At 47.9% G+C, this 285,234-nt stretch overlaps 12 protein-coding genes and 1 non-coding gene across 26 annotated transcripts in view; 6 read left to right on the forward strand and 7 right to left on the reverse strand.

The window, feature by feature from the left end:
- Positions 1–15,025: 15,025 nt before the first annotated feature.
- On the reverse strand, positions 15,026–17,197 carry LOC142432547 (disintegrin and metalloproteinase domain-containing protein 21-like). The gene has a single exon (XM_075537778.1). It carries the CDS (start codon positions 17,195–17,197, stop codon positions 15,026–15,028), a length of 2,172 nt encoding a protein of 723 aa, XP_075393893.1.
- A 47,221-nt stretch (positions 17,198–64,418) lies between these two features.
- On the reverse strand, positions 64,419–145,692 carry LOC142431488 (uncharacterized). Of its 4 annotated transcripts, none has more exons than XM_075536459.1 (9): positions 121,870–121,976; positions 121,336–121,460; positions 96,373–96,499; positions 95,275–95,335; positions 91,049–91,170; positions 86,222–86,271; positions 81,364–81,431; positions 79,937–80,124; positions 64,419–68,114 (listed from the first exon to the last, which is right to left on the reverse strand). In XM_075536459.1, the coding sequence occupies exons 1-9, from the start codon at positions 121,883–121,885 to the stop codon at positions 66,418–66,420; spliced, it is 2,454 nt and encodes an 817-aa protein (XP_075392574.1). In that variant the 5' UTR covers positions 121,886–121,976; the 3' UTR covers positions 64,419–66,417. The 4 variants fall into 4 exon arrangements, with proteins under 4 accessions (XP_075392574.1, XP_075392575.1, XP_075392576.1 ...); XM_075536460.1 differs by lacking the exon at positions 121,870–121,976 and adding an exon at positions 145,383–145,692 and having other exon boundaries at positions 64,420–68,114; positions 96,373–96,568; XM_075536461.1 differs by lacking the exons at positions 79,937–80,124; positions 81,364–81,431 and having other exon boundaries at positions 67,905–68,114.
- On the reverse strand, positions 102,376–102,507 carry LOC142432929 (small nucleolar RNA SNORA42/SNORA80 family). The gene has a single exon (XR_012781012.1). It is a non-coding gene; the product is annotated as a small nucleolar RNA SNORA42/SNORA80 family (small nucleolar RNA).
- Positions 145,693–149,074: 3,382 nt separating the features above from the next.
- MZF1 (myeloid zinc finger 1) lies at positions 149,075–155,072 on the forward strand. Its single transcript, XM_075537779.1, is given in 12 exon segments — positions 149,075–149,269; positions 149,788–149,953; positions 150,534–150,610; positions 152,107–152,174; positions 153,880–154,045; positions 154,092–154,324; positions 154,326–154,427; positions 154,429–154,516; positions 154,519–154,587; positions 154,589–154,631; positions 154,764–154,947; positions 154,949–155,072. Coding segments are annotated over 12 exon segments (1,515 nt in total).
- A 1,976-nt stretch (positions 155,073–157,048) lies between these two features.
- UBE2M (ubiquitin conjugating enzyme E2 M) lies at positions 157,049–159,918 on the forward strand. Its single transcript, XM_075536497.1, has 6 exons — positions 157,049–157,674; positions 158,523–158,617; positions 158,751–158,789; positions 158,887–158,990; positions 159,261–159,324; positions 159,404–159,918. Exons 1-6 carry the CDS (start codon positions 157,566–157,568, stop codon positions 159,542–159,544), a joined length of 552 nt encoding a protein of 183 aa, XP_075392612.1. The 5' UTR covers positions 157,049–157,565; the 3' UTR covers positions 159,545–159,918.
- A 543-nt stretch (positions 159,919–160,461) lies between these two features.
- Positions 160,462–163,243, forward strand: CHMP2A (charged multivesicular body protein 2A). Of its 4 annotated transcripts, none has more exons than XM_075536498.1 (6): positions 160,462–160,617; positions 161,402–161,609; positions 162,440–162,619; positions 162,701–162,831; positions 162,903–162,964; positions 163,052–163,243. In XM_075536498.1, exons 2-6 carry the CDS (start codon positions 161,442–161,444, stop codon positions 163,177–163,179), a joined length of 669 nt encoding a protein of 222 aa, XP_075392613.1. In that variant the 5' UTR covers positions 160,462–160,617; positions 161,402–161,441; the 3' UTR covers positions 163,180–163,243. The 4 variants fall into 4 exon arrangements, with proteins under 4 accessions (XP_075392613.1, XP_075392616.1, XP_075392617.1 ...); XM_075536501.1 differs by having other exon boundaries at positions 160,464–160,617; positions 161,430–161,609; XM_075536502.1 differs by having other exon boundaries at positions 160,483–160,617; positions 161,427–161,609.
- Positions 163,244–163,839: 596 nt separating this feature from the next.
- On the reverse strand, positions 163,840–169,381 carry TRIM28 (tripartite motif containing 28). The gene is made up of 17 exons (XM_075536457.1): positions 168,749–169,381; positions 168,479–168,594; positions 168,148–168,280; positions 166,875–167,010; positions 166,675–166,791; positions 166,485–166,599; positions 166,256–166,402; positions 166,061–166,175; positions 165,870–165,976; positions 165,733–165,769; positions 165,590–165,635; positions 165,250–165,502; positions 164,859–165,178; positions 164,666–164,789; positions 164,498–164,584; positions 164,281–164,418; positions 163,840–164,188 (listed from the first exon to the last, which is right to left on the reverse strand). The coding sequence occupies exons 1-17, from the start codon at positions 169,098–169,100 to the stop codon at positions 164,012–164,014; spliced, it is 2,520 nt and encodes an 839-aa protein (XP_075392572.1). The 5' UTR covers positions 169,101–169,381; the 3' UTR covers positions 163,840–164,011.
- Positions 169,382–202,573: 33,192 nt separating this feature from the next.
- ZBTB45 (zinc finger and BTB domain containing 45) lies at positions 202,574–206,830 on the forward strand. 3 transcript variants are annotated; one of them, XM_075536487.1, is made up of 3 exons: positions 202,574–202,827; positions 204,630–205,919; positions 206,124–206,830. In XM_075536487.1, the coding sequence occupies exons 2-3, from the start codon at positions 204,632–204,634 to the stop codon at positions 206,378–206,380; spliced, it is 1,545 nt and encodes a 514-aa protein (XP_075392602.1). In that variant the 5' UTR covers positions 202,574–202,827; positions 204,630–204,631; the 3' UTR covers positions 206,381–206,830. The 3 variants fall into 3 exon arrangements, with proteins under 3 accessions (XP_075392602.1, XP_075392603.1, XP_075392601.1); XM_075536488.1 differs by lacking the exon at positions 202,574–202,827 and adding an exon at positions 202,994–203,195; XM_075536486.1 differs by lacking the exon at positions 202,574–202,827 and adding an exon at positions 203,477–203,566.
- Positions 206,831–213,328: 6,498 nt separating this feature from the next.
- SLC27A5 (solute carrier family 27 member 5) lies at positions 213,329–229,125 on the forward strand. Its single transcript, XM_075537780.1, has 10 exons — positions 213,329–213,962; positions 214,336–214,545; positions 215,041–215,199; positions 221,362–221,486; positions 222,722–222,916; positions 223,012–223,102; positions 223,203–223,401; positions 223,566–223,663; positions 223,893–224,023; positions 224,119–229,125. The coding sequence occupies exons 1-10, from the start codon at positions 213,329–213,331 to the stop codon at positions 224,293–224,295; spliced, it is 2,019 nt and encodes a 672-aa protein (XP_075393895.1). The 3' UTR covers positions 224,296–229,125.
- Positions 229,126–229,812: 687 nt separating this feature from the next.
- On the reverse strand, positions 229,813–240,986 carry LOC142431502 (zinc finger protein 446-like). The gene is made up of 8 exons (XM_075536495.1): positions 240,069–240,986; positions 236,411–236,656; positions 233,409–233,789; positions 233,126–233,327; positions 232,819–232,913; positions 232,390–232,474; positions 232,082–232,171; positions 229,813–231,992 (listed from the first exon to the last, which is right to left on the reverse strand). The coding sequence occupies exons 3-8, from the start codon at positions 233,763–233,765 to the stop codon at positions 231,535–231,537; spliced, it is 1,287 nt and encodes a 428-aa protein (XP_075392610.1). The 5' UTR covers positions 233,766–233,789; positions 236,411–236,656; positions 240,069–240,986; the 3' UTR covers positions 229,813–231,534.
- A 1,729-nt stretch (positions 240,987–242,715) lies between these two features.
- Positions 242,716–250,684, reverse strand: ZNF446 (zinc finger protein 446). Of its 3 annotated transcripts, XM_075536477.1 has the most exons (8): positions 250,543–250,684; positions 249,329–249,590; positions 247,573–247,953; positions 247,290–247,491; positions 246,983–247,077; positions 245,845–245,929; positions 245,527–245,616; positions 242,716–245,432 (listed from the first exon to the last, which is right to left on the reverse strand). In XM_075536477.1, exons 2-8 carry the CDS (start codon positions 249,587–249,589, stop codon positions 244,882–244,884), a joined length of 1,665 nt encoding a protein of 554 aa, XP_075392592.1. In that variant the 5' UTR covers position 249,590; positions 250,543–250,684; the 3' UTR covers positions 242,716–244,881. The 3 variants fall into 3 exon arrangements, with proteins under 3 accessions (XP_075392592.1, XP_075392593.1, XP_075392594.1); XM_075536478.1 differs by lacking the exon at positions 245,527–245,616; XM_075536479.1 differs by lacking the exon at positions 249,329–249,590 and having other exon boundaries at positions 250,543–250,674.
- Positions 250,685–252,911: 2,227 nt separating this feature from the next.
- Positions 252,912–285,234, reverse strand: part of LOC142431494 (uncharacterized) — a 34,816-nt gene continuing 2,493 nt past the window's right edge. Inside the window, exons 2-5 of one of the 4 annotated variants that reach the window (XM_075536475.1) lie at positions 272,738–272,907; positions 255,603–255,729; positions 255,132–255,254; positions 252,912–254,336 (exon numbers count right to left, since the gene is read on the reverse strand). In XM_075536475.1, coding sequence (XP_075392590.1) covers positions 252,919–254,336; positions 255,132–255,254; positions 255,603–255,729; positions 272,738–272,752 — 1,683 coding nt within the window. In that variant the 5' untranslated portion in view covers positions 272,753–272,907 and the 3' untranslated portion in view covers positions 252,912–252,918. Of the gene's footprint in view, positions 254,337–255,131; positions 255,255–255,602; positions 255,730–259,216; positions 259,622–272,737; positions 272,911–285,234 lie in introns of those variants that run through there. The other 3 variants (XM_075536474.1, XM_075536473.1, XM_075536476.1) reach the window with 3 other exon arrangements.
- Positions 277,304–284,612, forward strand: LOC142431493 (uncharacterized). Its single transcript, XM_075536472.1, has 3 exons — positions 277,304–277,652; positions 279,931–280,057; positions 281,341–284,612. Exons 1-3 carry the CDS (start codon positions 277,638–277,640, stop codon positions 282,927–282,929), a joined length of 1,731 nt encoding a protein of 576 aa, XP_075392587.1. The 5' UTR covers positions 277,304–277,637; the 3' UTR covers positions 282,930–284,612.

A 285,234-nucleotide genomic window follows, 5' to 3' on the forward strand; every position in this document is an offset into this window, starting at 1 on the left:
TTGGTAAAGCGGGACACCATTGACCGATGTGGGGGGTGGGTGGGTTTCTTGATTAAAAATTTGGTCTATATGGAGCAATGAAAATTTTCATAGAACGCAAAAATAGTATTATAATTTTTTAATTTCAATATAAGTAAAATTTACAAATATATTACATCAAAATTTATGTACAGTATTTTATTCTTTGGCATATTTCTCACTTGAGTGAATTTTTTTAGTAGATTGCTGTCATTGTTTAAAAGGTCATGAAATTTTTCATAAGAATTTGTTAAATTATATTTCACACATAAAATGGCTTTCAAAGTCTCAACACTTGTGATTTTCCTGATGTCCACACTTTATTTACCGTAGAAAAACTATGTTCAGTCGCAGCATTAGTTCCTGGTAAGTACAGCATGTATTCCACAATTTTTAGTGCATTATTGTATGGAACATGGTTTGTTTCAAAATGATTAAATATTTCTAACCATTTGTTCTCTATTATGATTTTTGCTGATGCCCAAGATTTAACCTTTTCATTATAAATATATATTTTAATAATAATACCTCATTACAAAAATAATTTTTGGAAATATTACTATATGGGAAATTTTACATAATATGATCTAATGATTTTTGCACATCACTCCAATTAAGTTCTTGTTTTAATGCAACCCAATGAAAATGTTCAATATCATTGTAATGTACAGTCCACTCTTCTATATAGAAAGTAGGATTTCACAGGATCGTATATTTTCAAAATGCTTTTGACAGCTGACCTCAGACCAGGGGTGTGTATAGTCTTGCTAGAGTGCAGACTGCATTGGAAAGTGGATTATTGCGGAAGCAGTTGAGTTAAAAATTATCATTTGATCTTCCTTTGACCCATTTAAATTTTGTTCTACTTTTTATTATTTTCTACTTCCTTTTCTAATGAGTATTTTCTCTGTTTAACTTTATTGTTGCTAGCTTTTTTATTTTGTTTGTTTGCTTGACTCCTATGTTTTTCTGCATATGAAATCCAAGATAAGGAAATCTATACAGCCAGGAAGTGGATTAATGGTTCCTTTGGGTGGAGGGGAAGCTGGTGTGAAATATGGAGCTAATAACAAAGATTATAAGAAATAAGAAAATATTCTAAAATTGTTTGTCCAATTCTCCTTAATATGAATGTTACTACTGAATTACATGATTTATGTGGAACTTTATACCAATAAAACTGTTTTAAAAAAAAAGTTTTACCCATCTGACTAAAGTCAAATCATTTCAGGTGTGTGTTTTTTTTTGGGGGGGGGTGTATGGTTAGTTAATGCTAAACAGCATAATGAAGAACTGAGTTTCTTAACTAAGAATAACAGCATTTTTTTATTACTAGTTTGAAAATCCAATTACTTCTTAAATAGCCTGGCTTCCAGGACAAGGGCAACCTAGATTCACAGACCACATTGTTAGACCATTTGAAAGTTTATAAGGATTCATGTAGGCAGACTTACCTTCTGCTGTCCTGGTGGTCATCCTTATTGCTGTGGAACTTTTTTATAGCTTTCTGAATTGCTATAGGAAAGACATGGTTTGAGATAAACCGATCACTAGGGTTATTTGTGCTCAATGACAGTTTCACCCTTACAGTCATTAAGACAACCTAAGAGATCGAGTGGGCAGAATAAAGGTTACTCTGATTCATTCATCTGACTCTATAGCATACAATTGCATCTCCTGAGTACCGTTTTGATTTCATAGGTTATTGTTTTACTTTTTTAAATAGCTACTTTAGTTCTTTTGGATCCATCTATTACCTAGGAGCATCATTGAGATTTTTTTTTGATGCCTTCTTAAACTGCAACATTTGAAGTGTTCTTCCTCGACTTAAAAGGTCAGTTGTCATATTCAGATATTAAAATGTAGCACTTTGGGATGATGAACAGGCATGAAGTTACTTAGTATGTCCTAGGCTACTGACCAAAAACCACCACAACAACTGAGTTGAATGCTTTAGCATGAACTCAAAAGTCACTGGTTAGGCAAAATGACTGGCAAAAAAAGTCTGTTTTTCTTTTTTAAGAGGGAAAAAGGGAGTCTCTTTTTCTTAAAACAGAATGTCTGGCTGTGCTGGAAGGTGAAAGGTGTTAAAGTGAAACTCAAGCAGAGGAATTGAATTTCATTTGCTTTGCTTTGTGGATCTGTTATGACATTTGACCAAAAGTTACTAACCAAAATAAGTACTGTACTGGACTTATAAAACAGGATTATCTTGAGTTTGGAGACCAACAGACTAAATCAAGATTTCCACAACTCTGGAAGGTGACAAGGTTCATGACTTAAAACTAAGCCAGAAATAACGAAGAATAGACGTTGCCGTTAAAAACAGTAAATGTTCTTTACATGGTGCTTTAGGAGTTATTCTCTGTATATAAGGAACTAATTTTCTCATTTTTCCCAGATTGTATAACTAATGTATTTAGACAGCATGAATCTCAGATTAAAAGCTTTTATTAGCATGTTTGACAAATTAATACAAACTGTGACCAGAAAGGCGAATGAAATGTAAGCCATGGTTCACTAAGGAGAATGAAATGTAAGCCATGGTTCACTAAGGAGAATGACAGTAAGATTTCCCACTTTGTCTCCAGAGGAACAGTTTTTGTCTTACTACATGAATGTTTCAGTGTTCCCATTCATGCCCAACTTTAGGTTTTATAGAATGTAGCCCTACTGGTCTTATTTAGACACAGACAAACACTGCATTGTGCTTACTATTCTCAACTGAAACCTTCAGGTCATATACACTATTTTCAAACATTTGGATTAGTATTGTTACTATTTCTGTTCCACTCCTGGCATTCACGGATGTTAAGGTAACCCACATAAATGATTTTCAAAAGATATTCTCTTTAAACTTTGGAGCTTGGTACACCAACCAAATGAAAAACTGGTGCTTAAAAGCCATTTTGGATGTGAATGATGGTACAAAAAACCAGTAGTCCATTTTGCTCTGATCATTGTGATCCATTGAAGAATTCAAAGGAATAGAATCCAAGGAAAAATAAATTTATATTGGTTGGTTTGGATTCAGGCAGATCAGTAATCATTCTATCTGGTTTCCAGGACCATGCTACAATGTATCGGGCTGATGTTAATAATCCATTTGTGCCTCCCTTACTGCATATGATATTTTTTTTAATTTTTAAGTTAGATCTTCAGAGAGCTCACCTTAGACTGAGTCAATCTTCCCTCTAAGGCAGTGGGGGAAAGATCAAATAGTTCCCCAATGTAGTTTTACCCCAAAGTCACTCTGATTGGATAACACACTCTGATAATGGTGATCAGTGAGTTTACGTGAAAATTCCTAATCAGAGAAAGGGAGAATATGTCTATTTCTGAGAAGGTGATTTCACTTCTGTTGGTGGATAATCTAAAGAAGGGTGGTCTGCCCCGGGGGGTGGGGGGGAGTACACATTATTTCATTTAGACCCCAAATATCTGCCTGTATTTGTTGGTAATCATGTATTTTTAATCAAATTTCATTTCTGCCTTAGATTTTGTTTCTGAGATGTGTTTTCCATAGGTGACATTAAGGACTCAATTTGGAAGCCCTATTAAGGGAGCCAGCCTTTACCTTAAATACACCCATTGCACAGTAATAGAACCAAACAGCCTATTGTGGGCAGAATCAGAGGATGGCTATCCCATGGTCATGGTCTGTGAAGTCATTGGACTTGGTTCACATCTTCATTGCTTTTGAGATTGCACAATTAGAAACTTGAGATTACAATCTATTTGCTATTTTTGTTTTTTGCTTCTTGTTACATGTCAAAATCTGCAAAGCTAATTTTGTCTTAGTCAATGAGCTATAGAAATGATTGCCTTGTATCTAACCGTCAATGAAGTAATTAGTTTGTAATATAAGTTGTTAATTATAAAAATTAACAATTCTATAATCTTTGGCTAGACTAATAATATTCCACAACTTGTCTGTCCCTTTGTCATACTGTGGTGGGTTTTGTGTTGCTGTGATTCTGGACCCTACATCATTGGTATTTCAAATACTATCAGGGCCACCCAAAGTGAATAGCATTCAGCACTGCTTGCATACTAAGACCCCATAATGAAGAAGAAATAGGCTGAGCACTTGGTAGGATGAGCTACTAAAAACGTGAGGGATGGGAAGGGAACATTGTAAGGCACTGAAAAGCTTCTGAAGATCAGAAACATATCGTCAGAGATAGTAGCAGAAAATGAACACCTCAGGTTGGAAGGCACTCAAAATACGACTGAGAAACAGCAGCCTTCTCAAAGTACAGTGGGCCATAATGACATGGATGAAGCAAAGCCTTCAGGCCCTTCATTTTTTTGATGCCACATTACTCAAAATGAGAAAATACTGCAAGCATCTATTAATAATTGGAATTTGAAATTATGATGTATAAATTGAGGAAAATTGGAAGTCATCAAAAATGAAGTGGAATGCATAAAGCTTTAGGTGTTAGTGTGCTGAAATGAACTGAAAGTAACATTTTGAATCATGACATAATATGGTTTATTATGCCCAAGAATGACAGATTCTATGTGAATGGGTCACATTCATCATCCAAAATGATATTACCAGGTCTGTCTTTAAATACAAGTCTGTCTATGATAGGATAATATCTACCCACATACAAGGAAATCCAGCTAATACAACCAGAGGTGGGATTTGGCCAGTTCATACCAATTTTTCAGAAAAGATACTCAATTTTTTGTTGAGTTCGGCAAACTGATTGTTAGAATGGCACTTGTAATTGGGCTTCTACGATGGTGGCTGTACAGCTACCGAATGTAGAAATCAAAAACTTGCATTCCATACTCTTTTTTAACATTCATCGGCACAACAGTGTACTCTAAGCTCCTGTAATAATGTTCATTCTTACGGATGTGCTTTATACAATTGATGTATGTATATGCATGGATTGTGATAAGAGTTGTATGAGCCCCTAAATAAAATGTTTACAAATAATAATAATGTTCATTCTGTCTGGTATCAATATTTTTAATTAATATTTTAAAATTCTCTCTTATAACATGATCTAGGGTTGTAAACCTATTTTTTCTTAACAATTTTATTAAGATATAATCCACATACCATACAATTCAATCGTTCAGTCATATCAAGAATTGTATAATCATTACCACAATCAATTGTAGAACATTCCCTTCTATTTTGCACTCCTTGTTATGAAATCCCCATTTCCCCTAAACCTCCTTTTACATATCCCCAATAAAACACTATTCCAGTTACTCTATCTAAAGAACCACTCACCTTGGATTTCACTTTAAGCAAAACAAATAAAAACAAAGAAACAAAAGAGCTAATAATAATTACAAAATGGAGAAAAACCTCAATTGAAAAGCAGAAAATATTAAAACCTAGCACAACTTTTAAAAGGGTCAAAGGGATATCAAAGGAAAAAGATGTTAAATTTTAAGCTAACTACAGCTACCATGATCCATTTTCTTATGTACTTTGAATGAAAACTAGGATATTGGCTTGTGTACCTCTTTTATTATTCTTATTTAAGTATTAGCTTTCTGAAGTAATAAACCACCTTCTGGTATTTCCCTTTTTACATACTTAATGCAATGATTACGGGGAAAACTGGTTGGTGATATTTTTCAATCATCCATTGAATGCAACTATTGTTCAAACCTATGCAACAACACCACTAAAGCTAGTGATGCAGATATTGAAAAATTTTACTAATGTCTTAAGCATGAATGAAATCGATCAAATAGGCAATTGGAATGCAAAGTTAAAAACAAAGAGGAAAAAACACAAAAGTTGGAAAATATGGCCTTAGTGATAGAAATGAAGATGCACATTGCCAGCATGACAGTATTTGGCAAGACCAATGACTGCTTCATCACAAATACCGTTTTCCAGCCACACGAAAGGCAGCTACATATGTGTGTTTGCCTATGGATGCCAAAGAAATCAGTTGACTACACCTTGGGAAGAGAAGATGGAGAGGCTCAATATGAGCAGTTAAAATGAAGCCAGGGTCAACTGCAGAACAGACCATCAATTCCTCATTTGTACTTTCAGGTTGAAGCTTAAGAAAATGACAAGTCCACAAGAGCCAAAATATGACATGGTGTCTATACCACCTGATTTGAGACGAGCCCAAGAACAGATTTTCTGCCTTGAACACTAATACCAGAAGACCCGATGATGTGTGTGACGGCATCCAGAACATCCTACCTGAGGAAAGTAAATGCCATTAAAAATAGAGAATAAAAAGATCACAGGGGATATCAGAAGTAACTCTGAAAGTTGCTCCTAATTGTAGAGTAGCTAAGGCCAATGGAAGAAATGCTGGACAGAAAGAGCGGAACAGAAAGTGTCAAGGGGCAGCTCAAGAAGACAAAGTGAGATATTATAATTAAAGGTGCAAACACCTAGAATTAGAAGAACAAAAAGAACACGCCCAGCATACCATAAATTGAAACAACTAAAGAAAAAAGCAGTCACCCTGTTGCAATATTGAAAGAATCATGGACAAATATTGAACGATGTAGGAAGAAGCAGATAATCAGGGAAGCGGCTTTATGCAAAGGAGAGTGAGGTATCAGAATTGGAGGAAGACTTGCTGAAAAAACTTTGTCTGCTGAATGAGAGGAGGACTGGAAGCACTTGCTGATGAAGACGAAGGGATGCAGCCTTCAGTATGGAGCACAAATCAATGTAAAGAAGACCAAACTACTCACAACTGGACCAGTACATGACATGGTGATATATGGAGAAAAGATTGTTGACGCTGTCAAAGGTTTCATCTTGCCTGGATCCACAATCATGGTCATGGAACCAATAGAGATCAAATGGCCTATTGCATTGGATATATCTGCTGCACAAGACCTCTACGTTGTGAAAAGCAAGGATGCTACTTTGAGGACCCACGTTGGCCTGACAGAAGCCATGCTATTTGTCAATCGCCTCACGTGCATGTCAAAGTTGGACATGGATTAAAGAACACAGAATTAGAATCAATGCATTTGAACTATGTATGGTATTGGCAAAGAATATTAAACTCCCATGGACTGCCAAAAGAACAAACCAAGCTGTCGTGGAAGATGTACAGCTGGAATGTTCTCTAGAAGCCAGGACAGCAAAAATGCATCTCACATATCTTGGACGTATTTTCCAAAGAGATCAGTCCCTGGAAAAGGACATCTTGTTTGCTGGCGTGGAGGGGCAGTGAATAAGAGGAAGACCCCAAACAAAATGAACTAACACAGGGCGCAATGATGGGCTGAAACATAGGAACAATTGTGAGGTGGCGAAGGACTGGGCGCTGTCACGTTCTGTTGTCCAGAGGGTCGCTATGAGTTGGAACACACTCCAGGGCAGTGAACTGCAGCAGAGGACTTGATAACATACTGATGTCTGGACGGATCAATATCTGGCCAACTCCTAGCAGCAAGTGACTTCTGAACCTCCCCTCAACCGTGTGCAGAGCTGACCAGAGGGGGCTGGAGCAACTAGCAGCGAGTGACATTCAGGAATGACCAGAGCTGGCTAATGTAACCTGTCAGCAGCTTTGCAAGTTTTTTCTTTTACTTGCGGCCCATTTTGTTCACAGCCTGTTTGGCTCGTGGGCCCGCAGCCCTGCACCCGGCACGAATACACCCGGAACCAGGAAGACACCTTACTTTCCAGAAATCCGGACATACCTGTATCTCCCATTCCCTGACTACTTTACTTTATATGGACTCAAAGCAGCCCAGTCACATGTTCCCCGGAAATATAAACACCACTCCTGTGGCCTGGAGTGTGACTCCCTCGGCCCAGACACTGTGGACTGCGGGACTTCGCCCAGGCTAGGTTTTTTCTCCCTAATAAAAGCCTGTTTGCTTAAATTCGACTGATTTGGTCTCTAACGCCTCTCGACCACCTTACACCTGACTGTCCATGTCACCAACTAGGAAGTACATCGCTGTCAAGAAAGGTCAGGCCCAGATGTTGTAAGTGACTCTCTCCCTTATCCCTCAAAGTGCTCTGCAAAGTGCATTACTACAAATGTCCGTAGGGTAACATGCAACACCTTACCATTTGTTTTCCTTTTGGACCACCTCGAACTGGTTCTAGTGCTTATTTTCTGCTTTCTTTTGGACTAAGGTCGTTCTGGGTTTCCTGTTGTTGGGGTTTGGGTATGATTTCCTTGAAATCCGGGATATGTGAATCTTTTTTTTTAAACAATTTATTAGGGGCTCATACAATTCTTATCACAGTTCATACATATGAATACATCAATTGTATAAAGCACATCTGTACATTCTTTGCCCTAATCATATTCTTTTTTTTCTCCTATTTTCTTTTTTTACATTTTATTAGGGACTCATACAACTCTTATCACAATCCATACATACACCTACATCAATTGTATAAAGCACATCCATACATTCCCCGCCCCAATCATTCTCAAAGCATTTGCTCTCCACTTAAAGCCCTTTGCATCAGGTCTTTTTCTTCCCCTCCCTCCTGGCTCCCCCCTCCCTCATGTGCCCTTTGTAATTTATACATCGTTATTTTGTCATATCTTGCCCTATCTGGAGTCTCCCTTCCCCCACCCCTTCTCTGCCGTCCCTCTCCCAGGGAGGAGGTCACATGTGGATCCTTGTAATCAGTTCCCCCTTTCCAACCCACCGACCCTCCACTCTCCCAGCATCGCCCCTCACACCCTTGGTCCTAAAGGTATCATCCACCCTGGATTCCCTGTGCCTCCAGCCCTCATATGCACTAGTGTACTACCTCTGCCCTATCCAGCCCTGCAAGGTAGAATTCGGATCATGGTAGTTGGGGGGAGGAAGCATCCAGGATCTGGGGGAAAGCTGTGTTCTTCATCGGTACTACCTCGCACCCTAATTAACCAATCTCCTCTCCTAAACCCCTCTATGAGGGTATCTCCATTGGCCAACACTTGGGCCTTGGGTCTCCCCTCTGCACTTCCCCCTTCATTCAATATGGTATATATATACATATATATGTGGATCTTTATGAACATTAACTGGATAAAAAGTTTCCTAGGCTTATGCCAATTTTAATAAATCTCTTAAAATTCGTTGTGGTGAAGACTGCACAACTCTCTAATTAAAGTTAAGCCGGGTGAACAAGTAAATGTGGTGAAGAAAGCTGATGGTGCCCGACTATCAAAAGAGATAGTGACTGGGGTCTTAAAGGCTTGAAGATAAACAAGCGCCATCTAGCTCAGAAGCAACAAAGTCCACATGGAAGAACACACCAGACTGTGTGATCGAGTGGTCCCGAAGAGATCAGTTATCAGGCATCAAAGAACAAAAAAGCATTATCATTGACTGCACACCTCCATGATAGGATCGCTGAAGACAAATGGGTGCATAAGCAAATGTGGTGAAGGAAGCTGATGGTGCCCGGCTATCAAAAGAGATAGTGTCTGGGGTCTTAAAGGCTTGAAGGTGAACAAGCGGCCATCTAGCTCAGAAGCAAAATAGCCCACATGGAAGAAGCACACCGGCCACTGTGATCACGAAGTGCCAAAGGGACCAGGTATAAGGCATCATGCAAAAATATACATATATGTGTGTGTATATGTATAAATATATGTGTGTATGTATGTGTATATATATATGTATATATACCATATTGAATGAAGACGGAAGTGCAGAGTGGAGACCAAAGGCCCAAGTGTCGGTCAATGGAGATCCCCTCATAGAGGAGTTTAGGAGAGGAGATTGGTTAATTAGGGTGCGAGGTAGTACCGATGAAGAACACAGCTATCCCCCAGATCCTGGATGCTTCCTCCCCCCAACTACCATGATCCAAATTCTACCTTGCAGGGCTGGATAGGGCAGAGATTGTACACTGGTGCATATGACGGCTGTAGGCACAGGGAATCGAGGGTGTGAGGGGCGATGCTGGGAGAGTGGAGGGTAAGTGGGTTGGAAAGGGGGAACTAATTACAAGGATCCACATGTGACCTCCTCCCTGGGAGAGGGACGGCAGAGAAGGGGTGTGGAAGGGAGACTCCAGATAGGGCAAGATATGACAAAATAACGATGTATAAATTACCAAGGGCACTTGAGGGAGTGGGGAGCAGGGAGGGAGGGGATAAAAAAAGAGGACCTGATGCAAAGGGCTTAAGTGGAGAGCAAATGCTTTGAGAATGATTGGGGCAGGGAATGTATGGATGTGCTTTATACAATTGATGTGTGTATATGTATGGATTGTGATAAGAGTTGTATGAGTCCCTAATAAAATGTAAAAAAAGAAAACAGGAGAAAAAAAAAGAAAATGATTAGGGCAAAGAATGTACAGATGTGCTTTATACAATTGATGTATGTATATGTATGGACTGTGATAAGAGTTGTATGAGCCCCTGATAAATTGTTTAAAAAATAAAATAAAATAAACCAGCATTAACCACAAAAAAATAACAATAAAGTTAAGCCATTGACTTGTACAGTTCATGTGTCTTATGCCAATTAAAATGCAATAATTGTCTGGAAATCGACAAATGGGATCTAATAAGAATAAAACACCTGTGCACCTCGAAAGACTTTGCCAAGAGGGTGACAAGGCAACCCACAGACTGGGAGAAGATTTTTAGTAATGACACGTCAGACAAAGGGCTCATTACTAAAATCTACAACACCATCATGACCTGCAAAAAGAGGAAAACAGTTAACCCCCTAAGGAAGTGGGCAAAAGAAATGAGAAGAACTTTCACTAGAGAGGAGATCAATATGGCCAATAAATATATGAGAAAGTGCTCGAAGTCCCTTGCCATAAGAGAAATGCAAATCAAAACAACCATGAAATACCACCTAACACCCCTGAGGCTAGCCCAGATCAGTAAATCAGAGAGCAACAAGTGTTGGAGGGGCTGTGGTGAAGTAGGAACCCTCCTCCACTGCTGGTGGTCGTGCAGATTTGTACAGACACTGTGGAAAGCAATCTGGTGATACCTAAAGAAAATGGAAATTGATCTACCTTACAACCCAGCCATCCCTCTACTGGGCATATACCCGGTTGAAGCAGCAAATAAAACACGACCAGTCATATGCGCTCCAATGTTTATTGCGGCACAATTCACAATAGCAAAGACTTGGAAACAGCCTAAGTTTCCATCGATAGACGAGTGGATTAGCAAACTTTGGCACATACACACAATGGAGTATTATGCAGCACTAAAAAGCACCGATGAGCACATGAAACACGTTATTTCATGGGAAGAGCTGGAAGGAATTATGTTAAGCGAGGTAAGCCAGACCCAAAGGGACAGGTACAACATAAGTCCCCTGAGGTAAGTACAATCAGCATGACAGAAATGGGGCATTAATCCACCCAAGGGGAGGGTATGGTTTATATCTCCACAGGGAAAGTGGGACCAGACTTCAACCCAGTGTCGCAAGGTGTGAATGCAATATCCCGGCGTGGAGGACGGAACCGGTGGAGAGGTCTGGGAGGCTGGCCCCAGCACCATAAATTAAGTGGATTGCTGCCCCTCCCCCGAAAATAACTTGTTCCAAAGGACGACATTGACCCTGCAGCTATGGGAGATGGACATATTTAATCAGAGCACACGGGAGCAGATGAAGGGGCAGGAGGAGAGAGTGGAGCACAGCCTGGCCCACCAGGCCGTGATGATGATGTTCCTGAGTAGAGCAGCTAGTCCACAGAGAGAACAACATGGCTGGCCCTACTATGAGACATGATGCCCCTCAGTGACTAAGGGCGATACAGGGGACAGCACCGGAGACACAGTGTGGGAATTGCACCTGACCTGATCCCACCACACTGAGGCAAAGCACTGGGGGAGTGCAGCGGAACAGCAAGGGAATGGAGTGGCAAGGTCCCCAGGGAATGCTGAAAGTGGACTTTGGGGCCAGGGCGTGGTGCCCCAACAGACTGGACTGGGAAACGCTCCTAAGGGCCAGCAAAGATCCCTGAACTAACTACAAGCTTTTCTCTTGTGAACTGCTTTGTTCTGTTCTTTTTCAGTGGTTTCTTTTGGTTGTTTTGTTGTCTGGTTGTATACTGTTGCTTTGTGTTCCTCTGTCTAGTTTTCGTGCATGTTAGTGACTCCACAGGTCTGTCTGAATAGGACAGGCTGGATGAACTATCTGGATGAAAACAACGGGACCGACAGTTCCGGGGGGATTTGGGGTGGGGGGTAGGGGGGGTAAGGAAGTGGTGTTAACAAACCCAGGGACAAGGGAAAAACATGGGAACCCAAAGGGTAGAGAAGGGGGAGTGGCAGGCCTGGTGGGAAATGATCAAGGGTAAGGTTGCTTAGAGAAGAGGTATACTCTAGCCCAGGTGGCGATGAAGCATGGTAGTAGGGCAGGAGGAAGGTCAAGGGAGATGGAGGAAAGAGCTAGGAGTCAAAGGGCATTCATGGAGGTCTAGACAAAGACATGTACATGCAAATATATATAGGAGGTTGGGGAAATAGATCTTTGTGTCGATATTTATAGGTCAAGTATTAAGGTGGCGGAAGGACCTTGGGCCTCTACTCAAACACTCCCTCTATGCATGAATACCTTCCTTTATTAAATTGGAACTCTATGATGCCCACTCTCCCGACACAACGGCTGGAGCCAAAGTGGGTGAACAAGTAATTGTGGTGAAGAAAGCTGATGGTGCCCGACTATCAAAAGAGATAATGACTGGGGTCTTAAAGGCTTGAAGATAAACAAGCGGCCATCTAGCTCAGAAGCAACAAAGTCCACATGGAAGAACACACCAGCCTGTGTGATCGAGTGGTCCCAAAGGGATCAGTTACCTGGCATCAAAGAACAAAAAATCATATCATTGACTGCACACCTCCATGATAGGATCGCTGAAGACAAATGGGTGCACAAGCAAATGTGGTAAAGAAAGCTGATGGTGCCCGGCTATCAAAAGAGATAGTGTCTGGGGTCTTAAAGGCTTGAAGGTGAACAAGCGGCCATCTTGCTCAGAAACAAATAAGCCCACATGGAAGAAGCACACCGGACAGTGCGATCACGAGGTGCCAAAGGGACCAGATATAAGGCATCATGCAAAAAAAAAAACAGATATAAGTGTGTGTATGTATGTGCATTTATGTGTATATGTATATATGTATGTGTATATATATTATATTAAATGAAGGGGGAAGTGCAGAGTGGAGACCCAAGGCCCAAGTGTCGGCCAATGGAGATCCCCTCATAGAGGGGCTTAGGAGAGGAGATGGGTTAATTAGGGTGTGAGGTAGTATCGATGAAGAACACAGCTTTCCCCCAGATCCTGGATGCTTCCTCCCCCCAACTACCATGATCCGAATTCTACCTTGCAGGGCTGGATAGGACAGAGGCTGTACACTGGTACATATGAGGGTTGGAGATACAGGGAATCCAGGGTGGATGATACCTCCAGGACCAAGGGCGTGAGGGACGATGCTGGGAGAGTGGAGGGTGAGTGGGTTGGAAAGGGGGAACTGATTACAAGGAGCCACATGTGACCTCTTCCCTGGGAGAGGGACAGCAGAGAAGGGGGGAAGGGAGACCCCGAATAGGGCAAGATATGACAAAATAACGAGGTATAAATTACCAAGGGCATATGAGGGAGGGGGGAAAAGGGAGGGAGGGGGGGAAAAAAGAGGACCTGATGCAAGGGGCTTAAGTGGAGAGCAAATGCCTTGAGAATGATTGGGACAGGGAATGTATGGGTGTGCTTTATACAATTGATGTATGTATATGTATGGATTGTGGTAAGAGTTGTTGGAGTCCCTAATAAAATGTAAAAGAAGAAAAGAGAAAAAAATGATTAGGGCAAAGACTGTACAGATGTGCTTTATACAATTGATGTATGTATATATATGAACTGTGAAAAGAATTGTATCAGCCCCAATAAATTGTTAAAAACAAAAAACAAAAAAAGAAAATGATGATGGGAAGGTATGTACAAATGTGCTTGGATGTATGTATGGATTCTGATAAGAACTGTAAGAGTCCCCAATAAAATAATTTTTTTAAAAAGAAAAAAAAATGCAATAATTGATAAACAAAGATAAAAAGAGCCCTTCAAAAAAGGGGAACTCGTGCTGTCACAAGAGAAGCGCTGCTGGCCACCAACAGAAGCAAGGGAGAAATTCTGCCAGATTGTCAGAGAGAGTGAGACTTGGCCAACACTTTGGTTTTGTACTCCAGGAACCCAGGACTGAAATCATACAAAAGGCTGTCGCTTTAAACCATCCATTTGTGGGACCCTGCAAGGGTAGCGCTAGAAAATCAGCACATCTGGTTTCCCATTCTCCAAAGCCTGACATTCTTTAAAGGCTGGATCCTACAATTGATCACCGCCTGCTGAAACCTGTTTCCCTCCTCAGTCCACTACAATGAGAAGGCAAGAAGAGGGGAGGAATAAAGGGTTCTCATGGAATGCCATTAGGGCTGCATTTGCCCCTGGGGTCCCAGGCTCTCGCCTGGAGAAGCTGCCCTCCACGTTTGTGCACCTGTGCTGGGGGTGGGGATTTGAACCCATAAGGCGCATCTTCCCACTCCCACAGTCATGGCTTGGGCTGCAAGCAGTGTACATTGCGAGTGGCCTTCCCATTCCCTGGGTCTACCTTTTTGACAGAAGGACAGATTAGCTATAGGAAATGCCGGATGCATAAGAACACTGCAGGCCTGTCATGAATAAGCTCCAACAGAACGTGGGGCCAAAGTCCAACAAATCTGGGCCGAACAATCTCATTCCAGACTAACTGCTGACTCAAGCCTACTCTGCCAGTTAGAACATAAGCTCTGTTGACTTCCAGTAGCTAATAAAAATGGATACAGCAAATTTGCATTGAATTTTCAGTATTTATTTCACAGGAGACTGACTGACTAATGAACAAAGCACTGATGTCTAAAGACCCAACTTGACCCAGGATGTGGGGGAGGGTGACTAATTTCCAGCAGGCGTCTACATCTTGAGCTCTGCCATTTCCTTTCCTTCAGCCCAGCTCACAAATGACCCTTCCTGGTGTTAATGATATATGTCACAGAAGTCACGAGGTTGACACATATCTTAATTGGTTTGGGGTTTTCGGATGGCTTTTACATTTGTGGCAAGTCCAAAGAGGAGTGCAAATAGGAAGGCATAAATACGACCGAAGATCAATCTCAAGTAAAGGATTGGCTGGTCACTTAGTGTTACTGTCCTGAACTTTCTCGGAGGAGGACCACTGTTTTCGCTTCCCCCAACACCCTCCCTTAGACAGAGAGGAGGCTCCCAGCCTACATGGCAGTGACAGTTTCCCTTATTGTTGCACATTCCCCTATAACTGCACTTCTGAGGGTAACAGTCATAATTCAGTTTAGTTAAAGTACCATTGCAGTAGCTGCCCGGTGTACAGAACTTGCCAGCACCACAGGGGGTACCAGGCCTCACGTGTCCAATGTCAGTTGTTTCTGTCGAACGGTGTTCATCCAATCCAAAACAATGAACACCTGAGATCAAAGAGTGATGAAATGAGACATGATCCTGCAACAGCGGAAGACGAGTCACATTGCTACACTGCAGTTTTCCACACTTGACATCTTGGAGGTTACAAGCTTGGTGAGTGGGGCTGCTAATCTCTCTCCTGCAGTGTCCAAATCGGTTGCCTTTGGTGTTCACATTATAGCAGAGCTCCTCAGCATTCACAGCATCTTCACCAAAGATTTCTTTGCAGTGCAGGGAGCGGTCAGTACAATTCCCATGAAAGCAGTAACCCTCTTCAGTGCACGGGGTTCCATCTTGCAGATAAACATCTTCGAGGCAGCTATAGTCCACCCCGGTGCAGTACTCTGGAAGGTCACATATATTTTGGATAGGTCTGCAGAGTGTGCCCACGGGGCTGTAGGTACAGTTTGTGCAGCATCCTCCTTCGTGACAGACACTTCCATGGTTCAGCCTACAATCAGTGTTACAACATTTGCTACCGTAACACTCTTTAAAGGAGCCACAATCACATTGCTCCTGCCCCTCCACTCTACTGTTTCCACAACGATGCTCTATTAGGGTTTCATTGAAGGAGGCACGAGGAAGATTATACATGCAAGAATCTTTTATCAAAACTGATTGCTGCAGGTGTACAATGGTACAGTTACTGAACACATCTGTTATCAGAGGATACCTGAACATGATGCAAGTAGTCCTTCTCTGGCAATAACATGGTGGGGTATCAACATCAAAACCAACAGACCTACCCATTTGAAAAGCTACAACCACAGACAGCAAAAGATAATGTCTTCCCAGGTGACCAATCATGATAAGGGAAGCAGCACTGCATAAACCACGCACGGTTGGATTATATTGAAGTTCATGAGGTCCATCTTTAGTCACTATAAAGCTAGATGCAACCTTCATCCTTTGATAAATATTGTTTCTGAAATAGTTAGAATATGCGCCCCCAGGATGTCGATAATCTGTCATACTGGCTGGTTCCCTTCCATTATATATAAGTAAACCAACAGTTCGAAATTTTATATCCAAATGCCTATACATTGAGTCCACCACGGAAGCAATATCTATCAAATACATGACACACTGTGTTACATTGTTATATAATGCATATACAGCCTGAGAACTTGAAGGAAGACTTTCTATCACACCTGCATGAGAGGCATAAATCTTGCTTGAGATCCTCAAGGCTGCACTGACGTTTTCTTTCGACAGTGGGGGGTCCTTGTATCCGAGTCTGTACATTGGCCCTATGGCATTGGCATCTGCCACTATCTCAGAAATCACGTGTTCAAACATGAGGGAATCCTTCAGGGGTTTGATCTCATAGGCAAGATCATCTAACTTCATTATACCTTCCAGGCCCCCGTAGCACGTGTTGATGGTGACCATGGAGTAAGGGATCTCCTCCAGGAAGCCCAGGTAGTAGCAGTCATGAGGGAGGTAGGGGAAGTCCATCTGCGAGGCTCCCTGGTCGTCCTGGGACATCACCGGCACGTGTCTGGGTCCAAACACTTTCTTGCGTCTCATGTGGATCACGTGCCTCTGGCCCCCGAAGTTCAGGCTGTAGGAGAGCCAGCCTAGCACCTGCATACCTTTGCCTGGAGGCATCTGCTTCCTGGGAACCACCACCTCAGAGGAGATGTAGCGCCAGGAAGGACGGCCTGTCAAGCCCTGGACTGGAGCCAGGAGCACACAGAGCCCAAGCACGGAGAGGGATCCCCTGAGGGTGACCTGACCTTCTGCCAGCCCCATAGCCCGAGCCACTCTAGGACGTCAGTCCAAAGAGGACAGATAGAGACAGGCTCCTGTGTGAAGCCAGGCCTGAAACATGTGCTGGGGCTCCTCCCTGCTTGTGCAGGTACTGCTAGAGAACAAACACAGTGCTGCCTGGGGGTCCAACATCCTGCCCCTGGGTGGGTAGGTAGGTGGGTGGGGCTGGGCATCTGGTCACCTGGGGGATTAGTTAACAATTGCAGGCGTGGCAGTGGGTGGGCCTGCACACCAGTCCAGCTGGGTTTGGGTTTGGGAGGATTGTACTGTGATGGGAAAGAGGAAAGGAGTAGGGAAACATTACCCTATTTCCCCTGAGAGGGTTACTTGGGAGCAATGACTTTGATTAAACCTTGAATGTCTGATTATTTGAATGTGCCAGCAATCCAATGGTAACTCCAAAAAGGCAGGAGTGACTATCTTAATGTCCGACAAAATAGCCCTCAAGATCCAAGCCATAGAAAGAGGCAAAGAAGGACAGTACATGATGCTCAAAGGCTCAGGAAACCAGGAAGCACTTAGCATATTGAATATTTACGCTCCTAACAATGGTGCAGCGAATTTCATCTATTAAAAAGATGACAGAAGAAATCACGGAATCCACAATCATAGCGGGGGACTTTAACACTCCAGTATCAGAGAAAGACAGATCACTGGGAAAGAAGCTCAGCAAAGAGGCCAAAGAGCTAAATAATGTAATTAGGCAACAGGGCCTAATAGACATTTGTAAAGCTTTCCACCAAAAGCAAAGCGTTTGACATTCTTTTCAAATCCACATGGATCTTTTTCAAAAATAGACCACATGCTGGGACACAAGTCCAGTCTGAGTAAATTCAAACACATAGATATTATCCAGACATCTTTCTCAGATCACCATGCCATAAAGCTGGAGATTAATAAGAGGATGTCCAGAAAAGCAAGAGCAACCAATTGGAGAATGAACAACGATCTTATGCGACATGAATGGGTACAGACCCAGATAAGACAGGATATTGGGAAGTTTCTAGAAACTAACAACGAGCATACAACATATCAAAACTTATGGGACACTGCAAAGGCAGTTATCAGAGGTAGCTTGACATCATTAAATCAAGATGAAAGGCATATGACAAATGTTAACACAAAACCAACAACTAGAACAGAGTCAGCAGAACAACCCCTCCAATAGCAAGAGAATAAAAATAATAAAAATCAGGGTGGAGTTAAAACAGTGGGAAGACAAGAGAACAAGCTGGTTCCTCAAAAGAATTAACAAAATTGACAGTGCTCTGGCAAAACTTACCAAAGATAGAAAATAGCAAACATCAATAGCCAGGATGAAGGATGAATCAGGGGCAATAACAACTGACCCCAATGAGATTAAAAAGGATAATTGCAAAATACTATGAAGGTTTGTATTCTAATGAATTCAGAAACCTGAAAGACATGGATAAATATTTGGAAAACAGTCTCTCCCTAGATTCTCTCAGACAGAGATCAAGAACCTCAACAAACCCATAGCGAAGGAAGAAATAGAGAGGGTCATCAAAAACCTACCAAGGAAAAAACTCCAGAGCCAGATGGTTTCACAGCAGAATTCTACCAAGCATTCAGGCAAGAGTTGACACCAATCCTCCACAAAGTATTCCATAACATAGAAGAGGACGGCAAACTCCCAAACTCATTTTACGAAGTCAGCATTACTTTGATACCCAAACAGGGCAAAGACCCCACAGGTATAGAGAATTACAGACCAATATCTCTAATGAACACAGATGCAAAAATCCTTAACAAAATATTGGCTAATAGAATACAAAAGTATATAAAACATATAATCCGCCACGACCAGGTAGGATTCATCCCAGGGATGCAGGGATGGTTTAACATCTGAAAACCCACCAATATCATACATCACATTGAGAAGAAAAAGGATAAGAACCACATAATATCCATAGATGCAGAAAAAGCATTTGACAACATCCAGCACCCATTCCTAATCAAGATACTCATGAAGATAGGATTGGAAGGTAAGTTCCTCAAGCTTATACAAGCTATCTATAAAAGACCAACGACCAACATTATGGTCAATGGAGAAAATACAAGAACAATCCCACTGAAAAAGGGTACAAGACAAGGATGCCCCCTGTCCCCACTCCTATTCAATATCATTTTGGAGGTTCTGGTTAACAACATAAGACAGCAGAAGGACATCAAAGGGATCCAATTGGGAGAGTAGGAGGTGAAACTATCACTATTTGCAGACGACATGATCCTGTACATTGAAAACCCCCAAAGCTCCATAGATGGAGTGCTTACAGCAATAGAGGAATATGGAAGAGTAGTAGGATACAAGATCAATAAACAGAAGTTGGTAGGTTTTCTATACACATCGAACAGGGCCATGGAAAGAGGAGATTAAGAGGGAAGTACCCTTTACAGTAGCTAAGAAGAAGCTGAAATACCTAGGAATATATTTAACAAAAAATACTAAAGACCTATATAAGGAAAATTTTAAAACCCTATTACAGGAAACCAAAAGCGACCTCCACAACTGGAAGAACCTTTTCTGCTCATGGTTTAGAAGGCTCAACATAGTAAAGATGACAGTCCTACCTAAAGCACTTTACAAGTTCAATGCTATACCAATTCAAATACCATCAACCTTCTTCAAAACATTGGAAAAAACTGACCACCAACTTCATATGCAGAGGGAAGAAACCCAGAATTAGCAGAGAACTCAAGAAGGACACAGTTGGAGAACTCGCCTTACTTGATTTTAATGCCTATTACACAGCTACAGTGGTCAAAGCAGCATGGTACTGGCACAACGACAGACACTCAGACCAGTGGAAAAGAACAGAAAGCCCAAGAGTAAAATCATCAGCATATAGACAACTTACCTTCGACAAGGGTCCCAAAAACATCAAGTGGGAAGCGGATGCCCTTTTTAACAAGTGGTGCTGGAACCAATGGATATCCACATGTAGAAAGATGAAACAAGACGTTTACCTCACCCCATGCACAAGAATACACTCAAGGTGGATCACAGAACTAGAAGTTAAACCCCAAACCACCAGGACCATCAAGGGGGGAATCGGGACTAACCTCAGAGCACTGGCCCAGGGAACTCATAGGTTCACTGCAATAGGGAAGGGTACACACACAGGTGAACTGGAAATCGACAAATGGGATCTAATAAGAATAAGCGGCTGTGCACCTCGAAAACTTCACCAAGAGGGTGACAAGACAACCCACAAAAAATGAAAATAGATCATCTGGTGTGGGAAAGGAACTGACCTATCACACCACACCCAGAAGGAAGCTGAAGCAAAGGGAGGAGGAAGAACAGAGCAGAACACACCTGGGCTCACCAAGCTCAGAGGACGATAGCCCGGCTCGAAGGGTCCATCGTGCAGAGAGGACCACACAGACGGCCCCACGACGAGATGTGATATCCTGCACTGACCCATGGCCCTACATGGGACAGCACTTGAGACACAGTGGGCGATGTGCGACTGAGTTGACTCCACCACACTGAGGCAAACACTGGGGGCGTGCAATGGAGCAGCGGGGGAAGCAGAGCAAGGAGATCCCGAGGGAGTATAAAGGATGGACTTTGGGGCCAGGACGTGGCACCCCACCAGACTCATCCGGAAAACACTCCTAAAGGACAACAAACAGACCTCAAACTACTAACAGAATTTTTTCGCTGTCTTTTTGTTTTGTTTTTTCTCTTTTAAATTTTGTATGTCAGTGGCTTTTTTGTCTGACAGCGTGTTGGTGTTGCTGCTGTCAATGCCATGTTCTTATGTGCCACTTGGGTGCTATCAAAGCCATCTGCAGTTGTATGCACATATTACTATATCTGCAGGTCCACCTAGATAAGATAGGCTGGAAAAACAATGTGAGAAGAAAATAACAGGACCAACGGTCCCCTCCGGGACATGAGAGTGTGGAAGGTAGGGGAAGGGAGGAGGTGTTGACCAACCCAGGGACAAGGGAAAAACGAGTGGTTCAAAATTAGTGCCAGGGAGGGGGTGGGAGGACTGGTAGGGAGTGACCAAGGGCAAGGTAACTGAGAGGTATTACTAAAACCAGAATGAAGGCTGACCATGGTAGTGGGACAGGAGGAAAGCGTAAGGAAATAGGAGTAGGAAGCAAAGGGCATACATAGAAGCCTAAATACAAACATGTACATATGTAAATATATTTATGATTATGGGGAAAATAGACCTATGTGCATATATTTATAGGTTCAGTAGCAGGGTAGCAGGTGGACATTGGGCTTCCTCGTGCACACTCCCTCAATACAATAGCACCTTGCTCAGCTAAACGGTCATTCCATGATACCCACCTTCCTGACATGATCGCTGAAGACAGACGTGTGCATAAGCAAATGTGGTGAAGAAAGCTGATGGTGCCCGGCTATCAAAAAGATCTAGCGTCTGGGGTCTAAAAGGCTTGAAGGCAAACAAGCGGCCATCTAGCTCAGAAGCAACAAAGCCCACAGAGAAGAAGCACACGGCCTAAGTGAATACAAGATGTTGAACAGGCCAGAAAGTAGACACCAAAGAACAAAAACCATCATTGTGTGATCACCTTCCTCACATAAACACTGAAGACGAATGTGTGCATAAGTTAAGTGTGACGAAGAAGGTTGATGGTGCCCGACTATTGAGAGATACAGCGTCTGAGGACCTAAAGGCTTGAAAGTAAATAAGCAGCCATCTAACCCAGAAGCAACAAAGCCCACATGGAAGCAGCACACCAACATGTGTGATCGTGAAGGGCCGAGGAGACCAGGTTTCAAACAACAAAGGCAGGGATAAAAGCATCATATCACCGTTAATGAGAGGCATGTGATGGGGACCCAATGCCCATCTGTAGACAGCTGGACATCCCTTGCAGAGGGGTAGTGGGGAGGAGATGAGTCACTCAGGGTTCAGGGTAGCAACAAAGAAACTGAAAACCTTCCTCTAGTTCTTGAATGTTTCCTCCCCCACAATTATCATGATCCCAATTCTACCTTGCTGATCTGGTTAGACCAGAGGATGCACAGCGGTGCAGTAGGGATCTGGAAACACAGGGAATCTAGGACAGATGAAACCCTCAGGACCAGCGGTGAAAATGGCAACACTGGGAGGGAAGGAGGTGTAGAAAGGGAGAACCGATCTCGGGGACCTACATGTAACCTCCTCTCTGGGGGATAGACAACAGGAAAGTAGGTGAGGGGAGACGCCAGGAAGTGTAAGATATGATAAAATCATAATTTATAAATTATTAAGGGTACATGAGGGAGGGGTGAGCGGGGAGGGAGGGGGAGGGAGAAAACGAAAATAAGCTGATCCCAGGAACCCAAGTGGAAGGCGAATTTTGAGACTGATGAGGGCAACGAATGTATAAGCGTGCTTTATTCAATTGATGTATGTATGGATTGTGATAAGAGTTGTATGAGCCCCAATAAAATGATTTATTAAAAAAATACAACAGAGATAAACCCAAACATAAAAATATGAAACAGAAAATATGAAAAACCAGATCAAGCCCAAAATGTATCGGGGCAGATCAGTTGCCAAGGTTTTAACCATTTGAGTCAGATGTACTTTTTTTTCTTTCAGATGTATCATTTTCATCTAATATAGTCATCCCTCCAATACTCTGTCTGGTAGCCAATTTGTGCCCATTCCTCAGTTATGTTCAGAGGGAAGTTACGAGAGGCTTATTTCCTGTGTGGATCCTGCAAATGTATTTTGGGCTTCCACTGTCAACCATAGCCTTCTGCAAACCAGAATCTCACAATAAAGCTCTGATACTATTTCCTCCTTAGGGGTTGGAGTATATCATTTACAATCCTTGAGTCACATATATTGGTGTGCTTCTTCCAACCACACTAGCACCCATATCTTCTTTGCTTTCTTCATGAGGATGAGTATGGAGTAGAGCTATATAGTAAGAACTAATTGCTCTTGGATTGGTGCTAGGATTAAGTGGGAGCCCCATATCCATTCCTGAATCTGTTTTTTATCTGCCTCTGCCTCAACTTAGAGACAGCCTTGTTAATTTATGGTAATCTTATTGATCATCTCTCTAGAATATAATGACCTTCTGGTAATACTGTCAATTTTAGCCCATGATACTAATTTTTAAAAGACTATTGAGCGGGGAGATTGAACAAGTGTAGGTTAACTACATATCATAATACCTGAATTTTTCACATGCACAGAATAAATTTTACGTGATTGGACACACAAGATTACTGTTGATGTAAAGCTCCTTTTTATACATAGGAGTGTCACTGATTGGTTTCTCTAGACAACCCAGCCTAACACAACCACTGTTATTGTTGCATCTGAATTTGTGTGTGCATTTTGAGGTACCATGATCCAGAATGAAAGGCAGGGGGAGGCAGTGAACCCTTCTGTTTTGACACAGGTTATCCCTTAGGAAAATGGCATGCCTCCTCTAAAAATCAAGATTAGATGTCTACCAATGCAATCGATTCTTGCATTCCCTTAGCAAGCATCTTTTAGACAGGTGGTCTAAAGAATGTGTTCAGTAATTTTAAAATGAGTTAAGCTAACAGCTTGGAATTATGTAGCTGCTTTTGCACGTTTGTGAGGCTCAGGGCTTGTGCTATTTTGTGACGATGCTGTTGGGAGAAGGTTGAGCAGATGGTAATCCTCGTAATCCCAAGGGAAACACAGGCAGTGACTCACTTTATGGCCTGTTAATTTTCCAGCCTCAATGACTGCATGACCTTCATTAAAAATGGTGCCTGCGTGGTTGGACACTGCCCAGGGGTAAGCCAGGAGGGTAGATGAAAGTCCTTTTGAGAATATTCTGTTTGAATTTTACTTCCACCCCTCCATTAACAAAATGTCTTCTGTGATTTTTAATTAGACAGTCCTTTTAGAGAATGTACTATGGAAAAAAGAAAAAGAATGATTTCTTTGTTATAGACTTTCTAAAGCAGAATACTTATAAAATATAAATTTTACCTCTGGATGAATGGTATTAATAATTAAATATATGTACATATTTTCTTGTCGGAGGAGATGGCTTCTGATTTCATGAAGTATGTATGCTTATGAATTAAAATTTCAATACTTGAAAAATCAAAAACACTACATTTTGACAAATTACATACATATTTTAGAATCATTATGGGCAAGTTATGTACATTAGACATTACAGTATGTGCTAAATTTAAAAAACAAAATATTTTAAAAGTAAAACTAGTTCCTTTATTCCCCAATAAGCCAGAATCTTTGCCTTTTTAGATTAAAGTGATCCACATTAAAGTTATCCCAATAAGTAGTCCTGGTGCCTAATTGTTGCCCAGAAAGAAGTGAAAGTGCCAGTTCCATCTGGCTGCCCCAGAAAGAACTATTTTGAAGAAACAAACCCTCTCACAGTCAATGTAGAAAAAGCCCCATTGGCACAGTGTCAAGGTAGGGTTTCAGCTGACAGTCACTTGCAGAAAGATCAGTCTTTCTCTTCCATGGAGTTTGCAGTCTCTGGAACCCCTAGAAGCCATTCTACTCTGTCTTCCAGGGTCAGTGTGCATCAGAATCGCTTCAATGACTAGGTGTTTTTGTTTTTAAAATCAAAATGTGGACACTTTTAAAGAATCGAGAAGAATCTAATTTATAGGAAACAATGAAAAGTAATTAAACTTTATTTTAATTATGCTTATGATACATAAATAGATTTAAGATCTAGGTCATTTTCTAGCATTGGATTGAGTTAATGCAACAGTTGGTATTACCTAGAACTTCATATCCCTTTTTAGGAAAACATCTATCTATATTCAGGTATGCAAAATATGTGTTCATTTTCTCCGAATTTTAAGGAGTTAAGCAGCAGGAGCAATATGTGTAAGATTCATTAATGATAAATGTATTTGATAAAGTCAAAAGTTTTACCCATCTTGGCATAGCAAAATAAGATGAAGAAATTAGATAGTGCTCAGCTACCAGAAAGAAGAGCATCTGGATTCTTACAGATTTGTTTTCAAACAAGCAGCCATCTAAGTGAGATGTCAACCAAGTCCGCATGGAAGAAGCACATCAGTCTGTGTGATCCAAGGATTGCAAATAATAAAATCTAAATCCAAATGAAAGAATAGTATCAGAGCTTAAATTGTGAACACCCAGGTTGCAGAAAATTATGGATGGCAGTGGAAACCCAAAATTCACTTGGAGGGCGTTAGGTGAATCAATCCCCTGTGACCATAGACCAGGGCTATCATGCAGTGTGCACTGAACAGTAAATTACTGCAGATGGAGTTAGGCTAAAACTTAACACCTTTATCATTTGATCTCCCTTTTGACCCATTTTAATTTTCTTCTACTTTTTAATATTTCTTGCTCCCTTTCTATTGAGGCTTTTCTGTTTTATTTTGTTACCGCTGTTAACTTTTTAGCTTGTTTTTGTTTGTTTGCTTCTTTGATTTCTATGTTTTTCTGCATATGAAATCCATGATAGGGAAATCTATATAGGCAGGAACTAGATTAAGGGTTCTTTTGGGTTATAGCAGAGGAGTATGGGGGCAATGGAGAGCTAATAACAAGGAATACAAGAAAGAAGAAAATGTTTTAAAATTGTAGTGATGATTGCACAACTCTGCTTGATATGATTGAACTGTGAAATTATATGAACATGAAACTGAGATACATTTGAAGATGGCCGACAGGGACACCGGCATACTCTGAGAGCTCCTCCAAACAAAGCGGGATTGGCGACCAGGTAGCTGAATAGTAAGAGTCTGGTGAGTGAAATATCCCCCTGGGACAGCACCCCAGTCCTACCCCACGTATTTGTCCTGAGCAGGGGTCTAGGTGAAAGAGGACCGGACTAGTGGGACATCTCTGGCCACTAAGCTGCCGTGAGCTCACTGGCGACCGGCCTAGGCTCCATCCCCAAACCGGACGCCAGCCCAGAGCCGCTTGCCTGCCCTGCCTAGACAGGCGCAGCAGGTCACGCTCCCCTACTCTAGCGGCCCACTGGCAGATCCCCACTGGGAGAGAAGCTTTCCTCTCCCGCAGTTCCCCTCTCCCCGCAGGGCAGCGATCTGCCTTCGGGTCCACGTCCCTCCATCCATTCATCCAAGCTCAGGGGAGCGGACCCGTGGGTTGTCTGGCGACCCCCACGGGGGACCATCCACCCGCACCGCTGCCGCGGACCTCTCCACCTGCCCTCCGTGCGCCGGCCTCCCACCCCCGCCCACCCCCGCCAGCCCCTGGCAGCCTAGTGCCAGCTCCACTCCTGGCGGGGACCCTGCGCTGAGCACTTCCCGCCAACAGGAGCCATAGCCCAACCCGCGCCTGTCCCGGACCCTGAGGTTCCGCGGAGCGCCGCGCCCCGTGCTGCTGAGTCTGCCCACCAAGGGCCCCTCCCTGCGCAAAGCACAAGAGTAGGTGCCCTCCCCAGGGTGCTGCGGGGACCCCGGCGGCGGTGACTCTGAGCCTGAGCGGAGGAAGGGCGCCATTGCCCCCTGCGGTTTCGCGCCAAGCCTCCTTTGCCGGCGCCATTACCCCCTGCGGTTTCGCGCCAAGCCACTACCGTCCGCGGGGTTCTGAGCTCAGAGCAGGGCGGAGTGCGAACACCATTGTTCCCTGCAGTGTCGCGCAGCTGTCTGCACAGCTGTCCGAGGGGCCTCCCCGCGCCCGCTCACAGCCCGGGCAGATCAAACATTCCACCTGCAGTGGAGCCTGGGTCTCGGCTTTGCAGTCCCTGAGGAGCCGTCAGTGAGCTCCAGCCAGCTCTCACCACCTGGGGCCCTGTTGGGTCCCCAGTGCCAGCCCTAAGCCTGCCGCAGCCAGCCCCAGCCACCCCAGGAGACGGCACAGTGGCCTGAGCCTCCACACAATAAGGTTACTCCTGTCTCGCAGAAGCATGGGGCCTATTAAAGGATCAAGGAAAAATCAACAGACCACATCACTCCCAACAAAAAAATCAGAGAAACGAGGCACTTTAACAGACCTAACGTCACTCGTAGAAGAAACAGATATAGATCAGCCACAAAAGGAAATCTTCAGAACTCTGCTTGCAGTAATACAGGAGCTAAGAGAAGCAAACCAAAATAAGGATGCAACGATAGAAGGGATGAAATGCACAATAGAGGGGATGAAGTCCACAATAGAGGGGATGAATACTATCCACCAAAAGGAACTGCAGAAACTAACAGAGGAGGTAGCAGAGGCCACACAAAAGGTCACAGAAGCTATATCTAGGCTTGAGGAAGCTGAGAACCGTATCAGTGAACTCGAGGACGCTCAAACCAAACGAAGCAAGCGAGAAAAACAATCAGATAGGAAAATTAAAGAAACAGAAGACAGCCTGAGATCAATGACAGATGCTATGAAGAGGAATAATATTCGAATAATCGGTCTACCGGAACACAACATAACACACAAATCGACCGCCAAGATAGCAAAGGAATTCCTGGAAGAAAATTTCCCCAACCTAACAAAGGAGAATCCGACTCTCATACAGGAAGCAGAGAGGACGCCGGCTAAGCTAAACACCAAGAAGAACACGCCAAGACATATAATTGTAAAATTATCCAACTTAGAGGAAAAAGAGAAAATTCTACAAGCATCAAGAGAAAGGAAGACAGTCACATACAAAGGAGCGCAGGTAAGAATATGCTCAGACTTATCAGCAGAAACCATGAAGAGGAGGAGAGAATGGAGCAACATCTTCCAAAAACTGAAAGATAAAAATGCCTCCCCCAGAATCCTATACCCTGCCAAGTTATCAATTAAGATAGAGGGTAAGATAAGGGTCTTCCAGGACAAGGAAGAACTCAAAAAATATACTGCAAGTCACCCGACCCTGCAGAACATACTGGCTGACTCACTATGGCCAGAAGATCAAGCTCCAACAAGAACCACCAGGAGACCACCATATAGCCCATCTCCATCTAGAAGCCAACATGCCAGCAACACGTACCAGGACAACACGGTCTCAGATGGAAAAGAGGACGGGATAGAAACCCTCCACTCAAACGCAGTACACTGATATGAAGGAAGATAGGCAAAGACCCAAAACACAAAACAGAATATGGCAACCATGAAGCCAGAGATTGTAATAATCACTCTGAATACAAATGGGCTCAATCATATGTTAAAAGAAAGAGGCTGGAGGATTGGATTAGAAAACATAACCCATCAATCTGCTGCCTGCAAGAGACACACCTTAAGCAAGCAGACAAGCATATGCTGAGAATAAAGGGCTGGCAGAAAGTTTACCAAGCAAATGGTAACTCCAAGAAGGCAGGAGTGGCTATCTTAATCTCCGACAAAATGGATCTCAAGATCCAAAACATAAAAAGAGACAAAGAGGGACATTACATAATGCTCAAAGGCGCAGTAAACCAGGAAGCACTAAGCATACTGAATATTTACGCACCTAATAATGGTGCGGCAAATTTCGTCAAACAAACTATTAAAAAAATGACAGAAGAAATCACGGAAACAACAATAATAGTGGGGGACTTCAACACTCCACTATCAGAGAAAGACAGGTCACAGGGAAAGAAGCTCAGCAAAGAGGCCAGAGAGCTAAACAATGTAATTAGGCAACAGGGCCTGATAGACATCTATAGAGCCTTTCATCCAAAAGCAAAAGGTTTCACATTCTTCTCCAATCCACACGGATCTTTCTCAAGAATAGATCACATGCTGGGGCACAAGGCCAGCCTGAGTAAATTCAAACACATAGATATTATCCAGACGTCTTTCTCAGACCACCATGCCATAAAGCTGGAGATTAATAGGAGGGCACCCAGAAAAGCAAGGGCCACCAATTGGAGAATAAACAACGATCTCCTGCGACATGAATGGGTTAAGGTCCAGATCAGAGAGGATATCAGGAAATTTCTAGAAACTAATGAGAACGAGCATACAACATATCAAAACTTATGGGACACTGCAAAGGCAGTTATCAGAGGTAGCTTGATATCACTGAATGCATACATGAAAAAAGAAGAAAGGCGTATGACAGATATGCTAACACAAAACCTCCAACAACTAGAACAGAGTCAACAGAACTACCCTTCCAATAGCAAGAGAAAAGAAATAATAAAAATCAGGGCGGAGTTAAACCAGTGGGAAGACAAAAGAACAATGCAAAGGATTAACGCAACTAGAAGCTGGTTTTATGAACGAATTAATAAAATTGACACTCCCCTGGCAAAGCTTACCAAAGATAGAAAGGAGCAATCATCAATAGCCAGGATGAGGGATGAATCGGGGGCAATAACAACAGACCCCAATGAGATTAAAAGGATAATCACAAAGTACTATGAAGGTTTGTATTCTAATGAATTCAGAAACCTGGAAGACATGGATAAATATTTAGAAAAACAATCTATCCCTAGATTATCTGAGACAGAGATCAAGAACCTCAACAAACCCATGGCGAAGGAAGAAATAGAGAGTGTCATCAAAAACCTACCAAGGAAAAAGGCCCCAGGGCCAGATGGCTACACAGCAGAATTTTACCAAACAATCAGGGAAGAGCTGACACCGATCCTCCACAAAGTATTCCATAACACAGAAAAGAACGGCAAGCTCCCAAACTCATTTTACGAAGCCAGCATTACTTTGATACCCAAACATGGAAAAGACCCCACAGGTGTAGAGAATTATAGACCAGTATCTCTAATGAACATAGATGCAAAAATCCTTGACAAAATATTGGCCAATAGAATACAAAGGAACATCAAACATATCATTCACCACGACCAAGTAGGATTCATCCCAGCGATGCAGGGATGGTTTAACATCCGAAAATCCATCAATATCATACACCACATCGAGAAGAAAAAGGATAAAAACCATATGATAATATCCATAGATGCAGAAAAAGCATTTGACAACATCCAGCATCCATTCCTAATCAAAACACTCATGAAGATAGGATTGGAAGGTAAGTTCCTCAAGCTCATACAAGCTATCTATGAAAGACCAACAGCCAACATCATAGTCAATGGAGAAAAGACAAGAACAATACCACTGAAAAAGGGTACAAGACAAGGATGCCCCCTGTCCCCTCTTCTATTCAATATCGTTTTGGAGGTTCTGGCTAACAACATAAGACAGCGGAAGGACATCAAAGGGATCCAGTTGGGAGAGGAGGAGGTGAAACTATCGTTATTTGCAGATGACATGATCCTATACATTGAAGACCCCCAAAACTCCACAGTTGGAATACTTACAGCAATAGAGGAATACGGAAGAGTAGCAGGATACAAGATCAATAAACAGAAGTCGGTAGGGTTTCTATACACATCGGACAGGGCCATGGAAGAAGCGATTAAAAGGGAAGTACCCTTCACAGTAGCCAAGAACAAACTGAAATACCTAGGAATATAATTAACAAAAAATACTAAAGACCTTTATAAGCATAATTATAAAACCCTATTACAGGAAACCAAAAGTGACCTTCACAAATGGATGAAGCTCCCCTGCTCATGGTTAGGTAGCCTGAACATAGTAAAGATGACAGTTCTTCCTAAAGCACTCTACAAGTTCAATGCTATACCAATCCAATTACCATCAACCTTCTTCAAAGAACTGGAAAAACTGACCACCAACTTCATATGGAGAGGGAAGAAACCCAGAATTAGCAGAGAACTCCTCAAGAAGAAGGACACAAATGGAGGACTCGCCCTACCTGATTTTAATGCCTACTACACAGCTACAGTGGTCAAAACAGCATGGTACTGGCACAATGATAGACACTCAGACCAGTGGAAAAGAATAGAAAGCCCAGGAGTAAAATCATCAGCATATAGACAACTGATCTTCGACAAGGGTCCCAAAAACGTCAAGTGGGAAGCAGATGCCCTCTTTAATAAGTGGTGCTGGAAACAATGGATATCCACATGTAGAAAGTTGAAACAAGACGTCTACCTCACCCCATGCACAAGAATACACTCAAGGTGGATCACAGATCTAGAAGTCAAACTCCAAACCATCAGGACCATTAAGGAGGGAATCGGGACTAATCTCAGAGCACTGGCCCAGGGAGCACATAGGCTCACTGCAACAGGGAAGGGGACACACACAGGTGATCTGGAAATCGACAAATGGGATCTAATAAAAATAAAACAACTGTGCACCTCGAAAGACTTTGCCAAGAGGGTGACAAGGCAACCCACAGACTGGGAGAAGATTTTTAGTAATGACACGTCAGACAAAGGGCTCATTACTAAAATCTACAACACCATCATGACCTGCAAAAAGAGGAAAACAGTTAACCCCCTAAGGAAGTGGGCAAAAGAAATGAGAAGAACTTTCACTAGAGAGGAGATCAATATGGCCAATAAATATATGAGAAAGTGCTCGAAGTCCCTTGCCATAAGAGAAATGCAAATCAAAACAACCATGAGATACCACCTAACACCCCTGAGGCTAGCCCAGATCAGTAAATCAGAGAGCAACAAGTGTTGGAGGGGCTGTGGTGAAGTAGGAACCCTCCTCCACTGCTGGTGGTCGTGCAGATTTGTACAGACACTGTGAAAAGCAATCTGGTGATACCTAAAGAAAATGGAAACTGATCTACCTTACGACCCAGCCATCCCTCTACTGGGCATATACCCGGTTGAAGCAGCAAATAAAACACGACCAGTCATATGCGCTCCAATGTTTATTGCGGCACAATTCACAATAGCAAAGACTTGGAAACAGCCTAAGTTTCCATCGATAGATGAGTGGATTAGCAAACTTTGGCACATACACACGATGGAGTATTATGCAGCACTGAAAAGCACCGATGAGCACATGAAACACGTTATTTCATGGGAAGAGCTAGAAGGAATTATGTTAAGCGAGGTAAGCCAGACCCAAAGGGACAGGTACAACATGGGTCCCCTGAGGTAAGTACAATCAGCATGACAGAAATGGGGCATTAATCCACCCAAGGAGAGGGAATGGTTTATATCTCCACAGGGAAAGTGGGATGAGACATCAACCCAGTGTCGCAAGGTGTCAATGCAATATCCCGGCGTGGAGGAGGGAACCAGTGGAGAGGTCTGGGAGGCTGGCCCCAGCACCATAAATTAAGTGGATTCCTGCCGCTCCCCCGAAAAGAATTTGTTCCAAAGGGCGACATTGACTCCGCAGCTATGGGAGATGGACATATTTGATCAGAGCACATGGGAGCAGATGAAGGGGCAGGAGGAGAGAGTGGAGCACAGCCTGGCCCACCAGGCCGTGATGATGATGTTCCTGAGTAGAGCAGCCAGTCCACAGAGAGAACAACATGGCTGGCCCTACTATGAGACATGATGCCCCTCAGTGACTAAGGGCGATACAGGGGACAGCACCGGAGACACAGTGTGGGAATTGCACCTGACCTGATCCCACCACACCGAGGCAAATCACTGGGAGAGTGCAGCGGAACAGCAAGGGAATGGAGTGGCAAGGTCCCCAGGAAATGCTGAAAGTGAACTTTGGGGCCAGGGCGTGGTGCCCCAACAGACTGGACTGGAAAACGCTCCTAAGGGCCAGCAAACGATCCCTGAACTAACTACAAGCTTTTCTCTTGTGAACTGTTTTGTTCTGTTCTTTTTAAGTGGTTTGTTTTTGTTGTCTGGTTGTATACTGTTGCTTTGTGTTCCTCTGTCTAGTTTTCGTGCATGTTAGTGACTCCACAGGTCTGTCTGAATAGGACAGGCTGGATGAACTATCTGGAGGAAAAACAACAGGACCGACAGTTCCGGGGGGACTTGGGGTGGGGGGGTAGGGGGGGTAAGGAAGTGATGTTAACAAACCCAGGGACAAGGGAAAAACATGGGACCCCAAATGGTAAAGAAGGGGGAGTGGCAGGCCTGGTGGGAAATGATCAAGGGTAAGGTTGCTTAGAGAAGAGGTATACTCTAGCCCAGGTGGCGATGAAGCATGGTAGTAGGGCAGGAGGAAGGTCAAGGGAGATGGAGGAAAGAGCTAGGAGTCAAAGGGCATTCATGGAGGTCTAGACAAAGACATGTACATGCAAATATATATAGGAGGATGGGGAAATAGATCTATGTGTCTATATTTATAGGTCAAGTATTAAGGTGGCGGAAGGACCTTGGGCCTCTACTCAAACACTCCCTCAATGCATGAATACCTTCTTTTATTAAATTGGAACTCTATGATGCTCACTCTCCCGACACAACGGCAGGAGCCAAAGTGGGTGAACAAGTAAATGTGGTGAAGAAAGCTGATGGTGCCCGGCTATCAAAAGAGATAGTGACTGGGGTCTTAAAGGCTTGAAGATAAACAAGCGGCCATCTAGCTCAGAAGCAACAAAGTCCACATGGAAGAACACACCAGCCTGTGTGATCGAGTGGTCCCAAAGGGATCAGTTACCAGACATCAAAGAACAAAAAATCCTATCATTGACTGCACACCTCCATGATAGGATCGCTGAAGACAAATGGGTGCATAAGCAAATGTGGTGAAGAAAGCTGATGGTGCCCGGCTATCAAAAGAGATAGTGTCTGGGGTCTTAAAGGCTTGAAGGTGAACAAGCGACCATCTAGCTCAGAAGCAAATAAGCCCACATGGAAGAAGCACACCGGCCAGTGCGATCACGAGGTGCCCAAAGGACCAGATATAAGGCATCATGCAAAAAAAAAAAAGATATGTGTGTGTATGTATGTGTATATATGTGTATATGTATATATGTATGTGTATATATGTATGTATATATCATATTAAATAAAGGGGGAAGTGCAGAGTGGAGACCCAAGGCCCAAGTGTCAGCCAATGGAGATCCCCTCATAGAGGGGTTTAGGAGAGGAGATGGGTTAATTAGGGTGTGAGGTAGTATCGATGAAGAACACAGCTTTCCCCCAGATCCTGGATGCTTCCTCCCCCAACTACCATGATCCGAATTCTACCTTGCAGGCCTGGATAGGACAGAGGCTGTACACTGGTACATATGAGGGTTGGAGGTACAGGGAATCCAGGGTGGATGATACCTTCAGGACCAAGGGTGTGAGGGACGATGCTGGGAGAGTGGAGGGTGAGTGGGTTGGAAAGGGGGAACTGATTACAAGGATCCACATGTGACCTCTTCCCTGGGAGAGGGACAGCAGAGAAGGGGGGAAGGGAGACTCCGGATAGGGCAAGATATGACAAAATAACGAGGTATAAATTACCAAGGGCATATGAGGGAGGGGGGAATGGGGAGGGAGGGGGGGGAAAAAGAGGACCTGATGCAAGGGGCTTAAGTGGAGAGCAAATGCCTTGAGAATGATTGGGGCAGGGAATGTATGGATGTGCTTTATACAATTGATGTATGTATATGTATGGATTGTGGTAAGAGTTGTTGGAGTCCCTAATAAAATGTAAAAGAAGAAAAGAGAAAAAAATGATTAGGGCAAAGACTGTACAGATGTGCTTTATACAATTGATGTATGTATATGTATGAACTGTGAAAAGAATTGTATCAGCCCCAATAAATTGTTAAAATAAAAAAATTTTTTAAAAAGATAATTATACATTTAAAAAAAAAAAGAAAATGAAACTGAATTTTAAAAACATTTCACCCATCTGAGTAAAGTTAAGTCATTTCAGTTATTGTTTAGGAACGTTAATGCTGAAGAACATAATGAATAATTGTTTCTTACCTAGAAATAACAGCATCATTTGATTACCAGGGTGGATGATACCTTCAGGACCAGGGGTGTGAGGGGCGATACTGGGAGAGTAGAGGGTGAGTGGGTTGGGGGAACCGATTACAAGGATCCACATGTGACCTGGGAGACGGACGGCAGAGAAGGGGAGGAAGGGAAACTCCGGATAGGGCAAGATATGACAAAATTATCAAGGGCTAATGAGGGAATGGGGAACGGGGAGGGAGGGGAAAAAAAGAGGACCTGATGCAAAGGGCTTAAGTGGAGAGCAAATGCTTTGAAAATGATTAGGGAAAAGAATGTATGGATGTGCTTTATAAAATTGATGTATGTATATGTATGGATTGTGATAAGAGTTGTATGAGCCCCTAATAAAATGTTAAAAAAAAAGAAAGAAAGAAAGAAAAGAAAACCTAATTCATTCCCTAGATAACCTGGCTGACAAGACAAGGTCAACAGAGGTTCACAAACCACGTGGTTTGAAACTTTACAAGGAGTCAGAAAGGCAGACCTCCATCCTGCTGCTTTGTTGCTCATCCTCACTCCTGTGGACATTTGTTTTGTTTTGCTATGGTTGTTATTTTTTGCTTTCTTAATTTCTCTTGGACAGACATGGTGTGAGATAAATAGATCAGTAGGATGATTATCCCGGATGACAATTTTGCCCTTAAGAGTCATTCAGAGACATACACATTGCGATCTTCGTAAGATGGCGACAGAGTGACACACACCAGAGGGACTCCGCAGAATCCAGCCCAGGAGAGTTACTCAGAGTGAAATTCAACGCCACTGGATCGCAAGAGGTGCATCATAAAGATAAGTAGGCACAGATGCACGGGGTTTTGAGGGGCTGGGGGCTTTTGGCTTACCTCAGTGGAAGCCGGCTGGGGCTCGACCCTAGTCCAGCAGCCGGATCTGCCCAAGCCGGGACCATTTGGAGCCTGTAGCAGGGCTTGGTCTCAGCACAGCCACAGTTTTCCCCTATCTGCCTCAGGGCAGGAACAGTACGCTTGCGGCTCCACTGGCAGGGATCGGGGTTCAGCTACATTGTTGCTTCTGTTTGAGCCTCTGCATTATATTCCCACACAGCCTTGGAGGGCTGCGCAGGGGCTTTTTCAAGGCACAGCCGCAGCCACAGCTGCGCCGCGTGGTCTGAGCAGGTACTAAACCCAAACCCCAACAGCTCCATAGGCAGGGATCAAGCTTCAGCTACACAGCGGCGTCTGTTAACATCTCTGCTCTCTGTCCCCCCACTTCTCTGGGGGCGGGTCAGCAGTTTTCTTGCGACCCTTCTTGGGGCTCAGCTGCGGACTACCGCTGGGGCTTGTAGATCCACAGGCAGGGAGTGGGACTCAGCTACATAGTTTCTTTTGCTTCGCTCCCTTCGCTGTACCCCTGCACAGTCTAGTCTCATTTTTTATTTTTCTCACCCCCCTTGTTCCTGCCCTGCTCTCTCACACTCCATTGCGGACTTAAGGGGCACTCCCATTTCCCTAGGGCATTTGTGCCTGGGTCACACCCAGCTAGGTGAGCTCCACCCTGCATAGATAGCCCAAGGCAAGGATAAGGCCTGCTTGCTCTCCAGGGGATACTCCTCAGACTTCTCACCAGGGAGTTTCTGCCTGTGTACCTGGGGACATAAGGCAGCTCAGCCAACACTTATCAATATTCAAACCAATAGCGGACACTTCAGCCCAGCCTCTGCAACACTGGGGCAGGCAGTCGATCTGCCATCTGGGGCACTCCCATGATAGGGAAGCCACAGGAAGATAAAGTGGTAGGTTAATCCCATAGCAAAATCAGCTGGAGGCAGATCTAAGAAGAATTCCTATAAGTCTTCCAGAGAGAGACTAGAAAATGGCACCTGGTCCCTCAAAAACAACTCAACGCAAACAGCCATCAGCCCCAACGACCTCAACGAAAAAACAGGAGAAACAAAAGACAAAGGCAGAAGATGTCCTGAACATAATAACATACACAGAAGAAGCAGACATTGAGATGCCATACAAAGAAGCTCTCAGAATGGTGCTTGGAGCGAGGAAGGATATGAGGGAAACAATACAGAAAAAGGATGAAATGATAGAGGAGATAAAAGACATATACCAAAGGAAAATAAAGGAGCTTGAGGAGCAGATAACGAAAAACAATAGCAGAATCATGTTCCTTGAGAATCGATTGGAGGAATCAGAGAACCGCATCAGTGTCGTGGAGGACAACCAAGCAGACTTTAATAAACGTGAACAAAAATCTAATAAGAGCATCAGATAAGCCGAAGAAAACCTAAGAGCTATGTCTGATGCTATGAAGCGGAACAACATTAGAATTATTGGCCTACCGGAGGAAGACACAACAAAGAAGTCATCTGCAACAATAGCGAGAGAATTCTTGGAGGAAAACTTCCCCAGCCTAATGAATGAAAACCAAGCAACCATCCAGGAGGCTGAAAGAACACCAGCACGACGGGAGCCCAAGAAGAAATCACCAAGGTACATAATAGTTAAACTTTCAAACTGTGAGGAAAAGGAGAAAATCATGAGAGCAGCTAGAAAAGCAAGCAATCACATATAAAGGTTCCCACATAAGGATATGCTCAGACCTATCAGCTGAAACTATGAAAAAAAGGAGAGAGTGGAGTAACATATTCCAAAAATTGAAAGAAAACAACGCAAATCCAAGAATACTCTACCCAGCCAAATTATCAATCAAGATCGATGGAGAAGTAAAAGTCTTCCCAGACAAGGAAAAACTCAAAAAATACGTTACAACAAACCCAGCCTTACAAAAGATCCTCGCCGACTTAGTATGGGCAGAAGAACAGCACTCACCACGCATAAATAAGAGACCAACACATAGAACAACTTCACCCAGAGCACAACAAAGAGAAAACAGGCCCCAAGATAGCAATGGCTTAAGGATGGAAAGAAGTCAAGAATGATACACACACAAAACACACACTAATGAGAAAGTAAAGTAGGAAAACTCCCAACACAAAAAGTATAAAATGGCATCACAGAGTCCGCACATTGAGATAACCCTGAATATCAATGGCCTGAATTCAGGCATTAAAAAACTGAGACTAGCAGAATGGCTTAGAAAACACAACCCATCAATTTGCTGCCTACAGGAGACACATCTCAAGGCTACAGACAAAAATAGGCTGAGAATCAAAGGCTGGAGAAGGACCTACCAAGCAAACAGCAATACAAAAAAAGCAGGGGTTGCAATCCTTATCTCGGATAAAATTGACCTCAAAGTGCAAACCATAAAAAGAGATAAGAAAGGACACTATATAATGCTAAAGGGAATGAGAGACAATGAACCACTAAGCATTGTAAACATATATTCCCCGAATGAGAGACCAGATCAATACGTGAACCAAACACTCCAAAAGATTAAGAAAGAAATCACAGACTCGACAATTATAGTGGGTGACTTCAACACACCACTCACTGAGAAAGATAGATCACAGGGAAAGAAACTCAACAAGGAGACTAGAGAGCTAAACTCCACAATTAGACAAATTGACCTAATAGATAATTACAGAGCTTTTCATCCAAATACAAAAAAATTCACATTCTTTTCAAGTCCCCATGGCACATATTCGAAGACAGACCACATGCTGGGGCATAAGGCAAATCTACATAAATTTAAGCACATAGAAATAATACAGACCTCTCTCTGACCACTGTGCCATAAGACTGGAAATCAACAAAAGGAAGACAAAGAAAATAAGAGCAAATAATTGGAGGATGAATAACTCTCTACTGCAAAAGGAGTTCATACTGGTGCAGATCAGAGACGAAATCAGGAAAGTTCTCAAAACTTTTTATTTGCTCAGAAGCAAATAAGCCCACATGGAAGAAGCACACCGGCTAGTGCGATCACGAGGTGCCAAGAGACCAGGTATAAGGCATCATGCAAAAAAAAAAAAAACAGATATAAGTGTGCGTGTGTATGTGTATATATGTGTTTATGTATACATATATATATATACCATATTAAATAAAGGGGGAAGTGCAGAGTGGAGATCCAAGGCCCAAGTGTCGGCCAATGGAGATCCCCTCATAGAGGGGTTTAGGAGAGGAGATGGGTTAATTAGGGTGTGAGGTAGTATCGATGAAAAACACAGCATTCCCCCAGATCCTGGATGCTTCCTCCCCCCAACTACCATGATCCGAATTCTACCTTGCAGGGCTGGATAGGGCAGAGGCTGTACACTGGTACATATGAGGGCTGGAGGTACAGGGAATCCAGGGTGGATACCTTCAGGACCAAGGGTGTGAGGGGCGATGCTGGGAGAGTGTAGGGTGAGTGGGTTGGAAAGGGGGAACTGATTACAAGGATCCACATGTTACCTCCTCCCTGGGAGAGAGACAGCAGAGAAGGGGGGAAGGGAGACTCCGGATAGGGCACGATATGACAAAATAACAATGTATAAATTTCCAAGGGCACATGAGGGAGGGGGGAAAGGGGAGGGAGGGGAATAAAAAAAGAGGACCTGATGCAAGGGGCTTAAGTGGAGAGCAAATGCTTTGAGAATGATTGGGGCAGGGAATGTATGGATGTGCTTTATACAATTGATGTATGCATATGTATGGATGGTGATAAGAGTTGTATGAGTCCCTAATAAAATGTAAAAAAAGAAAAGAGAAAAAAATGATTAGGGCAAAGACTGTACAGATGTGCTTTATACAATTGATGTATGTATATGTATGAACTGTGATAAGAACTGTATGAGTCCCAATAAATTGTTTAAAAAAATGTTAAAAAGTAAATTGTGAGATAAATGACCAAAAATTACTAATAAAATGAACTGAGTATTGAAAAAAAAAAGTCATTCAGACATCCAAAGATATCACTTGGGCATTATAAATATCACTCTGATTAATACATCATATTTCTATAGAGTATATTTTCATCTCGTAATTATCATTTTGATTTCAAAGGTTACCATTTGTCATATTCAGTTATTAAAATGTAGCACTTTGGGGTGGTGAACAGGCATCAGTGACTTCGTATGTCCTAGACTACTGAATGAAAACCACCGTAACAGCTGAGTTGAACATTTTAGCATAAGCTCAAAAGCCAATGGGAAAGTAAAATGAGTGGTAGTAAGTTTATGAGTTTTCCTTTTTAAAGAGGGTAAAAGAGAGTGATTTTTGCTTAAAGCAGAATGTCCAGTTATGCTGGAAGGAAGTTGCAGAAAGTTTGAGAGGAGGTGAACTTCATTTGTCTTGGTTTAAAATACAAGAAACTATGTACTGTTGTTTCATTTTTTTCTTACAGTATAACATCAATTTGGGTGGATTATTGACTGGTGGATGTTTCACTGCAAAATACCATATTGGTGATAATACTTTAATAATAATAATGGTGATACTAATAGCAGTGACATAACAGTCTTTAAAAAGGTTTAATGGGGTGGAGCCAAAGGCTTACCATCATGACAAGTGTACAATGGTGATCAGTTCAAGTAAGAGTAGATTTGGAGGTCAAATCTATCTGGCCAGTGGAAATGGTGTTTGGAAGAGATTGGAGATAAATCACTCTAAGCAATTTCACAATTATACCACTGACAAACAAAGGACAAAACATTCAGTGGCTTGAAGGCTTGGTGTTACAGCTGAAGCTTTTTAACACTAACATTCATCATTGTCCTGTAAGGGACTACTTTTTCCTTTGCATTCTTTCTGACTTGCAGTTTGTTTGGCTTTGCATCGGTACCAAAATTCTCATCTCTTACATTAAAAACAGAAAAGTGGGCGAAGGGAGACATGAGACAGTGTAAGATATGAAATAATAATAATTTATAAATTATCAAGGGTTCATGAAGGAGAGGGGGAGCAGGGAGGAAGGGAGGGGGAATGAGGATCTGATGCCAAGGGCTTAAGTGGAGAGCAAATATTTTCAGAATGATGAGGGCAACGAATGTACAAATGTGCTTTACACAATTGATGTACGTATGGATTGTGATAAGAATTGCATGAGACCCCAATAAAATGATCCTTTAAAATAAATAAATAACTCCGGATAGGGCAAGATATGACAAAATAACGATGTATAAATTACAAAGGGCACATGAGGGAGGGGGGAAAAGGGAGGGAGGGGAAAAAAAAAAGAGGACCTGATGCAAGGGGCTTAAGTGGAGAGCAAATACCTTGAGAATGATTGGGGCAGGGAATGTATGGATGTGCTTTATACAATTGATGTATGTATATGTATGGATGGTGATAAGAGTTGTATGAGTCCCTAATAAAATGTAAAAAAAGAAAAGAGGAGAAAAAATGATTAGGGCAAAGAATGTACAGATGTGCTTTATACAATTGATGTATGCATATGTATGAACTGTGATAAGAATTGTATGAGCCCCTAATAAATTGTTAAAATTAAAAAATAAATAAATAAATAAATATTTTTAAATGAACCAGGGCCATATCAAGTTTTGTCATATACAGATAAGCTTTGCTTTGTGGACCTTCTACAATATTTGACAAAAAATCCTGATAAATTGACTACACTGGACTTATAAAAAGAAGATAATCTTGAGCTTGGGAGACCAAGAGACTAAATCAAGATTTCCACAACTCTGGAAGGTGTCAGGGGTCATGAATTACAACTTACCAGAAATCATCAATAATAGAAGTTAGCCATTATTTGGGGTCACACTTAATCCTAACACCAATCAAAGAAAAATTAGTTCTTACTATATGGCCAATTTAATAATAATGCTTGTCTATTTAGACAATCATGTTGTTTATTTAGAAATATACAAACACTGCATTGTGCTCCCTATTCTGAACTGAGACCTTAAAGTCTTAGTCTTGCAGATTATTTTCAAACATTTGTGCTAACATTGTTACTATTTCTATTCCACCTCTGGCTGTCATGGAATTTATTAACCCATGTACACCAATTTGCCCCCAGATGTTCTTTTCCAACTATGGGGTGTGGCATACCAACAAATGAAAACTTCTGTTTAAAAACCATTTTGGATGTAAATTATAGTAAAACAAAACAAAACCAGTAGACCATTTTGTGATCAATTGAAGAATTCACTCTGCTCAAAGGAAGGGAATTAAAGGAAAAGTAAATGATTTGGTTGGTTTGGATTAGGGCAGGTTAGTAATCATTCAATCTGGTATCCAGGACCATACTATAATGCAGCTGTCTACAGTAGTTGCATAAATTCAGGTCAACTTGAAGATACATAAAAGTGTAGGAGTTCCTGGCCCACCAAGCCTTGAGGACGATGACCCAAATTAGAGCAGCCAGTCCACAGAGAGGACCACATGGCCGACCCCACTATGAGACATGACGCCCCTCACTGACCCATGGCCCTGCAGGGGACAGAACCAGAGACACAGTGTGGGAACTGCACCTGATCCCGCCACACTGAGGCAAAGCACTGGGGGAGTGCAGCAGAACAGCAAGGGAATGGAGCGGCAAGGTGCCCAGGGAATGCTGAAGGGGGACTTTGGGGTCAGGTCATGGTGCCCCAAGAGACTGGACTGGAAAACACTCCTAAAGGTCAACAAACGATCCTTGAACTAACTACAAGCTTTTCTTTCTGATTGTGTTTTGTTTTGTTCTTTGTCAGTGGTTTGCTGTTGTTTTGTTGTATATTGTTGCTTGGTTTAGCTCTGTCTTGTTTGTATGCATGTTATTATCTCCGCAGCTCTGTCTAAATAAGATAGACTGGATGAACAACCTGGAGGAGAAAACAATGGAACCGACAGTTCCCAGGTAACAGGGGAGAGGGGGACGTGGGGGGAAAGGAAGTGGTGTTAACAAACCCAGGGACAAGGGAATAACAAGTGATCCAAACTGGTGGTGAGGTGGGTGTGGGAGGCCTGGTAGGGCATGATCAAGGGTAATGTAACAAAAAGGTATTGCTGAAACCCTGGTGGGGACTGAGCACGATAGTGGAACATGAGGAAAGTGAAGGGAAATAGAGGAAAGAGCTGGGAGGCAAAGGTCATTTATAGAGGTCTAGACAAAGACATGTACATGCAAATATATATATGAGAATGGGGAAATAGACCTATGTGTCTATAGTTATAGGTTTAGTATTAAGGTGGCGGAAGGACCTTGGGCCTCTAATCAAGCACTCCCTCAATGCATGAATACTTTCTTCTATTAAATTGGCATTCTATGATGCTCACCTTCCCAACACAACTGCTGAAGACAAAGTGGGTGAATAAGCAAATGTGGTGAAGAAAGCTGATGGTGCCCGGCTATCAAAAGATATAGCGTCTGAGATCTTAAATGCTTGAAGGTAAACAAGCGACCATCTAGCTCAGAAGCAACAAAGCCCACATGGAAGAAGCACACCAGCCTGTGAGATCATGTGGTGTCAAAGCGAGCAGGTATAAGGCATCATCAGAACAAAAAAATCTTACCATAGTGAATGGGGAGGGCGGGGAGTGCAGAGTGGAGACCCAAAGCCCATTTGTCGGCCACTGGAAATCCCCTTGCAGAGGGGTCTAGGGGAGGAGACGAGCCAGTCAAGGTGCAATGTAGCACCGATGAAAAATACAACTTTCCTCTAATTCCTAAATGCTTCCTCCCCACCTCCCCCACACCACTATCATAATCCAAATTCTACCTTACAAGTCTGACTAGTCCAGAGGATGTACACTGGTACAGACAGGAACTGGAAACAGGGAATCCAGGTCGGATGATACCTTCAGGACCAGCGGTATGAGTGGCGATACTGGGAGGGTAAAGGGAGAGTGGGCTGGAAAGTGGGAACCGATTACAAGGATCTACATAAGACCTCCTCCTTGGGGGACGGACAACAGAAAAGTGGGTGAAGGGAGATGTCAGACAGGGCAAGATCGGACAAAATAATAATTTATAAATTACCAAGGGTTCATGAGGGAGGGGGCAGTGGGGAGGGAGGGGAAAAATGAGGACCTGATGCCAAGGGCTTAAGTGGAGAGCAAATGTTTTGAGAATGATAACATCAATGTACAGATGTCCTTTACAGAATTGATGTATATATGGATTGTGGTAAGTGTTGTATGAGCCCCTAATAAAATGATTTTCAAAAAAGTGTAGGAGTGGAGTCTGACCCAGAAATCAAGTCACAGCCTGAAGGAGTGGCCTTCTCATAAAGAGGGCCCCAAGAACATCTCCCTCTCCACCTTCACCTTCCTGCTGAAGAGCCACTCTGGGACCTGCCAGAGCCCTGTGATCTACAAGGCTTTGCAAGTACTGGCCTGTGACATTCTTGCATTCTGCATCATTGCATGTGGCTGCATAAGTCTGAAGAGGGACTTACGGACTAGTATCAAATTTATGAACTTGAGTTGGCTGGGCTGGGATAGTCTCGATGTATGACTGCAACATGATATAAAGCTCCCTCTTGCACATATGAGTGTCACTGCATTTGTTTCTCTAGTCAACTGGCCTAACACATGTCTGATGCTAATAATCTATTTGTGACTCCCTTATTGCATACATTAAAAAGAAAAATAAGGCAGATCTTCAGAGAGCTCTCCTTACATTCAGTCAATCTTCCCTCTAAGGCAGTGGGGGAAAGACCAAATAGTTCCCCAGTGTAGTTTTGCCCCAAAGTCACTCTAATTAGATAACACACTCTGATAATGGTGATCAGTGAGTTTCCATGAAAATTCCTAATCAGAGGAGGGGAGGATATGTCTATTTCTGAGCAGGCGATTTCACTTCTGTTGGTGGATAATCTAAAGAAGGGTGGTCTGCCCCTGGGGGGGGGGGGAGTGCACATTATTTCATTTAGACCCCAAATGTCTGTCCTGTATGGCGTTGGTAATCAAGTATTTTTAATCAAATTTCTTTTCTGTCTTAGATTTTGCCTCTGAGAGGTGTTTTTCATAGGTGACATTAAGAGGGACTCAATTTAGAAGCCCTATTAAGGGAACAGACTAACTTAAATACACCCATTGCGCATTAAGAGAACTGAAACCTTCCTTTGGACTTAAAGCTGAAATACTCAAGTGGGGGCAGAATCAGAAGATGACTATCCAAGATCATGGTCTTTGAAGGCCTTGGGCTGAGTTCACATCTCTATTGCTTTTGAGGTTGCCCAATAACTGGGAACTTGAGATTATCATATATTTTCTATTTTTGTCTTTTCATTGTTTTTTGTTATGTGTTAAATTCTGTAATTACAGTTCTGTCTTAGTGTATGAGTTATTGAAATTATTGCCTTATGTCTAACCACAGTTTTATTAATATTGGTGTTTCATATAAGTTGTGTTAATTGGAACCAAAAAACAAATCTATCCTCTTTGGCTAGACTAATGATATTAATCCATCATTTGTGTGTCAGTTAGTCATACTGTGGTGGCTTTTGTGTTCCTGTGACACTGAAGCTGTCATTTGTATTTCCAACACCAGCAGGGCCACCCAAGTGAATAGGTTTCAGCATTGCCCTTAAACTAAAAACAACCCAGGCTGTTTGGAATAGGCTGAGCATTTGGTAGGAACTGGCCACTAAAAGCCTTATGGGTAAGAGATGAACATTATCAGATACTGAAAACCTCATAAATTACTGCAACAATTTATTTTATTCTTTAAATTGTGCTGTTGCTATTAGGTGCCGTTGAGTCAGTTTTGACCCATAATGCAACAGAATAGAACACTTCCTGATCCTGCACCATCGTCACAATTGCTCCTATGCTACAGTCCACTGTTGCAGCTACTATGTTAATACATCTTGTTGAGGGCCTTCCTCTTTTCCCTGCCCCTACTTTACCTAGCTTAATGTCCTTCTCCAGGGACTGGTCTCTCCTGACATGTCCAAAGTATGTGAGACAGTCTTGCTATTCTTGTCTCTAAGAAGCACTCTGGCTACATTTCTTCCAAGACAAATTGGTTTATCCTTTTAGAAGTCCATGGCACTTTCAAGATTTGTTGACAGCATCACAATCCAAATGCATCAATTCTTCAGTCTTCCTTATTCAATGTCCAACTTTCAAATGCATATGAGGCAATGAAAAATACTATGATTTGGATAGGGTGCACCTTAGTGCTCAAAGTAACATCCTTGCTTTTCAATCTCTGAAGAGGTCTTGTGCAGATTTATCTAATGCAACTCATCTTTTGATCTCTTGTCTGCTACTTCCATGAGTATTGATTGTGGATCCAAGCAAGACAAAATCCTTGACAACTTCAATTTTTTCTCCTTTTATCATTACGTTACCTGTTGGTCTAATTGTGAAGATTTTGGTCTTCTCAACATTGATTAATAATCCATACTCATGACTGCAGATCTTTATCTCTACTGGTAATTGGTAAGTCCTCCTGACTTTCAGCAAGCAAGGTGTGTCATCTGCATATCACAGGTTGTTACTAAACCTTTCTCCACTCCTGATGCCAAATTCTTCTTAATATAATCCAAGTTCTCTAAATTATAAACTCAAATCCAAACGCACTGCCATCTAGTAAATTCTGACTTATAGGGTAGAACTGCTCCTGTGGGTTTCTGAGACTACTACTCTTTTTCGGACTAGAAAGCCTCATCTTTCCCTTACACAGCAACTGGTGGTTTCAAACTGCTCACTTTGTGGTTAGCAGCCTAATGAGTAACCACTACATGCCTCAGGCTCCTTAAATTAAAATATCATATTTAGTTATTTGTTTTATTATTTGCATTTAATAATTTTTCTAGTCTCATCTTTGAGTTTATATGTCACTTACTCTGCATCTCTCCTAGATACACAAATATTGAGTTTAACTCTCTCCCTAATATGTCTGTTCTTCTTTATATTTGGAGTCAGTTGTTTGTTCTGCAACCATTGTTATCTGATGGATTTGAGGAAAAAAATCATTAACTTTCAGCATGCTCTCTCCTCTGAATGTGATAAAAGTTCTGCTAACTTTTATAATAACCTTTCCAGACAGCTACAAAATAGCTCTCAGGAAAATCCCTTGGTAGAACATTATCCAAGAGCTCACATGAAATAGTGGATATTTTCATTAGAATATAATTTCTTTTTTAAATAGTTTATTGGCATGTACCTCACATAATATACAATGTAATCATTCAATCATATTAAAATTTGTACAATCACCAACTCAATCAATTTCAGAACACTTTCTTCTCATACTCGTTGTCGTTATATCCCCATTTCCCCCATCCTAACTAACAATGCTTCTTCCTTGTGAACTCAATTAGATGGCTGCTTGTTTTAAGACAAGGCTTTAAGAGCACAGATATTCTTTCTTATAACTGGGCACCATCTAGTTTCTTCACCACACTTTGCTATAGCACCCATATCTTCAGTGATCTCTTCATGAGGGCCAGCATCAAGCAAGGCCATGTGATAAGAACTAACTGTTCTTAGATTGGGGGCTAGAATTAAGTGCAGAATCTAATTTCTGACTCATTGGTTCTATATGTTTGGGGGTTTTTAATCCCTCCTGGATCCACTAAAGAAAACAGGAATAGGAACATTATTTCTTCATGACTCTCTTTGCATAATCTCAATGTGTCCCTCATCTGACAGAACCTACTACACACGTGGTAACCATGACTTCTTGCTTGTTTTTAACCGACCCATTTTCCAAACTTTCTTGTCCTACACCAATATGGTTCCTCCATGTTCTGTCTTCTGTAGAGAGCACAGTAAACTAACTAAGCAAAAAACACAACAAACAAGTCAGGCATGTCCTGCAACAGACCAATCAGAACTCACACAGAGAAACTGGTGGCAGCAGAAATTGAGGGTTTTATTTTCTTGTCTTTTAAAGGTCATCCTGCTAGGTTCTCAGGAAAAAAAATGCAACATAGATTCGGGACTTGTAGAACCAGGACAGGGGACCTGGGCAAAGTAAACATAATGCCATATCATAGATTCACGCAATTCCCCAGAGAATAAAAAACTCCAAGGCCCAAGGTACCACGAAGCTATATATAAGTTTTTCAGTGGCTACTTCTACCAAAGTGGGCAGCCAAGTCCATCAGGCTTGGTGAAGTAGAGAGGCAGGGGAAAAGAAGGGCCCTTGAGAGGCTGGACTGGCACAGTGGTTGCAACAATGGGTTCAAGCACAGGAACAATTGTGGGGATGGTACAGGAGTGTGCAGCGTTTTATTCTGTTGTGCATGTAGTCACTTTGGGTCAGAGCCAACTTGATGACACCTAACAACAATGTACAATGGATAGATGCTGGGGAAGTCATATGAAAAGACAGCATCTTGAATGATAAAATGCTGTAACAATGTATTTTGACAAGTGACCAGTGACATTTAAACTTTTGTTTTAAAGCAAAATATTGGCAAGATATGACAAAATAACGATGTATAAATTACCAAGGGCATATGAGGGAGGGGGGAATGGGGAGGGAGGGGGGGGGGAAAAGAGGACCTGATGCAAGGGGCTTAAGTGGAGAGCAAATGCCTTGAGAATGATTGGGGCAGGGAATGTATGGATGTGCTTTATACAATTGATGTATGTATATGTATGGATTGTGGTAAGAGTTGTATGAGTCCCTAATAAAATGTAAAAGAAGAAAAGAGAAAAAAATGATTAGGGCAAAGACTGTACAGATGTGCTTTATACAATTGATGTATGTATATGTATGAACTGTGATAAGAATTGTATCAGCCCCAATAAATTGTTAAAATAAAAAAAATAAAATAAAATTTTAAAAAAGCAAAATATTCTTTGTTGCCAGTCACTAGAGAACATTCACCAGGACAACAGCCATCCCATACACTGTATTACCCGCATGAACTGGATATTGGCCCCTGGAATTATGGTAACAGGAAACTGGTGGCTTCTGAAGATTCAAATCATTTGGCAAAAAAAAACAAAGTTTTAAAAAAAACCACTTGTAGTCACATTTTACTAGATAAATTAATTATCAAAAAAAGTTCCATTTCTGGATTGATGAAAGTAAAAATTTATGTGGAGATATTGGACTGGGGGACAGAGGAGATTCTGATAGTAAAAAATCTCTGAGAAATAACCAAGATTCCTGGGAGAACTTCAGACTTAGAGAACCTATGAAATTGAGTGAGCTCGATGGTACCCGGCTATCAAAAGAGATAGTGTCTGGGGTCTTAAAGGCTTGAAGGTGAACAAGCGGCCATCTAGCTCAGAAGCAAAAAAGCCCACATGGAAGAAGCACACCGGCCAGTGCAATCACGAGGTGCCAAGGGACCAGGTATAAGGCATCATGAAAAAAAAAACACACGATATAAGTGTGTGTATGTATGTGTATATATGTGTATATGTATATGTATATATATACCATATTAAATGAAGGGGGAAGTGCAGAGTGGAGACCCAAGGCCCAAGTGTCGGCCAATGGAGATCCCCTCAGAGGGGTTTAGGAGAGGAGATGGGTTAATTAGGGTGCGAGGTAGTACCGATGAAGAACACAGCTTTTCCCCAGATCCTGGATGCTTCCTCCCCCCAACTACCATGATCTGAATTCTACCTTGCAGGCCTGGATAGGACAGAGGCTGTACACTGGTACATATGAGGGCTGGAGGCACAGGGAATCCAGGGTGGATGATACCTTCAGGACCAAGGGTGTGAGGGGCGATGCTGGGAGAGTGGAGGGTGAGTGGGTTGGAAAGGGGGAACTGATTACAAGGATCCACTTGTGACCTCTTCCCTGGGAGAGGGACAGCAGAGAAGGGGGGAAGGGAGACTCCGGATAGGGCAAGATATGACAAAATAACGATGTATAAATTACAAAGGGCACATGAGGGAGGGGGGAAAGGGGAGGAAGGGGGAAAAAAAAAAGAGGACCTGATGCGAGGGGCTTAAGTGGAGAGCAAATGCCTTGAGAATGATTGGGGCAGGGAATGTATGGATGTGCTTTATACAATTGATGTATGTATAATGTATGGATGGTGATAAGAGTTGTAGGAGTCCCTAATAAAATGTAAAAAAAGAAATTGAGTGAGCTCTAGCCTAAATATCTAAGTGATAAAGGGGATTTGATAATATAAATATGGGTCACAGTTACAGTGGATAGAAAATTGCACAGGTCTACTATGACAGGATGAAAATGTGAAGATTAATTTTTTATGTACTTTTCTTGGACACCAGTAATTTGAATCTTTAGAAACCCTAAGTTTTCTGCAAGAGGCTAGACACCTGTTTTGAGTTAAGGCCCAGACAAAAGTCAAAAGATGTAGAAGGCACAAACAGTGGTGGGATATACTGAGCTGGGTGGGAATAGGATGGGCCATGAGTTAGCCTCCTCTTGCCATCCCCTCCCTGACCCTCAGGAGCCTCCTGTAATGAGGCCATAGCTCTGAGATGCAGGCCTGGATTTATAGATAAGCAAGGGCCCCACTTCAAGTTGTCTGACAGCAGTGAGATTCAAATCAAGGAAATTTACCCCTGTGCTGAGAAGACTTAGTGTTACACTGCTGATGCTAGCTATACTTCGTGGGCCACTGAAATCATCTTGCTTATTTTCTGTGGAGTGTGACTCTTCTTCCTGTTACTCCCCTATCTTCCTGGTTTTATACCCTCAGCAGCACCTCAGAAAAAAATATAAACATCAAGAAGTTAAGAAACCCTTAACCCAGGCCCACCAGAGGTTAGCTTCCTCTCCCTTTTTCTACTGCCATTTATAAATCAAAATAGAGCGACTCCTGAGATAGGAAATCTCAGGAAAGAATAAAACAACTGCCTTCTAAGGGCAGGCCAGATAAGACAGGGACTAGAGTAGGCAGGGGATTTCTATCTGAAGATATCAGATCATCTACCTGGATGCTGTGTAAGGTTTAGGGGAAAATCCCAAGTAACGTGACTCAGTGGCTAAGCACTGGAATTAGCAAGAACCTAGGATCCTTGTAGAAGAACCCTCATACTGGCTCATCAGCTGCCTTCCCATGGCAGGTATCTCTGGGCAAAGCCCTCCCTGGATAGCTAGGCTAATCTGGGGAATGGTGTTGAGCACCTAAGAGCTTCTGGTCAGATGCTTGAGCTAACCTCTGGCCTCTAGAAGCTGAATCCTAGCAGATGTAGTATAGAGGAATCTATAGAACTGACTGTGTGTGCTCTTCTTAGCAGAATAAATCCAGGCTAGGTCTTCCATGAAAAAAAGAGAATTTTAAAGAAGGAAAGAAAAATTATTTTAACCAAGGTCAAAATGAATAAAACTAAAAAAGAGAGAACTCAATGTAGAAAGTCATTTTATTCCTAAATAGCACGTATCTGCAGTTTGGTCAAATGAGCAATGAATATACAGGGTTCCTGGCCTTCATTCTTTTCTTGTTATTCAGCTTCACCTGGAGATAAGGAAGAGGAACCAATATACAAACAAAAGTGGTCATGGGAAAGGAAAGGTTCTGTCCTTTCAGTGGAGCTCCCTTGTCCCTTCGGGCAGGTACTGGGCCTGGGAGAGTGCTAGTAGCTGGAGCACATCCAGCCCAGGAAAACAGTCCCGGGGAATGAGTCAGAACCTGGCTACTTCTCAGATTCTATACTATGGCTTTGGTATGTGATAAAGTCCAGATGAGTCTCCCTGGTGGTAGTGCCCAGCAGAGGGTGATTGATATCGGGTGTAATGATTAGATTTCTGGTGGATTTGGAGGCAGAATATCAAAGTCCAGCTGGGACAAGTTCATTAACTTTGCTAAGGCTCAAATTCCTCATTGAGCTAGCACTTTGTGCATGACAAAGCACCTCACAAAAATAAACCCTGCTATGAGGGTCTGTGAGCATGTGGCCTCTGACACTTGGACTGTCATTCTAACCTTCCAGTGGTGTCCCTGAGGGCATACCACTCAGCCTCCTGGAAAGCCCCTAGGCCCTGACTTTTACCACCATAACTCTCTCCTGATTTCCAGTTTTAAGAAATTGCCAGAAAGAACTGCATGAGGGTAGGCAACTACCTGCAAACATGAGTTATCTTTTTGCTTCTATTCAGTTGTCCGTCTTCCTGTCAAGGGTCCCGATTGCTCTAGTTGTCCCATTTTACTGTTTTCTTGGGCAGCTGCCAAGGCCCTGATCTTCCCCACCTAAAAACACTGTGAATCCCAACAAGAGCCTACTTCCTACATATCAAAGACTTCTTTCTATGACCGTCTCACAAACATTAGCACAAAAGCTGGGAGCCCCTTTTTCCTTAACTCTCACATCCAGAATACATTTCACATCTTTCTGGATATAGAAATTGCCAAGACATTAGAAGTAAAGCATTGGGAAGAACAATAAAAGAGTGGATCAAATATAAAGCAAATGAGCTCTGACTACCACCTGAATTCTTAGGGGTGGGGAGGAAGTGAATGTTCTTAGTAATGAGCAGTCCACCACATTCTCCCATTCTTCTAGAGCTAACCAGATCAGCGACCCTGTCCTCAGCAACTCATATATCCCACGACCATGGGGGCTATTTACACCAGAAATATAACCAGCATTTCTGATGCCTACCCTCAGCACAATGAGTCCATGGTCAATACTGCCTGGGTCTCTAAGACGTTTCACACTACACTCTCCCTCTGTTCCATTCCAAAGAATGTCTGTCCAGTTCAAGAATCCCACAGCTCTCAGATCCAGCCCCTGCCCGTCTTGAAGTTCAAAGCCAACCTTCTGTTCCAACAATGCTCCAATCACAGGCCTTAGCTCTGTCTCCAGTGGTTACCAAAGCCCATCCCCAAACCTCTTCCCCTAGCCAACACCACCTTCTACAGCTCAGATTGGGGCTTATGGAAAATCTTGCCCCATAGCCCAAAATAAGACACAATCTCTCATCACAAGTGAAATTGGACAACCAGACTCCCTCTTGTTGCCAAAGTAATTGAAAGACAGGAAATCTTTACCTTCGATGGCCAAAAAGTCTCAAGAAACATTTAATTCTCTCAGTCCCAACCTACCCCAGGACAGCGGAACCTCTGAGACCTGTTAAGTATAACTCCATTCTTCCTGGGTAGATTCTTAGCAGAACTGAGCTCTGGAAACAACTGGAACAACACTTTAGAGAAAAGCTCACCCTACACGGATGAAGTCTACCCATCAGGATCTAAGTCTCTGGAACTCAAATAATCAGGAATATGTCAGGCACAGGACCAGCATGAATTTCCATGATCTGTGTTTACAGGTGAAAACAGCATGGATGTCCAGAAGGACCTGGGAAAGGGTCAGGGGCATAATCTAGGGAAGGCCTGAAAATAACATAGTCCAAGGCTTAGAAAAGTCACCAGTGTAGGTTCTGAAGACAGGCTCTGAGAAGGAATTTAAAAGTGATTTGTCCAGCTACTTAAGGAAGTTAAGAAAGATTAATCAGGATCAGATTCCTCTATGTGTAGGCCAATCCTAGTTTATTGCCAGCCTGACTGCCAAAGTCTGACACTGAGAGAAACTGAGTCGGGTGTCCTGGGAGGGTCAAGTACACTGTATGACCACCACCCAAGAGTACCTATTCCTCAATCAGGCATATGGCAGGCCCTGGAACCAAGATGATACAATTTCTTGTGGGGCATAAGTGAAGCCTATCAGGTGGATGAGCCCATGAATCTCAATTGGAGTGCGACTCAATCACTGCCACCTTTGCAGAATAGATTTCTCTCCTCAGTCATCCATGAATCTTAGACTGGCTTAAGATCAGAGGCTGCTACTCTCTCAATGCAAGAACACTTTGTTCTATTAAATTGACATTCCATGATGCTCACCTTCCCGACACAATCGCTGATGACAAATGTGTACATAAGCAAATGTGATGAAGAAAGTTGATGGTGTAGCCAACCGGACAACCCTTACTGAAGGGTGGTGGGGAGGAGATGAGCCATTCAGGGTTCAGGGTAGCAATGATGAAACATATAACTTTCCTCTAGTTCTTAAATGCTTCCTTTCTCTCCCCCACCCCCCACTAATATGATCCCAATTCTATCTTACAAATCTGGCTAGACCAAAGGATGCACATAGGTACAGATAGCAACTGGAAACACAGGGAATCCAGGACAGATGACTCCTTCAGGACCAGTGGTGAGAGTGGCGTGCCTGGAGGGTAGAGAAAATGTGGGGTACAAAGGGGGAACTGATTACAAGAATCTACGTATTGCCTCCTCCCTGGGGAAGGGACAGCAGAGAAGAAGGCAGGGGGAGACATTGGACAGTGTAACATACGACAAAATAATAATTTATGAATAATGAAGGGTTCATGAGGTAGGGGGGAGTAGGGAGGGAGGGGGAAAATGAGCAGCAGATATTAAGGGCTCAAGTAGGAGGCAAATGTTTTCAAAATGATGATGGCAACAAATGTACATATGTTCTTGACACATGTATGGATTGTGATAAGAATTGTACGAGCCCCCAATAAAATGAAGCAAAAAGGAAGCTGATGGTGCCTAGTTTTCAACGATATAGCATCTGGGATCTTAAAGGCTTGAAGGTAAACAAGCGGCCATCTAGCTCAGAAGCAACAAAGCCCACATGGAAGAAGCACACCAGCCTGTGTGATCACGAAGTGTTGACAGGATCAGGTATCAGAGATCAAGGAACAAAAAAAAAACATATCACTGTGAATGAGGGGGAGTCCAGATTGGGGATCCAAATCCCATCTGTAGGATACTGCACATCCCCTTACAGAAGAGTCATGGAGAGGAGACGAGCCAGCCAGGGTACAGTGTAGCAACAATGAAACATAAATTTTCCTCTAATTCTTAAATGCTTCCTCCAACCCCCACTATCATGATCCCAATTCTACCTTACAAATACAGCTAGACTAGAGGATGTACACTGGTACACATAGAACTGGAAACACAGGGAATTCAGGATGGTCCCTTCAGGACCAGTGCTGAGAGTGGCGATACCGGGAGGGTGAAGGGAGGTGGGGTAGAAAGGGGGAATCGATTGCAAGGATCTGCATGTAACCTCCTCCATGGGGGATGGACAACAGAAAAGTGGGTGAAGGGAGACATCGGACGGTGTAGGATATGACTAAATAATAATTTATAAATTATTGAGGGTTCATGAGGGAGAGGGGAGTGGGGAGACAGGGGAAAAAATAAGGAGCTGATACCAAAGGCTCAAGTAGAAAGCAAATGTTTTGAGAATGATGTTGACAACAAATGTACAAATGTGCTTGACACAATGGATGTATGAATGGATTGTGATAAGAGTTGTATGAGCCCCCAGTAAAATGATTTTTTTAAAAAAAAGGTCTGAGGCTGCCTAGCTTCAGGTGAAAACCTGGCAGGATAAGGAAAGAACATAACACCAGAAACATCAGACCCTGGATGGAGAATCTTCTCCCTTCCCCTTATCAAGGAGTCTCTGAGATACATACCATCCAATAATGACTCTAAACTTTCTGAAGCAACTTAAAAGAGGGAAGGAGAGAGGTATCTTTTCAGCCACTCACACCCAGCTTCTTGGGCAGAGCCTGGGAGAGTTGGACTGTCTTATGAATCCAGAAAGGCAGCTAAGAGCCAATTCCAAGTCAATGACCAGGAAGGGACCAAGGGAAGAAAGTATGATTTGTGCCCAAGGAGGCCCCAGCCCTAGTGGAGCAAGGTTGGACATGAGCTATGAGCCCATATTTTCCATAAACAGAGAGACAAGGGAGGTGGTAGTGTCCAAGGGGTCCTCTGCACCATAGCTGTAAGTTAAAGACATGTAAAGAAGTAGTGTGCTGCCAAAAATCTAAAAATAGAAATGTGGCTCTCAGGGATTTGGGGACTCCAGGGACTAGCCAATTGTGGTAGTTACATAATCTGGTGTCAATTTGAGACTTGAGAGTGAAAGGTTGACATCTGGCCTGTCAATCAGGTCATAGCTTGATGACCTCATTTGGATGCACGATGGAGATAAACAGCTCACTGGAGGTGGGACACATGTTCACTCCCTGGGAGACATTGCAGCTGACAAAACACATGGAGCTACACTAGTACCCTGACCTGGAGGTGCAACGTGGAGACCCATGCCAATGCTGAGATACTTACAATGCCACTGGATCCACCTACTGGCCCGTGATCTTCCTGCATTCAACATCATTGCTTGGGTTGTGAGTCTGAAGAGAAATTTATAGATTGGTATCAGACCTATGGGCTAATATCAGACTTAATGACTTGATCTGCACTGGGTTGGGATGTTTTCTTAATGTTCAATAACTCTTTATAAAAAGCTCTTTCTTATACACATATGCATATTTATGAATTTTTTTCTCTAGTCTACGGGACTAACACGCCAATGCTCCTAGAATGTCTGCTGACCCAGGAGAGGCACATCTTCAAGTACAGGTGCTTAGTAAAGTACAGTTTAAAATGGAGGCAGCGTTTCAGCCTGAAGGCTGCCCCTCTGATGCATTCCTTCAAGATCCTGTCTGCCACCACTCAGTTTTCAAGCCTGAGCTACTAATCTGATCCTTGCTTCAAATAATTTGGATTCTCAGACCTCTCTATTCCATCTGAAGTTTATATTCAATAAGGACATGCCAATTTTAGGCTGCTAACCACAAGGTCAGCATTTCTAAATCATTAGTTGCTCTATAGAAGATGAGGTTTTCTATGCTAACCCACTACCCTGTCCTAAAGGGTCACTATGATTCAGAATCGACTTGATAGTGAAAAAGAGAGAGAAGTGACCTCATGATCGAGAAACCTGGGGCAGCAGGAGCCTGAGATCCCAAAACTGCAGAGAACATGGAAGAGCCAGAGTGATATTTTTGCCCCCTCTAATAAGAGAGAGGATTTTAAAGAGCCCAAGCCAAAAAAAACATCTCCAGAAGGGTTAGCAGGATTGGGGGACTTCCCAGTCAGTGGAATGGTTGAGCCTGTCCAAGATTTACGGTCAGCAGAGTCCCTGGGCAACAAATCCCCCCAGCTCCCAAAAGAGAAGGGACATGCTTCTCTGGAAGGCCACTTCAGGAAGTGGATAAGGAACTAGTCAACAGCAGATCCATGTTTGTGGGTATGGGAAATGCTGAGTGTGTTCGTCTGGATATTTTAGGGAAACAAATCCACAGAAACTCATGTATAAGAGTTTTACATAAAGGTTAAGTGTGCATCAAGAAAACATCCCAACCCAGTGCTCCCAAGCCCACAAGTTCAACATTAACCCATATGTCCAACACCAATCCACAAAGTTCTCCTCTATCTCACAAAACAGACGCAATAATGCCGACTGCAGGAGGAAAGCTGAGTTCGTGAACGTGTAAGCATCTCAGCACTGGCAGGGGTCTCCACACAGGTGCTCCAGCACCCAGGGCTGCCTCGGGGTAGGTCCATGTGGCTTCTCCTTGGGGATGTCTTGCAGGAAGTGAGCCTTGCCAGCTAGCCCTGGTCCAACCATCAGAAAGCAAGAGACCCCAAAACTAGAAAGGCAAGGCTCACTGAGCCATCTATCCCTCCACCCTTCAATTAACCCCACATGTGTTTATTGACCAGGTTAGCACAATGAACTACCTCACTGAGGTTAAGATCATTTTGTTGGAGAAAACTTCCTGGGGAGGCTTCAGAAGGATTGTACACCTTGAATTAAACCTGAAGAGTAAAATCAGAAAAGTCAGAATGCCAGTGGTGGGCATCCATCTTATAACAAACCTTCCTCATACAAAGAGGACAGATAAGAAATGGTTGACAATATGTTGTCACCAAGCCACCCCTATGGCTTTTTTTTTTTTAATAAATGAAAGATCAACAAAGGCATGTTTGTTTTCTACAGCTCTTGGGAGACTGCGGGAAAGATTCAGTCAGCTGTGAAACCAGAAAGAGGACTTGGGTTATGAGCTATGCGACTAGATTCTCCTCCCCAAATCTAAGCATGCCAACTGGGGAGCAAACTCCCTTAGATCCTTGGGCTTTGGAAAAGGCAATACTGCTTGTCCAAGACTCTGAAGTGATTATGGGGACTTACACCTGCAAGTTTTCATTGTGTGAATGTTAGCTTTTTCTATTAATTTTAATGATGGGCAGGGGAAATGTTAACAAATTATTAAAATAATTTTCTTCATATTAACATAGTAGAAAAACATTTAGGTTGCATCCTTTATGAATTTCCCTAGTGAAGTTGCTTTATTCCTTGAGTCAAATGCACAGGAAACGGAATAAGAGACAACAGTGCTTTAAAATAAGGCATTCGAAAATGAATTTCACCTGGCTTGTAGTTTCTCAGAAGGGCTTCTTGATAATTCGTTTTGGGCGGCTTAATTGTAAGGGTGAGCGGCACTGAGGTGTTTACGGCTGTTAGAAACTGGGTGACCTTGGACAAATCGCTGAGCCCAGCCTCAGTGCCACCTCACCACAGATGGTCGTGCCGACCTACCAGGGACAACTTGTGTACCAATCCACACTACTCTCTGGCAGAGGGGCAAGTCACTTCACAGGTGCCACTTTACCTACTTCCCGGAACACCGCTATGCACTGTTCATCCTTTAGCTCTTCCTTTTCGAGGAATGCCCAGCTCTTCCTCAGTCGCCTCAGCTGGCGCTTTACGCACTTTGCCCAGGCGCCCCCTCACACACAGCAGCCGCCGGCGCCTTCGCCGAGGCGGGAAGGAGACTGCGCATGCGCGAGCGGGGCTAACCGGAACCAGCAGCGCCGCGCGGGGCGGGGCGTGCTGGAAACCCGCGCACGTTTCCCAGGAGTCCTCGCGCGCCACTACCGACTTTTTAGACCGAAGCGCAGTTTAGGTTCCCTCAGATCCTCCCAACATTATAAGTTACAGTTTAAATGGCCCGCAAAATGCAGTGCATGGTCCTTGATCAACTCTACTGAAAACTCAACAGCTGCCACATACTTTCAAAACAAATTGGTAAGTTTGAATATAATGTGAAATATAGATGCAAGCAGTTCCCAACTTCATGTTGTGGTTACTTTCTGACCAAGTTCTAATGTGAGTTGAATACCTGACTTCGTCTGTTCATTATGATTGTCTTTTATTATCAGTGTCTTTATAAAGTCAATCATTCTGACTTTAGATATTGGAAACATTACGTATACATTTACAGATACACTTTAATACACACTGAGGAAGAGCATTTTACATACGGTCTTGGTGTGATTAAAGACTCCTGACTAAGGTCTAATTCTTTTTTCCGTGCCATAAGTGATTCCACTTCACTAAACTTACCACCTGCATGTTTTTTTCCTTTAAAAAAATGTGTTTTTTTTTTACATAGATACAAACAAGTCTTTTCATAGGTTTTTTGGGATAGAAATCACATATCATACAATTTAATTGTTCGGTTATATTAAAAATACTTATGCAATCATCACCACAGTCAATTTCAAAACATGTTTTTTCTCATACTCATTGTTAATTACCCATTCCCCCTCTTCCTCCCCTGCCAGGCCCCTATCCAGTTACTGTCTCTATAGATCTACCAATCCTGGATTTCGTATGCATAAAATCATACAAAACACAGACAGGAAGCAATCAAACAAAGACCCAACTACAATGAGTAGAAAGAGAACTCAAAGACAAAGCCAAAAATATTAAACAAACCTTTTAAATTGGTTAAAGGGGCTATCAAATAATACGGTATTATATTTTCATGTGATGACATCTGCCATAATCAAATTCACAATGCTCTGGTAGCAAGGCTGTTCACATCCCTCAACTGTGGTCAGCGGGGTTCACTGGAGACAATCCATGAGGGACCAAATGGATTTTGAGCTTCCACTGTCATTCTGCAAAAGGATGTTCACAACTTAAGCTCATATCATTCCCTCCAGATTTGGATTTTAATATTTACCATTCCTGGATCACACAGGTTAGTGTGCTTCTTCCATGTGGACTTTGTTTATGCCTCACCTAGATGGCTGCTTGTATAAGACAAGCCTTTAAGAGCCCAGGTGCTGTTCTTTCTGATAGCTGGGTACTATCAAGTTTCTTAACCACACTTTTTCTCTTGCCTGGATTCACAATCAATGCTCATGGAAGCAGCAGTCAAGAGATTAAATGATGTATTATATTGGTGAATCTACTGCACAACACCTCTGTAGAATGTTGAGAAGCAGGGAAGTTACTTTGTGGACTCAGATGCACCTGACGCAAGCCATGATATTTTCAATCACTTCATATGCGTGTGAAAGTTAGACATTGAACAAGGAAGACTGAAGAAGAATCAATCACTTGAATTGTGGTGCTGGCAAAGAATACTGAAAGTACCATGGACTGCCAAAAGAACAAACATCTTGGAAGAAATATGGCCAGAATGGTCCTTAGTGGCCAGTATGGAGAAACATCTTCTCATGTATTTTGGACATGTCAGGAGAGACCAGTCCATGGAAATGGACATTATGCTTGGGAAAGTAGAGAGGCAGAGAAAAATAGGAAGGCCCTCAACAAGATGGACTGACACAATGGCTGCAACAGGGGCTCAAGAATAGAAACAATCATGAGCAGTATTTCATTCTGTTGTGTATAGGGTCGCTATGAATTGGAACTGATTTGATGGCATCTAATAACAATAACAACAGTTCCCTTTAAAGACATCATTATGGCTACCATCCAGTGGTACGGACTTGCAGTGACTGGTGATCTGAAGGAAACAACTGGCCAGTGGACCGATGAGCCAAAGGCAAATTTTATTTCCAAAATACAGCTTTATATATAAAAAGGCAAGGGTACATAGCACACATAGTGTAATAATAACATCATGATAAAATTGCTTTAAGCAGAAACAATTCCTTGGGACTAATCTTAATAAATGCAGCTGTGTTCTCAGTGTACTAAGGGCATCTTGGACTGTGATAAAACATGATCATGGTCCCAGCATTCCGGGTTACACAGTGTCCCCAAGCACCCCAGAGTCACCAGTAAAACTGAGTGACTACAATTATCATTTTATGTTGTTGTTGTTGTTGTTGTTGTTAGGTTCCATCAAGCCACCTCCCACCCATAGTGACCCTATGCACAACAAAACAAAACACTGCATGGTCCTGTGCCATCCTCACAGTCATTGATGCAGCCACTGTGTCAATACACCTCACCCAGGGCCTTCCTAATTTTCATCCCCTCTCCATTCTACCAAACATGATGTCCTTTGCCTGGATCTCTGGACATGTTGCCTCTCCTGACAACATGTCTAAAGTATGTGAGACAAAGTCTTGTCATCCTTGCCTCTAAGAAGCCCTCTGACTTATTCCTTCCAACACAGTTCAGTTTGTCCTTTCAGCATTCCATGGTATTTTCAACATTGTTCTCCAGCACCACAATGCAAATGCATCTATTCTTCTTCAGTCTTCCTTATTTAATGTCCAACTTCCACATGCATATGAAGCAATGGAGAATACCATGGCTTGGGTCAGGTGCACTTTAGTCCTCAGAGTAACATCCTTTCTCTTCAATACTCTAAGGAGAATTTTCTGCAGTAGATTTACCTAACAGTGTCTTTTGATCTGGACTGCTACTTCCATGATTATCGTTTGTGGATCCATGTAAGACAAAATCCTTGACAACTTCAACCTTTTCTCAATTAATCATGATGTTACATGTGTTAAACCAGGTAGACTAGAGAAACTAATTTACTGACACATATGGGTGATAAAGAGCTCTATATCAAAGAGTCATTGTATATCAAGAAAATATCCCAGCCCAATCCAAATAAAGTCCATTAAGTCTGATATTAGCCCTTAAGTCCGATACTAGTCCATAAATTTCTCTTCAGGCTCACACAGCCACATGCAATAATACAGAACACAGGAATGTCACAGGTTGGTGAGTAAAATGTCTTGTGAATCCAATGGCAATGGAAGCGTCACAGGGCTGGCAAAGGTCTTCACTACATGACTCACTTAGGTCTCAGCATGGCTCCACATGGATTGTCCACAAGAAGGTAAATGAGAGAGTGTTCTTCAGGGAGAAAGAGAATCATTAGAAAGCCACGCCCACAAGGAGGCATCATCAGGCTGTGACCTGATTGACACCCTAGACTCCACCCCTACATAAAATTATATAACTACCACATTACATATTCATCCACTTGTGAAGATTTTTGGTCTTCCTTACATTGAATTGTAAGGTCATATTGGAGGCTTCAATCCTTGATCTTTATCAGTAAGTGCTTGAAGTCCTCACTTTCATCAAGCAAAGTTGTGTCATCTGCATACCTCAGAGTTTTTGTTTTTTAATAATTTTATTGGTTGGGAGCTCTTACAGCTCCTATAACATTCCATACATCATTTGTATCAAGCATATTTGTACATACATTGCCATCATCATATTATAAATATTTACTTTCTATTTGATCCCTTGGTATCAGCTCTTCTTTTCCCTCCTTCCCCCCTTCATGACCCCTTGATAAATTGTTTTTATATCGTACACTGATCACTTTCTCCCTTTACCCATGTTTCTGTTGTTCATCCCCCTGGAGAGAGGGGAGTTATCTGTCAATCTTTGAGATTGGTTCCTTTCCTCCACTCCTCCCCCACCTTTTTCCTACCCTCCTGGTATCGCTATCCCCAATTCTGTTCCTGAGGGTTTATCTGGCCTGGATTCTGTGTGTCGTGAGCTCTTATCTGTACCAGTGTACATGCTCTGGTCTAGCCAGAACTGAAAAGCAGAACTGGGGTCATGATGGGGTGGGTTGGGGTGAGAAAACCTAAAAGAACCAGAGGAATATTGGGCCTACACTCAAGCACTCCCTCAATGCATGAATACTTTCTTCTATTAAATTGGCATTCTATGATGCTTACCTTCTCGACACAACCGCTGAAGATAAAGCGGGTGAATAAACAAATGTGGTGAAGAAAGCTGATGGTGCCCGGCTATCAAAAGATATAGTGTCTGGGGTCAGCTATCAAAAGATATAGCGTCTGGGGTCTTAAAGGCTTGAAGGTAAACAAATGGCCATCTAGCTCAGATGCAACAAAGCCCAAATGGAAGAAGCACACCAGCCTGTGCGGTCACGAGGTGTTGAAGGGATCAGGTATCATCAGAACAAAAAATCTTATCATAGTGAATGAGGGGGGGAGTGTGGAGTAGAGACCCAAAGCCCATTTGCAGGCCACTGGAGATCCCCTTGCAGAGGGGTCTTGGGGAGGAGATGAGCCAGACGATGCAATGTAGCACCAATGAGAAATACAAATTTCCTCTAGTTCCTAAATGCTTTCTCTCCCCCCTTCTCCCCACTAACATGATCCAAATTCTACCTTGCAAGTCTGGCTGACCAAAGGATGTACACTGGTACAGATAGGAACTGGAAACACAGGGAATCCAGGGTGGATACCTTCATGACCAGTGGTGTGAGTGGCGATACTGGGAACGTAGAGAAAGGATGGGTTGGAAAGAGGGAACCGATTACAAGGATCTATATGTGACCTCCTCCCTGGGGGACAGACAACAGAAAAGTGGGTGAAGGGAGATGTCAGACCGGGAAAGATATGACAAAATAATAATTTATAAAATATCAAGGATTCATGAGGGAGTGGAGAGCAGGGAGGGAGGGGGGGAAATGAGGAGCTGATGCCAGGGGCTTAAGTGGAGAGCAAATGTTTTGAGAATGCCGAGGGCAATGAATGTACAAATGTGCTTTACACATTGATATATGTATGGATTGTGATGAGTTGTATGAGCCCTAATAAAACGATTTTTTTAAAGAAATCAAGGGGGCCATTAAAAAAAGCAAATTTATGGTAATCTTTGCCCTTCTTTCTTGTAAATTATACCTTCTTCTAGTATCTTTTATTTCGCCCCGCCCTCCTTTGAAAACATAGTTTACTGAAAGTTTTCTGGGCCTGAAACTGACATAGCTTGTTTGGCTCTTTAATATTCGTTTAGCTGGCTGTGCAATTCTCATAAGGAAGTTGTATTTCTTAGCACATTTTATGCATTATTCTATTTTTTAGTCCCTTAGTTGATCTGGGGCATCTGCAGTCAGTCCTGTTGTTACTTTTTGGTATTTTAAAGCTCATTTCCTTGTCTTGCAGTTCTATTAAAGTGTATCTTGGCTTATGTTTCTTTCTTAGTTATACTATTTGTGTATTTATTGAACTTCCTGAATTTGTGGATTTATGTTTTTATCAATTTTATGTTTTTTTATCACTTTGGTTTCAGGGTTCACTTTTGGTTCCTAGGGGAGCTTGATCTATTCTTGTGAGCACAGCTTTGCATTTCAAACAATATTTGTTATATCCGGTAAAATGATGATTTGTGTTAGGGTGATTTTGTGGATAGTATAATCTACACTGTTGATAGAAGTGGCAATCATATGTAGTCCTTTAAATACAAGGCAGGTGCCTGTTAATTTTTAATATATTCAGTGTGCGTTAAATCTAATACATAGTTTTACTGTTCTTCATCATCCAAGTTGTTGTTAATTGCCATTGATTTGATTCCAAATCATGGCCAGTCTGTGTGTGCAGACTAGAATTTCCCCATATAGTTTTAAAGGCTGTGACCATATGGAAGCAGGTTGTCAAACTTTTATCCCAAGGAACCTCTGTGTGAGTTCAAACCACCAATCATAACAGCTGATAGTTAAGCCCTTAGCCATGTGCACCACTCAGGGATTCCTATTATAGAAATAGGAATTTTTCGCAGTTGTGGCCGAATGAGTTTTAGACTGCTATCTTCTTTCATTTTAGTGAAAAACTGAACAAGAAAACATGGTCATGCTCTCTCTCCCAGACTTTAAAAACTCTCCACCTCCCCATATTATTATTTTACCAATAATATTAGCAAAGAGCATTCTACCTGTGTTACACTTTAACCAGAGCCCAGAAATTCAGGCACCCTTCAGATTATCCACAAACTATTTTTTCAAGGTATTTCGTTTTATTTTTTCTTTCAAAATAAAAGTGTACTTCTACCAGGGACAATGTTGGTTTGATTGTTGAGAAAGTACATGACCTTCTGCTTGTCACCATTAGTGATTACAACAAAGAAGAGAGTCAACTAGGGAAAAAGAAAAAAACACATTACAAAGAATATAATCAACTAATGCTTTTTTCCAGCACACAAAAAAAGTAGCCTTCAAAGTCCCTAAAAAACAAAAAAAAGTTATTGCTACCTTCATTTTGATTCACAGTGACCCTAAAGAACAAAGAACTGTCCCATAGGGCTTCTTCAATGTTTACAGAAGCAGACTGCCACATCCTGTGCAGAGCAGCTGGTGGGTTCCAAAGGCTGGCCTTTTGGTTAGAAGTTGAGATCTTAACAGCTGAACCACCAGGACTCCTTCTAGGGCCCAAAAGAAGATGTATTCAGATCCCAGGGTTTTAACAAATTACCAACAAAGAGGTGTCTTAACCAAGAACTCATCCCTTATTGGTTCTAGAAGCCAGAGTCTGTTTTCAAGGTATAATCAAGGCGGAGCTTCCTCTGAAGGCTCTAGGTATGAGATGGCTCCAGGCTTGTGGCTGCCTTCCATCTCTGCCTCCATGTTCACATAACTTTCTTATTTCTTCCGACTCTTTAAGGAGATTGATCATTGACGTTAGGACCCACTCAATTAATCCAAGATGATCTCATGTTAATCCCATCTGCAAAGACCTTTTTTTCAAAATCAGATCATATTCACATAGATGGGGGTGGAGTTAGGACATGGATGTATTTTTGGTGAGAGGCATAATTCTTCTCTTACAGTAGGATAAATGTGGAGGAAGGTGAGAAGTCAGCATCTTGAGACTTCCACTGAGCCCTCTTTCTGCCAGTGCCTTCAAGACATGGGAGGCCTGGGGAACTGAATAGCCAACCATACTTTGGAGGCCTAGGCTGGGTGAAAGTAGAACAAAGGCTGTGCCTGCAAATGTAATTCAAGCAATAGGTGAACTACCAGTGAAAGATATGTCCCCATCTTACAGCAGCCCCAGCGCCCTCTGGAAAAAGTCTGGCAACCTGCCAGCTAAGGAAATTTCCTAGTTCTGTTTTTCTCATGGAGCCCTGGTAGTGTAATGGTATGAATTTGGGTTGCTAACTACAAAGTCAGAAGTTCAAAACCACTAAACTCTCTGTAGGAGAAAGATGAGACTTTTACTGTCATAGAACCTGAAAGGGTGAACTTGGATCTACAAGACAGAAAGCTGAAAACTCTTACACCTAGCCTCCAACAGCCCTAAAGGGCTGGAAATCCACTTTAGGAGTGGTCCATATGGCCCTGTCACAAAGACAGCCCTACAGAGGGACAGGGAGGTACTGTACGGCTTGATGTCCTGGGCTGAGAAGGGCCAAATGTTCATAGGCTCTGAGGAAAGAGCAGGTGGAGCACAGTCAAGGGAATAGACATAGTTTGGTATGTTGAGATAAGTGAGGCTCAGGAATCTTGGAGGACACTCAATACAGAAAACTGGAGAGCTATGCTTCCAGATGGTTCAGAAGTGGCCATTAGAAAGGAAAGCCGTACCTCCCAGGAGATCAAAGAACTCTCCTCTCCTATTGATAAGAGTCCCAACCTCAGTCCGTGGACCCAGATTAGATTCTCAAATTTAACTAGTCTCTACATTTCACCTTTTCAGGGACTGAGTGCTGTGGGAATGTGATCTTGGCTACAGTTCTGTGTGATGGCAACATTTATTATAACAAAACACCATGGGAGAAGATTTGCTGGGAAAGAAAACTAGTCAACAACACCCTGACCACATCGGGGACCCTCATGTTTCATTACATTCTCCTTTGACACCCACCCAAAATGGATCTGTTTACTCAGTAATGTCTGCCCTCTACACTCTGGGGAGTAAGGAATCAGTAAACTTGCTCTAACACCCTTCAGAGTTGGGAAGAGGAGGAGATTTTGGACTGCATTTCTTTCTCCTGTGTCTAACCAGGTTTGACATATCACCAAAGCCTTGCCCACACTCCTTCCAGACATAGGACTTCTTCCCTGAGTGTGTCCTGTAGTGCTTCATGAGGTCTGATTTCTGGCTGAATCCTCTCCCACACTCACTACAGACATAGGGCTTATCCCCAGAGTGTGTTCTTTGGTGTCTAATGAGATCTGACTTCTGACTAAAGCCTCGTTCACACTCAGTGCAGATATAAGGCTTCTCCCCAGAGTGTGTCCTCTGATGCTTCATGAGGTCGGACTTCTGGTTAAAGCCTCGTTCACATTCACTGCACACATAAGGCTTCACCCCTGAGTGTGTCCTCTGGTGTGTGATGAGGTCAGACTTCTGGCTGAAGCCTTTTCCACACTCCCTGCAGACATAGGGCTTCTCCCCTGAGTGTGTCTTCTGGTGTCTGATGAGGTGTGACTTCTGGATAAAGCATCGCCCACACTCATTGCAGACATAGGGCTTTTCCCCTGAGTGTGTCCTCTCATGTTTAATAAGGTCTGACTTCTGGCTGAAGCCTTTCTCACACTCCCTGCAGACATAGGGCTTCTCCCCTGAGTGTGTCCTCTGGTGTGTAATGAGGCGTGACTTCCGACTAAAGCCTCGCCCACAATCCAAGCACACATAGGGTTTCTCCCCTGAGTGTGTCCTCTGGTGTGTGATGAGGTCTGACTTCTGGCTGAAGCCTTTCCCACACTCACCGCAAATATAAGGCTTCTCTCCTGAGTGTGTTCTCTGGTGTTTAATGAGATCTGATTTCTGGCTGAAGCCTTTCCCACACTCCCTGCAGATATAGGGCTTCTCCCCTGAGTGTGTTCTCTCATGTTTAATGAGATCTGACTTCTGGCTGAAGCCTCGCCCACACTCCCTGCAGATATAGGGCTTCTCTCCTGAGTGTGTCCTGTGGTGTGTGATGAGAACTGACTTCTGGCTGAAGCCTCGCCCACATTCCCTACAGACATAGGGCTTCTCCCCTGAATGTGTCCTCTGGTGTTTTATGAGGTGTGACTTCCGGCTAAAGCCTCGATTACACTCCCTGCAGATATAGGGCTTCTCCCCAGTGTGTATTCTCTGGTGTCTGATGAGGACAGACTTCTGAATAAAGCCTTGGCCACACTCACGGCAGACATAGGGCTTCTCCCCTGTGTGTATCCTCTGATGTGTGATGAGGCTGGACTTAACACTAAAGCCATGTCCACACTCCCTACACCTGACTTTTGCAATTCTTGATATTCCTATACCCAAGAATAAATTTCTTGTGTCTTCAGCATTCACTCCCTGACCTGGGTTGAGATCTGCTTCCCTTATTCTCTTAGTCTCCCTTGAGCTCCCCATTTGTCCTTTGGGTAAGTTAGAGACAGTCTTTGAAATTTTCCCCAGCCTTGTCCTTTCAAGCATGGGTTTTGACCCATCTCCCGTGTCTAGACCTTCTGCTCTCTCATTCCGGGTGTGATGCTCAATATGTTGCAGCTTCTGACCCCCTGGATGAGAGTCTTCTGCTTGAAGGCATTTTTCTGCAGATGTTCCTGGTAAGGACTGAAAGGGGTGGCTGTGCTTCAATTGTTGACTGGACAAGGCAAGAGGGCAGGAGGGACATGGATTAACCTCTGGCTTTGGTTCTCCTGAAAGAGAAGATTTTCACTCAGAATTGGTGTAGGGCTGATGGGTAATCTGCATTGTCTCCATAATCATTCATAGTTTATTCACAACACTAGTTCTGTCTTTACAAAGTCCTCCTTTACAGGCCTACATTTCACTTCATTTTTATTCACTGCATCGTCTTCAACAATCTGGAAATCAAAACCATGGTCTTTCTCTACATTTCAGCCACACTAGGGGTATTTCATTAGTAATTGGAGGGAGTTTGCTTGACCTAGCTGAAACTGCAATGGCCTTTCCCACAGTCCACAGGCATCTTTTAAATTCTGTCACAACTTGGACATGGTATTAACAGTTAATTATTTCTCCTGAGATGCTGCTCAAGAGGACTTAGGTGGAAACCTCCCCAGTGACCTTTTCTACTAGACGAAAGATTAATTGAATCAGGAGCCCTTGGCCTGGAGGTCCCCACATGGAAAGGCAATATGTACCAATGGCTAGAGAGTGTGTGTAGTAATAAAGACATGTTTGTCGGCCACTGGAGATCCCCTCATAGAGGGGTTTAGGAGAGGAGATGGGTCAGTCAGGGTGCAATGTAGTACTGATGAAGAACATAGCTTTCTCCCAGATCCTGGATACTTCCTCCCCCCAACTACCATGATCCGAATTCTACCTTGCAGGACTGGATAGGGCAGAGGTTGTACACTGGTGCATATGGGAGCTGGAGGCACAGGGAATCCAGGGTGGACGATACCTTCAGGACCAGGGCTGTGAGGGGCGATGCTGGGAGAGTGGAGGGTGAGTGGGTTGGAAAGGGGGAACCGATTTCAAGGATCCACATGTGACCTCCTCCCTGGGAGATGGACGGTAGAGAAGGTGGGAAAGGGAGACTCCGGATAGGGCAAGATATGACCAAAAAACAATGTATAAATTATCAAGGGTTCATGAAGGAGGGGGGACCGGGGAGGGAGGGGAAAAAAGAGGACCTGATGCAAAGGGCTTAAGTGCAGAGCAAATGCTTTGAAAATGATTAAGGCAAAGAATGTACAGATGTGCTTTATACAACTGATGTATGTATATGTATGGATTGTGATAAGAGTTGTATGAGCCCCTAATAAAATGTAAAATAAATAAACAAAGACATATTTAATCGAAGAACTCTATGAACAAGACACAGCCGGTTGCCCACCAACTAAAGAGTACTGGGTCCTGCTGACTGTGTCTCTTCATTTTCCAAAATTTAAAAAATGAAAACATGTCTTATATTGCACTCCTGTTCACAATTGGGTTATTTTACCCAGTCTTCACCAGGTGAAATATGATAGAAAGTTCTACTTCAAATGACACCTTGTTCAGACTTCTCACACCCTCTCAATTTACACCTCTGTCCATCATATCTCACATCAACATATAAGTAACTCCCAAGTGGATCCAATTTGAAAGATTATCCCACGCATCATCTTAGCACAGAGAATATGTCATCCCCCAGCTGGAAATCCTCAGTGTAATCCAACAGTCAGAATAAACCCCAATTTTGTAGCATGAATCTCAGGACCTGCTTTTCCCTGCTTCTGTTTGTCTGACTTTGATTATGACCCTCTGCTCCCACATTCACTTTTTCCACAGGGTTCACCTGGTCATTCCTCAAACACGTGTCTTTCCTGCCTCAGATGGTGGCATGTATTGCTCTCTCCACTTGGGTCCTCTGCCTATTTGCATATCTCAGTTCACCTCATGAAGCATCTGAGCCAGGTCTCCTTGAGTGCTCTGCAGCACACACACTCCCTTCTCACTCTGGCCTTCCCCTGGGACTGAGTTTCTTCACAGCACTAATCAGTGCCTGGTATGATATATCTATGTGCACATTCATTATCTCGTGTAAAACGTGGATTCACATTCATGGTATAACACATTTGCATGCTCATGACTGATGTGAAACATGTGCATGATTGGCATAATACTTACATGTGAATGTTCACTGAGAAAAATCACCTCAAACCTTTTTTTACCCTCTTTTCTGTTTGTCCTTTAATTTTTTTCCCCTTTAATCAACAGACCCCCCCTTGTTCCTTTTTCTCCTTCTCAAACTCCCAGTTTTCTTTACTCTTTCTTTCAAATGACCATTCTTTCTCTATTTCCCCTTCCTTTTGCTCTCTCTTTTTTTTTAATATTCTCTACTTTCTTCCTTCTCATTCCCTTCATTTCATGGTTTCTATTAGTCCTTTCTAGCATCACTTGACATAGTAAACTACCCTCACATGACTTGGTAGCCCACACAGTATGGTCAACTGCACCCATGATGCTTCAGAAACAGCAGACAATTGCAGTCCAGAAACAAAAACAACAAAACACAAGACATAAAGACAGAACCAAAGAAAAGAGGCACAAACAATTGAACAAAACAGATCCAAAGAAATATTTTGAAGAAAAATCCTTGGAATTAACAAATAGAATTCAAAGGAGTAATATTCAGGTGCTTTAAAAAGACAAAGGAAATGATTGAAAAAAATAACAGAAAGACTAGAAAGTCTACACCAATTAGAATTCAAGAAGATAAATAATAAGATAGCAGAATTAGACAACACTATAAAAGATAAACATAAAAAAAACCAACGAGACTGACAGTTCCGGGGGGACTTGGGATAGGGGGAGATGGGGGTAAGGAAGTGGTGTTAACTAACTCAGGGACAAGGGAACAACATGGGATCCAAATTGGTGGTGAGGGGGGAGTGGCAGGCCTGGTAGGGAATGATCAAGGGTAAGGTAACGTAAAGAAGAGGTATAGGTATAACCCAGGTGGGGACGGAGCATGATAGTGGGGCAGGAGGAAAGTCAAGGGAAATAGAGGAAAGAGCTAGGAATCAAAGGGCATTTATAGAGGTCTAGACAAAGACATGTACATGCAAATATATATATGAGGATGGGGAAATAGACCTATGTGTCTATAGTTATAGGTTTAGTATTAAGGTGGCGGAAGGACCTTGGGCCTCTACTCAAGCACTCCCTCAATGCATGAATACTTTCTTCTATTAAATTGGCATTCTATAATGCTCACCCTCCGACACAACTGCTGAAGCCAAAGCGGGTGAACAAGTAAATGTGGTGAAGAAAGCTGATGGTGCCCGGCTATCAAAAGAGACAGCATCTGGGGTCTTAAAGGCTTGAAGATAAACAAGCGGCCATCCAGCTCAGAAGCAACAAAGCCCACATGGAAGAACACCCCAGCCTGTGTGACCACGTGGTTCCAAAGGGATCAGTTACCAGACATCAAAGAACAAAAAATCATATCATTGGCTGCACACCTCCATGATACGATCGCCGAGGACAAGCGGGTGCATAAGAAAAATGTGGCGAAGAAAGCTGATGGTGCCCGGCTATCAAGAGATAGTGTCTGGGGTATTAAAGGCTTAAAGGTGAACAAGCGGCCATCTAGCTCAGAAGCAACAAAGCCCACATGGAAGAAGCACACCAGCCTGTGCTATCACAAGATGTCAAAGGGATCCAGGTATAAGGCATCATCAAAAAAAAACTTACCATAGTGAATGGATGGGGAAGTGCAGAGTGGAGACCCAAAGCCCATTTGTTGTCACTGGAGATCCCCTCACAGAGGGGTCTAGGGGAGGAGATGAGTCAGTCAGGGTGCGACGTAGCACCAATGAAGAATACAGCTTTCCTCCAGTTCCTAAATGCTTCCTCCCCCCACCCACCCACCCACTACCATGATCCGAATTCTACCTTGCAAGTCTGGATAGAGCAGAGGTTGTACACTGGTGCAAATAGGAGCTGGAGGCACAGGGAATCCAGGGTAGATGATACCTTCAGGACCAGGGGTGTGAGGGGCGATACAGGGAGAGTAGAGGGTGAGTGGGTTGGAAAGGAGGAACTGATTACAAGGATCTACATGTGACCTCCTCCCTGGGGGACGGACAACAGAAAAGGGAGTGAAGGGAGACTCTGGATAGGGAAAGATATGACAAAATAATTTATAAATTATCAAGGGCTTATGAGGGAGGGGTGAGCGGGGAGGGAGGGATAAAAAGAGGACCTGATGCAAAGGGCTTAAGTGGGGAGCAAATGCCTCGAAAATGATTAGGGCAAAGAATGTACAGATGTGATTTATACAGTTGATGTATGTATATGTATGGACTGTGATAAGAGTTCTATGAGCCCCTAATTTAAAAAGAAGAAAGAAAATGTGTTTCTTCTGGTATAGGTAAGAGCTGGAAATGCAGGAAATCCAGGACAGATCAACCCCTCCGGACCAATAATGAGAGTAGCCATACCAGGAGGGGAAGGTGAAGGTGGGGGGAGATAGTGGGAACCAATCACAATGATCTATGTATGTATAACCCCCTCCCTGGGGAACGGACAACAGAAAAGTGGGTGAAGGGAGACATCAGTCAGTGTAAGACATGAAAAATAATAAATTATCAAGGGTTTGTGATGGAGGGAGGGAGGGTAAAAATGAGGAGCTGATACCAAGGGCTCAAGCAAAAAGCAAATGTTTTGAGAATGACAATGGCAACAAGGGTACAAATGTGCTTGACACAATAGATGGATGTATGGATTGTGATAAGAGTTGTACAAACGCCAATAAAGTGATTAAAATAAAAAGATAAACATAATAGAATCAAAGAAATGGAAAGCTGACTTAGTGAAAATAAGACAATTCCCCCAACTAAAACCAACAAGAGAAACGGTCATCCAAAAGAGCAAAGGAATCTGAGGAAAACTTAAAAATTATGTGGGACCTTATCAAGATGAACAACCTACCTCTCACTGGCACTCAGTAGCAGGAAAAAACAAACCAAAAAAAATTTTAACAGAAAAAATAGTACAAGAAATTATGGGGAAATTTTCCCTTGTTGTTCTCAGGTATCTTTGAGTTGGTTCTGACTTATAGTGATCCTACATTCAACAATAAAACACCTCCAGTCCTGCACCATTCTCCCAATTGTTTTTGTTTGAGCTCATTGTTGTAGCCACTGTTCATCAATACATCTTGTTAAGGGTCTTCTCTTTTTCTCTGCTCCTCCACGTTACCAAGCATGATATCTTTCTACAAGGACTGGACTTTCCTGATCACATGTCCAAAGCACTTGAGACAAGTTCTCACTATCTTTGCCTATAAGGAGCATTCTGACTGTACTTCTTTCATGACAGATCTGTTTGTTCTTTTGGCACTCCATGGTGCTTTCAATATTCTTTGCCAACACTGTAGTCCAAATGCATCGATTTTTCTTCTGTCTTCTATATTCAATGTCCAACCTTCACATGCATATGAGATTATTGAAAATACCATCGCTTGGATCAGGAGCACATATTAGTCCTCAAAGTAAAATTCTTGCCTTTCAGCACTTTAAAGAGGTCTTGTGCAGCAGATTTACCCAAGACCATGTGTCATTTGACTCTTGGCTAGTGCTTCCATGAACACTGATTATAGATCCAATTAAGATGAAATCCTTGATAACTTCAATCTTTTCTCCATTTATGATGATGTTATCTATTGGTCAAGTTGTTAGAATTTTGGTTTTCTTTACATTGAATTATAATCCATACCGAAGGCTGCAATCCTTGATCTTCATCGGCAAGTCCTTCAAATCCTCTTCAATTTCAGCAAGCAAGGTGTGTCATCTGCATATTTCAGCTTGTTGATAACCCTTCCTCCAATTCTGATACCATATTCTTTATCATCTAATCCAGTTTCTCTGATTATTTGATCAGTATACATATTGAATCTGCCTTTTCCCCCATTTCTTAAATCTCTTATTATTTTCTTATTGAGCTGCTGCAGAGTTTGGTATATTTTGGTCATTAGACCCTTGTCCAATGTGTCGTTGGTAATTCCCACCCTACCCCCACTCTTCAGGCTCTCATTTTACTCTCTTGATGAAATCTTTTGATGTGCATAAGTGATGTAATTTTATCAACTGTCTTGTCTTCTTGAGTTCATTTTTGAGCATGGGGAGATATATGGGTCTTGTTTCATTCTTCTGCATATGCATATGGAAATCCAGTGTGTCCAACACCATTTGTTGAAGAAGCTGTCTTTATCCCATTGGCTATTTCTAGGTCCTTTGTCGAAGATTAGTTGCCTGTAGGCTGATGCATTTATGCCCGGGTTTTCTGTTCTGATCCATTGATTTATACATATGATCAGTTATTATCTCCTCTTTTATGGTGTTAGGGAATACAGAAGTTGGAAACACAGTGCTATAGTTTATTGTGCCAGCCTGGCCAATAAACACAAGTAGGATTAACTGAAGGGCAGAGGGATAAATGGCTCGGTGAGCCTCACCTTTCTTGTTCTGTGCCTCAGTTTAAAGGGGTACACTACCTGTGGGATGCCTAGCCTGTGGACTGTGTCGCAGTAAGTTGAGATCTCTTTAAGCCCACAAGATTGGAATGGTCATCTCTGGAGCTGGAGACCGACAGTTGATGACAGTTGGGGACCTGCTTTGCTGTTTGCTGCCTGGATATATATAGCCCAGCTCTCTCTACAGAAGGGGACTGGCAACTGGTGGCTCTCAAGCCTTAAAGGACTGCTAGTGTCTCACTGCTTTATAATTTAATTGTTAATTTCTTATATTATCTATCTGTACATAATTTAACGGTTCATTTCTTGTACTATATATTTATCTTTATAAATATATTTATATATAATTACTAGCAATCTGGTTTGTCTCTCTAGAGAACCCTGTCCAACACACACACAGAGACAGTAAAATATGAAAAATATGGTCATGGTGATAGAAACAAAGCTGGAGTTCACATGCTAGAATTTTACCAATGACTTGTCCATAGAATATTCCTTTTTTCAACAACACAGTAGATGACTATACATACAGAGTTCTCCAGATGAAAACACAGAAATCAAATTGACTACATCTGTGGAAAGAAACAGTGGAGAACTTCAATATAAGCAACTAAAACCAGGCTAGGGGCCAACTGTGGAACAGACCATCAATTGCTCACATTGAAGTTGAAAACAAGTTCATGAAATTCAAAATACAACCTTGAATATATCTCACTTGAATGTTGAGAATATCTCAACAGATGTGATGCTTGTAAACACTAAGAGCAGAAAACCTGATGAGTTGTGGGATGACATCAAGATTGTACATGAAGAAAGCAATAGGAAAAAAAAGAAAAGGTCAAGGTGGATGTCAAAAGAGACTCTGTAACTTGCTTTTACTTGTGGAGTAGCTAAGGCAAATGGAAGAAATGATGAAGTTTGTGGGGGAAACCAGCCCCTCACAACTATCATGGGTCCGCTAGGTGCAATTGTATGATTAAAATATATAAAGATTATAGTAAAATCATAAAGAATAAGAGGAAAGTAAAATGGGGGAAAAGACAGGAATACAGTTCAAATATGAAGTACAAATGGCTAACAAGCACATAAAAAAAAAGGCTCATGATCACTAACCATCAGGGAGATGCAAATTAAAACCACAATGAAATACCAATTTACACCCACATTGCTAGCCTAATTAAAACACACAACTAATGAAACACAGTATGTGGAGAAATCGGAATGCATATGCACTGTTGGTAGACATGTAAATACATACAACCACTGTAGAAAATGACATGACAACACTCAAAGCAACTAGAAATTGAAATCTCCTACTACACAACAATAGCATTAGGCACATAGCTCAAAGAAGTAAGAGACCCAACATAAATGGGTATATCCTTCCCCATGTGTATAGCAGCACAGTTTACAATAGCAAGAAACTGGAAGCAGCCCAAATGCCCAAGAGAGGAAGAATGGGTAAAGAGAATACTATGCATCCCTAAAAAAACAGCACATGGCCTGGAAACCATTATGCTGAGTGAAGCTAGTCAATCCCAAAAGGACAAATATTGTCTTGAGTCCACTACTATAAGAAGAAACACCAATTAAATGAACCTTTGAGACTAATTCCCAAACAAAAGGGTTAAACTCCTCATATCAACAGTATCTTAAATTCTATGACATTGGGTAAATTATTGATGTTATCAATGCAATAGTCTTATACTCCAGGGGGATGACTGACAATGTTTTTCTTTTCAGTTTCTTTTGTTTTGGGGGGTTTGTTGTTGCTTGTTTTTGTTTTGTTGTTATTGTTGGTTTTAGCTTTTGTCTTAATATAACCGCCAGAGTCATTTATAACCAGAGTCACAACCAGATTCATTCATAACCCATGGATAAGCAGATGGATTCTGGGCTCCTACTTAAGTCTAGCCCCAATCCAAAAACAGTTAGTTCATATAACATAGCTCTGCTTGTTACTCGCCTTCATGAAGAGATCACTGAAGATAAGGATGCATAGAGACAATAATTGATAAAATGGTTTATCGGGACCATGGTGGGGGAAGGATTAGGGAATTTGGGGAACAAACAATGCAGGAAAGGGGGGGTAGGGAGCATTAGAACTAATTGTGATGCCATATATACAACTCTTTGGGGAAACGATTTAACTATGGAAATGTATGATATTTGAATATTATATCAAGAAAATTACTTTAAAAAAAATAAACCATTGGAAAGGGGGAACCGATTACAAGGATCTACGTATGGCCTCCTCCCTGGAGGACGGACAACAGAGAAGCGAATGGAGACCTCGGACAGTGCAAGATATGACCAAATAATAATTTGTAAATTATCAAGGGTTCATGAGGGAGGGAGATGCGGGGAGGGAGGGGGAAAAAAAGGAGCTGATGCCAGGGGCTGAAGTGCAGAGCAAATGTTTGAGAATGATGAGGGTAATGAATGTACAAATGTGCTTTACACAGTTGATGTATGTATGGATTGTGATAAGAGTTGTATGAGTCCTTAATTTAAAAATTTTTTTAAAAAGAAAAGAAAGAAACCAAACTTGACCAGTAGTTACCATGGGTGAAGAAGGAAGAGTTTTTGGTAGGGGCATTGAGTTTATGTTAATGGGGGTGGAAGAATTTAGAAAAGGATACCCATAATGGTTGACATGGAACTATCCATGTAGAAGTTGCTGAATTGGAGAATATTTTGCTGTGTATATTTTTGCAGCAATTAAAAAATGACATAAAAAAGAAAGAAAATAACTGTTCAGGAAGCTGTGAGACATCCAAAGTGGATAGACTCCAAAAGAAAAATATTGTGACATATTTTAGTTAAACTCTCCATTTTCAAAGAAAGGGGGAGAATTTAGCACATCCAGGAAAAAAGAATAGTCACACCTACAAAAGAAAACCATTAAGAATAAGCCCAGATTTCTTAGCAGAAACCATGCAGGCAAAGAGACAATTGAATCGCATATATAATTTCCTGAATGAAAAAAAATTACCAATCAAGAATCCTATATCCAGCAAAACTATTCCTCATATATGAATGAGGAATAAAGGTATTTCAAGACAAGGAAACGTTAAAAGAATTTGTAGAAACGACCGGCATTCCATTTTGGACAAAGAATCAACAGCAGCAAACAAACGAGAGCATCATAAAGGACCCCACCACCCAGAAATCAATACACTCACGAGTCCTCAAAACCACACAAACAGAGGAGGAACAAAGAAAGTAATGAAATTACAAAACACAGCAAAATGACAGCAACAACATATATTCATTGTTCCATGAGCATCCCAATTTAATTCATGACAGAAGATGTGAGGATCTGTCTAATTTGGAAACTTCACTGAGTGAACTGGACTTTACCTTAAACATACTTGTTATATATTAAAACGGGTGGAGACTATCCATCCCTAATGATGTGTAAGGCCCCGAAAATTACTAGTTAGCATTACCCACCTCATCACAGAGAAACTGTTCAGCCATAATATTAGGGGTGAGTTCATTAAATGTTTGACAAGTATGGCCTGCAAATGTTATAAATATCCAAATGGTCCTAGGCAGAGAAAGGGTTGCCCACTCCTGTATTAAAGGAACTGAAGTACACTTAACTGAAACACCAGCATGACCACTGTCCCAAGTTGTAGACTTAGAATCAACAATCAAAATCTCTTGCTTTTGAGAATGCTCAATAGTTTGTCTTAAGACCAACATATATTTGCTATTTTCAAATAATCTTTGTTTTTCCTGACAGGGCTTAGTTCTGGAGTATAGTTTTGCCTTAATGAATGAGCAGCATTGAAAATTTTATCTTGTGTCTAACCTTCATTGTTTCCTTAAGCAGTGTTCAGTCATATGTATGGTTCCCTTTTCTCATTCGTATTTTTCAGTCTCTGCCATTGGCTAGAATGATATTGTTATTAGAATTACCAAATGTCCCATGGAGGTTACTTATATTATTTCTCAATAAGGTAATAATGCTGCCTCTACAGTGGACCAGAAATATATAGAAACCTCAGATATATGAATGAATTTTGAGCTCACACTTAATATTATTAAGCCTTAATTTAAGAACAACTAGTTCTTAAGATGTGGCCCTGCTCAATACTTGCCCTCATGAGGTAATCACTGAAGATATAAGTGCTGTAGAAAAGTGTGGTGAATAAATCAGATGCCTAGCTATTAGAAAGAATAGTGTCTGGGGTCTTAAAGGCTTTGTATTAAAGCAATCAGCCATCAAAGGGAGGGGTCAGTTGAGTTCACACAGAAGGAACACACCAGCTTTTGCGATCCAGAGTGTTAATAATTCATGGGCCAGAAGGATAAATTGTATTTGAGCTTAAATTCTGAGCACCCATTTGCAGAAGGCTATAGATGACAGTGAGAGCCCCAAATCCATGTGCAGAGTACCCATGTGGATTCAGCCTCTGTTGAATTCCCTCTGACCATTGACCAGGGATGTGAATAGTCTTGCCTTCAGACAGAGTTCACTGGAAAGTGGATTACCTCTACCTCCTGACCAGCCTAGAAAGGAGTAACCTCCTTTAGGGGCTTACCTAGGTGTGTCCTTGTTAGAGATCACCACACAGGGGTCAAATAGTCATGAGCCAGGCCCTGACTACCCTGGGCAAGCCCCTGGACCAGTATTATAAAGCTCCTCTGTCTTACATAATGTTACATAATGCAGGTGTCCCAATCATGGCCCCAATCCAGTAACAATGTTGTATGCCTCCAACTATGTTTATGTGGCAGTTTTCTCTAACCTCCCATGTCCTTTTTAAAGCTATGTATCCTTGCAAACTCTTGAACAAAGACCTGTGCTAATGGTCTCCCTCCTCTAGATGATAAGCCTTTTAAGTTGCTCTGTCCTTGCTCCATTTCAGACTTAATCAATGTTCACTGTTTAAAAAGAAGGGAGGAGGAAACTGATGGGAACCCAAGACTATGTATGGGTCTTAGCTATAGTCTACACCCATAGTCTTAGCTACCCTTCAGATCTGAAACTGAACTCTCACTCCTGTGTTAGAATACTCAGCCAGTCAAGATCAAAAGGGTAGTATTTACCCAAGGACAGTGTCTAGGGAGTTAAGAAACACAAAGAGGAAGTGGAATGAGCAATAGTACATTGACGAGCTTGCAATGTGTAAATTGAGACAAAATATATGTAAATTGTTGGATGTAAAGTGGATGATCTGCTCTGTAAAACCTTCACCTGATTCACAATAAAAAGGTGTTTGTTTTCATAAAGAAGAAGAATGAGCTAAAAGGGCCGCAAGAATTGCCTTGGTGAGAGGTGGAAGGTGTATGAAAACTTATTTTTGTCTAAAACTTGCTGTTGCATATTTTGTACCTGAAGTATTAAAAAATAAACTCAGAACCAATAATTAGAAAGTTATTAAAACTTTCATAGTGAAAGGCACGTGATACAAGTCCTTCATTTCTAAAGCACCTAATTTGAATTTCACTGACATCAGATGTATTCCACTCTTACAGGTTGGACTATGTAAATCTGCAAGGGTCCTGGGTGCCCACCTGTCCCTGCTGGTAGCTCCTTCTTCCACCTGCTGCTCCCCTTGGTATCCAGTTGGTATTCGTCCCCATACCAAACCAGCAGTTCACAACCAGGTTGGATGGTGCGACATGTCCGGTAGAAGATCTGCCTGTGGTACTGAAAGGCCACCAAGCTCTGTTCCTCTTCATTCCTGGCCCAGTTCACATACCTGAGGTCAGCAGGGTGAGAGAGAATTCTGGCAGTGAGTGCCTATGACTATTATGTTCCTGTCCTGCTCCCTCCTAATAATGTCCAGGACCAGATACTGCCCACTCCCCCATCACTCTTCGGGGAAGCTCCAGTTCCTACCTCCGCCTCATTTGTGGTGTCATGAGAATTCCTCTCCCAAAGTCCAGCTTCTGATGATCCCTGTGGAGGATGCTCCTCCATGGTCAACTTAAAACCTAGCTCCAGACTTACTTCCACGTGGACTGGCTATTAACACAAATTAAGCTACAACACCTCCACACTCCAAATGAATTTGTATTGAAAGTCACAGAATTTGGCACTTGGTGGTGTACCCTACTTCTAAATAACCACGCATTATTGAGCCCTCTGCCCAAGTCTACCTTTTTCCGAGAGGCCTTTCCCCAACCTCCCGCACTTTACCTAAGCACAGTTCACCAGGCCACCACCCACCTGTTGCCCCAGGTTTTCACAGAAACATCTTAGTTTTAGTTTATTCTCATTCCTTACCCAAATAAAATTATTTCCCATAAGGAGAGTGGCTGGATGACAAGCTGATGACCATGAACAGCCTCACCCCTTGCCGGCTTCCAAGCCTCCTTTAATCTCACTGGTCTAGAAGTCTTGACTACCCAGATGAAAGGTCCCTTATTTTAGGTCCAAGGAACCCTGGTGGCATAGTGGTTACACAAAGGGCTTCAATCCAAAAGGTAAGCAGTTTGAAACCACCACCTGATCCTCAATAGAAAGATGGGGCTTTCAACTCCCATAAAGAGTTATAGTTTTTTATATAGTTCTGTTTTAGGTTCACTTGGAGATATTTATTTCTTGAGAAAATTCAAGTCAAACATTCCTCTAACCATTTTTTAACATCTGTCTTCTAGAGTTTCCACAAAGACATGCCTGTTGGGACTGACCCTGAATAGCAGTGTATAAGCAGGCTGCAGTAGGTGGATAATAAATATCTATTGGGGCATTGACGTGTGAGTCAGTATCCATGAGTCTTCCATGTGTGTCCCTGGGATTGTATCTAGCATAAATGTTTATGCATAGAGGTGTATAGTTTTATCTTCTTATTTCTAAGTTATCAAGACATGAAAGCAAGTTTATGAAGGAAAAAAGAGGCAGCAGGTGTAAAATCAATTGAAATATGATGAAAGGAAACAGATCTAGGCTTGTCCAATTCATTTGTTCTCTAAAGTCAAATACCTTCTGACCTTACCTCATCCAGTTGGCCCAAGATTCATCCTTTCCATCTACATACTCATAGCAATTTCTCCCCTTGGTGATCTGAGTTGCAGAAAAAGAAGGTATGGCACTTTTGTTACTGTTAATAAACAGAGAAATTATGTCATCTCCTTAGTGCTCATTCAGCCATCACTGTCATTCTGTCAGCCTCTACTTGTCTGTGATTGCTGGGGCAGTGGTAGGAGTGTTCTTTGTCTCCATCCTGATCTGTCTCCACTTTCCCTCTCATCTTCAACAGAAGCTGCAGGACTATGCAGAGATGGCACAGTGCTAGCCTGTTTCCCCATGGTGACTTACCAATGCACAAAGGGATGTGAGGGACATGAGCAGGGTAGATGGCAAGTACTTCTCACCATCCATGAGTAGCCGCTGTTGGCTGCTGCCTCATCTTCTGTCACCTGGCCCTCATAGGGGCCAAAGTGAAGGCCCAATGGGAGCTCAGATGCCTCGTTCCAGACTCCAAGTCCAGCCTCAGGAATGCCAGATGGTCCAATTCTCAGCCCCGGGGGCAGAGTAAGGATTGAGCGATTAGGGTGTCCCCTGTCCACAGGACTGTCCTTTACAAAAGTTGTGGCCCTGTGAGCTATACAAGTGTCGATGAAGAAACTGTGACACCTCTCACAATCTGGATAAATGAACAGTAGGGATCAGAACACAGAGTAGAGCATATCCCGACACTTCTCCTCTGGTGAAGGGAGCAGTGGGGACGAGGAACATAATCATACGCACACTGAGAGCAGGAACAGAAAAGAGCCCAGAGCACAACCGTAGACTCTTAAGTACTTGGGAAGGGAACCCATACTGAGACCAGGAGTTAAGCTAAGCCTTCCCCTGGCCAGCAGAAAGGTTACTTACAAAGGTAGTTGTCATCACAAGGTGTGGTTACCTCCTGGTACATAAGGTTCTTTCTTTCTCTCGGGCTATTCATCTTAACCGCCCTTCTCCTGAGCTCTACGGTAGACTACAGAGGTGAGTGCATGTGTGTGAAGTACAGCACTAGTACCTGCCTTGTCAAAAAATGTGGCCTCCTCCCATCAAATCAATACTTCCTTCTATAGGCTGCTATTTCTCTAAAACTACTGGTTCAGAGACCAAGACTCCACACACACTGACTATAGATGCTTAATGTAACATTCAGTTTCAGCTCCTCCCATTAGCAGGTCTACTTTCTTCCAAAAAAAAACACTGAACAAAGTTTGATCCCTGCATCACATATGGACGTATTAAGACACTCGGCCTGTGTCAGCTCCTTCATATATACTTTTTCAAGCAACACGACCTCCATATTTCATTTTAACAAGACTACAAAGATTCTCCCACTCCCAGCACTTTTTTATCCCGTGTGGATTACCATACATACTCATGTATAAGCCGAGTTTGGGAGCACATTTTTTATGCAGTTTTTTGTGGTAAAATTAGGTGCCTCGGCTGACCTTCAGGTCAGTTTATATGGTATAATCCAAGTCTGTGATTACATTCAATGCTGCATTTAACTTCTGGTCTCTTAAATCCAGGCACATAGACCATGCTAATCAAATTTTTAAAACAATCTGGAGGGGGGAGATTCAAATTATTTTCTCTTACCCACTTTCTGTCTCAAGTGCTTATCGGAAGTACTTGCCCTCTGGGAGGTGACCCTGGCTTATGGGGCTGCTCTGACTCAGCTGCAGTCAGCAAAATTGCTGTTCCTGACAAAACCTTCAGATTAGAGTCATTCCTTAGTGGCACTCCAGGCGTTCCCTTGAATGTGAAAATCACGTATTAAAAAGCATGAGGTCTTCAGTGCTAAGAATCCGATCTTTAGTGCTTTGGGGTGTGACATCTCCACATACATAGAGCTTCACCAGCCCTGAGGCAAGTGGGTATTCGAAGGCCTTGAGGGAAGGAGGAGTGCCCAGTGGGTAGTGAATCTCAGGCTAGCACCCCTGCCTTCAGGCTCTTTCCAATGTCTCTATGTAAGTACAAGGGAGGGAGAAAATCAAAAAACCCTGTGAGAGAAGGTGGGGTCTTATAGAAAGCATACATCTGATACCAACAAGTGGACATTAGACAGGAGATAAAAGGTAGAAAGGCACAAAGGGGACCACCATACTGGAAATGACTGGGATGGGAACAGAACTACATCAAGACTACAGATGGTGATGTTAAATGTTTAAATATGCCATATCTGGGAATAATTTGTTTTAGACTTAGAACATATTAAAATATTGGAGTAAAGCAGCTGGTTCTTATACCAATTCTGCTGCAGAAGGCTGTGCCCTTAGCTAATTCTATTGATCTTTCCTGGAGTTTTCTTTTTTTTTTTTTTAACATTTTATTAGGGGCTCATACAACTCTTATCACAATCCACACATATATATATACATCAATTGTACAAAGCACATCCGTACATTCTTTGCCCTAATCATTTTCAAAGCGTTTGCTCTCCACTTAAGCCCTTTGCATCAGGTCCTCTTTTCCTGGAGTTTTCTTATGTAGAAATGGGCACACGTTCCTAATCCTTAAGGTTGTAGTAAACACTAAATATAATAATGCTCATTTAAGTGTTTTGTGAGTCTTTCAATACAGTAGAAATTATTATTTCACAGTTGTGTCATAAAGTTCTCAACCAGCTCTACAAGTGAAGTCTAACCAGTATCATCTTCACCATTTCTTAACCTTGGTACTCATAATTTAATTAGCAAAATGTGTAATCACCCATTCAGAAAGCATGCAAGTGTCTCTCAGGAGCTGAACCTTGGACGTCTGAGATGAATAAGATAAGGAGCCAGCTTCCAAAGACCTCTGTGCAGAAGGGCAGGCTAACCAGACCATTCTAACCACAGGAGAAATGCCTCTCAAATCCCAGAGAAGAACTTTAACTTCCTCTTACAGGACATCCATTCCAACAGAAGGATGAGTTTCTACTCAGGCTTGGAACTAATGCCTCCTAGATGGAGTCCCTGAGGTGGATAACCTGTCTCCTGCTTCACTTGGGATAATCCTTTGCCTAAATTACCCTTATATTTGCACTTGATGGAATGACAAGGAAACAAATTACAGCAAGCATCTCTTACCTCAGTTGTTGGAGTGGCAACTACTTTGGCATAGTAGAGAAGGCCCTGATAATCATCGGGACCCCAGGGAAGACAGCCTGCCTTCTAGAAATGTGTGTAACTTTTAATGAGCAAATGTAGCACAGATGAATTACTTGGGATGGCTCTCTCTAGTCATATCTTAACACCCACTGGATGCCTGGGTGGGGACAAGCAAATAAGGTGAATGGGACTTTCATGTGGGGATTGGTCAGTTTTGCCATTCTGCTGGGTATAGTGGGCCATCTCAGAAACTGCAATGGGAGAATCTCACAGCCACTGATAAAGAAGGGTCATGAGGAATGTGGCTTTGGGATTCTGAGACCCTTGAGTGGTAACAGAGGCGGCAGAGGCACTGAGAGTGTGAAACAGAGCTTCCTAATCTACGGAACAAGTAAAGTTGAGTGCTTCCTGGTAGGAGGCTGGCTTGCGGAGTAGGGTGCCCTTTGGGCATTTATCAGCACCAAAGGAATTCTGGTAGATGCCAAGAGGCTGTGTGGCTGAGAAATCAAGGACCAGAGAGAGGTGTTGTTGGAGAAGAGATACTGCAACTGAAAGAACTGTATCCCTAACATTTCTGATCCTGAATTGCATCTGTTAATTTCCCTAATAAACCTCATAATCATGAGCATTGTCTGCAATGGACTTTTCAATATTGCATAATCCAATATTGCAATGGATTATCAAATTTAACAGAGAGACATACAGTGCTGTGGGTGGGATGGCTGTTGTCAGAATATGATAAAGAAGATTAGAAGGGGGAAGCATGTGTGGCTGCTCCTCACAGAATTGGTCTTGAGCTGATAGGGAGTCCAAGTCACTTTCTCCCTTGGGTGGCTGAAGGTCAGAGGTCACCTCCATGCTATTCTTGAAGTGAGTACTTGTTTTGGACTAGATTCTTCCATTGGTATTGTGATCCCAGGTATGTAACTGAAGTACCTACCTCATAGGCTTGTTTAGGCAAAAGGTCATTTGAAAATGATTTCTGCAGTATCATTAAGATCTGTGCTTCTAATCCGGAGTACCTGGCACAAACAGTTAAGCACTCCACTATGAACTGAAAGGTTGGAGTGTACCCAGAGGCACCTTGGAAAAAAGGCCTTCAAATCTTACTTCTGAAAAGTCACATTAGTTGCACATTTCTGGGGTACAGCTCTACCTTGACGCATACGGGGTTACCGTAAGATGGAAAAGACTCACTGGCAATGGTGCTGCTCTTTGGAGTCCCTGAGTGGCATAAAGAGTGAGGCACTTGGCTATGAAGAAAGGAAAAAGGCTAGGTGTTAGAATCCAGGGATTCTTGGAAGAAAGGCTTGATGATCTAACTCTGAAAGGCCGCAGCCATCGAAAGCTTCATGGAGCACAGTTCTACACTAGACACATGGGGTTGTGATGAGATGAAACAGAATCAAAGGCAACTATATATATATATGCTTCTATTGGGCTATTGGGCTGTCAACAAGTCACTTTCTTAAAATGGTAAAATAAGCATACATAAAATTTTATCTATTTTCTTAAGCTATTAAGTGATAAGGCTTGAGGGAGATTATTCATGTAAAGCACTTAACATAAACTATGGAATTCTCTGGAAGTAAAACAAGCGTTAGTTTATTACTGTGGAGGTGATGATGGTGTTGGATTGTATCCGAGTGACCAGGAGAGAGCTGCAGCAGTCCTGGGGTTCTGCACACCTTCCTGCCCTTACCTGAGTGTGATTCCACATGAAGACACTCTTGTTTGTAGCACTCACAGACTCACCTTCTGAGGTTTACTCTGCGCCACTCTGGAAGCCATCCAAGGAGGTATCACTGAAAGATGAGGAGAAAACATACAAAACAAGAACCAACAACAACAAAGGCCCCAACAACAATGATCCTATAAAACAGAGAAAGCCCTCAAGCTAAGAACAAGTAGAGGATATTAAAAATGTACAATCAATTGAAAGTGAGTCCAAAGGGAGTTGATGGCAAGGTGCTATGGTCGGTCCAGTCTATGCACAGCTGCTAAGAACCACTTTAGACGGCTCTTTGTGGGACACTGGAGCTGTTCCCATTCACAGGCCATGGACAGTGGGGATTCACCGGGAGATTGAATCCACGTCGGGACACTGCAAATCTATTTAGAGGCCTCCACCATCATCTGCAAACCAAGTGTTTTAAATTTGGGCACTGGCACTCATTCTCTCCTCGGGGCTTGGATCTTCTTGTCTACAATCCTGTATTTTTTTCTGAATAGGGAGCCCAGGGTGGGTGAATTGATGAAGACAGGAGTTGAAATCAGAATTACCTGGGGGCATGGAAAGGGAGGGCAGGCGGTAGGGGGAAGTCAACACCAATGGTCACAAGAAGGAATAAAATGTTCCCAAGTTGATCCTGCTGATGATGACTACACAACCCTTCTTAATCTGACTGAACTATTAAATTGTATGATTGAAGTGTTGATTCCAGCTCAGTAAAACTAATTTGAAAAATAACATTAATTCTTTAACTAAAACTTTGATTGGATTCAAATTAAAATACTAAAATCAGAATTTATTTTGCTTGGTGAATGCTTCTCAGCTTGGGAGCTCCTCACAGAAGAACAAAGAATTAGGAAGCGGAAGGTTTGACAGTCCCAGGATCATCCACAGTTGATTTAAGAACAGCTTCTACTGTGTCACTAATCAACCCATAATGGGTTTCTTAAGATGCTTCATTCTCAGCTCTGGTTCATGCGATGGAGCTAAAGCCTCACTTACGCAGACATGCCTCTTTTATTTCACTTCATTTGCTTCACAGACCGTGAATTTTTTGCACATTGAAAAGTCTGTGGGCATCCTGTTTTGTGCAAGGCCATTGACACCATTTCCCCCAAACCTATGTGCTTACTGGGTGTCTTTCTGAGTCACATTTTAGTCATTGTCACAATATTTCAAAAAACTTTCCCCTCCATAAAATGTTAAAAAATAATTCATGGTGCTGTTTTGCACTTATAGAATAGAGCATCATACACTGCAGAAGCAAGCTTTGGGTTAATGCCCTGAACTTAAAAATATCTGGAATCCACAGGTGAAAATTACAGTGGCTGAAGCCAAACGGACCTTTCCCATTTAGCAGGGCTGATTGGCATTTTGTAAATTCTCTTGTCTGCGATGCAGAAGATGAAATCAGAGTCTCACTTCTAGTTTATGAAGACAACGCATCATTTTAGTTACCTGAGGCTGTCCCTGGTCTGTGCCTGTGGGAGCGCACAGGGAGATCTCAAACTCTCTCCCAAGACTCCACTGAGGAAGAGGCTCATGAGACGTGATTAAATACATTTACTAAATAAAGTATGTATCTTTTCTGTTAGGTGCCATTGAGTCGGTTCTGACTCAAAGCAGCCCGATGTACAACAAACGCAACACTGTTCAGTCCTGCACCATCCTCACAATTGTTAGGTGTGGGCCCATTGTTGTCAATCTATCTTTTTAAAGGTTTTTTTTTCTCTCTCTCCCTGTCCCTCTACCAAGCATCTATTTTTACACTGATTTATAATTTTCTCTTATAAGATGTTTAATCCAGTAACTATGAGCCTTTATAAAATTATCATTGCAAATTAAAAAAAAACTCACTGTCATCAAGTCGATGCTGACTCATAGTGACCCTATAGGACAGGATAGAAATGCTCCTGTTTTTCCAATTATAACTATTTATGGGAGTAGAAAGCCTATTTATTGTCTCTCTCCCAAGAAGCAGCTGGTGGTTTTGAATTGCTGACTTCAGCCCAACTCATAAAATAGTTTTACAGTTTAATTAGTTATCATAATTGTCCTTTGGTTAGCAAAAGCAATCTTCTTCTTAAAAACAACCATTTTTAACCATAAAGTAGAATATAAAGAATTATACTGCACACCAACTACTTTTCAGTGGGACCTCACTATTCCATGACGACTGCTCCAGATCTTTTTATTTGTCCTTTGAAAACAACAAAACTAACCCAGCCACAGTTAAGTATCTGCCCCTTCCTCCTTTTCTAGTGATGGCCATTATTCTGAATTTGGTCTTCCTTCTTCACAGATTTTTACCTATTTAAGTGTGGGATACAAAAAGGCTTTTCCCCAGGTTGTCTCCCCCAAATATAACAGACCTAGGACACTGCTTGCAACACATGGTAAATGATTGTAGCACACTAGGAAGCAAGCTGCTTAGAAGTTACCTCCCTGAAGGAATCAGCCATCCAGAGCAATCAGACTATAGTCTGTTCCACTGCAGGTGGGGCTCACACCCTACTGATAAGTAAGGATAGTGACTGTTTCCATGGAGAGCCCAGAGAATAAATCAAACCAGCTCAAGGACAACCAAGGTTAGGCTGCCATCCTGAATCAAGGATCCACCATCTTCTCACATATATACCCTTTATCCCTCCTCTTCCTAATGCATATACACCTCTAGATCGTCCTCCCCCCCCATTGCCGTATTGCTTATGATACAACACCTTCCTGTGACATATGTGGTTACCTGTAATCAGAGGAGCTTTCACGCCCCTAAGGATATGTAAGCCTTGATCAGAAATCTATTCTCTCCTCCTCTCGCCTCCCACTTCCACATGGATCATGAAGAGGGGATGAGGTTGAGCACGCTATTTCACCTTTATTTTACCATCCCTTCTAGCTCTCTTATTCTCTGACTTTACTATAATCTTCCTATATTATCACCATACAATTTCTCCTATGGACCCCGTGATATTGTCAGAGGCTGGCTACTCTAGCAATCAAGGTAGCTACAAATAACACAGACTAGTATACATTTTAAACCTTTCGGTGGATGGCCTCTAACTCTTTGCACCTTACAGAACTTGCTTGCTTGTTGAACATTTATGTCTTTGCATGAAGAAACCTTTTGCTACCTCCTGAGAAGTGGCTAAGACCTGACCCCTTGAAATCCTGCTGACCTCACCTTGCTGCTGAGGTGTCAACTCCTCATCTGAATCCTCCATGTTATTTACCTGGGCTTTGATGGCCCGACTGCAGTAACATAAGAAAGTTGGGTGAGGAACTTTGAGACGTGGAGGGAAGCAAAATGTTTGTCTTCAAGGGAGAGAAACAGAGGGACAAGGAAGGGCAGTGACTCCGTGCATGAGCTGCCAGAGCCTCATAATATACACAGGAGAACAAGCTTGCCCACTAGGTCTACTTGCACACTGAAGGTACAGGAGTGCAGGGACTGAGGTCTGTTGATAGGACCCCCAACTCTGTACACCTCACACCTCCTGTTAGCTATGGTGACCCACGCCTCACAGCTTATTTCCACATTCCTGCAGCAGAGTTTCTCCCATTCTCCTAGCTCTGTCCATCTTTCTTTGGAGAAGTATACGGAATGTCTTGAAATATCCTTGGCCTAGAGAAATGACACATTACCCCAATGGTTCACTAGTACTGGCGCAGGTCCAGACTCCCTGTTTCTTCACCTGGGCAGGGAACAGCTAGGAACAATGACCCCATCCCCTCCCCCTTCTTTAAGGTGGTACTTGATGAACAGAGCAGACTCAGCACTCCCTTTATTTATATATATATTTTTGAGACTCGTGTGACTTTTAATTATTTTACTAATGTCTTACAGTATGAATGAGGAGTAAAAGAGATAGGGCAAGGTAAAAAATAAGTTTCTTTCAAGTTCCTTTAATGATTGAGGCATGTGCTAGAAGAAAGTTCAGTAAAAGTATCCCATCCGTGTTATCTTTCAGCGCTCTGTGGAGAGGTGTAAAGGTCATGGGAAACTGATTCTCCCCCAGCCCCTCCTTTTGCCTCCTGCGGCTCTCCTCCCCGTGCCATCCTCCCCTCCCCAAATACTACTCCTCCAGCACTCCATGTGGCACCCATGGGAAACAGAACCCAGAAGAGACTGTTGCAGACAAACTCTCAACCTTCAAACATTAAGGAGTCTGGGAGGCCACGGCTCCCTGGAGGAAATCTTCACATTAGTGGGTTAGAGATGCATCTCACTCACGTTTCCTCAGTTAAAAGGTATTCCCCATGACATCCCCCAAGAATTATGCCAAATTGAAGGTGCTGTTTGTAAATACATGGTCAATGACTACACTCTTGAAGGTCATCTGCCTGACTGTTGTTTCTATCAAGCACAAGTAGACCCTATTGTCTGTCCCACCCTAAGTAGGGTCCACTCCCTTCTGATAGAGATAATGGATTGTTCCCCTGGGGAGAGCTCAAAGACATCTGAGGTCAAGCCAGCTCAGAGGCAAAGTTAGACTGCCAACTTGAATCTAAAGTTGAATCCGTATGTGCCTTCCTGTCACATGTGTGTCCCTAGTACAACCCCTTCCTACTGTATAAACGTCCCTAGATTGTCCCCTTCCTGTTACATGTATGCCTATTGTACAACCCCTTCCTGTATCGTATGTGCTTACCGTGGCTTGCTTGCTTGAGATTATATAAGTCTGTGAGTCAATAAAGTACGGTCTCATTCTGGTGCCCTTGCATGCCTTATCTTGCCTGATGTCTCTTTAACTTACCTCTCAATTACACAACCACCCCGTGGAAGCAATCAGTTGTGGGGAGGCAGGTCCCCCAAAGGCCTTCCCTCCCTTCTTTTCTGGTGCCCCACTCACCAGGTGTGCCCTTGCCTCTTTCTTCATGTCTACCCAAGGGCTCTCCTCCATGGCTCCTGGCAGGGCTCATGCTGCCAATAATCCCCATGGGCTCCAAACGTCCAACCCCAAGACCACAGTGCCTGGAAAAAGAGAAACTTCCAGAATATGTGATCCTTTGGAATACATCCCAGACCACTACCCGGGTGCTGATGTGTCTGGAGTTGAAAACCTATAGTGGAAGGATGTGGACCTGGAGGTTGAGGCTGTGCTAGTAGTTAGGGGTTGCATGGGCCAAGACACATCCTGATCTGAGGGGATCTTGGGGCCAAATTGGGGCCTTGAAGTCCTGTTCCAATTAGAGGAAGTGATATTTCTCAGAGATGTGACTGGAAAATGTGGATGTATCTGACAGTAAAGCAGGTTTCACATCGGGATTGTATCCTTTGAATATACAACCTAATCTAATATGTTGAGCATGTAATCAGAGACCCTGGACTATATGAAAAAGAACTTAGCATCAAGATTGGAAGATGGTTTATTAGCAGACTGGGATATGCAGATGACACCACCTTGCTTGCTGAATGTGACAATGACTGGATGCATTTGCTGGTGAGAACCAAAGATTGCAGCCTTCAAAGTGGACTAAAACTTAATTAAAGAAACCAAAATCCCTTATCAAGGATGGTTGTATAACACAAAGAGTATAATCAATGGCACTGGATTGTGCATGTAGAAGTATTGGAGAAGGTTTTGTTGTGTACATTTTTGCCACAATTAGAAAAAAACCTACATGAATAACAATGAGTACAAGGAAGAAGAAAATGTTCTAGAACTGAATGTGGTGATAATTGTACAACTCTTCTTGATATGGTTGAATTACTGAATTATATGACATGTGGATGAAGTGCTAATAAAACTGTTAAAAAATAAAAACCCTCACAACTGGACCAATAGGTAACATCATGACAAACACAAAAGGTTGAAGTTGTCAAGGATTTCATCTTGCCTAGATCCACAATCAATGCTCGTGGAAGCATCAGTCAAGAAATCAAATGATGTATTTACATTAGGTACCATGTATACTCGTGTATAAGCCGGGTTTTTTTGGCATATTTTTAATGCAGTTTTTGTGGTAAAATTAGGTGCCTCAGCTGATATTCGGGTCAGCTTATACTCGAGTATATACGGTAAATCTGCACAAGACCCCTTTCAAAGGTTCAAGAACAAGAAGGTCACTTTGAGGACAAAGTGCCTGACCCACGAATAGTATTTTCAAACTCTGGTGGTATTGTGAATTGCACACTGAGCTGCTAACCTTGAGGTCAGCAGTTTGAAACCGCCAGCAGCTCTACCAGAGAAAGATGAGGCTTTCTACTCCTATAAAGGATACACACATGGACAATTTTACCCTGTCCTATAAGGTCACTATGAGTCAGAACCAACTCAATGACAGTGAGTTTACCATGCTGGGAATAACAAGAGCATCAGCGTCATATATACTTTATAAAAGAGCATTTCAATATCTACCCTATATTATCCTATGCCTACAAGGAAGATTAGCTAATATGACTATTGTTCAAATATATGCCCAATCACAAAAGCCAGTGATAAAGAAACTGAAGAATTCTATCAACTTCTACAGTCTGAAATTGATCAAACATACAATCTAGATGCATTCATAATTACTGGTGATTGGAATGTGAAAGTTGGAAAATATGACTTTGGTGCTAGAAACAATGCAAGAGTTTTCATCATAAAATCTGTAAGACCATTGTACGAGCCCCCAATAAAATGATTAAAAACATTTGTAAGACCAATAACTCATTCATTGCAAATACCTTTCTTTCAACAGCACAAATGGAGACTGTTCATGGTCATGTCATCAAATGGAAGACATAGGAAACAAATCAACTACACCTGTGGGAAGAGAGAAGCAAGAAGCTCAGTCTCATCAGTCAGAATAAGGTCAGGAGCTGACTGTGGAACATACTGTCATTTGCTCATATTCAAGTTCAAGTTGAAGTACAAGAAAATTAAAATAACTCCTTGAGATCCAAAGCAATCTTGAGCAATATCACCAAACTGTGATATGCTGAAGATTTGGTATGCTTGATACAAGCATGGATTGATGCATAGATTGCTGTAAGAGCCCCAAATAAAATGATCTTAAAAAATAAAAAGGAATAGATTTGACACCTTAAATACTAATGACCAAGACCCAGATAGATCAGTTGTGGAATGACATCAAGCACATCACACACCAAGAAAGCAAAAGGTCATTAAAAAGACAGGAAAAAGAGAAAAGAAGCAAACAGATGCTCTGAAATTAGCTCGTCAACCTAGAGTACTGCTGCACATTAAAGAAATTATGAAGCAAAGGAGCGGAAAAGAAGATTCCAAGTAGCAACTCCAGAAGAAAAAGTATTATTTTTTTAATCATCTTATTGAGGGCTCGTACAACTCTTATCACATTCCATACATACATCCATTGTGTCTAGTACATTTTTTGACCTCACCAGTCTCAAAACATTTGTGAAAAGTATTATGATGAGATGTACAAAGACCTAAAGTTAGAAAATGAAGAAACACACTTAGCATTTCTCAAGCTGAAAGCAGTTGAAAAACAAATTCAACCCTTGAGTCATAATATTGAAGGACTAAAGACAGAGGAATCATCAAAAGAAGATGAAAGGGACACACAGGATCATTGTGCCAAAAAGAATCAATCAGTGATCACCTATTTCAGGAAGCAACATGTGGTTAAGAGGCCACAATAGTAAAGGAAGAACTCCAAGATACATGGAAGGCACTGGTGAAAATCAAGACTTCGGAATTGAGAATGAGATGTTTCAACAAACGAATTAACTGAGATGCTCTGATGAATGAATGAAGTGCTGAAAGCACTCACTCCTCTATGTCAAGGCAGGTGGAAGACAGCTGCCTGGTCAACTGTCTAAAAGAGATCTATCTGTGTCCATTCTGAAGAAACGTGATCCAATGGAATGTGCACATTATTGAACAATATAATTAATAGCAACACACAAGTAAGGTTTTACTGAAGATAATTCAAAACAAATTTCAGTCATACATGACAGGGAGCTGCCAGAAATTCAAGTCTGCATTAGAAGAGGGCTCAAAACCAGATATGTCATGGCTGGTGTCAGATAATCTTGACTGAAGGAAGAGTACCAGAAATAGGTTTACCAGTGTTTTCTTCACTATGCAAAAGTGTGAATCCCAAGAAATTATGAATAAGATCCAAAGAATGGGAATTCCAGAACATTTCATTGTGCTCATGGGGAACCTGTATCTAGATCAAGAAAGAGTCATTTGAAAAGGATAATATGTGGTTTTAAATAAGGAAAGGTGTGTGTCAGGGCCGTGTCCTTTCACCAAACATACCCAGGGTTTTTTGCACACAATGTGGCACACAAGTAATGTACACAATCATGCCGTTTGCACAGGGTCTCCAGGAATGTGCCATATCTTCATAACAATGGGTGTGTCTATCCCTATTGGTGCAGTGGTTAAGGGCTCGGCTGCTAACTAAAAGCTCAGTGGTTCAAACTTACCAGCAACTGCACCAGATAAAAATGTGGCCGTGTGCATCTTTAAATTTTTATAGCCATGAAAACCCAACCCTAGAGGGGCAATTTGACCCTTCCCTATAGAAATACCATCAATCAGAATTGATTCATTGCCATTGGGTTGAGAATGGTATCTATCTCTCTCTTCGTATTTATGGAGTCCTCGTGGTGTAATGGATTACATGTTGGGCTGCTAACCACAAGGTCAGCATTCAATCCCAATGGCCACTCCATGGAAGAATAATGACATTTCCTGCTCCTAAGAAGCATCACAATCTCGGAAACCCTACATAGGTTGCAGTTTGCATTGACTTAACGGCAGGGGTTTATTTGGTAGGTATACGTGTGTGTGTGTGTGTGTGTGTGTGTGTACTAATTGTTAGATGTTGTGGAATTGATTCCAGTTCACAGTGACCCATGTGACAGAGAACTATTCCATAGGGGTTCTTGTTGTTGTATAATTATCATGGAAGAAAACTGCCTTGTATGTTTCCTGCACACCCGCTGGATAGGTTCACGGTGCCAGTCCTTCAGTTATCAGCTCAGTGCTTAACCATTTGTACAACCTGAGCTCCTTACACGCATAAATATACCACCATGACGCCTTCTAAGGCTCTCTCCTGAAGCACTGCTGTCTCACATATGGCTATCACTCACCTCCTATGTGTGTTCTCATCATTATCCTGATCATCAATGCCATGCGATTCGCAGATTTCTCCTAGATGAGAGACGGGGTAGCATTTTTCATGAATCACACTATTTTCAGTGAATAGATTTTTCTCCATCATTAAGTTTTCGAGAAACTGACCCAATGCTTGAAACTGAGGTTCACAATAGGAAATAAAAAGGGTAGGTGAATGTACAGATGTGCTTTACACAATGGATGGATGTACGGATTGTGATAAGAGTTGTATGAGCCCCCAATAAAGGGGCATTTAAAGGGTAGGCACTACTAAGGGGGAAACGGTTGCTGTAAGGAAAGACAAGACACTGGCACGTTTTCCTGGTTCAGAACTTTTACAAAAGTCAAAAAACAATTTCCTGGGAAATGCTTTCATGAAGACAGGGTGATGGTGATATAAGGAAGGTGTCATTAGAAAAGCAAAGCGGGAAAGAATTAGACACAATGCAAGCGGAACATTAAAGAGGAAAGGAGCAGTCTTTCTCCATGAATACAGGTGACTTAGGATTCAAATGCTCAAAGTACTTTTGCCTGTTGATGCTACCGTGGTTCTAGCTGAGTGCTATTTACATTCTTCCTCTTGCTAAGCTGGGAGATCAAAAAGATGTTGCTGGCACGGTTTTCATGGAGAAAGGCCTATCGTGAGGCAAAAGCAAGGAATACTCCCTGGCACTGAGCCAAGATTTTGGTTTTCAGGGTCTTTGGAGATAAGCAAGTATGCATTGATTTTCAGCAAGATAAACCTATTACTTGTAATAAACACAGTAATGCTGTGTATAGGGTCCCAAACCACAAATATTCTTTCTGTGCACCAAAGAAACCACAGAAGTCAGCTCACACTTATCGATCATTTGGGTTTTTAACCACAGTCAAAATGAGAAGCCAGTTTAACACATAGAACGTTGCATTCATGGGAAAGTCAGCAAGAGGGAGCTCCACGGAGCAGATGGCCACGCTCGTCTTACTGAACAGTGTATTCCCATCCTTCAGGTAATGCACTGCAGTCACATCAATCAGTATAGTAGCATTTGCTCAACGGGCTTTTTAACTTAAATAAATAAAGACATCCATACCTATTACAGCCAGGTTTCTGAAGGTTTCCATCATCACATCTCTGTAGAGTTTCCTCTGGGAAAGATCCAGCAATGCCCACTCTTCTTGGGAGAAGTCCACAGCCACATCCTCAAGTGCCACGGTGTCCTAAAGCATCCCACACATGCTGGGTAAGGCACTCCATGATGTGCGAAAGGGTGGACGAGGCTGGCGGTGCTGGGGAAATGAGATCCATGGGCCTTGACTCAGGGCTCGATGTTCTACTGCAGACTGCTCTACCATTCACTCTTCTCCCTTCCCTGTCTAAATCCACTTCCTCGCTGATTGCATCTCCTGGATTTAAGGATAATTCCAACTCAATGAATTTCTCTCTCCAGGATTTGACTGTGATCAGTTGCAAAATGGAACAAGGGAATAAATGCTAGATGGTTTAAAGTTCAGAAAGAAGTGTGTCAGAGCCACACCCGCTCACCATACTTATTCAATCTGTGTGAATGATAAAAAGCAGAATGTGGCATCAGGATTGGGGGAAGCCTTATTATTAACCTGCAGTGTGCAGACGACACAACCTTGCTTGCTGGAAGTGAGGAGGAATTGAAGCACTTTCTGATGAAGATCAAGGACTGCAGCCTTATTAAAAAGAAGGGGGGAAAAGAGGGGGAACTAAAAAGAGAAATAGAAAGAAAACCGAGGGTGATGGGGAACAGGGCACTAATAGACACACAGGGAGAGTACTGCTTATGTCTCCACAGAAAAGGGAGAGTGACCAGACCTCATCCCAGGGTGCCATGCTTTGAGGGCAATACACTGGCATGCAGCAGCGAACGAACAGAGGACAATGGAGCCAATGGGACCAGGCCCAAGCCCAGCTATGTTGACCCCTTCCACAAAAGAAGGCAATACAGAGGAAAGCACTGAAGATATAGACCTGGGAGATAGGTGGGACCTCCCAGATCACATGGAAGTGAACTAAGAGAGAAAGAGAGTGAGTGAACCTCATCATGGCCCACCAAGCCCCGAGGACAACATCCCTACACAGAGCAGCCAATGCACAGAGAGGACCACAATAGGGCCGGCCCCACCATGACACACAATGACACAATGTTCCCTCATAACATTACAGGGGACAGCACTGGAGACAGTGTGGAAAGTGTGCCTGGTCTGTCCCATGCACAGTGGGGTGAAACTAGAGCAAAGTAACCAAGTCCGTGAGGAATCCTGAAAACTACTGACTCAGAGGACAGGGTTTGGCACCTCATCAAACTTGATCAGAAACACAAAAGGGTCAGCAGACAGACCTGGAACTATCTATTGGAGGGGGGCTGTTGTTCTGCGGGGGGTGGGGGTTGTTTTTGCTTTTCTTTTTCTTTTGCCCTATGTCTATATATATAAGATAGGCAGGACAAACAATCCTGAGGAGAAAACAACAGGACCAGCGGTTCCAGGGGGACATGGGAGAGGAGGGGGCAGGGAGTGGGGAGAGCCAACAAGCTTAGGAATAAGGGAACAATAAGAGATCTAAAGTTGATGGCAAGGAGAGTGTAGAGTGCCTGGTGGGGTTTGACCAAGTGCAATGTATCTGAGAGGAATTACTGAGAGCTGAATGGAGGAGAAGCATGATAGTGGGGCAGGAGGAAGGTGAAAGGAAACAGAGGAAAGAAGTAGGAGGCAAAAGTTATTTATAGAGGTATAGCTAGAAGCATGTGTATATATATAAATATATATATGTAAATATATTAATTTATAGTGAAAGGGCAAATAGAAACAAATGTACATATATTTATGTTAAGTATTAAGGTAGCAGACAGACTTTGGGCCTCTACTCAAGACATTCCTTAAGACAAGAACACTTTGATCTAATAATCTGGTACTCTTTGATACTCACCTTCCCAACATGATCCATCGCTGAAGACAAAATGGGTACATAAGCAAATGTGAAGGGAGCAGATGGTACCCAGCTAACAAAAGATATAATGTCTGTGGTCTTAAAGGCTTAAAGTTAAACAAGTAGCCACTTGTAGCAGGAAAGCAAATAAGCCCACATGGAAGAAGCACACTAGCCTGTGTGATCATGAGGTGTTGACCGGATCAGGTTATCAGGTATCAAAAGATTCAAAACAAACAATTATATCGATGCAAACAATGGGGGTTGAAGTGGAGAGCCAAAGCCCATCTGTAGACAACTGGATATCCCCCTCCCCACCCCACCCACACACACAGAAGGGTTACAAGGAAGGGGCAATTCAACCAAGGTGCAGTATAGCACCAACAAAACACATCATTCCTCTAGTTCCTGAATGCTTCCCCCACCCCCGGCCCCCACTACCATGACCCAGTTCTACCTTACAAATCTCGGTAGACTGGAAAACACATACTGTTACAGATAAGAGCTCTCAACACATGGAATTCAGGACAGATAACTCCCTCAAGAACAGAGGTGGGAGTAGCAATAGCATGAGGGTAGCGGGGCGGGCTGGAGGGGGAAGGGGGAGAAAAGGGGAACCAATCACAAGGTTGGACATATAGCCTACCCTCCAAAGGCAACAAATAACAAATGTGGTTGAAGGGAGACAATAGAAAGTTTAAGATTGGGGAACTGATTACAAGGATCCACATGAGACCTCCTCCCTGGGAGATGGAAGGAAGAGAAGGGGGGGAAGGGAGACTCCGGATAGGGCAAGATAGGACAAAATAACAATCTGTGGATTATCAAGGGCTCATGAGGGAAGGGGGAGCGGGGAGGGAGGGGAAAAAAAAGAGGACCTGATGCAGAGGGTTTAAGTGAAGAGCAAATGCTTTGAGAGTGATTAGGGCAAAGAATGTACAGATGTGCTTTATACAATTGATGTATGTATATGTGTGGATTGTGATAAGAGTTGTATGAGCGCCAAATAAAATGTTTTTTTAAAAGTGTAAGACAGGAAATAATAACAATATATAATTCATCAAGGACTCATGAGAGTAGGAGGAAGGAGGAAAAGAGGAGTTTATACCAAGGGCACAAGTAGAAAGAAAATGTTTCAGAAATAATGATAGCAACATATATACAAATATGCTTGATACAATTGATGTATGGAATGCTAAAAGAGCTATAAGAGCCTTCAATAAAGTGATTTTTTTAAAAGATTGCAGCCTTCAGTATGGATTACGACTCAGTGTAAAGAAAATTAAATCTTCACAACTGGACCAGTAGGTAGGATCCCAGTAAACGGAGAAAAGGTTGGAGCTGTCAAGGATTTCATCTTCTTGGATCCACAATCTGTGCTCGTGAAAGCAGCAGTCAAGAAACCAAACAGTGTGCTGCATTGGGTAAATCTGCTGCACAAACCTCTTTAAAATAGTGGAAAACAAGGATGTTACTTTGTGGACTATGGTACCCCTAACCAAGCAATAGTATTTTCAATTACCTCATAGGCATGTGAAAGTTGGACAGTGAATAAGAAAAACGAAAAAAAAAAAAAAACGATGCATTGAATTACGGTGCTGGCAAAGGTCATTGAAAGCACCCTGGACTGCCAAAAGAGCAAAACCTGCCTGTCTTGGAAGAAGTACAGCCAGAATGCTCCTTACAGGCAAGGATGGACTTATCTTATGTACTTTGGACATGTTGTCAAGAGAGACCAGTCCCTTGAGAAGGACATCCTGATTGGTCAAGTAGAGGAAAAGCGGGGGGGGGGGGGGGGGGGGGAAGGAGACCCTCAACAAGATGTACTGACACAGTGGCTACAGCAATGGTCTCAAACCTGAGGATAATGTTGAGGATGGCACAAGGTTGGGCACTGTCTTGTTCTGTTGAACACAGGGTCACCCATTCCACGACACCTCACAATAACAACAATTTCCGCCTCATGCCTCCCTATCTTTAAGATCTAGAGCAGTCGGGCCACATAGCATAATTAACAAAGTAGTCTACAATGAGAACTCTGTTTGCCCATTCAGATCATCTCTTTCTTGCAGACGATCCACTGGAATATGGCACTGAACAGGAAGTCCAGGGTGAAAGTAGGATAACCCCCTGGCAACTAGAAAACCCTGCAGGGCTGGGAGTTTTTCCTTGCGTGCCTCACCAGAACAGAACAGTGGCAACCCCAGGCCTGGGCTCACTGCATTTCATCAAAGGACCCCAGACAACCCAGAGGTGGCAGGGCCACATGCTGACGAGGTTATTTTGGCGCATTGTGTCTCTTTGAGGACTCTTCAACTGCCATGCACTCTGTCCCTACATGGAGACCGTGCTGCTCTGACTAAAGAAACATGGCGTCTTCTTATCCAGCAGAGCCACCATTTTCCCTCTGCGGAGTTAGTGTTTGCCCAGGCCAGACCATCTCCGGACTTCGATCAATCTTTGAAGTTTACTTTTACAGAGTGTGACACTTCCCACTCAAGTATTTCTGTGGTGTCATATGCAGGATCCAAAGGTGGCCTTGAAGAATCAGGTCTGGGTTTGATGGAAAGGAAACAAAAGCCCTTTGGCTCCAAACACCACAGCCTCACCTCTCAGAGGAGCCTCAAAGTGAGCGCTCTTCAATGCCGAGTCTCCAAATTGCAGTTTGGAGGCTTTCTTTAGGGTTAAAGTTTTTTTTTAAGATTTTTAAATTAAGATTTTTTTGTAAAGTTATATATTGGATATAAAGTTATTCCTTCTTTCTTCCTTATTTCCACCCTTCTCCTGGGTGGTGGGTAGAGAAGGGGATTGAGCTAGGATTGAAAGCACCGTGTAGTGGAACTTTTTGCTTCTTGCAGGTTGCTGTGCATTCAGGAACTGTTGTTGCTGCTTGGTAAGATGGGCTAAAGATCTGGCTGGCCCTCCCTCACCCAGCATCTTCCATATGCAAGCCTTGTGGTTCCTTTGCTGTTTTAAACAGTGAACAATGGCATGCAACTACCAAGGGACCTTTAGAATACCAATAGTCAAGAACGGAAGGTCTTTAAGTAAATTCACCTTTTTATACAGGAGGACCATGGAAAGCATTCCATGTTTTGTATTTTGAAGCTTAAAAAAATAATAACAATCAAAGAAAGAAAGTAGACTTCCCTCCCTGCTGGGTATTATATCCAAGCAAGCAGAACAGGCAGATCGTGGCATGACGAGGCCAGAGCTCTGTAACCACTCACACAGCTGGCAAGTCACCCTGCCAATGACTGCTGCTGTTATTGCTCCCCCTGCCCCTCTCCTCTATTGGTCCCTCTGGCTATCACTTCGCTTTACCGCCAAACACTTTGCTTGAACACCCCTAGGACCCTCCTGATGTTGATGACAAGGTAGAAGCGCCCCTGTGAGAGTCCCAGACTGTCACTCTTAACGGGAGTAGAAAGCCCGGTCTGCCTCCCTCAGAGAAGCTGGTGATTTCAAACTGCTGGCCTGTGGATTGCAGCCCAGCGTGTAACTACTACATCACCCAGGCTCCCTGTAGAGCTACAACATGCTAAATAGAAAACGCTCCCTTTCCTATCGCGGGCTGCTTGGAGTCGGCTCATGGGTTTCAGGGACCCGGAAATTAAGTGGTTCATTGCTCCCCAGAGGCTGTGTCAGGTGGCTTTGGGCCGCGGGGCTGCCACAACACGAACATACCGTGTTACACAGTAAGCTCAGTGGGTATTGTTTGGATTCCCATTAGAAAGCAAGAAGCAAAGTCAAGAGACTCATGAACAGTCCAAAAAAAGATGATTGTTCTGAAGGCCAAGCCCTACCATAAGCAGCACCCTGCTTAAAAAAAACAAATGAAAAAGCCAATCAAGATGCACGGACAGCAAAACAACCCACAAGAGGGATAAGAAGACCCCCGAGGGGCAGTGCCCCACTGTCTGCCAGATAGAGGACTGGCCCGAACTAAAGTCCTTTCCAGTATGACTGAACAAACCCTAAAAGAGGATGTGGGGAGATGGGAAGTGCCTCTGCCCGAAGCCCATGCCCAGGAGGAAACTGAAGAGAAGAGAAAAAAGAAGGCTGGGGATGAGAACACCAAAATATGAATAATGCATCAGACCAATGGGCTTAGGCACCCTGAACTTTTTCTTTTTTCCATTGTGCAACCCACTCCAGTGCCTTAAGCTCACCAGGTAAAGCCAGGCAATGGTTCGGGGTGAGTTTGCTTTGGCATGGGACACTGGGAGAGGCCCATAGGATCGGACCTGCCACAAATCCAAACCCATACACAGGCACCCTGAACTTAAAGCCCCCTTCTGCTTACCAGTACTTGGTGTCAAGAAGGGCCCCTCATCTCTCCCCCTTCCCCTCCTCCCACCCCCCATATACAATGCTGGACATCAGTGCCAAGTCACTGAAGTGAGTGAGTGTGAGCGAGCGGGGCCTGGGGACTCAAAGAGATGTGGGGGAATAGGCCCAGGTTCCCAACAACCGCACGCTCACTGTACCAGGAACAACCCCTTCATTTGCGAGGACACAGGGATCAGGAAAAGTACCCTGCGTCTCTGATGTCAGCAAGAGAACTATTGATAAGAAAAACAAAACATTGAAAGGGCCCAGGTGTGTGTGTGGGGGGGGGGGGGGGGGGGAAGAAAAACACTCAAGAAAGTCTTGCTTTAGAACCTAATAAACTCCAGAACAAATAGTTATCCAACCACTAGTAAAAAGACTACATGAAACTCTTAAGTTTTTCCTGCAATAGTAAACTAAACAAAAATTATTTCTTGAATTGCTTGTGATGATCAAGATAGACAATATAAAAAATATAGTGAACATTCTGATCTAGATTGAATCTGAAGATTCAAGGGCTTCGGAAGGTTTAAATACAACACTTGTGTTTGAACTTTATATCAAACTCTTAGCCCTAGTTAAACAAAATGACTTCGTCAGGGAAACGACGCCAAGGAGTCAATTTGCAGCTTTAGCCCAGGAGCTAGTCCAGCCCCTAGAGAGCCAGGATGCCACTGCCACCAAGTGGCCAACGTTTTCTAGGCAGAGCGAACTACACTTACGGCTTTGTAATTCCAACAGTACTAAACCCAATCTGCAAAGGGAATTTTCTCCAAAGGAGGTCCTGTTCTTACGGTATACTTTTATTGCAAAAACCAAATCTGGGCATTTTAAGTTGAAGTATAAAATATCCAATTGGCCCAACATCCTTGAAAATTTCTAAGGCATATATTCTCAGCAAAAGGAATCACTATTATTCTGATAGCCTACGTTAGTCCTGGAGCCCTGGTGGTGTAGTGTTTAAGCGTCGGGCTCCAATCTGCAAGGTCCAAAGTACAAAACTACCCTAGCCCTATTATCAAAACCATAAACAAAACTAATAACAACTGAGGATTCTTGGACTTTGTGACTATTGTAGAACTTGGATACTTAGCTTTTCTAAAATGGCTCAACCCCTTTGTAGATATCTGAAGAATCTTGTGTCTGACCTTTTACAGCTTGTTGAAGATGGCCTATCCACCATAACCCTCTAAAATAGGCATTGACTAATGCACCTGCTTTGGAGCTCCTGCTGATAACTGAGTGTGGGAAACTAACCCTAAGGGAAATATGATGCGGACTACATTCCCTAACTTATCACAGAGGGAAAGGCACCACTTTGGTAAGTTAAAGTCCAAATACATGATCCTGCTTTAAATATCATTCCCACAGATTTTCCCCTAACAGCTGTGCTGCCTTAAAGTGAGCGCATGGTTTATTCTATCTCCTTATAGAAGCAGACATTCTTTTGTTATCACTTCCCGCCTTGTCACCCAGCCCCTCTCTTACCTTCCCCCAATGCAGATATTAGGTTTCCTCACCTGTGAGCTCAGGGACCTTACTGTAGTTACCACCCACCTTGTGATGTACATAACTACTAAATATGCATGTCATATGTCTACCTATAAATATCCCAAGTTAATAAAGAAGCTCTCTCTTCTCACACCTCCACATGGACCACCAAGAGGGCTGAGGTGAGCATGCTACCATGAAATGTGTCTGAATTGCTTATTTTACTCTCTCTCCTCCTCTCTAGGCCTTCACTATAATATTTATGTATTATAACCGTACAACTGTGCCTACTGACCCTTCAGGTGTTAGAACCTGGTTTCCTTTGACAACCGAGAGTCTTCACTTTTTGCTCCTGAGACTTCTGGAAATGTTTTAAGGGTCCTCACCCAGAAACATGGAGGCAACGAAGATCTATAAGTTGTTACAGTATCAAATTAGATCCAGTGATGGTTTCTGCTACTGCAAAACTGAACAAAAGCACTTTCTATATAATTTTCTTAGTTTTCCTTGATGTCTATGTCCTTAATGTCTATGCAGTATCAGCAACTTTTTTTGGCATTCAATATTCTTTTTGATATATTTCTTACAGTTTTGACATGTAATTCACAAACCATACAATTCAACAGCTTAATCATATCAAGAAGAGTTGTACAATCATCACCATAATCAATTTCACAACACTCTGTTCTTGTACTCAGTTATTACACTCCCATAGCCCCCCGTGGTTCCCTACCACACCCACAGTTAGTTTCTATAGATTTACCTATCTGTGGGAAACAGAAAAATTTCTCCCAAGTCCTCTCCCCAAATAAATGTTAGACTTAAGACGCTGCTTGCAACTAATGTTAAATGATTGTCAAGTTGCCTCCCGGAAGACTCCAGCCATCCAGAGCAAGCAGACACCACTGTTCTTCCCACAATAGACAGGGCTCACTCCCTGCTGTAAGGGACAGTGGATTGCTTCCCCTGAAAGCTTAGGCTAAATAAAGTCTCTAGCTCAAAGGCAATCAAGGTTAGGCCTCCATCATGAATCTAGGATCCATCTATCTTGTCACAAGGATAGCCTTATTCCCTCCCCTTCGTGTAGTGTATGTACCCCTAGATCACCCCCGTCCCATTACTGTATTACTTACAGCACAACCCTTTCCTGTGATGTATGTCTTCACCTGTAATTAGGGGGCTTACATGCCCCCAGAGAATATATAAGCAATAAATCTCTCTCCACGTGGACCACCAAGTGAGGCTGAGGTGAGCATGCTAACATGAAATGTGTCTGACTCCATTATTCCAATCTCTCTTCTATCTCTCATGCTTGCTATGACTTTACTATCATCTGTACTTATTATTGCTGTACAATTGCGCCTACAGGACCTGTGATGATGTGTTAGGGGCTGGTCTCCCCTGACACCTTTCCTGAATTTCATATACAGGAAAACATTTTAAGCTCTGATACCAATCCCTCCTTCGGATTTAGATTTCATTATTTACCATCTGTGGATAACACAGGCTGGTGTGCTTCTTCCGTGTGGATTTCATTGACACCTCACTTAGATGGCAGCTTGTCTGAAAACAGGACTCCCAGGTGCTATTCTTTCTGATAGCCAGGCATCATCAATCATCCCCCTGGGGCATAGGGTAATTCTAATGATAGTGTCATGCATTTAGCCAATGGCATAGAATGTAAAACACTGTTGAGAAAAGAAAATTATATAATTGTAAGTCAGCTTCCGACTGCAGTATGTCAATTATTGACTTGCAGATTAAACTCTTACATGACTGGACACTATTTACACAAACAATGGGGGTTGGTAACACAGCAAAACTTTCAATAATATTCACTCACAACGACGGAGTCACATCTACCAGATTGATTCATGTCATCATAAAGCAAGAAAGCATTAAAATAGTTCCAGGTCACCATTCATTGTGTACCCTCAAGGCAAGAGATCTAAAAGTCTACCAGTTCTATGTTCTTAGCCTGTAGGACTCTGCTTTTCACACTAAGGAGTTTCAGCCTTAAGTCCAGGGACTACAAGTGAGTTTGAGGTAGCACCCAATTCACTTAGCGGGGTTTCCACTTTACGCCCTCTGGTGTGGCCTATGATGGATGTTGTGATAGTTAGGCTTATGGTGCCAACTAGGCCAATTGGAATATGTTGGCAGAGTTTAATCAGGCGAAAACTTGACTGGAGGGCAACAAGATGAATGGCTTTCCAAGGCCTGCCCTTTCTCTTTTCCTCCCTGGTGATCAGACCAGCGTGCTGCTGCTTGAGTTAGTTCTTTGCCTCAACCATGTGCTGCACTCACTACCTGTGAGCCAAGCCAACCCATGGATCGTGTTGCTAGAGCTTGAGGCTCCTCCAAGACCTGCTTCGATGGTGCTGGTGCATACATCACTTGAGCTTGAGGCTGGTGGATCCTGCACTGTGCATTGCTTGCGTTCAAGATCCCATGGGGCCTGCTTCACTAAGCTCCCAAGCTACTGACTGTTGCTGGCCTACCCATGCTATCTGCTGCCTGCAGGCACACTCTGCCTGGCTAGCCTGTGGGAAGGCTCCACTGTCTGCTTCCTTGACCTTGGCCTGGCAGCCCATGTTAGTTGAAGGACTTGCAGTACATTAACTGTTCCCAGAAAGTGAGTTGAACTGAGCCCTCTGTGTGTGTGTGTGTGTGTGTGTGTGTGTGTGTGTGTGTGTGTGTGTATTCATAAGTGTCCTGGTTTTGTTTCTATAGAGAACTCTGCCTAACATAGATGTTGTATGCTCCAAAGTCTAATGGCTAAGGTCCCAGTAATCTTTATTACTTGCACTGGGTCACCAGGGAGTATCAGAGAACTTAACTTCAAGTTTAACCCAGCATCTTTCATCTGGTCGTAACTTCATATTAATTCCTTCTCCTAATTGCCTGTACATTAGATTGTACACAGTACTTTCTTTAAGCCACATAGTTACTGTCTCTTATTGATGATGACATCCTACTACCCAATTGTTGAAACTTAGCTAAACAGCTTTTGTCACTGTGACAAAATTCACAGACCCCCCTCACCCTCCAACCCTGATTTATTTTGTTTATAGATGGATCTTACCCTAAGCCTGATCCCACCAGCTTTTATTGTCAGAAAGATTCACTGTCACTATTCTCCTGGGGATGGGAAAGACGACCTCTTTAGAATAAGACTTTGAGAGGAAACTGACCTGAGTCAACTAACCAGTCAATTCTCTATCCAGATGGAAATACTGGAAAGGGTATGATTTGTATCCCTATAAGGACAGGAATTCCTCACACAGACGAAGCAAAACAAAACAACGTAAACTATTTCCCTGAGCCTTGCCTTACCTAAATGTTTAGAGCATGACTGACCAGTACACATCAGGACATTCAAGGGTTCTCCTAACCATTCACTCTTCCCATGAAAGTCTTCATTAGATGGATAAGCTAAAGCTTTCCAAAAGAGAAAGTAAATAGTGAAAGCAAGAACAGAGCTGATAAAACCGGAGTCTTTTCAAAGAAAAACAACATGCACCACTTTTCAAGAGCCTTTCTTCCTTGGCACAGGGTCACTGATTTAGAGCATGACACTCAGAACGGAAGGTCGTGGAGTACAGCCAAAACGCTCCTCAGAAGCAAGGTGAGTGAGGCTTCCTCTCACGTGCTCAGGACATATTACCAGGAGAGACCCGTCCTTGGAAAAGGGCACCATGCTTGGCAAAGTAGAGTCGGCAGATAAGAGAGACCCTTAACAAGATGAACTGGCAGTGGTTACAACGTAACGGTAATGGTGAGCACGGCACAGGACGAGGCAGCACTCTGCTCTGTTATACGTAGGGTCAGTGTAAGTCAGAAGTGACTCAGCGTTCAGGACATATTTACTACTGAGGAAGGCACAGCTGAGGACATTGCCAGCTACCTTATCATTCCCTGGATCAGGTAGTCTCGACAAAACCAGTGTCCTAGAGTTTCTATTAGCACAGTAAGATGAAAGATGTGATCTTGCCAAGACCTCCTGCTGCACTGGGGAAATACCTCAGGAGAAGTAAAAAAGTCATCCAGCATATTTGCCAAAAGGCATCACATTCCTGATCCAACAGTTCCTCTTTCTTTGACATTTTCAACTGGTTACTGAAAGGTAGTGGGCCTTGGATTAGATCCACTCTGTCCATTGGATTTATGAGACTTGGGGTTTTGTCAATAAAATCGGGATACATTTATTCCAATAAATATCATATATGCATACAGATACAAATCTATATAGCCAATGCTCTGACTCAGAGAACCAACATGTTGATAGAGAGTATGAAAGAGTTAGCCTGCTGTTAATTAAATACTAGAAATGTGCCATAATTGGGCATGTAGTCTGTTTAAGACTGACAAGGGGGTACCAGAAAAAAATCCGGAATTGTGCTGGACAGAGCAGAGCTTCCGTAGTAAGCATTTTTCCTACTAGGCGACCATGGAGCAACTGGCTGTGAGGTAGTGCGTCCAGTGGGGTCACCTCAGAAGGTTCTGTTCTCTCTGGTGACTATGAATTTTTTCATGAAGGCAGTTTTGCTTTAACTTCATTTATTTGTTTGTTTGTTTGTTTTGAAGGCTAATTTAAGAGAACAGTGCACAGCTGTGAAATTTTGTTTCCTGTTTGGGAAAAATGCACAGAAACTGTTGTGATGTTGAACACAGCTTATGAGGACAGCACTATGGGGGAAACTGAAGTGTACGAGTGATTTTCTAATTTCAAAAGAGGTGAGATGTTGAAGACAAACATCCATCAACTTCCTGACTGAATGAAAACGTCAGCTCGTTGTGCATTTGGAGTTCGTTTGACCAGGTCAGACTGTTAACCAAGCTTTATATTTAGAGGTTCTGAAAAGATTGCATAACCGTGTGTAACCAAAAGGCCTGATTTGTGGCAGATGGGGGACTGTTCTGCCACCATGACCATGCACCTGCTCACACAGCCATCTCAGTGCGCCAGTTTTTAGCAAAAAACAGTATGCCTCTCTTGCTCCGTGTACCTTACTCACCTGACATCGCTCCATGTGACTTCTTCTTTGTTTCTGTGAATGAAGAGGGTCATGAAAGGCAGGCGCTTTGACAACGTAGAAGAGGTGAAGAAAAAAAATGAGTGAGGTCCTGCGAGCCGTCCAAACAGAGGAGTTTAAAAAATGTGTCCAAGAATGGAATCACAGATTTGACAAATGGATTAAGTGTAATGGAGAGTACCTTGAAGGTAATATGGTTGTTTTGTTAAAAAACAAAAATTAAATACATAGCTTCAAAAAAATTCCAGGGGTTTTTTGGGGGGTGGGGAGGTGTTACCCCCTTGTACTTTGCTAAAATCCAAAATGTAACAGTCTACCCGCCAGCTTGCAGTAAAAAGTCCCTTAAAAACTTAATCAGTAAAGAGGTTCTAATTCAGCAAGTTTGCTAGGCCGTTTAGATAAGCAATAGAGCCTGGGTCTTTAGGGCAGGGGTCCTCAAGCTTTTTAAACAGGGGGCCAGTTCACTGTCCCTCAGGCCCACTAGAGGGCCGGACTATTCCTATGCACACTGCACTTATCTTATTTTGAAGTGAAAAAGACAAACGGGGCAAAAACACCCAGCGGGCTGGATAAATGTCCTTGGCAGGCCGCATGTGGCCCGCGGGCCGTAGTTTGAGGAGGGAGGCCTGCTTTAAGGAGTGCTAGAAATGCCTCCCTTTCGGGTGAACCACATCACCTTTGCCCCCTACTTGAAGACCTTTGTTCATTCCCTGGAACCTGCCACGTAGTTCAGGCTATAAAATGTTTGATTTTCAAGGAAATCCTTAAAGCAATTTGAAAACAGCAAACCCCACTGTTTCCTTTGTCAAGCACTTGAAGAAACAAACTTAGACTTTCTCAAACCAACCTGGTCTGTGTCTTTGGCTAAAACAGTGATGAGCAAGCTCGGACCTTATCTGAGGTGACCTACTGGAAACCACCAAGGGACAGAAAGGAGACCTTCCGGGAACTGTCAAACCTACTTGGGGAACTTTCCTTGCTGGGGCCCTGTCTGGGAAAACAGGAGTAACAGAGAGCTCTGGCGATCACAGAAGATCCTTTTCCGCCTCATGTTCCCAGGGTGCCACTCTCCATCTCCTGTCACCTTCACTTCTGGATTGTAAAATTCTAATTTGGCCATGCTTGGTAAATGCAGCACTTGGTAACATAAGACCCCTGAGGGTACAACTCCTTAAGCTAACATTGTCTGTATATATAACCTTGAAATCTCATCTGTAAAAGCTTACAGATCTACTGGCGTGAAGCAGTGAACCAATAGGGAGGTCTGAGGGTCCATCCCCAATCCCAACTACATGGACAGTGCCCTGGCCACCCAGAGAATGCATTTCAGAGGACAGCACTGAAGCTACAGCTCAGGAAAGGGACACGTATGGCCAGAGCACATGGGAACAAACAAAGGGGGAGGGAGAGAGAATGGAGCACGTCCTGGCCACCAAGCCCCAAGAACAATATTCCTGCTCAGAGCAGCGAATGCACAGAGAGGACCACAGGGCCAGCCCTATCATGAGACAGGACATCCCTCACTGACCCATAGTACTACCAAGGACAACACTAGAGACACAGTGTGGGAACTGTGCCCAATATGACTCCACCACCACACCGGGTGAAACACTAAGGGCGTGCAACAGAACAGCGAGGGGAGTAGAACAATGAAGTCCCAGAGAATACCAAAAATAGACTGAGGGCATGGCCAGGGCATGGCACCCCCATCAGATTTGACCAGGAAACATTCCTAAAGGTCAACAAACAGACCTGGGACCATTTATAGGCTTTTCTTTTTTGTCGGGGTTTTTTTGTTGTTGTTGTTATTGTTGTTTTCTTTTGTTGCTTCGTTTTCATCTGTCTTGTTTTTGTGTATATTATTATCTCAGCATGTCTATCTAGATAAGCTAGGCAGGATAACAATCCAGAGGAGAAAACAAGGGGACCGATGGTTTGGGGGAAATGGGAGAGGGGGAGGCAGGGGAAAAGAAGTGGGTATTAACAAACTCAGGGACAAGGGAACAACATGATCCAAAATCAATGGCGAGGAGGGTGTAAGAGGCCTGGTAGGGCTTGATGAATGGCAATATAGGAATTACAGAGGAATTACTGAAACCCAAATAAAGGCTGAGCATGATAGCGGGACAAGAGAAAAGAGAAAGTAAATAGAGAAAAAAACTAGGAGGTACAGGGCATTTTTAGAGGTCTAAATACAGGCATGTACATATGTAAATATATTTTTATATGATGATGGGGAAATAGATCTATGTATGTATATTTACAGGTTCAGTATTAAGGTAGCAGATGGACATTGGGCCTCTACTCAAGTACTCCCTCAACTCAAGAACACTTTGTTCTATTGACCTGGCATTCCATGATGTTCACCTTCCCAACACGATCGCTGAAGACAAAGTGGGTGCATAAGCAAATGTGTTGAAGAAAGCTGATGATGCCTGGATGTCAAAAGATACAGCGTCTGGGGGTCTTAAAGGCTTGACGATAAACAAGTGGCCATCTAGCTGAGAATCAACAAAGCTCACATGGAAGAACACACCAGCCTGTGTGATCATGAGGTGTTGATAGGCTCAGCTATTAGGCATCAAAGAGCCAGAACAAAAAAATCATATTGTTGTGAATGAGGGGGAGTGCAAATGGAGACCCCAAGCCCATCTGTAGGCGATTGGACATCCCCTTACAGAAGGGTAGTGGGGAAGAACCAGTCAGAGTGCAGTGTAGCACCAATGAAAGATACAACTTTCATCTAGTTCTTTAATGCTTCCTCCACACACACCCCACCCCATTATCATGACCCCAATTCTACCTTACAAATCTGGCTAGACCAGTGCATGTACACAGGTATAGAAAAGAGCAGGAAACACAGGGAATCCAGGACAGATAAACCCCTCAGCACCAATATTGAGAGTAGCCATACCAGGAGGGGAAGGAGAAGGCGGGGGGAGATAGAGGAAACAATCACAATGATCTACCTATAATCCACTCCCAGGGGCATGGACAACAGAAAAATGGGTGCAGGGAGACATTGGTCAGTGTAAGACATGAAAAAATAATAATTTATAAATTATCAAGAGTTCATAAGGGAGGGAGGGAAAGATAGGAAGGGGGAAAATGAGAAGCTGATACCAATGGCTCAAGTAGAAAGAAAATGTGTTGAGAATGATGATGGCAACAAATGTACAAATGTGCTTGACACAATGGATGGATGGATGGATTGTGATAAGAGTTGTATGAGCTCCCAATAAAATTTTTTTTTAAAAACTAAAAATAAAGAATATGAAAGTCTATAAGAATCCTCACTAAATGGCATAACTTAGTGATTAATTATTGTCTTCATATTAACCCAGGGGTAAGGAGGAAAGTAAATTAACCATGTAGTTTCAGATGACTCATAAAAAGGCTTGATGTTGCTCTCTCAGAAGCAGTGAAGCCAGTGCACCTAAACACTCAAAGTAGCATCTACGCTCTAGAGGCTGCGATCGGCAGAAAGTATGAATGCCGAGACCGTCAAGTACTTCCGGGGGCAATCACCCCTCCAGAGACCACCTCAGGTTCATTGTCTTCACCCCCTTCTCTCCTCTATACTTAACAGCTCTCCCACCGCCTTCTCAGCTAGCTGGCATCTGAATAAAGCACTGTGATCCACCTCTGTCTCTGCTCTTTGCCGTTCCAGGCTCGTTTCCAGATGACAGTCTGGTTAAACCGCCCTTAGACCTCTCCGAGAAGTCTGGGACCAGGCACAAGAGTCCGTCAGCTGTCTGGACTGCGGAGCCCTGCCAGAGACCAAGTACAGAGAGGGCTTGGAGCAGCTGCCAAGTCACTTCCCTCGTGAGCTCTCTGGTCCTGCTCCCCAGCACCCCTTAGCACTTTCAATTTATGATTAAATCTGATAGTCCAGTTAGGGGCACCTGACATTACCAGAAGTGTCTCAACTGGCTAATTCTGAACCCACTCTGAACACAAACACTTCTTTAAAAACTGATGTCTAAACCTAATCTTGAACCCCTTCCCAAGACCCCCAGATAAAAACCATTGCCAAATGCAAGAGACTGACTGGAGGCGAATGGAAAGTTAGCCCCCCCCTCCCTGAGTGCCTATGGCACACTGCCCCCGCCAATCTCTCATCCTCCTCCTCCAGCTCACTCCCCGGAAGGAAATAGAGTGAAAGAATCACTGCAATTAGTTTTCCCTCCCCGTACTTCGTCGAGTATCCAATTTAGGGAAGACACTGTGAACAGGGTAAAGCAGTCAGCAAAATCTTCCTAGTCGATGTTCCTTCTCTACTTCAGATCTAATCAACTAGAAAAATGCAGTCCTACCAAAATGACCTGGGCAAGACGACATACTTAATAGACACTCTATCTTTCCCTCCCATCGCCCAAGCTGAGTGATGTGCAAACGTTGCTGAACAATCTATTCACACGTGTCAACCAAGTGCACATGGAAGAATACACCAGCCTGTGTGATCCAAGGATTGTAAGTAGCAAAACCCAAATCTGAAAGAGGGAATTATATCAGAGGTTAAATTGTGAACACCTTGTTTGTAGAAGTGGTTTGTAGATGGCAGTGGAAGCTTCAAACCTGTTTGCAGGGTCCCCAGCTGGATTGAGTCTCCAGTGAATTCCCTCTGACCACAGTCTAGGGATTTGAATAGTCTTGTAAAGTTGACTGGCGGATGTAGTTAGGTTTAAATGCAGTGCCTTATCATTCTGTCTCCCTCTTGACCAATTTTAAAGTTGTTTCAGTTTTCATTTTTTCTGCTTTCTCTTTGAGGTTTTTTATGTCTTATCTAGTCATTGTTGTTGAGGGTTTTGGGCTATTTGTTTAATTGCTTGCTTGCTTGTTTGTGCTGTGTATGATTTTATGCATATTAAATCCAGGATAGAGAGATCTACAGAGAGAGTAACTGGAAGGAGGCATGGCAGCTAACAACAACGAGTATGAGAAGAAAATGTCCTGAAATTGATTGTGGCGACAACTGGACAACTCTTCTTAATATGACCGAAGGACTAAATGATATGATATGTGAAGTTTATGCCAAGAAAACTATTTTCAAAAAATTGTACTCACAAATAACACAAGGAGTTTCATATAAATAAAGCTGGAAAAGAAGCCACATGGCTTCATGGCTTCAGGACCCAAGTGGGATGCTGGCCCTACAACCACCATTCTCACCACTGAGCCCCCTCAGAACGGAAATGACAGAGAGATTGGGCTGCCAGAGCTTAGTGAAAGTGCATTCAAGCACAAATACCCACACAGAAAAGTGTCCCTGGAGTTCAAGGCGTACAGCAAGCAGACGAGGAGCCTCTTCTCAAGGACGGTTGCTCAAGTCGACCTTTAATAGGTAGGCCCCAGAAAATACTTGTATGATCAATAGTAGCTTTATAGCCTAGAGTTGGCCAGATATTTGCAAACAGATGCAGAAAGTCGAAAGAGGGCATAGAAAGAATGCTCACGCTGATGCACATCACCTTCGAGGTAGTTAAGATCCGAGAGGCACAGAAAACCCCAGCTGCCCAGAGCGAGTCAGTCCACAGGTAAGAAAACAACAGGTAAGAAACCTGGCACAGAGCTAGGGAGACCAAGGTCTGCCAAGGGGGCTTTAACTCAGAAAGCACGTGCTACTACAAGAAGTCAGGCCACTGGAAGCGCAAATGCCCAAAGAGAGCGTACAACAGTAAGGAAATAGGCGCGTTTGTTCAACAGAGTATGGACTTGAACGCTGATGAAAAACGAAGGACCAGGCCCACAGGCTCGGCTCCAATGACAAGTCTCTTGTCATTCTCCTTCAAGAAACCCCATGTGAAAGTAACAGTAGAGATATAAACGTTTTCTGGGGTGTTTTGACAGTTTTATTGGCACATAACCCACATATCATACAATAGGTCAATCATATCAAGAATAATTGTACAATCATAATTGCAATCAATTTTAGAACTTTTTCAATCATTTTATTGGGACTCGTACAACTCATCACAATCCTTACATACATCCACTGTGTCTAGCACATTTGTACATTTGTTGCCATCATCATTCTCAAAACACTTTCTTTCTACTTGAGCCTTGGTATCAGCTCCTCATTTTCCCCTTCTCCCCCTCCTTTCCTCCCTCATGAACCCTTGAATAATTTATAAATTATTATTATTTTTCCATGTCTTGCACTGTCCAATGTCTCCCTTTACCCCCTTATCTGTTGTCCATCCTCCTGGGAGGGAGTTATAAGTAAGTCAAATTTTCTAATAAACTCTAATTAAAGAAAGCAAGCTCGCCCACAAGTTTCCTTAGATGCCGGCCTGGTTTCCTCCTTGGCAGAGATCAACTCTGTAAGACTAGTGAGCAGGGTTACATTTCACCAGCACGTGCCAGCTGTATCCTGAAGTGCCCAATGAGCACGCTGGCCAACTTCTTCAAGAGGGACCTGAGGGGGAAGCCGGAGACTACTAGTCTCCAGAACCAGAAGATCAGGGGAACCCAGAAGAGGTGGGCTGAGGGTGCATCCAGTCAGCCCAGCAGGCTTCTCCAGTGAGGAAAAAATTAATACTCACAAGAAACAATGCTCACAGTAGAATGAGGTTCTAGACAGCATTCGCCCGTCAGAAAATTCCCCCAGCATAAGGAACAGTACTGCCAGTCCCCATCGGACAGCCCAGCCCTCCTCGCAGGGAACCCAGAACTGCAGAGTACCCCTTTGTGCAAGACTTGCAAGCTATACTTGAGATTGTAGAAGACACTCGCCTTAACTCTGCTCCCTGAGCCCAGGACAGAAAGTCCTACATGACGGGTAGAGACCATTAAATTTTGAACCATATCAGTTCAGGCACTTCCTTCTTCAAGTAAGCCTGTCCAATCTTAGCCCTGCATGTACACCTTCTAATTTAGCGAATTAACAGCTTCACCCTGGAGGAATGTGGGTAAAGGGAAAAACCATCTTCTTACCTAGAGCCACAGCTGATCCAATAATTCAACAGCTACGTGTTTGCAGTCACTTTAGCCAGGACTCTTTGGCAAATTATATCAAACCGTAGTCGGCTAGTAACGGCTTATATCAAGCAGCTGACCTAGCTGTCAGGAAATGTAGACTACTAGGGCAGAGAAACGATGCATAAAGAAAACCACCACGGACTAACCTTATCAGGCAGCATCAAAGACAACAGCCATTTAGAGACTGGCAGACTATCCAAATGCGCAAGGATGGGAATTAAACATTTCTACTAGTTCTAGCAAGTGCCTGCTCAAGTTTGGTAGGTGCTTTTCCAACCCAGACTAAGGTCTTCGGAAGCCACTAAAGCCCCATTTAAAAAAGTATTCCTTTGGAAAATGAGCTGATTCCAGGAACCCAAGTGGAAAGCAAATTTTGAAAATGAGGAAGGCAACAAATGTATAAGAGTGCTTTACTCAATTGATGTATGTATGCATTGTGATAAGAGTTGTATGAGCCCCAATAAAATGATTTATTAAATTTAAAATAAGATTTCAGGAACAAACATGAAAATAACAAATTGTAAATCACATTTTTAAAAAAAAAGTTGCAAAGTACCAATAAACCACCTTTCAAGTCAGAAGTCACCCAACAAGGGAGTAAAGGTTTACAAATCAGTGAAAGTACCCCACTGCTCGGAAGCTCATTCACCCTGCTCCATCTTTGGTGGCTCCCCACAAGGAGCTCAAATTTAATCCCTATGAAAATGTGTATAGAAAACATTTCCAGGCAACTGCTCGTGTTCATGATTTTCAGTTAAGAATCTGTTCAAGGAAAAGTCTATGTGAAGCACTTACTTCAGTTTTGTTTATTGTGTCTATGATCTAGGTCTCCCTAAGTCTCCTTTTCTTCCTACAGGCTCTCTGCACAGCATCCAGCCTAGTGAGCAGGTCCTGCTGGAAACGCAGCAAACTTCCTCAAAAGGCAATAGACCAGACCATCCGACATGCTCCTGACCACACCGACTGCGGTAAAGCTCGAAAGAGTCAAGTCTTAAATGCACATACCAGTGTGAAACCAGCCACCTTTAAAAATTAAAATGAAAAGCCACCAAACAGACTGAAATTTCACTTTGTACCACCTTTATCTGAACCAAGAAGGGAACATAACAGATCAGTAACAGGAGCAAAGCAAAGCCACAAAGCCCCTGAGGAGCCCCCAAAATAGTCTTCTGGCAAGGAGGGGAAGTTCCTGGAATCTCCCAGGACCAGTGGGGAGATAGTCATAAAGGTCAGTGGACAGACCTGGAATTATGTATGCTTTTTTCTAGTTATATTTTTCTCTTTATTCAATTTTTTGTTTTCTTTTTGTCTGTTATTATTGTTTTGCCTACCTATATAAGATAGGCATGGGAAGCCAGCTCAAGGAGAAAACAACAGGATCAATGGTTCTGAAGGGACTTGGGGCGGGGGGAGGGAGGGGAGCCGTGAGCAAACAACATCACAGACAGGGGAACAACTAGGGAATTAAAATCAACAAGGAGGAGGACGTAGAGATCCTGAAGTGTTGGAGCAACAGCAATCTAGCTAAGAGAAAGTACTAAGATGCAGAAGAAGGGCAAGCATGATGGTGGGGCAGGAGGAAGGTAAAAGGAAACAGAGGAAAGATCTAGGAAGCAGAGCTATGGATAGAAGTATAAACATAGGAATGTATATATGTAAATACTTAATTCATAAAATAGAGGTATTGGCCTATTTACACATATTTATATGACAATACATTTAGGTGATGGATGGATTTGGAGCCTCTGATCAAGCCCTGTCTCAATGCAAGAATGCTTTGTTCTAACAATCTGGCAGTCTGTGATGCTCACCCTTCCTGCACAGATCGCTGAAGACAAAATGGGTACACAAGCAAATGTGGGGAAGAAAGCTGATGGTGCCCAGCTATCAAAAGATATAGCATCTGGGGTCTTAAAGGCTCGAAATTAAACAAGCAGCCATCTAGCAGAGAAGCAATAAGCCCACATAGAAGAAGCACATCAACCTGTGCAATCATAAAGTGTGGACTGGATCAGGTAACAGGCACCAGAAAACCAGAAACAAACAACAACAAAAATATTGCTGAGAATGAGGGGGGTCAGAGTAGAGACCCAAAACCCATCTGTAAGCAATGGGACATCACCTCACAGAAGGGTCACAAGGAAAGGATGAGTCAAGCAGGGTGCAGCACGCATGAAACACACAATATTCCTCTGGCTCCTTGAGACTTCCTCACCCCCCACTATCATGACTCCAGTCCTGCCTTTCACTGTGGGCTAGCCCGGAACATGTACACAGGTACAGATAAGAGCTCACAACACACGGAATCCAAGTCAGATACACTCCTCAGGAACAGAAATGGGAATAGAGATAATAGGAGGGTAGGAGAAAGGTGAGGAGAGGAGGGGAGGAAGGGGAAACCAACCACCCCAGGGGGATGAAGGGAGACAGCAGTAGGTGTAAGATACGAAAATTAAAATAATTTATAATTTATGAAGGGGTCACGAGAGGGGGAGGGAAAGGGAGGGAAAAAAGAGGAGCTGATACCAAGGGCTCAAAAAGAAAGTTATTGTTTAGAAAATGATGGCAACATATGTACAAATATGCTTGATACAATTGATGTGTGGATTGTTATAAGAGCTGTAAGAGCCACAATAAAATGATTTTTTAAAAAAAGAAAAGAAAGAACTATACAGATATTCATGGATAACTTCTTTGGATGACATCATGCTCCCTGAGTAGCACAGTTGAATTAACACTTGGTTAGCAGCCGAAAGATTGGCAGTTCAAAGACACCATGGTTCCTCAGATGATGGGTCACGGCCTTGAAAAAGCCAGGAAGGAGTTTTACTCTGCACACAGGGGGTTGTTATGACCTGGAACTAACAACAACAACAACAACAACACAATGTCACCTGGTGTGAACTTCTGTGAGAAATGCATCATAGGCAGTAATACAAGTATATTTCTCTTTAGTGAGGTAGCACAAGGGAAAGCAAAATGCTAATTTTAGGAAACTCTAGCTAGTGAATCGGTGGTTGTTACATAATCTGTTGTCAATTTGAGACTTAGGAAAGGAGGGGTAGAATTTAGCCATCAAGGTCACAGCTTGATGACCTCATTTGGAGGTGCTAAGGAAATCAATAGGTCACTGGAGGTGGGACGCAGGCTCACACATAGAGAGAGGCTGATGGAGCCAGACCTCTAAAGCCAGAGAAGCCACGTCGAGACCCCTGCCAGCACTGTCACTGGATCCACAAGACTTTCCACCCACTAGCCTGTGATTTTCCTGCATTCAGTGTCATTGCATGTGTTTCATGAATCTGAAGAGGACTTTATAGATTGGTATCGGACATATGGGTTAATCCTGACTTATGGACTTGATCCGGACTGGGCTAGGCTGTTTTCTCAACATTCAATTGCTCTTATATACGAAGGTCTTGCTTATACACATGAGTGTCTACAAGCTTGTTTCTATAGTGTGCCCAGGCTAACACAGAAACCTAGCTTGGGAAGGGGAATGCACTTTCTGTTCTAAAATCTTGGAAGCACTCTGTTGTGATTTTGTAAACACTCATAAAGATTTCAGATGTTCAAAAACTTTTAAAACCACCAAAGTAGAGGCAAGAGTCTGAACTTCATGGCCAAAAAAGGGAAGATACACTGTTTCCAAAATGAGAAGATTGTTGGCAAAGGGTGATACGTAAATCAGGTCAAAAGTGACAGGACAGAAGTCTGTTTGTTTGTTTGTGTCCTAGTCCAAGAAGCGGTTGTTTGAACTTAGCAAGGGCAAACTACGTACTTTCACACCCGGAAAGGTGTGTGTCCTGGTTATATCCTTTCAATCTGTGTACTGAGCAAATAATTAATGCATGAAGCTGGACTGTGTGAGGAAGAATGAAATACCAGATCGGGGGAAGAGCAGCACTATGCAGATTATATAACCTTGCTTGCTGAACGCGAAGAGGGCTTGACGCACTTACAGCTCAAGATGACCAACCCTACCACCTTCAGCAATGATCACATCTCAGGGGGCGAAAACCACCTCATAATAGGACCAACACGGAACATGAGAAATTGAGAAATTGGTGAGATTCTCATCTGTATCCGTAATCGATGCCCACAAAAAGCAGCTATGAAGAAATCTTTGGGAAAGGATCTGTTGTCAAAATCAAGGGTGGTGGAGAGCAAATGTTTTGAGAATGATGAGGGCAATGAATGTACAAATAAATGTGCATTACACAATTGATGTATGAATGGATGTGAGAAGAGTTGTAGGAGCCCCTAATAAAACGATTTTTTAAAAGGTGCTTGACACAACAGATGGATGGATGGATGGGTTGTAATAAGAGTTGTACGAGCCCCCAATAAAATGACTTAAAAATAAAATTTTTAAAAATATATATATATATTTTTAAAGAAGGATGGCACTGAGGACTACTGTGGTCCCATGGGCGCCATGCGTGGTAACTGCATTAACTTCGTGGGCTGGAGAACGTGTACGGCAGGCAACATAATTTATGTCTCCGAATTATAGCACGAATGAAGGATGATGTCATGGGCTACCACAACACAAAAACAATTGGCCTTGGAAGTACAGCCAGAAGGGCCTGAAAAGAGAATGGGGGCTGCCTCACAGCGTCTCCACAGCACCAACCACTGCAGAAAGACCCGGTGCTTCACAGAGGCCACAGGCAAGAGGGGCATCTCCGACTAGATGCAACAAGCTCAAAGCCGACCGTGATCCATGAGGCCGGCTGCACAGGACAGGCAGTGCTCGGCTCTGTGGGACGGAGGTCACTGAGTGGACCCAACAGCACCTAAGGACAGCGACAGTGAGACAACCACACAGCTGCCACTCAGAGTGCCCCAAAGGGCTAGGTCCCAGCTGGTCTTGCCGCGGAAGGGCAGGGCATCTGATTGACTCTGCACAGACAATAAGGGGAAGTGAGGGCAATGATCATGGCTGTCACAAAGGTGAGGAGGCTGGGGTTCAGAGAGGACCAAGTCACCAGGCACCCCAAAATCAAGTAGCAAGTGGCGGGGTCTGTCTGCCCCCTCAAACCCAGGGGCTGGCGCAGTCTGTCTTCGCACAGAAAAGAATGTGGACTGGGTGGACTGAACCAGTCCGCAAGGCTCAGGCTCCCAGGCTGCGGGGGCGTGGCACCCTAGTCCGGCTGGGTGACGGGGCGGGCCGGGGGGTCAAAGAAGGGAGGGAAATTGAAATTCCGAAGGAACAGCCCACGGGGCGCAGCTGGTGGGGCAGGGGCGTTACTCACGTTCGCCTGTTTCTGGATGAAGCACTTTTCATTGGTGCCAAGAAAGGCGTCGCCCTTGGGGCCACAACCGAAGATTCCCTGGACGCCGCCCCCGTTGGCGCTGGGGAGACTGGCCAGCCCTGGTTCTGCGGAGAGACACAACGTCGCCGAGCTGGTCGCGGGGCAGCCCGGCCCGGGCCCCTGCCCAGCTGGCAGAGGGTGGGGTAGGAGGGGAAGGGGGGCCTCGACCACCCTCGGCCTCCACCTGGCCTCCGCGAGCAGCTGTACCGCCCGCCACGGGAGGGTCCGCGAAGCGCCGGGGCTTCCCGGGCCCGCAGCTCACGTTCCTGCGACCCCCAGGAGGAGCCGAGTTCCCCGGGCGCCCAGGGAACCAGGGGGCCACTCGCTCCCCGCGCCGCCAAAACCCCGACTCACCGGCATCCTCCCCCCGCCCCGCTTGCGTCCCCCAACCCCCCATCCCCCGGCTCACCGGTGCCGGACAGCATCCTCCCCCCGCCCCGCTTGCGTCCCCCAACCCCCCATCCCCCGGCTCACCGGTGCCGGACGGCATCCTCCCCGCGCCCGCGCCGCGCGCTCCCCGGGACCCCAGCGGCGGCACGTCTGCGTCGGCGGGCGCACTCGCGCTCCGGGCCCGCGCGCGCCACCCCAGCTCCAGCCGCGCGGCGTCCGCAGCTGCGCAGCCCTTCGCCCGAAGCGCGGTCGGGCAGGCCTGCTCCGCGAGCCCAGCCAGCCGCCGGGCAGCGCCCCTCGCTCCGGCCCCACCCGGCCCGCCGCGGAGGCCTGGCTCCAGGGCCAGAGCGCGCCTGGGAAAGAGCCACCGCCGAGGTCGCCCGGCGGCCTGAGAGGCGCGGGAGCGCATTTGGGGGGCGGCCTGGAAAGACCGCACCTCTCGTGCGGGCCGGCCGGCCTTCCCTTAGGGAGCTTCGGTTTGGAGGGACCCGACAGTGCAGGGCCAGGCAGGAGAGGCCGGGAAGAAGCGGTAGGCATTTCCGAGCAAGCTGCCTGCCTTCTGGAGGGTTTGCAAACAGCACAGCTTTTTTTGTTTTTATTTTTGTTTCTTTTTTTTTTTCAAGTATCACAATGTTTATTGATAGATACAAGTATATAAAATCAGGGCATGAACATGACTTGATAAATTAAGTAGACTTAATTTCAATACTATAATAAGAGGGACCAATTAAAATTCTCACCATTTGTTTCACACCCACGAAAACCACTTCAAGGGCATTAACAATCTGTCAAAACTGATCAGTGTTCTACAAGTAAACCATGTTTCTTTTTAAAAGACTTGTGCACTTGCCCAGGCTCAAGGATATTAAAATCTAGCACATAAAGCCCATTACTAGAGGTAGAAATACAGGCAATATATTATTACAGCAACAACCATCAATTACAGTTAAGAATTTTTCTGTAACAACCAAATGGATAATCAAATATTGCAACAGCGCAAGTGTTACTGAGCAAAGTGCATCTCTACAGTATTTGGTGTTGCTATTCAAGCATGGCCTAACCAAGGCAGGAAGCCTTCCTTAAAATCGCTGCTGAGATGCCCCTTCCGTGGCCTGAGAGCTCTTGAAACCTCCTTTTGGTGAGCAGGGAAGCTAGGAAGTGCAAAGAATGCAGGCTCTAAGAAAACCATGGTCTATCCCCTAAATAGAGCAGGGGGAAATTGCTTGCAAAGTCTGTCCACCAATTCAAACAAAAGCATTGACGTGGGATGGGAAACCAAGGCGTTGTAATGGGTTGATGCCTTTCAACTGGGTGGGGGCAGTCTTACCTTCCAGGTTGTGGAGGAGGGAAGTCAATGGGAGAGCATGGACAGCACTGGTAGAGAACAGACCTCAAACCCAAATCAAAACCTTGAAGCAACTTTCTTTCTACCTAATCCAACGGGAAATCTCATGGATCCTACTTTCAAAATGTTATCTAGGTTAATCAAATCTTACCTCAGCTTCCCGATCTAAATCTTATCATACTTACCTGGGTTATTAATCCAGTTCCCCCATAATGGCTAACGACTCTACCACAACTAGACCAATAGGTAACATCATGATATGTGAGAAACTAACAGGAAAATAGGATGAGGACTCTATTCCCTAACTTATCACAGAGGGAATCTGGAAAGCTGGCATTCCACGGTAGGAAAGCCTCCACTTTGGTAAGTGAGAGCTAAAGTCCAAGTACATGATCTTACTTTAAAAATTATTCCCACCGATTCTCCCTTAACAGCTATGCTGCCTTAAAGCAAGCACATGGTTGATTCTGTCTCCCTACAGAAGCAGACATGATCCTTTTGTTCTCTCTTACAGCCATGACACCCAACCCCCCTTATGCCTTCCCCCAATGTAGGTGTTAGGTTTCCTCACCTGTGAGCTCAGGGACCCTTATTGTAGATATGCCCACCTTGTGATGTATGTAAAAACAGAATGTGCATGTCTTAAGCTTACTAAAACTATCCCAAGATAATAAAGATTTGCTCTCACTTCTCCCAGTTCTCCAACTCAATTCCACGTGGTCCATCAAGTGGAGCTGAGGTGAGCATGCTGCCATACGATGTGTCTGACTCCCTTATTTTACTGTCTTCAATCTTTCTTATCCTCTATGACTTTATTATAATCTTTATATGTCATCAACTGTACATTTGTGCTTTCTGGTGCTTTGGTTGTTGGAAGCTGGCTTCCTCTAACAATGATAAATGAAGACATGATTAAAAATTAAACAGATCTTACTTGGATCCACAATCAAAAGCCCTGGTGGTATCATGGTTGTGTTGGGCTACAATCCACAAGGTCATCAGTTCAAAACCACCAGCCACCTCAGATGGAGCTTTCTACTCCTGGAATGAGTTATAGTCTCAGACACTCACAGGGCAGTTCTACCCCATCCTGTAGGGTCACTATAAGTTGGCACTGACTTGATGGCAGTAAGTTTGGATCCACAATCATTGTTCATGGAAGTAGCAATCAAGAGAACAAATGACTCAAAGCATTGCATTAGTAAATCTGCACAAGACCGCTTTAAAGTCTTGAAAAGCAAAAATGTTGCTTTCAGGACTAAGGTATACCTGACACAAACTATGATCTTTTCAACTGCTTCAGATGCATGTGAAAGTTCGACATTGAATAAGGAAGACTCACGAAAAACTGATGTGTTTGAACAATGGCATTGGCAATATTGAAAATGGCGTGGATTCCCAGAAGAAAAAACTGAAATGTCTTAGAAGAAATACAGTCAGAATGATCCTTAGAAGCAAGAATGCTAAGACTTCATCTCACAGACTTGGAACATGTCAGGAGAGAATAGTCCCTGGAGAAGGACATTGTCACAGGAAACCAGCCTCCAACAACCAAAGGGGCAGAAAGCACAAATATACAGTCACGATATATAAAATTATAGTACAGTCAAAGAGGATAAGAAGAGGAGAGAGAGAGTAAAGGAGTCAGGCACATTGTATGGTAGCATGCTCACCCAGTTCCTCTTGATGTAACACGTGGAACTGGGAGAAGTAACCCAGAGCCTTTACTATCTTGGGACATTTAAAGGAAGCCTGGGTGGTATTAAGGTCCCTGAGCTCACAGGTGAGGAAACCTAATACCTGCATTGGGGGAAGGTACAAGGGGGGCTGGGAGTCATGGTGGGAAGAGAGAACCAAAGGGTAATGTCTGCTTCTGTAGGGAGATAGAATCGAGCATGTGCTCACTGTAAGGCAGCACAGCTGTAAAGGGAGAATCTGTGGGAATAATTTTTAAAGCAGGATAATGTACTTGGATTTTTACCTCTGACTTACCAAAGTGGAGGCTTTCCTACCATGGAATGCCAGCTTTCCAGATCCCCTCTGTAATAAGTTAGGGAATAGAGTCCTCGTCATATTTTCCTCAGTGTTAGTTTCCCCCAGGGCATCATGCTTGGTAAAGAGGCAGCAAAAAGGCGGAAGGCCCTGGAGAAATGGATTGACACGGTGACTACAGCAACTGTGAGGCTGGCACAAGACTGGGCAGTGTTTCATCCTGTCGTCCATAGGGCTGCTATGAATCAGAACGCATGTGAGGCTCCTGACAATATCAAAGGGGGAAACTTGCTGACAGACGGAGCACCTAACAACAACCTGGAGGAAGCTGTATCCTTGGAGGACGAGTAGAGTGGGGAATGGCCGATCCTAACTAGCAGCCATAGAGGAGTTTCAAGACTCCTGGCATGGTCACAGGAGGCCCTGTGCTTGACCCCAACCCAATGCTGCTGAGGAGAGACCCATAGATCAAGGCCTATTGGGACCCCTTGTTCACAATTGGCCTCTCATTTTTTCTATACCCAGTTTTTCTAAGTCTGAAAATCTGCACATTTCTAATCTTTATAATTTTTCCAGTTGGAGGGGGTAAAAACGAGAGGGAGGTGTAGAAGGCTAGAAGTACATACGTGGCACAGTCCTCCTTACTGATACCAGTGTAGCTGATACAGTGCAGCTACTGTGCCACCACAGGGTATGTGGCTAAGGAACCCTAAGGTGTTACCACCTGGGTCCCCAATAGGCTTTATGGACTCTTCGAAATAGGAATAACTGTGAGGATGGTGCGGGATCAGGAAGTGCTTCTTTCTGTTGAGTATATGGCTGCTTGGGGCCGAAACCCACTCAATGGCATCAAACAACCTCCTTTTGATGCCAGTCCCCAAATCTATGCCAATAGTGTACCCCTTAATGTTTTAGAAACATGACCAGCTAACAAAACTCAGCTACAGGAAGTACTCATAGAACTGTATATACACACACTGTCGCGTGAGCCCCAAACACTCACATACCCATCCACTCGTACACAAGCTCATCCCAAAAAAAAGAAATCATAGAGACACCCTCCCCCCAGAAGAAAGGACAGCACTGAATCTTCAGCTCTGAGAGAGGGAGATATCTGATCGGAGCACACGGGAGCAGATGAAGAGGGAGGAGGAGAGAGTGGAGCACATCTTGGCCCACCAGGCCTTGCGGGCGATGTTCTGGATTAAAGCAGCCAGTCCACAGAGAGGACCACATGTGCATATATTTATAGGTTTAGTATTAAGGTAGCAGAAGGACATTGAGCCTCTACTCAAGTACTCCCTCAAAGGAAGAATACTTTCTTCTATTAAATTGGCATTCTATGATGCACACTTTCCCAACACAACCGCTGAAGACAAAGTGAGTAAATAAGCAAATGTGGGGAAGAAAGCTGTGGTGCCTGGCTATCAAAAGATATAGCATCTGGAGTCTTAAAGGCTTGAAGGTAAACAAGTGACCATCTAGCTCAGAAGCAACAAAGCCCACATGGAAGAAGCACACCAGTCTGTACGATCACGAGGTGTTGAAAGGATCAGGTATCAGGCATCATCAGAACAAAAAAAAATTATATAATAGTGAATGGGGGGGGTGCAGAGTGGAGACTCAAAGCCCATTTGTAGGCCACTGGACATCCCCTTACAGAAGGGTCTCAGGGAGGAGACAAGCCAGGCAGGGTGCAGTGTAGCAACGATGAAACATACAACTTTCCTCCAGTTCCTAAATGCTTCCTCCTCCCCCACTATCATGATCCCAATTCTACCTTACAAATATGGCTAAACCAGAGGATGTACACTGGTACAGATAGGAACTGGAACTACAGGGAATCCAGGGTGGATGATCCCTTCAGGATCAGTGGTGGGAGTGGCGATACTGGGAGGGTGAAGGGAGGGTGGGTTGGAAAGGGGGAACCAATTACAAGGATCTACATGTGACCTCCTCCCTGGGGACAGACAACAAAAAAGTGGGTGAATAGAGACATCAGACAGGGCAAGATATGACGAAATAATAATTTATAAATTATCAAGGGTTCATGAGAGAGGGGAAAAAATGAGGAGTTGATGCCAGAGGCTTAGGTGGAGAGTAAATGCTTTGAGAATGATGAGGGCAATGAATGTACAAATGTGCTTTACACAATTGATGTATGTATGGATTGTGATAAGAGTTGTATGAGCCCCTAATAAAGTGATTTTTTAAAAAGAAGCATGTGAGACACACACACAAACTCCAGGATGCTTCCTTATCTTCCTTTTGAGGGGGGACATGACAAGTGTGTCCCTCAGTACCAAGGTAGGTGGATTTGTGCAAGACATTCAGAAGTACGCCTTCTTCAGGTGTTTAATGAATAGAAATAATTGGCAGAGGGGTGTTCAATAAGTGGCCAGAATTTCAACCCACAGGTCCAGCTGGTTGCTGGGAATGAATTAGTGAATTTGGTGGGAAAAAAAGAGGGAGGAACAAGGGGAAGGATGGGCGGGGCTGGGGGGGAACACAGGACTATAAGTGTTTTGTGCCCTTGAGCGTAGGGATAAGGTGGTCTGGGGGAAGCGCTGGGGTTATCCTCCCCACTCCCTACCCACCCCCAGAGGGCTAATCAGATTGCTGCAATTTCCTAACAGCCATCTGGAGTCTTTTCTCTAAAGCGGGAAGAAGGTTCTGTGCACTTAGGTGAAGAAAGGAAAGCCTTTGTTGCCCATGGAGATATCTTCTCTCCACTCACCCTACCTCCAACACTCAGCCTTTCCCACTGCCCGCCTGCCCGCAGCCAACCTAAACCTAAAAGCCACTGTGCTCTCTTCCTGGATGATAAACCAGAAGCTCACTGGCCCAGGTTTGGTGCCTTGTTTCTGCTGAGAAGCATGGAGCAGACAGCTGGTTTGGAGCCGATGTCCACACATGGGAACACCTGCTATGTCAACAGGATGCTACAGCACCTGAAGTTCTTGCCAAGTCTCGCAGACTACAGGCTGCCCGGTATGGGCAACAGGGCTTCCGTGCACTGGATCCCAGCTCACATGGCGCCAGCCCTCCATCATCTCGCCCACCTTGGAGCCCTGCACACACTGGAGAGAGGCTTTCATAGACACCAGCAGGAAGAGGTCTGTGAGTTTCTGATGTCCATTCTAGATGTCATGCAGAAATCATAGGCGCCAACTGAGACTTGCCAAGGACTCAGGTCTGACCAACAAAACTTGGGTGGGTGCTGGAGATCCAATCACATGCTCATACCACCGGAGGCAGCGTGTCAGACTCTTGCCAATCTTGCCTGGACACGCTCCTGGATCTCCAGTCAGCTCAGCGTGCGAATGAAGGTTGGCCAGTGAAACTTCTATCGTAGGATTTGTTAGATGAAAATATCCTCTTCCAAGACATTCTGATGGTATCTAAGTTCATGTGGGGTATACTCGGTGTGATTTCTGTGTCTTCCATCCTGTGAATCCCATGTATGCAGATGCAATTGATGTTGTTGAAAAAGATATCTGTAATATGGCATTGTTAATGGTTTTTTTAATGAGGTTGTCCTAACAACAAGTATGAGATAAAAGAAAACCACCTGAAATTGATTGTGGTTATGATTCCACAACTCTTCTTATTATGATTGAACTATTAAATTGTATGATATGTGAATTGTATTACAATAAAAATATTTTAAAATTTTTAATGAGGTTGTCTTTTTGCTATTAAGTTGTATGAATTTTGTTTTTAAGTATTAGGACATTATCAGATATGTGGTTCCTGATTGTTTTTTCCAAAACTGTACATCGTCTCTTCATGTTATTGATATTGCCACATCTTTAAGGAAACTTACATCTCAGGTAGGAAGTTGCTTGCCCTTAAGGGATGAGTTCTGGGGAAATAAAAAATCACTCTAGAGACAGATGCTTGATTTTGAGGAAGGAACAGTTAATTTTCTATTACTAAGGAAATCATACCTTCCTTTCTTGATGCTACTCTAATATGTTTCTTATGTTAGAAAATATATGTAGCAAGGGAGTGAAGAATTATATTATCCCACTGTCCAGTTCTTCCCACATTCTGCTGCACATGACATTTATACAGAGTGATAATCCCCAGGTCTCACACAGGACATCGTCAATCTGTGCTACTGAGGTTAGCACCTATATGGTTTAAAGTACAACGGGTGATTCGTGTGAGCCAAATTATGCATCACACCTTAATAAGCATATGGATAAATAGGAGATGGTGTTCTTTTGATGCATATGAGGTGGGTTACACTCTGAGCGTGTGTATTTTTAGCAAGTTTTAGATCCACAGATAAAATTGTGTGGGCGGTAGTTCTTTTTGCACTCATATTAATAAAATTGAATATTTAAGTGCTCTTTGATTAACAGATTATGCACAAATTAAAATACCTATTTCAAATGTCATACTTAGCAAACTTTTTTTAAAATCAAAGAAAATGTTACAACACTTCAGTAAAATTTACTAACCAAAATAATCAGGACCAAGGGAATATTTCCAATACCAATTTCATTTTAATATCCCTTACTGAAAAAACTCTTTAGTTTCAGCCTAGGGTGGATACTGTTTGAAGATATAAGTCCCATAGATGATGAGTCTTTTACAATCTTTCCAAAATCCACTCACTTTCACACCAAATACAGGTTCTTTCACAACCAATACAGGTGAATTTTAGAGTTGCCAGTGACATTATGGTTTAATACTGACTCTCATATGTTGTTAAGTTTCTTATACATTGACTAAGTTGCAAACACTTCACTATGCCTCTTTGATAAGTTCCCATTTAAATCCTACTGAAATGTACAAGATCAGAATTAACAGTGTCTGCATGTCTACCTTCCCACATTAATTATCCAGAGTTCCGTCATTGCACCCACCTCACAATTATGGATGTGATTCAATAAAGACAGCCTCCTCCCTGGGTCTTTCCCTGCTGTGGCCATTCAGTCACTTTCAAGTCATATGCGCCTGTACAATGAGTCTTCTCCCTACCACAGTGGTCTCTCTCCTTGTCACTGTCTTCCTTCTTAGTGGGACACAAGGGCAGCATTTCTCAGGCTTCTCAAGGACATGAGGGCCCTGAGTGCACTAGAGAAGTGAGGGATGTTCTGAATCTGGAGCTCCAGTATCCATTACCCCATCTTGTAAAGATAACTTTCGGGGATTGGACTGGGCTGGAACAAGGCTGGACAGTGAGGGTGAAAAGAGAGGGTAGGCTTCAACAGTATTAAATTGAGGTCGACTTTGTGGAGGCTGGAGGTCAACTCTTGGCACCACAGCCATGGTCTTCTTGTTTCCTGGTCTTCTGGAGAAAGGTGCAGTGCCCATCAGGTGAGCCCAGAGGAAACCAGCATCCAACAACCAAAGGACCAGAAGGCGCAGTGAACGGCAATAATATATAAAGCTTATAGTAAAGTCATAGAAGATAAGAAAGATAGAAGAGCGAGTAAAATAAAGAAGTCACTCACATTTTTATGGTAACATGCTCACACCAGCTCCTCTTGCTGGACTACATGGAACTGGGAGAAGTGAGAGAGAACCTTTATTATCTTGGGACATTTATAGATAGCCTTAAGGTATGAATATTCAGTTACATGCATCACAAAGCGGGTGGTATCTACATTAAGGTCCCTGAGCTCACAGGTGAGGAAACCTAACACCTGCATTGGGGGAAGAAATAAGGGGGGTTGGGTATCATGGCAGGAAGAGAGAACAAAAGGGTAATGTCTGCTTCGATAGGGAGACAGAATCACCAATGTGCTCACTTGAAGGTAGCACAGCTGTTAGGGGAGAATCTGTGTGGTAATGTTTTTAAAGCAGGATCATGTACTTGGGACATTACCTCTCACTTACCAAAGTTTTACCAAAGTGGAGGCTTCTCTACTGTGGAATACCAGCTTTCCAGGTTCCCTCTGTTAGGGAATATGGTCCTTGTCATATTTCCCTCAGTGTTAACCCTATAACACCGAGTGTGACGTTTTCATAACATTTAATTGTTTATATTAATATATATATTCATAAATATGAAAAAATACAAACAATTTTTTTCCTGAAATTAAAAATTCAGGCGTTATAGGGTTAAGTTTCCCACAGGACATCATGCTCCACCATCTGCTCCTGGAAATACACCTCAGGCCGCAGCCACAGGCAGCAGAAGTCACAAAGCTGAGCCACCAGGGCTTCCTGTGGGCCCAGGCTTCTTCATATCCAAAGTTCTGGAATTACTGTCCGGGGTCATCGGTGAACCTGGCAGGCAGGGCTCAGGGCTGAGGATCTGGCTTGGGTCTGGGTTCCCATGGGGCAGCCTCATTCATCTTGCTCAATCTTGAGAAGTCCTTCCTGCTCCAAGGGCTCTGGAACAGTTCCCCCCCCACACACACACCCTGCCTGGGGGAACACACCTGTCCCATCAGAGCCATGGACACCTCACCTCTCAGCCCACCTTGCACGGTTGCCCACTGAAGGCTGCCAAGCCTCCTGCATGTCCTGCAGATTGGGCAAAGAGCTCCCCATCTGTTAGTCCTCAAGGGGATAGTCAGGACACCTGGCACTGAGAACTCAGGAAGGCAGAGAGCAGGCCCACCCCTGCCAGGGGGCTTTCAGATGCTGTGCCAAACTGGGGCAGTGAGATCCAGAAGAATGGCCCCGGAGTCTGTGGAGCAGGACAGAGGATGGGTGGGAACGAACAGGGTTTGAGGAAGAAAGATACTCAGTGACATCATTTGCTACCTTCTTGTCGGGAGCAAAGCAGAGGGAAGAAAATCAAAGAACAAATGGCCATTCAGTCTCCTACTCCACTAACTTGAGAATAAGAGTGGATGGCGTCCAGCTACTAAGGCCAAGTGTTCTGATCAGAATCCAAGCAGAAGATCCTGGTCAGACAGGGAGGGGGGGGGAGGAACACAATTCCAAATCATAAAAAAGACCAGACTTACTGGGCTGAGAGAAACTGGTGGTGCCTTAAGACACCCTGCAAGCCTAGAATCGAATCTGCCTCTGGGACTCAACTTTCCATCAAACAATAAACAGGTTTACAAAGTGAAGAAAAACACAAGAATGGTACTCCTCAGTACAATCCACCCTACAAGACCAAAAAGGCAGCATTTGTCCCCCAAATCAACACCCAGAAGGCAGGGAGGGGCAGAAGAGACAAATGGACAAAGAAAAGCCAGAGAGAAACTGAGGAAATGCTGGTGCACTGAGAGGACTGCAACCAGTGTCACAAAACTGCCAAGCAAGCAAAGTGCATGGGTCGATTCTGCCTCACAATGACCAGAGAGGGCAGAGTAGAACTGCCTTTGTGGGTCTCTGAGACTGTTGCTCTTTACACAGATGGGAAGCCTTGTCTTTCTCCTGGTCACAAAACAAAATGTGCACAAATTGACAAATTATTTTAAAAAACAAACACTAAACTGCTCTGTAGACTTTCCTCCAAACTACATTTTTTTAAGTAGGAAAAATAAAAGCCTCATTAGGAATACTAAACTGTTCAAAGGCAGTTTGAGGACATTAGCAAGATTGATGCAGACCAGGAACAACCAGTCCAGCCATCTTGGGCATGCGACCAGGAAGACCAGGACTGGCTCCTTCACCAGGAGACCTTCCCTTCCCCGATGCTCCCCTCACACAGAGCTCATGAGGCTTAAATGAGAGCCGCGGGTATAGTGGACTGGCCGTGTTCTCCACTCTGCAGTGCTGGACACAAGAGCAAATCATGGCCCTCCTCCAACATGATGCCACAGAGGTCAGAATTTTAAAACAATTGCATGCATTCTTGTGTGTGTACAATAAACTCAAAGATGGTAATTCTACAGGAAGCAATTGAAGGAGAGGGCACTCCTTTGGCGCTTTACAAACTTCCATGGAGCATCTGAATTTTCTTCACATAAGTCATGTGAATAGGGCAATCAGAGCAAAGGGAACAGCGCACACACAAGTAGAGTGGGGCAGATCTTGCAGGGGCTTCGCCTAAGGTGAGGTTATGGATTTAAGCCTGTGTGCAAGGAGACCAGCAGCCCACATGCTCAGTGGGGGAGAACTAGAGTACTGAGGACAAAGGGGGCCCCTTGTTCAGACTACTAGAACAGGGGAAAGCTGGAGTTGGGGAGGGCCTTTTACAACCAAATCAAACCGGCAACTCATAAGCAGTCTGAGTTTGGAAGTCACCCGTTGCTCTTCCTGGTAGAGATGTGGCGGTCTACTTCTGAAAAGATTTAGTCTGGAAACACCATGGGGCAGTGCTACTCTATCCTATAGAATTGGTCACTATGAATTGGAATTTACTGAGTAGTTTGTGCTTTCGTTCTTGGACAGGAAAACGCACTGGGTGAGCAGACATGGATACAAGTTGGGGAAGGGGAGTCATTGGATTTCCAAGACCATAATAACTGTTCAGGGGAGTAAGCTCAAGTCTTTCTCCTGAGAACTGCTAGTGGTTTCACACTGCCGACCATGCGGATCGCAGCCCAACGCGTAAGCACTTCACCACCAGAAAGATGTTAAAAGGCATGAAAACAGATGCTAAGGAGATGGGGAATGAGCGGGACACCAGGAGTAACCGCTGTAGGAACGAAGGAAGTGCCGGAATCTTAACTGCGATGTCCCCCGCTCTGAGACCCGGATAAAATGAGACGGCCCTCCTGGCTCCAGGAGCCACTCCGGGACAGGGTCGGCCTCCGCCGGACTCCATATCCCAGTAGCCCCCGCGCCGCCTGGGTCAGAGGGCCGCCGTAGGCAGTCGAGCGATAGTCCTTCCCCACCGACACACACCGACCCCGGCCTTCGCGATACCGCTGGCCTTTCCGCGCCCGGACTCACCACCCCGAGAGTCGCGTGACCTGTCCCTGGGCGACCACCGACCACCCCTGGGGCCCCAGGAAGGAGAGTTGCCGACACCCCGCGGACCACTTCAGGCGTTTAATCCTCCTCCCACCTTCGCCACCTCGGCCTGGCACACGTGGAACGTCTCCATGGCGATGACCCCGGGGCTCGGTACCAGAGTACACTTTCCGAGGGGCCCTCTGGGAAAGGTAGTCCACACGGTCCTCCGAGAAACCAGGGGTGGCAGCGGACGACGAGGCCTTCCAGGAAGGGTAATTCTCAGGAGCTTATCTCCAGGTAGCGCTCTTCCCCCTCCAGCAACCGGCACACCTGCTGTGAGCCACACCTCCCTCCTCTGCCTGCTGCCGACTAGCCCCTGCAACACGCGGCACCCTGAACCGGCTGTTTACCTGGGTCACCATCAAGAGCAACATTCCTTAGACTGGGGCGCTCGCTACCTCCCCAGAAAGTTTTACCAGCTGTGCCATCCTCCGCCCGACTGAATAGCCTTCACATGAACCATGGCCTGTCTGGGCTGACAACTCCTGAAGCTAGTCTCACCAACCCTGCTCAAGCCCCCAAGCAAACCCGTTCTTCTGAACACCTAGTGCGTGGAGTGCAACGGGTTTCCCCAGCCACCTGGATCATAAAGAAAACATCACTTTCCCCGCTCTCTTCTTATCTGAACCCCCTGCACACGGAGCACTTTCTAGGTCGCCTCTTGCTGAGCCCCACCAACTGTGACTTGTTGCCACCAGACCCACCAATGAAGGATCGCAGCCTAACACTCTTAAACTTCTACCTAGAGTCTAGGGCACACCTGTCCTGGTCCTGGGCAACTCCATTTTGTTTATTTTTTAAACAGCTTCTATCACAAAATGCAGCCTGGCATCTTTGACCTGGATACAAATATAGATAAATCAAACACACTACCACCCAGTCAATTCTGACTCATAGAAACCCTATAGAATGTTTTTTTTTCACTGCTTTTTTTTTTTTAGTTTTTTTTTTTGTTCTTTATTTATTTTTTTTAACAAATTATTGGGGCTCATACAATTCTTTTCACAGTTTAGAATGTTTTTTAAATGATGGCAACAAATGTACAAATGTGCTTGACACAATGAATGGATGGATGGATTGTGATGAGTTGTATGAGACCCCATAAAATGATTTTTAAAAGAAAATAATAAACCCTAGAGGAAAAATAATTTATAAATTACCCTAGTGTTCCAAGATGTGAATGCAACATGCCAGCGTGGAGTAGGGAACCAGTGGGGAGGTCTGGGGGGCCAGCCCCAATCCCAACTACTAAGTGGACACTTGCCCCTCCCCACAGAAGAATTTATTTCAAAGGATGGCATTGAATCTGCAGCTCCAGGAGAGGGACATATCTGATCGGAGCACACGGGAGCAGAGGAAGGAAGAGGAGAGAGTGGAGCACAGCCTGGCCCACCAGGCCTTCAAGACAATGTTCCCAATGTGAGCAGCCAGTCCACAGAGAGGACCACATGGCTGGCCCCACTATGAGACATGACCCCTCTCAATGACCCATAGCCCTACAGGGGACAACACCAGAGACACAGTGTGGGAATTGTACCTGAACTGATCCCACCACACCAAGGCAAAACATTTAAGGGGGTGCAACAGAACAGCAAGGGAATGGAGCGGCAGGGTCCCCAGGGAATGCTAAAGGTAGATTTTGGTGCCAGGGCGTAGTGCCCCAACAGACTGGACTGGAAAACACTCCTAAAGACCAACAAACAATCCTTGAACTAACTGCAAGCTTTTGTTTCTTATGTTTTGTTTTTGTTGTTTTGGTGGATATTGTTGTTTAGTTTTGCTCTGTCTTGTTTTTGTGCATGTTATTATCTCTGCAGGTCTGTCTAAATAAGACAGGCTGGATGAACAATGGAGGAAAAAACAACGGGACCAACAGTTCAGTTCCAGGGGGACATGGGAGCGGGGGGGGGGGGGGGGGGGGGGGGGAAGGTAGTGGTGTTAACAAACCCAGGAACAAGGGAACAACAAGTGATCCAAATTGGTGGTGAGTGTGGGGGGAGGTCAGATGCTCACAGAGGGTGATCAATTGCCAGACTATATGGCAGGCCCCACTCCCTGCTGTTAAAGACAATGGACACCTGCAGTCATCTATTTGGTTCCAGTAGGTGGGGTTTACACCCTACTGATAATGGTTCCTATGGAGATCTAGAGAATAGGTCAAAGTCAAGCTGCCGTCCTAAACCTAGTATCTGCCCATCATGTCACATGTATATCCCCAATCCCTCCCCTTCCTATTGCGTGTGTGTCCCTAGACCACACCCTCTCATTACTGTATTACCCATAGGACAGCCCCTTCCAGTGACGTAGTATATCCTCACCTGTAATTAGGGGGCTTGCACGTTCCCAGAGAATATAAAAGGCCTGGGCTAGCATTAAATCCCTCTCCCTCCACGTGGACCATCAGCGGGGCTGAGGTGAGCATGCTACCATAAATTGTGTCTGACTCCATTTATTTCAATACTTCTATCTCTCATGCTCTCTATAACTTTACTATGATCTTTACTTATTATCGCTGTACAATTGTGCCTACTGGACCTGTAATGATGTGTTAGGGGCTGGCTTCCCCTGACAGGTGAGGAGGGTGTGGGAGGCCTGGTAGGGCATGATCAAGGGTAATGTAACCAAGAGGAATTGCCGAAACCCTGGTGGAGACTGAGCATGATAGTGGGACAGGAGGAAAGTCAAGGGAAATAGAGGAAAGAGCTGGGAGGCAAAGGGCATTTATAGAGGTTGTATTGGCACCACTCACTATTACTCCTAGTGATCCCCTTGCAGCATTTTTGCTTCCTGTCCCAGCAACCCTGTGTTCCTCAGGCCTGGAGGTCCTGGTCCCGAAGAAAGGAACTCTCCCACCTGGAAACACAGCACAGATTCCACTGAACTGGCAGCTGAGAATGCCCCCTGGGCACTTTGGACTTCTCATGCCTTTGGATCAACAGGTCAGGAAGAGTGTCACCGTACTTAAAGTGGAGTGATTGATCCCGATTACCAAGGAGAAATTGGACTGGTACTACATAATGGAGGTAAAGAAGAATATGTCTGGAATCCAGGAGATCCCATAGGCCGACTCTTAGTGTTACCATGCCCTGCTATTAAAGTAAATGGTAAGTTGCAGCAACCCAATCCTAACAGGACTTATAATGACCCAGACCCCTCAGGAATGAAGGTCTGGGTCACCCCACCAGGCCAAAAACCACAGCCAGCTGAGGTGCTTGCTGAGGGCAAAGGTAATACAGAATGGGTAGCAGTAGAAGGTAGTTCTACCTATCAATTACGACCACGTGATCAATTGCAAAAGCGAGGCTTGTAATTGTCAATGTATTTTCTTTGTATGTGATTATTACGTATATTTCCTTTGTTCAAGTATGTTATAGCAGATATAATTTGGCTCAGTGTGTTTTCATTTATATAGATGATTGATGAAAAGTATAAGTGTGATTTCATTAATATCTGGAAATTATATAAGTATGTATTGGTAAAGAATTGTGTACAGGTGCCAGGCTGGCAAGGGGTGGATTGCTATAGTTTATTGTGCCAGCCTGGCCGATAAACACAAGTAGGATTAACTGAGGGGCAGAGGGATAAATGGCTTGGTGAGCCTCACCTTGGTTGTTCTGTGCCTCAGTTTAAAGGGGTACACTACCTGTGGGATGCCTACCCTGTGGAATGTGTCGCTGTAAGTTGAGGTCCCTTTAAGCCCACACGATTGGAATGTTCATCTCTGGAGCTGGGGACTGACAGTTGATGACAGTTGGGGACCTGCCTTGCTGTTTGCTGCCTAGGTATAAATAGCCCAGCTCTCTACAGAAGGGGACTGGTACCTGGCAGCTCTCAAAACTTGAAGGACTGCTAGTGTCTTGCTGCTTTAAAATTTAACTGTTAATTTCTTGTATTATCTATCTGTGTATTATTTAACGGTTTATTTCTTGAATTATATATCTATCTTTATAAATATATTTATAAATAATTACTAGCAATCTGGTTTGTCTCTCTAGAGAACCCTGTCTAATACAGAGGTCTAGATAAAGACATGTACATATGCAAATATATGAGGGTGGGAAAATAGATCTATGTGCATATATTTATAGGTTTAGTATTAAGGTAGCAGAAGGACATTGGGCCTCCACTCAAGTACTCTCTCAATGCAAGAATACTTTGTTCTATTAAATTGGCATTCTATGATGCTCACCTTCCCGACACAATCTCTGAAGACAAAGCGGCTGAATAAGCAAATGTGAAGAAAGCGGATGGTGCCAAAAGATATAGCGTCTGAGGTCTTAAAGGCTTGAAGGTAAACAAGCGGCCATCTAGCTCAGTAGCAACAAAGCCCACATGGAAGAAGCACACCAGCATGTGCAATCACGAGGTGTCAAAGGGATCGGGTATCAGGCATCATCAGAACAAAAAATCTTAGCGTAGTGAATGAGGTGGGGGGGAAGTGGGGGAGTGTGGAGTGGAGACCCAAAGCCCATTTGTCAGCCGCTGGGTAACCCCTTACAGAAGGATCTTGGCGAGGAGACAAGCAAGTCAGGGTGCGATGTAAGCAATGATAAAAAATACAACTTTCCTCTAGTTCCTAAATACTTCCCCCCCACCCCTACTATCATGATCCCAATTCTACCTTACAAGTCTGGATAGAGCAGAGGATGTACACTGGTGCAGACAGGAGCTAGAGGCATAGGGAATCCAGGGCGGATGATCCCTTCAGGACCAGTGGTATGAGTGGCGATACTGAGAGGATAGAGGGAGGGTGGGTTGGAAAGGGGGAACTGATTACAAGGATCTACATGTGACCACCTCCCTGGGGGACGGACAACAGAAAAGTGGGCGAAGGGAGACATTGGACAGGCAAGATATGACAAAATAATAATTTATAAATTATCAAGGGTTCATGAGAGAGGGGTTTCAGGGGAAAAATGAGGTGCTGATGTCAGAGGCTTAAGTAGATAACAAATGTTTTTAGAATGATGAGGGCAATGAATGTACAAATGTGCTTTACACAACTGATGTATGGATTGTGATGAGTTGTATGAGCCCCTAATAAAATGATTTAAAAAAACCAAACAGACAAAAAACATAACTCACCAGGATCAAGTGGGTCATACCAGGTATACAAGGATGGTTTGTTCAACATTAGAGAACCAACCTATGCAATCCACCACATGAAAAAAACAAAGAATAAGAATTTAAAAAAGAAAGAAAAAAATAGATAAATTACCAAAGGTTCATGAGAGGGAGGGTGGAGGAGGGTGGACAATGAATGAGCTGATACCAAGGGCTCCAGTACAGAGAAAATGTTTTGAAGATGATGGCAACCTAGTACAAATGTGCTGGGCACAAAATATGGGCTGTGGTAAGAGATGTAAGAGCCCCCAATAAAATCACTGAAAAAAAGAAACCCGATAGAACAGTGGTTCTTAACCTTCCTAATGCCGCAACCCTTCCATACAGTTCCACTTGTGTGGTGACCCCTTCCCCAACCATAAAATGATTCTTGTTGCTACTTAGTAACTGTAATTTTGCTACTGTTATGAATCAGGTGACCCCTGTGAAAGTGAAAGGGTCGAAAACTTCAGAATGGCTGCTAGAGAGTTTCCAAGGCTGACATCTTTACTGTGCAGGCAGCCTCATCTATCTCCCAAGGCGTGATTGATGGGTCAGCAGTCCCAGCACTCACCAGAGAGCACGGCAGCACTGTGGCTTTGCCCACCTGGCTCTGCTTATCTCAGGTTTGTGGTTAGAAATGGCTGTACATGAGATGACTCCACTTGCGCAGAACTACTCTGGTAGCTAAGCTATGCCCCGCACTAAATGGCACTCTGGCTTTCTTTTCTACTCATACCGAGTGGTAACTGTATTCTAGAATGCTCCAGGAAATTTGGTCAGCCATATTTTGTGACCTGAAGCCCCCGCTTTACCAAACAAAAACACGTCAATGCCTACAAAAAAATCAACAAAACATCGTGCCATCTGCAACTCAGTGAATGTAAGCCGATCAGAAATAACCAACACCAACTGCCTTCGGTAATTCTTTGCCTTTTTGGAGCACTTTCATCAAAAACTTCTCAACTCCCTGTTTTACAAAATGCTCTCTGCCGCTGTAACAAACTTTTGTTAATTTTGGAAAGGCTTGTCCTACCCCTCCATCCCCACCCAGCCCACCCCGCCCCCACCCCTCACGCTGACAAATACAATCACTGGCTAAGACAGGGGTGGCAGAAATCCATCCTCCCATCTTTATTTGTTGGCTCACACGCATGCACAGGTGCCTGTGTGGAGAGGTGCTCATGAGGCCTGATACCTCTGACCTATCCTCGGTGGCTCAGCATGAGCTAGAACACAGAGCTACACTACTTTGGTAGGGTTGGGGGGACATCTAGGGACGTCTCCTGTTACGGTTTGGGTGGCAGGAAGGAGCCCAAGCGGGAATGAAAGGGTGTCTGAAGAGATAACTGAGTAGCTATCTAGAGCTCAGAAAAGTTAGGCTGGGAACCAACTCTGAGGTGGCCACTGAGCCCCAAGAAATGGATAGAATTTCTGAGAGAGCACCAGACCCAGAGAAAGCCTGAGTCACAAAAGGCTAACTGCAGTGGCTAGAGGGAGCCCTGGAGAACACATCTCCAAACCAAGAAGCAGTACCTGGTGCCAAAGACCACAATGGGGTAAGGGCAAGGGCCAACAGGACTCAGGCACAAGGACACCAGAACCCTTAGCCAGGCAAAAGACCAAAACAGTTAGGTGAAAACAGCATGAGAAGTGAGCAGGGAGACGCTGAGTGCAGGGACCTTGGAACATCAGCTGGAAAGGCCCTCCTCAATGGAGCAAAGTGGGATGTTGGGTAAACATGAGAGGTTCATCCGGTGTGTCTGTCACAGTGGGCACCCACGGACTTCCCAGCTCACCCACCAAACAGGGAGAATCATTCTCCTGTCCGTCACCCCCCACCCCCGTCAGCGACACTGTGAATGGCTGCAGGAAGGCCATGCGCCATGAGCTGTTAGAGTCACAGGTGGGGAGGCAGAGGTGGCAGAGATCATCTGAGGTCAACCCCTGAAGCGGAATCCACAGAGAGAACCGGCGCGGCAGCCCCGGTGCGTCCTCCTGGGCCCGTGGCCTCGGCTACCCAACAGTCTTCCACAGACCCTTCCTGAGGCACCTCCCCGGCTGCGGAGACCACCAGAGCCTGCCGTCTTCTGTCTCTATGCAGCTCCCGCAAGTGGGCGAGGGCGCTGTGGACGCCCCGACACACCCGCAGGCTGCGTTCCCGGTTGTGGTCGTTGTCTACCAGGACCTGCAGACCAGTGGCAAAGTGGGCCAGGGCCTGGGCCATGTGATCAGGACTCAGCCTGGCCACGGCCCCCTCCTCAGTTCTCCCGGGTTCCCTGGCCCTGGTGAGCTCCTGTGCCAGGCTCTGGGACCCCAAGCCTTTCCTTTCCTGCCATAGTGGCTCAGCGCAGTCAGCCTCCCCACCCTGTGCTTCCTGGGGGTTGCTATGGGGTAGGGGTTCACCATGGGCCTGTAGCAGGCAGGCCACATCAGCCTCAGCCAAGTCCCCAAGACCCACGTGGCTGGCCAGCGCCATGATGCTGTGGCGGAGCTGGGGCACCGTGTTGAGCTCAGGGGCACCGACGGGCACACACTCGGGCCACAGCTTCCGCCAAGCACCATTCATCACAGCCGGGCGGAGCTCTGCCCAGGCCTGGGCAATGTTGTCCACCGCAGTCATGACGGTGTAGCTCCGCCAGAACTCGCGCACAGAGGGCCGGTCCTCCCCAGCAGTCTCCTGCACCAGCTGGCTCAGTGTGCGCCGCAGGTAATGGGCCTTGAAGGTGGCGATGACGCCCTGGTTCATGGGCTGGATCAGGGACGAGGTGTTCTTGGGCAGGAACTCAACTCGCACCTGGGCTGAGAGGCCGTCCAAGTGGGCAGGGTGGCAGGGTGCGCTGTCCAGGAGCAGCAGGGCACGGTGCGGGAGGCCATGCTGGGTGCAGTAGCTCTCCACGGCTGGGCAGAAGCAGCCAGTAAACCACTCCTGGAAGATGCTGGGCGTCAGCCAGTCATTGCGGTTGGAGCGCCAGACCACCGGCAGACTGGCCTTGGGGCAGCCCTTGAGGGCCCGCGGGTTCTCCGAGGGGTACACCAGCAAGGGCTTCAGCTTGAAGTCGCCGGCCGCGTTGCCGCCAAGGAGCAGGGTCAGGTGATCCTTGGGTGCCTTGGGCCCTGGCCCAGCTGCCCCCTCCAGTGCCAGCAGCGTCCGCTCGGGCAGCCTCTTCCAGAAGAGGCCCATCTCGTCGACGTTGAAGACCTGCCGCGGCGAGTAGCAGCCCTCCTGCAGGATGCCACGCAGCACTGTGGGGTAGCTGGCGGCCGCCTGGGCGTCGGCCACAGCCGGCTCGTCCGTCAGCAGCACGTTGTGGCGTGCCTTGAAGCCGGCAAACCAGCCATTGCTGGCTCCAAAGGTCTCGGCCTGGGCGCCCTCTCCCTGCTGGCGCTGCAGCTCTGCGAAGAGCCGGCGCGCCTTGTCCTGGATGAGCTGCGTGCTCACGGGCAGGTTCTGTCGCTTCTGCTCCTCGATCCACAGGCTCAGCAGGCGCTCCATGTGGCCCATCACCAGACTCCGGCAGCGGGTCAGCTGAGTGGCGCTGAGCGGCGTGACAGCCTGGGAGTTGGCACGGATCTTCTCCTTATTGACGCGGATGGAGGCCACGGTGGACGTGGCCAGTCCCAGTGCCCTGGCGATATGTGTCAGCTTCTCGCCTTCCTCAAACCTCCGCAGCACCTCCAGCTTCACATGCAAAGTGATGGACTTCCGGTCCCGCTTGGTGCTGCGGCGGATCCCAATCCTGCCCTCGGGGGCCTTCCCTGGCACCTGCTGGCAGGGGGCTGTCTGTGGGGTGGCTGTCTTCATCCCACCTCCCTGAGCCAGGCACCTCAGTGGGCGTCCTACCTCCTGCCCGTCCTCACAGCTGCTGGCCCTCTCCGGTCACACCTGCCTGTGCCTGTAAGGAGGGAACACACAGGCATTGCTGCCCCCAACACTGCCAACCTCCACCCAGGGCCATGCCCTGCTCCGCCCCCTCTGCCACTGCAGCCACTGCAGGCTTACTGCCCAGCCTCCCTCGGGGGTCAGAACGCACATTGCTCATTTGGGGCTGAGATCAGAAGGAGAATCTGCTAGGGTGCTTTATCCTGTGGCCCCAGTAACATGACTACTGGGCCATCGCCCAGCCACATACAAAAGCCAAGCATCATAAAACCCTGATCCATTTCCCAGATCCTGGTAAGCAGAGAAGCCACCCATCTATATGCTCCTGGCTTGGGGTTACCAGGCGGTATGACAGGCTAACCAATGGTACCCAAGGGGCCAATGAATGCCCTGAGCCTGTGAATGCTGCTTTGTGAATGTCCCGTGAAAGAACTTTGCAAAGGTGGTGATGTTAGGGTTCTTGAGATGTCCCTATGAGACCCTGGTGCCCCAACGCTGGGGCTTCTCTGAATCCAAAAGATGATTTATTTACACAAAGTCAAGCTGTTCCAAAGCATCTTTGTCTTCCAGTACACATTCATCCTTGGTGGAATGTCTGCTGAAGGCTAGAGACGGCCACTTCTGAGAGCCATGAATAAAACAATGGGGTCAGCAGAACCCTGTGGTTGATGGAATAGATCTGTGATCAGCAAAGATGTCCACAGAACCCACAACTATGTCACCTTCAAAGGCAACGGGGATTAAGGTTGATGATGAAACGAAAGCTGCTCATCAGGACACTGGGGAAGGGGGAATTGTCATGGACTACCCACGTGGGCCTGGTGCCTCAAAAGCAACGGGGAGGCAGAACCAGAAAAGTGAGAATTAGAAAAATGGATCATGAACAAAGCCAACCGGCCAGCACTGGCCTTGGAGATGGAGAAAGGGGTCCAGGAGTCACTTAAGATGGCCTGCAGGAGCTGGAAAAGGCAAGAGACTAGATTTTCTCCTAGAACCTCTAGATGGGACCAGCCCACCTCACACTTTGATTTTAGACCCATAAATGCATTTTCACGGTGGCGCTAACAGGGAAGTCCGCATTTCAAACCCACAAACCACTGTGCCGAAGATGAGCTTTCAGCTTTCACAAAGATTTATAGCCTCAGGAACCACATATAGGGTCACTAACTCCATTAACAACCGGTTTGCTTTGGCTAGGAACCACTTTGGCCTTCTGGCCTCCAGTTTGTATTGTTTCATGCCACTAAACTGGTGGCGATTTGTTAAAAACTAGCACAGATGAGAACTACCCCTACAGGCCAGGGTAGAACTATCTCTATGGGTTTCCAAGACTCAAGTCTTTAAGGGAGTAGAAAGCCTCATCTTTTCTTTTCTCCCACGGAGCAGCTGGTGGTTTTGAACTGCTCACCTTGGGGATAAGCAGCCCAACTCATAGCCCACCACGCCACGAGTGACAGAGCTGATTCAGTAAAACCCAAGTCCTCCCCTCTGCTGCCTAGGTCCTCACAATCTCAGAAGTCTTTCCTCAACCTTGAGTTCTTCTGGAATATCTGCACTGGCGTTTTACCTCACCTCCTGCAAGTCTCTGCTCAAATATGACATGGTCAGCCCCACCCCCACATGTGTATCTTGCTACCTGAGGCCAGGAGCTGTGTCCACTGTGCCCACTGTGTGGCAGAGGCTGGCCCTTTGAAGGACCCAGTTGCTGAATAATTCTCAAAAGAAGCACGGCAGTGGGAGGCAGCCTTCTGTCTCTTTTGTACTTTGAACTATGCACCTGATCAAGAAAGAACTTTACAAGAGTGCTTGTGAAAGGCACAAACACATGTGACAGCTCTGGGACAGAAACCTTCGGGGACTCAGGACTCACCTGGTTTGAGCAAGCCCGACCAGCACAGCACAGAGCAGCCCGCAGGGCCCTCAACCACGTGGGTGGGAGGCAGAGAAAGTCAGGTGGCCGTGGGGTAAACTGCCGGGAATCAGACCCCCCAGACCCGTGTTCAGAGTAACTGCATACCCTCTCCCACCCACGCCTTCACCTACACGCCCACAAGTAAGGTTAATTCACTCATTCTCTCTCTCACTCATCTACCCACTCTCGAGAGGTAGCCCCCAAACCCGCCACCTGGGAAGTCTCGCCGCCCAATGTCTAGTGGGAAAACGAGGTTCGCCCCCAAAAGACTACATTTCTCAGGCATGGGCAGGACTGTCGGAAAGCGCGCAAGCGTCCTGAGACGGAAAAGGCCCGCGAGCGGACAGCAGAGCCAGAAAGGAGCGGCACATCCCGTTCTCAGAGTCGTGGGCGGGGAAGCCCTAGCACGCAGGAAAGACGGTTATACAGTCCGCACATCCTGCAAGAAGAGTCTTGCAGCCAGACAGACTGGAAAGGCTCACCTGCAGCCCTGCAGGACTACATTTCCCAGCCAGTCGCGGGGCCCCACAACGCTCCAATTGGTCCACGTACGCGCGTCACCGGCTACGCGTCCAGCGGACGTACTCCCGATCCCCTCCGACAAGAGCTGAACGAGACCGCGCCGTAGCCTCCGGTCTCCGGCACTGGGACCCCCGCACGACCGCTGGCCCTCACCTCCGGGCGGCAACATGGGCTGCCTGCTTCCGCGGAACAGCGACCCTTCTCCATCTCCCGCTCAAGGTGCCACTACCGAGGGGCGACCGAGCCCAGCCTCCATCTTGGCGGGGGCGGAGGGAGGCAGGACTCGGTTGCCAGGCGACGTCCGGGACTGCTGCAGGTCTCTTTGAACCCGCCCCGGACGACACTCGCGAAGGCTCTTGGGAAATGTAGTTCAACGGCATTTCCGAAACGCACAGCGGTCCTGGAGGGGCTGCCCTTGGCAGCTTCCGCCCTGGGCTAGTCTTCTTTCCCGTTTACTTTCCGTCATCCTCCCTGCCTCCTCCTTCCCTTGTCTTGTCTTACCAAATTAATTCTCTACAGAATGTGAAGTATAATATTCAGAAAAATTGACGGCCTGACTCATACAGATCCGCAGTGTTTTGCACACTGCATGCACAGGTCGATGATTTTATTTACCTCACTGAGGGAACCAACAAAATTATTTAGGTGGCCTCGGCAAGAAGAGAAGAAACCAAAAATAATAAAAGGGCATTAAGACATGCAAAGCGGGGCACAAAGCTGAGCCTACAGGTGTCAACAACATAAGCTTTGGGGTTTCTCTTTTCTACAAAATAAAGCATTTGCAACTTGCAACCTCTTACACATTACCATCTAATTCGCAGTACCTGAGCTCTTGCCGAAAATGGTATATTTTGAAAAGAGCTGCTTTGCTGGCAGAGTTAGATGACCTGAGGCAGCTTGACGGGCAGGACCGCGGAAGAGGTCCCACTTAACTCCCCCACCACCCTCACCCCACCGTACGCTCACATTTTTGGGTTCGTTTTCCTAACGAGTGCCCTTCTGACTGTCCATCTCTCTAATTTTGCCCCTCTTTCTTGCCTGCCCCCCTGGAACCTTGGTGAGCCCCCTGCACCTCTTGTGTCTGTGGTGACATCCTCCCTCTCTCCCACTGGGGTGTCCTCTCTTCTGCATCCCTTTCTCATCTACCTTGATCTCGCTCTTCTGACACATCTGCCTTCCCATCCCCAACCCCTAAAACTGTCTTTCGCCATCTTTCTCTTCGACCCAGATCGCTGTCCCTATGTCTGAAGCTGTGTTATTTTCAGTCTCTCCCTCACCAACGTTGGCTCTCTTGTCTCTTCTTGCCCCCAGGCAGCCGCTGCTCATAGTCATAGTCTCTCCTTGTCTTCGGAGTCCGGAGTGTCAGCCCCAGCTAACTCTTGGTCTCCCTAGCACTAGGTCTCTTCACTTCTCTGTCTCTATGCCATCACTGTCTCTGCGCCTCTCCTTCCCCTCTCCAGCACTCTCAAGCCTACGCTGCCCTGAAGACGCCTCCTGAAAACATACCGGAGCCTCAGACGCCAACCCTGAGGGCAGCACGGACTACACGTCCCACAAAACACTGCCCGGGCCCTCCCTCCAGGTAACCCGGCGCGTTACCATGGAGACCAGGGGACGGGCGGGCTTAACAGCACCCTGGCCAGGGTACTGATTGGTGCAGCGCCCTGCTAAATCCCCGAAAACCCTTAGAGATACAGGAGCCGCGATGAGAGGCGTGCGCGGTCGGGAAGGCGGTGCTGCTGGACTTTGCCCTCCAGAAGCTGGCGCCCCAGGCGAGGGCCGGACGCCCGGATCCGCAGTGGGGAGAGGCGGCCCGGGACGCGACCTGATCGTTGCGGCCACCGCTACCTTGGGGGCTGGGCGAGGGTAGAGGAGGGGCGCCCGCGCTGACGCGTGGAGCCTTCAGGGAAACGTAGTCCGCACTAGGAGCGGCGCCCGGCGAGTGCGCACGCTCAGGGACACGGGCTGCCCGCCGAAGCCTTGGCCGAGGCCTCGCCGCCGGGAAGACTCCGGAGGGGCCTGGGCGGAGGCTCGACCCCGGGATTCCAGCCTCTCGGCGGGACCGGAGGAGCGGGCCGAAGGTCCGGATGGAGTCGCGCGACAGCTGTCAATCACCACGTGTTTCTATGGACCCAGACTCCGGTTGTCTAGACGCCGCCCGGACGCAGAGAGAAAGTTACCCGCCAGGCCTGCTGGGAAGTGTGCGGGGAGGTGACCCAACTTTCTCCCTGGGTTTCTTTCAGGTTGCCCGGGGTCGCGAGGAGCGGAGATTTGACCGAGGTGGTCAGGTGGCCATCGGAATTGATTCCACCGATGGGGCGCCCTCTGAAGAGTCACCTCTTTAATAAATATTCTTCCACAAAGCCTTTCCCCCCCAGATGCACGAGCGTCAGTGCGTGAGAGGGTCATCCGTACAGGAGAATAGGCCCTCATGAACAGGGATCTTCCAGAGTCACAAAACAAATGGGTGATAGGGTTGGGGGTCCAGTGCCTTCTCAACATTGCAGACTTGCTCCTCTTCGTCTTCCTGCTGGTCTAAGACCCATTGTGGGGAGCAGAGAACGGGAAGAGAGTGTCTACGGATGAATCCTTTATATCACATATTAAGAAGCCTGGCAGGCTGGGTTTCTGGGCTGAAGGGAGGCCTTCACCTTGTGACCTGCGTCCCAATCACATTCTCATAATATTTCCCCCAATGTGTCCTCCCATAATAGTGCTACCTTAAAGTTACTTCTTACAAGAACTTGGCTGATTGCTAAGTAGCCGGCAGCTTTAACTACAGGCGCAGACACCTGCTATTGCTCTAGGCTCTGAAGACAGAAACTCCTCCTTACCTGCCCCCAGCACTGGTGTTAGGTTACTCCTCCAATGTACTCCAGGACCTTTGGAGTAAGGGTACAGCCCACTTGGTTATCTATGGATTATCTGTAATTAGGGGGGTTTACATGACCTCCACCCCACCAGTGTATATATGCCTTGGTTGGAAATATTTTCTTCTCTCTCTCTCTCTCTCTCTCTCTCTCTCTCTCTCTCTCTCTCTCTCTCTCTGTCTTTCTGCATGGACCTGGCCCCCGGAGTCATGGTGGTCCTGGAGATGTGGGGGCATCTTGTGGGGGTCCTCACACAGGTGGAAGAGGGCTGCCCTGTGTAGTTAGGCTGGAAGAGGGAGGGAATGGTGAGACCAGAAGCCAAGCCAGATCTGAGGGAGCCTGTTTGGGCCAGTGGACATCAAAGTAATGGCAGGCAGCAGGGGTTACCCGTCATTCTGTGTGAGGGCTGCAGGCCAGGAATGAGGTGGCACATGTAGAACAAGGACAGAATTTAGGAATGAGAGGAGATGTTTTCAGGCCTGAGAAACAGCCTGTGCTTGGAGCAGAAAGCTGCAGGAGATTTTCATAGCCACAGCAGAAGATGAGAATAGTTCGCATGTGTCCAGGGCTGCCTGACCCAGGACCATCCTCTCGGCTTCAGTGTCCTGGTCTGTTTTTCACATCTGAGAATCACAGTTTGGTATACGTTAGGCACTCAATAAACATGCTGCTGTCTGTCCTTATCCCAGGGTCCTCATGCCATTCCTCCGCCAGCCTCAGACACCCCCTCCCTGTCCTCCTAATGAGGTCTGCCTCAATGGAGTCCCGGGTCCCCAGACCCCATGCCTCTGGAGGATGAAGAACCAGGCACAGTGAAGTTGGAGGGGGCTGTTCCAGGGGATACTGGCTCTGAGACTGCCTGCCTGTGCTTCCAGCGTTTCCCCTACCAAGAGGTGTCCAGGCTATATGAGGCCCTGGTACAGCTGTGGGAGCTGTGCCAGCAGTGGCTGCGGCCTACAGTGCACTCCAAGGAGCAGGTGCTGGAGCAGTTCCTGGGCGCCCTGCTTCCCTCTCCTCCCCCCTCCCCCCCCCCCCCCCCCCGCCACCACCCCCGCCGAGATCCAGGCCAGAGTACAGGGACAGCGGCCCAGCAGTCCAGAGGAGGCTGCAGTCCTGGTAGAAGGACTGTGCTGGGAGGGGGGTGGCCCAGGGATGAGTCTTCATCCCAGGATGGGGGTCTCAGGCATAGGAACCATGTCCAGTAGAGGCACTATGCTTGGACAGGTCCATGCCTCCAAGGGTCCCCAGCAGAGATGTGGGGCTGGGTGACCTGTAGTCCCGGGGCTGTGGTGAGAGGCATTTGGAACTGTACAACAGCTGAGGCTCAGGGGAAGCCCTGCAGGTGCTTCCTGAGCTTCCTGCTCCAGCTCTGGGGCAGCTGGGTTCCCTGAGGGCCTTCTTTGCAGGCCTTTTCCAGGTCTAGTCCCGGGTAGCCTACAGGGGCCTGCACCCATGAGCACCCTGCCTGGACCAACTAATGCCAGCACCTCCCCAGATCACAGTACAGGTGCAGGACCAGGAGGTGCTCGCTGAGAAGATTGGGCCCTCCAGCTTCCAGCCCCAGGCACCAGAGCCCAGCCCGGCAACACCCCCGGGGGCCACCCAAGAATCTCCACTAGGACTTAGTGTGAAAGAAGAGTCCGAGGTCACAAAGGACCCAGGTAAGAGCAGGGCCCAAGACCAGACTTGGGTGTCAGGGCCTGGCAGGCTGGACTAGAGTGAGGCCAGGCCCCCACCACCCCAGCAGTGTCCACGTGCTGGCAACCCAACAGCCACCCTGGTACAGCACGTAGGCACAGCACTTGGTCATGGCTCTCCCCCTGCAGCCTGGGGCAGACTGCCAGGATTGTCCCTGAGCCAGGAAGGCTCACAGGAGGCCGACTCTCCCAGATATCCTTGAGGAAGGACCACGGTTCAGACAGGAGTATGGATACTGCCAGTGTCAGAGAGCACTCACCCTCTTCCCTGCCAACTCCCCAGTATTCTTGCAATGAATGCTGTGTTGCTCCCCTCACCCCACTTCCCTTGGCCATCCCCCACCCCAGTCCTACCACAGCTCCACCTAGGGTGCCCTCCCCACTCCCCAATGCCAGGCTTGGATTCCCTCTCAGGGAAACCCTCAGCCCTCTCCCTGGGGAAGACATTCACACACACAGTAATCTGTCTCCCCATAGCCTCCACACCAGAAGGGCTGGGGCTCAAGGATACCCTTGGTCTCCCTGACCCTGTCTCCTCCCTCAGCCCCCACGTTCCTGGAGCCTCAGCCCCGCAATGCCACCCCCAAGGCCCTGCCTGCCCTCTTACCTGAGGAAGCCCAGGTGAGGTCCCAAGCCCAGCCACGCCCTTCAGCCCTGGGAGTCCCATGGGTGGAAGGTGGCTTCAGGCCCTCACAGCGGCCAGTTCAAACTGCAGGGATGAGCAAGCGCTCACCTGGTGGTGTCAGTGCTGCAGGACAACACAAGAACAGGCATCCCCCAGGAGTGAGCCTAGGCCTAAGGGAGCCTTGTGGAGAGAACACCCAGAGGCCTAGTGGCAGGAAGAGGCTCCAGGTGTTTTCTCCATGGGTATGATGGGGCACGTGTGGGCAGGGCCAGTGAGCACCCCCAGCCTTACACGTCCCTTCCTGACCTGAACGTCCCCTGCAGCACCCAGGCCACTCCAGCATCTCCTGTGCTCAAAACCCACTGACCCCACAGTCCCTCCACTACTTTTTAAGGGCAAACACCCCCACCCCCTCACAAGAGCCAAGACTGTCCCCCAAGGCCATGCTCTCTCCCTACCCCAGGAACCCCTGTATGGCCCTCAGGCTCTAGACTTGCATGCTATTGATTGGGGGAGCAGTGGGATGGAAGTGAGCATGGGCACACCAGATTAGTGGAGGGGGGCGTGGCTGGAATCAGAATTAGCTAAGGACAGAGCAAGTTAATTGACTAGGCAGGCTGGGCCAGCCCCTGTCACTGGGGTCTGCAAATCCTTCGCTGCTGGTCCCCAACTTCACAACCCAGCTTATCACCTTCCTCCCAGTGTGACCATCAGCACCACCTCCCACCCTTCACTGCTACCGAATTCCCCCTCCAGGTTGCTCTTTCCACTGAGGTGGCTTCCTCTTGGCAACTTCGGACTCCCCATTTGGCCACCCAATTGCTCCCTTTGCCCCCCAACATCCATCTACACCTTTCAGGGTTTCATCATGAGACAAACGTTTGGATGCTTAGTGACTCTGCGTGTTAGCAGATTCAGAAGGCACGGGCATACCGCATGGAAAACACACCTCCTGTCTGAGCCATTCACCTACTTCCCCAACAGCCAGCATTCCAGTTTATGTGCCCTTCCAGAAAATTCCTGTTTTTCACATCAAGGAACGAACATGTATGTTGATGTATGCTTCAGATCCACTGTCCCACGTGAGGGCTGTGCACTTAATCACACAGCAATGAACACCCTCCTTCCCTCTGCACAGCAACAGAGTGCCCCCGAGGGGCTGCACCACTGTTTAGCTGCTTGGGCTCTTCCTGGGGTGCACCTTTGGGTTACTTCTCAATGATGCTCTGAGGTCATTCAGCACCCAGGGGGTGGAGGGAAAGGGGGGCCCCAACAGTTAAAGAAAAACCTTTCAATGGAGTCACTGAGTGAAAGTGCAGAGGGCACTGGCCATTTTGGATGTTACCACGTCACACACACACACCCCACACCCCATCCCCTCCATTTACACTCCCCGGATTGCAAGGGCAGAAACGGCAGGTGGCCACCTCTTTCTTACTAGGAGGGGCTGAGGCCCTCTGTGGAACTTCAGGCTGGCCTTGTTTTCTTTCAGGTCACATCCTGTGCCCTGTTGGTTATGTTTTTCTTCCTTGCTGGTCTGCAGGAGCTCTTCGCTAACAAGTGAACTCTCCTTTGGGCTGTGTGAGGTCACTCTTGCCACATTAAGTGATTGGCTTTGGTGCAACAGACTGGGTTTCTTTCTTTTTTGTTGAATTCATGTTTATATTTAGGGACCAATCACGTGTGCTGACGTTTTTTATAAGAGTCAGTTATTACAGTCTCTCTCTCTATATATAGCATATATTATATATGTGATTTGCTTATTTACCCAGCCCTTCCCTGTCTTCATAATCTTTGATGTGTAGTCCATTGTTGCAGTGATTGTGGCGGCAGATCTCGCTGACATGTTCTCTCAAACCTAACATTCTTTCCTGGAATCCAGATGAAGGGTCCAAAATAAGTGAGCTGAAGTTCTACCATCCTCCCCACTAAGGAACATGATTGTGGCCGTTCATATAAGACGGATTTGCTCATTCTTCTAGCAACAGTCGTCTATAATATATTCAATCTGCCTTGCCAACACTCCAAAAGCATCGATTCTTCTGCCTTCCGTAGTGCCCATCTTTTGAATCATTAGTTACTTAAATATGACCGTTAGTCTGATATAGTTCTTGCTCCCTGGCATTACAAGTATCTCAGACTAATCATGTACATATCTTATGTGTAAGAAGGAACTTTATATCGTGAACTTAATATCAAGAAATTATCCCCTCTCCTCAGAAGCTGTAGACCCATGGGTGCTGGCTAGATGCACTGTGGGTTTCAGACTGCTTACACTTACACACATAACTTGGTTGTCCTGGGAACCAAGAATGTGAAAATGTATCTGACTGATCAAAGCAAATAAACAAAAAGTTACCAAAGAAATTATCCCAGCCTGATCAACTCAAGCCCATGCATTTGGGGCCCTCTTCAGACTCAGGTAGCTGAAGGCTGATGATGAAGAAAGGTGACGTAAACGCAGGAAGACCACAGGCCTGTGGGTGCAGAGTTGTGTGGATGGTGAAAACATGGCAGGGTGTAGACAGCTCAGAGGTCAACTCACAGAGTCAGTGGTCCACATGGGTCCACTCCCAAAGGCAGACACAGATTCCCAGCAAAAGAGGACAGTGATGCTCTCCAGTCTCATAAACAGGCCTGCACCTTCAAGGAGGCATCATCAGACAGTTTGTGGGTTTCTTGTCATCATCCCAGGCAGCCCCTCTCCACTCTTGGTTGCTGCCATGTAAAATTCTGTGGCTTCCTCCTCCCTGAGCCCTTCCTCCCTCACCCAGGATCTAATGCTGGAGTGCTTGTAAAGAACCTGCATTCGTGCAGAATTGCCAGGGCATCAGATGCCGTGTACCCACCAAGGTGCCACCACTCTCACCTTCCAACTCAGTGCTGCTCAACTCTCAGTTCTCATCCCTCCCACTTCCCTGTCCCCCAGGTAGGTGCTCTGCACACATCTCTAATCTGGTTCGTTTGGGGCCCCTGGCTGCCCCCTTACCCCACCTGTGTTTGCAGAGACCACCACCACCCAGCTCCACAGCTGCAGGGCCCACCTTGGCACTTCCGGGAAGAGGAATTGTGTGCACCAGGGCCCAGATTCAGAAAGCTCAGCCCAAGATTTCCACATAGCCCGCGCCCCAATCCTCATGAGGGGCCCTGCCCTCACACTGGCCAGCCCTGCCAGAGTAAGATGGGTTTCAAGAGAACTTTGAGCCCCAAGTGCGGCAGGCGCTCTGCAGTGCCAGAGTTCATGATGGGTCCCTTTGTCTCGCAGGGTTTGCACCTCTGTAGACATAGTTCCTGAAGGCCCACTCACTGTGGGTCCGCTCCTCCACATCCCAGGGGACTTTGGAGTGGCCAGCCTCAGGGGTCGGATGCCGTCACCCCCGGGCAAAGGTGCCCTCTCACACGCACTGCAACTTGCGTGTGATCTGGGAGATGTGCAGAAACGCGAGAGCAAAGACCTCCCCCCCCCACCCCGTTCAGGTCTTGGTGCCCTCCCCACCACCACCACCGCTGCTGGCCACTGTCCTCTGGCGGGCCCCAAGAGGCCCAGGCCTAGGCCGTCTCAGTGCAGTGCAGGGTGGTCGCTGAGACGTGTGTGACAAGGTGTTCCGCCAGTGCAACCTGTTGCGCCACCAGGAGATCCACATGGGCGAGCGGCCCTTCGTGTGCGGTGAACGCGGCCACAGCTTCCACCTGCTGCGCCACCAGCTGACGCAGTGAGGGGCAGCCTTTCGTGTGCGCAGACTGTGGCCAGGGCTTCATGCGCAGCGCACGCCTGGAGGGACACCGGCGCACGCACACAGGAGAGCAGTCCTTCCTCCGGCAACAGTCCTTCCTACCTGTTGCAGCACCAGCGCATCCACGGCAAACCCCTCGGCCCTGACGTCGCCAGCCCGTGTCCCCCATGCGGCCCTGCAGTGGACCCGAGCCACACAGCCCCTTCCCCTGCAGCGAGTGCCACGAGAGCTTTGCCCGGCCGCGCAGCGCTGCTGGGGCACCAGGCAGCGCACAGGGGCTCAAGTCCTTCACGCGCGGCGAGCGCTTCGGCCATTGCCCGCTGCTGCTGCAGCACTACCAGGGCGGGCACAGCGGCGAGCGGCGCTTCGGCCACCGCACAACCTGGCGCAGCACTGGCACATCCACACGGGCGAGCGGCCCTACACTTGCGCCAGTGCGGCAAGGCCTTCCGCCATCAGGCCACGCTCCCGCAGCACCTCCGCGTGCACACCGGCAAGAAGCCCTACCACTGCGGAGAGTGTGGCCAGGCCTTCGCGCAGCACCTGCGGCTTACAGAGCACCTGAGCATCCACACAGGCGAGCGGCCCTTCGCCTGCGGTCACACTCACGCAGCACTTGCGCAGCCACCGGCGCCAGAAGCCATTTGCCTGCCAGGACTGTGGCTGCAGCTTCGACCAGAGCACCAAGCTCATCCAGCACCAGCGGCTGCACAGCCCAGAATGACACCCCTCGGCATCCCTGTTCGGGCTCCAGGGCATCCTCAATAAAGCCAAACAAAGACCGAGATGCACTGTCACAGTCCTTCCTCCCATGGGCCCTCATCCTCCATCCCATGGGCCCTCATCCATTTGACAAACCACAGCCCTGCAATCCCAGCGGAAGAAGCAGTCACTCGGTCAGCGGTAGCAGGGTGAGGGTAGTGGCAGGGCAGTCCAGTTCTAGCTGTGCCCTGACACCAAGCCTCAGCCTCTCAGGCCTAGAGTGGACACAGCTTGGGGGGACCTGCTGAGGAACTGCCGTCCAGTGACCATCAGACAGGGACAAATTAAGATGAAGCCACAGCAAGGCTCGTCACATGGGGATTTCCTATCAGGAATGACCAGCTGTCCTTGGTCAGGGAAAAGGATAGAAGAAACTGTGGAGGTGGGAACAGCAGGGGCTGGAAGGGTTTAGCTTCTCATGGGGCACAGACTCTGGGGGTGAGGGCCCAGGGGTCTGAGGTGAGATCCTTGAGGTGCTCTGGTGTGGGTGTCTCGAAGGGCCCTGGTGAACCTGATTTGGGGTGGGTGGAAGAACCCAACACCTATTGATGTCCCTGGGCAGACTAGACAAGAGGAAGAGGCATTGCTGGAGACCTCCCTTTCCATCCCCTGAAGTGCTCAAGGCCTGAGGAGGAGCTGCTGGCCTGCAGGGAGTTGGGGGGCTGTCCCATCCCATCCCTATGCTGCTTGCCAGAGGGCAGATGTGGAGCACAGCGGCAGGAGTTCAACAGGCAGCTAGTTGGGTCTGAGGCTGTGACCACTGAGCAAGAGGTTTGGAGCTCAGCATTGAGGACAGACAGGCTCCCAGTCACAGAGGGATCCTGAAGAGTCAGGTATAGGGCAGGTCCAAAGAGGTGGCAGCTCCCTGAGGTGAGGCCAAAGAATCACTTTGGTCAGCAGGCTAGGGTTTTAAGCAGCAACGGAGGTGAATCATGTGGATGGGGATGGCTCCCCTACGTGATATCAGACCTGGACCAAGGTTGATCTCTGGAGATGTGGATCCTTTGCATCACTACCTGACCACACCAGGCCACCCAGATTACATCTCCTAGGATGATCTGGTTGGCTAAAACCGGTCACCACTGTGACAACTGCCGAAGTGCCTTGGCGGGGGTACCTAGCCGCGTGGCTCACCTCCCAAATCCACCAAGCCACCAGGGCCCCTCACTGGACCAGATTTTCAATCTGCAAACCCATGATTGCCATGGTGACTGCCAGAAGGTTGCAGTCTCGCCCGGGCCCTCTGAAGGACACTGAGCTTTGATTGGACAGAATGAGCCCTATACGTCGCCCGACCCCACCCCTGAGAGTAAGGGGCTCCAACCAAGCACACCTAAGAAGCCAAAGCAAGGCTAGCCCCGCCTCCTACCAGCCCACCCACCCCCAGCACCGCTGACTGTCCATCTCAGTGCTTATCCGTTCTCTGCCACAATGCATGTTTTATTCGTTAGTCGACCCTGACCCAAAATGTCCACGAGTAGCCTATCTTCGGATTTGTAATGGGACCCTGACGGTGCTCGACCCCACGTACTCTAGGTAGCACCTCCGTCCTCCCCACCCCCAGCCTACACGCGATCACCTTCTTTCTGTAAGTGACCACTGTCTCGTCCCACCTGCAGGTCTCCACACCTACAAATAAGGGTGGCTTCATGGCGCGAGGCAGTACACCTAAACTCCATTCAAAAATGGCGGGGACCCCTTCCTATCCTAATCCAAGGATATCTCCGGAACAGCCGTCGGAGTCTACCGCCCCCGAAACGGAAACGCCCGAGCTCAGCCGAAAGAACCCGAACTCAAAACCCCAGCTCAGAGCAACGCGATTCGGCCAAGGCAGCGCCGGTGGCGGCGCAGGCGCAGAGCGCAGGCCGAACGGGAAGCGCAATATCGGGGAAGCGACGGAAATACTCGAAGTGGCTGGGCGCCCGAGGCCGTTGCCGACCTCCACTTCCAACTCGCTGCTGTCGCCGGAGCCGGACTTCCTCCAAGACACGGCCGCCGCCGCCGCCGCCGCCGCCGCGACCGCCGCCTCCTCCTCCTACGCCGAAGCGCAGCCCCCAAGCGAAAGGAGCGAGCGAGCGGCGCGGCCAGACTATCACCGCTTCCGCAGCCGCAGCAGGGCCAGAGGAAACCTGAGTGTCCGAGGGGGAGGAGGGGGCGGCCCGGTGGGGGCGGGGCCGAACGCAGCCCGAGCGCTGCCGAGTACACCCGAGCGCTGCCGAGTCTACCCGAGCGCTGCCGAGGAAGCCGGACCAGGCCAGAGCCGGGCTACGGGAGCCGAGGCGGGCCGCGCGGTGGGCGCGGAGCGGCGCGGCGAGCCGGTCGGGCGGCGGCAGCGGCAGCGGCAGCGGCAGAGGAGGCCGCGGCGGCGGGTCCGAGAAGCGGCGGCGGCAGGGGGCCGGGCGGCCGGGGTCCCGGGCCCCGCGGCGGCGGCAGCGGCGGCGGCGGCGGCGGCAGGATGATCAAGCTGTTCTCGCTGAAGCAGCAGAAGAAGGAGGAGGAGTCGGCGGGCGGCACCAAGGGCAGCAGCAAGAAGGCGTCGGCGGCGCAGCTGCGGATCCAGAAGGGTAGAGGAGTCGGGGTCGGGCTATGGCGGGCACCTATGGTCGGAGGGCAGGGTACAGGGGCAGGATGTCATGGACGCGGTCATGCGATCGCGGGGGGCAGAGACAGGGTCGGAGGTCAGAGTGTGATGGAGGTATCCCCAGGCCTAAAGCTCGTTGTAAGGGACCCGGAAATGTTTGGGGCTGCTGCGGAGGATGGGGCAAGTGGCCGGGGACTCACGGGTCGGACCTAGAAGGGAACCTGGATTTGGGGTGACAAACAGAATAGGCTGGCAGTGGGGGGACATTTTTAGAATATGCTGCTGGGAGTACTGGGTTTCAGAGTCCTAGGTAGTGGTTTGAACTTGGGGTCGTCGGGGTCTCTGGTCTTCGGGGTGACAGGTGGATGCTGGAGGGGTGGCAGAGGCCTGGGATTATTGTTAGGGAGGGTTCTGGGATCAGATTGGGAAATCGGTGCTCCTATGTTTGGGGGGACATGATTTCACCAAAGTGAAATCAAGCCCAGGAACCTGAGATCTGGGGCGGTCAGAGGCTGTTGAGGGGCGTGTGAGTGGGCCCCATGGATGTGGAAGCACTTGGGAGCTGGATTAGAGGGTTGTGGAGACAAGAGTTAGGGCCTGATCTGGGTCAAGACTCACAACTACATTGGAAAGTGCACATTTGGGGTATTCTGTGGATTCTGATGGTCTCATTTCAGGGTTGAAGGAAGGCCTATCAGGGAGGTCAGGAAAGGCTTAGGGTTGAAGGGCTTAGAATGAGTTCCAACAGCCTGGGAGGTTACCATGGGGGCTCTACTGGCACATGCACCAAGTGCCCTCCGCTCTGTCCCCACCCCTGCCTCCCAAACTCAGACATAAACGAGCTGAACCTGCCCAAGACCTGTGATATCAACTTCTCAGACCCTGACGACCTCCTCAACTTCAAGCTGGTCATCTGTCCTGATGAGGTGAGGGACCATACTGACTTGGGTCCCCTGCAGAAACCTTGGGTGGCCCTGATACAGGGAAGGAGACCCAGTTTACCTGCCAGACCTCAAGAGAACTGGACCCTGAAACCTGCCTCTTTTCTCCCATTGGCAGGGCTTTTACAAAAGTGGGAAGTTTGTTTTCAGTTTTAAGGTGAGTCTGACGTAGTCAAGGACAGTAGCTTCTTGGGTGGAGGTCCCATCAGACCTGAACAGGTACCTACCTAGCTCTTCTCTCTTCTCCCCCCGAGGTGGGTCAGGGTTACCCACATGACCCCCCCAAGGTGAAGTGTGAAACAATGGTTTATCATCCCAACATCGACCTCGAGGGCAATGTCTGCCTCAACATCCTCAGGTGAGGTGCTGGCCCTTTGCTGCCCTCCTGCACCCTGGCCTGGCCTCCGGACCGCCCTCTTGGGCTCTGGGTCTTTCACTGTCTCCCCACCCCCACCTTTGTTGAAGTCTGTATCCCTCTGTCCCTCCCATCCCTATATACCTTTATTGAAGTCTGTATCCCTCTGTCCCTCCCATCCCTATATACTCATGACCTGACCTCTGTACACTCCCCAACCTCACATCCCCAATCCCCCTTGGTCTGTGCCTGACCCTGCTACTCTATCCATAGAGAGGACTGGAAGCCGGTCCTTACGATAAACTCCATAATTTATGGCCTGCAGTATCTCTTCTTGGTGAGTAGGGGTGAGGGAGGCCCTGGGCTGTGGGAGGCCGTGCCTTGCAGGCTGTTGACCCCTGCCTTGCCGACTGCAGGAGCCTAACCCCGAAGACCCCCTGAACAAGGAGGCTGCCGAGGTCCTGCAGAACAACCGACGGCTGTTTGAGCAGAATGTGCAGCGCTCCATGCGGGGAGGCTACATCGGATCCACCTACTTTGAGCGCTGCCTGAAATAGGGTTGGCGCCCATCCCACCCCCGCCAGGGCCACCAGCCCCGGTGTCCCCTGCAGATATTTATTGGGGGCCACAGGTGGGGGACGTGGGGCGGCCGGTGGGGGTTGTCCCCCTCCCTGGCCTTGCCTCCCCTCCCTGCCACCTGCCCCTCGTTATTTTTTTTTAACCACCATGTGATTAAGGTTGGCGCTGCCTCCCCCGACCTACTCAGCGATGGGAAATGAATTGGCTTATCTAGCTCCACGCTGGGTGCTCCCCAACCCCCCACTCTGGGCACTGGGGTGGGTAGGCAAGGGGCCTGTGTAGCTGGGGCCCCAGAACCCTGCCCTCTTGTCACCGGCAGTCCATCAGGCTATTAAAGGGGAATGTTACTGCACGGCCTCCGTATCCTCTTTGTTCTGGGTTGTGAGAGGGGTGGGCAAGGTTCATGACATCCCTGGACGTGAACCTCGGCCATAAAAGGGCAGAGAGGAAGGGGTGTGGGGCTAGGTGGAGTTGGGGACCCAATACCTGAGATTCTTGGGCTTGCTGGGATTAAGCCCACCCTGGCAAAAATGATGGGAACTGGTGGCCATCAGCTGCGGCCCCCTCCCAGTCCTGCCACGGGTGAGCCTCCTGGGGAGACCTCTGCCTGGTCAACCAGTGCCTGTGATAGGTGGCTGAGGTGTAGGGTGAGGGAGGGAGCCCTGCTTGAGGCCATGAGCTGGGGTGGCCGGGGAAAGGCGCCCAAAAGTATGTCACGCCCACGGTGACCACGGCCTCAGGACTGGACTGGCTAGTTTGGGCGGGTCCAGAGGCAGGAATCGAACCAGCAAAGCACACTGGCAGGCCGCATGAAGACACCCATGCGCATGCGTCTTCTCTACCGGCAGTGGAGCGAGTACGCATGCGCGCTCCGCCCCGGCCGTCTCCCGGCATTCCAGGTGGGGGCGGGGCGAGTGACGTCAGGTCGTTTAATCCGGAAACGGCAGCTAGGGCAGAGACGACAGACCGAGGGGTCGTCGTTGGTGGGCGCTCCGTGATCCGTGCGAGGATAGCGTAACCCGGAAGCGGAAGGGCTCCCGTCCCAGCTCCGGTGAGTGGCCCCTGCGAGGTTGCGGGCTCCTGGCCGGCGGTGTTAGGGGCGTTCTCTCCGGCCGGGTCCCGCCCATCCTGGTATTGCGTGCCCAGCGCCCTGGCCCCCGACGTCGCCCACCTGGGCGACTGCGTTTCTCCAACACTCCCACCGCCAGCCCCGTGCGGACAGATCGTGGCGTTCACACGCTGGACACTTGTCCATCTCCCAGTCTTTAGCATGTGGGGTCCGCAAACGACCCCACAGTGTACAGAGAGTCTGACGCCCATCAAAAACAATCCGTTTCCCACGAGTCAGTTCTGACTCACAGCAAACCCGCAGGTTAGTAGAACCGCCCGTACTGACGTAGGTCTCTCCCAGGAGAAAGATGGTTTCAAACCACCAACCTTCAGGCCAAGCATTTTACTGTGCCACCAGGGCTCCTCTCCTTGGTTTGTACACAGGTGTCCTTTGGTGCACCAGCACTGGGGGCGGGGCAATTGGGATTCTGAAGCCAACCTGTGTACCCAGGCACATCTCTAGTCAGTCTGTTTAGACCACAGGTCTTCACAAAGGGCCCAAAGAGGATAGCTGAACCCCCAGCCCTCTGTACCTCTGGTCGCCCTTTAGGGGCTTGGTGATGAGGGATGGGTGCATGGGTACCCACCCCATGACTTTCAGGCTGCCTATCAACTCTTCTGGCTCAGTTTCCCCGGGCATCCTCTTCAAGCCACCTGGTCACCCCTTCTCATTTTGCAAGCCCTCCCTGATCCCAGTTCTGCCTGTCGGCCCCATGCCCTGTTAGGCCTCTCACTGACCCAGCCCACCAGCAGGCTCCTGCCACTATGGACCTGTTGTTTGGGCGCCGCAAGACACCTGAAGAGCTGTTACGACAGAACCAGCGGGCCCTAAACCGTGCCATGCGGGAGCTGGACAGAGAGCGCCAGAAACTGGAGACCCAGGAGAAGAAAATCATTGCAGACATCAAAAAGATGGCCAAACAGGGTCAGATGGTGAGTGTGGGGGTCTAGGGTCTGGGACCAGGGGAAGTGGTATCCCTGTTGTGCATTGCTGTTATGGTGAAATGAGGTGCATGATGCCAACCAACAGGTCCTTCCGGAGTAATGTGGGAACAGGTCTCACCCAGATTACGCCTTCTCTGAATTTCAGAACCGAGAACAGGGACTGCCTCACGAACCTCAGTAAGGCTGAGGAGCCCTGGATGGGCTTGAGGGTCAATGTAGCCACCCTTTTAAGAGTATGGGCTACAATGGGAGTGGAGTCAGGGTTCACAGTGAGAGGAATGTGACCTGGACCAGACCAGTGCGAGAAGATGGAGACAGTCTGGGCTGGGCAGTATGTGTAAGGTTGACATGGAGAGGGCTGGCAGAGTACTTTGAAGGCAGACGAGATGGGCCCTGAGGGGGAGGGAGGGGCGTTGAACATGAAGCACAACTGAGACTGAGTGGCTGACAGGTTAGGACTGAGCAGCCAGGCAGAAGGGTCATTTCCTCAGACAGGCGGAATAAGAGCCAGTTTGAGGAGAAAAGCCAGCATTGGTTTTCAATAATTTTCCAGCCTGAGGTAGAGAGGGGTAGATTCTTTGTTCCAGCTGTGTAGAAACTTAAGACCTGTACATTTGAACAGAGGACTGTGGACCTTGTAGGGAAAAAGGACCAAGGGAGGCAGCCTGAGCAGGCAGGTTTGGCCTTGGGGAACTCTTTGGAGATAAAAACAAATGGTTGGGTGGGGCTTAAGGGTTGCTACAAACCCAGTGCTAGAAAATACCAAGAAGATAAGGGAGCAATCAGAACCACATCTTTGCCACCTCTCCACCCTGCAGGATGCTGTGCGCATCATGGCCAAGGACTTAGTACGCACCCGGCGCTACGTCCGCAAATTCGTACTGATGCGGGCCAACATCCAGGCTGTGTCCCTGAAGATCCAGACGCTCAAGTCCAACAACTCCATGGCCCAAGCCATGAAGGGAGTCACCAAGGCTATGGGCACCATGAACAGACAGGTCTGCCTCTCCCCTCCCCACTTACAGCCTAACTGGCCCCTAAGCCCAGCTTACCCCACCCCCTGCCCCCACCCCTTCCAGCTGAAACTTCCCCAGATCCAGAAGATCATGATGGAGTTTGAACGGCAGGCAGAGATCATGGACATGAAGGAGGAAATGATGAACGATGCCATTGATGACGCCATGGGTGACGAGGAAGACGAGGAGGAGAGGTGCGGGGAGAGTAGGTTGGTGGAATGGGGACAGTTAGCTCCCCTGACCTCATTGTTATGTTCTTTTCCAGTGATGCTGTTGTGTCCCAAGTCTTGGATGAGCTGGGACTGAGCCTGACAGATGAGTTGTCCAGTGAGTACTCCAAACCATCAACCACTTCCTTCCTGGACCAGCCCCAACCCTGCACCGCTCTCCACCTGACCCCTACTCTTCTTGCAGATCTCCCCTCAACAGGGGGCTCGCTCAGTGTGGCTGCTGGTGGGAAGAAAGCAGAGGCTGCCGCTTCAGCCCTGGCTGATGCAGATGCAGACCTGGAGGAGCGGCTTAAGAACCTTCGGAGGGACTAACCAAGCAGCCCTACCTACCTTGAGGGGCCACAGGCATTGCCTCTGGAATAAAGATTGGACACTAGCTATCTGTACTGTGTGTTGACTTCCCCAGATGCAGGACTAGTGGGGACCAGGGGTCCCTCTAGCAGGACCAGGGAAGAGGGGCTGTGCCAAGGTTGGCATTGGGTGCAGGAGGGCCTGGTTTCCCAGGACTCCTATCAAATGGGTCAGAATTGGGAGGCCAGCCTAGGGTATTCAGGGCCCAATGCAGTCAGCAGTAATCTGCTCCCTCCTACATTTACTCTCACCAGCTGGCCAGCACCTCAACTCCCTATCACCCAGACTTGACTTCCCCCCCTTCACGTGTATACCATGCACATCCTGACAAAGGTGAATCAGCCACAGTGATAAAAGGGGCACCTTACTGGTAAATATCTTCAAGTCACCAAGATACGCATAAGAAAACCTAAGGAAAGAAAACTGCAATCCCAAGTCAAAAAAATACTAGTGCTGGGTCTACCTGACCCTTAGGTGTTCCAACATCAACCTAAGGTCAGCTCTGAGCTAACCTAACTCAAGTATCACAGCAAGCAAGCTTAACCCTTCAGAAATAAAATTAATAAGGCAAGATAAAAGGATATTGGATTTCCAGGTACCATTACCACCAAAAAAGCAGCGTCCGAGGAACTGGTGAAGTTTTTATTAAATCCACAGAAGTAAAAACCATATTGTAAGGAGCTGGGGGTCAGGGCCACCAGGGAGTGGGAGCCAGGCCACCAGGAGGTCTAGGGGATGGGGTGGGGGCAGGGCAGGGCAGGGTAGAGCCAGGCCAGCCATGGGGGCACCTGCTTCAGAGGCCATCGCTGGGGCCTCCAGGCAGCTCTGGGGCCCCCAGGCCAGCACCAGGCAGGCTCAGTGGGGGTGGCTCAACCAGCACAGCTGAGAACTTGGTGTCACCAAAGGCTTCGTTCATGCGTGTCTCAAAGAAGCGCTGCAGGCCAATGATGGACTGCACGTCGGCCTTGTCCTAGGTGGGGAATGGGGACAGTGGTCAGTGGTTCTCAGCTCTGCCAGCCTCCAATGCCCCTCCTTCTTCACCCTGAGCACAGGGGTCCTCACCTCAGTCAGCTTGTTGAACTGTTTGAACATGCGGCCCACATCCTGAGCAAACTCTTGAGGAGAGCTATAAGGGGGGGACAGCTTCTCCTGAAGGCGAGCTCGGATCAGCGTCAGGTCGAGGGTGCCACCAGGCTGGTCCTACAGTTGGGGGCGCCAATGTGAGCATGAGGCCAGCTGACTACACCCTCCTCCTGCCCGCCTTGCTGAGAACACTCACCAGGGTGAAGGTAGAGTCAGTGGCCAGCTGGTGCAGGGGGCGGCATGGCTCATGGCAGAACAGGGCCAGTAAGACTCGCTCACATTTCTACAGAGACCAGAGTAGCTCTTTACTTGGAACCCTCTACAGCTTTCCTCCCTGAACCCTGAGCCCAGTCCCTGTCCTCACCCGCTGGTTGGCAGGTGAAAGCTTGGCCACCACACCAGTGGTGTCTGCCCCATCCAGGTTGAGGCTCCCATCCTCCTCCTTCAGGTCAGGAAGCACATGGCACAGCGAGCAGCTCCACTCCTCCCTGAGGAAGAGATGTGATGAGGGCCTATCCTGATGGATGGAGCCCCCACCTGCCCAGCCCCAGACATACCCTGGCACATCCTGCAAAGCTGGCAGGTGACAGTCCAGGTGGAAGCAGAACTCGCATTGGTTGCACATGACTAAGTCGCCTGGCTTCTGGCAGACACGGCAGATGGTGGCACTGTCGTCCAGGGCACCAGGGCCACCAGATGGGGCCGAGGCAGCCTCAGGGGCCACCACCTCCAGGCCTGAGCTGGTACTGCCACTGGGCGAGGCCAAGCGGGGACCCTCGACTCCAGGGCCCTCAGCAAGGGCCATCAACACAGGCTTGGTCTCAGGTCCTTCAGCAGCTGCAGGGGGCGCTCCAATGGCTGCCTCTGTCTCTTCCTCCTTTGATGAGAAGGGAACAGTCAACAGGGCCTGCCATGTCCCACTGCCACCATCCCATGAGGTACACTCACCTTGACTATGGCTAGGCCAGGTAGGGGAGGGGCTCCAGGGGCCCCCGGAGGTGCAGTTCCAGGCTGGCCAGCAGCCGCAGCCGCTCCACCCCGCTCAATGACAATAAGGTTGTAGTCCTCTGTGGTGTTTCCTGGGAAGACCTTGAACACAGGCGGCTGGCTGTCAGCTGTGAGGTCCAGATCCAGGCGCTCCAGACTAACTCTTGGGACCTTGCGCATGAGTCCACTCACGTCCCCCTCACCAGAGCGGGCCCTGTAGGACACAAGGTTGCTGTGGGATGAAGCACAGCCTGAACCCACCACTACCTGCCTGCCTGCTGCCCACTAGGCCACCACTCACCGCTTCACACCGGACACATGGGGCTCCGCACTTGAGTATGGGTCATCTGCTTGGGAGATGGGAGGGAAAGAGGACACTAGAGATTAGGACGGGAAGGGTGCAACCTCCCATGGGCAGCACTGGGGCACAGCTGGCCCACTCACCTGACCCGAAGCCATAGCCTTCCTGCACCTCCATGGGCTGTGGGCAGAGATCAAGAAATCAGGAACCTCCCTCAGGTGGTAGCCCTCAAGCTACCATGCCATACACCTCATCTTGCTTGCTCACCTCCTGTCCTTACCTGACTGCTGCCGGAGCCTTGCTTGCTCAGTGGGCCAGGGGCCCTCGGGGGGGCCATAGGTGAAGGGCCTGTAGAGTTGGTGCCTGGGCGTTCTGCAACGATCTTGCCTTTTTGGGTGGGAGGGGGGGAGGTTAAGGCAGGGAGAGGGTGAAATGTGGACAGGGAGGGGGAGGGGCCAGAGACAGACTCACCAAAGGCCTCAGCACTCTTGGTCCAGGCATTGAGGTCCCACTGGAACTTCATCTCCCCATGAGGCTCCACCGGGTCCACGATCATCTTAAGGGCCCGGTGCAGCTGGAAGTAGATCTGGGGAGGGAGTAGTGTTAAGTGTTTAGGGGTCTTGTGCCTTCAAGGGACAACCCCTCCCAGCTCTGCCACCAGCTCACCAGCTTCTTGGACAGCAATAGGGCCGTGTTGTTATCACTCTCCAGGGCCCAGGATGCAAAGCGTAGGATGTGCTCCTGGTGCTTCTGGATCTTGGTCATGGTCCAGTGCTGCCGCTCCAGCCGCTCCTGCTGTCCCTCAGTCACCTTCTACAAGGACAGACAAACCTAAGCCTCAGAGAACTTTATGGAGCCAGGATCCCCCCAACTTAAGAGTGAGCAGGGTGTGCACCTGAGCATCATTGACCAGCACACGGCCCCGCTTGTTCAATTCCTTCATGATCTGCAGGATGGCCATCTTGACATCCACCTGCACGCGCTTCTGCACATCAGACACCTGGCGGATCCTGAGGGCAAGCAGCGAAGGTCAGACGGGGTGGGGCTGAGGCTGCTGACCCCAGTGCACCAGTGCCACCACTTACGAGCTGCGAACGTCCTTGGTGCTCTTCTGCAGCGTGGCATGCTTGTCCCCAAGGCGCTTCACCAACGAGGCCAGGAGCTTGCGCTGGTTCCTCACCGCATCCTCCAGGAATTGGTACCTGTAGGACAGGGAGAAACCGGGGTATGGGTGCTGGGCACAGGAATTGGGCCTGTCTCCACTGGGGCCGGGCTCAGGACTCACTGGTGGTCCTTATGGGCGTTGAGCTGGCAGTCCCGGCAGGTAAGGGTGTCACAACTCTCACAAAAAAGCACAAGTGGTTCATGCTTATGCACATTGCAGAACACTGTGCGCTCGCCGTCCCGAGTCTTGGCTGGCCCTGTGGGAGGCAACAGTGAGGCTGAGCTGGCCACCCCCAGCTCTTCATGTATCACAACCGGTGGGCTTGGTCTGTGAACATATGGGAGGGGAGGGAGGCTCCAGGGAGCACAGTTCTGCAAGCCTGATCCCTGCTCCTCTACCGGAACACCAACCTAGCCAGGAAACCCATGCCAGTGGGGGGTGACCTTGCTCAAGCCTACTCCCTCAGAATCTACAAGGGAGCCTCTTGCCCATAGCAGTCCCTCCACCAGACAAGCTTCCAGCCACTCCATGTGTAGGACAAGCATCCAGGGGAGTCTAAAGACCAAGCTCATTGTGGCAATTTCCAAGACCAACAGTCAACCCTCCTACTAGTGTTATAAAGCCACTTACGACCCCATGGCATTGCCCAAAGGAACTGTAAACACTAGCTGCCTACCAGGACAGTGAGCTGCCTCACAGCATCAAGACTCTATGGGAAACTCCCAGGGCCCAGAGCGGACACCCAAGCACCCAAATGAACCCATTCCAATGCCTTCTCTTCTTCCACCAATGCCCATCAGACCCGGCACCCTCTGGAACCCTGTCCTCTCACCACCCCCTGCCACTTCTATCACATTCTTCCCAGATAGAACTTCCCTGGGTTATAAGAACAGCACCATACCGCCTGAAAGTCTCTCACTGGGAATTCTCAAATAAGCACCAACAAAAGAAGGTCCCAAGGCCCTTTACACACATGCACAAATACTTCCAGAAATACCTCGTTCAAGAACAGGTAAATCAGGCAGCCCAGTGCCTCTAGGACCCACTGTCACTGACTGTTGAGAGCCCATATTTCAACCAGGTGTCCTAGCACACTAGCTTACCCCAGCAGGACTTGGAGCTCTGGCTTCCAAACAGAAACCCAATACACACCCACCCTTTGTACATCCGTGCAAGCCATTCCTACTGGGCAGGCACTGTATTTCATCAAAGAATCACCTCTGCCCTAAGGAGTTTCCCTGCTTGACTCCCAGGCTACCCTCCTCTCTGCCTACAATCCAAAACTGTGGTCCTCTCCAAGCCTTTCCCCTCCCAGGACCTGTGGAAACTGAACACCAGAGTTGTGCCCTTTGAGCCCATCACGCAGGGGCGCCTCCCCTGCAGGCCCACGTACCTGTGGAGCGCACAGTGTGGTCCTTGGTGTACTTCACTCGCTGGTGTGCCTCCACGCAGGTCTCACACAGGGGCTCTGAGCATTCCACACAGTAGCTGGTGGCTGGCGCATTATCCTCACAACTGGTACAGCACTGCGAGGCAAGGGCCAGGCTCAGAGGGGCGGGGCAGTCCCAGGCCCCACTTCTAAAAGGGGGGCTTCCCCTTCTCTAGGCGTAGGGAACAGGGGTGGACAAAGGCCTGGTTCTGGGGCAAGCTACTCCCCTGGGTCGAGTGATATCCCCCGCCCTCCTCCAGGAGCCAGCAAGAAGTGACAAGGTCTAGACGCACACCTGATTGGCATCCTGGGCATCCGTAACAGCCTTGCCGCCACTGTCACGCATGAAATAATTCTCCACGATGTCTTTCAAGAAGCACTGCTGCTTGCACACAGGACAGTCCACCATGACTGCAAGGGAGATGCGGACGCCTCATCAGCGCAGCCCACCCGCCCAGGGTCCCAGCTTTTCCTCCTCCGCAACAGCCCTGCGCAAGCCCAGCCCCGCCCACCCCTCCCCCAGCCCAGCTTCCGGCGCCCCCAGCACGGCCCTCCGAGCACTCACCCGAGCCGTCGCCCGCCGCGCCGCCGTCCCCGGAGCTGTTGGCGGCTGCGGGCGCTGGGGGCCCTAGACAGGAGCTGCAGGCTGAGTGTAAGCAGGGCAGCAGGCGCGGCTCCCGCTCCGGCCGGAGGCGCTCTCGGCACACGCCGCAGTGTTCCAGCAGCTCCAGCGCCTCGGGGCCGCCGCCGCCGCCCGCCCCAGGCGACGACGCGGATGCCGCTGCCGCCGCCGCCGAGGCCGAACCTGCAGCCGACGAGGCGGCGGCACGCTTCTCACCGCCTGCTGAGCCCTCACCAGGGCCCGGGCTGCCGGACGCGGCCGAGGCCGCCGAGGCCGCCGCCGCCGAGGCCGCCATTCACACGCCGACGGGGGCGCCCAGGGGGGAGGAGGGGCGCGGGGCCAGACGCGCAGGCGCAGACGCGCTCGCCGCCAACGGCTGCGCCGCCGTCTGGGCCGCCGCGAGGCCAAGCGCTGCTGCGCGCCTCCTGGGCCGCTGCCCGCCGCGCGGGTGGCGCTACTGAGAGCTGGTGGGCCGCTGCTTGTTCGCCGTCCGCTGGCCCGTTGCGCGCACTGCCGCCTCGGCCCTCGAGCCCCACGCCACGCGCACAACCGCTCAGCCGCGCGCTCGCTCGCAGAAAGAGCCGCTGCCGGGGGGCGGGACTGAAATAACTGGCGCCGACGTCTCCGCGCATGCGCGCTGGAGGCCAGGCGGGCCAAGGGGCGGGGCCTGAGCCGGCCGCTGCCGGTGGCGCCGCCAGTACGCTTGCGCCAGCGCTCCTCCCCCGCCTCCACCTCTTGGCTCACCCCACCTTTCCCTGGGCGGGGCTTGTGCGCCAAGGGCGGAGTGTGAGACGTCACCGCCGCAACTGCGTCGCACCAAGGACAGTCGCCCGACTGCGCACGTGCGTGGGCAGCCCAGGCCCTCTACCTCACCCCGCCTCTCCTGACCTCGCCAGCCTGGGGGAGGGAAGGGGCCGGGAGGAGATTGCGGGGGTGGTTTGTCATCACCACGGAGAGTTGGGACTGTGGGGCTAGTACCCTCTCCCCTCCCACACAAAGTAAGCGTTATTGGAGTTATAAGTGTCAATGAAGTAAATAATGCAACTTTTAAAAAACTTTATTGCAGTTTGGTTGAAAGTATACACAGCAAATGCATTTTCCATTCAACAATGTATACACATTATTTCCTATCTGACTGCAATCCCCTCAGTGTAACAGCATGTTATCTGTTTCCATTCATCCTTGTTTCCTGTCCTTCCAGCCTTCTGAGCTTTGTTTTGGGGCACACACTGCCCTTCTGCTCTGTAAGATTGGCTGTTGGGAACAGTGCACACAGTACAGCAGTACCTCGCTGGTGTGATTGTTCACTTTTTAGGCCTATACTTTGCCAAAAGTTGATCTATGACAGTGAGGAGTTCGCTTCCAAGCTAAAGAATGTCTTTGGAGTGTTCCACCATTCCCTAGCCAACCAGTAAACCTGGCCTGGTTTGGTGGTTTTGTTCCCTATTTTTCTCCCACTTTTTCCAAGATCTATTGTGATTTCCCTCAGAACTGTTGATGGTGGTAGTCCAGCGTCTGGTTCTGGTCTTGGTCCAGGGATCATTTAGACTAATCATTCCCTTGAGTCTTTGATGAGATGACACCAGTAGTTTAGTTGCATCTTAGATGGCTGCTCCCAAGCTTTAAAGGCCCTATTCACTACTAGTCCAAGTAGAATGTAGAATAGTCTTTGTGGACTATCATGCTAATTGATCTTTGTTTTTAAGCTAATTCACCTTGATAACCGGTCCGCCCATCCCCTAACACATACACACCAAAAACAAAAAACCACTCATGGTCCAATCCTTTAACCTTTTTATTGTTAAATATGAGAAGCGCAGAAAGCTGCTAAAATGAAATATAAACACATCCAGCCACAGGATTAAGAAACCGAGTCAATGAAATCCCACTTAGCCCTCACAAAGTTTGCCACCCCGTAGCCTAGCCAGCCATCTCCGGACTTAATCTTAACTGGGGAGCCGGACTGTGTATTAAGGGCTCCTGTCTGAGCTGGGAGGCAGGATGTGTGATACCGAGTGTAGAAATAAATTGTGTGAGGGAATCCTGTTGGTGGGGAATTCCGGTCTAGGGTGTGTAGGGTGGGTATCCTGTTAGGGAGAGTGTAAACAGTGTGGGTGGGTGTTTGTGGAGGGGGATTCTGGGAGAGGGGATGGGACCCTCCCTGACAATGGAAGCTGGGTGGAATTCTGTTTAAGGGGTAGCGCCTGTGGAAAGCGGAATCCTGACTGAGGAACACTGTTTAGCGAGGAACGACCTGAGGTGGGAGGATCCTAGTGTAAAGACCAGGGTCTGAGAGAGCACCAAGGATAGACATGCTGCTGGCCTCAGCCCCCAGGCTAAACAGCAACCGCAATGCCATCAGGGCTCCTTGGACGATGGGGGGTGGGGGAGCAACAGGCCGTGCACAGAACCCCCAAGAGGTCGCCCAGGCGAAGCTAGGGTTGGGTGGGATCCGAAGCAAACTGGGACGCTGCCTACCACCCACATCTGATACTCCCAGCCCCACCCCCGGCGGGAACACGTGGTGGCGGCTTTGGCGCGAGCGGCTGCTGGGCCCGGAGTGCCTTTGTTCCCCTCCGGGGTTATGGGACCGCTGAGCTTTGTTCCCGCCCCCGTCTTTGTTCCAATCCCAGCGCCCGGCCCCCCAAATTCTGGCCCGTCCCACTCCCTCCGTGTTGCGTAGCCGCCGGCCCCGCCTCCGCCGCCGGCCGCCAGGCCCACCCCAGGGTGGTGAAGGCCACGCCCTCTTCGCGGCCCGCCAGACTCCGCCCAGTTCGCTGAAGGCCACGCCCGCCAGGCTCCACCCACGGAGTCAGGGTTCCTCCCACTGAGCCGCCTCCCACCCTCTGGGCATCCCTGAGAACTGGAGAGCACAGGGTGAGATGGGGGCGCCCTTCTGCTCTATTTACTGAACCTACTGGGGTGGGAAGGTAGAGACCCATACCCAGCCCGAATCCCTGGGCCCCAACACCTGGGTGAGAAGAGGGCGGCCCCAATGCAGGCATACCTCGGGAGACGCGCTGGGTTACGTCCAACCAGGTCAATAAAGCAAGTCACACACACGTCATCATCGTTGTCCCCGCCCCGCCCCCCGCCCCACAGGCCTCCTAGGGAAAGTTAAGTGTAGGACAATATACCACAGTCTATTAAGGATGCAATCGCATTATGAAAACGTTTGCAATGTTGCCAGAATTATCAAACTGTGACCTCAATGAGCACAGGTGCTGGGGGAAAAAATAGTGCGATAGACTTGCTCTACGCAACGTTGTCACAAACCTTGCCCTTTTTTAAAAAAATTAGCTGCAAAGTGCAATACAATGAGGTATGCCTGGAAACAGGCCAGGTTGCCTTGGAGACAATTCCGACTTGAGAAGCCACGAGGGGTTAGAGGGAGATATGTCTCCACGGTTTTCCAGGGCTGATTTTTAAGGAAATGGGTTTCTAGGCCTTTCTTCTGAGGCCCCGGTGCACTGGGGCCTCCACCACTGGCACCACACAGGTCTTCCCAAAAGAAAGAAGTGTCCGGAGGGACGCAGGAACCTAGCTAAACAAAGCACTTCTACGCGTACCACCCAACTACGTGTGTGAAATGACTGAGGGGGAAACAAAACTGCTATGCAAATCTCCACTGAAAACACAATAAATCTTTTTTTTTATGTGGGAATGGAGTCCCCAAAGGAAGAACAGTTCAGGCAGAAGGGCCAGCAAGTGTGAAGACCCTGAGCTAGAACTGACCACCCAGCTGGGAGGTAGGCTGCACAGGTACCAAGTAACGCCCACCTGAACAGCCCCTCGATATTAAACACGGTCCCTAGTCCTGGAGTTTTCTGGGCCCAGGCACATGTGATTTTCTGCACAATGATCTTTAAAGTTCCCACCTTGGCCCCTCTGGGCCCAGGTCTTCCTTCTCAGGATGGGCCAGTCACACTTGGAGAGTGTCTGTCACCTGTTGCCCTGGCCACCAGAGGCGGGATCATCGGTTCACCCCCTTGTTCACCCCCTTTTCCAGACTGCGAAGCTAGGGGACTGACTGTAGGAAGTGCCAGATAGCATGGGAGGAGAGGGGAGGGGCAGCTGGGACCCAGGCTCAAACAGGCACAGAGAAGGCAGAGGGGTGTCCCAGGGACTGAACGGGAAGGAGAAAGGGGCCAAGGCAGGACTCCATGCTCAGGGACCCTGTTGAGGAAGCAGCCCACCCATCCCATCTGGAGTGTGGCTGGGACTCCACGGACCTGACCTCCTTGCCTTCCCCTCCCCCTCCCCCCAGTCAGGTCCTGTAGCACCACAATAAATTGCCATTATATGGCCTCTCTCACTGGGGTCTTGTTCCTCCTCCTAAATGGCTAAGCTATGCAAAGGAGGTGCTGGTGGGCCACCATGGCATCCTTGTGGTGGTGAGTGGTACCCTAATGAGGGGATTGGTCCTTTTCACCATCTTTCTGGGCTTACAATGAGATGAGCCATCCCAAAGGTGGAGAGGGGGGACCACTACCACCAAGAAGTGGAAATGGGAGCTGAGTGCAGTGCCTCCTTTGGACCCACTGAAAACTTTCCAGTCCTGGGAGACAGAAAGAAATGTAACACCAGTGGCAGCTGGGACCAGCAGGCGTCTCAGCCTGAGAAGCAAAGCAGTTACAGTGTGTGTGCCCAGAGACAGAGACAACCTTTAGCTTTCTTTAAGAAGGATCAGCACAATCTGCTGCCTATGAGGCAGAGGTCAAAGATATCCCAAATGTCCAATGTTTCCAAACTGCTGTATCGCTCAGCATCTCTCACACCAACTCTGCCTCCTCCCCTCAGAACTCCCTCCCATTGGTGTTTGGTACATGCCATCCAGTTGGTTGCAACTCATAGTGGTACAAGAGAGCGGCACCCTGCCGAGTCCTGTGCCACGCTCACGGTTACTGTGATGGTGAAGCCAATTGCTGCAGCCACTGTGGGTGCAGCTAATTGAAAGTCTTTCTTTTTTCCCCCATGGACCCTCTTGGTTTAAAAAAAAAAACTTTTATTGGGGGCTCTTGCATCTCTTAATACAATCCATACATCCATCCACTCTCTCAAGCACATTTGTACATATGCTTCCATCATCATTTCAGTGCATTTTCTTCCTACATGAGCTCTTGATATCAGCTCATTTTCCCCCCTCCCTCCCTCATGAACCCTTGATAAGTTATAGATTATTATTTTCATGTCTTACATCATCCTCTGTTACCCTTCACCCACTTTTCTGTTGTTCATCTCCCTGGGAGAGGGTTATATGTTGATCCTTGTGCTTGAGTCCTCCTCTCTCCTCCCACCTTCCCCTTCCCCTCTTAGTATCTCCACTCTCACAGTTGGTCGACCCTCTTGTTTACGAGGCACGATGGCTGTCCTTTTCCAGGGGATAATCTTCCTGGAAACGTGTCCAGATTCAAAGACACTAAATCTAAAGTTATTCATTCACTTACTTACATATATCATTTTATTGGGCACTCTTACATGATACCATCCCATCGTTCAATCACATCAAGCAGCATGGCACAGTCCTTGCTCCCATTGTAGGGGTCTTTAATTCACTGGAATGTCTCACTGAACTCACAGATCACCCAGGAAACGGCTCATGTGATTCTCCAGGCTGGCTGAGGAAGTATGGTGGAGGACACATCTGACCTCCTCTCATTTCAACAGGGAGACGGAGTCTCCACCTCCACACCAGCCAAGCTGATTGCCAAGAGGCAGAGGCACGTCCGATGTGCATCTAACCTCCAACTCGCTCGCTTTCTTTTTTTAAAACATCTTTATTGGCACATAATTTACATAACATACACTTCAATAGCTCAGTCGTTCAATCACATCAAGTAAAATTGTACAACCATTACCATATCACATTTAGAACATGCCCCCACCGTGATTAAATCGTCCTGAAATTGAGTTGTGTAATCACAGTCAGTTCTAGTGCTCCCTCCCACTCCTGTCTTCATTTCCCACTCCCAGAATCCCCTTTCCCTCCCTATTTCCCACTTCCATCCCTGTATCCCCTATCAACCCCTTATCCATTATTATCACTATGCATCCACTCTTCCTGTGGGTCACAAAGTAGGAAACCCAACAGAAACAATAAAAACCTAATTTTACTGGGCCTCTACTCAAGTACTCCCTCATTGCAAGAACATTTTGTTCTATTAAACTGGCAACCCATGATGCTCACCCTCCCGACATGAGCACTGAAGACAAAATGGGTGCCTAAGCAAATGTGGTGAAGAAAGCTGATGGTGTGCAGCTATCAAAAGATATAGCACCTGGGGTCTTAAAGGCTTGAAGATAAACAAGCGGCCATCTAGCTGAGAAGCAACAAAGCCACACGGAAGAAGTACACCAGCCTGTGTGATCACCAGGTGTTGAAGGGATCAGGTATCAGGCATCATCAGAACAAAAAATCATATCATTGTGAATGATGGGGAGTGTGGGGTGGAAAACCAAAGCCCATCTCTAGGCAACTAGACATCCCCTTACAGAAGGGTCCAGGGGAGGAAATGAGCCAGTCAGGGTGCAATATAGCACCGATTAAACATATAACTTTCTTCTAATCCTTTAATGCCCCCCCATCCACTATCATGATCCCAATTCTACCTTACAAATCTGGGTAGAAGAGAGCATGTACATTGATACAGATAAGAGCTGGAAACACAGGGAATCCAGGACAGATAAACCCCTCAGGACCAATAATGAGAGTAGTGATACCAGGAGGGTAAGGGAAATGTGGGGGGAGAAAGGGGGAACCAATCACAATGATCTACATATAACCCCCTCCCTTGGGGATGGACAACAGAAAAGTGGGTGAAGGAAGACATCGGTCAGTGTAAGACATGGCAAAATAATAATAATTTACAAATTACCAAGGGTTCATGAGGGAGGGAGGGAGGGAGGGAGGGAGGGAGGGAGGGAGGGAGGAGGAAAAATGAGGAGCTGATACCAAGGGCTCAAGTAGAAAGAAAATGTTTTGAAAATTATAATGGACACAAATATACAAATGTGCTTGACACAATGGATGTATGTATGGATTGTGATAAGAGTTGTATAAACCCTCAATAAAATCATTAGAAAAACCAAAAAAGACCTAATTTGAACTAAGGTGGCAAGGCTAAAATAATAATAATATAAAGGCCAAATTACGCCATCTTCCCTGTTCCCCTGCTGCTGTAGCCATGAAAGTCGAGCTGTGCAGTTTCACTGGGTGCAAGATTTACCCCGACCCGGGGAGCACTACGCCAGGGCTGATGGAAAGGTTTTCCAGTTCCTTGATGCACAATGTGAATCAGCATTCCTTTCCAAGAGGAACCTACAGAAGGAAGCACAAAAGAGGCAATCGGAAGACATTCAAAAGAAAAGACCCCGTCGTGCAGTCAAATTCCAGAGGGCCTCACAGGTGCATCTCTTGCTGATATCATGGCCAAGAGGAATCAGAAACCGGAAGTTAGAGAGGCCCAACGAGAGCAGAGAGCAGGCTATCAGGGCAGCCAAGGAAGCAAAAAAGGCAAAGCAAGGTTCTGAAAAGACAGCAATGGCTGCTACCGAGGCTCCTGCAAAGGCAACACCTAAGCAAACGATGGGGAAGCCTGTGAACATTTCTGCTCCCCAGGTTGATAGAAAATGCTAAGTTGGCAGATGAGACTTTCAAATAAAGATGCAGAGAGAGAGAGAGAGAGAGAGTAAAAAAGAAAAAACCCTCATCAACATTCCAAAAGCCAGGGAAGAAATTTCTGTCATGGAACAAGTAGGAGGTACTTGCCCCCAGAACCAACTTGAGTTCAGTCTAGAGGGAGGTCATCTGTCCAAGTGTGGAGTTCCATCCAGCATCATCAAGATGACAATGGTCTCTGGCTGTCTGACGACAAGGCTGATTGAGACTCTTACCTGTGGCTAGAACAGACTTGCCGGCCGCCCAGTCTGACCAGATACTCTGCAGATGGGTTTGGGGGCTCCCATATCCTCTGTAGCCTTCTACAAATTGGGTGTTCATCTTTTTAAAAAATTATTTTATTGGGGGCTCATACAACTCTTATCACAATCCATACATACATCCATTGTGTCAAGCACTTTTGTACATTTGTTTCCCTCATCATTCTCGAAACATTTGCTTTCTACTTGAGCCCTTGGTATCAGCTCATCATTTTCCCCTTCCTCCCTGCTCCCCCCTCCCCCATGAACCCTTGATCATTTAGAAATTATTATTATTTTGGGTGTTCATCATTTTAGCTCTGATAATTTTCCTTTTGCCAAAATTTTTTTGTATGTGTGTTGCTGGATGTGTTTTGTTTTGTTTTTCCATCATATTAGAACTTTTTTTTCCTTTTTTTTTTATTAAACATTTTATTAGGGGCTCATACAACTCTTATCACAATCCATACATAAACATACATCAACTGTATAAAGCACATCCGCACATTCCCTGCCCCAATCATTCTCAAAGCATTTGCTATCCACTTAAGCCCTTTGCATCAGTTCCTCTTTTTTTTCCCCTCCCTCCCCGCTCCCCCCTCCCTCATGTGCCCTTGGTAATTTATACATTGTTATTTTGTCATATCTTTCCCTATCCGGAGTCTCCCTTCCACCCCCATTCTCTGCAGTCCATCTCCCAGGGAGGAGGTCACATGTGGATCCTTGTAATCAGTTCCCCCTTTCCAAGCCACTCACCCTCCACTCTCCCAGCATCTCCCCTCACACCCTTGGTCCTGAAGGTATCACCCACCCTGGATTCCCTGTGCCTCCAGCCCCCATATGCACCAGTGTACAACCTCTGCCCTATCCAGTCCTGCAAGGTAGAATTCGGATCATGGTAGTTGGGGGGAGGAAGCATCCAGGATCTGGGGGAAAGCTGTGTTCTTCATCGGTACTACCTCGCACCCTGACTGACCCATCTCCTCTCTAGAACTTTTTTTCATATTAGAATTTTTAAATTGTCATCTTTGTATCACCCAAGCTGCTGTGCTTCTGACGTGTGGACTTAGTTGACTTACAATCTCCAACTCTCTTTACCCTATTCTGACACCAATCATTCTGTTGGGTTTGAGAATTCAATAGACCATTGCCATAGCCACAAAGAACTCACAACAGACAAGAGTCACAATTATCGGGGAACTTAATAGGTCACCACAAGTGAGGATCAGGAAATATTGAGGATACGGTCCTCATGTCCACAGCAGAGCCTCTTCTCTGCCATGCCAAGAGACACATCTCCCTCTAGTCCTCCATCTCTCTCTCGTCCTAAGCCTCTCAGCCCCTTGGCCTCTGCTCTGTTTGGGTATTACAGCATGCCCAAAGGACATCCAGGTAATGCTCAAATGCCCAAAGGCAAACCAGTCTCCTGCCTGAAGGCACAGAGCTTTATGCCATCTGTCAGACGGAAGCCCATGCCTCATCTCATGGTCTCTACTGCTGGTGACAGTGCTGCCACAGCCACTGCATACGAGGATCAGGCATGTGCTGTACTGGTGACTCTTCTTTCTTGATGGTGGCGGGATTCTCTCTCTTCCTGCTTGTGGAAGTTATATACTCTGTTGTCAATTTGAGAGGATTAAGAGTGAAAAGGTGGAGTTTAGCATGTCAATCAGGTCCCAGCTTCATGACCTCATTTAGAGGCACTAAGGAGAAAAAGAGCTCCCTGGGAGTAGGACGAAGGCTCACTTCCTGGGAGACATTGCATCTGACAAGGCACATAGAGCTATGATAGTGCCCTGAGCTGGAGAAGTCACATGGAGACCCCTCCCAGCGTTGAAATGCTTATAACACCTCTGGATACACAAACTTCCCACCCACTGGCCTGTGATCGTCCTACATTCAGCATCATTGCATGTGTTTCATGAGTCTGAAGAGGACTTTATTAGATTAGTATTGGACATATGGGCTAATATCAGACTTATGGACTTGATCTGGACTGGGCTGGGATGCTTTTTAGATATTCAATTGCTCTTGTATATAAAGCTCTTTGCTGTGCACATATGAGTATCTGTGAATTTGTTTCTCTAGTCTACCTGGACTAACACCTGATTCTGAGACGGCTCACTTCTTTGCTCAGTGGAATATCCTTAGTGTTTTACACTCCCTATTTGCATCATCACACTCAATCTTTTGGTGGGAGTCACAAAGTCATGGATAGAAGAGCCATGCCAAGTAATTCACTCAAGTACATTGGCAAATCCCAATTCCATGGGTCAGGTATCAGTCTGGAGACCTCTCCTAATGTAGAGGGTTGGGGGGTGGGGCAAGTAATGAACCCAAATTGCAGGTCAGATGGCCAGCTGCTGGTTCACAGGGCAGTGAAAGCTACTGAATCAGGCCAGATGTTAGGCTCCTGGTTTAAGCCCAAGAACCAGAAGTCAGACTAAGATTAACCAGATACAGGATCCAGAACAAAAGAGAGAAATTTGCCAGAACAGTGCTATATTTTTAATGTAGACCATTCCCCCAGTGGAACTGGAGATAATTTGAGTCACATCCTCTAGTAAGGAAGAGATTCGAGGTACATCACAACCCAACCCTGCCTCTTCACATAGCAACTCATTCCAAAATGGGCACATAACCACAGGCAGAGAGGCTGCGATTGATAATGCAGCACAGCATTTGGAACGATGGCTAGAAGCTCGATGTTGAGTTATCCATTGCTCTGCATCGGTGAAGCTAGGCTGCCTGACCCGTGGACTATGAGGCTTATTGACACCGTGGAGGTAACACTTCCTGGAGCAGGCAGAAACAACTGCAGGGCTAGGGCTGAGGAGGGGCCTGCCTGTGGGCACAGTGGGAAACGGCTGTCCCAAGTCGAGTCCGGATCCTAAATTCCAACCGGTCACTTGCATAAGAAATCTCATAATGATGAGTACGGTCCAGGAGTTCTGCATGGCCATTACAGCAAGTGGGCTAAACCCAGGAGAGAGGGCCTCGGGAAGGGTGGTTAGTAAGTGCTTAGAGCGAGGCGGTCTCACTGACCTCTGCCTCTCAGAGTCTTTCGCCTTCCTCAAGCTGGAGGTCCGACGCCTCTGCCACACGGTTTTTACCACTGGTGCCAGCAGCAGGATTGGCTGCAATGGCTGCAGACGCGTGGAAGCATGGGACTTTGTAGAGGAAGAGCCAAAGGGCATCAGATGTGGAACTTTGGATTCTTAGAGGGTCACTTGGCGATTACCAGCAATGGCTGAAGGGGAAATAGACGAGAGAGGTTGTGCTGCAGCTAAAGGGAGAAAAGCCACGCTGGAGCCGCCAGGTGCAAAAGCCAAACCAGTCAAACAAGACGATGAATGGAAGGCCAGGATCTCCTGGTTCTACCCAGCCAGAGACCCCAAAGCATATGCAAGTGAATGGGAAGGTAGTCAAGGTATGGATGGAGAAGAGAAAATGGCACTGGAACATTTCTAAAAGAGCCATGCGTTTATTTGAATGCACTACGGATACAGAATCTTTCTGCGACCTCGTGTTGTACCACAGACCTATGTGTATGATGGACATGAATATTTCGTATTATAGATTATAGAGAGCCTGTAATTCCGCCTTCAGCCAGTATTTAATTGAATATGCTAAAAGGAAAACTAGCATTTGCTCCAAAGACCCACAGGCTGTTGGTTTGAGTTTAGTCCCACCATGCATAGAGTACTGGGGGCTTAGGTCCACTTAATAAATTTGCATTTGAAAAGGCATGCAGACCTGCCCAGAGAACAGGAAATTTGCATTTGAAGGGAGGAAATACAGATAAAAATTCTTGTTTTGCTTTTTAAATTTTAAGGCAGGAATATTCAGAAGCCCTCAGAAGAACTTCCTTCTAAGACTGGAAGTTGAAGGATGCCACTGAGCAGGAAGGCTGACAAGCTCATTTGTGGGGACCACCTGGGTCCACCTGATGAGTGGAGGTAGGGGAGATGCAGTAATGATGAGTCAAGCTGATTTGGGGGTGCCCCTGAGCCCTTTGACCCAGCCAAGGGATGCTAGAAATAAGAGAAAGAGCTGGCTAGGCTGAGGAACTAAGGTGTGTATCCACTGACCTAGTCCACAGGGGCTGGGGTGAGCTCACCAGAACCCAGCTGAGTGAAGACAGACATGGTTGACATGGGGAGCTTACTTTGCTGCAACTTCATGACTTGGCTCTGGATTAGACTTTACTTATGAATACAAAGGTTCAAAGTTCCAACTTGAACAGAAGAGTCAGTCTGCAAGTCAAGAAACCTGTTTATCTCCTCAGAGTACTGGTTTGATAGGGAAGGGCTATTTAAACATTGGCTCTCTAAAACAGGGCGTGGTGAGAAAGGAGGTGGCTGGCTCAAGTGCTTCCCAGGGCATGCTTGCACTGGGCATGAGAGGGACAAGGGAGGACCCACACCGCATAGTTCTTCCTCTCCCTGATGGGCCCAGGGAAGAGAAGGTGGGGGAAGATGTTGATAGAATCACACGCTTTTGAGTGATGATTGTTTTTTTTTGTTTGTTTTGTTTAGTGATGATTGTTAACAGGGTGGACTGTGACTGAAAAAAACTGCAGTTGTAGAAGCAGTAACTGTGACCAAATTAAACCCACTGCTATCAAGTCAATTCCGACTCACAGCAAACCTATAGGATAGAATAGAACTAGCCTTTTGGATTTCCAAGACTGCAAATCGTTACAGGAGCAGAAACCTCGTCTTCCTCTGGAGGAGTGGCTGGAGGCTTCGAACTGCTGACCTTGTGGTTGGCAGCTCAATGCATATCCCACCGTTAAGAGTTAAGTGGCCCAGCTATCAAAAGAGATAGTGTCTGGGGTCTTAAAGGCTTGAAGGTAAACAAGCGGCCATCTAGCTCAGAAGCAACAAAGCCCACATGGAAGAAGCACACCAGCCTGTGCGATCACGAGGTGTCGAAGGGATCAGGTATAAGGCATCATCAGGAAAAAAAAAAAATCTTACCATAGTGAATGAAGGGGAAGTGCAGAGTGGAGACCCAAAGCCCATTTGTTGGCCACTGGAGATCCACTCCCTGAGGGGTCTAGGGGAGGAGATGAGTCAGTCAGGGTGCCATGTAGCACCGATGAAGAATACAGCTTTCCTCCAGTTCCTACATACTTCCTCCCCCCCAACTATCATGATCCGAATTCTACCTTGCAAGTCTGGATAGAGCAGAGGATGTACACTGGTGCAGATAGGAGCTGGAGACACAAGGAATCCAGGGCGGATGATCCCTTGAGGACCAGTGGTGTGAGGGGTGATGCTTGGGAGGGTTGAAGGTGAGTGGGTTGGAAAGAGAGAACCGATTACAAGGATCTACATGTGACCTCCTCCCTGGGGGGGCAGACAACAGAAAAGGGGGTGAAGGGAGACGTCGGACAGGGCAAGATATGACAAAATAATAATTTATAAATTATCAAGGGCTAATGAGGGAGGGGGGAGCGGGGAGGGAGGGGGGAAAAAAGAGGACCTGATGCCAAGGGCTTAAGTGGAGAGCAAATGCTTTGAAAATGATGAGGACAAAGAATGTACAGATGTGCTTTATACAATTGATGTATGTATGGATTGTGATAAGAGTTGTATGAGTAAAAAAAAAAAAGAGTTGTATGAGTCCCTAATAAAATGTTAAAAAAAAAAAAAAAGAGTTAAGCGGGATGCCCTGCTGGATGAGAGCACCATGGCTGAACTCAAGTCCCTTAGAAGTTTTGCTGTGCGGATACCTCATGAAGCTGGGACCAAGGGGATCCTCTCTCCGTTAAATTTTACCCGACACCAGAGAGAGTGGAGCTGAGAAGACTTGGGGAGAACCTGACCGATCAGACAGACAGCTCCAGCAGACAAATCCTCAATGGCAGGTACCGGAACAACCTCATCTGGAGAAAACTCTTCGCCCTATGAACAATTCTTCGCCCTCATGTTAATGACTGATTAGGAGGGGAGGCCAAGGCCCTTCTAGCCAGTCTTTGTGACTCCCACCCAACCACTGGGTAAGACTAGTAAAGCTATGCAAATAAAGTGCTAGTGGTGCCACAAGGGGATTGGACAGTTTGCTAATAATGCGAATGATAAAGTGTGTGTCACTGTTGTCACAAACCCCTCACTGCCATAATGGTCTACAGGAGTGGAACGTCACTGGTGGTCTTGAACTGCTCACCACACAGCCAGCAGGCCAATGCAAGGGCTAGAAAGGCTACATAAGGTATCTCACTGCACCCACCATCCTGAGGATGTGGATGCTCTCTCCTCCTCCTGGGGTTGAGGAAGAGAGAGGTCTGACACACCATGCCATTTTACAGACAGCCATCGCCACTAATTCCAGAACATTTTCATCACTCAATATAGATAACACAGAAACAAACAAACAAACATGTCCATTAGCACACACACACACACACACACACACACACCTCTGTATCTGAGGCTGAATTAAAACAACTGAAATCACCTCCTCTGTTCCAGAGACCAGAAGCCTGTTAGTCAGGCGTCGTCAGGGCTGGGATTCCTCTGGTGAGCCTCCAGGAGAGGACCCTTCCTTCGTTTCTCGGCTCCTGATGGCCTCAGGAGTTCCTTGGCTTGTAGCTACGCCTCACCAATCTCTGCCTCTATGGTGACACTGAAGGACAATCGTCACTGGATTTAGGAGCCATTCCGGTCATCAAGATGATCTCACTGCAAGATCCTGTACCTAATTCTAACAGCAAAACCCCTTTCAAAGCGATCATGCTCACGGGAAATGGGAGTTGGAGTGTGGACATGTCTTTCGGGGTGCCACATTCAACCCACTCCACCCTCATCCTCCTCTAGTCGGCCTCTTGGCACTTACAATTCGACTTACTGTCTCTACAGACTGCGCATCCGCTTCAGAATGCCCTTTTGTATATTTAGCACAATCTACCATAAGGCATTAGGCAAATCTGCTGTGAAAGATCTGGTTAAAGGGCTAAGAGCAAAAGTGCCATGTGGGGGACCACGGTCCACCCTAGTATTTTCGGTGGCCTCCGCTGCATGGGACAACTCAACAATGATTAAGGAAGGCCAAAATATCGATGCATTTGGATCACGGTGCTAGCGAAGAAGAGGACTGCCAGAAGCAATCCCAATCTCAGCAAGAACGCGCCCTGGACGTAGGACGGCAAGGCTTTAGCTCACGCAGTCCCTGGCGAAGGGCCTTGTGCTCAGGAAAGTAGCAGGTCCACCAACACACAGGCGCGGCTCCCCAGTGCGACAGGTTCCCACAGGGGGGCTCGAATGCATCCTGTTGGGTCACCATGGCAACATGTTTTTAGGGAGTTATTTTTCCCGGTTCCTCCCCTGCACTCTCTGGTCTCCTCTAGACTCACACATATTCTCCCACCCGATTGGCCACCGGCTCGACTTCCACACACTGTAGAGGATCCCACTGCAGGCAATGGGGGGCGGGGGGATCAGTGCCTCCATCCCACTGCCTGTGGTCCCTGTGACTCATTTGACTGCCAGCCGAGAGGCACTTGTGAGCGGGCATCTCTCTGGACTTATGCCTGGGTGAGGAATTGACCCTGTCCCACCAACGATCCTTTTTGGTTTAACTCTAAATTTAACCCCGTACTGCCCAGCTCTGTGGCTCAACTGTCAGCCACCGGACAGACAAGCATACCGAAGGAGGTGAACAATAGCCCGGTGAGCTGCACACTTCCCAGGACAGTCTCCCGTGAGAGCCAGCGAGGGGGCCTTAACGAGTCAACAGCTACAGGAAATACAGTTTATCAAAATCAGAGAAGATTTCTGAAGTTCCTCAAGACACAACGGAGCTGGCAGCCCTCCACTGCCACGACATGAAGAGGCTGAGCCCTTTGACCTAGCTCACAAGAGCCCGTGACTGGGTCCTGGCAGGATTCTCAGGCTGTGAGCTGTCAGAGGCCCAACTCTTATCTGAGTCTTGGGAATCCTCCCCGCCTACCCGGCCTGTCTCCAGGAGATTTAGTCTCTAGAAGATGGAAGCTCTGTAGTAAATGAAGGAAACTTCGTCTTCCCAGGTAGTGCCCGCCGTTGCGAGATTTGTGTCTGTCTGGACAAACTGCTTCACGCAGCCTGCACTATGCTGAGAACAAAGAAACAAATGACTGGTGGTCGTTTGAGGACAGATCTGGCTGTGCTCAAAAATAAACGGGGTATCTTTTGACTCCACCTGGTTCTTGTAATCTGGCAGCAGTGACCGGGCAATACGGGCCGTCTCTGTGCCACCCGGCAACCGAGGGCAGCATGGACCCAGGGATAAATCTAGGAGGGCTTGGAGGGGTAGGAGAGAAGGCCCGATGGAAACGGGACCACGGGGAAGAAGTGGGCAGAGGGCTGTTTGGTTGTGAGGTTGAATCAAAGCCATGCATCCAACTGTATGAATTATCCACTGGAAAACCAAACTGCTCTGCCACCTTCTGCCCAGATCACATTAAAAGGGCTTTTGCTAGTTTGTTTTTAATTAGATTCTACTCTGGAACTAGATAGTTGTGATGGTGGAACAGTATTTGGCTGCACTTCACGACCCCGGACAGGGGCCCTGGTGGCATAGTGGTTGTGCACTGGGGTACTAACGTCAAGGCATGCAGTTCGAAACCACCAGCAGCTCCGCTGGAGAAGTCCGAGGCTTGCCACTTCTGCAAACAGTTACAGTGTGGGAAGCCCACAGGGGCAGTTCCACCCTGCCCCAGAGAGGGGTCACTATGAGTCGGAACCCCCTCATAGCAGTGAGTTTGGCTGAAACTGCCACTGGATTAATTGCATGCTTCAAAGGGGTAAATTTTAGGTTGTATTTTTTTCAACCCAATTAAAAATAGATAAATCAGACTCTGATGAGGCCCTGAGGTCTGTGCCAGGCCCCTGGTCCAACCTGTTAGCCTCACCACCTCAGGGCCTTTGCATTGGCTGCTTCCTCCACCTTCTGAGTCTTTGCGTGCCTCAGGAAAGGGAAGGGGGTAACAGGAAGGGCCTGTGTTCAGATTCACCTGGCCTGACCACCTGTTTCCCAGGGCGGTGTCTTTTGTTCAGGTGCACACCACAGCATGGCCATTCTTCAGGCTAGGTTCATTCTGCAAGCCTGTGTTTCTGATTAAAGCTATGGTGGGCTAGAAAAAACACCAGCGTTCCCTCCACGGGCACATTCTTGAATGTCACTGTAGCCATAGAAACAGTGGGGTTGGCCAGGTGCCTCAGAGGGAGTGCCCCAGGATGAAGAGAGACAGAAAGAGTGACTGGGAGCCCACAACAGGGGGGAAAGCTTCTCTAACAAAGAGAGGGGCCTAGGCAAGAGACTCAGTTCCCAGGCCCTTTAGCAGAAAATATTCAGAGCCCAAGGCCTCAGCTTAAGGAGCCCTGGTAATTTTAACTATATTTAAAACAGTTGTGCAATCACCACCACAGTCAATTATACATTCTCCACATTTTCATACCCATTATTATTAGCTTCCCATTACCCCTGCCCCACCTCCCCTGTTCATCTAACTAATGTCTCTAGGGTTGACTTGGCCTGAATTACATAGAAAGAAAACCATACTAAAAACCCCAACAATGAAACCAAAGTGAGACACAGGCAAACCTCAGTCCGAGAGAAAGCAAATGACAATAGAAACTAGAGCAAATCTTTAAAGGGTCAAAAGGAAGAACAAATGATATGTTAACTGTTAACCTAACTAGAGCTGCAGTGATCCACTCTGTCCAATGCACTCTGAGGACAAGATTTCCCATTCACCTCCCTCGTTGATGGCGGAGGGAGTCTTCTGGAGATTTAGTCCGTGTGCAAACGCTGCAAATTAACCTTGGGCTTTCACTGTCACTTAAATAAAACCTTCTGCAAATCCGGTGCTCAGACTGTAGTCTCTCCTCTGATCTTGGATTTTATTATTTACAAGCCCTGGAGTTCTGTTACTTTTTAAACTTTGTGTGTATGTGTCCCTCACTTAAACAGCACAGAGATTTGTTTTGTTATTCCACTGATATATGTCAGTATTTTTCTCCATTTAGGATCTTTATACTATTCACATTTATTGTAATTATCTTGGAGATATTGTAAATTCAATTCCAGACCACTGCAGTAACGTGTGTTCACCTTTGGGGAGCGGGTTCCCGATGCATATAAAAGTTGTGCTGCACTACACACCCTTTCAGTCTTGGCCAGAGCGAGGAGGATGAAGGTCAAGAGCTGCAGCCTTTGGTATGGATTACAATCAAGGTAAAGAAAACCCAAATCCTACCAGAACAAAAAGTCTTATCAATGTGAATGAGGGGGTATGTGGGGTGCAGACCCAAAGCCAATCTGTAGACAACTGGACACCCCCTTACAGAAGGGTCACAAGGTAGAGCCAAGCCAGTTGGGGTGCCGTATAGCACCAATGAAACAACATTCCTCTAGTTCTTTAATGCTTCCACATCCCACCATCATGACCCCGATTGTACCTTACAAGTCTGGCTAGACCAGAGCATGCACACTGGTACAAATAAGAGCTGGAAACACAGGGAATCCAGAACAGGTAAACTCCTCAGAACCAATATTGAGAGTAGAGATACCAGGAGGGGAAGTGGAAGGTGGGAGGAGAAAGGAGGAACAGATCACAATGATCTACATATAACCCCCTCCCAGAGGGACAGACACCAAAAAAGTGGGTGAAGGGAGACATCAGTCAGTGTAAGACATGAAAAAAAAAATTACCAAGGGTTCATGAGGGAGGGAGGAAATGAGCTGATACCAAGGGTTCAAGTAGAAAGAAATGTTTTGAAAATGATGAAGGCAACAAATGTGCTTAACACAATGTTGATAAGAGCTGTACGAGCCCCCAATAAAATGACTTAAAATGAAAACCCAAATCTTGACAACCGCACCAATAGGTAACATCATTATAAAAGGAGAAAAGATTGAAGTTGTGTAGTTTGGGGTTGTTTTTTAAAAAATCTTAGTTGGATGCACAGTCAATGCTCATGGAAGCAGCAGTCAAGAAATCAAGTGATGTGTCACACTGGGCAAATGTGCTGCACCAGACCTCTTCCCAGCGTCGGAGAGAGGGACGTCACTTTGAGAACTGAGATGTGTCCAGTGTGGCACTTTCAGTTGCTTTAACTGCATGTGAAGGTTGGACATTGAATAAGGAAGACCAAGACCGAAGAAGAATCAATACATTTTTATTATGGTGCTGGTGAAGAATCCTGAAAATTCTGTGGGCTGACAGAGGAATGAACCTGTCTTGGAATAAGTACAACCAGAACGACTTCTCTTCTCACCTTGTGGACGCGTTGTCAGGACAGACTAGTCCTGCAAATTCACAATGCAACACCCTGCGTGGTAAAGCGTGCGAGCAGTAAGGGAGCGGGAGGCCCTGGAGGAGCTGGGCTGACCCAGTGGGTGGCTGCAACCCTGGGCTGGGGCGGGGCGGGCACCAGTTGGTTGTGCTGTACTTGGGGTGCCTGGGTCACCATGAGCCGGAACATGCTGTAGTCTATGACACAGGCAGTGGCACTCCAAAACCGTCTGAACCTAGAGTGAGAATTGCCAAAACGAGACACGGAGACACGGAGTGAGCCCGTGCTTTGGGGAAAATGGTCGCATTACATGTGCTTGAAGCAGGGTGGCCACCAACCTTCAATCTGTTAAAAGCACAACATCTGGAAAATGCAGTGAGGCATCGTGAATACAAGCTATCACTGTGCCGGTAGGGTTAGGGTTAGCTTGTCATCGTGCCGTACGTTTCTTACCGGTGATAAAATACGCCCCACACAGAATGTGCCACAGGATCGACTCCACGCATGCCACTGTTCTTTCTCCTGCCGACCACACTGGGGCCTCCCCTGCACTGGTGCTGTTAGAGCCGTGGGCGCTGCCCTACTTGTTTTTTGGCTGCCTTGTTCTCTAAGCGTAGTAAGGAGCTCGCAGGCGGTTTTAGCAGAAGGCAGCTATGTCAAAGATTAAATTCCTATTTCACAGCTTCCTGGTGGGGAGTGGGAGGGAGGGAGCAGGACAGTAAGATGGCGAAATTTATCCAAGGGGGCCAGCCCCAAGAAAGCGAGAGCTCATCCAAGCCATGCTCCGGAAGCACTCTGGTCCCCTCGTGAGTTTCCTGGGCCTGCTGTAACAAACAGTCCCAAACTTGCTGGCTGAGGGCACCAGCCATTTCTTTGCTCGCAGCCTGGAAGCCAGGCGCTAAAATAAATGTTGAGCGCTCCCACCCCAGCTCTAGGGGAGAATCGGTTTTTGCCGTTACCAGTTTCAGGGCTGGCAATCTCTCTGGGCTAATGTCTGCATCACTACTGTCTTCCGAACCAGTATATTCAGCTCTCTTTCTGTTCCATCTTCACATCACCTTCGCCTCTGTGCCTGTGTAAACTCTCCCTCTGCGTTATCGGAGCTCTATAAACAAACAGCTCCAAACTCACTACCACTGAGTCAATTCCAGCCTACAGGACATAGTAGAACTGCCTCTGTGGGGTTCTAAGACTAACTCTTTATGGGAATAAAAAGACTCATCTTTGAGCTACTTAGTGGCATTTGGTTTCAAACTGCTGGCCTTGTGGTTCATAGCCCGTGCATAAAACCCACGACCCCACCAGGTTTAACGTCCAACTGGCAATTTGGACAGCACATCCTTGCTGAGCAAATCAGCTGTATTGTTACTAGAGGGCGGCTGTGACCAAACACCCTCAAGCAGGTGGCTGTAACACACATACTTATTTGCCGACAGTTTAGGACTCTGGAAGTCTGTATTTGGGCACAGCGTTCTTTCTCTGCTGGCTCTGGTCTTGGCTCCTGCTTGATCTTCACGTGGCTTGGTACATCTCTTCCCCTGGTCTGCTTCTAACCTCTTTATATCTTTGTTTGTTCAGTCTCTTTAAACCTCAAAAGAGAGCCACTCAAAATATAGCCTATATGAATCCTGTCTCGGTAACATCACAAACACAACTAGTTCCCAAGTGGGAGAAATTTGCAGACTTACTTACAGCACATATTGATGGGGGCACAATTTAACCCAGAGCATCACTGTTCTGATGAAATTTCCAGGGTGTTTCTATACAACTCTATCAGGAACTTTGAACAGAATTTTGCATTGGTTGGCAATTATGTTAGAATACGTAAACTTTATACAAGAGCAGGATGTGCTCACACATGACCAGAGCTTAAACAAGAACCCCTCTAAGACAGTCACATCGGTGAAACGCAGGGACGAGATGTCTGGAGTCTTGGAAACAGACCTTGTTCATTAATCTGCCATTCTTTTCTGAAAGAGTAGGCTTTCAGGAAAAGAGAGTGAATAATTAAACCATCCTTCTTTGGTTTCAAGAAGCCTTACTGCCTAACTATAATTATGTAGAAAACAAACAAGCTACTTCTAACGCTGTTACGGCTCAAGGTATAACTATACAAAATTATGCACATAGGTCTCTTTGCTACACAGTCCAGTTTCTAACCTTTACTCAGATGACCTTTAGCACTGTGTGTGAGAGAATTTCCTGTTTTCATAAAGCAAAACTTCAAATAATTTTATTTCATATCAGGATGTACTTAGGGGCCACCCAGATAACCCAAGATCACCTGTGTAAGCCCTTTTCCTTACAAGATAATGCTGAGGGGTCCCAGGAATTAGGAGAGGGTTATCTCTGGGGCCAGCGACCCCCGTGCTCATTTAACAGGGAGGGAAATGGACCCCTCCAGGTGTTGGTGAAGAATAGTAATAGACCGTGGACTGCCAGGAGAACCAAGCAACCTGTCTGGAAAGCAGTACAGCTCCTGAGAAGCAAAGATGGCAGGACTCCGTCCCGCACACTCGGGCCAAGTTTTCAGAAGGGGCCAGTCCCTGGAGAAGGACATTATGCTTGGTTGAGGCAGTGGGTCAGCTCCCAACGGAGAAGACCCACAAGTTGGATGGACACGGGGTTGCAACAAGTGGCTGCAACTTAGCGATGACTGTGAGGGTGGTCAGTGTTTCCCTGTGGTACAGGGCTGGGCTGGAAGGCACTGTTACCACAACCAGGACACCACTTCTTTCTTCAACAGCCAAGGCTTCCTCCCTGGAGGCATTATAAAAGGCACTACAAAAGATACCATAAATCTCAATAGCCAGAAACCAGATCCAGGCTGCCTGGGGCTGGGCTTGGGCCGGAAAGGAAGTAAGCTAATACAAAGGAAGTTGTCAGATGAAGGGAAATGTTGGAAATTGGAAGGGGTGATGGTAGATGGTAGTAGCATCGTGATAAAGATGAATGTACTAAAAATCATAAGTGGGTGTATTCATGATATATATTTTTCATAGTATATAAATTGCCCCTCAATGAAACTTTTCACCCCCCTTTTTGGATGGAGTCATTAATCACTGTGCCTTTTACCGTTTCTCACATCAGTAACAAATCTCATGCTTTAGAAAGGCAGGCTACCCAGAAGTCTGAGTTCTACCCAGAGCCTGCACGCTAATGCCACAGTCCCCTTATGTCACCTACCTCTGTCCCCAACCCAATGGAAAAGAGCCTGTGAACAATTAATGATTATTTTGCCTGAATGACATATCCCAAGATTGTGAATTCTAAAGTGTCCATTCTGAGGCCCAAGAAATGCCACCCAATTAGTTTAATCAATGCAACTATTGATATAGGGGAGCTAGGAGGCAGAATTGACTTGATGACAGTAGTTTGGTTTTTACATGTTTATGAAGGGGTGGGAAGCACATGGGCATACCTGTTGCCCAGCTGTCCTGAGTGGGTCCCTGGCAAAGACAAACCTGACTTGAGAGCCCATATTTGGAACTATGGGCATGGGCCTGAGTACCAACTCACACAAGGTACATTCCAAAATGTGAACTTAACTTGTATCTCCAGTTTCCCGCTTCATTCTGTATTTGTAGACAAACCTGACTGGATTCCAACTCAAAGCCACCCTGTGGGGCTTGGCTCCTAGGGCTGGACATCTTCGTGGGAGCAGACAGCCTCAGCTTTCCACCAGGGGGCTTTGTAGAAGGTAGCCTCAAACATATTTTTAGTCTAGACACAGCCTCTCCATTGGGTTCTTTCTGATTCTTAACCAGCAAAGTAAAAAAGCTGGTTTTGAAAGTGAATTAAGACCTAGCTATCCAAGAGAGGGGCAACCGGGACCCCAGAGAATCAGGGATTTGTCTGGCGTGTCCTGATGGAGCTTGATCGTGAGTCATAGGCTGGCTAACCAAGGTGGAGGGCGGGCCGCAGAAACCTATCTCTAAGCCTTTCAAATCTGCTACAGTGTCCTTTTCTATTTGATCTGCTGCCAAATACGACTGTGCTAACTCCCTTTTGTTGCCATGCCTTGTGATGAAGAATCCCGCCACAAACCCCACGGCCATCACTATGGTCTCCGTGATGGGTCTAGGAGGGAAAGGGCCCCACGCTCCACCATGCTGCATAGAAACCCCCTTTGGTGCAGTTGCAGTCAGCTGTCCCCTCGGCTCCAGCACATAGCACCCTGATGCACAACAGAAGGACGCACTCGCCCTCCTGCGCCGTGCTTGCCATTATCCTTGTGCCTTGTTGTCCTCTTTGTGACCATCTGCTTTGCCAAGCAGGACACCCTTCTCCAGGGACCCGTCTCTCCTGATGATGTGCCCAAAGGGCAAGCGAAGTCTCACCATCCTCTTCTCTAAGGAGCATCTATCTGGCTGTACTTCCTCCAAGACACAGCTGTTTCTTCTTCTGGCAGGCCTTTTGTCTTGGTACTTTCAGTATACTTCCCAGCACCATCATTCAAATGCATCGGTGCTTCCTCGTTCTCCGTATTCATGGCCATCCCTTATCTAGCTTTCACATGCACAGGCGGCAATCACACACCTCAGGCCTCCAAGGGACATCTTAGCTCTTGGACGCTGCTTTAAATGAGCCTTGTGCAACACATCGACCCGATGCAATGCGTCATTTCATCTCTTGGCTGCTGCCGCCAGGAGCACAGACGGACCGTGGATCCAAGCAAGATGAAATCCTTGACAGCTTCAGTATTTTCTCCATTTATCAAGATGTCATCTGCCGGTGAAGTTGTGAGGATTTGGCTCTTGTTTACATTGCATTGTCTTCCGTACTGAAGGCTGCAGCCCTTGAGTTTCAGGCTTCCAGTCCTCCTCCCTTGCTGCAAGCCAGGGTGTGTTACCTGCATGTTTCAGGCTGTTATGAGCCTCCCTGATGCCACACTCTCCTTGGTGTGGCCCAGCTTCTCTAATGATCTGCTCAGCACACAGAGTGGAAGTAGGGTGAGAAGATACAGCTCTAACAGGGACCCGTCCTGATTTTAAACCCTGCAGCATCCCGTGTCCTGGTCAATGCTCTGCCTCTTGGTCCAAGTGCAGGCTCAAGGGAAGTGCCACAAAGTGCCCGGGAATTCTGAGCCTTCCTGTGTTATGATCCACTCAGCCCTTTGCATTGCCCATCACATACATCAATCACATACACGTAAGTATTTTTCTGGTAGCCTCTGCTTCTAGCAAAAACTCAGAGTGACGTCAGCAATGAGAAGCCTCCTTGCATGTCCCTCTTACAACACAGGGAAAAAACGGAATGGCCTTTCATCTATGAAGATGAGAAAGAAAGATGTGCCTTTGTAGTCACATGGGTGGGGCCTTAGAAGGTCACTGGAAGGGGGATCTCACTGCCAGTGAGTCAATTCCGACTTGTGGTGAGAAGGCTACACATCCAACAGGCTACACATCCAACAGGAGGGATACACCCAAACAGAAATCAGGAACCAGGTTGCTGTCGCTTCAGTTTCAACTCGTGGGGAGCCCTGTGTGTTAGAGCTGCTCCCCAGGCTGCAGGCTGTCCTGGTTGAGGCCTTGGGTAACTAGATGGCCCACCTTGCAAACCTGCACTGAACTCACCCCTGTGGCTCAACTTGTAGCCACAAAGTAGACAAGCTAGAAGGTGAACAAGGGAAACGACGGGGCTTCCCACTCCCATGCAGTTATAGTCTGGGAACCCTGAGGGGCAGTTCTGCCCTGTCCTGTAAGGGGGCTGAGTCTTGGCATCGACTCAATGGCAGTGAAGATTGTTTTGCTTTTTGCATAAGGTGAGCAATAATGCCAGGGAGGCAGCTGCCTTTGAACAATCATCCTTAAGAGATCACAGGGCAACACCGGCCCAGAGACCTATCTCAGAAGGCAGGCAGAACAAAAGGAAAAACCCCACTGCCATCAAGGTGATGCCGACTCATAGCTCCCCGATAGGACAGGATAGAACTGCCCCTGTGGGTTTCCCAAATGGAAATTAAAAAAATATCATGGATCATTTTACTGGGGGCTCTTAGAGATAGTATAACAATCCATAAATCAATTATATCAAGCAAATTTGTATAGATGGTGCCATCATCATTTTTAAAACATCTTTTTACTTAAGCCTCTTGATATCAGCTCCTCTTTACTACCCCCACCCTAACACTCTCATGAACCATTAATAAATTATATATATATGTATATATACATATATTTCATATCTTACACAGTCCCATGTGTCCCTTCACTCACATTTCTGTTACTCATCCCCCTTGAGGGGGTTATACATCCATCATTGCGATCGGTTTCTCCCCTCCCCACCCCTTCCTTCTGAAACCCTCATGGAATCATTACTCCTGTTATGATTTCTGAGGGATTTATCTATCCTGCATTCTGTGCAGCAGACTCAAAATCTTTACAGGTGTAGAAAGCTCAGTCCTTGTCACAAGTAGCTGCTGTTGGTTTTGAACTGCTGACCTTGGGGTTTGCAGTCTAAGTGTGTAACCAACCTTTCTGCCACCAGGCCTCCTCAGAAGGCAGAGAGGGCAGGAAAGAAGGAGTAATGGAGAAAGGGGGCCTCAGCTGCTTCGGGAGGAAGTCAACAAGGGAGCACTCTGACATCATGGGGACTGCACAGTTAAGGAAATGGGTATGATTTGCTGACTGGAAAACTAATTTGCTTTGTAGGTTTTCCCCGAAATCACAATAAAAAGTTTTAAAAAAAAAAAGATTGCCTGGTCTTTTGTCTAAGGCCCCTCAGGGTTGATTCAGACTTTTCAGTGTGAAAACAAAGAGCACCCTATCCCCTCAGGCTGTTTTCATAAACCAAGTTCAACAGCTGTCAAAGCAGTTCTTTGTCCTGCCTCTTGGCACTTGACAGGAGTGAGGAAACCTCCAGAGTTAGTTGGACGCCTAGGAAATTGATTTCTTGTTTCCAAAATGTGAAGTCTGAGGACAGAAGTGACACATTACTGTCTTCAACACAGAGAGAGTGAGCCCCTGGGCTGGAGCTGGGAGGGGCTGTCCTGGGGCAGAGAGAGGGGACTGCAGAGGACAGGGTGTGGCAAGCCCCAGGCTGGGGAACAACAAGGGAGAGCAGGGCAGGAAGGGGCAGGGAGTGGGTAGGTGGGGGATGTCCTGCCTCAGTTTCCCTACCTCATATGGGCCAGCTTGTTAGGCCAGAGGCAAAGGGGGACATTATTATTATTTTAAATATATATATATTTTTTTATTGTGAATTAGGTGGATGTTTACCTTTCAAGTCATCAATTTTGTATTCAGTAACTGAAGCTACTCACCAAACTTCCAATAGCTTGCCTTTCCTCCCACACCCACCAAAGAGACAGTGCTTAATAGGAACTCTGAACACTCCGACCAGACAAAACCCCAAACACCTGAGGGACACCGAGTCTGAGCAACAGCAAGCGGGGATGCAAACAGACCTGTCTCACCACTCACTTGGACCCTGTCGGCAGGAGAGGCCAGTCCCTGGAGAAGGACAGGGGCGGCCAGGGAGAAGCAGCTCCTCAGAGCTGGGCAGACACCGTGCTGCCCCAGGGGGCTCAGGAGCAGGATGGGCAGGGCTCCGCCGCTCTGTGCCAGGGGCGCCTAACAACAGCAACATCTACATGAAATGTCCAGAAAAGGCAGGTCTGGGGTGACACAGGAGTGGCTGGAAGTGGTGACCTGAGGCAGGGCAGGGGGTGGGAATGGCCAGAGGGAGCTTCTTAAAGCAGCGGAATCGAATCCCCTGCGGTCTGGGAAATTCTGACTCTTGCCAACCCTATCAGGACAGGGAGGGAACAGCCCTGTGGGTTTCCAAAGTTGCCACCCCAAATGGGAGCAGAAAGCCTCATCTTTCACCCACAGGGCCCTAGGTGGGTCTGAACCTTTATCCTGGTGGTTACTAGCACGGTAAGTAAACCCACTACCCCCCTGGAGCTACTCTTGAGATCTGCTTGAGGAGAACAGAAATGTTCTCAACAGGATAGCTGTGACCGAGTTCCCATGGGAAAGACCAAAGCCAAGCTTACTTCCCCATCAATTTCAATTCATCCTGACCCTAGGGGGCTGGCCAGCCACAGTCAACCTTGATAGGAGACTTATCACTTTACTAAATAAAGTGACTGGGTTGTCTACTTGGACTGGGAGGAGTGTGAGAGCTGGTGTCTGCATAGGGAGGGCAGTCTGCAGGACTTGTGCTCAGGTGCTGACTCTCACCTGCCTACCTCCCAGACAACCATCAAGTCAGTCCAGACTCTGAGCGAACCATAAAGCAGCCAGAACAGTCCCTGTGTGGGGCTTTCTGTTAACTCTTTATGGGAGTAGGAAACTTCATCCTTCTCCCACAGAGTCTGGTGCTGCCAACACAACATAGCATGTCCCTGTGGGCCACCAAGGCTCCTACCTACCAGGTCTTGGAATGCTCAGCCCCAGGGCACCCATGCAGCAGGGGCTGGGCTGCATTGGGGTGTGGCTGAAAGCAGGCAATTTAACTAGGCTCAGCAGGACGCCTCAAAGCAAGGCCAGCATGGTGGCCTGGACTGGGGGTCAGGTCAGAAGTAGGACATGGGGACAGGAGCCCTCACTGTGCTTCTCTGTGTTCTTGGGATTTTAAAAGCTCTTCGAAAGTAATGAAAAAGCACAGCAGCCAGAGGCCGGGCCGGGCCCTCGGTGGGGGTCGCTTTTGTGCGGTTGTGGTGTGTGTGTGTTTGGGAGTGCTGGTGACGCAGTGGTTTAAGTACTCTGCGCGCTCAGCCCTTGGAAACCACCAACCGCTCCCCAGGAGAAGGATGAAGCCCAAACTTCCCCCAGACATGGCCTTGGAAACAGGGCAGGTCAGCTAGTTCCTCCAGCCTGTAGGGCAGCTGAGGCAGGAGAGCGTCCCCAGCCGTTGGGCGGTGACATTGTTTAGTAGCCGGATAGGGGGTCATTCCTCTCCATGCCCAGGGACCCCTACAGGAAGTTGGAAACCCACGAAGGCTAGAGGGCATGCACAAATTCAGGCCAGCACACCTGGGAGGGCCCCAATCTAGGCCACAGGGCCTTAATTCAGCGATGGGTCAACCAGTACCTTGGACCACCCCTCCCAGCGGAGGGCCCTGAAAAGCAGAATCAGGACCCCTCCCTCTCCTTTTCCAGCTGCTTGGTGGCCTGGTGGGGGGGAGGTCCTCCTCTGGCCTCAGGGCCCCAAGTGTGAGAGTGCAGCGCCCTGAGGGTGTCTGGGTAAAACTTGAACCCTCTGTCCTTTTCAACCACTCACTTGGATCACAAACCAGGCTTCAGCATGAATTCCAAGGTATTTCTCACGAAATGGGTGGCTAGCCCACCCACCGGGCACGTGTGCTGCGCTACATAGAAAACTTTACAAGCTTGTTCAGGGGCCCTCCAGCCAAGACCGCCAGGGTATGACTCACGGCGACGTGAGCCGCACTCACAGTGACCCTGCAGGACAGGGCAGAGCTGCCCCTGTGGGTCTCCACGGGTGTCACGATCTTTAGAGAGTAGAAAGCTTCACCTTTCTCCTCAGAAAGGGCTGGTGGTTTCATACTGCTGACCCTGCAGTTAGCAGCCCAAAGCCTAACAACTAGGCCACCAGGGCTCCCTTACTAGGTCCTATTGACCCAATTTCCACAGGGCCCGGAAGGGCTGTACTGCCCTTCCCTGACAAAGTTCTAATTCACTCTGGCTGCGGGCAAGACGACTGTGACTTTAGTTAAATGGTCCACAAAGAATGGAGGCGGAGACTAAAGGTGGGCTTCAGCCTTTCACAGTCAACCATGGCCTTCTGCACACTTCCTGCTCAGTATTTAGATGCTAGTACAGGGATCCCTGCCTGGGGTAGGAAGACCAGCAGATACAAAGACATTTTATGGAGTCTTCAACAGAACAAAGTTAAGTCGCCACGTGAAAGGGATGAGAGTTTAAATTCTGAGCACTAGGTTTATGGAAGGTTACAGCTGGCACTCTAAGCAGAGACAAAACTAAAAAATTAAAAACACCAAACTCACCGCCAAAGAGTTCATGCTGACTCATAGAGACCCCCTGGGGACTTCGGCTATAGCAGCTGTTTACAGGAGTGGACAGCCCAGTCTTTCTCCTGTGGAGAGGCTGGTGGTTTTGAACTGCCAACCCTGATGATCACAGCCCAACACACAACCACTGTGCCAGCCACAAAGACAAAGCACCTGGCTGCGGGACCCCACCAGAGTGAGGTCCAGGCCTTCACAGAAACTCAGCCACTTAAATAGGGCATGGCGAACACAGGGACAGGATTAGACCCAATCCAGACATTCATGACAGCTACAGGCTGAATTCTGGAAGTGGGAAGAGGGTGGTGATTGGGAGACTTACACTATCGCAGATTAGAAACATTTCAAGGCTGGTTCAGGGTCTGGCTTTTCAAGCAGGGCTCAGCCAAGCAAGTCCTTGAAGAGGAGGTTGCCCCTCCCTAGGCTGATTTAGGACTTCACTGCCCTAGAGTGCACTCTGACTCGACTCCTCGCAAACTGGATCCAGCAGATGAGAGCTGCCCTGTGGGTTTCCCAGACTGTCGACCTTTACCCGAGTGAAGGCTGAGGACGTGGTAATCATCTCCTTTTGGACATGCTGCGTGGAGGCAGATTTCTCACTCTGTGAGGCTGTGATACGGGAGCCCTGGTGGCATAGGGGTTATGTGTTGGGCAGCTAACTGCCAGGTCAGCAGTTTGAAACTACCGGCCTCTCCTCAGGAGAAAGATGAGGCTTTCTACTCTCATAAAGAGTGACAGTCTGGAAGACGCGGAGTCGAATTGCTGGCAGAGAGAAGGGGGGGGGGGTCAGTGGTCAGAAAGAAGGTGATGGCGTGAATCTGAACAATGAATTGAAGGATATCGTCATCTTGCACAAAGTTAACGAACAAAACTGAAAAGAGACTTCCATCAAGTCAACTCGGACTTGACGTCGATCCCTCTGCACAGAGGACAGCTGCCCCTGGAGTTTTCTGAGATTGTCGCTCCTGACAGAAGTAGAGAGCCCCTGCCTTTGCTCAGTGAGCAGCCGGTAGTTTCTCACTGCTGGTTTTGCAGTAACCCACTCCGACACTGGGGGTCCTCCACAATATCCAGCTCAGAATTTAAACTCTACTACAGCCCTTGGGACTTTGCTGGGACCCCCAGACAGCCCTGGGAGGGGCATCTGTTCTCAGGGTATTGCAAGGGGGCTGGGGGGAGGGTAGAGCCTTCATGGAGCCACATGATTTGAGTCATGCCCAGAAGATGGCTGTTGGGCCCCAGAATCAAGCTGATACATATTTCTAATCTGTAATCTGTATCCCATTCCCTGTCACTTCCCAGTCCAGTATGCCCAGCTGCAACTAAAGGATTGATCTGTGCCAGTCATGCTTCTGTGCCAATTCCCCTGGGTTTCGTGTTCTATATCTATTAGCTATAGGAGCCCTGTGGCATGGTGGTCACATGTTGGCCTGCTAACTTCAAGATCAGCAGTGAGAACGCACCAACCATGCAGAGAAAGATGAGCCTCTCACTCCTGTACAGAGTTACAGTCTCAGACACCCACAGGGGCAGCTATACCTTGTCTGATGAGGGTGACCGTCCATCCCAACGAGCTCAATGGCAGTGGGTTTGTGGTCTAACCGTCAATGGCTGTGGCTCCTTAGGACACTGTTTTGGCCTCGTCCTGGTGATGTTCTCAGGATGCTCAGTTTTGTTTTGTCTTATCTCTGACCCACTTAAAGCTGAATAAATGGCTCTTTACATACCTTCGGCCTCCCCATGAATAACAAGGAACTGTGGGTAACATTTCACAGTTGAAATCCCGGGATGCCTCCTGGTGCTCCTACAGATCCTGCACACACAGAACAGGGGAGACTGTACGGCTTAAAATCAGGAAAGGCCTGGGTCAGGGTTGCATCCTTTCACCATACTTATTAAATCTGTATGCGTTGTCGGGGACAATAGCTACTGCATTCACCCACGCATGAAGTCTTCCTTAAAAAAACAGACACGGTCCATTGGCATCTCATTGGCGTGCAATTCAGTGGTTTGGGTGAATAAAACAGAGTTGTTCCTTTTCCCGGATCCTCTGCTTTTCCAAGCACCACGTCCTTATCCAGGGACTGTTAACATGGCCAGAGCAGGGCAGAGAAGTCTCACATGCTCAGAAAACCCTATAGGACAGCTCTCCTTTTTCACATGGTGTCACCATGAGTCAGAATTGACATGATAACCCGTAACAACCACACACAGACCTCCCAGGACACAGCCCATCTCTCAGGCACCCTGCCAGTCTCTCCCCAGGGGGTTAGGCTCTTCTCTGAAGCCACCTTGTCCTGTTCATCCAGAGTCGGTGCCCTGTCCCATTGCTGTCTGCCTGGCCTGAAGCCCACCCTCTATGAGGGTCACCCTCTATGAGGTCTACTGCAAGCAACTGTGGGGATTAGATCAGGTGCACCTTTGCCCTCAGATTAACATCCTTGTTTTTCTAGTACTCTAAACAAATCTTGCGCAGATTCACCCAATGGAACACATCTTTTGATCTGACTGCTGCTTCTGTGAGCATTGATTGTGGAGCCAAGCAAGAGGAAATCTTTGACAACCTCGATCTTTTCTCCATTTATCATGATGTTACCCTATTGCTCCATTTGTGAGGATTTTTTTTTCTCTTTACATTGAGTTGGAATCTGTACTGAAGGCTGCAATTCTTGATCATCAGTAAGTACAAGTCCTGCTCACATTCAGCAAGCAAGGTTGTGTCATCTACGTATCGCAGGTTCTTAAATAGCCTTCCTCCAGTGCTGATACTGCCTTCTTCATATAACCCAGCTTCTCTGATTATTAGTTCAGTATACAGATGACCCACTCAGCATACAGTATGTATGGACAAGCCTAATGCAGAACTTTTCAGGTTTTCAACCATGCAGTATTCTTCTGTTTTGTGCACACAACTGACTCCTGATCCAATTTATGTGGAGAATCAAAAATGGATATGGGGCTCCCACTGTGAAATGCAGTTAATAACAAACTAAGTCATCAAAATTTGAGCTGTAATACCCTCCAGAGAAACTCTGCATTGAGTCCATTTTGACTCATAGTGACCCTGTAGGATGAGGTAAAGTTGTCAGTGTGGGCTTCAGAGACTGTAATTTGTAAAACTGTTTGCGGGAATAGAAAGCCTCATCTGTCTCCCTTAGAGCAACTGTTGGATCCAAACTTCTGGCCTTGTGGTTACCAACTCAATTCGAAAGCTAGGACCATTACCCCATTACGATTGTCACTCATTCATATTCATAGGTTCCTGAGGTGCAGGACTGGAATCTTGGCACAGGCACTTTGAGATCTCTGTCTCTCACATCAGTTTTCCATACAATGCCCACCAGTCTAAGGGCTAAGTCCAGTGGAGGCCAAGGGGAGGTTGGCACCTCTGTTTTTGGTTGCTGAAAGGACTTGATGGCAGTGGGTGGGTGTGCTGAGGTGAAGGGCATGTCCCTCTACTCTGACCGACTTTTGAGAGTTTAAGGATGAGGAGAGCTCTTGGGGGCTGTGGTAGCCTCTGGCTGAGGTGGGAGGGTCCTACAGGTACAGGCATTGCACTTCTGAAGAGGAGCACATAGCACCAACAGGAAGTTAGGCGGGAAGCCGGTTATATGGACTGTTGGATGCCGACTGATGAAGGCTGGGCCAATTCCAGGCAAGACAAAGAGAAACTATCAGACTTGTACTTGTTTCAGGTGTGGCCGAAGGTGGGCTGCAGATAAAGACAGTGAGTGGCTTCCCACTTGGTTTGTACCTTTCTGACCTTCAGACACCTTATCTGCAACACAGCAGCCTGCAGCTGAGGCAGAACTCTGGCCGGTGTCCTCCTCCCTGAGGTTTACACCTCAGCCTATGCAAGATTCCACAAGTATTGAGGGTGGGTCCCTTGAGGCCTTGGGACCCTCCAACCAGGAGCTCCAGGACCTACTCTCCAGCACCAAAGGAAAGCCAGGTCTGTCAAGCTCACCTCCCCAGTCTCACCAGCTAGTGGTCTGTTCCCATTCGGCACAACTCGCCCCACCTCAGGGCACTGTAAACAAGGGACCCTTGCTCTGGGACTTCTCCCCACAGGTTCGGTCCCACCGGTTGCCTTCGACTTTGGGGTGTCTGGCCACTTGCCACCCTCTTGACTCATGCCACTATGGCTTATACCGCACCCTCGGTTACAGTTCTAGCTCAGGCTGTGGCCGCAGAGCACACTTCATCCTTCTGTTCAATCCCTTCTGCCTGAGAGCAGATGAGTCTCAAGGTCGTGAAGGGCCAGGGGCGCGGGGTTTAACACCTTCCAACTCCCACAGGGGCCTCCGGGGAGGCTCTGAGGGATCTGCTCCCCATTCTCGCCTGTGCCCAAGTGCGCAGGGCCGAGGCAGGCAGGGCATGGTGGAGGAAAAGCCCCCTCTCCTTGTTGCAGCGGGCTTAAGCCGACCAGATGGGCCGTGGGCGGCCTTCGGCCAGTTCTCCAGGGAAGCACCTCGGCTCCCCGTTGGGGCTTCAAGCAGGGGCGTGGCCCGTGGACCCTCAAGGCCCCGCCTCCACCCCGTCTCCGAGGCGACGCCGGAAGGGTGCTCTGGCCCAGAGCTCCCCCGCGCCTGGTCGGCCTCAGCTTCCTAGACTTTGGTTCCTCTGGGTAGGGGGCCCCAAGTGCGACCGGGCGGCGCGGCTGATCTCCATGGAAACGCCGGAAGCGTGCTCTGGACCAGTGCTCCCCTGCGCCGCGGCCGCCGCGGAGTTGGGTTCCGCCCGGGTCGCGGCCCGGAAGTGCGGCCTTGGTGGCGGAGAGCGAGAGGCGGCCACGGCCTGGCCTGGTACCTGAGGAGGAGCAGGAGGTGGGTCGGGCGGCTAGCTGCTCAGGTCCGCCAGGAGGCCGCGCGCCGGGGCAGGGGGCCGGGGGCCGGCAGGGCGCGCGGCGGCGGTCGCGAGGGGGCGCTGCAGGACCGGGGCTCGGCGCGGCCCTGGCGTGGAGGCGGGAGACAGGGCGGCCGGGCCCCGTGCGCACAGGCGGGGCGGACCCTAGGGGCCTGGAGCCGGCCACGGGACGGGGGTGCAGGAGGCTGCTCCGCAGACCGGGCAAGGGCCGGGGGCCCGGCCTCAGGCGCCTTTGTTCGGAGGCCCCCCGAAAGCAGGCCGGGAGCCCGTGGAGGAACGGGGCGGGCGTGCCCGCGGAGGGGCTCACGCCCTCATTGCGGAGGGGAAGGTACCGCCGTCAGTCTCCAGGGCTGGGCTTTGAGCCCCGGAGATGCGCGATGGATAAAGATGGGAAGGACGCTTGTGGCTGAAGGAATGCACGTGCCGTGTGAGGGAGGAATACCAGGAATTCTTCGTCATCGGGGGTTCTGGGCAGGGGAGGGTCCCGGTCTGGGCTAGGGTCTGTACGGGCTCCCTCTGGCTGCTGCGTGGGGAATCGACCGGGCGGCGTGGGGAGGGGCGGTGTCCTGCAACTGCGCAGGCCCGAGGTGACTGGGGCGGCGGAGGTGCGCCACGTGGTCTCAGGAGTCAGAAGGGAAGGAGAAATGCAAGAAAGTCAGCTTTTGGAATCCTCCACTTTATCCAGACTGGTGGAGAGGGGTGGGTCTCGGGGTTCTTCCCATATTCCAACGCTTCTCTTGACTATGAGACTGTGAGTGAAGTTTACAGGGGTGAGGCTGAGCCACATAGACCCCATCCGTGTTTCACATGGGGACACAGACCAGTGGATTGTGGAGAGGTCGCCATGTTGGGTGGCAGGGCTTTCACAGTGGGGGTTATGATCCCAGGACCTAAAGGTACTAAGTGCTCCTTCGTTGATTAGGTGTTCACCCAGCCCTGCTGATCTAGGCCACCCTCACCAAGTCAGGGCCTCTCTGCCACACCCATAGCCTGTGCCTAGAACCTGGGGGAGAGTCACAGGGAGGAGCCTCCCTACCACCTGGCTGGGGGGTTGGCCAAGGACCGCATCTGACCTCACGGGGGATGATTGTTGGGCTAATGCCCAGCGTTAGCTCTGTCGGATTAGCTCTGTCGGATTAGCTCTGTCGGATTAGCTCTGTCGGATGCACCCACATCCCCATGCCCCAGCTCCCAGCACCTTAGAGAGGACCTCTCCGTTCCCGACTTAGCATAACCCTATTGCTCTGATTCGGATGGATGAAGCTAATGGGAGGGGCTGCAGCCCCCAGGTGAGCACCAGGTCCATTTCTGAGTGGAAGCCCTGTCCTCTTCGCAGGGTTGCCTGAGAAAGGTCCGTGGGGAGGGTATGTTCATGCAGCCTGATGCAGGCTCAGTCCTGGGCACTAAGCAGTGAGCATAGTTGAGGAAGAGGGAGAGAAAACCATTTAGCACAGGGTTGGGAGGGCTGTCTGGTAAACACGACTGCACGGCTGGCAGTTCAAGTCCACCGGCTGCTCTGGAGGGAGATGAGGTTGTCTGCTCTGGGAAGATTTCTGGCCTCAGAAGCTACACACTGTCGGGGTCACTGAACACCCGAGGGTGGTAGTTTGGTTGTGTGTGTGTGTGTGCGCGCGCGCGCGCGCGCGCATGCGCGCGCGCTTCAAGTGCTGGGGCTGCACAGTTTTGGAAGAACCTGCTGAGGTCCCGGGGAGGGTAGAGGCGGCCCCCAGCTGACCTCTTCCTTCACCTCCCTGTCTTCCAGAGATGGCGGCAGCGGAGGCAGTGCATCACATCCATCTGCAAAACTTTTCCCGCTCATTGCTCGAGACCCTCAACGGGCAGCGACTGGGCGGGCACTTCTGCGACGTGACCGTGCGCATCCGCGAGGCCTCGCTGCGTGCCCACCGCTGTGTGCTTGCTGCTGGCTCGCCTTTCTTCCAGGACAAGCTGCTGCTCGGCCACTCGGAGATCCGGGTGCCGCCAGTGGTGCCTGCGCAGACCGTGCGCCAGCTCGTTGAATTCCTTTACAGTGGCTCTCTGGTGGTGGCGCAGGGCGAAGCGCTACAGGTTCTCACGGCCGCATCGGTGCTGCGCATCCAGACGGTCATCGACGAGTGCACGCAGATCATTGCGCGCACACGCACGCCAACCCCGGGCACCCAGGCGCCTGCAGCTCTGCCTGCACCGGTGCCCCCGCCTTCGCTTGCGCCGGCGCAGCTGCGCCACCGCTTGCGGCACCTCCTGGCCGCCCGTCCCCCAGGCCACCCTGGAGCCGCGCATAGCCGCAAGCAGCGCCAGCCCGCGCGCCTGCAGCTGCCCGAGCCCCCTACGCCCACCAAGACCCAGTCGCCTGATGCTGACCTGCCCATCTCTGCACCCCCCGAGGAAGGTGGTGAGGACGAAGACGAGGAGACCGAAGAGGAGACAGATGGCGAAGACGGAGAAGGTGGTGGCAGCGGCCCTGGGGAAGGCCAGGCAGCCCCTGCCTTCCCTGACTGCGCCCCCAGTCTTCTGGCCGCCTCTGCCGACCGGGCGCCCGAGGATCCACCGGCGCTAACCGGCCTCCCGGACTACAGTGGCACCGGGAGGGACTTCCTCAGGGAAACTGCGGTGGCCCAGGATGTGATTCCTGACTGCTTCGTCCCTGCTTGGAACGATGAAGAGGCTGCCGTCACCGAAAGCTGTCCCGCGGAGAGTCCGGCCCCGGGCCCTCCCGACTGTGTCCTGGCCAGCCCCCGCCCACCAGGCGTGAAGACCCCGGCACCACAGGCCACTCTCTTCCCCTTTCATCTGGGTGCCCCCGGGCCTCCCACGCCCTCTGGGCCGGCTCCCGCGCCCCCACCCCCGCCCGCCACCACCTTCTATCCTCTCCAGGCTGATGCAGTTTCCGGGGGTGGTGGGCAAATGGGGGAGGCTCCGACCCCAGCCCCTGTGCCCTCGGGACCCTCCGCACGGGCCTCAGGCTCCGAGTCATCTGCCTACGAGTGCACCCATTGCCGCAAGACCTTCAGCTCGCGGAAAAACTACACCAAACACATGTTCATCCACTCTGGTGAGCTGGGTTTGTCCTTGGAGAGCAGGGCGCCTGCAGAGAGGGGCGGGGGCTACTCCGAGTCGCTGGCAGTCAGGGTGGAGATCTGGATGTGGAGGGATATCCTCAGGACATCTGGGTGAAGGGTGCGCTTGGGAAGAGGGGATCCCCACCAGGTGTGGGGAGGGGAGGGGCAGTTGACTTACCCAGGCCTCTCACCCACAGGGGAGAAGCCACACCAGTGCGCCGTGTGCTGGCGATCCTTCTCGCTGCGTGACTACCTGCTGAAGCACATGGTTACGCACACGGGTGTGCGAGCCTTCCAGTGCGCCGTCTGTGCCAAGCGCTTCACACAGAAGAGCTCGCTCAACGTGCACATGCGCACACACCGCCCCGAGCGCGCGCCCTGCCCTGCCTGTGGCAAGGTCTTCTCTCACCGGGCCCTCCTGGAGCGCCACTTGGCGACCCACCCCGCCTCCTGATGGGGCCTGGCCATGGAGTCCTCATGGAGCCGGACCCCCAACAGTGCCCTAACCACCAGACCCTCCTCCCAGGGCAGGCCCCCTTCCCTACCTACCCCATCTCCAAACTCGATGGGGGGGGCCAGCCCTCCTTCCCCATCTACTTACATACTCTGCCCTTCCAGGACCCCAACCACCTCTGAGAACTGTACCCTTTTCTGAACAGGAAGTGGGAGCCTGATTTACCCTCCCCCTCGATTCCCACCACCCTCCCTTGTCCCTGTGAGTGGGGTGCAGCAATGTCGGGCCACTCCCCAGTCTTGTGCAGGACTCGGTGAAACCAACTGTTTGTGCCCCCACCAGAGTATCCTTCCATCATCTGGCCCTCGAGGAGGGTCGGGCAGACTCACCAAGGACAGGGCTGGGCTTTGGGCACAATAAAGGATGGCGGGCCGAGGCCTGCGCCGTGAAGCCATGAGTACCGAGACTGGGTTTTTCCTCCACTGCACACCATCTCTGGGCAGTGTCTGCTGTCTGGCCGCAGCCTCCCGATGGCCATCTGTCCTGGGAAGGAATAGATGTAAGGCTGGCCTCAGGCTCTCCTGTGTACCTCCTGTGGGGAGGGGGCAGGCTCCTCAGATTCCTGGCTGTAGCTTACCCCAGACCGACCATCAGCCTAGCCTCTCCAGCCCTGCCCCAATGATGACAGGTTGGTAGTGAGTGCCTCACTTGGGGGGTGGGGAGGGAGCTTTGTCAAAGCTCTCTGGGGGTGAGAGCCCCAGAATACTTGCCTTGGCCACTGGAAGCACAAATTCCTGAGTGGTACAAGACACGGCATGGTGGCCACCATCCCTGGGGCCCAGTAGGTGGCTGAAGACGGCATGGGTGCTCAGACCGCTGTGCCCACGGGCTGCCTGCCTGCCAAGGAGCGTTCTCCCTTCATCCAGGTCAGTGGGAGGTGTTTGGCTGCCTCCAATGGGCCTCAGTCTGAAGCACAGGGGAGGGCAACCTGGAGCCAACCGTAGCCCCTCTCTGTGCCCATCCCACTCGGACTAAAGGTCAGGGCCTTTGGCCAGCACCAAACACTTCCCAGCTCCTCTCCTGACCCACAGAAAACAGGGTGGAAGTACAGTACTACTTGTTCTCATTTGCTCAGGATTAGCTCTGTACCTGGCAGGCGGTCAAGCTCCTCCCAGGGTCAGGACACCGAGGCTGTGCTCCCTGGGCAGCATGAAGTTCAGGTCCCCATGGATCAAGACATGTCCTGGGGGAGAGCCTGCTCTCTGGTGAACCATGGACGCCAAAGGAGACCCAGCCTCTTAGGTCTTCTGGTGTGGCCCGTCTTGCAACCTTGTTCAGCTTTTGGTTTCCAAAACTGGATTGTCCGTTTCTGAGACCATGATTACTCACTCTCTGGATGTGTGGAGGGGGGAGTGGTGACCAGGAGCAGGGAACTCTGGAGAGTGGGCTGGATAGGAAGGACAGCAAGGCGAAGTGACGGGCTGGTGGAGCTTGTAGAGAGGACTGGGTCCCCAGTGGTCAACCACAATGGCCCCGAGGAAACAAAAAGAGCCCCTACAAACGAGGCAGAGGCCAACGTGAGACATGACAGGAGAGGTGGTGCGAGGGGAGACTCCTGTATAAGAAAGCGCTTTCTATAAAGAGCAGTTGTACACTAAGAAAGTATCCCAGCCCTGTCCAGATCAAGTCCATAAGTCCCATGGCCCATATTGTCCGATACCACTCTCTACAGTCCTCTTCAGACTTACAAAATGTGCAATGATGCCAAATGCAGGAAGATCACAGGCCAGGGGGTGGGAAGTCATGGATCCATGGGCAGTGTAAGCATCTCAGCGCTGGCAGGGGTCCCCATGTGGCTCCTCCAGCTCAGGACACTAACAGTTCCGTGTGTCTTGTCAGCTGCAATGTCTCCCAGGGAGTGGGCGTGTGTCCCACCTCCAATGAGCTATTGATCTTCGTGCCTCCAAATGAGAGCATTGAGCTCTGATCTGATTGACAGGCCAAACTCCACCCCTTCACTCAATCCTCTCAAATTGACAACAGATTATGTAACTACCACAGGATGCCTACAGCTGAGGGTGGGCTAGGGGCTGAGTGGGCAGGGCAAGCACAGAGGCCCCCAGAGCCGTGCAGAGTAGTACATTGAAGACATCCCACAAGAAAACAAGCAAACACATACAAACAGGTAATTTTGGTTTATACTATATTATATCCTCAACAAGATGATCAACACAGGGGCCAGGACAATGGCTCGAGAACAATTGTGAGGATGGTGCCGGACCAGGGGGTGTTTCATTCTGTTGGATGCAGGATCATTGAGTCAAGAGCTGACTCCACAGCACCCACCGTCAACAACACTGTCTACTGAGGAACCCTGGTGGCATAATGGGTTACACATTGGACTGCTAGCCACGAGGTCAGCAGTTCAAGTCCACCAGCTGCTTCTTGGGAGGAAAGTGAGGCATTTTGCTCCTGTAAAGACCTACAGTCTCAAAAGGCACAGGAGCAATTCTATCTTGTCCTTTAGGGTTGATCCTCACTCGATGGCAGTGAGGATGAGGATGGTGATCATCTATTAAAAGGGGCCCTTGTGTAGGTTAAACACTGGGCTGCTAACTGGGGAAGGAGCCTTGAACCCCACCAGTCATTCTGATCAAGGGCAGCAGTCTGCATCTAGTGTGTGCTGAGAGCTCTCGAGTCAGAAGTGACCTGACCAAGCAGGTATAATTCTGCTGTTGATAGTCTGTGAAGCAATTACATTATGACAAAAATCCAGAATATTTCAAAAATGGCCAAAATGTGACACACGATGGTACTGATCGCATTGCTTGACCCAAGGTTAGCACACACCTTCGGTACCGTGAAGAACAATGACACCAATACCCCTTTACCCAACAAAATAAAAGCCAACTCACTGATACGGAGTCATTCCAACTCGCAGTGACCCTACAGGACAGGGTAGAACTGCCCCTGTGGGTTTCCAAGACAATCTTTTGTAAAAATTATTATTAATCATTTTATTGGGGGTGATTACAAATTTTATGACAATCCATCATTCAATGATATTAAGCACGCTTGTACATATGTTGTCATCAACATTTCCAAAACATTTTCTTTCTACTTGAACCCTTGATATCAGCTACTCTTTTTTTCCCTCCCTCCTCTACCATCCCACCCTCATGAATCCCTGATCGATTATATATTATTGTTGTTATTTTGAGTCTTACACTATCCGTTGTCTCCCTTCACCCACATTTCTGTTATTCTTCCCCCTTGGGTGGTAGGCTATGTATCCAACATGGGTTCCCTCTTTCCCCCTATCCCCGCACCATCATTTTCAAAACATTTCTTTCTTCTTGATTATTTGATAACATCTTCCCTTTATCTTCTCCCAACCCCCAAGGAACCCTTGTTATTGTGTGTACTTAAAAATATATTAAAAAATTTTTTTCTGTTTCTTAGACCAGCCAATGTATCAGTTCACCGACAATTCTGATTCATTCCCCTCAAGTGGGGTTAAATAGTCATCATTGCTATCAATTCCCCCTTCCCCTCCCTCTCTTCCATACCCTCAGGGAATCATTCCTGCTACTATGTCTGAAGGGCTTATCTATCTTGGATTCCATGTATCAAATGATCTTAATTATGCAAATGACCATATGCAGGTCAAACAAGATTCATGAGGTAAAACTAACACCATAATAGTAAGGAGGGAAATATTAAAGGGCTAGAGGATAGTTATGTGTTTCATCGGTGCTGTACTGCATCCTGGATATATCGTCCCTTCTGCGAGGGACTGTCCAATTATCTGACAGGTGGGTTTTGGGTCTGTGCTCCTTCACGTCTATTTGGTTGCTTGTTTTTGAACTTCTGATACCTTTCCCATTGTCACATCATGATCACACAGGCTGGTGTGCTTCTTCCATATGGGCTTTGTTGCTTCCCTGATAGATGACCGCTTATTTAACTTCAAGCCTTTAAGACCCCAGACGCCATATCTTTTAATAGCCAGGCACCATCAGCTTTCCTCACCATATTTGCTTATGCACCCATTTTGTCTTCAGCAATTGTGTCAGGAAGGTGAGTATCATACAATGCTGCATTATTAGAACAAAACGTTCTTGTATTGAGGTAAGGTAGAAGCCCAAAGTCCACCTGCTTCCTTATTAGACAGACAGACATAGACATAGACAAATACAGCTATCTTGATATATTTACATATATGCATATCTATATTTATACCCATATATAATGATTACTTCTTGTTCTTTCCTCTTTTATCTTTCTTACTGACCCTCTATCGTGTTTTCCCACGATTCACTTCTCAGTAATTCCTCTCGGGTACATTTCGACTGATCAAACATGACCAGGAATGCTACACTCTCCTCACTGTCAATTTTAGATGCCTTTCTATTTCCCTGTCCATGTCAGTTTTGGCTCATTGCTGCCCTCCCTTTCCCTCCTCCTCTCCCATGACCCCCTGGAATCATTGGATCCATTGCCATCTCCTTGGGATTGCGTATCCTGGCTTTCTTATTTAGAGAGACAGCAAAAGGGAATAAAAAAGGACCATACAAATATTTCCAAGTTTAACTGTTGTTCTGACCCATAGTAGATGAGGAAGCCTGTGTTAAATAGCTAGCAGACTGTGATATCATCCATGGTCCAATCATTTCTTTCCGGGATCCATATCCCAGGACCCACCTAACAGCACTTAGACCTTTTCAGTCCTCATCTGCAAGATCCCGTTGTTCTGCAGTCAGATGGAGCCGTCTCCCACCCCACTGCACCTTTAGACTGTCAGCACGGCCCTCTTGTGAATATCCCCCCGCCAGTTCAGATGAGGTGCCAAGCACTAGATTCCTCAGGGACTTTGGGACTCTGTGGCTTCGCTCCCATTGCTGGTCTGTTCCACTCCCCACTTGATTTGCCCCCTGTAGGTAGGTGAGACAGCCGCGCTCCCCAAACTGTATCTTCAGTGCTGTCCTCTAGCTGTGTTTAGGGAGGGGATGTCATGTCTCAAGCTGGGGCCGGCCCTGCAGTCCTGTCTGTGAAAGAGCTGCTCTGAGCAGGAACATCGATTACCCTGAAGGCTTGGCTCACTGGAATGAGCTCTACTCTCTCTCCCTTTCCTGTGGAGACAGAACAATACCCTTCCCTGGGGTGGATTAGTGAGATGTCTTTCTACACAGGTGCTACCAGCATCTTTTCTTTTTGATGACGATAGTTGTCTTTAGTCTGGCTCTTGCCAGAGTATCTGGTCCTCAAACAGGGAATTATGCAATATGTACATTTTCCCGTGACGGTTCTGTTATTTGGACTTAATTCAGTGGACTCATGTTGTGCTTGTCCTCTTGTTCTTGGCTCAGGGTAATACCCTCCCACTCTTGATGGCAAGGTGCCTCATCATTTCTTCACTGTTTTCAGAGATGTAGTAATTCATGGTGTGTATATACCAGAGGGGTTTTGTTGTTGTTTGTAAAGATCATTTTATTGGGGGTTCTTACAATCCAAAAATCAATTTTGCCAAGCATATTTTTACTTATGTCATCATTATTTTCTAAACATTTACTATTTGAGCCCTTGGTATCAGCTGCCCCCCACCTTGTGCCCCACTCTCATGACCCAGTTGATAAATCATTAATTATTTCCATATCTTACACTGACCACTGTCTCCCTTCACTCATTTCCTTGTGTATGTGTGTGAGTCAGCTGGGGTACACTCCCTATGGTGTGTCTCCAGTATTGTCCTCTGTCACGGTGTGCTCCAGCGAGGGGACATCACGTCTCAGGCTGTTGTCAGGCCTAGGGTCCTCTCTCTGTCTTAGCAGTTCCTGCAGGGAGGTTGTCCTCAGGGCTTGGTGTGCTGCTACAGGGTGTAAGGGATCTAGTCTCTCACTCTCTTTTTCTTGGTCTGATTCCCTGTGGGCGTGGCAGGCTGGTCCCTCCCCACCCTGCAGGTTTAGTGCTGTTCTCTATAGCACATACTTCTAGGGGGTCCATTGGGCTGATTGGACCGGCCCTGTAGCCCATGAGTTGCCCTCAAGGTTTGGTGCACTGTGATGCGGTCGGAAGCCCACTTCCTTCCTTCTCAGCCCTGACTTCAGAGGCCAGGTCCGAGCAGAGAGGGTGAGTGATGGAATCTCATGAGCTTATCTACACCAGACTTATTTACTTATTACTTTTTAATCACTTTATTGGGGGCGCTTACAGCTCTTATCACAATCCATCCATCCATCCATTGTGTCAAGCACATTTGTTGCCATCATTTTCAAAATATTTTGTTTCTCCTTGAGCCCTTGGTATCAGCTCATTTTTTCCCCTCCCTACCAGTTTTTTAATCCATTCATCTAGTGATCCACACCCCTTCCAACCTTTGTTGCTTTCTGATTTTTTTTAAATTGGGCTATCCTTGTGGGTGTTAGGTGATATCTCATGGTTGGTTTGATTTCCCGGATGGCTAACGGATGGGCAACATTTTCGCACATTTTCAGGCCATCCGGGTCTCCTCCTTTGTGACTCTTCTGCTCAAGGCCTTTGCCCACCTCCTCAGTGGGAGATTCACTCCCCCCCCCTTATTGTAAGGTTGTCCTGGGTTCTGTACATTTTAGTAATAAGACCTTTGACCTTTGTCTGATGTGTCATGCTTAAGTACCTTTTCCTACATACTAACTGTTTACGGGAGCACAGAGCCTCGATTTTCCCCGGCAGGGCTGCCGGTGGTTTTAAACTGCTGACCTTGTAGTGAGCAGCCTCCGGCCTGACCACTTAGCCACCAGGACAGAGCAAAGCTAACCGGCGGCCCCTGTGGCCCAGCGGGGTGAGAGCAGCCTTGGCCTCCAGCCCCTGAGCCTGGGCCAAGGAGGCGGCCTTGGAGCCGTGCCCTGGGGGCGAAGGCAAGGGCAGGTAGGGTGCAGGGGAGAGTACCCGGGAGAGGCAGTCGGTGCGATGGGTGCCTGGCTGGGGCTGCTGCTGCTGCTGGGCCCGGCGGCGGCGGCCGTGGCGCTGCGCTGGCTGCTGGGGGACGTGGCGTGCGGCGCGCTGCTGGCCGGGGCCGCGCTCGCCTGGCCCTGGCTCGGGCCCTGGGCCCCGTCGTGGCTCAGCGTCGGCGCGGCCGCGCTGGCCCTGGCGCTGCTGCCCGGCCGGCCGCCCCCTGCGCTGCGCTGGCTGCCCGCCGACGCCGTCTACTTGGCGCGCCTGCTGCGCCTGGGGCTGCGGGCGCGCGCGCGGCTGAGCCGCCGGCCGCCGCTCACCTTCGTGGACGCCTTCGAGCGGCGGGCGCGGGCACAGCCAGACCGCGTGTCCTTGGTGTGCACGGGGCCCCGGAGTCGCACGGTCACCTACCGAGAGCTGGACAGCCAGGCCTGCCGGGCGGCGTGGACCTTGCAGGGCGAGCTGCAGGGCCCTGAGGACACTGCCGCCCTCCTGGTGCTGGCCTCGCAAGCCATTCCGGCCCTGGGTGTGTGGCTGGGGCTGGCCAAACTGGGCTGCCCCGTGGCCTGGATCAACCCCAACTGCCGTGGGGCCACGCTCCTCCACGCTGTGCTGAACTCTGGGGCCCGTGTGCTGGTGGTCGACCCAGGTGAGGGACCTCCACACTGGGGGGAAGGGGACCGGAGAGGCGCCCATGGAGGCTACCCCTTCAGGGAGTGGAGGTGAAGGTGGGCCAGACCAAGTCGAGTGAACAAGAAAGCTCCCAGAAAACCTAATCTAAGATCATTGGTCCTTGTTTCTCTTTGTAAGGGTTAGTTCCCAAACAACCAACCCAAACAGTGGACGAGCAGGTAAAAAGCTACCATTGATGGGGTTCTCCAGGCCATATGGCCAATTTTTCTCCAGGAACTGCTTCCTCCATAGCAGGAGGCTCCTGCACCCCCCTCACTGGGGCCCAGTCCCCTGCTGACTCCCTCGGAGCTGGGCCTGGCCTCAGCTACCCCTTCCACTGGCCCCTGCAGACCTCCGGGAGAGCTTGGAGGAGATCCTTCCCAAGCTGCAGGCTGAAGATGTCCACTGCTTCTACCTCAGCCACTCATCCCCAACGCAGGGGGTGAGGGCTCTGGGGACTGCCCTGAATGCTGCGCCCTCAGACCCGGTGCCCGCCCACCGGCGTGCCCGGCTGACGCCTCGCAGCCCGGTGCTGTTCATCTACACCTCAGGAACCACGGGTAAGGGCGCCCACCTGACTCCGGCCGGGCCCTGGCCTAGGTTCCAATTTCCAGCTTGACCTCTGAAACCCACCTTGACCTTTAATCCTGGCATGTGGTCTGCCCCACCTCCAGGTGATTCCATTCCTGAATACTGAAATGCTGCCCGCTGCTTAGCTCTTTAACTTTTTCTTGGGTTACAGAGCAAATTGCAAATCCGTACAATTCATGCACTTTTTGATGGGTGGCACTGATTTGTGATGTGCCAGCAGCAGCCTCCCCACTGGATGTACTGTGTCCATCTGCCCTTCTCCCCTAGCCCTTCCTGCCTGTGAGCTCCAGTTTGCCTCCCCAACCCAATGGGGAGTCCTCATACTCGACCTCGCAGCCAGAGGCTCACACCCCAGTATCAGCCTGGTGGTGGGAACGCCGCTCTGACTACTGGTCCGTCTGTGACCCACCCGCTCGAGTGCTGCCTCTTCACCTCTCCACCCTTCCCACCCCTGTGTCCCCCAGGACTCCCAAAGCCAGTTATCATCTCGCACGAACGGCTGCTACAAACAGTGAGCATGCTGGCCCTCTGTGGGACCACAGCAGAGGACGTGCTCTATGTGGCCATGCCGCTGTACCACACCATGGGGCTCATGCTGGGAATCATTGGCTGTCTAGAGTCCGGTGAGCCTTTCCCCCGGGGACTTCTCCAACTTTCAGAATCCCAGAGTGGGTTCACAAGCCCTCCTGGGTTCTCATCCCAGGGCCACTTGAAGAGGGGCTTGGGTCCCGAGATTCCCTACAGGCTGCCCTTTGGTGGCAGTGACAGGACAGCCGCAGCATCTTTGCTCTTGAGTGCTGTGCGACAGAATGACCCACGCTTCACACGCAGCAATGTACTCTCTCACGGTGGAGGAGGCTAGAAGTCTGAGTTCAGGGTGCCAGTTCTAGGGGAGAAAGACCGGGCTTTCTGCTCCCCGCCGGTAAACAGTTACAAGTCTCAGAAACCCACAGGGGGCTGTTCATTCTAAGTCAACGTTGACTGGATGGCAGTGAGTTTTTGGAATCTGCGTTCCAGGCGAAGGGTTTCTCTCTGTTGGCTCCAGGGATGGTCACGATCTCTCTTCGACATTTGTGGGCCTGGCATCTTTGGCGATCTCCATGTCCCTGGCATTTATTTCCCCCTGAATTCCGGAGGCTCCTAGAGCAGGGACCCTGGGTCCACAGGACCAGCTCCACTCCAAGCTCTTTTTCCCTTGTAAGTCCATCTCTGTCTGCCTGCTCCCTTCTCCTCTCTTGTAAATGATAGGTGACACTGGCCACCCAGGATGGTTCAGGTTGTGGCCCAGTATGGGTGTGGTCTCCTACTTTAATCCCTCACGCTGCATGGGGCAGATCCCATCGTGGGCTTGATAGCATCATACACATGCCCCATTGTATCCTGATTGCCCGTCTACTGAGGACATGACCCGATTGAGTTGACACATCGTTGTGGAGGATGCTTGTGACACCACTGAGTAGGCAGTTAGGATGCCGATGAGATTTGTGACCCGGCCCAAGAGGAGCTGGAGAGGAAATGTTTGCCACACGTGGTTCCAGACAGCTGACGTGGAATTTGAACTGGGACCTCACCATAGTCTGTCTTTTCTCACCTTTTCCCAAGAGCCACCCCCACCCTGTCTCCACGGCTGACTATGCTTGTTTTCTTCGTGTACCCACTCGGTGGGTGTCAAGTCGCTGGTATAATTGGTGAGCGGGCTCAGCTGCTGACCAAGAGGCTGGGAGTCTGAGCTTACCCTCAATCCTCCCACTGAAACAGCCACAGAGAAGCCGATGGTGCCGTCCAACTCTGACCCACATGCAGTTGCCACGAGTCAGAATCTAGTCCTGAAGTGTGCTTTTGGTTGTCTTTTTTAAACCTCTATTTAATTGTCTGTTTTTAATGTTTTGTGGAAACGGGCAAACCTACGCAAAAGTAGAGCCAATCGTTCGACCACATGCTGCAGTCCTGCATAGGGTCAGCTTCAACAGCTTCTTAACACGCGGCCAGTTGCTTTCTGTTCATCTTTGGCTTGTGACTTGGGTGAAAGCTGAGGGAGCCAACTGATTTTCCCTTCAGCTATTTATAGAAATTTAGATTTCTGACCCTGATTGCAATCCCCACAATGGAACTGCACTCCGCCCACCTTCTTCCCAGTGGGGGCCAGTTCCTGTCGCCCTTCCTGCCTTCTCAACTCTACCCTTGTTCACATGCTGCCCTGTTGATTTCACTTGGTTGATTGTTCTAAGGGTGCCTTGCTCCCTGGTTTTACGGTGCACCTGGAAGGCATGGCTCGCCTTTGATGGAATGTTGAGCCACAGAAGTGAGCTCAGTGGCAAGCCTGCACGTGGTCCATTTCCCCCGTGTTACTCTGTCCCTCACAGGACTCTGTGCTCTTCAGCCGGGTTCCATACGTCACTGCAGTCGGCCACACAGAACCCACAGGCAGTGCTCACGATCATGGGGTCTTTTAGGGAAATGAGAAATGCAACGGGTACAGTTGTTTCAATAGGCCAGTTTCTTCTCTGCCGTGCCCACAGCCAGGCCTTTCTTTGGCCCTCAGATATTTGACTTGGCCTCTGCCTTGCTTGGGCAACATTACATAACTCTTTGAGTGTTGTCAATAAAAACCCAAAGGGCATACCTGCTGCTGTAAATCTTAACCTGAAGGCTCTGTCTCTGTGAACCATCTGAAACTCAGCTCCCCCCATTACTAAGTAAGCACTCCCTGAAGCAGTCCATCCCACAAGCCTCTGCTCTGGCTCCTGGCTCTGCTGCCTCTCTGACACCACTCCTCCGGTGGGTGTGAAAGCTGTCTCCTGGCTCAAGGAGGTTCAGTGCTCAACAATCTCCAAGTCTAAAGGCTGAACCTCTCCTGGTTGGTCTTTCTTGCTGGCAGGGACCCGGATCACCCCCCCTACACCACCCGCTTCTGAAATGGCTGGTGGTTTACCCAGCAGCCTGGCAATCACAATGAACTGGCAGTTGTCATTCACAGCTGAATCAGTTCAATCAATAGCTTCCTCTGCCCCCTTCCTGAGATCCGCCAGGGAAACTAAGGTCATCTGCAGGGAGTAGCAAAGGCTGTAACTCGAAGAGCCATGTAGGCAAGTCACTGCATTGTTTTATGAATTATTTTAGAGCAAATCCTAGACATTGTATCTTTTTGCTTACAAATACCGTAGGTATCGCTGACACTAAGGACTTTAAACATGTAACCCACAAAGTGCTGATCACACCTGACAAAATTAACTTGCCCTTTACTTTCATCTACTGTCCAATCCATGCTCAGAAATTTCCCAATTGTCTTTTTGAAGCTCAACAAATTTTCTCTATTGCATTTGGTGTTTCTCTTCTCTTCCCCTTGTACTTTCTGCTAGACCGGAAGTTCCTTTCAGAGGCAAACATTAGATTCTGGTTTCATTATTCTTGGCAGGAAGCTTCTGAGATTCCTGTGTGCTTCCTCATTCACACGGCAGGCCCTGCATGTCTGCTGTCTTCCCTTAGAGATGCTACGATGGTTAGAGGTCCAGGTGGTGGCAGATGGACTGTCAGAGGAAATCAGACTCCAACAACCAAAGGGACACAAGGTGCAAGTGTGCGGCGATGACATACAAAGATGATAGTAAAGTCATAGAGGATAAGAAAGATGGGAGAGAGTGAAATAAGGGAGGCAGACACATTGTATGGTAGCTTGCTCACCTCAGCTCCTCTTGATGGACCACGTGGAACTGAGTGTGCTGGCGAACTAGGAATGAGAGCCAGTCTTCATTACCTTGGGATATTTATAGTAAGCTTAAGACATGCAGTGTTTACATACATCACATGGTGGGCACATCTATGATAAGGGTCCCTGAGCTCACAGGTGAGGAAACCTAAGACCTGCATTGGGGGAAGACATAAGGGGGTTGGGTGCCATGGCTCGAAGAGAGAACAAAAGGATCATGTCTGCCTCTACAGGGAGACAGAATCACCCATGTGCTCACTTTAAGGCAGCACAGCTGTTAGGGGAGAATCTGTGGGAATATTTAAAGCAGGATGATGTACCTGGACTTTATCTCTGACTTACCAAAGTGGAGGCTTTCCTACCATGGAATGCCAGCTTTCCAGATCCCCTCTGTGATAAGTTAGGGAATAGAGTCCTCATCATATTTCCCTCAGTTAGTTTCCCACAGTGGACCTTTTGGCTTGGTTCGATCTGTCGTGGAAATCCTTGCTTGTATCAGGTGTTTCATTAGGGGTTGCAAACAGTTGTCATCTCCCAGAAATGGGCACTGGAAACATGTTCACACAGAGGCTATTCTGTCTCCCCTCCCAACCCATCCTTTGATGGCCTCAAGGATCGTACACACACTTGTTTTCCTCTCAAAGCACATGAACAGTTGTCCTTGGGTGGGGTGTGTGTGTGTATGATGGTATTTAGCTCGCAGACTTTGGGTGAAGGTTAGAGATGAAGTAAGAAGAATTCCTTCCACAGAGACAACTGCAGAGGGGATCTAGAAAGAAGAGCTCACTTGTCGGGAGTACAGTGAACTCTGAAATGCATTCACCTGAGGGTTAGTCCATCTACTGATCGTCTGTATAGCTGTTTCTCTTCCACCCACCCGCCCACCTTCTCAGCCACACATCCACACTGAAAGAGACCCAAAGCCCATCCACTTCCTCACTGTATTGTGTATATTATTTTTTGCATATAGCATTTTGGTAAGTTTATTTTTAAAATATTTTTCTATTTTTATTTATTTCTTAAATCAGTTTATTGAGGCTCATACAACTCTTATCACAATCCATACATACATCAGTTGAGTAAAGCACCCTTATACATTCGTTGCCCTCATCATTCTCAAAATTCGCCTTCCACTTGGGTTCCTGGAATCAGCTCATTTTCCTTTTTTCCCTTCCCCTCCCTCATGAACCCGTAAAAATTTATAAATGATTATTTTATCTTCCACTGCCCAGTGTCTCCCTTCACCCACTTTGTTGTTGCCCACCCCCCAGAGAGGAGGTTATATGTAGATCCCTGAGATTGGTCCCCCTTTCTAGCCCCACTTCCCTCCCAGTATAGCTACTCTCACCATTGGTCCTGAGGGGTTCATCTGTCCTAGATTCCCTGTGTTTCCAGATCCCAACTGTACCACTGTGCATCCTCTGGTCTAACCAGGCTTGCAAGGTAGAATTGGGATCATGATAGTTGACGGGTTAAAAATAATTTTATTGGGAACTCTTACAGCTCTAATACATCAATTGTATCAATCATATTTGTACATATGTTGACATCATTTTCTAAACATTTACTTTATATTTGAGCCCTTGGTATCAGCTTTTTTTGGTCTCCCTCCACCCCCTCCTTGTGACACCTTGATAAATTATCATATTTTACACAGACTGTCTCCCTTCACCCACGTTTGTGTTGTTCATCCCCCTTGGGGGAAGGGGATTATGCATCAATCATTGCAATTGGTTTTCCACTTCCTCCCCTCCTCCCCATCTTTTTTTCTCCCCTCCTGATATGGCTACTCACAATTCTGTACCTGAGAGATTTATCCCACCTGGATTCTGTGTGTTGTGAGCTCTTATCTGTTCCAGTGTACATGCTCTGGCTCCGGTCTAGCAGAACTGAAAGGCAGGACTGGGGTCACGATAGTGGGGGGTGAGGAAGCCTCAAAGAACCAGAGAATATTGTGTCACAGGTGCTATACTTCGCCCTGGTTGGCTTATCCCTTCCTTGTGACTCTACTATGAGGGGATGCCCCATTGTCTACAGATGGGTTTTAGGTTCTCTGCTCCAACCCACCTTGTTCTCAAAAATATGTTTCTTTGTTTTGGATTTACTGGTGCATGTTAGCTGATTCAGTCCACACCTCATGATTGCACAGGCTGATGTGCTTCTTCTCTGTGGGCTTTGCTTCTTAGCTAGATGGCTTCTTGTTTAGCTTCAAGCCTTTCAGACCCCAGCTTTTAAGACCATTAGCCTTTAAGACCATCAGCTTCCTTCACGTTTGCTTATGCACTCATTTTGTCTTCAGCAATCATATGGGGAGGGTGAGCATCAGACAGCAAGGTTGTTAGAACAGTGTTCTTGTGTTAAAGGAGGGCTTGAGGAGAGACCCAAAGCCCATCCACTTCCTCACTGTATTGCCACATAAGTATATGTACATAGGCCAATATCTCTATTTTTATGAATTAACATATTTACATATGAGCACACCTATGTTTATACCTCTATCCATAGCTTTGCTTCCTAAATCTTTCCTCTGCTTCCCTTTCCCTTCCTCCTGCCCCACCATCACACTGGCCCCTCTTTTGCCTCTTAGTAATTCCTCTCAGCTAGATTGTTGTTGCCCCAACACCACCGGGATCTCTACGTTCTCCTCGCTGTTGATTTTAATTCCCTAGTTGTTCCCATCTATGGTGTTGTTTGACCCCTGTCTCCTCTCCCCACTCCCCCAGGTTGTTCTCTCCTCCAGCCAGCTTTTTAGAAGACATCCTCTTCAAGATTGGTTATATCGGCAGCCCTCAAGTAGGGGTGCTGTTTTTTTTAAGAGTGGTGATATTGGCAGCCCTCATGTAGGGGTGCTGTTTTTGTAGCAGGAGCCCTCTTCACATGTCCTGCTGATGGAGTTGGAATCAGCCAGCCCTGTGTCCAGCTGTGCTTTCTCCATTCATCAAGCTCTTCCTGAATGCAATCCTGGCTTAGCTAGGGACACATGGATGAGCCCACATTGTCCCCGTGCTCCAGGGTGCCACAGTCAGAGGATCAAAGTGGCTTAGAAACATGACCTGAACCCCCTTAACTCTTCCCTTAGGAATCACCTGCGTCTTGGCCCCCAAGTTCTCTGCCTCCAGCTTTTGGGATGACTGTCGGAAGCACAGTGTCACTGGGATCCTGTATGTGGGTGAGGTCCTGCGGTACCTGTGCAATGTTCCCCAGGTGCGGGTTCCTGGAAGAGGACTGGGGGGTGGGGTGGGGAGGGAGGACTGTGAGATTAAGGGTGAACACCTGGGGTGACATCCCAAATAGAGGACTGAGGTAAAGACCAAGGTGCAGGATTTAGGAAAGATATTTTTCCCCCAACTAGTTCTAAATGCAGTCATACCTCCTTTTATTTCACTTTGCAGCTAACAACCCCCCCCCTTTTTTAAACGATTTGGAGGTCTGTGGCAATCGTGTGTTGAGCACGTCTGGTGGTGGCACTATATTCCCAGCAGCAGGTGCTCACTTTGTGTCTCTCTGTCACATGTTGGTCATTCGCACAATATTTAAAGTCTCCATAATACTATTGCACTTATTAGACTGGTATGAGGGGGCTTCAAAAGTTCACGGGAATTTTTCAGTATCTTTTAATTCCATTTTCGCTTGGACTTTTTGAAGCCCCCTGACACATAGATAATACATGTAACTGTTACATGCATTGGGAAACAAAAGAAATACATGCAATTCATTTTTTTAAAAATAAAAGTCACCTTATTGTAGTGGTCTGGAATCTCTTGAGTCTGGATATGTAAAGTTCCTAGAACTTGGAGTGACTCAGGGAAGACTCACTAGATGTGAGTCAGCCATTCTGACTTTGACAGAGCAATTGAGGGCTGGTCCCATGAAAAAGCTTGTTAATTGCTGCCAGGGAAGACCTTAGCTATTTCCCCTCAAGTGAGGCTTCCATATACCCCCAAGTTAATCCCTCCAGGTAAGACCCCCCCTTACGTAACATCTCTGAGGAAGAACCCAGGTGGTTGTAGGAAAGGTTATGCCTCCTGGCAAAACCCCAATACTTCCCAGCAGGTAAAGGGCCCACCCCACTGCCCATCCATCCCTTTTAAGAAAGGACCTCAGGGCTTCCTCCCAGGTTAAAAAAAAAAGCAAAACAAGAAAGAAAACTCCATGCAAGTCACCAGACACTTCACCCCAAAATAACTCCAAGTAAGTCCCCAGGTAGCTTACTTGCCCGGATGGAGCACACCACTCCAGGTAGCCGTGCAGGGAGAGGCTCTGGCCACCTAGCGGATAAGCAGCCCTCAGTCTCCTCCCTAGCTTGCATCCCAGGGAAGAATCTGAGAACACGACACCCGGGGAACCCGCTAGCCTCAGCAGGCCGCCTTAGCGGCTAGGGTGAGGGGCCCAGGGCATGCCCACAGGCGCCTCTCTTCACGCGGCTCGGACGTCTGCAGCGACCCGAGGACCGGCAACACAAGGTCCGCCTGGCTATGGGCGTTGGGCTCCGGGCAGACGTGTGGGCCACGTTCCAGCAGCGCTTTGGCCCCATTCGCATCTGGGAGTTCTACGGCTCCACGGAGGGCAACTGCGGCTTCGTCAACTACGTGGGGCGGTGCGGGGCCCTGGGCAAGATAAGCTACCTCCTCCGAGTGAGTGAGGGGATTGGCGCGCGCGCGCGCGGGGGTGGGGGTGATCCCAGGTGGGGCCCAGCTCCAGGCCTCGGCTGACGGCTCTCCGCCCTCAGTTGCTGACCCCGTTTGAGCTCCTGCGGTTTGATCCGGAGGCCGTGGAGCCCTTGCGGGACGACCGTGGCTTGTGCATCCCCGTGGAGCCAGGTGTGGGCGTCGGGAGCTTCCCCGGGCCGGACGCGGGTGGGCTGGGCCCCCGGCCGGGGGACGGGGCCTCACCTGGGCCGTGGCCGCTGCGGTCCCCCAGGGGAGCCGGGGCTGCTGGTCAGCCGGGTGACGACGCACACGCCCTTCCTCGGCTACCGCGGCCCCCGGGAGCACACGGAACGCAAGCTGATACGGAACGTGAAGCGCACGGGCGACGTCTACTTCAACTCCGGGGACGTGCTGGCCATGGACCACGAGGGTTTCCTCTACTTCCGCGACCGCCTCGGAGACACCTTCCGGTCTCAGGCGGGATCGGGGCGGCGCGCCTTCCCGCTGCTGGGAATCTGGGAGGGATCCCGCTCCAGGGGAGGGGCATTGTGGGGCGCGATCGCGGGGTGCTTAGCTGCTGGGTCCTCCCCGTTCCCAGCGGTTGGCCCCAAACAATAGCTTCGCCCTCGTATAGGTGGAAAGGGGAAAACGTGTCCACCCGGGAAGTGGAGAACGTGTTGTTAAACGTGGATTTTCTGCAGGATGTGAACGTCTACGGAGTGTCTGTGCCAGGTGCGGGGGGCGGGTTTCCCTCATCTTAACCCTTCAATAACCTTGTTTTCCCCATATTACGGGTGGGAGAAATGCGGGGCACCAGGGATGTAGGCTTGCCTAGTGGGTCAGTGATCTGGTGGGACTGGGCCGGGCAGATGGTCACTCATGTGCCCTACGGAGTACATGCAAATAAGGCAGGGCCGACCCTAGACACTAACGGGACCACAGTCACTGGTCTACCTCCTAGGGTGTGAGGGCAAAGTGGGCATGGCTGCCGTGCAGTTGGCCCCGGACAAAGCGTTTGATGGGCAACAGCTGTACCACTATATCCAGGCTTGGCTCCCTGCCTATGCTGCCCCCCATTTCATCCGAATCCAGGTGAGCCCCGGGCAGTGGGAGGTGGTGGGTGGAGTTGCTGCAATCACAGAGATCCACAAGCAAGGGTTTTCTTTTTCTCGTCACTGTCTGTGCAGGAGGCTCTAGAAACCACGGGCACCTTCAAACTAGTGAAGTTTCAGCTGGTGCGTGAGGGCTTCAATGTGGGCACCGTCACTGACCCCCTGTTCATACTAAACCGTCAGGCCAAGGCCTTCCAGCCACTGACGCCAGACATTTATGAAGCGGTGTGCACCGGAACCTGGAGACTCTGACTGCTGGGTGCGCGCCCATGAGACGCGCAAAGAACAAGGCATCACACAGACCTCTGCCCTTTGCCCGCGAAGGATCGGCATGCATCCCTGAATAGCCACATGCCCTGCCCCACTGTGTGGGATGAGGACCCTGAACCTAGGGACAGAGGGGCAATAAACAGGCACACAGCTGTGTATATGGAAGAAGTATGCACATGAGTTTTAGGGTACAAAAGAGACTATCTCAAATGTAATTCAGGGGGAACATTAAGTTGAAGGAAGCCATTAGCATGAGATCAAAATGGCACCCAAGGCTTTGTGGCGATGCAAAATTATGAAAGGGCATGGGAGGGGGAAAGAAACTCACAGAAGCATGACTGGTGGCAGATGAGTACATGATAGTTACAGGTGGAACTGTTACAGAAGCAGAAACAAGACGATGAGTGGGTCATGAACATTGTTAAATAGAAGTGGTTCTCAACCTGTGGGTCTTGACCCTTTTGGGGGTTGAATGACCCTTTCACAGGGGTCGCCCGATTCATAACAGTAGAAAAATTACAGTGAAGTAGCAACAAAAATAATTTTATGGTGGGGGGGGGGTGTCACCACAACATGAGGAACTGTATGAAAGGGTTGTGGCAGGAGGAAGGCTGAGAACCACTGGTTTACAGGATTGGTCGAGCCTTCTGAACCACAGCAGACAGTGCATGCTGCATGATGATGCGACCCCTGTAAGGTGACCTCCATCAAGGCTACCACTAGGCTAACCCTTCAGAAGACTTCCCTTCCCCTGCTGGTGTGAGGTGGGGGGTGAGAAGCAATCTATTCTCCAAGGCACAAAAAGAACACCATGGGACCCAAATCTAGGTGGGGACTCTTGCAAATGGATTTTGGACCGTCACTGCCATCCTAGTCTTGCAAACCGGGGCACTCAGAATCCAAACTCCCATACACTTGCATGGCCCCCTTATTCTAAGGACTAAAACCTGTCGAGAGCTGGGGCTCGGGGAGAGGGGCTATCTGGGAAATGCCAGGGCTGTGAGGAGTATCGAGTCAGCATCTGCACCCCAGGGTGCAGATGTGAAATCTCTGCCGAGTGTTGTTGAGGGGCCCGGCATAGGCCAGGGGATGTTTGTAGTAGCTCTGTGGTCTGGGTCTTAAGGGGTGGTCTACAGGGTCATGGTGGGCAGTTCGAGGAGGCCCAGCAAATGAACAGGACTTGACGAAGGAGAAAGAACTTGACCTTGACAGCTCAGGGGCAAGACATGTGGCATGGAACAGAGACCTGGGAGAAGTGGAGTGCACGCCCTATTTGGGAATGAGAGGAACTGCCCGGGAATTGGGGGTGATAGGCAGGATGCCCTGGTGGGGCAGTCGTTAACGTGCTTCACTATTAACTGGAAAGGCAGTGGTTCCAACCACCGGCGGCACCTGGAGAGAAAGATGAAGCGGTGTTTCCGTCAATGTTAGAGCCTTGGCAACCCTTTGGGGCTAGTTCTTGTTGGTCCTATGGGGGCTGAGTTGGAATCACTGGCTGGCGCTGGGCTGACAGTCACCAATCCCTTCGGGAAACAGAGTCCATCCTTCGTGAGCACATCCTATGGCACTGTGGGAGCTGTAGGCGAGCAGCGAGCCTGTTGGGAGCGGCTTGCATCGTAACATGGCCTTGAATGCTCTGTGAAGATTGGGTCACAGTGACGGGGGACTGTTAACTAGGGTGGCGAAGGCTGTGCACTTGTGAGAGCCCTGGGAGAGTCTGCGCTGAGGGTCAGGAGTAAAGGATGGCACCCGAGTCCTCTCAGAATTGGTCCGTAGTGTTGGAGTCACAAGCAGGAGCTCGCAGGAATCAATACCGCTGGGAAACGGGGTACTTGAAAGCTGGCGCTGAGGAACAGAAAGCATTGTGGATTTGGCAGTCCGCCAACTGGTGGAGTCCCTTGTGGTCCGTTGGGCACCTGGTGTGGTGAAGGTGACAACCACACTGGTACACTGGGACCGTGCTCAATCCTCAAAGGACTGAATTGAGTTTGCCTGTAGCCTAAGAAAAGCCTCCCAAATGCATGGAGTCAGTGCTGACTCAGTGCGTCCCTGAGTCTCCGAGACTGTTTAAAAGCCCAGTTTTTCCCCAGTGGAGCAGCTAGTGCTTTCCAACTGCTGACCATGCCAATCGCAGCCCAACGCGTAACCACTGCACCACCAGGGCCACTGGTATAAGAATCTCTGCTGGACGGACACCTGCGCTCAGGAGACCCGCATGCAGAGCTAGGCCAGTGATTACAGAGAAACCATTCTGACTCAGCGACCCTACCGGCTAAGAACTGCCCCCCAGGCTCCCAGGTGACACCGTGCTTGTACAGCTTAGCAAGTAAAGAGAGGTCGACATTGGGACCCCCCCAGCTGAAAGTCACCAGTGGGACCCAGCACAAAGTTGTGGTAATCTACTTCCATGAAAATTAGGCTTGAGAACCACGGGGCCGTTCTACTCTGCCCTATAGGGCCGAGTCGGAACTATGGCAATGAACTTGCTTTAAAAAAATCTTTATAGAAAAAGAATTCCTGTGATTACTGTCCCCATTTGCTTTTCTTTTTTCTCCCCACCAAAGGTGTTTGAAGTCCCTTCCTGATAAAGATCTGATAGGACTTGGGCCAGGGTCCCCTGCAACCTAGCCGCCTTCCCTTCACATAGTAGGCCTTCAGGCTGTGCTCTCCACAGGGACCCTGGTGGAGGAGATACGTGCACACAGCAGTCTACCATTCCTGCTTCTTCATGGTGCCCTGTAGGTCCGTCCACAGCCAGCTGAGGGACCCATGCTGGTACCTGGAGGCAAAGGCGAAGTTGGTGCACTCGCCACCATCCTCCAGGGGTCCTGCGCCAGTACACCATACACCACTGCTACATCTTTCTCCCTCAGAGGTGCTGGCGGGTTCCAAGCGAATCTGGGTTCGCAGCTGAGCAGTTAGCCACTGGGTCACTGGGCTTCATCCACACAGGAGGGGTCCTTGTTCACGTCTTTGGTTGCGGGACAGAGGCCAGCTAGAATCTGGGAAGGTTTGGCTAAAGCAAGTGGGTACAGTGGCCCAGTCCTCTGGCCACTTTGTGTGATGATGATCCTCCCTCCCAGACTGGCCAGGTCCTGCTCTGGGCCTCTGGGCCACGCCACACTCTGTCCCAGAAGGCAGTCAGAGGCCAGATGCCTCTTGTCCGTGCACATACTGTGCTTGGAATGGGCATTAAATCTGTTATTCCCTTTGTATGGACCGCTGTGCTCTAGGGGTGCCCAGCACCCGTCACTGCTAGGTGAGGTCCTGTCACTGTATTTTCTACCAGACAAAGGTAGCCCCTGAGATGTGGACAGATGAAATCGATTCAGTTCACAAATTACTTACCAAGTGTAGAGGGTTAGGTACCCCCCCAAAAATGAAGCACACTGGGCGGAACAGAGCTTTGTTAGTACCAATTCTTCCCATTAGGTGAGCACTGAGCAATTCGCTCTGAGTTACTGCACCCAGTGGCATCACCTGGGAAGTTTCTCTCTGGTCACAGTGAGTTTTTTCATAAAAGTTTCACACCTTGTTTTTTGTGATGGCCAATTTAAGAACAGTTTTCAGCTGTGAAATTTTGTTTCTGTTTGGGAAAAATGCCACAGAAACTGTTGTGATGTTAAACACAGATGACAAGGACAGCGCTATGGGAAGGGCTCAAGGAGTGGTTTACTCATTTCAAAAAGGGTGAAATGTTGATTGATGTCAAACCTCGTTGTGGACAACCATCAACTTCCCCAGCGAAAATGTTGACAAAATTTGTGCACTTGTGTTTGAAGACCAGCAACAGACCATTGAAGAGATGGGGAAGTTATCTGGACTATCTGGGAGCTCGGGTCAGGGAATTTTAACAGAAGATTTGGGAATGAGCAGGGTTGCTGGGCACTTTGTGCCTCCGGTTCTGAATTATCAGGAGAAAGATTACTGACTGGTAACGTGCCTTGCCTTGAAAGAACAGCTCTGAGGCAACCCAGACTTTGCCTCCAAGGTCACTACTGATGATGAGACAGGGGGATCTTCCTACAACCCCTAAAGCACCCATCAGTCAAGCCAGTGGAAGATGCCATCATCTGTGGGATGCAGAAGGGTTTCCCCCAGGGTGTCTCCCCCAAATATATGCCAAACCTAAGATGCTGCTTGCCACACTTGGTAAAAAAACATGCACTTGGAGGTCAACACAAGCAGGTCAGAGGTTATTCTCCCTGGGGGCTATCAGCCATCTAGAGCAAGCAGACTGTATAGTCTGTCCCACCCTAAGTAGGGCCCACTCCCTTCAGAGGAGAGTGGTGGATTGTTTCCTTGAAGGAGAGCCTAGAGGCAAGGTCGAGCCCACTCAAGGGTGATCACGGTTAGGCTGCCTTCTAGACTCACGTATTTTTTGATGTGAAGGGGAGAGTGCATTTGGGACTCCTTTCCACCAGGTCCGACTGTTAATCAAGCTTCCTATGTAGAGGTTCTGAAAAGACTGAGTAACAGTGCGCCACACAAAAGGCCTGACTTGCGGCAGACGGGGACTGGTTTGCCATCATGACAATGCACCTGCTCACGCAGCCATCCTCGTGTGCTGGTTTTTGGCCAAAAACAGCCTGCCTCTCTTGCCCCACGCACCTTACTCACCTGACCTCACTCCGTGTGACTTTGTTTCTGCGAATGGAGAGGGACATGAAAGGACATCAATTTGCCGACAGAGAAGAGGTAAAGAAAAATATGAGGGAGGTGCTGTCAGTCATCCAAACAGATAAGTTTGAAAATGTTTTCAAGAATGGAGTCGCAGATTGGTCAAATGTATTAAGTGTAATGGAGAGTACTTTGAAGGTGATTTTGTAAATAAATAAATAGATACATAGCTTTGAAAAAAAAAAGAAAATTCTGGTCTGGGGAGGGGGGAGTGCCCCCTCATATGTATGTATGTATGCATGCGTGTGTGTGTGTGTGTGTACATTGAATTCAAGGAAATGGTTCATACCATTTTGGAGGCTGGCAAGTGTCAGGCTGGTGCCTCCTCCTGAAGCGGGAGGTTTCAGGGGCTGACGGGCTCCAGCCGTGCAGCTCATATGGCCGGCTGCTGACCCACAGCCCAAGAATTCTAGGTCAGGTGATCCTGAGTAAGAGGTAGAATCCGGAGGGAGGGCATCTTGTTGGAACATCCACACATACATTGTGGCAGGCCAGACCCAAAAGGAAACTCCTTTTTCAACCGAATGCTGCCAAGACTGCATCTCATGCTGCCTGTAATTGCGTTATGGATGAGTAGCTGACCCAGGGTCAGCCAAACTAAAGACGCATGCTGTTGTTAGGGCCACAGAGGTGTCAGTTCCGACCCACAAGGACTTGCTGCACAACAGCACAAAACTAAGAGTCATAGCCTCGCCAACGTGATCATCCTACCCTACCCCTTGGTCCCCTTGACATATCTTCAACCACACAAAATCTCTAAATGAAGACAATTATAGAGTCATATTTGTGCCTAGCATGACATAAGTTCCATACATATATCCAAGAGAAAATGCACTAGCTCCATTTACATCTTAAGGAATGGGATAGAGGAGGGAAGAAAACCAAAGTGCTTTACACACATACACACACACACACACACACACACGAAATACTCATACAAATTACAGTTTTTAATTTTGGCCCTGGTGACATGATTGTAACTGATATTTAGTTACCTTCTATCACCCATTCTGTATCCCCTTTGCCTTCAAAAGCCACCTTAGCCGGTTGTGACTCTGCCTTCTGCAGTGGCCAAGCATTTACTTATGCCTGAGGGTCTGGGCCATCAGTAGCCAGAATTAGGCTGCTTTAGTTTCAATCACAGGAAATGGCACCAAGACACCTCAAGGCAAGGGTGGGGAACCTTTTGCTGCTAAGGCCCATTTGGGGACTTAAAACATCACTGGGGCCAACTGGTCCTCTTTCATGAAGACCCTCAACACGATGCAGTGACACAAAGGCTGCCACAATGGGCTCAAGCACAGGAACTGAGGCTCCCTGTTAACAAGCACAGTTCTGGAAGAGAAAAGGCTCACCTGCGGGTGGTGGCTGGGTAAGGCGTCAGGTTGCAGATTTCTCCTGATTCACGTGGTTGAAGGAGCTGACAAATTCAAAACCAGCAGGTCAGAAGGCAGGCAGCTGGCTCATGTCTCCAAACCAAAGTTCAAATGAGAACCAGTAAGTTCAGTCTTCAGAATAAGACAAAGCATGGCTGGAACTTGGGGACAGGCTCCAGCCCCAGGAGTCTCCTATGGCCTGACTGGAGGTGTGGCATAGTGCACGTGCGGTCTCATCTTGGAGGTAACAGGAGCTATCGGCCCATCATCTGGCCAGTTACCGAGAATCTCAGTCTAGCTATGTTGACACAAAACACGTTAGCATCTTCAACGTTTATTACCTCACGTGGTAGAAGGGAATTCACAATGTGACTAGGGATGCTGGGAAGGGGCACTGCCCTGGACGATCACGTGGGCATGTGGCGCTGAGGGCCTTATCCAAGCCCGGCCAACAGCTTCCTTCAGGCTCAGAGCCCTTCTCTCGGTCCTCACTCTTGTTCAACCCATGCCTGGGGGGGAACTGTCCAGTTGTCCTCCTCAGAAGAGAACAAGGCACTAGGAGTGGGGAAGGGGAGGGGTGTGTGTGTGTGGGGGGGGAGAGGAGCTGGACCAAGCTGTCCTGGAGCCCCAGCTGCCAGGTCTTCTGACTGTCCAGGAGAAGTCAGAAGCTAGGATGTTCACCAGAAGCTCCTGGTTTTAAAAGCAAATGGTGCAACTATAAAAATCTAAAATGTCCTGGGGCCATAAGGACCAAGATGACCCCCAGCAGGCTGTGGTCCCCAGGCCGGTAGAAGCCACCCTTGGCTTCTGCTTCTCCAGAGAGAGGCTGACGCTGCCTCCAGGGCTGACGCTGCCTCTGAGACAGACCCAAGTTCAACCACTTCCTGGGGGACCAGGAAGGCCCATTTCTGAGAATCCTGGGCTTGATCTACTATATCCCACTGGAGGGGCCGGCACTCAGGTTACCCTCAGGCCACCAATTAGCAGTGGATTCACACTCAGGCCCATTCCAGAAGCTGGGGGGAGGCTTCCTTTCCTTAGGTTCGATAGGGCCTGGGGCAGGGACCCTCAGGACCCCTGGTTCACTCCATTGTCTCTAGATTCCCCTGACCCAGGCTGAGAAGCCAAGTCAGGCTTGGGGCTGTCCAGGGCCTTCTCCATCGGCTCATGGGGCCTCAGACCGGTGGCTCTTCCTGTGGATGACCAGCTGAGACTTCCAGTCAAAGCCTCGGCCACAGTCCCCACAAAGATGGCGCCGCTGGCCGACGTGGCTCTTCCGATGGATGACCAGCTGCGACTTCCAGCTGAAGCTGCGCCCGCACTCCTCGCACAGGAAGATGCGGGGCCCCGCAGGTGGGAGCCGAGGGTGCTCTCGAGGGCTCAGGAGTGGCCCCCTGGCAGTCCCCACTGCCGGCTGCTCGCCTGTGTGCGTGCGCCGGTGGATGACAAACACGGACTTCCAGGAGAAGGTCTGGCCGCACTGCTCGCACGTGTAGGGCTTCCTGCTCGGTGCTGCGGGCCCGGAGCTGGAGCATGCTGCTGGAGCCAGCACACTGGATGCCTGCAAGAGCTGGGTTTCTTTACAGCAGGGGGGTGCCTCCTGGGGGCTCCCCCCTTCATCTCCTGGAGGAGGTGACAGCGTGGTCCGTGAGCCTCCCTCCCCTCTGCCGGACAGTCCCCCGCCAGGCCCAGGACTAGCCCTCAGCACTGACCTGGGAGAAGGCCTGGGCTACCTCCATGCTGCCCTTGTGGAAGCTCTGGCTGGGCAGCAGTCTGTACCTCTGGCCGGGGTGGTGGCATCCCTGGTGGGCCACAGCGGTTGGTCAGGGGTCAGGACGGGATTAATGAGGAGAGGTGCAGGGGTGAGACTTGGGAGAGGGAGGGCTCTGAAGTGTAAGGGGGTGGGGGGGGCACTTGTGAAGAGCAAAGGGCAAGGCTAGCAGGATGTCCCCACCCCAGGCGCTTCTGGGATGGAGCATGCAGGGAGCAGCCAGGGCAGCTGGGGGGCCCAGGTCCTCACCCAGGGAGACCACCGTCCCATACTTCTCAAGCATCGCCTCCCAGTACAGCTCCTTCTGCGATGGGTCCAGCAGCCCCCAGTCCTCCTGCAGGGACACGGCCGGGGCCCTGTCTGCATGCAGATCACCAAGAGCCAGCCCAGTGCTGGGGGAGCTGAGGGCCTTCATGCTTCTCTTTCAGGGGTGGAGTGGGGAGAAGAAACCCCTCTGAGATCTACACTGGGTGCCCCTGAGGTCAGAAGTCTTCCTAGTCACACATACAGACCACCAGCTCATCCCTACACCCTTCAGCCTCTAGGGCCAACATCACTGGCAACTCATTCAAATTCTGAGCAGCAGAGAGCACAAGACCCACCAGGCACAGATCCTGGAGGGCTGGCAGGGACAGGGCAGCCACCAGGGCCATCCCTCTTCCACTGGGAAATGCTCACCTGAATCCTGGCAGGTAGGAAGGATGCAGAGGCTGGCTTCTGATGGTCAAGGCGCCTCTCCAGGGACTGGGCTGGCATCAGGGGGCCCAGGGGAACTGGGAAGCAAGGTTGACACACAGGGTCAGGAGCTGCCACAGGAGTCTGTGTGGGTGCTGTTGCCTTGGTCTTCGTCCCCAGCAAGCAGGACCACCCCCCCTCCAAGCCACTTGCCCTGTGCTCCTGCTACCCAGGACCCAGAGATGCACACACTGCCACCAGGCGCCCCCAGGGCCAGGGCTGGTGTGCTCTCACCACTGCCCCCCCTCACCCATGTCCTGCCCATCAGCATCTGGCTCTTCCTTCACGCTGCAGCTGAGCTGGGCAGGACCCTCCATCTGGGCAAGCTGTGGCCCCTCCACAGGGGCTGCCCCCAAGGTCTCCGATGCCCCCGAGGGGAGGAAGGGCCCTGAGGACCCCTCAGTCTTCTGGGCTGCTGGGAGCACCTCGCGCCCCAGAACATTGGCTGTGATCTGAGGAAGAAGAGGCAAGTCTTGGGGTTCCAGCCTGCCTTGGTGCCTTTCAAAAACCTCGGCAAGGCTGGCCCCACTCACCCAGCCCAGCAGCTGCCCGGGGTCATGCTGCAGCCCTTCGACGAGGGCCACGGCCTCCTCGGGACTGCCTGGCTGCTGCTCCCGCACCCAGGCCTGGATCTCGGCGGGCAGGGCGCCCAGGAACTGCTCCAGCACCAGCAGCTCCAGCATCTGCTCCTTGGAGTGCACCTCGGGCCGCAGCCACTGCCGGCACAGCTCCCGCAGGCGGACCAGGGCCTCGAGGGGCCCTGCTGCCTCCTGGTAGCGGAAGCTGCGGAAGCTGAGTCGTGCAGCCTCGAGCTCCTCCAGGGTGGCTGTGGGGTCCACGGGGGACAGGTGAAGGGGGCCTGGTGGGGATGGCATGCTTGTGTGGAACATCCGGTTGGATCTGCCAGCCAGGACCTGCAGAAAAGAGTGGTTGTGGCTGGGAATCTGCCTAGCAAGGGTTCTGGCTGGGCCACCCCAGGACAGAGGACACTGGCCTGGGGGTGGACCCGGCAGTCTCCCAGACACGGAGTCACAGGAGCCGAGTCAAGCTAGGATGTGAGAGTAGGAGGAAGCCTTGGGGGACGTCTGAAAGGGGGTGCCTAGGGAATGGCGACATATTTGTTATAAGGGGGAGGAGTCTGTGAGGGGCCGATGGTGGGTGAAGGGTTAGATAGGGGAGATTCAGGATCACCAGGAGCATTGAAGGGGAGGGGTGTAAGGAGTTGGACCCTGAATGTGATGCTTGTCCTCACGGCCTCTAAGAAATTCCACCCAAGGAGGGGACCAGGGGCTGCAGGGAAAAGTGCATGAAGGGGGCTCCCAGCATGACAAGTCCGAGCATGAGTGTTCCCTGGCTTAGAGGGGTGGGGGTGGGTGCTCACCCATCTAGCAGATTTCACCTTAGTTGGGGCTACGCTTCTCAAAGGCGGGGTGCATCCCATTTTTAACACCCCTCCATTAACACTACACTAGGAAGGGAGGATGTGGCCAGACTAGGGCCAACCGTGAGCCTGTAACCTCTGGGCCGGTTCTAGGCGGCACTGAACAAGGGGAGGGAGTGATTTCAGACCACTGAGAGCATCCCTTGGGCTGGAACTAGGGGATGCCATTCCAGGTTCAGCCACCTAGTCAAGTCTTCAATTACTGTTTTTTTGCCCCAACATTTACCAATCATTGCACTACTATTCCTGATCAAACCAACAGATTTAATCATATTAGAGCTGTGTTATCCCATCAGTGCTGTACATCTCCAACATTTGACACACCATGTTTTTCTGTACAGACCTGTGTGTCGTTCCTTCTCAGTGTCAACAGATCTGTGTGGCCGCTGTGTGTGAGGAATAATTCTTAGACTTGCCCGACTCATCTACTGGGAACACCCTAGAATATTCAATTTCTTTAGCATTCTGTGACTTGTTTGGAAATTTTTGATTGAACCAGTAATTGCTTTAGGGTTTTTTCGTTTTTACAGAATTCTGGTTATTCAATTAACTCAAACAAACCACTGTTAAGAGCAATTCAGCACATGCACCGACAATTGTCTGACCCTTGAATAACTCTGGGGTGGGAGACAGGGGAGGAAGGAGCGCCATTGCCCCTCAGCAAGACCTCTGCACCTAACTTTGGATTTCCTCCCGACATTTCTAATACACTGTGTTGACTGAAGCCGCACTGGGAAGTCAACATGGATTTTGCATGTTATATTCTGAATTTTTTAAGTGCTTATCTTTTTCCTTCAAGGCTCAGGGGTTCGTAGCTTTATAGAGAGGCAGCTGGTCACAAACCTGATTATATCTGTGTGATATGGTAAAGTTAGCCTGTCCCTTCCGGCCTTAGATCCGGGAGCATGCTTAGATGTCCTTCGTGGCATTTTTTTCCCCTAAGAAAGTACTTCCAAAAACCTGTTCCTGCGATATCCTTTCTCCTTAACCATTTTCTGAATGGCACTGGGAACTTGCCTGGTGTCTCTTGGTCAGCACTAGCTGCTTCTTCGGTTATCTTGACATTTTTTAAGCCAAACCCCTTCCTAGAATTATCAAACCATCCTTTACTGGCATTCATCTCTCCAGCTCTCGATCCTTCACCTTCTTGTTGCTTCAAGTAGCCATATAAAGACTTGGTCTTTTCACGAGTTGTGTTAGTCCATGGGGGTCTGCCTTTCTGATAGCAGTCCTGTACCCACACAAAAGCTGCCCTTTCAGTGTGTGAGAAAAAGGCATTTCGCAGAGAGGACAAGGTGTTCGCGTCTGCTGCCATAGCTGCAGCGAGGGCTTCACGGATTTCCTTTGCTTATGACGGTCCTATGCTGGATTTACGTATCTTGAAATGGCAGGTAACCACAGTTGCAGCTTTCTGTTGCAATGTCCTGACTTTGGTGTGCTTCTTGGGAACACTGCTAGCACCCCTCATGGCACTTGGCATGGGTGTCACAGTGGGATTCCAGATGGAAGGGCTGCAGGTACACGGTGAGGAACACTGACGAGGATCTTGGAAGGTCACTTTTTTTAACTGTAATGAGTAAGTTACTGGAAAGACGAGCTGTTCGCACCGAGATGCTTCATGTTTCTCAGCATTTCCAGTGGGTCCTTGCAATATGTGAGCTCCCCTCAATAGCAACGGGAGGCAGCTATGAAATCAGTACAGCCTACAGCATAGACTGCAGTTCGTTTGATGCAGTTATAATTTAACATTAATTTTTACAAAGGTTTTCATTTCTGTCAACTGCAAATGGAACCATGTATGCTCTGCAAGTGTTTGTGGACACAGCTTTGATAAAATATAACTCTGTAGATTTGGATCTAATTTACAGTAGTAAATGATAAAATAGGCTATTATGTATTCATGCTATACCTTTTACTTAATTTTTTGGGGGGGGGTTATGTCTAGACTATGTAGCTTATCTACAAGTTCTTCCAAATTCCACAAGGCTACAAAAATTTCCCAATATATTTATTGAAAAAAAATTCCACAGATTAGTAGACCTGTACAGTTCAAAACCCACATTGCTCAAGGATCAAGTGTATGTCTAATTTCACCTTAAGGCATTCTGAAACAGCAACTCTGGCTAACGTGGAACACTCCCGACTCTCTGCTCAATCGTCCTTGTCTTCTTGCTTTGCACTGCATTGTGATCCTCGGAATGGGGACGCTTCAGGTGCCGTTCTAAACTTGCTGCATGGTCTCCAACCAAGTCTGTGTTGCAAACTTTACAGATGCTTTTATCTTCAATCTTTTCATACTTGAAAAACTCTTGACATAGATTTTCTCTGGCTCTTCCCATACTAGAATTCAAAGGATAAGATACAATGTTAACATTTAGTGTATAGTTTGTACTTAGACTGTACTTAGACACTACAGGGAGCCTGGCCCTGGTGTCATAGTGAGCAGTCTGCAGTAACACGAGCTCCAGGAGCAAGAGAAGGGGTTTTCTGTCCTTCTTGTGAAGACTGAGAGTCTCGGAAAGCCACAGGGACAGTTCTCTGATATAAAAGGACTTTCCCCCAGCTTCTTCCCACCAAATATATGTCAGACCCAGGACACTGCTTGCAACTAATGGTAAATGATTATTAAGTTATCTCCCTGAAGGCACCAGCCATCCGGAGCAAGCAGACCCTATTGTCTGTCACTCCCTACTGCGAGGGACAGTGGATGGCTTCCCCTGAAAGCTTAGAATAAATCAAGTCTCCAGCTCAAGGACAATGAAGGTTAGGCCGCCATCATGAATCTAGGATCCGTCCATCTTGTGACATGCGTACCTTCAATCCCTCCTCTCCCTATAGCGCTTACACCCCTAGATTATTCCCCTCCCATTACTGTATTACCTAAAGTACAACCCCTTCCTGTGACGTCTTTACCTGTAATCAGGGGGCTTGCACACTCCCAAAAGAGATATAAGCCTTGATTAGAAATAAATTGCGCTCTTTCCTGCCCTCCCCTCCTCCCGTATCCCCACGTGACCCACCAAGAAGGGCTGAGGTGAGCATGCTACCATGAAATGTGTCTGACTCCTTCATTTTACTTTCTCTCATCTCTCTTATTCTCTACAACTTTACTATAATCTTTACATATCTTAACTGTACAATTGTGCCTACAGGATTGTGATCACGTGAGGGGCTGGTTTCCCTCACAGGGCTGCTGTGAGTTGGAATCTGTGACATGACCCTGACATTGTTTGTTTATATCGCACTACAGTAAAGAGGCATTTCAGATTTCAATGAGAGAGAGAGAGAGAGAGAGAGAGAGAGAGAGAATCCAAAACCCACTGCCATATAGATCACAACTCAAAATGACCTGTTGTAGGGTTTCTGAGGCTTATGGCAAATCTTTGTGCAAGCAAAATAAGCTCCTGTGGGCAGTTGATGAGTTTGAACCTCTGATTTCATGGTCAGTAATCTAATGTGCAATTGATAGCACCAAGGCTCCTTATAAAGAGGACAGAATGCTTAAAAATCTCTGCAAAACTGATTTAAATTCACTATGCATGAAAACGTGTATACTTCTCTCAACAGAGATCTTCTAGACATTAAAGCAGGGCTTCGAAGAGGAGATAGACTGAAGGATGTTGTTGATGTCAGATAGATCTTGAATAAAAGCAAAGAATACCAAAAAGAAATTTATATGTATTTAACTAAGTATGCAAAGGCATTCAACTATGTGGATTATAATAAATTATATAAAATATTGCAAAGAATGAGAATATCAGAGTACTTAACTATGCTGAGTACAACCTGGATATAGACCAAGAGGCAGCTGTCTTAGGCTGGTTTTTACAGAGCAAAACCATGAAGCATATGTATGTATGTTTACAAAGATATATTATTCAACAAAATGGCCCACACAATTGTAGAAGATAGCAACTTCCAAGTCTGTGGGTCAGATGTCAGACTGAGGACTACCCCTGACTCAAGTAACTTCAGAGGCTGGGAAAGTCAGGATTGGCAGGTCAGATGGCAGGATTCTGCCCACAGAGTGAATGAAGCCCAGGTCTACAAGTAAGATTCCCAGGACTGGCAGGCAATATAGCAGGTCACCGGTTCAACCCAAAGAACCGGAAGTCAGATCCAGATGCGGCGCACAGCACGCAAGCGTTGGCAGAACATCCTCACGCACTGGAAGGTGAGCATAGCCTGAGGAACCCCCTTCTTATGTTAAATCTAATCATGGGAGCTCTAACTGCCAAGTCGCTGAGAATTAGGGCCCAGCCACAGTGACACATGTTAACTACCACACAGTTATTTGAATAAAGTAACAGGATACTGGATGATTTCTTATCAGGATTAAACTCTTTCATCACACTTACTCAATGTGCATGCTGGGCAAATAATCCTACAAATTGATCGGAGGAAAAAGAATGTGGTATCAGGATGGGAGATTAGACTCACTCACCACCTGGGACATGCATCTGACACAACTTTGCAGGGTGCAAGTAGACTAGGATTGAAGTATACCAAGGAAGATCGATGACTACAGCCTTCAGTATGGATTATACCGCAACGTAAATAAAGGGAAAATCCTCAAAACTGGATAACTAACATCGTGATAGTCAAGAGAAAATACTGAAGCTGTCAAGGATTTCATTTTACTTGGACCCATAATCAGAAAGCAGTCATCACGGGCTGCACTGGGATCACGTGCTGCAAACACACTCTTTAAAGTGGTATTTAGATGACTAAAGTGTGCCTGACCCAATACAGCATTTTCATCACCTCATGTGCAAACAAAAGCTGGACAATAAAGAAGATCTAAGAAAATCGAGGTCTCTGAACTATGGTGAATAAAGGACAAAGAACACTGACTATACTATGGACTGCCAGAAGATTCATCATCAAATGTGTTGAAACAAAGAGAGCCAGAATGTTCCTTTGACATGAGGATGGCGAGACTTGGTCTCACTTACTCTGGACATGCTGTTAGGCAGAGCCAGTCCCTGAAAGAGCACATCATATTTGGTACAAGTTCTGTGAAAAAGAGGCAGACCTTCAAAGAGATGGACCGACACAATGACTGCAACAATGGGCTCAAACCCGGCATAGTAAGGATTGAGCAAGACCTGGTAGTGTTTCATTCTGTTGCACCCAGAGTCACTAAGAGTGGGAACCGAGTTGGAAGGCTCCTGGTAACAACAGCCATGTATCATCATTGGAAAACCGAGAATAACTTTGATTTTACATTCGCAGGGTTTGATAACTTCATGTGATGAGTTCTTTCATCCAAAGTCCCATCTTACACGGAGCCATCATCTTTTGAGGATATAAAACCTCATTTCAAAATGATGACATCCATTATTTTCAGTGAAATAAAGGGATATCACAATTGAAACATAATTTTCCTCCCTGCTGATATTTGTGAATATTTTCATTTGTGAGGTAGTTTAAACATTACATCAAATTGTACACCCCAAAACAAAACCCACTGCCACGGAGTCGATTCCAACCCATATTAATTCAACATAAAGTTTCCGAAGAGGTTATAAATCATTACCGGCGCAGTCGGCTTCTAGTCCTCCTGCGGAAGGGCCTGTGGGTTTCAATCTTAGCCCTTGGGTTCTCAGTCCAAAGCTTGCCGAATGACAGTCAATGTGTGGCACTTTAGAATCCATATTGCGAACAAAAATGGAATAAACTTTCACGCGATTTTCGAGTTCTGGAATTTAAACATCAGTGCCAAATGTGCGTTGGAAACGCTCACACTCACCTGACAAATTGCCGTGGAAACCGTGCAGAGCTCGGTGCAGTGGACTCCTGACTAGAATGTCCTCTGCCGCCAGGCGTTCCTCATAACTTCGGGAGGCCCGACCCCGTCGCCGAGCGAAGGGAAGCGCCTCAGACCCGCCTGCCAGTCGTCTAGGGTCCGCAATAACTGAGGCGCAGCGCCGAGGTTGGAGGGCCACTTCCGGGAAAATGGCGCTTAACCAGCTCGGGCCCCAAGGTCTACGTACACTTGCGCAAATCAAGCCCTCTCGAACGTTGCCCGGGCAACACAGCCCTGGCCAATCAGAAGCCTGTATCGAACACGCCGCCTATAGCATTCGGACTACGTTTCCCATGAGCCTGAGGGCCGGCCTCCGTCCGTAAGAGCGGATTTCGGAAGCTCAAGTTTCTGGTGTTCCATGCCCGACAGAACCGGCCGAGTCCCGGTACTTAACAGGTTCACCATCTCACTGGTGGTCGTTCTTTTCACTAGAATTCCAGGGCCAGTACTAACCACTTACCAACTTTAAAGGTGGGACACCGCGCAGGTGCACACAGCCGGTTCCTATTGGCAAATAAAGTGACGGGAGAGGAACCCGACTGGCCTATCCAATCAAAATTGGTGCTTCGTCCAGGGCCCACCCCTAGACGACCCCAGGCTTGTTCCCGTAACTCCCAGAGTTTGGTAGCTGCTAGTTTATCCACCAGGCTCTGGTGTTTCCACCGAAACAGCTGCAGCAGCACCCTGCTCTTCAGCCCAATGTGTGCTCCTTATAGCTGAGTCACCTTCAGGTGGGGTGTCGATTCTGGTCCAAGAACTTTGTGCCCTGACACATGGCTGGTGCACTTCAATGACTTCCATAGCGCCCACGCGAGACAACAAACAGGGACTACTGTGGGTGGGTGTTTCCTACGGAGAAAATTCCTTCCTTAGTTACACTGCAGACCGCCTAAACTTTTCAGACCACTTTAAAGCGTATTATAAAATGATAGGGTATACAACTGTTCTTAATACGATTGAATTATTGAATTATATATGGAATAAGTGCTGATAAACTTAAGTTATTAAAAAAGGTAGTTAAAATCAACATGGGTTTATTGAATCGACTTTGGAAAACTAAATTCAAAAGTGAACTCACAACTCAGCCACCACTGTTAATACTTGGGATGATTTTGATTTTTACCCTCTAAATTTGCATATTCCTCCACCAGTAAGAACTTAATTTTGGAATTTACAGTGAATGTGAAATGACAGGCAGCACAGGCCCTTCTGTGAAAGAAAAACCCGAGAGAAAATCATCTGGAAAAGACATGTATTAAGGATCAGAATGCCCTGGGACTCTCTAAAATTGATCAATTGCCAAAATGTCTGAGACTGCATTGGTCATAGGAAGGTAAGAGCGGGCAGCCCCCATCCTTCTTTCACACACTCTACCATCTCCCTCCAGAATTTTAAAACGGTACGACTGATCAGCTGACTATGAGATGAAGGCATTGGGATTGTCTAGCTGGGTGGGGCCCAGGTAAACCACAAGTGTTCGCATAAAGTGGGAAGAGGAAGCAGGAGAGAATCAAACTGACCCCATGTGAGGAAAACTGGCTACTGCTGGTCTTCAAAATGGAGGAAGATCTCTAGGAGGTAAAAAGGCAGGAAAAGTATACTCCCTATTAAAAAAAAAAAAAGGTTGGCCGCATTATCACTTCCCTTGCCTGACCTCATGGGAGTGGTGTTCGGGGGGGGGGGGGGGGGGTGTTTGAAAATAGCTTCAGCCCAAGGCTGATTCCTATGAAGTGAAGGTTAGACATACCTCCACGCACCACCCTTTTTGACCCATTCTGACACCAGCTGCCCCCGAATGGCACTATTTCTTTGCTGGGTTCAATAATCCATCACAATGGCCATCCAAACTTCACAGCACCTACACTCAGTTTTGGGGTTTATAAAGGAAGTAACAAGTTATAATTCAGGTTCCAAAATGTCCCTTCCATCATGACAGCTCCTCCATGTCTGCAGGTGTGACCCTAGATCTTTTTCTCAGTGCCCCTTGCCATGTGTCCTACTCAGGAAAGTGTTAGCAAGCTTTTCAGCACTGCTGTTATATACTCAGAAGGCAACCCACTCCACAATAAGCCTCTGGCTGCAAGGTGCTCAGTCTTGCTAAGTCTGCATGCCCACGTTAACTGTCTTGAACCAGAGGGTCCACTGCTCTAATCTCCTGCCAGCCTCCTGGGTCTACTGCTGCTCCATCCCTCTGTCAATGCTTCCATCTGACAGATCCTCTCATGTTAAAGCTCTGTCTCTTGGGTCTAGGAGGTTCTCAGCACAGGGAACCACAGGATGGACTCAGTTCCTAGGTTTTCTCTTGAGAGTAACCCTAACCTCCCATTTCCGGGATGAACTCACTCAAGTCTACGAGATGACAATACCGACAGATGCCATCCTTAGAGTTCTATACACTTTATTTCTATGGTCCTACCCCAAAAGGGTCTACTACTGGCGATGTTTAATGGATAAAATGCTGAAAGAGCTCATTCACCTATGCCCAGACATTTAGAAGAAAGCTACCTAGCCAATCAGATGTGAGAACCAAATTTGTACCCATTCCAAAAGAAGAGAGACTAGCAGAGTGCAGAAATCCCCAAATACTATCAGTATCACATGCAAGCAAAATTTGAATTAAAAAATGGCTACAGTAATATATCAACAGTGAACTGCCAGAAACTCATGCCAGACGCAGAAGACATACAATGAGCAGTGTCACTGTGATGTCCAATGGTTCTTGGCTGAACGATGTTTATGTCTTTTACTGAATGCAAAGGTATTTAACTGGATGGATCACAACAAATGTGGGTATCACTGTAAAGAATGGGAATCCAGGAATGCTTTCGACGCCTTCAGAAGCAGCAGCCAGGTAAATAAATGATGGACTGCGAGAGACTGCTAAGTGTTAAAAAGCAGATGTCACCTTGAGGAATACCTTCACCTGACTCAAGCAATAGTATTTTCAATTACCTCATATGAAAGCCGGACAATCAACAAGGAAGACAGAATGAAGAATTATCGATGCCTTTGAGTGCGGGTGTCGGTGAAGAACACTGAATACTTCATGAACTGATAAAAGAGCACACCCTGTGGGGCCGCAGGGGCGAGAAATACAGACTGCATTTTACCTGCAGAGGCCCTAGCACGAGGAGGGTGTCATCTCTGGAGAGAGCTCCCATGTTGGCTGGGAGAGACCAGCGGTGGAGATGCCCGTCAGTGAGGGCACGCACCACTGGGCTCAAACAGGGAGACCGTGAGGACGGTGCAGGACTGGGCAGTGCTTCATTCTATTGCACACAGACCACTATCAACTGGAACGGACTTGGTGGAGCCCGAGAACCTCCGCGGTCCCCTGCACCGTATTTACATTACTATCAGGCTCCCCTTAGGTAGGCCCCACCCAAACATTGTACAGTAGCCGCAAAACTTCTGCCTACTCCGGTAGAAGGGCCATTTCCATTCACCGGACCACATTTCCCTGGGTCCCCATGTTCCTTGTGACTCAACAGTCTCACTTAGGAACTTTTTCTTGAGTTCCCCAGAGATGCACACACACTTCCGAGTGTCAGTCACAGCTTCTTATGCCATGGGGAAGAGTGGGGAACTCTTTGGGCTCAGTACACTGAATGACACAGACCAGAAAATAGAGGTTTCACCCAGGCCTTTAAAAGCATTGTTTTTAATAACCTAGGGGAAAAGTGACAAGATCCTAATTCAAAATGACACCTACTAAGCTAACAAGGAGCTATATTTTAAAAAAGGTTCCTGCCTGGAATTAACATTAGATAATGAAAGTAGAAGCCATTTTCCTATTTTTTTCCTCTTGAACATTTCAAAATTTTCTAAATTGAGCAAAGTACTGTTAAACATTAAACACTTTTATTTCAAACTGCTCCTCCGCCCTGTGTGACACCATCCCTTCACCACCATCCTTACCTTCCCCGAACAACGGGCCCACAATGATTTCCATGTCCTAATCCTATAACCTGTGAATACATTGCAACATTGGCAAAAGGAAATTTGCAGAAATGATTAAGGATGGGGAGATTATTCTGAATTATCATGTGGACTGTGGGAATTTAGGCCTGATCCAAAGGTGCTGATGACCTCATCTAAACCTGCCCATAGCACCCTTCACACCCTTGGCCCCTCCTCTTGGTGGCCTATGTAGGACTCCATGCTAGCAAGACGACTATAAGTAAGAAGGCACATGGGGGAGAGCAGGGAGGGGGCTGGCTGGGGACTTCAGGAGGGGGTGGGGTAGGGGGGTGGTGTATGTGTGTGTGTGTCAAAGGGCTGGTCCTTTCTCCTAAGCATAGCAGCTCTGCAGCTCCAGCTGCCAGATCTTCGGACTTTTCCAGGAGACGTCAGATTGAGACTCTTCATCCCAAAGGAACTGGTTTTAAAAGCAGGTGGAACTTAGGAACGCCAAAGAGCACATGGAGGGCCATGAGGAGCAGAGGCACGTGGAGCAGCCTGTGGCTCCCAAGCTCAGCAGGAGCAAATCCTCAGCCGTCTTACCTAGAGAGGAGCTGGCTTCCCTTCCAAGGCTCCTGCAGTCTTTGACACAAACCAAAGGTCAGCCACTTCTTGGGGGACCAAGGCTTGGGTTACCCTGACGCCACCAGGCAGCAGCAGATTCAAACTCAGACTTACACCAGAGGCAGGAGCTAGAGGGGAGGCAAAGGCTTCCTTTCCTCTGGTACCCCTAGGGGTGGCCCCTGGTTCACTCTGCTGTCTCTAGAGTCCCCTGGCCCCAGGCCGAGAAGCCGAGTCAGGCTGGGGGCTGTGCAGGGCCTTCTCTATCAGCTCTGGGGGCTTCAGGCCGGTGGCTCTTCCTGTGGATGACCAGCTGGGACTTCCAGTCAAAGCCTCGGCCACAGTCCCTGCAAAAGTGGCGCCGCTGGCCAATGTGGCTCTTGCAGTGGATGACCAGTTGCGACTTCCAGCTGAAACTGCGCCCGCACTCCTCACACGGGTAACTGCAGGGGCCTGTTGGCGGTGCACACCACGGGTGGAGAGGCGGTTCTTGGGGGTGTGGGGGCAGCCTCTCACTGGCCCCTATGGTCTGCTGCCCACCGGCGTGTGTTCGCCGGTGGATGACGAACACTGACTTCCAATCGAAGCCCAGGCCGCACTGCTTGCACGTGTAAGGTTTCCCATGCAGCACTCCCAGCGCCGGCTCAGGCCCAGGCCTGGGGGACATGGTCCTGCCTGGGACACCCGGCACCTGTGGAATTGGGATGCACATGGCAGCTGGGGCCCGCAGTGGCCAGGTCTCTGTGCAGCCAGGAGGTGCCTCGCGGGGGCTCCGACCCTCGTCTCCTGGAGAAGGGTAGAGGGGAGCCTGTGAGCTTGGCGCCCTGGGCTGGTCCCCACCAAGTGTGGAGGCGCGGCCGGCATGAGGAGCAGTGCTCACCAGGGCAGACGCCTGCACAGCTTCCTGTCCATGCACATGGGACCCCTGGCTCAGCCACAGTGGGTGCCTCCGGCCTGGGGGGCGGTATCCCTGGCAGAGTAGGGCAGAGCAATCACGCTAGGAACTCACTCAGGGAGTAGGTTGGGTGTAGGGGCTGAGGGAGTTGACACCTGGGCTGGTCTTCCGGAGATGCCAGGTAGCCTCTGGTGGAGGAGATGAAGACCCCACGCAGATACTTCCTGGGGATGGTGAGTGCTCCCGCCCCCCAGGTGAGACCTGGATAAGAGATGCAGAGGCCAGGGGGGCCCAGGTCCTCACCCAAGGAGACCACTGTCCCATACTTCTCAAGCATCGTGTCCCAGTACAGCTCCTTCTGCGATGCGTCCAGCAAACCCCACTCCTCCTGCAGGGGCATGACCATGTCAGTCTGGACCGGCCCACCCAGTGGCTCCCCGCTTGGTTCATTTGGCCCAGTTGTGACGTCTTCATACCTGGAGGTGAGGGCCGGTTACCTGAGCATCCCTCCCGGCATAAGGATGAAGTCAAGATGACACTGTGCCAGGCAGAGGGCATGTAGCTAGAGCCAGGGCAAGGAACTTCCTGCACGTCTTCTTGGCCTTGCTGCCTGCCCCTCCCCAATGGCTGCTCCCACCCACGGTCTTGACCCAACGGTCTGAAGCTGAAGAATAATGGGTGGGTTTCAGGGAAGTATGGCCCACCCATCACCCTCCTCTGAACAGGGTGTATTACAACAAGAGGGAACAGCAGGGGACTTGCAGAGACCTGAGACCCCCAAATAACTAAGCGATCTCTTGTCAATCCACTGGCTGGAGGGAAAAAAAGGTAGAGGGAGGAACCCCTTTCACACGGAAACTCTTGAAGTCCCAGGAAGAAATAAAAGGAGCCTGGGGAGGGACCCGGACTGGCCACATGCAGGGGCTCCCAGGAATGTGACACCCATCAAAACCCTGCTTTAGTCTGTGCCAAGCACCCACACTGCTATCACCACAGCTGGACTGGCTGGCCTCTAAGGAATTTCCCAGGAGGACAGTGTCCTGTGTTGGCCTCAGATGTGACCAGCAGATAAGGCTGGCTCCTGGAGCTCAAGAATCACCATTATGTTCAGGAACCCTGTCTTCTTCCCAAGGTGCATGCAACCTTCACACCATGGTAGGAACAGTGAGCCTTCAGGCTTCTCTTTTGGGTGGGGGAGGGGGGGAGAAGAAACCCCTCTGAGATCTACACTGGGTGCCCCTGAGGTCAGAAGTCTTCCTAGTCACACATACAGACCACCAGCTCATCCCTACACCCTTCAGCCTCTAGGGCCAACATCACTGGCAACTCATTCAAATTCTGAGCAGCAGAGAGCACAAGACCCACCAGGCACAGATCCTGGAGGGCTGGCAGGGACAGGGCAGCCACCAGGGCCATCCCTCTTCCACTGGGAAATGCTCACCTGAATCCTGGCAGGTAGGAAGGATGCAGAGGCTGGCTTCTGATGGTCAAGGCGCCTCTCCAGGGACTGGGCTGGCATCAGGGGGCCCAGGGGAACTGGGAAGCAAGGTTGACACACAGGGTCAGGAGCTGCCACAGGAGTCTGTGTGGGTGCTGTTGCCTTGGTCTTCGTCCCCAGCAAGCAGGACCACCCCCCCTCCAAGCCACTTGCCCTGTGCTCCTGCTACCCAGGACCCAGAGATGCACACACTGCCACCAGGCGCCCCCAGGGCCAGGGCTGGTGTGCTCTCACCACTGCCCCCCCTCACCCATGTCCTGTCCATCAGCATCTGGCTCTTCCTTCACGCTGCAGCTGAGCTGGGCAGGACCCTCCATCTGGGCAAGCTGTGGCCCCTCCACAGGGGCTGCCCCCAAGGTCTCCGATGCCCCCGAGGGGAGGAAGGGCCCTGAGGACCCCTCAGTCTTCTGGGCTGCTGGGAGCACCTCGCGCCCCAGAACATTGGCTGTGATCTGAGGAAGAAGAGGCAAGTCTTGGGGTTCCAGCCTGCCTTGGTGCCTTTCAAAAACCTCGGCAAGGCTGGCCCCACTCACCCAGCCCAGCAGCTGCCCGGGGTCATGCTGCAGCCCTTCGACGAGGGCCACGGCCTCCTCGGGACTGCCTGGCTGCTGCTCCCGCACCCAGGCCTGGATCTCGGCGGGCAGGGCGCCCAGGAACTGCTCCAGCACCAGCAGCTCCAGCATCTGCTCCTTGGAGTGCACCTCGGGCCGCAGCCACTGCCGGCACAGCTCCCGCAGGCGGACCAGGGCCTCGAGGGGCCCTGCTGCCTCCTGGTAGCGGAAGCTGCGGAAGCTGAGCCGTGCAGCCTCGAGCTCCTCCAGGGTGGCTGTGGGGTCCACGGGGGGCAGAAATAGGGGACCCAATGGAGATGGCATGCTTGTGTGGAAGATCTTATTTGAGTTGCCAGGAAGGACCTTAAAAAAATAAAAAAAAATAAAAAGGCGAGTCACATTGTGGCTCGGGACCCTGCCTAAGGAAGACTGACGTGGGCAATCAGGCCTGCCTGAGGGCCACATGGGAACGGGGACCCTAGGCTGGAGATGGACAAGAAGGCCTCACAGATACAGGAGTCACAGGAGCTAAGCCACAATAGGAGATGAAAACAGGAGGAAGCCTTGGGGAAAATACCCAAAAGGGGGGTTGTCCAGAAAACGGCAACATGTTTTGCTATAAGGGGAGGCCCATGAGGAGATGATGGTAGGAAAAGGAGCCCTCACAGGCTTCAGAGTTGGACTGAAGAGGCAGCATACCAGCAACAGGCAGGTGAGGAGGCAATGGGGATCTCAATTCAGGGACAGCAGGAGCTATGAGGCTGAGTGGGAAGTAGGTGGGCACTGTTGTGATTTGTCCTGAAAGTCTCTAAAACATGTGAGCCAAGAGGGACAGCAGAACCTGCAGGTTCAGGTGCTCAGAGGCGTCTGGTGTGAACTCTGAGATGCTCATATGTTAGTGAGCTCCGCATGTAAACACTAAGGCAGCATCAGTGTCTCCCCCGGTGCAGGTGTCCAGGGAACCATGCCCACCTTGGCACCTGCCAGGCTGGCTATGCCTTAGTTAGGTGTGTTCTATGCTCCTATTCGGGGAGTCCCATTTTTAAATTACATTATTTTGATTTCTCCCTTTCCACAAACTGTAGTTGGAGACAAGAGGGTTTCCTCAGACCAATTAATTTCACTATAGTTTCTAAGCAAATTAAAAAAAAAACAAAAACCAAAGAACATTTCAGAGCCATTATTCATGGTTACAGAATCTGTCAAAATAAATGTACCAGAAAAAATAAATGAAATAAAAATAAATGTACCGAATACACTTGAGTATAAGCTGAGATTTTTCAGCATATTATCTAGGCAGTTTTTGTGGTAAAATTAGGTGCCTCAACTGAGATTTGGGTAGGCTTATTCTCAGTATATACGATACCTCTCTAAAATCTAAGCCAGCGCTTTCATGTGTAGCTCTATGTGACTAACTCTTCCATTTGCAGTGTCAGCAGATACATGCTCATTACTGCATGCTATGAGCACGAGTATTAATTTGTAGAATTCAGACTCACAATTACTAACATTTGCTTTCAAACCAAATTATTTTTCTAGATTATTAATATTCAAGGTATGTTTCAAGGACAAGTGGGGTATCATTTCCATAGTATTCTCGTTGGTTGAGTTTTTGAGTACATTGGAGCAATAGCTGGATTTAACTTTTACAGACACCTTAATATTCCAAGGAACTCAAAGGAGCAGTAGCTAACAGGAACTAATTGAACACATGCAACAATTGATCATCTAATATCACCTTAAGAAATTCTGGACTAGCAAACTCATCTAATGCTTTCTGCTGCTTGTTGGGGACACTCCGGACACTTTCTTCAATCTTCTTGGTCTTCTTGCTCTGTACTGCATTGTACTCATCTGTGTGGTGCCGCTTCAGGTGTCGCTCTAAATTAGCGGCATGGTCTCCAACCATATCTGTGTTGCAAATTTTACACGTGCTTTTATTTTCAATCTTTTCATACTTGAAAAATTCTCGACATGGATTTTCTCTGGTTCGGCCCATACTAGAAATCAAAGGGCAATAAGTAATATTAGGGCATGTTTAATAGCTGCTAGATTGCAAGCTTCTGACTAAACAAATAATGCCTCGATACATTGGTAGACATGAATTAGAGACAGTGTTACTAACTTGCTTCTAGCTTGCATATTATTAAGGCCACACTAATTCATCTATTAAATTCAGAAGGTTTGCAGATGCCTTCCATCAGAAGTACCACTTCACGTTTTTGCCCATTTATCCAGCACCTTCTGAAGGAAAGGTCAAGCTGTTTTCAGTGAAATCAGGTGAAAGAGTAATTTCCTTCCTACTAATTGGTAATATTTGCTAACAACTGGGCTTCCAGCTGGTTCATCCCAATTCAACCTCCGTTTTAGATTTAGCTTTTTCACTCCAGAAATACTGAATTAGAATCTCCGGTTTAACCCCATCCCCAGGTGAATCCCAGTATGCATAAAACATATAAAATACTTATATAAAATACATGCATAAAACATATAAAATACATTGAGAATCACCTGGGGACCTTGTTAAGGCTAACAAGGTCCCCAGATAATTCTCACGCATCATCTATTAGCTATCTAAGACCACATCAAAAAGGTAAGCGTCACCGGGGACGATTCTTAACAAGATCCCCAGATGTTTTTTATGCATACATAATCGACTGTGGGTCTTGTTAAAATGTAGAGTCCGATTCCGTAAACCTGGGCTGGAAATGCAAATTCTCAGCAAGGGGTCGAGCCAGAAGGAACCGGTTCGAAGCCCTGGTTAACATCTGGCTTTGTGAGGTCAACATAAAATGTTCGCGTGCAATTACAAGCACTGTGCGAGAGAGCATTTAAATCGCGACTGAGTACAAGAACGGAATCATGGGAGATGAGCAGCGATTCCCGAGTTCTGGGATGGAAGCACCACAGTGGCAAACGTGAATAATGTCCGTTCGAATCGCTCACACTCACCTGACAAACGGCCGTTCGTGAAACTCCGTTCAGAACCGGCGCCTGCCCACTCGCCCTCAGGTCCCTGACTAGGCTGTCCTCCGCGGCCGGCCGGCCGGCCCTCACATCTTCCGGAGGCTCGGCTCGCGTTACCGGGACGAAGGGAAGCGCCGAGCGGAGAGAGAGAGCGAGCTCGCACTGGCCTGCCAATCGCCTCACGTAAGCAGCAACTCAGCCGCGGGGCCGGTGTCGGCGGGGCACTTCCGAGAAATGGCGCCGCGCCAGCTCCGCACGCCATTCTCCGTGCCCTCGCGCACTACACGGCGGCACGCCCCGCCCACGGGTTGCCCTGACAACGCCGCTCGGCCAATCAGGCGCCGGCACCGTAGGGCCCATGCCGACACTCGGACTACGTTTCCCACAAGCCTCAGCAAGCAAGTAGCGGCTCGTCCTGGTTCTAGTGGGAGCGTACTTCTGGACTTCTCATGTCTTGACAGGTATTAGGTGTCCAACCAGGCCCTCACAGCCGCGGTTTTGGGGGGCTCACCCCGTGACTGGCGCTCGAATGAGCCACAGGACCTAACCAACTGCCAAGTTGCACACAGTACATCGAAACATTGCGTATATGCAGTGTTTGGTTTGGTTTCCATTGTAGAACTTGGTGAGAGGCACGCCAACCAAAATAGTCCTTTCGCTCATGCCCCGCCCCCGAGGCGCTCCTAGGTCATGGCCATACTGTTATCCTTGCCTCGGCAGTCACTTGTTCTGGAAAGCTGGAGGTGGCCACTTAGGGCCACCTGCGTTTCTGCAGTGGTTGTCCTGCCCCGTGGGCCTTCTCTGCCCACTCTGGATAAGGAGAGCGCCTAGTCCTCTGAGAGCCCTACTGACCTGGTACCTGAACCCTTCACGGAGGAAATTCGCTTCGAGTTTAACGAGTATCTGCATCAACAAAGGGCGCGAGTCCAGTTGCCACGCAGGTCAGTAAGGCGCCCGGTGGAAATTGAATGAAGGAACGGGCATCCTGTTTGCTTCCAGGGCCAGAATCTGGCTGTTCCCAAACCCACTTGGAGGAGAGTCTCTCCTGAAATAGGGGTCGCCACTTTTAAAACTTTTGATGCTTTCCCGGGCTATTTATTTTACCCATACTTGTGTAGTCATATATAAAAAAGATTTACATGTTACTTTTGGTATTTCTTCTGAACATAACATGATAGGCAGCACGGCTTTCTAGCAGTACAAGAAAATGTGGAGACTAAAACGTTTGGAAAAGACATTTACTTTCAAAGAGGGACAACCTGCAGAATGCAGCAGAAAGTTAACAAAAGTAAACAAAAACTGCTGTTACCCAAGTGGCTGATACTGCATTAGTCCATTGATGGCTGGAAGGAGCACATTGGTCCTATGATCATCATACCCCGGATGTCTTCATGTTAGCTCTGCAAAGCGATGGATGGGAGTGTTTGCCTGGACTGATGGCCGAGCGCAACGTTTCTTTTGGGGCCCAGAACTAGTCAACCCTGTTATTTTTAGTTCACCTCAGTAGGCAATGTTACTGTTTCTTTTAAATTGGTGGCACAGGGTTGGTTTTGCGTCCCCCTATGGAGTGGCTGAACTATGATTTGGCCAATCCTAAAGTGTTTGCCTGTTTGGGTGTCCTGATGCTGAACAACCTCACGGTAGATGCACTGACTGGAAGCTCAGGACACGGCAACTCTGAGCCTCTTCTTCGGAATGATCAGTTTGGGGCAGGCCTATGCTTAGGTCCTTTCTCTGAGACTACAGAAGCACCAGAAGCGAGTTTTCACCTCTGCCTGGAAGGAGGGAAAGTGAAAGGGCTCTAATTCCTGCCGACCACTTCTAGGCTCTCTCCCATGCCTTTCTGGCTGCGCTTTCAGCCCCATTCTATAGGTACTGGGCTTTAGGCCTGCCTCTGGGATTCTGCAGGGTAAGCCTGGTCAAACCACCTCCCCACCCCCCAGTGCTAACTCAGTATGTACCTTCCAGTGTCAAAGCAGTGTTACCATTGACCTCTTTTTCGTCATCTTCTCATCACTTATGAATCCTAAGCCTTCCCTTCCCTCCTTTTAGTGGGGTTTCTCAGCCAAGTGAGAGGAATGTGTTCAGTCTGCCACCTGACCCAGAAAACCCCAGGACATCACCCCGTCACCACCTGGCAAGCCTCCTCTTGGCCACCTGTACTTCCTGGCTGCCCTGCCCATAACTGTTCTGCAGCGTGACCTCTTTAAGGATGGAGAAGGTGTAAGCTCTGGACCAAACGACCATTTCAGTCCTCACGTGCCATAGACGCTGCAGGCGGAAGGCTTTCTGTGGCCGGCTAGGGCTCCTTGCGCTGCACCCTTGTAGGGTCCCCGTGGTGATCTCAGGTCTGTGTAGGCTTCAGGCCAGAGGGTCAGTAGGATGGGCCTCTCTCCCCAGAGCAGCCTCTGAGGGTGCCGTGGAAGAGGCCCTGGGCTGCGGGGGGCGGCCGGCGCGGGCCCTGGGCCGCCGCCCAGCCTTCTCGCCGGTGTGTATCTTCTGGTGGTGGAAGAGGGCCGGGCGCTCGCGGAAGGCGCGGCCACACTGCGGACACACGAAGGGCTTCTCACCCGTGTGGATGCGCTGGTGGCTGAGCAGCACGGCACCCTTGGCGAAGGCCTTGCCGCAGTCGCCACAGCGGAAGGGCCGCTCCCCGCTGTGCAGCAGCTGGTGCTGTGTGAGGTTGGAGCTGTGGCTGAAGGCACGGCCGCACTGCTCGCAGGAGAAGGGCTTCTCGCCCGTGTGCACACGCTGGTGCTTGAAGAGGGAAGAGCCCTGGCTGAAGGCAGCACCGCAGAGCGCGCAGGAGAAGGGCTTCTCGCCCGTGTGCGTGCGCTCGTGCTGTATCAGGTGCGAGTTGCGGCAGAAGCGGCGGCCACAACGCGCACAGGCGTAGGGCCGGCCACCCGCGTGGATCTTGCGGTGCTGGCTGAGGTTGGAGCCGTGGCTGAAAGCCTTGCCACAGTCGCTGCAGCGGAAGGCCTTCTCATCCGTGTGGATGCGCTGGTGACGCACTAGCGACGAGCTGTGCCGGAAGGCCTTGCCGCAGGCCGGGCAGGCGTAAGGCGTCTCGCCGCTGTGGATGCGCTGGTGCTGCGTCAGGTGGGACGTCTGGCTGAAGGCCTTGCCGCACTCTGCACACTCGTAGGGCCGCTCGCCGGTATGCGTGCGCAGGTGCTTAAGCAGGTCGGAGCTCTTGAAGAACACCTTGCTGCAGGCCCTGCACTCGAAAGGCTTGTCCCCAGGTGGGAGGCCAGCCACCACGTGGAGGGCCTCGCCCAGGGCGTCCCCCACCGGAGGCTCTTGGTTAGTAGGTAGGGCCTGTGTGTCACTAGTCAGCAGCGCCAGTACATCCTCCCCGCACAGTGGGAGCTCACCGCCAGTGTGCCCTGGGACACATTGGAAGACTCCCTTGTGGGGATCCCGCAGCCGCAAGTCTGGCTTCGGTAGCTTCCCTGGTGCCCGACGGTCTGTGCGGACCCTCCCACTGGGCAGGCTGTCCCCTGCAGCCCACAGTGGGGCAGTCAGGCGCAAACCAAGGGTAGCTGCTCCGTCGTTGGAGCCTGGGAGGAGCCGCTCCCAGTAGATGACTGACACCCCCGTGGATTTCCTCTCCGCGGGTGGCAGAGCATTCTGCTGGCTCACCTGCCCCAGGTTACAGGTGCCAGCTGAGGGAACTCGAGGAGGCGGGGGCCTAGTTAGAGGGGTACCGTCCAAGAAAGGCCCCAGTAATGCCGAATCTCCAGAAACCTCTCCATTGATGCCTGGGCACTGGGAACCTGGAAGCAGAGATGTACTTGTTGGCTGGGTCATCATGGCCAGGAGGGGACTGCCAGGGCAGATCAAACGGGCAAGACAAAGAGGACTATGGGAGCTAACTGTGCTTACAGAAGAGGAGCAGGGGCCTAGGCATATCCTGTGACAAGACTGGAATGCCCACAGCAGAGACAAGAGCCCCATGGCCCCAAGTGTGGGGCAGGGGCAGCATCCCATCTGGCTCCAATGTGGGAGGACAGCAGCTGCCAGGCTCAGTCAGCACTATGGCTGGGTGGCACATTCACTGCCTCATGGCACCCAGGCTCTGGGCTCGCTGGTCCTAGACAGCGCTCCCTGCAGGCCCAACCAGGGGCCCTCAGCAACCTGCCCTAGGCTCCTTACTCTGACCAACCCTTCAGGCTGTAGACTTAGACCCATGAATCCTATCTCCCCACTATCTCTTCCCACTAATGGCAGGGCCAGGCGGTCCTGATCAGGGCTGTGTTCTCACTGCCTGGAACGTGTAGTCACAGCAAATATTCAGGAAACAGTGACAGACAACGTGGAAGGCTTGGAGCCACATAGCCCTCCAGGTGTGCTCTGAACTGTGGCCAAGGGGTGATCTTGCATCTGAATCCAGCCCCCGAGCCCTCCTCAGCTCACCCTCCCATGACAGCCAAGATGAGCTCCCAAGAAAACCTGATGGTGGAGGGCAAGGAGGGAGCCGGGTGGGGCAGCGGAGAGAGACAGGAAAGGTGACACACAAGCTCAGCCAAGTCCAAGTACCGAGGTCACCCTTGGTTCCGGCCCCCACTCACCAGGGCTGGGCCTCCGCTGGCCTTTCCTTGCTGTGACCAGGGTTGTATTTCTCCCATTGGGAACCCAGGGTTCCTTGCCATGCTCCAGTTGGATGACCACGCGGGGTCGGGAGGCCGAGAGCCCTGTGGGAGAGGACAGGGCAGGAAGAGGAGCTGGGCCCTGTTCAGGGCAATTCATCTCCCAACAGAAGGCGGGAAATTCATGTCAGCTGTACAACTGTGAAAACCCAATGGTTACCCCATGGGAAGCCATGCACTTCAGGGGAACAGCCCAGTGGTCCCCTTGGGTAACCACTGTATTGCTGGTGCCAAAGGAATGGTTGAGCCCCAAAAGACACTGAGCCAGGGCCTCCTCCCAGCCCTACCCTCTGCCTCACCACCTGGTGGCTACTCCATGCCACCAGGTTAGGGTCCACGCAGGAAACCAGCTGAGTACCAACCATCTCTCACACAGAAGAGCCAGGGCCTTACCCAGTGAGGCCACAAGTGCAAAGTTCTCCAGCATCACATGTCGGTATAGGGCTCTCTGAGCCATATCGAGGAGTCCCCATTCCTCCTGGGAGAAATACACAGCAACGTCCTCGAAGGTCACCAAACCCTGCAGTGGCAGGAAGGACGGACAAAGTCTGAGCTCTGTGATCCAGAACCCAGCTCCCCATCTCAACAACCACTCCCCCTGACGTTCCTCAGATGCTGCCCCTTCTCCTTGAGGAGCTGCCCCATGCCACTTAGTCTTCTCTTGTGTTCAGTGGCTTCTGTGTTGCTGGAAGGTGTATCACTGGTGTTTCAAACACCAGCAGGTCATCCAATATGAAGAGGTTTCAGCAGAGCTTGCCGACTAAGAGCAAACCACAAAGAAGGACTAGGCTCTTCATTTTCTGAGGAGTCCGCCCCTGCAAACCATATGTATAGAAACAGAACCCTGTCAGGGTATCAGAAGATGAGCCCCTCGGGAAGCCAGGCACTCCACACAGGACCGAGGAAGAGCTTCCTTCCCAAAGGAGAGTCGACCACAATGATGCGGTTGGAGAAAAGCCTCCAGCACCTTCATTTGCAGATGGGGCATGACTCAAAATGAGAACGGTGGTGAGCATTTATCAATAACTGGAACTTGGAATGTACGAAGTAGCAATCTAGGAAAGTTGGAAGGCATCAAAAATGAAATGGACCTCATAAAAATCGACATCCTAAGCACTGTGAGCTGAAATGGCCATTTGAATTAGTCACATGGTTTCACTATGCCAGGAATGACAAATTCAAGAGGAATGGAGTCACATTCATCTACTCATTGTCAGAAAGCTCATTTCCGGATCTGTCTTGAAGTACAACGCTGCCTGTGATACAATAGTATCTATCCACATACAGGAAACTCAGTTTGAATTTGATATAACTATTCTTCAAAGAAAGAAACCGAGGAATTCTACCAACATCTTCAGTCTGAAATGGATCAAGCATGCAATCAAAATACATTAAAATTTTTTACTGGAATGCAAAAATTAGAACAAAGGAAGAACAGTAGTCAAAAATATGGACTTGGTGATATAAACAAAGCTGGGGATTGCATGACAGAATTTTGCAAAACCAATGACTTCTTTGTAAATACCTTTTCTCAACAACACCAATGGCAAAGATACACATGGACTTCTTCCAATGGAATACACAGAAGTCAAATGGACTACATCTTTGGGAAATGATGATGGAGAAGCTCAGGATCAGCAGGTAAAACAAGGCCAGGGGCTGACTGTGGGCCAGTCCAGACTGCTCCCATGTGAATTCACGTTGAAGTTGAAGAAAATTAAAACAAGTCCATGAAAACCAAAATACGATCTTGTGACTATCCCACCCAGATTTACAGAACATCTCCAGAACTGATTAAATGCATTCATTGAACACTCATGATCTACGAAGACCTTATGAGCTGTGGATGATATCAAGAATATTACACACAAAGAGAACAAATGATCATTGAAAATGTGGGTAAGAAAAAAGATCAGAGTGGACATCAGAGATTCTGAAACTTGCTCCCAATTGTGGAGGAGCTAACGTAAATGGAAGAAATGAAGAGTTCAAGGAGTTGAACAGAAGGTTTCAAAGGGCAACTGGAGAAGGCGAAATAAAATATTATAATGAAATGTGCAAGACCCAGAGTTAGAAAACGAAAAGGAGGAAAACACACCATTTATCTTAAACTGAAAGAACCGAAGAAAAAAATTCAAGTCCCGAATTGCAGTATAGAAAGATTCTGGAGAACCAATCTCGGGGGTCTATGTGTAACCTCTTCTCTGGGGGATGGGCAATGGGAAGATGGGTGAGGGGAGACGCTGGGCAGTGTAAGATAAGATAAAATAATAATTTATAAACTATTAAGGGTTCATGGGGGAGGTGGAGGGAAAAAAAGGAAAACGAGCTGATTCCAGGAACCCAAGTGGAAGGTGAATTTTGAGAATAATGAGGGCAACAAATGTATAAGCGTGCTTTACTCAATTGATGTATGTATGGATTGTGATAAGAGTTGTATGAGCCCCAATAAAATTATTTATTAAATTAAAAAAAGGAAGATTCTAAGGACAAATGTTGAACAATGCAGAAAGTATCAGAAGATGGAAAGAATACAGAGTCGCTGTACCAAAAAGAACTAGTCTACATTCAAATACTTTAAGAGGTAAGATGAGCAAGAATCAATGAAACTGAAGGAAGACGTCTAAGCTGCACTGAAAGCATTAGCCAAAAACAAGGCTCTAGGAATTGATGGAATACCAACTGAAATGTAAGCTGATGAAACACTGAAATTATTCACTTAATCTATTGCAGGAAAATTTGAAGACAGTTATGTGGCCAACTGACTGGAAGAGACCCACATTTGATTCCATTCCAAAGAAAGGTGACCCAACAGAATGAGCAAATTATGGAATGTCGTTAATATTGCATGCAAGTAAGATTTTCCTTAAGATTATCCAGTGGTTGCAGCCAATCACTGACAGGCAGCTGCCACATTTTCAGGGCAGATTCAGAAGACAAGGTGGAATGAGGGACACCACTGCTGATATCATACGGATCTTTGCTGTAAGCTGAATACCCGAAAGATGTTTGTGTTTCATTGATTATGCAAAGGCACTTGACTGTGTAGATCATAAACTATGGATAGCCTTGAGAAGAATGGGAATTCAGGAACACTTCATTGTGTTCACGTGGAACCTACCTGTACAGGGAGAGGCAGTTGTGCAAACAGAACAAGGGAATACTGCATGGCAGCCACTTTAGTCCAAGGTTTGGAAGAGGTCCCCCCACCTGCCCAGGGACATGCCACTCACTCGGGCTCCTGTGCAAGGGTGTCTTCAATGAACTGGAGCACAAAAGGCGGTGTCCCAAACGTACAGCCTCCCAATCATTGGTGCCTTAATGAAGATCCATGGCTGCCCCTAGTGCTTGCTATTCTCGGTGCCACTGAGTGGAGCACCAAGACCCCATGCTCAACCCAACAAAACGCAGCTGGGTCCAGGACCATTGGATGGTCCTAATGCAGATATGCTCAATTCAATAATGTAAGGGACTGCACGAGGCCTCCCTTCTCTTCCAGCAGTTAGCTGCCATCTGCCTACTGGCCCAGCTGTTTCAGAAAACAGTGCCCTCGGGGTATCTTCCAACACAGGAGTCAAACCAAGGTATCTGTCCCACACTAAAGCTATTTCGCCAGGATGGTTCCTACACCACCTCCCGACGGTTCTCCACTTAGCCACAGCTGGGATGCTTACTTTCCAAAGTCTAACTCCGAGCGTGTTCCGCCCACCCCCCCCCACACCTGCCAACGGGATCCCCCAGATAAAGCTCCTCCGCCCCGCCCATTCTTCCAGACAAACAGCGTTGCCCTGCCTCAATTCAGCCTCACTCTCAAAATAGGAGCTTCCAGACCTCACACCGCGGGCTGCCAGAAGCGGGGAATCCCACTCCTGCACAGCCCACTGGCCTGAGGCCAAGGGACCGAAGTCTCTCCCGAGCAGCGAAAGAGAAAGACGTCTAGAAAAAACCCTCTCTCAGTGGGGACTCCAGTCCACGGGAGGTGGGAGTCCTGAGCTCCCGGCACTCACCTGCGACTGGTGCGTCAGCGCCAACGTTGCCATTGGATACCAGAGGCAGGCCGAGAGGCACCGGCGACACCCAGCCTACAGCCACTCCGGGCCTGTACCCCTGTCGTTCAGCACGCAGAACGCTGCTTCCCGGCGGCTGCAGGGGCCCGGGAGTGCACGTGGCGTGGAGAGCGCACAAGACGACCCCAGGGAACCCCCTACCCTACTTGCGAGGGAAACTGAGGCTGGGGGAGCGGAGGCGCGTGTGCTGTGACGAGACGCGTACGGGGGCGAGAGGCAGGCGAGGCCTCCGTGGCGCTTTCCTCGCTGCTCGCCTCTCAGGCCCCCAGAGCCTCCCTAGCGCCCGACCCGCCCAGCTCGCCCCAGCACCAGTGCTGGGGTGGCCCCGGCTCCCGGCTGCAAAGTGACAACCCTAAAGGTCGGAAGTCCAGCCCCCTCCCGGGCCTTATTGGCCCAAGCGCGCGGCGAACGCTCGAGCAGAACCTTCTGGGTAATGGCGATCCCCGCCCCCCGGTTCCCAGCCCGATCTCCATGGCAACGAACAAGAGTCACTTCGAGGGACGCTGGGAAATGGAGTCCTGAGAACACGCTCTTCCCGGCATGTACTCAGCCACGCTCACTTTCGCTGTCTTACGGCACGCGCTGTCTACATGATGCACATCATCTGCCTTCCCTCTTTCTTGGGGGGAAAAACATGTTTTTGTCCCACTGACCCCTTAGGCATTGGGGATACTAGAGGGAAAAAGACGGACAAACTCAATGATAGTATAAATCCAAGAGTTGATGCCAACTCCGCGACAACCACCACCCCTTTCCCCCCTTTGTGGATTTCCGAGACTTAACAGGAGCAGAACGCCCCATCTCTCCCCCTGCGAGTGGCTGGCTTCAAACCTCAGCCCATGCCGATCACAGCCCAACAGGACTCACAACGAGTATCACGAGGAAAGTAAAACACCCTCTGCCATCAGTCGATGCCGGCTCATAGCGACTCTACAGCACAGGGTGGAACTGCCCCGAGTTTCCGAGACTTGTAGAAAGCCCCGCCTTTCTCCCACGTGCTGTGAGGAAGAGTATTCTAAAAATGGAAACTCTTAACACAGCTGACTTCTAATTAAAGCCATGCCAAATCCTTGCTTGTATTGAGACTCCATTTCGTACTTTTCTGTCATGCAATGCGCGGAAGACAGGGCCTTCTCCTCCCATAGCCTCCTAAACCCAAGGGATGGTTCTAACCTGTCCTGTAGGGCGGCGGCTAAGAGTAGGCATGTCCTAGCTGGCAGTGAGCTTGGTGGTGCTTTTTGGTCATGCAATGCAGCCTAGTCTGTAAAAATTTCCACTAGATCTTTGACCTGGCCAGGAGCAGTTCTACAGAAAGATGTGGTTTTGCTGACCTTAAATACCTAGATGTTGCAGAGACCACTGGAGAGAAATGTACACGCAGTCTGCATACCCCAAAGTGAGAGATGCCGGTAGCTTTTCTTTATTCAAACCCTCTGATTCCTGGCATTTTCACTTGTGATCCTTTTTGTTCAACAACTTTTTAAAAACGTTTTGCTTTTATATTTTAGCAGACCTCACCAATATATTGAAGACCTATCTCCATTATTGCTCCCTTGACCACTGTTAAGAAAACCTTGCAATGTTGCTGACATCAGAAACTGGCCTCTGGTGCTTACTTGATCTAATCATGTGCCAGGAACCGTGTAATTCAGGTGGTCAGTTGGTTCTCAAAAAGTCTGTAAACCCTACTTTAGGATACCTGTATCTATATTTTTAAATTGTCACAGGAAACATCAGATTCAGTCAAAATTCTGTCACCCAGAGCCACTCTTACAAAGGCAGGCAACTCCTACAAAAGAAGTCAACCAAGATCTTGTTGCCACAGCTTTGTAAATCATGGCGAAATAGAACCCAAATGTTCCGTTTTAATTGCGGCTTCTATCTTTATTAACTCTGCATGGTCGCTTCAGAGATGGATACTTTGTGCAAGAGCTTTTTGACTGTTTCTCTGTTTTGCAAAAGGCTCTTTCGCCATAATAAACCGTTCTCAATTCTAAACAGACTCACCGCTTTTTTTCACAATGACAAATGGCACTCGAATTTATTCTTTCCAAATCTGGGTGCTACTTACTTTTCAGAATCTTCCAACAGTTTCTCTGTACATTTGCTCTGTTTTATAGCTGTCTTCAGTGAGAGATGATGAGGTGTTCTTATTTGATCTTACCTGGCATTAGACTTTTTAAAAAATCATTTTATTGGGGCTCATACAACTCTTATCACAATCCATACATACACCAATTGAGTAAAGCACCCTTATACATTCGTTGCCCTCGTCATTCTCAAAATTCGCCTTCCACTTGGGTTCCTGGAATCAGCTCATTCCTTTTGTTCCTTTCCCCTCTCCGCTAGACTTTTATTTTTTAATTGTGTAGGCCTTTTCTTTACCCTTTAAACCTGTTCTTTTTGAAGGAAGAATATGCGAATGTGTGGCCTTTTTGTTGTTTTCTCTCTCTCATGGAGAGAGGAACCCCAGCACAAGAGTTTATCTGAACAGGTCTGGATCTGGAAGTCCCTGTGGCTGATGCGGCTTCCTTTATGCTGTGGTGACGAGCATGGGGAAGGAGAAGAGTTGATGAGGACTGAAGGCCTCTGCATCTTTTTCAGGTTTCGATTTCATTCTAAGGGGCCTGGGGAACTGTGACGCTAGGGGTCCCTAGCAATCTCCACAATCTCAGGAGGAAGAAGAGTTGTGAATGGTTAGGCTGCAGCTGTGCAGGGCCTCAAACTAACTGCAGAGCGGGGGTCCTGCCTCCAAGAGATAGCACTGCATCTGGTCACTGCTGCTGGGTTATCCAGAGGACCCCCAAGCCTGGAGGCCAGTCTTTATAATGCTTGCAGTGATTTCAAGTTCTTGAAACTTCCTGGGACTCTTGATTCCCTCTGTCACCTTGCAGTTAGAGCTGAGATGCACAGGTGGTCACCAGTTAGAGAACGAGGCTAGAGAAATTGAGGAGGGTCTGGTCCTGAAAGCAATGGCATTCCCAATTACTGGGGGAGAGAGGAGGGAAGGAGGGGTGATGGATGCTCAGCATCTGTGTGTGAAAGCATCCCAGGAGGGGTTTTCTCTGTCCAGAAGCCAAAACCAGTAACCAAGATTAGCACCTCCCCCTACACCTCCTCTTTAATATTTGGAAAACACATTCAAGTTGTAAGACCTGGGTATTTTAGCTCCTGGGGCAAGACAAAGCAGAGAATAACCTAAGTTAAACTCAACCTCACTCCCTGCTCCTTGAGTGGGCCAGCTCCGTGTTGGCAGTAGAGGACTGAAGCGCGACAAAAGCTATGGCTGCTCAGGTCACAAGGGAGCCATGCTACCTCCACAACTCCTGACTCACCTCTCAAGTTCAGGGACCCCTCAGCACTGTAACAGTATCCAGGCAGACAGCTCAGGGGAGGCAAGGAAGTGCTCCAGAAAACAGACTACATTCGCTCAGATCATGATCTTGTCCAGAAGAGAATCCAGGTCTGCATTCAAGACTTCACACAGCCATTCCACATTGCTATAGCCAACATGATAGAGCTGTAAGCATGCTATGTGGCTTACAGCCCATCTACTTTGACATAAACTTCCCTAATCGTTATTCAAGTTTCATATACATATGAGGCAACTGAAAATAGCATGGCTGTGGTCAGGTGCACCTTAGTCCTCAAAGTAACATCCTTTGCTTTTCAGGACTCTAAAGAGGTTTTTTGCAGCAGATATACCAAGTGCAATGTGTCTTCTGATCTCTTAACTGATAGGTTTGAATTGTGGTGCTGGAAAAGAAAACAAAGTCCCAAGCGCTGCTGAAAGGACAAACCAATCTGTCTTGGAAGAAGTATGGCCAGAATGTTCCTTAGAGGCCAGGATGACAAGACTTCGTCTTTCATACTGTGGTCATGTTGTCAGAGAAGCCAGTCCCTGGAGAAGGACATCATTCTGAGAAAGGAGGAGGGGGAGGGGAAAAAGAGGAAGCCCCTCATGAGATGGGCCGACACAAAGGTTACATCAATGGGCTCAGGCACAGGAATATATGTAAGGATGACGCAGGACGAGGCAGTGTTTCCTTCCATTGTGCAGAGGGTTGTTATGGGTTAGGACTGGGTCAACGGCACCTAACAACAAAAGTCTTTATCACTTTACACCCAGTGTTCCTTTACTGACTCTTAATACCACCAGGAACTATGCCTACTAAGTCTAGTCTTCTAGGGTCGTGACTTCTGGCCAAGCACAGCCCACCTGAAGTAGCATCTGTACCAGAGCTCTTTAAATGACCTTTTGAAACAAGAACTCTTTTGGCTGCTCCAAGTCACCCAGGGTCCAACTTAGAGCCTCTGAGCTCTTGGACTACAGCTAACCCTGCATCTAGGTCACAAGTTTAACCTACTGAGCTTCTCAGTCTTTCCTAAGGAAGAGCCTGCCATCTCACTGTGTCCCCTGTGGCAGAAGCTGTGAGGTGCTCCCTAAAGCTGCTACCCTCTTATCATATTGCTCCATCATTTTTGTGTTCAACTAACTGGATAAAACAGAAATTCAAAGTCCAAAAAGATTGAGTCAACCCAATCTTTTTAGTTCAGGGCAGTTCAAGACAGGCATTTCAAAGTGTGGGGATCCCTGGGCTCATTAACAAAGTCATGAGAGCCACATGCAGATATAGCAATACCCATGAAGAATCGTCCCTGGAAACCCCCCCAGAGACACTCCATCAGAATCCCACGGCCATTTCAAAGTTTAACCCAGCCCTAGACAGGGCTACCTTCCCCAAGCATGTGGGAGGTAACTTCCCCACAGGTGTAGCCAAGGAGGTGAGCATGGCAGACAGGCTCAGATGTCTAGGCAAATCACCATGTGCAGTGTCCCCGCTGAAGGCTGGCTCATATATATTTGACACCCTTCCCGTAACTCTTCAATGTGGGGATTGTACGGAGCATTGAGCTCAATTTATAGTGGAGCTTTCACTCACAAAAGCTGCTCCTTGGCCGCCTGTGTCTTCTTTTATACCAAACAAGGTTCCAGAGTTGACTAAAGTGTTTCCACAGTACCTGTACTCAAGATATTTCTCCAGTTCAGATGAGGGGCTGCAACTGGAAGCACTTCTACACTGGATGCACATTAACTTCCTGGTACCAAGTTAGGTTAAATTCAGGCAAAAAGCTTTCCCACACTTGCTAGATTCATATAACCTTTTTCCAGTGAGGCCCAACGAGTGGGGCTTTCTCTCCAGGCATTCCCACACTGGCCACACACACACACACACACACACACACAAAATTGGACATTTTCACTTTTCTACATTTTCCCCAAACAAACTACTACACATTTCCCCAAGTCCACTTCTATTTTTGTGTGTTTGCTTTTATCCTTTAATTAAGATGATCCTGTATATACAAATTTGAGCACACACAAGCTCATTCTGGTAATTCAACATTCTTAATAAAAACACATGCCACAATGCCTGTGGGGGACCTGGAGACGGGTCTCTCGTATTAAAAGTGGAGGATCACTTACACGCACAACCTGCCACTGAGTCAATTCCAACAACAGTGACCCTATAGATAGAGAGTGACTGAGACTGGGCATCTGTACAGGAGCTGAAAGCCTCATCTGCGGGAGGGAGCATTAGAACAGATTGTGATGACGTATAAAAACCTCTTTTACAAAGTGACTTAACGATGGAAGTGTTGACAAGTGAGTATCTTCTCAAGGAAACGACGAAGCCAAGAAGCCAAGCTTGGCCTACGGCTACCATGGGTGCAAGAGCCCAGCGGGCACTGAGGTTATGCTAACGGTGGGGGACTAGTTTGGGAAAGGACTTCAACAATGCTTGTACAGCATGAAGAATAGAATCAATGGAACTGAATTATACACGTAAAAGTTGTTGAATTGGAAATCTTGTGGTAATGATTGTAAAATTCTTCTTGATATGATTGAGTTGTAAGATATATGGGGGCGGGGGCACACCCAAATGATCAAATATGTGAAGAGATGTTCACTTTCATTTGTTCTTATAGATGTAAATCAAAATCACAAAAATACTTGTGTAAAAAAAATGAAGAAAATCTTCTAAACCTGATTGTGGTGATGATTTTACAGCTCTTTGTAATGTGACTGAACTACTGAACTGTATGCCAATAAAACTGTTGAAAAGTAAAAAGTCTCATCTTTCTCGGGCAGAGTGGCTGGTAGTTTCAAACAGCAGACCTTGTAGTTATCAGCCTAACTCAACATATTACGCTACCAGAGCTCCTAAGCAGAGGGCACAGGACAGCAAAGGGGATTTGTTAACATTAATAAAAAAAGAAATTACTGTATATACTCAAGTATAAGCCGACTCAATATCAGCCGAGGCACCTAATGGTACCACAAAACTGCATTTAAAAATGGGCTGAAAAATTCTGCTTACACAGGAGTATATATAGTAAGTGGTGAAGTAACCTAGTTGAGATGATTAATACTTCCTATTATTGGATTGATAGCATGGAGGGTAGGGAATGAGAAAAGAATTTCATCTTGCAATTAATGACCTCCCAGCAAAATTTAAGACTGAAACTTTTCCGATGAAAATATTATCTACTATTCTAAGCATATCTAAGAAAAAAATGTTTTCCACAAACTTCTTGAGGCTCCCTTGTATAATCCCTGATAACTACACCTGCTGTTCTGAAAACAAAGTATGTATGCAAATAACAGTATCTATAATGCAGCAGCATGCCTACTGTTCTCTAAAAATATGCCCAAATTCAAGAGAAACTGGTGCAGAGTATGTGAGAAAAAGCCTGGCTATAGCTGAACTGACTATATTTATTAAATATACCATATATACTCGTGTATAAGCACAAAAATGTGCTGAAAAACTGGGGTTTGGCTTATACACGGGTCAGTGGTACCCCAGCGAGGTGTAACATCTTGCTGAGCCCCCTCCGCTGTTCATTCAAACCCCGCTGACACTGCAGGGCTTTGAATGTTTGTTTACTCACATCTAGCCAATCAGAGCCGTCCTATGACGTGGACGACTCCAATTCACAGAAGCACCTGTAGTGATTCACTTATGCTGGCAGCTGAACTGGTAAGGATGTGTCTGTGGCACACACACACACACACACACACACACGGCCTTGCTTTGGTGTGAACTTTCTGGTGTTTACTATGTGGAGAGATGGCGGTAAATGCTCTCCCACATTCCCTGCACCACGAAGGCCTTTCTCCAGCGTGGAGTCTCTGGTGTTGAATGAGGCTGGAGTTGCAGCTTTCCCACATCCACTGAAGTCCTCAGGTTTTTCTCTCGTACAAACTTTCTGGGACTCAATAAGGTAAAATCTGTGAGTGGTGCCCTTTCACTGCAGTAAGAAGAACTAAGAAGAACTGACTTGCTGAGCAAAGGTCTAGCTTTCACCAAAAGCTTCTCACAATCCCTGAATTCAAAGGCCTTCCCAAGGCACACGCTTATCAAGGGAAGAGCTATGTCTGAAGGCTTTTCTTCGTCCATTACAATCCTAAGGTCTGTGAACACTCTGGTTCTGAGAGTGCATGAGTTTACTAGTGCTGCTCTATTACCATACTCCTGCCTGAAGACACAAGTTTATTTTCTTACAGCTACATCAAGGCATCAGCAGGGCTACTTTTTTTTTTTAAACGCTTTTACTGGGGGCTCTTACATCTCTTATCACAATCTATACATTCATCCAGTGTGTCAAGCACATTTGCCGCCATCATTTTCAAAGCATTCTCTTCCCACTTGAGCCCTTGATATCAGCTCCCCATTTCTTCACCCTATGTCATAGATGATTTTTTTCCATATCTTACATCGTCCTCTGTTGCCCCTCACCCACTTTTCTATTAGTTGTCCCCCTGTGAGGGGGTTCTAGATGGATCCCCTTCTGGTGGCTTTTGAGCAAGCTCATGCCACGGAAATGCCACGTGCAATGCTATGGAAACGCCTTTAGCTATAGACCTAACTTTTACTAAACTTTTGCTTCTTCCAGCTTGTCCTGAATTTAGCTGTTCAAAATGCAGGCGTCACAGAAGGTACCTGGGAAATGGCCACGTTGGGAGAACTGGTAAGAGAGCTCTTCCTGTTTTCTGCAGGAAAAACAGGATAACAGATTCCAAAGGTTTCCCCTCCATCTTTGAGGATTATGGAGTTCTTTTTTAAGCCTCACCTTGCCTCCTCTGTTTTGCCCCTTCTGGACAGGCCAATAGAGCGGTCTTCGTGTATGACTCCTCCTTCAGAGCCAGAGGGAAAGGTAAACCTCACAATTCCCAAGCCTGTGAGTACAAACTTTTCTGAAGTCCCACCCTTTAGCTACTATAAAGCCCCCACCCCACATTGTGGAGGAGTAAACTTTGTCTCCGATCCTCTTAGTGTGTTAAGTATTATCCGCCTTGACAGCCTGTACCGTTTCAGTCCACTATGTGTATGTAATGTGACCGCAAACATCACCTAGATGGCCCACGTAGTGTAGTTCCTCCGGGGCGTGGTGTTCTCATGCATGAAGTTTACCTTCTGCCTGAAGCTATCTCACAAACTACTCAGGGCTTCTCTGAGCGGGGAGTCCTTTCGTGCTGAAGGAGACTGCACTGACAGCTGTGTTCTGCTGCACTCCCAGGTCCTTCTTTTGTGTGCTAAGCAAATGCACAGCTCTGGATGAAAGCATCCTGGCAGGCACTGCGTGCATACAGGCCTACTTAGTGCGTGCTTTGAGTGTTTAGTAAAAGTTAGGTCTATAGCTAAAGGCGTTTCTATAGCATTGGAGGTGGCATTCCCGTGGCATGAGCTTGCTCACAATGAATAAGGGGTAGGGTGTTGTGTGAAAGGTTCCTGTGTTTGGTACAGCCACGTGGTCTTTCTCCTGTGTGAATTGTCAGGTGGGCGCTTTGGCTGAAACCTTTCCACATTTACTGTGTTTCTATGATCTTTCTACTAGGTAGACTTTCTGCTATCAAACTACGCGGCACAGGTGTCTAAAAACGTTCCTACAATTGCTGTATCATCGGGTCTTTCCATGGTGTGAACAACTCGGCGCCGTGCCAGGGCAGAGCTTTCACCGAAGGCTTTTCTACAATCTCGACGCTCAGTAGGTCCTCCCTCCTCCAGTGTGTTCTTTCTGGTGCTTAATTAGTATGTGGCTCGACCAAAAGCATTTCCACGCTTCATGCGCTTGTACAGCCTTTCTCCAGAGTTTAACTTTCCGCTGCATTTTCATTTCAGACAGGCAACTGAAGGGCTTCTCCCCGTCCTTACACACACGGGCCATTTCTGCAGGGTGAGTTTTACCCGTGAGCTGCAAGAGCTGGTTTCTCTCCAAAAGCCTTTCTGCCTGCTGGACAATCAGAGCCTCCCTCCAGGCGGATGTGCAGGGTGAAGCTCTTCAGGGAGGCTTTCTTCCGGTTGCTGCTCTTGAAGAGTCCCTGTGAGCTGCCTGAGACTGGAGCTGTGGGGCACCCCCCGCTGTGCTGGGGAAGTCGTAGGCTGTCTGTGGAGGATTTCTTTGCAGCATGCACCTTTGGCGGAGCATCACAATTGAGGCCTCATACTCACCCCAATAAAAAGGCTTCGTTTACTTTGAAGGATGGAGCAGAACCAGCACTTTCCCAAGTGCCCCACCTACGTGCAGTGTCTACCCAGGGCTTGTCCCCTTATGCCCCACTACACAGATCGCGATGAACTGTCTACCTGGGTCCTAGGGGTACACCTTCGGGCTAGCAATGCTGGCATGGGGACTGTAGGCCTGTGGTGTTACTTCTCCAGAACTTGCCTGTCCCTTCCATGCAAACTGCCTGAGAGCAGAGAAATGCCTTCTTTCCGTGGCACAATAGGGAGCGGGCAAGTTGCTCGGAACAAACGTCTACTACCCTCAGAAGTGATTCTCTGGGATTTTGCAAAACAACAGGAGCAGGCATGGAGGTGAGCAAGACTTCCCTGCTGCACAAGACCACAGTATGAGCAAACCTGAGGGTCAAACATCCAGTGTGGCCGGCAGAATTTCCTGCTCACTAACATGATTCAATATGGCTCCTCTGTCAGAGGGCAAATGGCATAACATCTGTTACTTTGTAGGACTAGACTTACAAGTTAAACTATGTGAGCATCTCATTACAGTTAAATGGAAAGTTGACACTAGAGTGTCTCACACAGAGAGGAAAAAGTATGGAATGGGAAGACCATAAGTGTGGGAAACTGAAAGATTTTTCCCAAGTTGTCTCCACCAAATATATACCAAACTTTGCTGTTTGCTACACTGGGCGAATGACTATACATTTGGAGGTCAACAGAAGTAGGTCAGGGGTTATTTTCCCTAAAGGTTATCAGCCATCCAGAGCAAGCAGACACCACTGTTTTCAACAAGTAGAGCCCACTCTCTTCTGATAAGGACAGATTGTTTCTCTGGAGGAGATCCAGGGAGGTCAAGCCCATTCACGGGTGGCCACGGTTAGGGTGCCATCGTGAATCTAGGGTCTGCCCTTCTTGTCACATGTATACCTCTAGTCCCTCCCCTTCCTATGTGCACACCCCTACCTCATCCCCTTCCTGTCACACTTATACCTATTTTACAGCCCCTTCCTATGATGCCCCTTCCTGTGATCTGTGGTTACCTGTAATCATGCCCCCCTAAGTAGATATAACCCTTGGTTAGTAATAAACGGGGCTTTCTGCCGGGTCTCCACCCCACCTCGCCTCAGCCCACGCTGTGTGCAGACCTGGCTGGTAAGATCATGGCCATCCAGAAGGTAAGCATTCTACCATGAAATGTGTCTGACTTCATGATTTCAATCTCTCTTCTCTCGTGTTCTCTCTGACTTAAGCATACAATTGCGCTTACTGATCCCGTGGTTAGTTGTAGGGGGCTGGCCTTTTCCCCCACACATAAGGTCAGAGGTAAGTGGGGGGTGGGGACCCGGACCCTGCAAAACAAGAGAAAAGAGGGCACAAGATCCAGAAGCACATAAAGAAAGGGGAGCTGAAAGTTCTGGAGATAATTTCAACTCTTTTTATGGTCAAAGAGTAAGGATGGCTATTCTTAGTTGTACATTGGTGACCTTGGCCACAGCCAATTCACATTTGTGATCTGTTTATCACTTACATAGGTCAAGAGTTTTGAAAGTATAAACAATTTCCTCTCCACGTGTCACTGAGTGATTGCATTAATGTCAAGAGGAGGATGTTAAAGGCTCCTGGGAAATTCGAACAGAAAGTAACGGGAGTTTTTCCATGAACTTTTAAAAGCCCCCTCTTGTTTAAATGAAAGTATCTCATGCAGTTTTTTAAAGAGGAACTATTATACTCTCAAGTTCTTCTCATAGGAGTTTTCTGCTAAATAAAATTCCCACCAATCTAAAAAAGAAAAGAAAGTGGAACTGAAGTTCAGACACTGACCTTGGCACTGGGACAGTGACATGCACAGTCTCAATGCCCCCCACCCCCTTCCCGCCAAATGCCACCCCCAAGGTTAGGCCTCTTCCTGGCCTCTCTAAACACTAGGTTTACAGACATTTTTCTTTTTAAAAAAATTTAACAGATCATTTTATTGGAGGCCCTTATAACAATCCACACATCAATTGTATCAAGCACATTTGTACATATGTTGCCATCATCATTTCCAAACATTTTCTTTCTCCTTGAGCCCTTGGTATCAGCTCCTCTTTCTTCCCCTCCCACCCTTGTGAACCCTTTATAATTCATAAATTATTTTTATTTTCATATTTTATACCGCCCACTGTCTCCCTTCACCCACATTTCTGTTGTTCACCTCCCTGGGGTTGTATGTTGATCAATGTGATTGGTTCTCCCTTTCTCCCCTCACCCTCATGGCATCAATATTTATTGGTCCTGAGGGGACAGATACTTATTTGTCCTGGATTCTGTGTGTTGAGAGCTCTTATCTGTACCAGCATACATGCTCTGGTCTAGCCAGAGTTGTAAGATAGACCGGGGTCTTGACAGTGCGGGGAGGAAGCATTAAAGTACTAGAACAGTGGTTCTCAACCTGTGGGTTGAGACCCACTTTGGGGGCCGAACAACCCTTTCACAGGGGTCATCCGATTCATAACAGTAGCAAAATGACAGTTAGGAAGTAGCAATGAAAATAAGTTTATGGTTGGGGGGTGTCACCACAACCTGAGGAACCGTATTAAAGGGTAGCAGCATTAGGAAGGTTGAGAGCCACTGAACTAGAACAACGTTTTTTTTGTTGGTGTTAACCTGCACCCTGGCTGGCTCGTCCCTTCCTTGTGACCCTTCTCTGAGGGGTGTCCACTAATCTACAGATGGACTTTGGATCTCCATTCCGAGCCCCATCATTCACATCGAATGGCTATTTGTTTTGGGTCTTCTGATGCCTGATACCTGATACCATTGACACCTCGTGGTCACACAGGTTGGTGTGCTCCTTCTATGTGGGCTTTGTTGCTCCCCTGCCAGATGGCCGCTTGCTTAACTTCAAGTTTTTAAGACCTCAAACACTATGTAATAGCCGGACACCATCAGCTTTCTTCATCACATTAGCACATGCACCTATTTTGTCTTCAGCGATCATGTCGGGAAGGTGAGCATCACAGAATTTCAGGTTATTAGAACAAAATGTTCTTGTATTGATGGAGGCCCGATGTCCCAGACATTTCTTACTATCTATACAGACATGTGTCAAGTTGGCACATAAACAAAACTACACATTTTATTTAAACAACTTATTTTATTTACAAATAACATAATTATACACTATTAACACATAATTAAACTGTGATACTGCATATTTATATAAAATTTATGGTATTTAACATTATACAACATTTAAGATAATGGGTTCAATGTATCATAAAGGTCACTTGGGTCAGTCAGCATGCCAATCTCCACTACATTGTTTGTCTTTACATATGATGTTTACTTTCTAAGAACTTTTTGACTATGTTTATATTTATTGCTGAAGTAATGCTTTCATAAATGAAACCGATTTACTGGGATTAATAATTTATATTCGCATCAAACTGACATCTGTAGAGATAGGTATATCACAGATAATTTCAATATTAGAAGGCTTAGAAGAAAATTCACTTGAATATATATTTGTCTCATTAAATGGATAAAAAGTCAGTATAAATGGTAGGAGGTAAATGTAAAGTTTTTGTAATTTTCATTGATGAAATGGAAATGCACCAAAATGATGTGTCCTATTGGGGGAGGGAAGGAAATGAGAGGAGCTGATACCAAGGGCTCAAATAGTAAATGTTTAGAAAATGATGATGGCAACATATGTACCAATATACTTGCTACAATTAATGCATTGAATGTTATAAAAGCTGTAAAAGCCCCCAATAAAATGATTAAAAAAAAAAGATGTGTCCTGGAAAAGCGAATGCTAATGTGGCCAGATGCCCTCAGCTGCCGGTGAGTTCCAGAAAAAAGACCCCCTTGAGTGAAGTGGCCACAAGTCCTGTGGAGGAAGACAGGGCAGGGCAGGTGTCTTGCCCATCTGTCCGAGACCCACCTTGAGGAAGACCATGAGGAGCCTGCTTCATCTTTACTATTCAATAGGGAAAGGGCTGTCACAAAATGAGCCTTCAGGGAGAGTTTTGCAGGATCAGTGTAGTAGTTTCTGAAAGCAATAACCACATCTGGACCCTCAGATCTTGGCACGAGGTAGCTCTTGGGAAATACCTGCTGGAGAAGGGGAGAAGAATTCATGTTACAGAGAGGTCACAGCTTCTGCCAGATGACCCTGCTTGAGAATGGCCAAACCCAGTGGTCTTACTGGGCAGATGGAGAGAAACCTGAGACAGACACACACACACACACACACACACACACACACACACGGCCACTGTAACCTTGTGGCAATAGGTGTCGGGTGGCTCAAGGAGAGCAATGGTCACTGAAGCCCCAACAACTCTGACAAGCACTTCAAGGAGCCTCAGCCAGAGAGGCCAGGAGTGGGAAACTCCCAGCACCACATCCCAGTCAAGGTTCTTTGGGGTCACAGGAGAGGTAGAGTCACACCCTCCAAAGTCACCAGGTCCTGTGATGATGGGGACAACAGGTGATCCTCTGAGGCCGATGAGTGAGGGGACACTTTTAAGCTCTGGCCTTGGGTCCCAGGGGCCCTTGCCCTTTCCCTGGCAGCACCTCCTATATAGACCTCCAGCTCATCTTCCTCCCAAAGCTCCGATTTCAGAGTGGACACCACTCACCAATGCTCCCAGGTCCCACTGGTCATCCCATCCAACCTACCACCTCAATACTCAGTTGACACTGTCTGATCCAAGAGTGGCAGCCACGGTCCTGCCCCCACTGTTCTCTGAGATACCTTTCTGGTTGCTCCGCACAGCATGCCTTCTGATCAAAACGAGCCCCCAGCCTGGGCTTGCCCCACATGCCTTGTCCCACACTGTTGCATCCTCCTTACTGCAGTCATCAGTTTCAACACCTCTTCCCCACCCACCGAGGGGCCCTCCTCTCTGCAGTGGACAGGAGCAACCCCCACCCCACCGTCCGAACTCTCCACAGGCCACTCTGCACACAGCAACTAGAGGGACCCTGGAAGTCACAGTCAAAATCCAGTTCCATTCCTGACTTGCAACAAAACCTCCAGTTACTCTCTTGGCCTCCCCTGACTTATCATTCCAGACCTACCTGTCTCTGTCCTTGCTATATGCTTCAACTGCAAATAAATACCCAGCTTCTCAAACCTTGAGCCACTCAGAGGATAAACCCACCTACTAGGTGTTCTTGCAGTGTAGCAAATGGTCACTCCACACAGGGAGCTACCTCACAATGCTCTTCATTCAAAGCATACCACCTTGTCTGCCTTCTCTGGTACCTCTTAGATCCCTCTAGCCACCTGCACACACTCCAACACTGTGCTCACCTGGGGGACTCCCATCCCCATCTTGTCTAAAGATCTCACCATCACCTGTCTGGTCTCCGATACCACCACACCCTAGACTACTGCTGAAAGCTCCTCACTGCCCTCCCCACTTTTCCTCTTACTCGAGGCTGTTCCTACATCTGCCAGAATGAAGGCCCTGCTCTGTAACCTCCTGTTGTAACCGAAATCCTCCACTCAGGCACTCGATTTCCACTACCTAGAAGGCCTCTGAGTCCCTGGGAAAATCATGGCTCAGTCTCACAGTGCGTCCATCCTTTCAGGGTCCTGACCTTCTTAAAACAAATTAAGTGGTAGACCCACGAACACTGGGGTCCCAAGACCTTGGAAAGCAGGATTATGGTACGTATCTACAAGTGGAACCCTTCCTTCATCTGACACGAATCCGGCAGCACAGCTGTTGCCCTGAGAACTCATGGATAGATGTCACCGACATCTGGACAGCTTCAGGGAATAGGCAGCCTCACCTCTGTCTTTCACTGAAAATACTGGGGAAATGCTCAAGATGTCTTTCCTGAAAGGCTGTGGTGGATGGCTAGGCTTCTGCACAGGCTAAGGAGGGCATCTAAAGGGGCTGTCCGTGTTACTGCTGGGGAAATCAAGGTTTAGGGAGGGGAGATGAAGACACTCTCACGTCCTCTGGACATGTTGTCGAAAGAGGCCAGTCCCTGGGCAGGAACAAAATGCTTGGTAAAGAGGAGGGGCAGCGACACAGAGGAAGGCCCTCGACTGACAAGATGGGTGAATACAGTATAGTGGCTGCAACACTGGACTCAAACATTCACAGTAATTATGAAGACAATGCGGGGCTGGGGAGCGTTTCTTTCTGTAGTGCATGGAGTCACCATGAACTAGAGCCAATCTGATGGTATCTAACATCAACAACCACCCAGGATGAAGACACAAAGAAGCAAAAGGCGGGGCCTTCTCAGTCTTCCCCACTTTTGTCAACCAAACCTGGATGCACCTGCTCAGGAGGCATTCAGGATGCTCAAGCCCACTGAAATGACCCTGACTCGAAGCTGGGAAGTCATGATTCTGCTGGTGCTCACACACACACACTATTTTAAAAGCCCTCTCTCCTGGGCCACTGTTGGCCTATGGCACAATGCCTTGCAGGTACTGCAGTTTTAATCCAGCTTCAACAAAGGCTACCCTTTCTGATTTCCGTGGTACCAACCAAACGAGAGGCATTGGGAAATCAGGTCCAGGTCAGTCGAATTACTGTTGACCTGTGTGAGGCTCAGCAGCTGAAGGGTCAGCAACCCAGTTCCCTGGGGGCAGCTGGATGTCCAGCCGAAGACCATGGCTGTGCTAACGGGCTAGCACCCTTGGGGAAGGATCTCCAGGGTCCTGCCCAGCAGGATTCCAAGCCTTGGTGTTCAGAAGCTGTGAGTGAAGACGCCTGGTCTGAGATCACTTTTGGTCCAGATCTCGTGTCGGGCCATGGCAGAACACACAAGAGTGGAAATTCCCACTTCTGCCACCCGATGGGATGAAATGTGAGAGTATCCAGGTAGAAAGAGCAGCTGGGCCAAAGGGTTGAAGGAGAGCCTTGGGAAAACCTGAATTCCTTTCCTTCTGCTGGGACCAGAAAGCCTAGGGGAGGGCTCAGCCTAGGGAGGGGACTCAAAGAGCTTGCTTTGAAGCAAGGGCATGGAAAGCAAGGAGTGAAAAGTAAGGGATGATGTTGGAGTTAGGATGTGACGTGGAGCCCTGTGACTTCTGTGTGACGGCGTGATGAGGCCAGAGAAGGTGGGGTTCCCCCACCAGGAAGGAGGTGACCACAACAATGGAGGCCATGGTGGTTGCAGTCTGAAGTCGCTGCATTCTCAACCTCTCCCTTCTAAGGAGAAAGCCTGTGGGATTTGCAGATGAGTCCGAGGATGGGGTGGGTGGTGGTGACAGGAGACTCCAAGGACTGAGGCATGAGCAGGGGAAGAACAGAGCCCACAGAGATGGAGAAGGGGACCCCACTGCAGGTTTCGGGGGGAAAAGAGAGGAGCTGGGTTTGGGATTTTTGTCTGAGATGCTCCAAAACCCACAGAGTGAAGAGGTAACGTGGTCAAGTGGAAACACAGGTCTGAAATTCTGACAAGTCCAAGGGGTGGACGGCTAGACATCTTGACCACTGTGAGGTGGTGCTTCAGCTTAAGCACAGTTCTACAAATCCAAAGGCCAGTGGTTCAAACCCACCAGCCAGCCACTCTGAAGGAGAAAGTTGAAGCTTCTGTTCCTGTAAAGATTTACAATCTTAAAAACCTACATGAGTTCAATCTGAGTTTTAGTGGTAGAGGTTTGGCTGTGGCTTGTTGTTTTCTGTACGACCATAGTAACATCTGGGCCCAGAAGGGGAATGGGCTGGCCAAAGTTTTGCTGGAGGGCTTCACAGAAGGGATGGGTTGCAGAACGAAGGGGACAGAGGATTTGAAGAGGGTCTGGTGATGTGCTGAGGACAGCACAGGCTGCACTTGCCTTGGGACTGAGGCTGTGGGCTAGTGTACACAGGTAGAGTTGAGGGGAGAGCCTGGCCTGTTGTAAGTTCGATCTCAGGGGGCTTTGGCAGGCCTTGCGGACATCTCCTGGAGTGTAAAGTCAGCCAAGCTAGTGGAGCAACACCAAAGCAGAGAAACTCTGTGGGGTTGCTGAACCCGGAGTAGATGAGGTGTTCCAACCTACCCTGGTATTTTGTCCCCCAAAGTGTAGGTAATGCCATCTTGCCTTAAGACCATGTTCCCTATAGCCCACTGCCCTGTTGTTAGTTTGCCATGTTGAGCTATCCTGGTAATTTTCCAAATCTAAGTTTGTAGCCTTCAGAAAACTAACTCTCTACCCATCTGGTTCCAGGCTGTTAATTCTCAGATACTATGTATGTACCCCAACCCTGTTTTAGGATGTTATGTAGACTAACGCTTCTTTTGGCATCTGTAATCAGCTTGGCTAATTAGTGGAACGTCTGTATTCCACAGATCCCAGTGAAGTGGCTTGGGCGTTGCCATGGAGAATGAGGATCGTCCGGATGCCGGGCAGAAACTACACTACCCAGAAGACTCTGTAAGGACCCAGGGCCAATGACAGACCTGGAAAGAGCACGTCGTGCGGGGTACGTTGGCGGGGCGGGACTTCCGGCGTCGGCAGCCATTGACGTTCATTCTATTTCTGTGGGGTCTTTGCTCGTGCCCTTGGGATCCAGTACTTTTAACGAACTCCCCTTAGGGTCCCAGCCGGGAATAACTGACGAGGAAGGGCCCTACTCCCACTCTCAGCCTTTAAACGGACGGAGACCTCCTGTAGTAGGGTTGTCAAGTCCCTGGGAGCTGCTTAGTCTCTGGCGGAGGCATTTGAGGCCTGCGTTCTTTTAAGAGAAGAGTCTGAAGCACAGCGTGAGACAGTCAGCCGGAGGTCACCTCCTGGGGCTGGGAAAGCGGCGATCGTGACTGAAGCCAGCTGTGTCGCACTGCCGCAGCCCTCTGCTCTCGAGGCCTTGCACCATCTGCAGTCTCAGATGGAGCCCACTCAGGTGAGAAGAGGGTGCCCCGCACCTTGACTCACTCAGACCACCCACACAGAGTGTAGGGCGTTGCCCCAGTGCTCTTCTCTACCTTGCCCTTGCTACTGGAATTACTTCAGGTTCACAATCCCTTATCCTGGCCAACAGTTATATGAAATGATCAATGTCTAGAATCTAGTGGGAAGAAAACAAACAAATCTCGAGAGAGAGAGAGAGAGAGAGAGAGAGAGAGAGAGAGAGAGAGAGAGAGAGAGAGAGAGAGAGAGAGAGAGAGAGAGAGAGAGAGAGATCTGCGTTGGAAGCAGTACAGCCAGAGTGCTCCTTAGAGGCAAGGACTGTGAGACTTCATTGGACTACTTTGGACATGTCATGAGAGACCAGTCCCTGGAGGACATTGGGCTTGACACAGTAGCAGCATCACTAAGCTCAGGCATAAAGGCAATTGTGAGGTTGGCACAGGACTAACGGTGTTCCATCCTGTTGTCCACAGTCAGAAGGGATGTGAGGCCCCTAACAACAACAAAGTGGGAAACTTTCTGACAGACGGTGCAGGGTCTGTAAGAGCTGGGAGGTGAGGCTGGGCTAGGAGTGTTCAGGCAGCCGCAGGTCTCAAGAAGGTTAGTGGAGACCTGAGTGGGAAGCAGGAGTCGGGCCTGGAGTGGCAGCTAAGGGAGCTAAGCCTCCATTCTGAGGGTAGTGCAGAACCATGTACAGCTTGGAGCTCATAAAGGAAGGAGGTGATCTGACTCAAGCCTTAACAGTCTTCCTCTGGCTGCAGAGTGGGATGCAAAGGGAGGTAGAGAAAGTGAGGAGAGAAAGACAGGAGACTGGTAAGGATGTCACCATAATAGATGTAGGGAGTGATGACAATGGCTAGCCAGCATGGTGCTTGTGGAGATGGGCCTAGTGGTTGGGCACTGTAGATTCAACACAGTAGAGGCTCAGAAAGGGGGAGAAGTCAGGGATGACCCCATGGGGGTTTTGGCCTCATCAACCACAGATGGGAAAGTCAGAGTGGGTTCAGGAGGCAGGTTTCTGGACATGTTGATGCTGAGATGTCCATGAGACCTCTGAGTAGAGGGATCAAATAGGCAGCTGGACACAGTTCTGAGTTTTGTGGCAGGATGTGGTAGCAACCAGTCTCTGGACTGAGGTGGCACTCTGGTCCAGATTTAGAAGGGACATCTGTAGGTATGGCAACAGATGGCCAATGGAGATGGTTTAGGGCAGGTTGATAGGTGTAGTGAAGTCAAAGGGAAGAAAATTGTGGGGAAAGAAGTGTGTAAGAAGAGGAGGGTCTACATGGCTAAGGCTCCCTGGGATGAAGGTTGATTGTGTTATTGGTGTTAGTGCTCAGTCATCTCTACAAATGTACCAATGATCATGAAGACAGCAAAGTAATAGACAGTGTTTTGCTCTATTATATAGAAGGCAATCGTGATTTGGGGCCAACAACGTAGAGCCACTGTCCTTTCTTGTCCAGTCTTTGTTGGGCCTGGGGATTTCAGGCTGGTGAATTAGCGCAGTGGCAGACAGATTCAACTGAGAGAATCCCAAGTCTGCGGTTCTCGAGAGATGAGGGATTTAGCTTAGCGTGTGTTTCAGGAGAGGGGAATCCTAGAGCTGATGAGGGGATAATGTGGAAAGGCAGAGAGGCCTGGGGATCTCAGAGATACAAGTTTGGTTTGGGTTGACCGAGGGTTGAGACTAGACACAGCCAGGTAGGGACACTGAAGGAAGAGCTAGCAGGTGGAACAAGTTTGAAGACATGTAAGATCCTTGGCACACTTTCACCAAGCCTCCAACCTATGTACGCCAATTACAGAGTAGCATGTGGGGGGATAGGGAGATGCCAACAGTGGACATTGGAGTAGGGAGGGGTGTGTGTGTACGAGTGCCCAGAGAGTGAGGTGTGCTGTGAGTGTGACTAGAACACACAATCTGGGGAAACAAAGGGACTGGCTTGGCGAAAAGTGTGTGTGTGTGTGTGTGTTTGTGAGTTGGGGTGCTTGTCAGGCCTGGAGGCAATAACCAAGTCTGTCTGTGGCTGCTGAAGGTAGACTGTGATCAGTGGCTGCCTGAGGAAAGAGAGGCTCCAGTGGCACAGGGGTTTGGGGTGGGGGTGGGGCAGTGATCCGTGGATCATGGAGGAAGATGCTCCCTTTGGAGAGGTGGTAGGACGCTGGGTCATGGGCTGGTGGCCCAGTGGGGCTCACTTGTGTGCTACTTTTGTCTTTCTTGCTACTGCCCTTTGGTCCACTTCTCTTAGCTGTCCCCATCATGGCAGGGTCGGGTGACTTTTGAGGACGTAGCTGTGTACTTCTCCTGGAAGGAGTGGGGGCTTCTTGATGAGGCTCAGAGGCACCTGTACCGTGATGTGATGCTGGAGAACTTCTCACTTGTGGCCTTGCTGGGTAAGTCCCTCACACCCACTTCAGCCTCCTGTCCTAGATGCTGCCCTTCCTGTCTGGTCCAAGGACAGCTCTGTCCTTCTCACAGCCAGAGGATAGGTATCACGTCCTCCTTTGGTTCCTTGGAGTTGGCATGTGTGGTGTGCGTGCACGGGGCTGGGTTGCATGTACAACCTGCTTTCTCCCTGAGAAACCCTACACTTGTTCCCTGAAGCTCCTGGGGAAGGGGCCAGGGCTAGGAGTCCCAGTCTGGCTGCTGCAGCCTATCTAGACTAGTGGTACTTTTGTGCCTGGGGTGCTGCCCCTTTTCCAGTCCTCCTCCTCGGCGCCCAGTTACAGGCGCCTCAGGCACCCACCTGCTGGACCACTGTGCCAGAGGTCTATTTTGCAACATTGTGCTTTCTTCCTGGTTGCGAAGGTGGCCTGAGCTCCCTTTGGTCTGTCACAGGGTGGGTCACTCTGAGCGGACACTGACCACTCACCATTCCTGGTTTTCCTCAAGGACCCGTAGCCTCCAAGTACAGCATGGTGGCCCAACTGAAGTGGGACACAGAGCCCTGGGGACTGGGCAGAGTAGATATGTCTTTAACTACAGCAAGAGAGGCCCAGAGGGATCCTAGCTCTGGTGAGTGGGGGCTAGGGAGCAGGTGTCTTCAGGGCTGGGTGCACGTCCTGTCCTGAGTCATGCCTGTCCCGTGTCCACCCGTTTTGTTGCTGGTGCCAGAAGCCACACCGTACTCCCATCTTCCCTTCCTTATTTGGGACACCTTTCCCTTGGCTTATTCTACTCTGGCCTCCAGCCCCTGGATGGCTCTGCCTCCCTGACCTCCATCTGTCACCCTTTCCTGTGCATCAGTTTCCTTTGCAGGCCTCCCCACATTGGCCGGAATGTAGCATGGTCAGATATACACACGTCTTCACCTCAATTCTGGGCACCCATTACCCAGTTGTCACTAGATTTTCCTGGCCTTGGGTACATGACTGTGTGTCCCAGGTTCTGATCCTTGTTCCTGACAGGTTTCCTGGGCTGTCTGTGTCTAGCTTTCCTGAAAACTGAGGGGTTTAGCTGGTGTTCTTGCCTCTCCGCAGCCCAAACCCGACCCCTAACCCCTGCCCTGTATTCTCCTACCTGATGAGGCCTCTTTTTCTCTGGCCTGCCTGGGTTCTCCCCTTCCTCACCCTGACTTATCCCACACATTCACCCCTAAGTGGATTAGAAACATGTCTGTGAAGCGAGTACCCCTCCCGGCCCAGTGTACACTTCACCAGCATTCCTCTACTTTCAGGTGGTGGCTGTGCAGTAAAGGAGGCCTTCCCTGAGCATGGCCTTTCTATAGGAGGGTTCCAACCTGGGACCCCCAAAGAAGGTTCCTGCATCGAGAAGGCTAGAATCTGTGACACGTGTGGCCCAGTCTTGAAAGAAATTTGGCACCTGACTGAGCACCAAGAAAGACACCCCAGGCGGAAGGCACACATGTGTAAGACGTGTAGGGAAGGGTTCTGGATTTGTGCAACCCTTTATCAGCACCATAAGGGGCACGGCGGCAAGAAGCCCTTACGATGGGACAAGGACAAAGCCCTACTAGTGAAGCGCTTCAGCGTCCCCCCATCAGAGAAGCCCTCCACAGGCAAGGAGTTTGGTATGGATGTCCAGGGCAGCTACGAACCAGACCTCCACAAGCAGACCACTCCGTGTGAAGGGAAGCCATGCAGGCGCACTGACTATGGGAAGGCCTCCCCAGCCCGCTCCAGTCTTAGGCAACTTCAGGAAGTCCGCACTGGACAGAAGCCCTTCAGGTGCAGTGACTGTGGGAAAGTCTTCTTAAAGGCCTTCACTCTCCTCGACCACCTGCTAAGTCACGCTAAAGAAAGAGCTTGTGGGAACGTCTTCAGTGCTGAATCAGCCCACATGAACCATCAAACATCTCGCATTGGAGAAATGTCCCATGTGTGTAATGAATGTGGAAAGGCCTACAGTCACCGATCTCTGCTGAAAATGCATCAGAAAGTTCACAATGAAAACACCCATCATAAGTGCAGTGAATGTGGGAAAGCTTTCACTCGGAAGCACTCACTTAGTCAGCACCAGAGAATCCACACTGGAGAAAGACCTTATGAATGCAGCCAGTGTGGGAAAACCTTTACTCGTAACTTCCATGTTGTCCGGCACCAGAAGGTTCACAATACAGCAAAGCCTTATGAGTGCAGGCAGTGCCGCAGAGTCTTTAGCTGTGCCTCTAGCTTTGTTCAGCACCAGAAAATACACACAGGAGAAAGGCTTCACAAGTGCAAGGAATGTGGGAAAGCTTTCATCAACAGCTCCCATCTTGCTCGGCACCACAAAGTCCACAACACGGAAAGGCCTTATGAGTGCAAAAAGTGTGGGAAAGTTTTCCGTCAAACCTCCAAACTCGTTCTGCATCAAAGGATTCACACCGGAGAAAAACCTTATAAGTGTAACCAATGTGAGAGGGCCTTTAGTTGCCCCTCCAACCTTGTTTCACACCAGCGAATTCACACTGGAGAAAAGCCTTATGAATGCTCTGAATGTGGGAAAGCCTTCAGTCAAAGCTCTGCTCTTATTCAACACCAGAAAGTTCATACCAGAGAAAGGCCTTATGAATGCAATGAATGTGGAAAAGCCTTCAGCTACAGCTCGAACCTTGCTAAGCACCGGAAAGTTCACACTCGAAAAAGACCTTATGAGTGTGGTCAGTGTGGAAAGGCTTTCAGTGAAAGTTCTATCCTCAGTCAGCACCAGAGAGTCCACACCAGAGAGAGGCCTTATGAGTGCAACAAATGTGGTAAAACTTTCCGCTTCAGTTCTAATTTCTACAAGCATCTAAAAGTTCACACTGGGAAAAAAGCCTTATGAGAGCAGTAAATATAGGAAAACAACCTCATTCAGCACCACAAAGGTCACACCAGAGAGAGGCCACAGCAGTGCAGTGAATGCGGGGAACTGTTTAGCGGTGGCTTCCTCTTTGCTCATCAGAAAATGACTCACTTCTGAGGAAAGTGCTGAGAGGAACCTTTGTGAAGATGCTATCGATCAAAAATGGGAGCTTGCATATCCCAATACCTCACTGGAAAAACTGTTCTTGAGTGCCAGGTGGGTGAAAGACTTCCAGGAGTAATGTTGTACTTTTTAAATTGCCCAGGCCCCATTGCCAGATATGTCACTGCCAGTGCCTGTGGTAGATGCCACACCACCCTACCAACTGGCAGGGCATCACCATGTATGCCTGTCAATATACTCAGGAAGGCAGACCTTTGCGCATGCTTTCCGATTCTGAAGAACCATGAGAGACGAGCACATTGGAATGATATTAATCCTCAACTTTACAGTCCTCTTGGTTTAGGTATATTGTCCATTAGAATCTAAATGGAGTCTACTGATGACTCTTTTAGTGTCCCTTCTTTATGGGCCTTGTTGAATCTAGGTAACACCTACAATGGTGCTGTCCAGCCACCAACTCACCAGGCCTTGGAACTGCCTGTTTTAAGTTGCTCCAGAGTGTGTGATGATGATAAAGGTCTTGTTGTGTAAGCCATAGGGGCTCTGCCTGTTGTGTATAGGGAGGGGTTAAGAACAGAACTGAGCTCTGCCAGTATGATGTGGATAAAGGGAGGCAGGGGACCCACTTCATGTGTTGCACTGTGAGCAGCAGGATGACAGGGAATAGCTTTCAGTCTAGTTACCTAATTTGCTTTACAGCCCAAATCTTGGAAAGACTGAGGGTTTATCTCTTGGCCAAATCTTGTGTCCTTGGTGCCAGGACAATCTGCTAGCCTTCGAGTTGAGTATTTGGTGTGGCCATCTCAAGTAGTCCCTGGAGTAGGCAATGGGTCCTTTGTTTCCAGGACACTTTGGGAGTCCTTAGCGGTGCTGTGGTGTCTCCTGGGCCCTACTCCTGAAGTCTAGACAGCAGCACTAACTATAAGGTCTACAGGGGCCAAGTCAGAACTGTGAGTACTGAAACTGGGCTGGAAGTCAGAGAATGAGTCACTCCATAGTAGAGTTTTGAACACTGGTGTTGGCTGAGGTCAGAACTATAGCTATAGGCTTTCCTGCAATGTTGTGCTAGAAGGGCTTTCACCTGAGAAGGGTCAAAGACATCACCCTACAGGCAAGCTAACGAGTTATCCTGATGAGTTCTAGAGCCAGGGTTAGGTACAGAACCTGTGCTCTTAAGCACAGTACTAAGTCTAGATCCTTACATATTTAAAAAACCACTTCCAGGAAGTTGATTTCGTCTCATAGTAACCCAACAGGACAGAGCAGAAGTACCCTTGTGGGTTTCTGAGACTTTTTAAATCTTAAGGGAGTAGACAGCCTCATCTTTTCCCAAAGAGGTGTGGTGGATTGGAACCCCTGATCTTATGGTTAGCAGCTCAAGACGTAAGTTGTAAGGAAGATTAAATGAGTTAAGTGACTACACACAACTGGTACACAGTAAGCACTCAATAAATGTTCACTGCTCTCGCTTTACTAATGCTAGGCCTGTTAACTTTTGGTGACTATGAATTTTCCTGTGTTACAAGATGCAGGGGTGCTGGGCCCACCACAGAGTAGTGTTTGAACAGAGGCCTGGTGGCTGACAGCCTGGGCTTTCAGAGAACAGACAGGCATCTTCTTGGCCAGGGGGCCTGGGTGGGCTGGGTGGATGAAAGGAAGGGTAAAGGAAGAGGCAGAAGCCTGGAGGGACTTCCTGATTCTCTTTCAGGTTGAGATTTCTGAGAGGAAGCTGGGAGCCATAGGATAACACACTCCTCCTCTCCTCCCCACCTCACCCCACCCCAAAGGTGGGCTAACTGGCAAATGAGGACGAGGCCAAAGCTGACTGCAGAGCCAGTCCCTCTCCAGGTACTGCAGAAGATGTGCCGGCCACTGTGGCTGGCTCACTTCTCTGCTTCAGAGAAGCCTGAGATCCACATACTGCTGTGAGATCGCCTAACTTTTAGATGACAGAATCTTAAAATTTTGAAGACTTAACAAACTTTTAGTGGAGCCACAAAACCAGTTGCAGTCTTGGGTTAGAGCTGGATTTCCAAGGAGTCCTAGATGGAGTGGAGGCCTGAGGGAGCCGATATGAACAGGGGCAGTCTCCAGACTGGGAGCTACATCAAAACAGGATAGGAACTTTGGGCAGAAACACAGGGTATGAGTGGTGAGAAGG

Source organism: Tenrec ecaudatus, chromosome 18 (genome assembly GCF_050624435.1).
Source record: "Tenrec ecaudatus isolate mTenEca1 chromosome 18, mTenEca1.hap1, whole genome shotgun sequence".
Classification (NCBI taxonomy): Eukaryota; Metazoa; Chordata; class Mammalia; order Afrosoricida; family Tenrecidae; genus Tenrec; species Tenrec ecaudatus.

Bases quoted from the DNA above. Each gene is read 5' to 3' on its own strand.
- LOC142432547 (XM_075537778.1), bottom strand. From the start codon at position 17,197: ATGGGGCTGGCAGAAGGTCAGGTCACCCTCAGGGGATCCCTCTCCGTG.
- LOC142431488 (XM_075536459.1), bottom strand. The intron at 96,500-121,335 runs GTGAGTAACGCC...GGGATGCTTTAG, and splicing joins TCATCCAGAAACAGGCGAAC to GACACCGTGGCACTTGAGGA. The intron at 91,171-95,274 runs GTGAGTGATAGC...CTCTTTTTCCAG, and splicing joins GATGAGAACACACATAGGAG to GCACTGTGGTCTTGGGGTTG.
- UBE2M (XM_075536497.1), top strand. From the start codon at position 157,566: ATGATCAAGCTGTTCTCGCTGAAGCAGCAGAAGAAGGAGGAGGAGTCG. The intron at 157,675-158,522 runs GTAGAGGAGTCG...TCCCAAACTCAG, and splicing joins GCAGCTGCGGATCCAGAAGG to ACATAAACGAGCTGAACCTG. The intron at 159,325-159,403 runs GTGAGTAGGGGT...TGCCGACTGCAG, and splicing joins GCCTGCAGTATCTCTTCTTG to GAGCCTAACCCCGAAGACCC.
- CHMP2A (XM_075536498.1), top strand. From the start codon at position 161,442: ATGGACCTGTTGTTTGGGCGCCGCAAGACACCTGAAGAGCTGTTACGA. The intron at 161,610-162,439 runs GTGAGTGTGGGG...TCCACCCTGCAG, and splicing joins TGGCCAAACAGGGTCAGATG to GATGCTGTGCGCATCATGGC. The intron at 162,620-162,700 runs GTCTGCCTCTCC...CACCCCTTCCAG, and splicing joins TGGGCACCATGAACAGACAG to CTGAAACTTCCCCAGATCCA.
- TRIM28 (XM_075536457.1), bottom strand. From the start codon at position 169,100: ATGGCGGCCTCGGCGGCGGCGGCCTCGGCGGCCTCGGCCGCGTCCGGC. The intron at 164,790-164,858 runs GTATGTCTGGGG...TCTCTTCCTCAG, and splicing joins GCTTTGCAGGATGTGCCAGG to GGAGGAGTGGAGCTGCTCGC. The intron at 164,189-164,280 runs GTGAGGACCCCT...TTCCCCACCTAG, and splicing joins AGTTCAACAAGCTGACTGAG to GACAAGGCCGACGTGCAGTC.
- ZBTB45 (XM_075536486.1), top strand. From the start codon at position 203,512: ATGCAAGAAAGTCAGCTTTTGGAATCCTCCACTTTATCCAGACTGGTG. The intron at 203,567-204,629 runs GTGGGTCTCGGG...CCTGTCTTCCAG, and splicing joins ATCCAGACTGGTGGAGAGGG to AGATGGCGGCAGCGGAGGCA. The intron at 205,920-206,123 runs GTGAGCTGGGTT...TCTCACCCACAG, and splicing joins ACACATGTTCATCCACTCTG to GGGAGAAGCCACACCAGTGC.
- SLC27A5 (XM_075537780.1), top strand. From the start codon at position 213,329: ATGGGTGCCTGGCTGGGGCTGCTGCTGCTGCTGGGCCCGGCGGCGGCG. The intron at 222,917-223,011 runs GTGAGTGAGGGG...CTCCGCCCTCAG, and splicing joins AGATAAGCTACCTCCTCCGA to TTGCTGACCCCGTTTGAGCT. The intron at 224,024-224,118 runs GTGAGCCCCGGG...CTGTCTGTGCAG, and splicing joins CCCATTTCATCCGAATCCAG to GAGGCTCTAGAAACCACGGG.
- LOC142431502 (XM_075536495.1), bottom strand. From the start codon at position 233,765: ATGTTCCACACAAGCATGCCATCCCCACCAGGCCCCCTTCACCTGTCC. The intron at 233,328-233,408 runs GTGAGTGGGGCC...CTTCTTCCTCAG, and splicing joins CCGGGCAGCTGCTGGGCTGG to ATCACAGCCAATGTTCTGGG. The intron at 231,993-232,081 runs GTCAGTGCTGAG...CACCTCCTCCAG, and splicing joins TAGCCCAGGCCTTCTCCCAG to GAGATGAAGGGGGGAGCCCC.
- ZNF446 (XM_075536477.1), bottom strand. From the start codon at position 249,589: ATGGGCCGAACCAGAGAAAATCCATGTCGAGAATTTTTCAAGTATGAA. The intron at 245,617-245,844 runs GTGAGGACCTGG...CTACTCTGCCAG, and splicing joins TGGGACAGTGGTCTCCTTGG to GGATACCGCCCCCCAGGCCG. The intron at 245,433-245,526 runs GTGAGCACTGCT...ACCCTTCTCCAG, and splicing joins CTGTGCAGGCGTCTGCCCTG to GAGACGAGGGTCGGAGCCCC.
- LOC142431493 (XM_075536472.1), top strand. The intron at 280,058-281,340 runs GTAAGTCCCTCA...CTCTACTTTCAG, and splicing joins CTCACTTGTGGCCTTGCTGG to GTGGTGGCTGTGCAGTAAAG.